General features: G+C 43.2%; 2 protein-coding genes and 1 long non-coding RNA gene across 3 annotated transcripts; 1 reads left to right on the top strand and 2 right to left on the bottom strand.

Annotated features, from left to right (window-relative positions):
• The first annotated feature begins 134077 nt into the window (after window positions 1-134077).
• Window positions 134078-169737, top strand: LOC124798748 (UDP-glucosyltransferase 2-like). The gene is made up of 5 exons (XM_047262276.1): window positions 134078-134326; window positions 140483-140803; window positions 148833-149055; window positions 163124-163343; window positions 169449-169737. Exons 1-5 carry the CDS (start codon window positions 134078-134080, stop codon window positions 169735-169737), a joined length of 1302 nt encoding a protein of 433 aa, XP_047118232.1.
• A 17924-nt stretch (window positions 169738-187661) lies between these two features.
• Window positions 187662-206139, bottom strand: LOC124798013. Its single transcript, XR_007016911.1, has 3 exons — window positions 206029-206139; window positions 197180-197285; window positions 187662-187699 (listed from the first exon to the last, which is right to left on the bottom strand). It is a non-coding gene; the product is annotated as an uncharacterized LOC124798013 (long non-coding RNA).
• A 5403-nt stretch (window positions 206140-211542) lies between these two features.
• On the bottom strand, window positions 211543-278010 carry LOC124798747. Its single transcript, XM_047262275.1, has 4 exons — window positions 277860-278010; window positions 257469-257628; window positions 217793-218042; window positions 211543-211596 (listed from the first exon to the last, which is right to left on the bottom strand). The coding sequence occupies exons 1-4, from the start codon at window positions 278008-278010 to the stop codon at window positions 211543-211545; spliced, it is 615 nt and encodes a 204-aa protein (XP_047118231.1).
• Between the last annotated feature and the right edge of the window lie 10348 nt (window positions 278011-288358).

Genomic DNA, 288358 nt, shown 5'->3' with positions numbered 1-288358 from the left:
TATGTTGGAAAGGAAAATCATCTGCTGCCACCTACATGTGGGGTGTTTACTGCTGAATTGATGGCAATTTCCCAGGCCCTTACCTTTATTAAACAGTCCCAACACAACCGCGTTTTGTTATGTAAAGACTCAATGAGTGGCCTTCTGGCTATTGACCGGTGGTTTTCGGGCCATCCCTTGGTATCTGCCATCCATAACCATCTCGCTGATATTCACCGTGCTGCTTGTTCCATTGACTTCCTTTGGGTCCCTGGCGATGTGGGTATCCCGAGTAATGAGCTCGCTGATCGTTTGGCTGGGGGAGCAGTCACTTACCCCCCGTTTTCTGTAACCCCTACTGTAGCGGATTTACGGCTTCACATCAAATCCCACTTCGCACAATCATGGGCCAACTCTTGGGAGGCTACTTCCCTGTCTAATAAACTTCGTGCGATTAAGGTGACACCCGGCCCGTGGCGTTCTTCCTTTCGCCTTTCCTGAAAGGACTCGACCACACTGTGTCGTCTCTGCATTGGCCATACCAGGCTGACCCATGGTTTTCTTTTGCGTGATGAGCCACCCCCACTTTGTAGTTGTGGAGCCTTCCAGTCAGTAGCCCACATTTTGGTTGAATGCCCCCTTCTTTTGGCTCTGCGTGCTAAGTATAGACTCCCCAACACTTTACCTTTGATGTTGGCTGACGATTCCCGGATGGTCTCTCTGGTTCTCGGTTTCCTCCGGGAAAGTGGTTTTTATTCTCAGTTTTAAGGTTTTAATCTCTCTCTGGTGTTGGGGCAAGGCGGTGAGTGTTGGGGTATCTCCCACTGTAAGCTGTGTTTGGAGATTCCCGATTCACCTCCCCGACCGAGATCCTCTTTTCTTCCCCTTTTACTCTGTTTTTACCCTTTTTTTAAAGGATTGGTTAGTCTCCTTTTCCCATACGTACTTCTCCATTCTCGCGGTTGCACTTTTTAAGTCGCAGGTGGTCTTGCCTCTGCTGCTTCAGCATAGCGTTGGGTTCGTTTTCTTGCTGACTTCCCTCATTTTGTTTTTACCATTGACAACATGACTGCCCTTTTACATTTTTAGCTTTTTCCCTTTTATTGTTCGGACTTTCCTGAGACGTCACACTAGCGGAATGGACCATATTTGAAACAAGGGACTGATGACCTTGCTGTTTGGTCCCTTATACCCCAAACAACCAACCATCCAACACAACTTCACGGGCTGCCTAAGATCCGTAAGGGAGGGGTTCCACTTCGCCCCATTGTGAGCAGTATAGGAGCCCCGACATGTTATATAGCAAAATGTGACTTCTCTTCCGAGCCATTTGGTAGGAAAATGTGAACATCATATTCGAAACTCAGAAGATTTTACACAACAACTGAAGACGTTGCGTTTCGAACCAGCTAGCATACTAGTGAGCTAAGATGTGGCCTCTTTGTGCGCACTAGTGCCTCAAATGTTCAAATGTGTTATCGTAAGGACAAGCACACACACCCATGCCCGAGGCAGGACTCCTCCGCCGGGATCAGCCGCACAGTCCATGACTGCAGCGCCTTAGACCTTAGACTAGTATCTCCAGTGGTTTCATTATAGGAACTAAGTTGGAGGAGGACATCTTACAGCTGTTCAAACATGTGCTTACCTCGGCTTACTTTTCATTTAATGATCAATATTTTGAGCAAACTGAAGATGTTGCTGGGGATAACCTTTGTCTCCCGTCGTAGCTAACTGTTTTTATGGAAGATTTCGAGGAAAAAGCACGTCAATCAGCGGCGTTGCAACCTAAATATTTCTGGAGGTATGTGGACGACACCTTTATAGTTTGGTCACACGGAGCAGCAACGCTTCGTGCGTTCCTGGAACACCTTAAATCCCTCTATGCGAGCATTTGTTTCACCACGGAGATGAACTGAGACCTCTTGTTCTTAGAGGTCTTGTTCGGCAGAAAAGAAGACGGTTCCTGGGTCACAGTGTGTTTCGTAAACCAGCACACACTGACCTATGTCTACGAGCTACGAGCTGCCATCACCCATCTCAGCGCAATGGAGGATTAGGGACTATCGTTCACAAGTTTAGAATCATCTCAAATTCAGGGAGCTTACCAGCAGAGGTTAGCTATCTTCGCTCTGTGTTCTGATAAACAGATCCGTAATGTACTTCAAGCTGCAAGCACTAAAGCTCAAGAACAGCCAGAAGAAACGGAGAACTCCATGAGGGTGATTTTTCTACCCCATACTGATGGCGTGTCCTTTAAGATTAACAAGCTGTTCAAGAAACGTCAAATAAAATGTGTCTCCCGCCCTCCAGCGCGAGTGCAAACTATGCTGGGTTCTGTTAAGGACAGCCTAGGTCTAAGAGGACCAGCGATATATAAAATCCCGTGCCAGTGTGGGAAACCATACATTGGCCAGATACGTCGCACTATTAAGGACAGATGTGCTGAACATAGACGTCACACCAGATTGGGTCAGCCAGAAAAGTCTGCTGTGGTTGAACACTGTGTTGATACACGACACACTATGAACTACGGAGGGATAAAGATCCTTTCGTTCGTCTCAACCTACTGGAACCCCATTATTAAAGAAGCAGTTGCAATACATATAAGTAACGACCTGATTAACAGAGATACGGGATTTCAACTCAGCAAGGCATGAGAACCGGCATTGGCGGTATTGAGGCATCATCGACAGCAGACGAACGAATCATCGGAGTCCACACACTTACGCTGGGGTCCAACACACTGCCCGCGTGAACGCTGGACCGCGATTTGCGGCGCCCTTTTCCCGCGTCGCGCGTGCAAAGAACGTGGCGCTTCTCTCCGAGAGGGGGCTCCAGATGTCGCAGAACTATGTTTCGTCTACAATGACGTTACAGCACGCCCCATGGCGCCTGCGCTTTTCTCGTGAGTCCTCCTGTATATCGGCGAGCCACTGTAGCAACACGTCACTAAGCACCTGATGACGACGAGTAGCTCTCTCGCTGAAATATTGTACAGCTTCCACAAAATTTTCCGACACGACGCCCGTGAACCAGAGAAGCAAGTCCAATGCTCGATTCGAGAGAGATCTGGTGATCGAGCAGGCCAAAGCAATATGTCGACACTCTATAGAGCGCAAGTGAGACCGATACAGAATGATAATGACATCGCCACAATAATACGTAATCCCGATGACTGGAACACAATAAATAGCGTAGCCGATATTGTATCGAACACACTGCACGAAGAATACGAGCGCTAAAACCCATATGGAAGGAGCCGTAGACAAGCACAAACAACACAACAGACCACATGGGAGGACACAAACACGACCACAAATTCCGACACGGAGGAAGGAACACTTAAGTGAACATGACTCAGAAGGGATCAACATATAAGGGACCAAAACCAACAATGTATGACACTGCATGCCACAACTCAATCACAAACAACACAACAATCATAAAACAAATAAACACCGGCACCACATACTAAGACTGCAGTAATAAGGTAATGACGCTTAGGAGCAGAAGGCTCCAAGAACTTTTATTCCGAGGCTCCTCCTCCCCAATGGCATCCTGCATAGTGTTTAAAGTACACTGCACACAAGCTGTAATGCACTTCTCGTCTTATTGTGTGCAGACGGAAGTATATTCTCTTCTCTGTTCAAGGCTATAATCAATGAATTTCATATATCTGAATGTATTAAGTTATTAAAGGAATAATGCATTCAAATAGCGATGAACTATATTCTATTTCAACTAACAAGTTACAAACATAAGTGTATTTCTCATGTGAAGCTAAAATTCATGTATTCCATACATGAAGTGCTCAATCAGCATTTACTCTGTATGATCTGTCTAAACATACATTAGCACAAACCATTTCAGATGAGAATAGTTCAAGGTTGTACCGAGACCTTTTCATCTGAAATAGAAATAGGCCATTTATAACTGACATGCTACTTTGACTATATTACTCATCCAAATACAGCATATCACTTCCCTCTATATATTACAAATTATTCTTGTGTTACATTTTCGTTTTTTTTTTAATTTTTCTTTCACATTTGCATTGTATAAATTATATTCTCATCAAGTAGGTAGTAACAAATTATATGGAATCATTTTAACAATTGTTAAGCACTCAATTCACTGTGACCTCGGAGAAATCTTTACATATTACACTCCTGGAAATGGAAAAAAGAACACATTGACACCGGCGTTTCAGACCCACCACACTTGCTCCGGACACTGCAAGAGGGCTGTACAAGCAATGATCACACGCACGGCACAGCGGACACACCAGGAACCGCGGTGTTGGCCGTCGAATGGCGCTAGCTGCGCAGCATTTGTGCACCGCCGCCGTCAGTGTCAGCCAGTTTGCCGTGGCATACGGAGCTCCATCGCAGTCTTTAACACTGGTAGCATGCCGCGACAGCGTGGGCGTGAACCGTATGTGCAGCTGACGGACTTTGAGCGAGGGCGTATAGTGGGCATGCGGGAGGCCGGGTGGACGTACCGCCGAATTGCTCAACACGTGGGGCGTGAGGTCTCCACAGTACATCGATGTTGTCGCCAGTGGTCGGCGGAAGGTGCACGTGCCCGTCGACCTGGGACCGGACCGCAGCGACGCACGGATGCACGCCAAGACCGTAGGATCCTACGCAGTGCCGTAGGGGACCGCACCGGCACTTCCCAGCAAATTAGGGACACTGTTGCTCCTGGGGTATCGGCGAGGACCATTCGCAACCGTCTCCATGAAGCTGGGCTACGGTCCCGCACACCGTTAGGCCGTCTTCCGCTCACGCCCCAACATCGTGCAGCCCGCCTCCAGTGGTGTCGCGACAGGCGTGAATGGAGGGACGAATGGAGACGTATCGTCTTCAGCGATGAGAGTCGCTTCTGCCTTGGTGCCAATGATGGTCGTATGCGTGTTTGGTGCCGTGCAGGTGAGCGCCACAATCAGGACTGCATACGACCGCGGCACACAGGGCCAACACCCGGCATCATGGTGTGGGGAGCGATCTCCTACACTGGCCGTACACCACTGCTGATCGTCGAGGGGACACTGAATAGTGCACGGTACATCCAAACCGTCATCGAACCCATCGTTCTACCATTCCTAGACTGGCAAGGGAACTTGCTGTTCCAACAGGACAATACACGTCCGCATGTATCCCGTGCCACCCAACGTGCTCTAGAAGGTCTAAGTCAACTACCCTGGCCAGCAAGATCTCCGGATCTGTCCCCCATTGAGCATGTTTGGGACTGGATGAAGCGTCGTCTCACGCGGTCTGCACGTCCAGCACGAACGCTGGTCCAACTGAGGCGCCAGGTGGAAATGGCATGGCAAGCCGTTCCACAGGACTACATCCAGCATCTCTACGATCGTCTCCATGGGAGAATAGCAGCCTGCATTGCTGCGAAAGGTGGATATACACTGTACTAGTGCCGACATTGTGCATGCTCTGTTGCCTGTGTCTATGTGCCTGTGGTTCTGTCAGTGTGATCATGTGATGTATCTGACCCCAGGAATGTGTCAATAAAGTTTCCCCTTCCTGGGACAATGAATTCACGGTGTTCTTATTTCAATTTCCAGGAGTGTATATTCTTTATATTATTTTTAAAAAAAGCATTAACAATTGTATACCAATAAGACTGTAACAATGAGAAGCCTTTGCCATTAGATTCAGAAGCATCCGACCCACCTTACATTTCAAGGCGGTGGGTTACTCTGTACTGTTAATGAAATAAATAAATATATAATAAATAAATCTGTAGAGCATGTCGGGTTAGATGGGTGAGCGTTTATATAATAAATAAATCTGTAGAGCATGTCGGGTTAATTGGGCGAGCGTTATTTTGTTGGAAAACACCCCTGGAATGCTGCTCATGAACGGTAGCCTAACAGGTCGAATCACCAGATCGCCGTACAAATTTGTAGTCAGAGAATGTTAGAGTGCTCCTGTTGTCATACAAAACCGCACCCCACACCATTATTCCAGGTTCAGGTCCTGTGTGTCTAGCACCTACGAAATCGCAAAAGGTGGTTCAATAATGGTTCAAATGGCTCTGAGCAATATGGGACAACATATGAGGTCACCAGTTCCCTAGAACTTACAAGGGAATGGTCACACTTGTCATGCCGAAACATGTATTGCTTTTTTTAGCACTGTTATTTAACTGTGCAAAAGGTCCGTATGCAAAATTGTAGCTGCTGACATGAACTGGAAGTCACCTAAAAAAAATCACGAACATGGCTGTGTTTCCTGCTTGGCGCTTGCTGTGACCGCTGGCCACCCCTGGAAATGGCGAGTCGCGAGCGTTGTGCGTATGGTCGGGAAGTGCGGCGTTCACTAAAGAGGAATATCGCTGCACGGTTTTGGTGGAAAGGGGAAACTCCTTTTAATTTCTGGCACCTGTTTCGAAACATACCGTCCTGAAACTGGTTAGAGATGTGAAAGATGTTCTGTGCATGTTCATCTATACTCCGTAAGCCACTTTACGGTGAACATTCAATCTCCCGTCACAGGTGATAGCGAACCCTGTAAATGTTTTGCTGCTTGCCATGGAGATATACCACAGACGCCAAATGAAGCAATCAACAGAAAGCACGCTTGAAGACTATGTGTTGTGCGACATGGTTGTTAAACTTCTAGACGAGCATGTAAATGGCGCATACATGTGGCTAGAAACAACTGAAACACTCGATATTGCAGACTGTCAATCTACAGACGGCGAAGACACCGACGAAAGTTGCACTCATGAAGACTCTTCGAGTGATAGTGCCACGTACCATCATCAATTATCTCCAAAAGTAACACCAGCAACTACAATTATCTTATCAGACAAAGAAAAAGCGGTGACGTATTGGTTTAACGAAAGTAGTAAGAAACGCCTACGTGTCAGTACTGTTTTCCGTTCTGAACGTGAATTGTATAGATGGAAAAAGGAAGTTGCTGGACGACTTAAGAGTCGACTGGAAATTGCGACGGAGATAAATGCGCCACTTTTTGAGCTATTTACCGATGCCAGACAACAGTCATTTAGTGTCAGCAATACAACTTTGCATGATTGGGCGTTAGAGATTTTCAACGCGATAGGCGCTAAAGAATTTACAGCTTCTCAAAGTTGGATTAGTCGCTTCAAAAGATCACATAAAATTGTGGCAAGAAAAATAAAATTTGTATCGAGAAACAGGTCGTAAAATGAAGTGGCACAAATCGACATGATAGAAGCTTTTCTCACGAATGTAAAAAATAAGATCGCTAGTTTTAGTGAATCGGACGTGTACAATGCAGATCAGTCAGGTTTTCAAAAAGAAATGCGTGCGAAAAGAACACTGTCATTCAAAGGGGAAAAACATATTGAGGCGATTGCGCAGTCCACGACTGCATTCACCCATTCATACACTATAATGCCCATAATTAGTCTGGATGGTTCAAAAAAATGTTTCAAATGGCTCTGAGCACTATGGGACTTAACTACTGTGGTCATCAGTCCCCTAGAACTTAGAACTACTTAAACCTAACTAACCTAAGGACATCACACACATCCATGCCCGAGGCAGGATTCGAACCTGCGACCGTAGCAGTCGCGCGGTTCCGGACTTCGCGCCTAGAACCGCTAGACCACCGCAGCCGGCCTGGATGGTTCATTGCTGCCTAAACTATATGTGTGTCTCCGGGAACCAACTGGACTTTTTGGACCACGTGTCAAAAGAACAACGTTCTACGCAAACAATCTTGTGGTAGACGTATCGAAGTCTGGAAAAATGGGAAATGAAAACGTTACACTTTTCATGTGTCATGCTTTTCTTCCGTTCTGCGGGAACAAATCTCTCCTAGATTCGTGGTCAGGTCATAAAAGGGCTGATTCATTAAAAGCTGTATTTCGAGCCCACCCTGACAAAGAAGTAGAGATACTTCAGATTCCACCCGGCACGACGAACGTAATTCAACCTTTAGACAGAGAATTTTTCCGCCAGTGGAAGGCATTTTACAGAAAACGAACAGAGAAAATTATTGTGTGCAGATCACTGCAATTTCCTGTCTATCACCGTGACAATATTCTCAAGCTGCAATCAGTAGTACATTATCAATTTTCCTCCCCACGGTTTCAGAATTTTATTAAATATGCGTGGCACTCCTCGAAATATACTGATACTAGGTCTGATTCATTCTTAACACCAGCCCAACTTTGTCTACGGACATCTGACAACGTCTGTGATTCGCAGGGCTGTCATATGTCGTCTTTGCTTGTATGTTCTTGGTGCACAAAATTGCTATGCTTTGAACATTGTATCAATATTTCGCATTTTTGCGGTAATTACAAGAAATAAAATTTGGACGTGTTCTAAACCGTATATTTATTTGTGTCTATTTCATAGCTATTTGGAAAGAATGTTGTAGATAACATATCAGCCATATTTGTCAATGAATGTTTAATTATCATACGATTGCTTTCACTGGGAGAATCAGCTCTCTCACTGCTGTGACAAGAGAGCGGCGCGTAGCTAACGCCACCTTGTCCCTAGGTGGCGTTGGTATAACGTAGCGAGAGAGGTCAGGGTTGTACAAGAGGCAGTTATAAGCGCGGAAACCATGCGACAATAATGTATTACTTCATAAAATTGTTTACAGACTTCCAGGTCATGTCAGCAGCTAAAATTCTACATACAGACTTCTTGGAATGTTAACTCACAGTGGTAAAAAAACCAATACAGGTTTCGACATGACAAGTCTGACCATTCCCTTGTTAGAACTACTTAAACCTAACTAACCTAAGGACATCACACACATCCATGCCCGAGGCAGGATCCGAACCTGCGACCGTAGCGGTCGCGCAGTTCCAGACTGAAGCGTCTAGACCGCTCGGCCACATCGGCCGGCTCAAACGGTGGTGATTTGAGGTTAGTGGAAAGTACGTTGCAGGGCGTCAGGCTCGGAGCTGTCCTGGAAATAAGAGAGTTGTAAAAGTTCGTTGAGCCACAGTGGTGGCAACTGCTGCTCGAATTGCTGCTGCAGATGCGGTATAATGCGTCAGAGCCACACGCCGAACACGATGGTCTTTTGGCCGTTCGGAGTCCGGTCTTTTCGCGACTATACATTCTTGTGACCACCGCTGCCAGCAATACATTCCTGCAGTATCGCAGAAGGAACAACCAGCTTCTCGTAACGTTATTACATGACCTCATTCAAACTCAGTGAGCCGTCGATGATACCGTCTTTGTCACCTTGAAGGCATTCTTGGCTAACATCAATTCACCACGCCCAATCTCAAAGGTAACGAACGCTTACGACTGTTACTGAGAGTATTTAATGCAATTCTAATATGCATCCATTAACGCCACTCTTATGCGATTGGCGTGAAATTTGAGGAGACATCATCTTTTAGACGTAAAAACGCACCTGCCAACTTTCGTTTATGTCGTACAACTCATTCTTTTCTTCCGTCAATGTATGTGACTTCGCTAATATGCGCTGAAAATGTGCCCCTTCTGTACAAAATATTGACCCAGAAATAATTACTAACGTTATGTGATTGCCTAGTGACGTAAATATTCAAAAGTAAGCAGATGCTTTCTTTGCGCCACGTGACAGAAATGCGGTCATGAAAAAAAAAAAAAGTTTGAATTATTTTAAGATCGCTGTTGCACATGGTACCGACCTAGCACGACTGTGAAGTGTGGATGTGACATCCCTTATATGCAGATCATGTGTAGTGAGCGTGTAAGACCTGACACTGTAAGCCCAACGCATATTCATAATAAAACATTTAATGTAACAGTCGCACCGAACAAGACCTTGAACAGATTGAATAAAAAAATCGACCAACCAGTGGCAACTGGTTGGCTGATTTTTTAAAAATTTGTTCTGGATTACACAGTTTCTGTTTCGCAGCCATGTTTAAGATTTTTGATAACCTCTAACAGGAAGTCTAGTAGTCCTGGTAATGCTGACTTACTTTACATGCTGTACAGGCATGAAAAGAATTTAAAATATTCCTACTGTTAGCAGTTGCTTTCACTTTGACTTATAAGTACGTTGAGGGAAGAATTCACTGCAAATTTCATTCTCAAATGAAAGGCTGTCGGAAGAATGTATATAAGGGCACATGTGTCACCCAGGTATTGTGTTGTGTTCACAAATGAGTGTGAAAGGAAAATAAAGATGCTTTAATGAATTTTCTGATTATTAATACGCAAATCAATGGCCAATGACCAAAACTGAATTTTCAATTCTCCTTTGATGGGCTGCGTGCTGTGCAATCCACGATTAATGAAAATCAGAACAAAAATGAAACTCAATACAAATCATACTGTAACCTCCCAACAGTTAAATTATCTCCGCAACCTCGCAATAATAATGTGACTAACCCCTCAATAAAATTGTGACTCATATATAACGTTTCAATAATTAACTGACTGTGAATCTAAACTGGTAAATCTGGACGTCAGCAATGCTGCGTCATGGCCCTGAAAAGTCATTGTGAATAAACTGAAAATTCTCATCTCAGTTATGTCGCCAGATAACGCGTAGATGTCTGCTCACATGAGAAATTTTTCTGGCACAGCCCTGTGCAATGCTGGCCACTAGATTTGTTATGTATAAAAAGAAACAAGTGATGTTTCTTTACGATAATCGGGATGACCATGGATAGGAGAAATTAGTAAAATCTTTAAATTCAGAAGATTGATTGTCAAAAGTTATTTTTATAAGAAAGATTATTATGAAAAGATTTTTTACAGAACATTTACATGGGACTTGATATATCAATAGTACAAAATCAGTTGTTGCAAATTACATATGCGCGCGGCTATAAATAGTAATTTTTGGTTTTTCCTACAATCTACATCTACATGATTACTCTGCAATTCACATTTAAGTGCTTGGCAGAGAGTTTATCGAACCACAATCATACTATCTGTCTACCATTCCACTAACGAACAGCGCGCGGGAAAAACGAACACCTAAACCTTTCTGTTCGAGCTCTGATTTCTCTTATTTTATTTTGATGATCATTCCTACCTATGTAGGTTGGGCTCAACAAAATATTTTCGCATTCGGAAGAGAAAGTTGATGACTGAAATTTCGTAAATAGATCTCGCCGCGATGAAAAACGTCTTTAATGACTTCCATCCCAACTCGCGTATCATATCTGCCACGCTCTCTCCCCTATTACGTGATAATACAAAACGAGCTGCCCTTTTTTGTACCCTTTCGATGTCCTCCGTCAATCCCGCCTGGTAAGGATCCCACACCGCACAGCAAAATTCTAACAGAGGACGAACGAGTGTAGTGTAAGCTGTCTCTTTAGTGGACTTGTTGCATCTTTTAAGTGTCCTGCCAATGAAACGCAACCTTTGGCTCGCCTTCCCCACAATATTGTCTTTGTGGTCTTTCCAACTCAAGTTGTTCCTAATTTTTACACCCAGGTACTTAGTTGAATTGACAGCCTTGAGAATTGTACTATTTATCGAGTAATCGAATTCCAACGGATTTCTTTTGGAACTCATGTGGATCACCTCACACTTTTCGTTATTTAGCGTAAACTGCCACCTGCCACACCATACAGCAATCTTTTCTAAATCGCTTTGCAACTGATACTGGTCTTCAGATGACCTTACTAGACGGTAAATTACAGCATCATCTGCGAACAACCTACAGGGTGTTTCAAAAATGACCGGTATATTTGAAACGGCAATAAAAACTAAACGAGCAGCGATAGAAATACACCGTTTGTTGCAATATGCTTGGGACAACAGTACATTTTCAGGCAGACAAACTTTCGAAATTACAGTAGTTACAATTTTCAACAACAGATGGCGCTGCGGTCTGGGAAACTCTATAGTACGATATTCTCCACATATCCACCATGCGTAGCAATAATATGGCGTAGTCTCTGAATGAAATTACCCGAAACCTTTGACAACGTGTCTGGCGGAATGGCTTCACATGCAGATGAGATGTACTGCTTCAGCTGTTCAATTGTTTCTGGATTCTGGCGGTACACCTGGTCTTTCAAGTGTCCCCACAGAAAGAAGTCACAGGGGTTCATGTCTGGCGAATAGGGAGGCCAATCCACGCCGCCTCCTGTATGTTTCGGATAGCCCAAAGCAATCACACGATCATCGAAATATTCATTCAGGAAATTAAAGACGTCGGCCGTGCGATGTGGCCGGGCACCATCTTGCATAAACCACGAGGTGTTCGCAGTGTCGTCTAAGGCAGTTTGTACCGCCACAAATTCACGAAGAATGTCCAGATAGCGTGATGCAGTAATCGTTTCGGATCTGAGAAATGGGCCAATGATTCCTTTGGAAGAAATGGCGGCCCAGACCAGTACTTTTTGAGGATGCAGGGACGATGGGACTGCAACATGGGGCTTTTCGGTTCCCCATATGCGCCAGTTCTGTTTATTGACGAAGCTGTCCAGGTAAAAATAAGCTTCGTCAGTAAACCAAATGCTGCCCACATGCATATCGCCGTCATCAATCCTGTGCACTATATCGTTAGCGAATGTCTCTCGTGCAGCAATGGTAGCGGCGCTGAGGGGTTGCCGCGTTTGAATTTTGTATGGATAGAGGTGTAAACTCTGGCGCATGAGGCGATACGTGGACATTGGCTTCATTTGGACCGCAGCTGCAACACGCCGAACGGAAACCCGAGGCCGCTGTTGGATCACCTGCTGCACTAGCTGAGCGTTGCCCTCTGTGGTTGCCGTACACGGTCGCCCTACCTTTCCAGCACGTTCATCCGTCACGTTCCCAGTCCGTTGAAATTTTTCAAACAGATCCTTTATTGTATCGCTTTTCGGTCCTTTGGTTACATTAAACCTCCGTTGAAAACTTCGTCTTGTTGCAACAACACTGTGTTCTAGGCGGTGGAATTCCCACACCAGAAAAATCCTCTGTTCTAAGGAATAAACCATGTTGTCTACAGCACACTTGCACGTTGTGAACAGCACACGCTTACAGCAGAAAGACGACGTACAGAATGGCGCACCCACAGACTGCGTTGTCTTCTATATCTTTCACATCACTTGCAGTGCCATCTGTTGTTGAAAATTGTAACTACTGTAATTTCGAAAGTTTGTCCGCCTGAAAATGTACTGTTGTCCCAAGCATATTGCAACAAACGGTGTATTTCTATCGCTGCTCGTTTAGGTTTTATTGCCGTTTCAAATATACTGCTCATTTTTGAAACACCCTGTAAGAGATTGTCACCCAGGTCACTTATATAGATCAGGAACAGCAGAGGTCCTAGGACGCTTCCCTGGGGAACGCCTGATGTCACTTCAGTTTTACTCGATGATTTGCCGTCTATTACTACGAACTGCGACCTTCCTGACAGGAAATCACGAATCCAGTCGCACAACTGAGACGATACCCCGTAGACCCGCAGCTTGATTAGATGTCGCTTGTGAGGAACGGTGTCAAAAGCTTTCCGGAAATCTAGAAATACGGAATCAATTTGAGATCCCCAGTCGATAGCGGCCATTACTTCGAGCGAATAAAGAGCTAGCTGCGTTGCACAAGAACGATGTTTTCTGAAACCATGCTGATTACGTATCAATAGATCGTTCCCTTCGAGGTGATTCATAATGTTTGAATACAGTATATGCTCCAAAACCCTACTGCAAACCGACGTCAATGATATAGGTCTGTAGTTCGATGGATTACTCCTACTACCCTTCTTAAACACTGGTGCGACCCGCGCAATTTTCCAATCTGTAGGTACAGATCTATCGGTGAGCGAGCGGTTGTGTATGATTGCTAAGTAGGGAGCTATTGTATCAGCGTAATCTGAAAGGAACCTAATCGGTATACAATCTGGAACTGAAGACTTGCCCGTATCAAGCGATTTGAGTTGCTTCGCAACCCCTAAGGTATCTACTTCTGAGAAATTCATGCTAGCCTTATACTACATCGTTCAGGCTCCGCCACCGCTCTCCACGACCGGCCCTAGCAACTCCATACAAGACACTAGCGCTCTCTGTGAGTTACACAAGTCGACAACTGCTCTCTAAGAGCGACCTGACCCAACCGCCCGACTGCTAGCTGCTGCTACTACTACTACTGCTGCTGCTGCCGACAATGCTCTTTGGTCTGCGATTCTATTGTAGCTTACATATCGCAAGCAGCGCATGAGCAATCCATCGAAATTACATCTGCTCGAGTGCACTAGCAATATATTCCTTAGTCATGGACCTCTTACAATACAAGCAATATTAAATTACTGGGAGCATGGAAAAGAGAAACACCAACGTTGTACCACGAGCACAGAACAGGATCTATCTCTCTGAACAACGGAAGTTGAGTCTGTACGTTACTTAAGCCAGACATGTAGACTTAATTGCAAACAAAATATTATACCAGGCAGCGAGAACATGCTGTGGTCTCACCAGAATTCTCGTAGAATGTAGCATGAGAATGGCCATTGGAGCATAATCTTAGTTCAAATTCACACAGCTCCAACATGTGCCGAAAAGCGGGAAACACCAGTTGTTCGGAGCAAGGCGGAAACAGAAGCGGAATGAATAACGCTACGTCTGCCACGGGGCACGCTAACATGTGGTTCTCAACCTACTGGCCAGCTCAACCTAGCTCAAGCGTACCGCCTGTAGACACACCTACAGTTTTCCAGTTAAAGACTATGGTATGCTTAGCAATCGATAATCTGGGTGCAGATTGTCTTTGCAACAGCTTAGCGACTCAGAACTTTGGAAAATAATAATTTGAAAGATGCCAGATGAACATCTTCCATTATCAGTAGAAATATAAGATACGATTATAAGCTGCCAGTTCAGAGAATACAATGACTTTACTAGCGCTAGCTTAACCCTTTTGTGGTTGATGCGATACATCTGTACCACTAAATAATACGCAGTTTTCAGTTCCAGATTGTATACCGATTAGGTTCCTTTCAGATTACGCTGATACAATAGCTCCCTACTTAGCAATCATACACAACCGCTCGCTCACCGATAGATCTGTACCTACAGATTGGAAAATTGCGCGGGTCGCACCAGTGTTTAAGAAGGGTAGTAGGAGTAATCCATCGAACTACAGACCTATATCATTGACGTCGGTTTGCAGTAGGGTTTTGGAGCATATACTGTATTCAAACATTATGAATCACCTCGAAGGGAACGATCTATTGATACGTAATCAGCATGGTTTCAGAAAACATCGTTCTTGTGCAACGCAGCTAGCTCTTTATTCGCTCGAAGTAATGGCCGCTATCGACTGGGGATCTCAAATTGATTCCGTATTTCTAGATTTCCGGAAAGCTTTTGACACCGTTCCTCACAAGCGACATCTAATCAAGCTGCGGGTCTACGGGGTATCGTCTCAGTTGTGCGACTGGATTCGTGATTTCCTGTCAGGAAGGTCGCAGTTCGTAGTAATAGACGGCAAATCATCGAGTAAAACGACCGAGGGAGTGCTCGAACCCGCGCCAGCTGTGGCAAGGCTCCTAAGACCGCGTGGCTACCCCGCGCGGTTGGTTCAAATGGCTCTGAGCACTATGGGACTTAACTTCTGAGGTCATCAGTCCCCTAGAACTTAGAACTACTTAAACCTAACTAACCTAAGGACATCACACAACACCCAGTCATCACGAGGCAGAGAAAATCCCTGACCTCGCCGGGAATCGAACCCGGGAACCCGGGCGTGGGAAGCGAGAACGCTACCCCGCTCGGTAATTTGATACTAATATACTTTTTTCCATAATTTTCCTCCTGAGAAAAGCATTCTAAAGCTAAAAATTTAAATCCGTACATCGTACGTACACATGAAAACATGAATCTACTTAGGTCCGCAAATTTTCGAAATCGATCAGCTCAAAACATTTTTCGTAGTGTATTATTTATCATAGTTCTTGGCCTTTTATATTTCAAATACCTCCAAAATAAATTTTAACCATGAAAGGATTATCTGATATTGTGAGTTGTTATTCAAATGTCTGGGTTCATAGAAGCAGTAGTAAAAGCGACGGTGACAGTGCTAGTATTATCAGTAACAGAAATGGAATTAGTAACAGCAATATTTTGATTCATTTTGAACCGTCACAGTGCTATTATTTAATCCAAGGGATGCAATGAAGTGAAGTGAATTGTAGACGGAAAATAAGGTCTGTTGAAGAACACAAGTTCGATTAAGCAGTGTGCAAGGCTAGGGACCGATGACCGTAGCAGTTTGGTCCCGTCGGAAATTAACACAAATTTCCAACTCCATGTGGATGAACGAAGACCAAACAGTTACAGGCACTCTCAATGAAGATATTCTTATTGCATAAACTAGATCCTATCTGTGCTTTGTTATGACTTGAGTGATTTCGTTGCGGGAAACTGAGAAAATATCTCTCTAAGCAATTACTGTGAAAACAGGAATAAATGCCTTTTACTGTTATGAACTTCTCTTACTACATTTTTTAATGGCAATTGCATTTCAAATACATCCTTCACTAACGTGGAAATATCGTGCTGATAGGAATTATTATTCAGAGGTCATAGATATATTTTGCTTCTACGAAATATTATCTCTGATATGGATGTTAATTTTTTTTTTCTGACTCGAAATAAATTGAAAGTTCTTTTAATTCTGCAATATTACTTCCTCGGGCTCAAACCAAAGTTAATGCAAGCTTCTGCTAGTGTGATTTTACGTAAAGATAAATTAACAATCAGAGATAACCACGCTGTGTTAACTGTAAATCGGACTTCATGAAAAACTTTAAAATGCAGGTTTTTCAAAATGTAGAGCCCGAGAAATGAAAGAAATCTAATTTGAAGCTATTTTTGGAATTAAAATACCACGCGAACTCCACCCGTATAAAGCATTAGCCACATTTACGTAAACGGTAAGGAGAAGAAGCGGTTTCCGTTTCAAAGGAAGAACAAATGTTTAAAACTCGATATTGACAGTTATTGTTTAAAGTTAATTCAACTTACGTGAACAGGCAGCAAGCCTCTATACATCGAATGACAAAGCCACGAGCGCAACACAAGAGATAAGCAACAAGATCAAAAAGACAAGCGATAAGAGAGATAACATGACGTGGTTCCTTTATATAGTAGTTCAGTGAATCTTTATAGGCCACCAAGAAATCTAAAGTTTCAATACACTACTAGTGATAAATATTCTTTGTTAAGTGTATATCACTGTAATTACTATTATCACTAATCACAGGCGTCACTTCCAGAACTATGCTGAGAAGATACATTTGATGGAATAAAGTGGCGGGTGTTGGGCGACAAAACGAATCCCACGAGCACAAAAAGAAGAAGAAGAAGAAGAAGAAGAAGAAGGAGCTGATATATGCAAATTATTACCAATTATTTCTATGTTATCAAAATGTATATGTAATCTCAAATTCTCAGATTTCTTTTGATCTCTAGAGTTACGAGATGACCTGCTATACGTCCGGGATAGCATACTACATAGCCGCTTTGTATGGTCCTATGTGCTTGGTAGGTGGAACTCATTTTTCTAAACTTTGTGTATGTTTCACCCAGTTGTCATATTTAGCCTTGACATATCCAACGCAGTGTATGCACTCCACGCCTTTTGCACAGAACAGGTTACTCATTACTGGAACTTGTGGGTTACCTTAAACCATGACTATTTTTTTAAATTTTATTAGTGACTGGGATCAACTATAGTACCTTCATAGTAATAATCAAACACACTCTTTTTTTCAAAAGATCACAATGAAATCTGGATTTGTCTTAGAAATAGTCAGATTAGCCGGCAATATTTCATTAACAAGATTTCATGTATAGGGGAGGACGGTATGATTTTTATCCAAAGACATTAAATAATTTTTAACCAATAATTCTGTTATAATAGTATTTTATTCAACTGTTGTTATGGCTAGAAGATAATTTCGACACCATGGTCATTTTCAAGCTATCTGCAAAACATGTTGGTAAATCATTTTTGTACGTTTTCTTTAGCTGTAAATTGCGTTATGATTTTTAAATTACGATATGGAAATACTTACACGTCCTTAGCCCTTCCGAGGAAAACATTATTTCTGTAGAGAAGAGGTAAAGAGATTCAAAAACTTGTAATCGTAGTTTTCGCACAAATAGTCATCTCCGACCTAACCTATAGCCTCACACTTTTCGGGGTCCCACACTGCACATGTTGGGCACTTGAAAAATGTTCAAATGTGTGTGAAATCTTATGGGACTTAACCGCTAAGGTCTTCAGTCCCTAAGCTTACACACTACTTAACCTAAATTATCCTAAGGACAAACACACATACCCAAGCTCGAGGGAGGAGTCGAACCTCCGCCGGGACCAGTCTATGACTGCAGCGCCTTTGACTGCTCGGCTAATCCCGCGCGGCTTGGGCACTTGACTTCAGCCTCAGTGTTGGAAACATTTTACAGAAACCAGCAATGCATCCGTTTCCAGGAATTTCGGCCTCGTTGTCAAAATTAGAGGGAAGTTCTTCCTCTCTGCCAGTTCTCTCCGACAACAGGAGATGGCCGTAAACTACTTTCTTATTGCAGTGGAATGTAGATTTTTCTTCAGAACTCTTTGCTTCAACGTATTAGTTGGAACTAGATGTATGATTGCAATAGTTTTGAAAGACATACTATCATTAACCGTCTCTTTTGCACCCAAAGTGTGATGCGAATGCCATGACTGACTCCCTCCATTGAGCTTATACGTACACTGAGTTGACAAAAGCCATGGGATAGCGACATGTACGTATACAGATGGCGCTAGCATCGCGCACACAAGGTATAAAATGGCAATGCATAGGTGGAGCTGTCATTTGTACTCAGGTATTTCTTGTGAAAATTTTTCCGACGTGACTATGGATCCAAGACGGGAATTAACAGACTTTGAACGCGGAATGGTAGCCGTAGCTGAACGCTTGGACATTCCATTTCGGAAATCGTTGGAGAATTCAGTAAATTCAGCATTCCGAGATCCACAGTGTCGAGAGTGTGCCGAGAATACCTAATTTCAGACCTTACCTCTCACCACGAACGACGCAATGGTCGTCTAAAGTTAACGACCGAGAGAAGCGGCGTTTGCATAGAGTTGTCAGTGCTAACAGACTAAAGTGCGCGTCATTTATGACGGTGGCTGAGTTTAGGTTCGTTCTGCGCATCTGACGCCACAAAAAACAGTCAGCCAATGAACAGAGAACGACGTTGCCAGAGCTCGACTGCAGTGCAGAGCACGGACGAGTGTCTTCAGTTTTAGAAACGTTCAGTCATAAATAAAGTAATTGAACCAAAGCAATGTCTTGATAGTAGACTTTCTTTCATAGACAGTTTGGAAAAAGCATTCTTTATACCAATTGCTTCACATTCTATTAATTAATTAAACCAAACAAGCAATAAGCCTCCTAATTCAGGCGATAGCAACGAAAGGTGTTTGTATCATTCTCACCAACCGCTTTTTCGCAATAAAGAACAGCGGTAACTGTTTATTTCCTATTGTACTTCGACGAAACGTAATTCATAATCATACCAACAGTGTTTGTCGCTATTTTGCGTCATGTTTGATATTGAATGCTGAGCTGTGTTAGTGTAATGGTTAAAGTGTATGGCCACTATGTGAAAGGTTCTGAGTTCAAACCTTCATCGGTGCTTAATATTTTTTTTATTTAAAAACAATATTGAAGTGTCTTACTTCATGAATTTTATTCGTTTGAATGTAATTTTTTGAAATTTCTATTGGCAACTAAAATCGACCATATGGAATGTATAAGCTATGGACTTTTACCTCTGCAAACTCTTCAAAATTTCGTGCAATGGTTTACTACATCTAATGCTGCACAATAACTGCGTTGAACATCGAAAGAAAATTAAGTCACTTATGGGGGGAAGGTATCAGTCAAGAAGATGTGTAAAAATCAAATTTTGGGGCCAAATAGTTTTTGTGAAATCGAATGATAAAGTGTGTCAAAGCAGTCGAAACACCATGTGTCTGCACAGGCGAGCAGTGCAATGATGACAAAATCGCGCACAGCGGGGAATGCGGGGAGCACGTCTCTGTAGCAGCGAAAGGGTTAATGCAGCCGTGGTGGCTTTACTTCATAAACTGCGCGCTCCCCCACTAAACGTAAGTTTGCGAACTATGCTATGGCGCTGCTTGTCTTGGCGTGTACAACTGACAAAGCAGCAATCTCCCGCATCTGGGCGGGCATGCGCGAACCGCCAAGCTAAAAGAATTGAACTATAGCAACACTGCTTGAAATAACCGCAGGACTCAATGTGGGACGTACGACGAACTTTTTAATTAGGACAGTGTGGCTAAATTTGGCGTTAATGTGAAATGGCAGTAAACGACCGACGCGAGTGTCTGTGCTAACAGCATGACATTGCCTGCAGTGCCTCTCCTGGGCTCCTGACCATACCGGTTGGACCCTAGACGACAGGAAAACCATTGCCAGGTGAGATGAATCCCGACTGCAGTTGGTAAGAGCCGATGGTAGGATCTGAGTGTAGCGCAGACCTCTCAGAGCCATGGGCCCAAGTTTTCACAAAGGCGCTGTGCAAGCTGTTGGTGGCTCCATAAGGGTGTGCGCTGTATTTACGTGGAATGGACTGGGTCCTCTGCTCCACCGATCATGGACTGGAAAATATTTATGTTCGGCTATTTGGAGACCAGCTGCAGCCATTCACGGATTTCACGTTCCCCTTTTTATAGATGACAATGCGCCCTATCACAGGGTCGCCGTTTTTCATGATTGGTTTGAAGAACATTCTGGACAATTCAGGCGAATGATGTGGCCACCCAGATCGCTCGACATGAATTCATTTAACATTTATGGGACGTAATCGAGAGGTCAGTTCGTGCACAACATCCTGCACCGGCAACACTTTCGCAGTTATGGGCGGCTATAGAGTCAGCATGCCTCAGTATTTCTGCAGGGCACTCCCAACGACTTGTTGGGTCTGTGCAACGTCGAGCTGTTGCACTTCGCCTGGCGAGAGGAGGTCCGAGGCGATATCAGGAGGCATCCCGTGACTTTTGTCACCTCAGTCATACAAATTCAACGCACGAGAAAAATAAGTTTTTTATTATTTAATAACAATTATTGTTGTTGTGAATTGGCAGGAGCCAATTCACGGGGTTTGGAGGAAGCCGAAAGGCACGCGTTTAAGCTCACGCAGGCTGGCGTGAGGTCTGGAACAGGTAAAGTAATTATACTATCAAGAAAAGTACGTAGCTGCTGGAATACTTAACTTTAATCCATAATTGGTGAACATCGGTCTGACTGTACATGCATCGCAAGATAAATAACAAATGATAATGGCGCCTTGCTAGGTCGTAGCAAATGACGTAGCTGAAGGCTATGCTAACTATCGTCTCGGCAAATGAGAGCGTAATTTGTCAGTGAACCATCGGTAGCAAAGTCGGCTGTACAACTGGGTCGAGTGCTAGGAAGTCTCTCTAGACCTGCCGTGTGGCGGCGCTCGGTCTGCAATCACTGACAGTGGCGACACGCGGGTCCGACTTATACTACCGGACCGCGGCCGATTTAAAGGCTACCACCTAGAAAGTGTGGTGTCTGGCGGTGACACCACAATTGTTTATTATCGTCTGATAATTATTATACTTATTATCAATTATTACTATTAGTTTTTACCATTGTGACAACTCGCGAACATTTCTAGTGTTACCTTGATGACTTGACTGATACAGCAACGAAATCAGATCACTCCTCATGAGTCAGCGCTGATTAATTAAGCTGCACAGCCCGGAACGCGGTCTGTTATGGGTCCCTGAGCACTGTGTCCTGAGTGGGTCGCGCTTAACTTTCTATTAATTCTGTCTATGGATAAGCTTTCATTACCTACAAAAGGAAAATCAAGCAGTAAATCATATCTGCAGGTGCTTATTAAATGGTATACTTCACTTTCAGATAGTGACGTTTTATTTGTCAGCACAACGACGATATACACAACTGTCATCGTATGTCGTATTATAGTTCTGCTTGTTGGGTGCTATGAGACGAGTGTCCCGCAATTGCACACACACAAATGCTTGCGCCGCGGACAGCAGAGAGCGCGATCTTCCCAAAGTTGCTCGTTCGTGACGTTGTCAGTGGATAGGTAAGAAGTGACTTGTGTGGTGTCACCGCCAGACACCACACTTGCTAGGTGGTAGCTTAAATCGGCCGCGGTCCATTTAGTACATGTCGGACCCGCGTGTCGCCACTGTGATCGCAGACCTAGCGCCACCACAAGGCAGGTCTCGAGATACGGACGAGCACTCGCCCCAGTTGTACGACGACATTGCTAGCGACAATACGGACGAAGCCTTCCTCTCATTTGCCGAGAGACAGTTAGAATAGCCTTCTGCTAAGTCCATGGCTACGACCTAGCAAGGCGCCAATTGTAACAGTGCATGTATCTTACGAGTCTCATTGGTATAGTCGAGAGAGATGTATCACAAGGAGTGAATAAAGTTAAGTATATTCCAAAGCTACGTATTTTCTTTGTAGCAGTCATAACGTATCCTGTTCCAGACTTGACGCCAGTCGGCGTGTGTGTACGCGTGCCTTTCTTTCGGCTCCCTTCCCAGTGTGGCGTAGCTAGCTTGTTACGCCACAACAAGTTGTGAGCTGAGGTCGTTACAGCACACTCACAAAGAAAAGAAAAGAAAAAGCAATGTTTTTACTAACTTGAATTGTGAAGGTCTGCTGGGTAGAAACGGAATCGCTGTTTCCTTCCGTAACGCCTTTCTGTTTGTGGCTGGATGATGGTGAATTGGCTTGTGTTTCGAGGTGACTGCTGCGTCTGAGTGGTTGGCGGCTGGTCAGTGTCCAGCCGGGGCCACTGCTATGCATGAGGTTGCAGTGCTGGTGGCTGCAGCGTGGCGGATGTTCAGATGGCTCTGAGCGCTATGGGACTTATCTGCTAAGGTCATTAGTCCCCTAGAACTGCTTAAACCTAACCAACCTAACCACATCATACTCATCCACGCCCGAGGCAGGATTCGAACTTGCGACCATAGCGGTCGCGCGGTTCCAGACTGTAGCGTCTCTCCACAAACTATGGATCACAAGACTCCTCTCCAGTCATTTATGGAGCCAAAGTGTCCTCTCTCATCTCCCCAGGTTGAGACCGTTTTCTGCCATTTCCACCGGCTGAGTGTCAAAACGCAACTCCTCTCGGCCTGGCAGCTGTTTTCCGGGCGCCTATAATCTTTTCGAGTGATTACTGAATTTACTGCCTGCCCTGGCCAATGAAACATTTCTGTAATGTTTTCCACCCTCCCTCCAGTAACTCTGTAAAACTATTCTCCCATTCATCTGCATTATCACCCCTCTCAGTCTAAACAGTGGTACTCAGGACCTATGCCACAAACCGTCTACCAATGCAGGATCATGCTCTTCCTGACAGCGCATTTTCGCCACCATAGGAAGTCAAAAAGGGGGAAAAAAAAATATCCAAGTCACTTGGTGGCAGATTGGTGTGTCACCAACCACATGATAATAATTGAAACTCAGTGATGTTTCGGGTACTCTTTCTCAAGGTGTTATCTGCAGGCAGAGCCAATTCTTTGCCAACACAGAAGCTGTCAGGGTTTCTCTGAAATTCCTCACATAACCGGAAAAGATTTTCTCGTTAACCTGTGGTCGCGTTGTATGGCCCACAAGTTAGACTCGGGAAATGTGAACGTTGTGGCAAGATTTCGTGTATTGTCCTTCGGCACTGGCGGTCTGTGGCTTGACGCCTGTGTGGCAACCGCATGGCCGTCAGTGACTTGTGGTCACAAAGCACCGCTCTTCTGCTCTCCCCTGGCTGTGAGTTCACTGTCCAGCTTGAAAGGACGCTGCCTGTGGTCCAAGGGACGACCCCCATCCCTCGCGTAAGTTCCAAGTGCAGTTGTCGAGTTTACTCGTTACGAACAGGCTAAGTGGACCTAAGGCTTCCCTTCTACATTTACATCTACATCTACATCCATACTCCGCAAGCCACCTGACGGTGTGTGGTGGAGGGTACCTTGAGTACCTCAATCAGTTCTCCTATTCCAGTCTCGTATTGTTCGTGGAAAGAAAGATTATCAGTATGCCTCCGTGTGGGCTCTAATGTCTCTGATTTTATCCTCATGGTCTCTTCGCGAGACATACGTAGGAGGGAGCAATATACTGCTTGATTCCTCGGTGAAGGTATGTTCTCGAAACTTCAAAAAAAGCCCGTACCGAGCTAGTGAGCGTCTCTCTTGCAGACTCTTCCACTGGAGTTTATCCATCATCTCCGTAACGCTTTCGCGATTACTAAATGATGCTTAACGAAGCGCGCTGCTCTCCGTTGGATCTTCTCTATCTCTTCTATCAACCCTATCTGGTTCGGATCCCACACCGGTGAGCAGTATTCAAGCGGTGGGCAAACAAGTGTACTGTAACCTACTTCCTTTGTTTTCGGACTGCATTTCCTTAGGATTCTTCCAATGAATCTCAGTCTGGTATCTGCTTTACCGACGATTAACTTTGTGTGCCCGTTCCATTTTAAATCACTCCTAAGACCTACTCCCAGATAATTTATGGAATTAACTGCTTCCGGTTGCTGACCAGCTATATTGTAGCTAAATGATAAAGGATCTTTCTTTCTACGTATTCGCAGCAAATTACACTTGTCTACATTGAGATTCAATTGCCATTCCCTGCACCATGCGTCAATTCGTTGCAGATCCTCCTGCATTTCAGTACAATTTTCCATTGTTACAACCTCTCGATATACTACAGCATCATCCGCAATAAGCCTCAGTGAACTTCCGATGTTATCCACAAAGTCATTTATATATATATTGTGAATAGCAACGGTCCTACGACACTCCTCTGCGGCACACCTGAAATCACTCGTACTTCGGAAGACTTCTCTCCATTGTCTTCAATCACTTGTTGACCAGTCTGGTGTGGCTGTAGGAGACAGCAAAAGTAAAGCAGAAATTTTAAAATTTGCATTTAAGAAATCGTTCACGCAGGAGAGTCATATAAACATATCATCGTTCGACCATTGTGCAGATTCCCATATGGAGGATGTAGTAATAAGTGTCGCTGATGTAGAGAAACAAAAAGAGTTGAAAGCAAATTCGGTTTTACTTACAGTACTCTGCGGCATTGGCCCCTTACCTGTCTTGCATTTATCGCGAATCTCTCGCCCAGCACAAAGTCCCAAAAAAGCACTCCCTCTTCAGGCCACAAATGGCCCATCGGGACCATCCGACCGCCGTGTCATCCTCCGCTAAGGATGCGAACAGGAGGGGCGTGTGGTCAGCACACCGCTCTCCCGGTCGTTATGATGGTTTTCTTTGACCGGAGCCGCTACTATTCGGTCGAGTAGCTGTTCAATTGGCATCACGAGGCTGAGTGCACCCCGAAAAATGGCAACAGCGCATGGCGGCTGGATGGTAACCCATCCAAGCGCCGGCCACGCCCGACAGTGCTTCGGTGATCTCAACAAAGTCCCAAGGGACTAGGAAAATGCGCAGGTGACTCCTGTGTTTAAGAAGCGTAAAAGTACGGACCCGCAAAATAACAGTCCAATATCATTAATATCGGTCTGCTGCAGAATCCTCGAACATACTCGCAGTTCGAGTATAATAAATTTCCTAGAAACGGAAAAATTTCTGTTCTCAAATCAGCACGGTTTTAGAAAGCATCGCTTGGGCGTCGATTAAATACCTAGGCGTAACGTTACAAAGCAATATGAAATGGAATGAGGATGTAAGGGTTGTAGTAGGTAAGACGAATGGTCAGCTTAGGTTTATTGGGAGAATTTTAGGAACGTGTGGTTCACCTGCAAAGGAGACCGCATATAGGGTACTAGTGCGACTGAGTGCTGAGTACTGTTCGAGTGTTTGGGATCCGAAACAGGTCGGATTAAAGGAAGACATCGAAGCACTTCAGAGGCAGGCTGCTAGATTTGTTGCCGTTACATTCTCACGACATGCAAGCATTACGGAAATGCTTCGAGAACTCAAATGTGAATCAAGTGAGGCGAGGGGGCGTTCTTCTCCAGGAACGCTATTGACAAAAGTTGGAGAACTGGCATTCGAAGCTGATTGCAGAAATATTCTACTGCCACTAATGTACAATTCGCATAAGGACCATGAAGATAAGATCAGGCAGATTAAGCCTCGTAAGGAGGCATTTAGATAGTTGTTTTCCCCTCGCTCTATTTGCGAGTGAAACAGGAAAGAAAGTGACTTGTAGTGGAACACGGTAACCATCACGCACCATATGGTGTAGACGCAGATATGTCCCATCACCTCTTATACGGATGAAATGTGGCTAGCCTGAGTGCTTAGCCGTCTCTCACTATGATTCATCCTTTATTATAGTTGCATTCAGTATTGATTTACACAAATAATTTTAAAACAGGAAGAAACAAGAATTAATTCAGGGTGGGTATACTGGCCACTGACTGGCTATTGCGCCTGCCTAGATGCCATTCCACAATAGCCGTCGTTCGTTGGCGATGGCCGCTGATGACGCATTCGTTGACAAGGGAATTTCTCGCTAAGTAACAACTCTTTCAACACAGTCTTGTTAGAAAACCCTAACTGGTTGCGCAGGTTTGTAATAATTATGTGAAGTGAGAACCTATCTTAGATCAGACGGTCTCAAAACCATACAAAACGTGACTGCGAGACTACGCGATATCCTGGTTGCTTCAGATGACTATGAATAACTGAGGCGGATTGCTAGAGACCCCTTTACCATATTTACATCTGCATGGGAACTCAGCAAATCACACTTAAGCGCCTAGCGGAGAATTTATCGAACCATCTTCACAATAATTGTCTATTATTCCATTCTCGGAGAGCGCGCTGAAAAAACGAACACTATATCTTTCTGTGAGAGCTCTGGTTTCCCTTATTTTATTATGACTATCATTTCTCCTTACGTAGGTCGACGCCAACAAATCTTTTTCCCATCCGGAGGAGAAAGTTGGTGATCGAAATTTCTTGAGAAGATTCCGCCGCAACGAAAACCGCCTTTGTTATAATGATGCCCACCCGAAATCCTGTACCATGTCAGTGATACTATCCCCCCTATTTCGCGATAATACAAAACTTCCTGCTCTTTTTTGAACTTTCTCGATGTAGTCCGTTAATTCTATCTGGTAAGAATCCCAGACCGCGCAGCAGTACTCGAAAAAAGGGCGAACAAGCGTAGTGTAGGTAGTCCCTTTAGTAGATGTGTTACAATTTGTATGTTCTTCCAATAAAACGCAGTCTTTGCTTTGGCTTCCCCACAACATTCCCTGTGTGTTCTTTCCAATTTAAGTTGTTCGTAATTCCTAGATATTTAAATTTATTGCCGTTTGGATCTGACTGTATAGATATTTAAATTTATTGCCGTTTGGATCTGACTGATTTATCGTGTAACCGACGTTTAACGGAAAAGCACTCATGGGGATGACCTTGCACTTTCCGTTATTTAGGGTTAACTGCCAATTTTCTTTTTTAAATGTTTTGCAATTTGTTTTCATCTTCTGATGACTTTATTAGTCGATAAATGACAGCATCATCTGCACACAACCTTAGATGGCTGCTGAGATTGTCTCCTGAATCGTTTATATAGATGAGGAACAGCAAGGGTCTATAACACTACCTTGGGGAACGCCAGAAATCACTTTTGTTTCTCTCGATGACTCTCCGTCAATTACTACGACCTATGACCTCTCGGACAGGAAATCACGAATCCAGTCACATAACTGAGACGATATTCCATAAGCACGCAAATTCACTACAAGCCGCTTGTGTGGTTCGGTGTGAAAAGTCTGCTGGAAATCTAGAAATAAGGATTCAATTTCAAATCGCTTGTCAGTAGCACTCAACAGTTCGTGTGAGTAAAGAGTTGGTTGTGTCTCACAAGAATGTTGTTTTCTAAGTGTGCGTTTACACTGCCTGTGACGCAATGCGACGCGACGCGATGCGATGCGAGCCATAATGGCGAAAGCGATGCAATGCGATGGAGCGTTCACATTGCACACGATACAGCGCGCGCGCGATCTGGCCAGCAATTGAGCAGTCTCGGCACGATGTCGTGTTTCCTCGACCCAGTAAATTCTTTTCTATTAGAAAAAAGTGCTCTGAGAATTCAACGCAGTCGTGAATGGGTGCATGAACCCAACAAGGAGAGGAGGTCTTTAGGAGAATTTTATCATTTGTACAGTGACTTGAGAAAAGATGAGGATAAATTTTGGAATTATTTCAGAATGAGTACAGAGACATTTGATTATATAGTGTCGTCTATTTGAAATAGATTACAGAAGCAAATTACAAATTTCAGAATGGCTATTACTCCTGAAGAGAAAGTTATGATCACCATCAGGTAAGTACACAATATTAAGTTTACAGTAATCATTTTATTATGAAAAATTTACAAATTGTGATAGATTCAAACTTTCTTTTAATAAATTTTGACGTGGTTGACAATGAGAAGTTAAATACATCACAGCTCACTCACTTAAGTATCAAAGTTTTCAGAATCTTGGTGGCTTGAAATAACAATGTCATCAGGTTGAATTTCAGAAATGACTATTTCATTTTGCAGATTTCCAGCAATTACGATTTCAACTGGATTTTCAGGTGCACAAGGTGACATCAACGAATGTGCAGTGGTTGTGGTCGATTGTTCCAATTCTTCCAAAAGAACCTGCTGAATTTTTATCCTGGCTCTAAACTGAGCTGCTGGTGATAGTTTTCGCATTGCTGGCAGCAAACTCACTATAAAATGATAGCTGTCATCTTGCGTTTCTGATTTCGACATTTGTTGCTCAATTAGCTTCAACTTTTGCTTCTCTATATTTAGCAACTCAGAGTTTGTCGATTTCTTGGATCTCTTATTTTGGTTTGTGTGTAGGGTGGGTGAGGGAGGAGGCATCGAAACGCTACCCTCTGAACTTACAGACAGTCTTGAAGAGCTGGCTTGGTTGGTTTCATCAGGTGAAACACACTCTCTCTCTGTAAGAGCTGGTGAAAATGGTACGTCGTCGTGTGCGTCGTCGTGTTGCGATGCTGTTATTTTACTGTGATGAACATTAGTCTTCGCCTTCCGTGGCGTCATTATGTCAGTCAGGAAGGTCATTAGCTCGTACCACGGCCAATTGGATTGGAAAGGCGGCATGCCACCTTCGTCTCCTGAACGTTCAGCACGAGTTTTTTTGAGTTCAGAACGGAAAGTGTCACGTAGGTTCTTCCATTTATTCTTCAGTACCTCGCCTGAAAATATAGACGTGAAAATATGCGTAAATAATTAAATACACTGTATACTTAATACATTTTTTGTCCTTAGCACATTAACTGCAAATCCTACGGAGATCCTACACATCCTTCAATTACGCGCATTTCAGTCTTTTTCAGATATTTGTCGGTTGGGATGTCTTTCCATGCACTGTCACAGTCGTTTCGGATGGGTCTAACTACAGTCGCACAATGTATGCATGAAACGTGCGCCACAATATGTGAAATTCTGAGCCCTGTACATCTGCCTTCTCCTACTATACCACTGCTTCAGACCGCTGCAAAACACATGTATGCCAACTGGAATTTTACGAATTGTGTGGGAGCCATTGATGGTAAGCATGTTCGGGTTAAATGTCCACCTCATTCTGGGACAATGTATTACAATTACAAAAAATATTTTTCGCTTGCTTTACTAGCTGTAGCCGATGCTAATTGCAGATTAATAGCAGTTGACATTGGAGGCTATGGCAAGCAATCAGATGGTGGCACATTTAGAGCAAGTAACTTGTACAATAATATTTTGAACGGAACTGAAAACTGACCTCCACCGAAAGAACTACCAGGTACTTCAGTAAAAGCCCCATTAGTGTTGGTTGGAGATGAAGCCTTTCCACTACTGGAAAACTTAATGCGCCCTTTCCCTGGACTATCACTGACTGAGGAAGAGAGGTTATTTAACAGGAGGCTATCGAGGGCTAGAACGGTGGTGGAACGCACTTTCGGAATTATGGCCAGCAAGTGGCGTCTTCTCCGAAAGGAAACTGAAACTTCTGTAGAACATGCAGACATTATTATTCAGTGCATCTGCGTCTTGCACAATAAAATAATCGATAAAGATGGTCCTGACATTTCCCTTCAATTGTCTATTGACCAGGACATAACAGAACACAGTGCTTTAGCAGCATGCTTCCAAAATGACAGAGCAAACAGTAGTGCTTCAAGAAGAGCGAGGAGTGTCAGAGAGGCCTTCAAAAACTATTTCAACAGTCATTAATGCAAAAATATTTCATGTCAAAATTATCAAATACTGTAACTATTGTGAACGTCATTTCATTATCAAAATACTGTAATAGTATCTATACACAATTAAAATTAGAAAATAAACGAAGTTGTTTGTGTTACTTATTTCTTGGAGTCTTGTAGCTATTTATTTTACTTTTTTGTACTTACTGTCTGTTCCACAATCTTCAGCTATTTTGTTCCATACTTGACCAACAAAATCCCTATTGTGGTAATATTTATTTTTCTGGTCCCACAACACGGGGCGTTCACGCACATTGTTAATTAGTCTTTCGACGTCCATCGCAAGCAAGCAATTACTCCAGACGCAAGCGCAAACGAGCAATTGCTCCAAACACTCGCGCGAAACGCAAACTCGGTTGCGACTACAGCGGAGCCATCGCGTCGCACCGCATCACATCGCTCGGCCCAGACTGCAGTCTAAACGGTCATCGCTCTGTTGCCACTGTTAAACCAAGCCTGCCCATTGTCACGCGATTTCAGCGCTTCATCGCTCCGCTCGGCTCGGCATCGCATCGCATCGCATCGCGGACGGTGTAAATTTAGCCTTAAATCCGTGTTGACTGTGTCAATACACCACTTTCTTCGAGGTAATTCATAATGTTCGAAAACACTATTATGTTTTAAAATCCTGCTGCACATCGAAGTTAATAATATAAGCCTGTAATTTAGTGCATTACTCCTAGTGCCTTTCTTAAAGCAGTTGCTGTAGGATTACTGAGTCACAAATTCAGATGATCTTTATTCCTGCACTGGCCATTATTTCTGCCTTTCCCCTACCTTGACACTGTCTAATCTGTAAAACTCATATACCACACAGAGAAAATGTACCGACTGAAAATGATATCACTGCTGTCTAATTTCTCAGTAACAGATCACAGCAATGACACCTGAACCGTTCCATATCATTTCATTATTATTGTTTTATCTTGATGATTTTTTACATCAGAATTCTGTAAGTACTGCGTCCACATACTTCCGTGTATTCGTAATTCCCCTTTACTGTTGCTGCGCATTTAATCTGTAGTTAATGACAGACTCATAAATCTTCTGTCAGTAAAACTAAATGAGGAATGTCGACAGCGACATGTGAACCGTCGCTGTCAATATGCGGAAAACCTTACAGAATGTAACTTACTTTTTCGTACAAGAATTCCCTACGGAGGCACCTATTTAAGAATCTCTGTGACTGTGATGGTATCTTCTTGTCTACTTTCCGACCCTCACTGGCGTGCAGATGGACGGACTTCACTTTTGTATTAAAATTACGAATTTTTAGTTTTGCATGTTGTTCCGGCGTATCGACAAGCGCCGGCAGGAAGATGAAGAACGCAAGGGCAGATAAGGCTGACTAGGATCGCACCACGGCCTCTGTCCGGAGAGAATACAAGCGCCGCTCCTGCCAGCCTCGGCCGGACAGTAGAAGACGGACACTAGCAGACCCGGCATTAGAAGACCCGTCATCCTGTTACACTGAGAATTGTGCCTTATATCAGTTGCTTACATGGACACTGTATAGAGAGAAGGAAGCTGAGTGTTTGCTTGTCGCCAGTGGCTTGCGACATGTTCTTGTAAACCAATGTTAAGTATTGTCAGTCTACTTTATTGTAATAAAAACCATTAATGTAATTTGCTTGAATTGTTGTATAGTTCGGCCCCTGATCACGACTGTGTCACCTACCGCCACCTTAGAGAAAGCCCCTTTTCCTTCCTGACTGTCCTAGCCAATCTCTGTAACGTCATCCTCTCTACCGGCTTCTACCCCGACCTGTGAAAGACCTCCCGCGTCCTCTTATTCCTCAAACCCAACAAGCCCCGTTCCATCGCCTCTTCCTATCGTTCCACGTGCCTCACCTCTCTCTTCAGTAAGGTCTTCGAATCCATCCTCTCCTGTCGTGTCTGTCAGCACCTTAATCAACACCACCTCCTCCCCCTTATCCAGTGTGGCTTCTGACCCTTCTTCTCTGCTGAAGACCAACTCCTTAACGTGGTTCACCTTCTCTCCCTCCAGCTTAACTCCCGTCGCTCCGCGATTTTTGTTTCCCTCGACCTCCAAAATTCCTATGACTGTGTATGCCATCCTGGTCTCCTCTTTAAACTCCAAACGTATGCCCTGCCTATCAGTTTTGTCCATCTGGTCGCTTCCTTCCTCTCGCGCCATCCTTCCTATGTCACACTCCACAGCACCAACTGCTGTATCTTTTATCCCACTGCTTGTGTCCCCAGAGATCTGTCCTCACCCCTCTCCTTTATCTCTTCAATGCAGCTGAAATGCCCAAGCCACCCCCACCTGTCTACCTTCCCCAATATGCTGATGACACCGCCTTCCTGGCTCTCTATCCTATCCTTCAACGGTCCCAACGCACCCTCCAAACCCACCTTGACCATTTCACCACTTGGTGTAACCAGTGGTTACTTCATCAGGGCAATTTCCAGCACCTCCCCCTCCCAGATGATGAACTTTGCCATGACATATACCCTTCCTTCCAACTGTAATCTGGTCTTGCCCCCCCCCCCCCCCATGTTCCCACTTTTCCTTTCTCTTCCTTCTCCCAGAGCGGGTTTTCCTCCCCCCCCCCCCCCTTCCCCGAGTCCCAGCACCCCATTGTCCACTCTTTTCCTCCCATGTCCTTCCCTCCCCGGCCCTCTTCGGCACGCCCCCCACCCGTCTCCCCCTCTCCTCCCCTCCCTCCCTTCTTCCCTTCTCCCTCATCTCCATGCACCTGGCAGATCCTCTGTTTGCTCATCATCATCAGTGTGCTACTTCGGTTTTGTGTTTGGCGCTGTTCTCGTGTGTGTCGAGAGCTGTGATTTAAATTGTTTGTTGGACTTTTCCATAGTGTTACTGTCAGTGATTATTATATGCTATGCCATCCGTCGATACTTTTATGCTCCAGTCGTGCTTCGCCATGTGTTCTTTTAATTGTACCAGTGTGTGGTTTTCTGTGTGCACTACTTTTTTATGGTTTTTATCTTCGTTTTATAGTCACCCCCTTTTTATCTACTGTCTTTGTAATGTTCCCCCCTTTTTTATATCTCTGTACACCGTATTTTCTCCTTTATGTTATTTTTAATGTCTTCTATTGTATGATCTGTCTTTCGGCTGAAGAGCAGTGCATATGCTGTTGCCAGCCCACCCCGATGGGGAATTGAAATACAATAACGAAAAAAAAATGGATAGCTATCTGAGAAAGCAGCATCCTTTAGGCATGCTATAGGAGATGAGTGGCCAGAACCCCACACATGTGATGTTCCTGCTTCTCCGTACTGAATACAGTTGTATGACGGCAGTATTTGCCTTCTTTATGCGGTTCTTTATATCTTCTGTCACCACACTACCCAGATACAGGAATAAATTGAGTCTCCACTTGCTGCTCCCCTACAAACAGCAGGACATCCATGTTCCCAGAATTCATTATCATTTCCTTCGTTTTACCTATGTTTACCTTGAGCCCATCTCTGCGTCTTTTTTCAGTGAGTTTAATTTAGCTTTCATGTCTGCCAGCCTTTGTGGTACTAAAACTGTGTCGTCTGCGAAATCCAAATCCTCCAGACGTTTATGAATCCTCCTTTGCATTCGTCGTCTCCCGCCCGCTGTGATTCTTCTCGTAACTCAGTCAAAGACAGATACGAAGAATCTTCACTTAAAACTTCCGGGCTGATAGGCCGTGGTCGAAGTATAAAACTGTCTCCTGACGTTTCGTCTCCGACTGCGGGAGACGCCTCGGAGGTAAAGCGGCGAACTGCGAAGAGAACTCGAGGAAGCGCTGATTATATAGGCAGTACAGAGGGCGCCACTGTCGATATGAGATTGTCTCTGGTATCGCCAACATTCTCGATTGAAAGTAATCGATCGTCACGCTTGCGGTGCAACGCTGACATCCAAATTTTATCCAGTTTAACACCTTCGTCTTTCCTGTTAAAATTATTACGATGTTTATCAATCTCGATAGCCTCTCTATACAAGCGTGCACAATAATGCGAGGTTTTTGATATGACGCTTGTCTCGCTAAATTTTATTTCATGATCACCTTCCTGGTAAACATGTTCCGCTACGGCCGATTTATCCGTGTGACCCAGGCGGCAATTCTTCTTATGTTCGACAAGACGGGTGTTCACACTTCTCTTTGTGGTACCGATGTAAACCTGTCCACAACTACAAGGAATTTTATATACCCCCGGTGTAGCCAAATGGTGTCGTGCACCTTTTGCCGACCTTAAAAATTCTTTGTAATTTTTTAATAACCCTAAGCAGGTTCAAAAATGTTCAAAAGACTTCTAATTTCTTTAGAACGTGTGCTGCATTACCTGATATCAACAAAAAATCAGCAAAACATATGCATTCTAAACAGTGCCTGAAAGAAATAGGTGTTGATTTTTAGATAATATTGAGCCGGAAACAGTACCCTGTATCCTTAATCCCATTTGAAACAACTCTGGTAAGGATCTTCCTGAGCACTGACTGCAAAGTAATAGCATCTCAGCTGTTGCAATCCGACAGATTTCCTGTTTTTGGGAGCTTTACCACCAATCGACTTTTCCACTACTTCCCCCTCCTTCCATCTCCTTCTTTCCTGTCTAATTCCATCTCCCCCTTACCCTTCTCTTTGTCCATCTCCTTCTCCTCCCTACCTGTTCCTGCCTTCCGCCTCCCTATTTGTGTCCATTTCCTCTTCCCACTCCTTGTCTGTCCATTTCCCTTTTCCTCCTCCTCTCTACACATTATCACCCCAACCCCAATAGGACTTCGGTGGTTGTTACCCCCAGAATATTTCTTTACAGATTGTAAGTAACATGCGCACCAAATGTGGTTGAAATCATTCCAGGGCTTTAAAATGAGGTTTTTTCCTGTGGGAGGAGGAGGAGGAGATTAGTGTTTAACGTCCTGTCGACAACGAGGTCATTAGAGACGGAGCGCAAGCTCGGGTGAGGGAAGGATGGAGAAGGAAATCGGCCGTTCCCTTTCAAAGGAACCATCCCGGCATTTGCCTCAAGTGATTTAGGGAAATCACGGAAAACCTAAATCAGGATGGCCGGAGACGGGATTGAACTGTCGTCCTCCCGAATGCGAGTCCATTTCCTATGGGTTTGCCCGCTTACTTCACATATATTTAACAGTTTTCGCCAACGACCTTGCCGCACTGTTAACTACGGTTCCCGTCAGATCACTGAAGTTAAGCGCTGTCGGGCTGGGATAGCACATGGATGGGTGACCATTCGGTCTGTCGAGCGCTGTTGGCAAGCGGGATGCACTCAGGCCTTGTGAGGCAAACTGAGGAGCCACTTGAGTGAGAAGTAGCGGCTCCGGTCTCTGAAACTGACATACGGCCGGGAGAGCAGTGTGCTGATCACATGGCCCCCCATATCAGCGTCCAGTGACGTCTGTGGCTTGAGGATGACACGGCGGCCGGTCGGTTCCATTGGGCCATCCAAGGCCTGTTCGGATGGAATTTAGTTTAGTAGTTCAGTTTTAATATATTTCAAACGTATCTGCACATATGTTACTGAATTTCACTTTTCAGTTTCATCTTTACGTAACTCTGTGTTCATGAGGTCATATATCTTGAACTAAACTGCAGGACCACATCATTAACGTCGATATACAGCAGGATTTTGGAACATACTGTGTTCGAGCATTATGAATTACCTCGAAGAAAACGATCTATTGACACACAGTCAACATGAATTTAGAAAACATCGTTCTTGTGAAACACAACTAGCTCTTTACTCGCACGAAGTGCTGAGTGCTACTGACGGGGGATTTTAAATTGATTCCGTGTTTCTGGATTTCCGGAAGCATTTTGACACTGTACTATAGAAGCGGCTTGTAGTGAAATTGCGTGCTTATGAAATATCGTCTCCGTTTTGTGACTGGTTTCGTGATTTCCTGTTAGAGAGGTTATAGTTCCTAGAATTGACGAAGAGTCATCGAGTGAAACAGAAGTGGTATCTGGCGTTCTACAAGGCAGTGTTATGGACTCTTGCTATTCCATATCTATGTAAACGATTTGGGAGACAATCTGAGCACCCTTCTAAGGTTGTTTGCAGACGACGCTGTTGTTTATCGACTAGTAAAGTCATCAGAAGACCAAAGCAAATTACAAAACGATTTAGGAAATGTATCTGTATGGTGCGAAAATTGGCAATTGACCCAAAAATAAAAAAAAGTGTGAGGTCATCCACGTGAGTGTGTAAGAGGTCCATGATTAAGGAATTTGTTGCTAGCGCACTCGAGCAGATGTAATTTCGATGGATTGCTCGCGCGCTGCCTGCGATATGTAAGCTATAAGAGAATCTCAAACCAAAGAGCAGTGTTGGCTGCAGTAGGAACTGTGTTAGTTGGATTAAGTAGTTGCTAGCGAGCAGTCTGGTGTACCGTGTTGGCTGGGCCGGTTGTGGTGGAGCGATGGCGGAGCCTGAGCGTTGTAGTACTAAGGTAAAAGCAGCCTCGTGCATATGTAGTATTGTTATATCAAGTCCCATGTAAATGTTTTAAAAAAAATCTCTTAGTAATAACTTTTCTCATAAAAAGTAACTTTTGACAATCATTCATTTTAATTTAAAGAATTAACTAATTTCTCCAATCCTTGGTCATCCCGATTATTGAAAAAGAAAAATCAGTTGTTTCTTTTATACATGACAAATCTATCTGCCAGCATTGCACTGAGCTGCGCCAGAAAAATTTCTTATAGGAGCAGATATATACGCGTTATCCGGCGACCTAATTGAGGTAAGATTTTTCAATTTATTCGTAATGAATTTTCAGGGCCATGTCGCAGCACTGCTGACGTCCAAAGTTTACCAGTTTAAATTCATAGTCAATTATTGAAGGGTTATTTAAGTGAATCGCAATTTAATTGAAAGGTTAGTCACATTGTATTATTGGTAGGTCACGGAATTTATCTGTGGGAGGTTACGCTGAATGCTATAAATAATTATATTTTTTACTGTTGGGAGATTACGGAACTTTTCTGTTGGGAGGTTACACTAAATGTGGATATTATTAATATATTTTTTTGTGGGAGGTTACACTTGCCGACAACCGGCCAGGATCGTATTTTTTTGTGAATATCTGAGTAGTAGTCAGTTATATATCTGCTCTTATATACCTAATGCTAAATGTAGTTTGCATCTGGCGCAACGCATTTACCGATTTGTCACCCTTTCTTTCGCAGATCATCGGCAATTTATTGCTCTTTGTTGTCACTGTATTTGTTCCATTTTTGTTTTGTCTTTGTTTGATTTTGTGCTTATCGTTGACTTGTGAAAATGCGGCGAAAAACTGCTAACAGTACATCGCGATCCGTAATTAGTGAAACAGCCGACTTGAATAATATGACTGATAATACTAGCGACACTCAGTGTCTTAATGATAATCCTACAGTTACAGACAATCAGTGCGTACCGACCACCAGTAATGATTCTAATCTAAATGATGAACAAACAAATTCAATTGTGTCCTCTGTAAATTTAACGACAATTGATGACGCGGCGCGTTCCGTTACAATGAACGCTGCCCAGTTTAGTACACCTGATTTGCAAAATTTACACAGTGAACAGATAAATGTTTCTTACGAAGATGAACAATGTAGTCAAAATACGTCAGATTTATTTGATTCCGATACAGTGACCAAAAGTGCACATCCGATTAGCAAACCTTTTCGTGAATCAGACAGTGACCAAATGATTACACAAAACGTGACGCATGCAGATACAACATCACACAGCACAGAGAAAAGAGTCGCTAATTTTGGCTTGGATCAAGTTATAGCATTATTACTACAACTCAATGAAAAATTCGATAACAATTTCAAACAACTCAATGAAAATTTCCAACAGTCTAATGACAAACTAGACATTAATTATAGACAACTTACTGAATCGTGCAAACAATTTAATGAAAGTTTCAAACAGTCCAATTGCAAACACGACAACCTTAATGAACAGAACAAACAACTTAGTGAACAGATTACAGCCGTTACCGTGCAACGTCATGATACTAAAGAACAATTACGTGAGGAAATTAAGGCTTGTGCTAGGAACAGTAGTGAAGAAATTAGATCTGTTGCACAAGAATTAAGTAATACACATGCAGCCACAACAGATTCACTTAGAAATGAAATTAGTGCGGTTGGTAAACAATGTCCAGAAAACGCAACACAGTTACGCGACGAGTTTAAATTTATGTCAGCAGAACTTTCACGCGCTTTGGATGCGAAAGTCGATAAGAAATTTGAACAACAGAACAGCCAAATTGACGAACGTTTTAAAGTGACAGAAATGAAAAATGTTTCAGCCTCTAACACGACACAGCATACGCCACATTCCGAACATTTGTCACACTCACACAGCCAGTGTAACTTAGGTAATTTACAGAGAGTACGTGACTTAGAATCCGAACAGACACAGATAAATGGATTCTCATGTAATCCTGAACCTGCTCAGACATTTAGAGACGATAATTTTGATTACAAACAATTTTTATCCGTGAAAAAATTTAAGGCATTTGAGAATGACAAAACACAGATACACTCTTTGGACTGGATACAACAATTTGCTTTTGAATTTTCACCGGTATTGCCTGTAATGCAGAAACTAAAATTTATTTGCAGCGCTTAAGTGACCTCAGGGGATTCATTACACTTCGATGAATATGTGTCGTAGCGTGCACAGGGCCCCGAGCCGTAGTAGTGCTATTTCTTCTTTAGTTTTCTACACTGCTGCCTACCCTTTTACTATCCTTTATATCTATCAAAACAGCTCTTCAACTATCGATCTATCGAGGATTAAGAATGAGTAAAGAAAACCTAATATGACAAGTTTTACCTTAAAGTGACAGTTTTCGTTAGACACTCCCGAAATGACAAGAACTATCAGCGTAATTTTAATATCAGACAAAATTTTAATTATCAGTATCGTCAAAATTATCAGCAACAGGAAACACATTTTGGTAACAATAGAGGTTTTTCCCCACAACGGCAACAAAACCAGTCGGTTAGCATACCTAACCAACAACGTAATGTGCAAGGTCAACCAAGCTTTAATGTTTCGCCGCCTACACGTATAGCGTCGGCTCCACCAAATAGTAACGCACCGCAACAAGGAAATCAGTACGTACAGAAAACACATCATTTCAACTCCTATCGCAACATGCCGTATAGCAATGATTATTATGACAGACGTAAAAGTAATGAGCACAGTTTTCAGCGTAACAGTCGGTCTTACCAGCAGCAGAATCATCCACAACAACAGATTATTATGAATGAACCAGACAGTCGGTATCATCCCGAACCTAATACGTCAGGAAGAAATAACAGAACAGTACAAATAGTTGAAATGCCACAGCATCCTCCCGCAAATAACAGCACGTCAGAAAGAATTTGACTAGATACAGTACAGACTGAATCTTTCAGCAACGTAAGCAATACTTCAGATACACAGACTCTTCTTGACGAAAATGTTATTACTTTTGACGACATCCGAGACACTCATTTGCATGAAAAACCATTTGCCACCCTGTCATTGAAGTGAAGATTGGATCATCCACGTTTTCAGCAGTAATCGATTCTGGATCATCTATGTTAGTTATAAATGAAGAAACCTTCAATGAATGTAACAAAGAGAATATTTATCCTACGTTACCATTAGGCAAAACTAAAGTAAAAGGAGCAGTATCTGGTAAAGGAGTGGATGTAAAATTACAGACACACTTATCATTTTGTATTGCAGGTCATACGTTCCACTCAAATTTTTGGGTTGTTCCCTTATTGACAATTCCCTTATTGACAACAGACGTTATTTTAGGTACGAATATTCTGGTACAACATGACGCAATTATTGACTTTCAAAATTCCTATTTAATGTTAAAGGATGAGAATGTACAACTGGCATTAGAATTTCAGCACGCTTTATCTGCAGATGAACAGGCAATTAATCGAACAGAGGTCATTTCTACATCGCCTAACACGGACTGTCATTCCACATGGTTCACAGATACGTACGTACACAACTACAATACACCAGACGAAGCTGACTACGACGTTATGCAAAAGATTTCTGAGAAAGTAATGCAAAGCAGTGCAAATACAGACGACGAACGTACAAAGCTATGCAAAATTCTTTTACAGCAACCTCCGGTTTTTGACAACATCCCTGGTACTATGTCCGGTTTTATGTATGAATTTCAAGTTAAACAGCACGACACGTTTAAAGCCAAACATTATCCCATTTCATATATTCACAGAGAACAAGTTAAGAAAGAATTACAAGCTATGCTAGACCAAGGAATTATTGAACCGGCAGTTAGTCCGTACATGAACCCGCTCCATATTGTTAAGAAAAAGGATGGCTCACTTCGCCTCGTACTTGATTCGCGTCATGTGAACGACATTATTATTAATGAAACAGATCGCCCACAGACACTAGAAGAACTTCTACAGAAATTTCATGGTACTGCTGTTTATTTCACATTAGATTTGAAATCGGGATTTTGGCAAATTCAGCTCCATCCGAACTGCAGAAAGTACACAACTTTTCTCTGTTTTGGTGATTGTTATCAATTTTGCAAATTACCGTTCGGATTAACAATTTCTTCAGCAGCATTTATTCGCGGTTTAAATACTATACTTCCGACAGAACTCAAAGACAGAATCACTACATATGTAGACGACATCCTTATCGCAGAAGCTAACTGGTCTGAACACAATCTGATTCTTGAACAACTGTTGCAAACTTTTCGTGCACAAGGACTCACAGTTAATCTTAGCAAATCACACTTTGGCAAGACTTCTATAAAATTTCTTGGACATGTAATTTCAGCAGAAGGCATTGCGCCTGACCCGGAAAAACTTCACGCTTTACGTGACATTACTGTTCCAACGAAGAAGAAACAACTACGCAGCTTTCTGGGTTTAATTAACTTTTTCCGTAAATTTATTCATTACTCTGCTTTAGACACCCCTAGATTGTGCCAATTGACGGGTAAAAACGCTATTTGGTCGTGGGATAGCCAAGCACAGTCTGAATTTGTCAATCTAAAACAAGCTTTGTTGAACGCACCACTTTTATCACACCCAGATCCTACCAGAAATTTTTCCATTGCCACCGACAGTTCTAACACAGCTTTTGGCGTACACATTTTTCAGGAAATTGAAGAAGACGGTAATACAGTAATTAAAAACATCGCCTTTGCAAGTCGCATTCTGTCACCATGCTGAACGCAATTATTCTGTTACAGAACTCGAAACATTATGTGTTGTATGGGCATTTACCAGATTTAGGCATTTTCTTTATGGAAGACACATTACCGTTTACACAGATCATAGAACTATACAGTTTTTACTTTCCGCTAAATTTACACATGACAGATTAAGCAGATGGAAACTTTATTTACAGAAATTTAATTTTACAATTGTTCACATTCCCGGTACACAAAATGTTGTAGCAGACGCACTATCAGATTCTCTCAGCAACAATCAGCAAGACATCGCAACGAACTTCTGCCAAGCAAATTTTAGCGTCATGTATATTCAACAAGTTGCATTTGAAAATTTCATTTCGTCGTCATTACGAGACATAGCACAGGAGCAATGCAAAGACAACGTTTGGAAAGAAATTAAACACCTTTGGCAAGATAAGAATAACGTTACCATTAGAAACCATTACACTGTACGCAATAACATTCTGTTTCGCCGCTCTCACCCTGACAGCAACAACTGGTTACTATGCATTCCTGACGAACTTGTTAACAAATTAATTTGGTATACTCATTTAAGTTACGCACATTATGGAGCCAGAAAATGTTTTCTTATACTGAGACAGAACTGTTATTTTGCCAACATGGAGAAACGTATTCGACGAGTTTTAGCGTCATGTAAAATCAGCCAGAAAGCTAAATCAGACACGACTTCACATATTCCTCCGTTACATCCCACTGTACCTGTTAAATTGAGACACATGGCCGCTGTAGACATTTTTGGTCCGATTCCCAGATCTAGTAGAGGTTTTTGTTACATCTTTATCGCTGTTGAACACACTTCGAAATTTGTTACCTTCACTCCGCTAAGCAAAGCTACTGCTAAATCTGTTTCTAATGCATTTGTAAAAGATTTTTAATTTCATGTAGGGCATGTACTGAAAGTAATTTCCGACAATGGACCACAATTTCGATCTGCTATATGGACACGTATGTTATGAGCAAGAAACATTTCTCCGATCTATATACCCAGGTACCACGCTTCTTCGAATCCTTCTGAACGACTAATGAAAGAAATTGGTAAACTATGTAGAATATACTGGCATAAAAGACATATTGATTGGGATACACACATACTCTCATTCCAGGATGTAATTAACTCCATACCAAACGAATCTACTATGCTATCTCCGACTGTTATATTGAAAGATGTTGATCCACGTAACAAAATTAAAGAATTAGTATCCTTTCCTACATCTCGTCGACTAAGCCACTATGAAATAATTGACATTGCGCTCAACAACATCAAACGTGCCGCAGAGTGCCGGAGAAGACAGCAAAAACAGGTTTGTACATGCCGTGACTTTCACATTGGACAGAAGATATTAGTACGCACACACTATGTATCCAACAGAGGAGAGAGTAGAAGCAGTAAATTTGAGCTTCAATACGCTGGCCCGTATAGAATTCGCAGCATTCCTCACCCCACTGTAGTACATGTCGAAACTTTGAGAACCAGAAAAAGCAAAGGCAATCACCATGTCTCCAATATTAAACCCTTTATTGAATGAACATATTTTATGATTTATCACACTGTAATGCCATTTACTGATATTTATATGACCACTTATGCAATTGTATTTATTTGACTACTTACTGATAATGATCGTATTTTTTCTTGGCAAGTGCCTGGCAAGGTAAGGTTAGCAGGTCACTTATCTTGTCGTTAGACATCAGACCGTGCACATTTTCCATTTTTTGTGTATGTATGAATGTTTTCCTATCGAAAGTAGAATTTTCTCTGTATGCACTCTGAAATCTTTAAGATGTAACAAACACCAGTTGACTTTGACATTTTTGCTTTATGATATCCCAATATTTTGACTATTCTACATTTTTTGCTACTACATAATGATAAAGTGTGTGCATTTTCGCACTTAAAAACTGCCTGTTTTTGACCTAATACGTTTTCTGTCATGCTATGCTGTATGCTTAGTCATATCACTAGAAACAAGTTTTCATTTAATGAATTGTTGTTGTTGTTGTTGTGGTCTTCAGTCCTGAGAATGGTTTGATGCAGCTCTCCATGCTACTCTATCCTGTGCAAGCTTCTTCATCTCCTAGTACCTACTGCAACCTACATCCTTCTGAATCTGCTTAGTGTATTGATCTCTTGGTCTCCCTCTACGATTTTTACCCTCCACGGTGGCCTCCAATGCTAAATTTGTGATCCCTTGATGCCTCAAAACATGTCCTACCAACCGATCCCTTCTTCTAGTCAAGTTGTGCCACAAACTTCTCTTCTCCCCAATCCTATTCAATACCTCCTCATTAGTTACGTGATCTACCCACCTTATCTTCAGCATTCTTCTATAGCACCACATTTCGAAAGCTTCTATTCTCTTCTTGTCCAAACTAGTTATCGTCCATGTTTCACTTCCATACATGGTTACACTTCATACAAATACTTTCAGAAACGACTTCCTGACACTTAAATCTATACTCGATGTTAACAAATTTCTCTTCTTGAGAAACGCTTTCCTTGCCATTGCCAGTCTACATTTTATATCCTCTCTATTTCGACCATCATCAGTTATTTTACTCCCTAAATAGCAAAACTCCTTTACTACTTTAAGTGTCTCATTTCCTAATTTAATTCCCTCAACATCACCCGACTTAATTTGACTACATTCCATTATCCTCGTTTTGCTTTTGTTGATGTTCATCTTATATCCCCCTTTCAAGACACTGTCCATTCCATTAAACTGCTCTTCCAAGTCCTTTGCTGTCTCTGACAGAATTACAATGTCATCGGCGAACCTCAAAGTTTTTATTTCTTCTCCATGAATTTTAATACCTGCTCCGAATTTTTCTTTTGTTTCCTTTACTGCTTGCTCAATATACAGATTGAATAACATCGGGGATAGGCTACAACCCTGTCTCACTCCTTTCCCAACCACTGCTTCCCTTTCATGCCCCTCGACTCTTATAACTGCCATCTGGTTTCTGTACAAATTGTAAATAGCCTTTCGCTCCCTGTATTTTACCCCTGCCACCTTCAGAATTTGAAAGAGAGTATTCCAGTTAACATTGTCAAAAGCTTTCTCTAAGTCTACAAATGCTAGAAACGTAGGTTTGCCTTTTCTTAATCTTTCTTATAAGATAAGTCTTAAGGTTAGTATTGCCTCACGTGTTCCAACATTTCTATGGAATCCAAACTGATCTTCCCCGAGGTCCGCTTCTACCAGTTTTTCCATTCGTCTGTAAAGAATTCGCGTTAGTATTTTGCAGCTGTGACTGTGACTTATTAAACTGATAGTTCGGTAATTTTCACATCTGTCAACACCTGCTTTCTTTGGGATTGGAATTATTATATTCTTCTTGAAGTCTGAGGGTATTTCGCCTGTCTCATACATCGTGCTCACCAGATGGTAGAGTTTTGTCATGACTGGCTCTCCCGAGGCCATCAGTAGTTCTAATGGAATGTTGTCTACTCCCGGGGCCTTGTTTCGACTCAGGTCTTTCAGTGCTCTGTCAAACTCTTCACGCAGTATCTTATCTCCCACTTCGTCTTCATCTACATCCTCTTCCATTTCCATAATATTGTCCTCAAGTACATCGCTCTCGTATAAACCCTCTATATACTCCTTCCACCTTTCTGCCTTCCCTTCTTTGCTTAGAACTGGGTTGCCATCTGAGCTCTTGATATTCATAAAAGTGGTTCTCTTCTCTCCAAAGGTCTCTTTAACTTTCCTGTAGGCAGTATCTGTCTTACCCCTAGTGAGATAAGCCTCTACATCCTTACATTTATCCTCTAGCCATCCCTGCCTAGCCATTTTGCACTTCCTGTCGATCTCATTTTTGAGACGTTTGTATTCCTTTTTGCCTACTTTATTTACTGCATTTTTATATTTTCTCCTTTCATCAATTAAATTCAATATTTCTTCTGTTACCCAAGGATTTCTATTAGCCCTCGTCTTTTTACCTACTTGATCGTCTGCTGCTTTCACTACTTCATCCCTCAGAGCTACCCATTCCTCTTCTACTGTATTTCTTTCCCCCATTTCTGTCAATTGTTCCCTTATGCTCTCCCTGAAACTCTTTACAACCTCAGGTTCTTTCAGTTTATTCAGGTCTCATCTCCTTAAATTCCCACCTTTTGCAGTTTCTTCAGTTTCAATCTGCAGTTCATAACCAATAGATTGTGGTCAGAATCCACATCTGCCCCTGGAAATGTCTTACAGTTTAAAACCTGGTTCCTAAATCTCTGTCTTACCATTATATAATCTATCTGATACCTTTTAGTATATCCAGGACTCTTCCATGTATACAACCTTCTTTTATGATTCTTGAACCAAGTGTTAGCTATGATTAAGTTATGCTCTGTGCAAAATTCTACAAGGTGGCTTCCTCTTTCATTCCTTCCCCCCAATCCATATTCACCTACTATGTTTGCTTCTCTCCCTTTTCCTACTGACGAATTCCAGTCACCCATGACTATTAAATTTTCGTCTCCGTTCACTACCTGAATAATTTCTTTTATCTCGTCATACATTTCATCTATTTCTTCATCATCTGCAGAGCTAGTTGGCATATAAACTTGTACTACTGTAGTAGGCATGGGCTTTGTGTCTATCTTGGCCACAATAATGCGTTCACTATGCTGTTTGTAGTAGCTAACACGCACTCCTATTTTTTTATTCATTTTTAAACCTACTCCTTCATTATCCCTATTTGATTTTGTATTTATAACCCTGTAATCACCTGACCAAAAGTCTTGTTCCTCCTGCCACCTAACTTCACTTATTCCCACTATATCTAACTTTACCCTATCCATTTCCATTTTTAAATTTTCTAACCTACCTGCCCGATTAAGGGATCTGACATTCCACACTCCGATCCGTAGAACACCAGTTTTCTTTCTCCTGATAACGACGTCCTCCTGAGTAGTCCCCGCCCAGAGATCCGAATGGGGGACTATTTTACCTCCGGAATGTTTTACCCAAGAGGACGCCATCATCATTTAATCTTAAAGTAAAGCTGCATGTGCTCGGGAAAAATTACGGCTGTAGTTTCCTCTTGCTTTCAGCTGTTCGCAGTACCAGCACAGCAAGGCCGTTTTGGTTAATGTTACAAGACCAGCTCAGTCAATCATCCAGACTGTTGCCCCTGCAACTACTGAAAAGGCTGCTGCCCCTCTTCAGGAACCACATGTTTGTGTGGCCTCTCAACAGATACCCCTCTGTTGTGGTTGCACCTACAGTACAGCCATCTGCATCGCTGAGGCTCGCAAGCCTCCCCACCAACGGCAAGGTCCATGGTTCATGGGGGGGGGATTTAATGAGTATATGATTTAAATGCAAGATATTAATCCATATTGATCGTTTTCAGAAAGAAATACCGTGTAAAAGAAATAAATTAAATAACCACAGTGGTTTACTATGTACTGGAAATTTCACCTTTGGAATGAAAGAAAGAAAGTGCTATACCTTGCCACGAAGAGTAAATGGATAAGAATTAACAAGCATTAACAAGAATATACTGTACACACTGTATAATAGCAGTTTTAACTAATTATTTTTCTTTCAGAATACGAGGCGATTGATGCAAGCTGTTAGACAGAACTACACACGTTAGTTTTAGTGATGAAATATGCTAGAAGTAAGAAGCTCTATACTATATGAAGTAATGAATGATAATGAATAGTTGTATGAAGTAAATGGTGATATGAATATGGATAATGAAGTGTCTATTTTTTTGCTGATGATAATAAATGATGGTGAATAGTTATATGAAGAATATGGTAATATGAATAATTACGTTATCTTTGCAGATGATGATAATGATGAAGTTTATATATTTTCTGTTAGTTAAAAAATGCTATGTAGTTATTTAAGTATTTGTTGCAGTTCATTTTGACAGTATGTCTTACGTCGCATAGCACAATGACTGAATGTTTTGGGAAAGACAGCTAGAGTACATACATATTAAGCACACATTTCATTACCTGTTAATTCGAAGTTAACTACTTTTCAGCATAATATCCATTTTTCTTTCAGGTCAATAATCCATTTTGTATTTTTTCCAGGAGAAGCTTTTAATGATATTAGTATGCTATAAGCACTTAGTTATGAAACCTGTTCTAGTACTTGCATTTTTTTACCCAGTTGTGTCTATCGTTTATGAATGTGATCACATATACTCTACTTGTTTCATAACCTTGCTACAGCTGACTCATGACGAATGACGTTATTAATCCTTATTTCCAGCAATAAGTCAAAAGCAACTATTTTCATGCTCCAGCAATTACCTATCGATCCCAACACAATGCATTGCTAGCACAAATTTTTTTTTTATTACCAGTACCAGCTCTTACCAATATACAATTTCTAGTCCTAAATATAATGCAAATTTTTCTGATTTATTGCTTCTATTATGTCTATGTATTAGTGGACTACAGACCTTGAGTAATAGTTATAACGTCTTACATTTAAATATGTGTTATGTCACTTGCATGATATCACTTGCATGATGCTACACCCAATAACTCCAGTTTTGAATGATGACTTCTGAATAATGCATAAAAATGCTTAGTAACTGGCCAATGAGTGCCAATAATTACTGTAATGTGATGACTTATGATTCCAATGATTACTGTAATATAATGACACGCATAAATGCTATGCCAATAATTAACTCTTGCTTTGAAAGATGACTTCTGAATAATGCATAAGAAATGCTTTGTAGCTGGCCAATGAGTGCCAATAATTACTGTAATGAGATGACTTATGATGCCAATGATTACTGAAATGAGATGACTTATGGATAAATGCTATGCCAATAATTTCTGAAAATAATATTTTGTTGTACTCTATAAATGTTATGCCAATGATTACTGTAATGAGAAGACTTATGATGCCACTAATTACTGTAATTAGATGACTTATGAATAAGGTTCTATAATAATTACTGTAATGAGATGACTTATGCAGAAATGCTAAGCCAATGATTACTGTAACTAGATGACTTATGCATAAATGCTATGCCAATAATTACTGTAATAGGATGACTTATGATTAATGTTCTGTAATACTCCATACATACTACTTAAATGTTGTGTAAATAGCCAATGAATGCCAGTAATTATTCAGATTTTTTGATACACTAGTGTAATTCTGAATTATGACTAGCATAAAATTTAATGTCCTTCACCTTCTGACCTAATTACCAGCAATTACTGCAATATCCATATGTCCTGTCCATCCTCATGATCATGGAGCACTATATTTGGTTTTTGCACTAATTCTACGTTGATGTAAGCGAATAGATTCTGCAAGAATGTGGTGTTGACATATCAAGCTGTCCACCACCTTGAATGATGGAGATGCTATTATGGACTTACTGTTTGGTGTACCTAATGTACTACCAAAATGATAACATAAAATATTAATACAAGATTTCAGTGTCTTGGCTACACTGATGAATACTTCAGGGAAGAGAACTTCAGATTGTCTCACTTGGTATTGTACTTCTGTAGAAAGATATGGACTTTCAGTGCAGCTGCGTGCAACCTACTTTGCTACAACCATGATGCAATCCTTCCCATTCCTTTCCTAGCTCTTATAAAGTGGTAAAGACTTATACAGTGCGTTTAAATTCTTGCAAAATGATAAAGACATACACAGTGCATTTGCACTTCATTTCATTTGTTAATGAGATCAGTTGTCCTAAATATGCTAAGGACTTCTACAATGCATGTGCACTTTATTTCACTCCTTGATATGCCTAATTGTTATAAAAATGCTAAAGACTCTTACAGTGCATGTGCACTTTATTTCTTTTTTAATGTATCCAGTTCTTGTAAAATACTAAAGACTTTTACAGTGTGTGTGCACTTTATTTCATTTGTTAATATTTTCAGTTCTTGTAAAAAATGCTAAAGACTTATACAGTGCGTGTACACTTCATTTCATTTGTTAATAAGATCAGTTGTCCTAAATATGCTAAAGACTTCTACAGTGTGTGTGCACTTTATTTCACTCCTTGATATGTTTAATTGTTGTAAAAATGCTAAAGACTTTTACAGTGCGTGTGCACTTTATTTCTTTTCTTAATGTATCCAGTTCTTGTAAAATGCTAAAGATTTTTATAGTGCGTGCGCACTTTATTTCTTTTCTTAATGTATCCAGTTCTTGTAAAATGCTAAAGACTTTTACAGTGTGTGCACTTTATTTCATTTGTTAATATTTTCAATTCTTGTAAAAAAATGCTAAAGACTTATACAGTGCGTTTGCACTTTATTTCATTTCTTAATATGATCAGTTGTCCTCAATATGCTAAAAATTTTTACAGTGCATGTGCACTTTATTTCATTTCTTAATGTATTCGGTTCTTGTAAAAAATACCAAAGACTTATACAGTGCTTGTGCACTTTATGTCATTTGTTAATATATTTTGTACTCATTGCGTATACATTTTGTCATTTCTTAATATGTTCTGTACTCAATGCGTGTGCACTCTTTCATTTCTTAATATATTCTGTACCCAGTGCGTGTGCACTCTATTTCATTTCTTAATATGTTCCGCATTTATCAATAATGTATATACTCTGTGACTATAGACTTAGTTAACTAAATAGATTATAGAAAAATTTGTTGCTCATGGCAAGTCCAATTGACTCACCATCGCTGCCAAATTTTTGCCCCCCCAGTGGAGGGTTATGTAAGAGGTCCATGATTAAGGAATTTGTTGCTAGCGCACTCGAGCAGATGTAATTTCGATGGATTGCTCACGCGCTGCCTGCGATATGTAAGCTATAAGAGAATCTCAGACCAAAGAGCAGTGTTGACTGCAGTAGGAACTGTGTGTTAGTTGGAGTAAGTAGTTGCTAGCGAGCAGTCTGGTGTATCGTGTTGGCTGGGCCGGTCGTGGTGGAGCGATGGCGGAGCCTGAGCGTTGTAGTGTAAGGTAAAAGCAGCCTCGCGCATATGTAGTATTGTTATATCAAGTCCCATGTAAATGTTTTAAAAAAAATCTCTTAGTAATAATCTTTCTCATAAAAAGTAACTTTTGACAATCATTCATTTTAATTTAAAGAATTAACTAATTTCTCCAATCCTTGGTCATCCCGATTATTGAAAAAGAAAAATCAGTTGTTTCTTTTATACATGACAAATCTATCTGCCAGCATTGCACTGAGCTGCGCCAGAAAAATTTCTTATAGGAGCAGATATATACGCGTTATCCGGCGACCTAATTGAGGTAAGATTTTTCAATTTATTCGTAATGAATTTTCAGGGCCATGCCGCAGCACTGCTGACGTCCAAAGTTTACCAGTTTAAATTCATAGTCAATTATTGAAAGGTTATTTAAGTGAATCGCAATTTAATTGAAAGGTTAGTCACATTGTATTATTGGTAGGTCACGGAATTTATCTGTGGGAGGTTACGCTGAATGCTATAAAGAATTATATTTTTTACTGTTGGGAGGTTACGGAACTTTTCTGTTGGGAGGTTACACTAAATGTGAATATTATTTTTTTGTGGGGAGGTTACAAGTGCTAAAAGGAATCCGTTAAACTTCGGTTGCACGATAAATCAGCCAAATGTTAAAGGCCGTAAATTCAACCAAATATCTAGGTATTACAATTACGTACAACTTAAATTAGGAAGAACACCCAGCAAATGTTGAGAAAGACTGCGTTTTATTGGCAGGATATTTAGAAAACGGAACAGCACTACTAAAGAGACTGGCTACATTACGCTTGTCCGTCCTCTTTTAGAATACCGCTGCTCAGTGTGGGATCTTTACCAGATAGGACTGACAGCGTACATCGTAAAGGTTCAAATGACAGCACGTTTGGTTTTATCGCGAAATAGGAGAGTGAGTGTCACTGAAATGATATAGGATTTGGGGTGGACATCATTAAAGCAAAGGCCTTTTCCGTTGTGGCGGAATCTTCTCGCGAAATTTCAATCACCAAATTTCTCCTTTGGATGCGAAAATATTTTGTTGTCGCCAACCTACTTAGGGAGTAACGATCACCACAGTAAAATAAGGGAAATCAGAGCTCGCACGGAAAGATACAGGTGTTCGCTTTCTGCGCGCTCTGGGCAAGACTGGAATAATAGAGAACTGTGAAGGTGGTTTGATGAACCCTCTGCCAGGCACTTAAATGGGGTTTGCAGACTATCCATGTAGATGTAGATGAATTATGTACCGTACAATGATAAAATTTTACAGGTACATTCGGTGACTACTGTTTGTGAAATGTGTTGTTAATAAAGTTAGTAGGAAAGAAGTAATAAATGAAAATGTCACACATGATGCTGTAGTTTTTCAGGTACGTCAGTATTTGACGTCGAGCTTCCTGAACTATGTGCCATACAATAATATAATTTTGCTGGTGCATCCAGTCGTACATGTGAGTACTGTCTGCAACAGGTGCCTGTAATGAAGACGTAAGAAATTAAAACGCCATGCTTCGTGCGGCAGTCTTACTGTGTGAGCAGCGAATATGCAATAAGTGATACACTTTTTTCCCTTTCATCTTTTTGTGGGGATCGACAGCGACAAAAAGTTTCGTAAAGGTTTAAAATTATGTGGAAAGTTTGTTTGCAAGCCACATTTTCAAATACTGCGTGGTTGAAGTATGTATAGATGCCCGTCGTGCGCTACATTGCTTTTTCACCCCCACCCCTGTGATAGGTATGAGGTTCTTACCCCCACAACGAGTCTTTCCAGACAGTAAGTAGTATGTGTACCAAGTGTGGTTGAAATCGCTGGAGTGATTTAACATGAGATGTTTAACATGCATACTTACATACACTATGTTAGCAAAAGTATCCGGACACAAGGAAAAAACATATTAGATGCATTGTGCTCCCACTTACTGCCAGGTACTGCATATCAACGACCTCAGTCGTCATTAGACACCGTGAGAGAGCAGAATGGGGCCCTCCGTGGAGCTCACGGACTTCGAACGTGGTCAGGTGATTTGGTGTCACTTGTGTCATACGTCTGTACGCGAGATTTCCAAACATCCCTAGGTCCACTGTTTCCGAAGTGATAGTGAGGGGGAAACGGGAAGGGACACGTACAGCACAAAAGCGTACAGGCCGACCTCGTCTGTTGACTGACAGAGACCGCCGACAGTTGAAGAGGGTCGTAATGTGTAATAGGCAGACATCTATCCAGACCATCAAACAGGAATTCCAAACTGTATCAGGATCACTGCAAGTACTATGACTGTGAGGTGAGAAAACTTGGGATTTCATGTTCGAGCGGGTGCTCATAAGCCACACATCACGCCAGTAAACGCCAAACGACGCCTCGCTCGGTGTATGAAGCGTAAACATTGGACGATTGAACAGTGGAAAAACGTTGTGTGGAGTGACGAATCACGGTACACAATGTGGCGGTCCGATGGCAGGGTTTGGGTATGGCGAATGCCCGGTGAACGTCATCTGACAGCGAGTATAGTGCCAACAGTAAAATTCGGAGGCGGTGGTGTTATGGTGTGGTCGTTGTTTTCATGGAGGGGGCTTGCACCCCCTGCTGTTTTGCGTGGCGCTATCACAGCACAGGCCTACATTGATGTTTTAAGCACCGTCTTGCTTCCCACTGTTAAAGAGCAATTCGGGGATGGCAACTGCATCTTTCAAGACGATCGAGCACCTATTCATAATGCACGGACTGCGTCGGAGTGGTAACACGATAATAACATCCCTGTAATGGACAGGCCTGCACAGAGTCCTGACCTGAATCCTACAGAACACCTTTGGAATGTTTCGGAGCGCCGACTTCGTGCCGACATCGATGCCTCTCCTCAGTGCAGCACTCCGTGAAGAATGGGCTGCCATTCCCCAAGAAACCTTCCAGCATCTGACTGAATCTATGTCAGCGGGAGTGGAAGCTGTCTTCAAAGCTAACGGTGGGCCAACACCATATTGAATTCTAGCATTACCGATGAAGGGCGCCAAGAACTTGTAAGTCATTTTCAGCAAGGTGCCGAGATACTTTTGATCACATAGTTTACATACATATAGACGCACATCAGTTTTTGTAATGTGTGTGGATATGGTAAGATGTTGATTCGTTTGTTTTCAGAACTGGTAATTATACGAAGAGCAAAGGTTGCCGCTCTTAGGTATTTGAGCAACTCAGTAATATGAGGAGTACCACTGAGATTTTTCCACATTTAGTATTAGTGACAAATCACACACCCAGATAGCCGTGCATGTTATAAAGCGCTTCTTCTGAGGCAGGGCGATATGCAGTTCTGCATCGGTGTGCCAGGCAACCTGGATGTGGTTCTTAGGCGGATTCTCACAACACACACGTAGACCGTGGAGCTGATACTCAAGTCCCACATCAGTTACACGATTCGCAAGTATTTAGAAAACTTCGCTTGCTTTCACACGAATGGCACTACATGCAGACAGTTGGGATGCACATAGTCCGTTATAAAGCCAGGGGACGGGGGGAGGGACATGGGGTGGCTACAGGAAGTATATTTGGTCAGTGTCCTGACATTCGCACCCAGTGAAATTTGCACCCAGAAAAGGTCGAGGAAAGGTCCTTTAATCTCTCCGTCCGATGTCCGTCCGACAGGTAGGATCGCCGACAGCAGGTACGAGAGCCGAAGGCCTTATTTTACGGCAATGTTTGGCCGCAATAGTGTTGCCAGCAACATTGCTGCAACTCGTCAATGCCCGGGCTATATCTGTTTCAGTTCTTGTCTGTTATGTGTTTGCCTTTCACTCTCAGCTTCGATTCTTCTTTCTCAGTCGACAGTGTTGGTGTATCAAGTCACGTGAAACAGCATTATTTCGTTCTTGGAGATTGGGTTCGTGTAATTAATTACACGAACCGCTGCTCCAAGAATAGAGAAGCAGCTACAGGTATGTAAAATTGGGCAAACGAGACAACCAACGAGAAATCCAACCAACGAGAAATCCATGAATGTGATAAATACGTCTACAACTAGAGCGAAAGAAAGAGAAAGTAATATATACGGAGAGCGAGCTCTGAAAAAGGACGTTCTCACTGCTATCGTTTTAGAAGATCTGCAGTACTGAACAGAAATTTTACTCTACATCTGTTATTAAGGCGTCTGAACGTTTTTGAATCTTCATCACACATTTTAAATGGGCATCAGTTTGCTAAAACTATTTTATTGCGATGAATGTATACATTACTTTGCACGCTCTATAACTCTGGTCAACTTTGGTCTACTACTTTGATACATTCTTAGAGCCCTTCCACCAAAGCATTGTAAATGCCTTGTACTAAGAAGCATATGGATGAGAAATGAACTTTGAAGGTATAATATTTTTCAGTGCGTCGCCTCTGGCAGCTAAAAAATGTGGAAGAGAGGACATTTTTAAACAGTTACAACGAAGTTGATAATTAATTATTTAGTGTTGGTTGACTAGTTTCGGACTTCGCCCATTTTCACAAGCCACTTCTTACACACAACAAAATCTGTTACGAGTGGATGCGTTGATTGTAGATCATAAATGTATCATAAACAATGTGGTACATATGGTAACTATTTACGTATTTTGTATTTAGGATGTGTTTGGTGTGGGCAGTTCTATTTATGTCACCACACTTGAATGTATCTCAGACCTGCGTTCGTAGATGTGTAGATGTCATAATTGTATTTACACCTTACTGTACCTTATTGTGTTAATGTATGTGCAAAATATTATATATATATATATATATATATATATATATAATTGTGGTACCTTCGTTACCCAGCATGATGTGATCCACGTGACAACGATATTTTGTATACAGTGGAGAATTTGTTCTCGCTGGATGACGCTGGCCTATTTATTGCAGGCATTATCGCAAATTTGACATAAACACACTTGACACCAACATCATTTATAAAGTAGCCACAACATGACGATATAACTATTTTGTCAGTTAAAAAAAACGAGTGAAACGGATGTAATAAAGTCTACGTTGGACAGACGGACTTTTAACGGGACCTGGTCTTGAAATTACTGAAATTTTCGTAAACATATTTTTTTCACCATCTGAAACACAAATTTCTCCCGTCTCAAAAAAGGTATTTTTTATCTATTTTTCAATTGTTGATTTGGTCTTAAACACTCTTTGAACAATGTCTGCAAACCAGCCACGCTCATGCGACAGGCAAGGAATATCACCATAAACATTTCTTGCCTGCCATAGTCATGGAACCAATTAAGCCGACATACACGGACCTTGCAGATATAAAATTACTTAGCATATGTCTACATGGCCATACACCAACCCCTAATGAGAGTTTCAACAGCTGCGTGAGGCAAAGAGTACCAAAAACAGTGTTTGTTCGATAGAAAGTACTAAGGTGTAGTGGATGCTGTCATTTGTTTCAGTGATGGTGTAATTAGCAAGACAAAATTAATGAACAAATTAGGCATCCAACCAGGAAATAATATGATAGCTGTATCAGGTTACCTTCCATTCGGAAGGTGGGTGCACTCAGCGACTGTTATATGACATAAATTATAGAGTGCAGCAATCTGTCGTCCTTTCTTCGATTTTATTACGCAAATACTGATTTCGGCTAGTAGCTGGCCATTCTCAATGCACTATTTTTTATTCTCGATGCATGTAAGTCCCTGTTGTTTGGGCGTCAGTCACAGTTCCTTGAATGCTATACTAATACAGGTAGTATTCAAAGATTTGGAGTAGTATTCAAAGATCTGGATTTGCGTAATAAAATCTAAAAAAAAAGGACGATTGATTGCTGCACTCTATAATTTATAAATTTATATGATAGCTGTGTGGAATGTCAAAGATCGTCAGCAACTAATTGAAGCTGAAAGGGTTGCGAAAATCAGCACTATCGGTCCAGAGTAAGGAAAAGATTCTTGAAAAAGTCTACAGAGAATGAAGAAGCAGCTGGTCAGCAAGAATAATTCTGCTGAATGTTCAGAAAGAGGCAGTCGGTGAGTCAAAAACACTGAGAACAATCTTTTCTCATTTTCTCGAAACTACATTTTCAGGATATTAGGTACATATATATTCACAATGATTTGAGCTATGTTCACCAAATTCCTCCAAAGTGAACCGTCTCTTATACAGAATGTCGTATTTCTTAAACTATAACAGATAATTAAATAGCCGTCGTTGTACAGTTTTAGTTAATTTCATTCAGTGTTGGTACAAAACCACAACTTCCTTCGCATTGTAGACCAAGAGTAACACGCGATGAAAGCGAGGAGTAGATATGCAGCCCATTGAACTCCAGATCCCCTTAAAACGACATATACAGGATACATAAACAGAAGCGAAAATCACCTTTCAATTCTCAGCAAGCCCCTCAGAGAATAATACAAACTCCATTGAAAATATCGAGAGAAATCTCATTACTTTAGAGATGTCTTCAAAGGCCAATTAATGGACTTGCTAGAAGAAATACCTGTACAAATCTGCATTCATATGACTTAGCTCCCAGAACAAATGTTAAATCAACAAACAGACTCGTGCGGAAAAAAAATCGTAGAAAATTTCCATAACACCTTAATCAGCACATGGAAGGCACTCCACCATGCATTAATCATCAAATACGCGAGTACAAACGATTCATGGAAACCTTAAAGAGTACCCTAATCAGCATATGAATTGCAATCTATACAGTGAGAATTATATCAGCAGAATACTATTGTATGTAGATTTCATTGAAATACAAACATTGTATGTAGATTTCATTGAAATACAAATTAAACAATATGTTTGCTTTCAAATAGTGTTGAAAGGAAATGAAATACTTATTGTACAACTGTGATGTGGCGAACGTTGTTTTACATTGGATATAGTCATTGATCTTAATAAAATCGCAAAGTAAGCAGAATACATCAAAGATTATATAAGACGTAATAAAATTGGTTGCATCAACATCTGTCAAAATTGTGATAATATTTACGACAAATAAGGCAGCGTAACGCACAGTGTAGTTCATTGAGGAGCTTTTCCAATGTATATAAAATATCGTTGTCACAGGAATCACATGATGTTGGGTAATGAAAGCTCAACAATTAAGGAAAATATATATTATACAGATATTTTAATGTAATACAGTAAGGTGTAACTACAATTGTGACATATTTTAACGAACATCTGAGATAAATGTAACTGTTATGTCATAAATAGAACTGTTCACACCAAACAGATCCTAAATACAAAATACGTAATTGGTTATCATATGAACCATACTCTTACCGATAGGCTACATTTACTATCCACATTCGATGCATCGACTCATTACAAATTTTATTCTCTGCAGCAGGTGGCATCTGAAAATAGGCAAAGCCCGAAACTTGTAAGCCAACACTAAATATCTAGCAGCTCTGGTGCAAACTTTTAAAAATGTATTTTTCTCAGCTCTTGAAAGAGGAATATCAGATCTCTGTATCAACCCCCACTAGCCGAAAACTGAACGGTCGCGACTCGTACATAGTAGATAATAGTGGTATTGGTTTTACCATTCTCGGCGAATTACTTTTAAACCATATATTCGAAATCGGCTTTCAGAATTCTGGAAAAGATATGTTGCCGTAACTTTGGCTGTAATTCGTGTGGCCGTGATATTGCCAGACAACACTGCCGGCCTATATTGTCAGCATTACCCAATTTTTACAGTCAGTGTAAACGTACTTTTATGTGGCGTACAGGTGAAGGGGACTAGTGATGATGGAATAAGATTCGTACTGCCACATTACTGATTATGAGAAGTAATCATTTTTCTGTTAGATGATTTTTACCTAGTACATATTTGACTGCTGGGGCACTGTCAGTTGTGAGTGTAGTTTGATGTTGTTTGTTCAGTTTATTTTTTATCTGTTGTGACATGGTATTAATTAGAGAAGCGTCATATCCATTGTTTACTGCAGTACATGTTATGGTTTCTGTTTCTTGTTGGAGTTCTGTATGTTGAAGTGGAAATGTGTGTGCTCTGTACAGCACTGATCTATAACCAGCTTTTTTGTGGGAGGAGGGATGTGTTGAGGAGTTTGGTATAGTGGTGTCAGTGCCAGTAGGTTTTCTGTAAACATTGAAAGCTGCCTTTTGGTTCTGTTTTGATATTTTTATGTCAAGAGTGTAAATCTAACGCTAAAGGTGAGAAGTTCTGGCTAAGATGTAAAATAAAACAGATATATAAAAAGAAAGAAGACCTCAACCGATTAGCTTACAGCACCTATCTGGAATTAATGTTATTAGCACATCCAGCACAGATCCCATCACTCCACGATGTCCTTGAAAACATAATAAAAAACTCATATAATAAAATGAACAGCACTCATCAAAAGAAGATTGACAATTTGAGAAAGAGAAACAAACTGCCTACTGATAAATACGTAAATAAGAATAGTAACACCCACAAATTTTTCCCAAGAGTTGTAAATTCAACTAACATTGAATTCAGTCAGACAGAAATGACACTACTAAATAAGGGTTTGAAGCATAATATAAATCCAAGCATCAATCACAAAAACATAAAAGACACCATATGCTCACTAAAGATAGCCAGTGACTTTGCAAAACTTAATGACACTGAACAAACAGTACTAGGCCACAAGGCTACTAAAATTATACATAAGCACATAACCACAAAAGCAACAAAAACAAACAACTTGGAAATAAATGTACTCTGGTCAATCAATAAGAAACTACAAAACCACAATGCCCTGGCAGTAAAATCTGATAAAGGTTCCACAACAGTTATTATGTTTAAGGGTGATTATATGCACAAAACACTCGAATTCTTTGCAAACAACCACATACTGGAAGTCCAAGTTGACCCCACACCAAAGTTTCAAGCTAGAATAAGAAAATGCCTCAACAACAGTAACTTTTTTTTCACTAAGAATGAAGTATGAGACCTTATTGTGATGAACCCAACAGCCCCCAAACTCAGAGCACAACCAAAAGTCCATAAAACCAACACACCTATCAGACCTATTGTGAACTCAATTAATAGCCCAGCCTACACATTAATGAGAGAACTAAGTTACATACTTTTAGAAAAATACACATTTGAAAAATCATATTCCATAAAGAACAGCTATGAACTTAACAGTTTGAAAGATTTGACAGTACCACCTCAAGCCAAGCTTCTATCCCTAGATATTGTTAACCTTTACAGCAGTATACCTGTAGATGAAACAGTTGAGATAATAAGAGTGAACCTATTGAAAAACAAGACAATGAACAAACCAGAAATCATAGAACTTGTAGATGTACTTAATCTAGTGCTCTCACATAATTACTTCTGTTTTAACAAGTAAATTTACAAGCAGGATCAAGGACTAGCAATGGGAAGCCCTCTCAGTGGCCTATTAACTGAAATATTTATCAACCATATAGAAAATAAAATTCTAACACTAAATGATAACATCATAAGCAAAGTTAAATTCTATAAGAGATATGTAGATGACACCCTCATTCTGTTTGATGGCACAAATAATGAAGTGACAAACCTTTTTAACAAATTCAATAGCCTACATAAAAATATTCAATTCACCCTTGAACAGGAAGAGGGCAACACCATACCTTTTCTTGACATAAAAATATCAAAACAGAACCAAAAGGTAGCTTTCAATATTTACAGAAAACCTACTGGCACTCACACCACTATACCAAACTCGTCAACACATCCCTCCTCCCACAAAAAAGCTGCTTATAGATCAATGCTGTACAGAGCACACAAATTTCCACTTCAACATACGGAACTCCAACAAGAAATAGAAAACATAACATATACTGCAATAAACAATGGATATGATCCTTCTCTAATTCATACCATGTCACAACAGATAAAAAATAAACTGAACAAACATCAAACTACACTCACAACTGACAGTGCCCCAGCAGTCAAATACGTAAAAATGCCATATCTTGGAATGGTATCTGACAAATTAGCAAGACTATTCAAAAGCAGAGAAGTAAAAATCCGCTTCATCACCAACAACATACTAAGTAGGAAGCTTATTCACAATATAAAACCACCAGATACAAGTCTTGATGCATGTGGCATTTACAGAACTACCTGCAGCCAGTGTAATAAATATTATATTGGCCAAACAGGCAGAAATTTCAGAACATGATTCGAAAAATATTTAGACTGCTACAGGCTTGATAAATGTGACAAATCAGCAGTAGCAACTCACATTAAAGACACTGGCCACCCTTTGAAAATCGAAGACAACTTCGAAATTTTACACAAAATAGGAAAAAGTAAAAGAATAGATATCATGGAAGAAATGGAAATTTTCATACAGAACAAAAAGCATAGAGATAACATTCTTAACGAAATAACCGAATTCAAAAATTCAAAATTCTTCAACAGTCTTAAGCCAGTTCTAACTCAATAGATTCAAGATATGTAAATGTAAATAATTCAAAGCTGTCAGTACCAAGAATATTGATACAAAACCTCGATAATCGATAAAGACTCGCATGCTACAGTCTGCCATCTTGTGTTGTGTGTATAACATCGAAGCAATTTGTGCAGTGAATTACGCTGGCAGTCGGTGAGAAAATATAATGTGCAATAGTGTAATGTCAATCAACAGCTCCGCCATTACACCAGTGATGCAAGTAAAGCTACAAGATGATGAAATTGTAAGTGATAAACTGTCATATAAAAGCCTTCCACACTATTTTCGTAACACATAACTGATGCAAATCTATCTGCATATCTGCATCCTATACAGGATATGATATACATAGTCATCCATAAAGAAGAAAACCAGCAGAAGACATCACTGATTTCGATTTCTAACCATACACTGCCCCCCTCCTTCCCCCAAATGCCACACCAGCAGCTACAGTAAAAAAACTATGGACAAAGTGTTCTAGATTAATCTAGTTTAAGACCGTTTATTTTTAAGTAACATTTCTCTATGGATGTATGTATGTATAAACGCCTGAAGATGAACAGAACATGATCGAAACGCGTTGCATTGTTTTAGATAAAGCATAAAATAAAAAGTGACTGGTAGCAGAAACTTGAAATAAATAATTGTCAGTACCATGCTGGCTGGGTGGCGTCAGGGCATCTTAGACTTTTGTAGTTGTGCCAATAATGCAAAACTATCAAAGTCAGTTTCTCTAGGGACAGCTTTGGTGGCATGACACCTCCTAGCCACAACTAAGCTTGGACGCTAGTTCTGTCCTCAATAGCACGAACCAGGCAGCCAGCCACGAAAATTCCCCGTCTCCCTGAGGTGTGACTCTCCTAATTAGATTCACTGACTGCCTTCTTCCGACAACAGGGCCCTGTGAGCAGTGGCGCACGCGGGGCAACCCCCTCCCCCCCTCCAACCCCTTGTAGGGCCACTCGCATTGCCACCCGGACCGCCAGCGCTAGTAGGCGCAGAGAATTCATCATTTAAGGAAGAGAATCACAATCGTAACTTTTTTATATCATAAGATGGCATTGTCTTGTATATGTGTATAAACAGTTTAAGTCAGGGGTCTCCAAACTACGGCCCTTTCAACTCCTTTAAAAATATCTTTGCCAGTGGTCGTCCCGTGAATACTGTGAACATCAAGGAGCTCTTCATATACTTCATAATTTTTGTCAATCCCCCGAATAAAAAGTAGTACTTGAGCAGTATCTGATACATCTGTTGACTCATCCACGGCCATAGAGAAGCAGTCTAAGTCTTGATTTTTGTCACGCAGTTGTACTGATATATTTTGTGCAATGTCATGTATTCTTCGAGCCACAGTGTTTGCCGACAAGCTTATGTTTTAAAATAAATTAACTTTTTCTAGACACATTTCTTCTGCTGTTACAATAATGCTGTTCTTAATTAGTTCACTGTCGGTAAACAGCTTACACTGTTTCGCTACTAAATGAGCCACACGAAAACTAGCACGAGTTGCTGCATGTTCTTCAGCATCTACTTTCTTAAACAGCGACTACTGTGTTTTTAGCTGGCGTTTCAGAGTCTCATACATGTATAATCGTTCGCATCCAGTAAACTTGGAGTAATTCTGAGAGTGCTTAGTCTCATAATGACATTTTATATTGTATTCTTTGAACATTGATATTGCTTCATTGCAAATAATACACATTGGTTTGTTGCTTGACCCCACCACGAAATACTGACATCCCCACTGCTCTTTAAAAATTCTACATTCACTGTCAACCTTTCGTTTCTTTTCCATATTTGTACAGAACTTCGCAAAAGAATGTAACCTGAAAATAAAATTGTGGTACTTAATATTAATAAAAGTAGGGAGTAGTCTGCCTAAACAAAATGCAATGAATTTATTTTTAAGGTACTTTAATTACTAAATTAAATACTCACAATTACACTGTAGTTCCACTAAAAAATACAGTGAAAAAATATTCAAGTCGTGCTATACGTAATTCGACTTTCAGATTTTCCTTGTCTCTTCGAATTCAAACTTTGAATTGTCCCACACTTCGTCGTCTCACCTGCTAGTACAGCGCATAAAACACTAAAAAACTCGTGAGACACTCGCAACATAGACACAATCACGCAACAGAACTATCAAATATATGCTCTGGCTCTGCTACTCGCTACAAGACTACATAACTAAACTTATTGTTGCGCCGCTTGAAATAACAATACGTTGACATACTCTACCTCTGTTGCATCTTGCAGTAATAGTGTTGCTAACAATGGTTTTGAGATTTCGTTAACTTTGCAGGACGCTTTCGTCAAGTATGTGCAGTGACACACTTTTTTGTCGGTGAAATTCGTCAGAATAATATCCGCCACAATTTCGTTCAGATGTGTCCACCAATCAAAATTGTGTAATCGTAGTTCGTTTCAGTGCTAGCTATTCCCACAACCTTAGATTTTTGCGATTTCATCTTTCCTTACACTTACATTACGGTGATCATGGAGTGCTAGGGTGCTTTAATCCCACTATGTAGATCTTGGCCCTTATGACTTCGTGGAGGAGTCAAAGTGGCCCGCGGACTAAGAGGTTTGGAGACCCCTAGTTTAAACAAAGCTTTCTTAAACTTTGCATGTGACTTGATGTTTTTATTACGGTAAAAGTAAAGGTAGGCCAAAATATCTTTAGCGCCCCCTCCTTGTGGTTTTCCTGTATCCGCCACTGCCTGAGACCACATCAGTAGTGCAACGCCCCAGTGAAAAGAGTGCAAAGTCTTTCTGTCAAGCACACAGGTCCAGTACTAAGAAAAAATAATCATGAAATAGTGACAGAGAATGAAACAGTGCCGTATAGCGATAAGTGACAGTAATGTCACAGTGTGTTAGGATTACTATTTGGTTTCGTTGCCCATTACTTACCCTTTTTGTATACACCTGTAATAGTCAAGCACTTGTACACTCATAATTCGTAAAACTAAACAATGCAAACGCTTCTTGAATAAAGTTGACATCTGCGTATTTCCAATATGAAGTCGGGGGAGACCCAACAATTTGGATAACGAATTCTTTATTCTAATTGCGTCACAGTTGCGTTTTATTAAACTGGCGACTAGTTTCGAACTACCGAGATAATTTTCAATCCAGGCGTATTAAAACTGCACTAATAGCGCTCGGTTAGGCGACAGTCAATTAACACATATGTAATACACATACGATACACAGTCACTTGAAAGCCAGGTCAGTTCCGCAATGTAGAGGAATTCATGAAGTGCAGTGGGATTAAACACAGATCTTTCAGGAAAGTTATCTGCGCTTTGGGTGCTATGTGTGGTTTATTTTGAGAACACAGGTTAGTAAAGATTCAACGCACAGGATATATTTCTGGAGCACTACATTTTCTGATATCATTTGCAGGAACAAAACCACAAGAGAGGTTGTGCAATTGGTAGGTTATGTGAAAGGAGCCGTTACTCTGGTTAGGTAAACGTCTTCTAATGAAATATTTCAGTCTCATGCTGGTACGATAATTCGCTACTTCAGCCACCGTTATAGATGATGACATACGGCTTATAATCTGAGATGGGTAAATAATCCTTAACTATGTAGAGATCGATCAAAATCTTTTGCCTAACTACGACATGGGGCAGGAATCAGCAAAAAATGGTTCAAATGGCTGTGAGCAGTATGGGACTTAACTTCTGAGGTCATCAGTCCCCTAGAACTTAGAACTACTTAAACCTAACTAACCTAAGGACATCACACACATCCATGCCCAGGAATCTGCAGTCTTGTACTCAGAGACCAGAGATCTACAACCGGATGCTTACTGACGTACAGGATTATCTGGTACTGAGTTACTTTGTGCCGGAGACCAGTCATGCTGAGACATCATTCCGTCAAAAGCCCAGTTCTGAGAGTGGCACACCGGTGCTTGAGTCACATTAAGTGTTTCGAATTTTATCAGAACCAGACTCAGATAACGATAAGCACACACCGCTATCACTGGCTCACAGATGTTGCTGTGATGTGACAGTGACGATACCCAACACATCAACACTGTCACGAGTAGGAACCGAGTTCCACTAGCCGGCAAATTTAAGTAAGTACTTGCTTTCTTGTAAGCCTCTCTCAATAATTCCTATAATTCCTCTGAATTAAGTTAATAAGGCTACTGCCTCTTATTAACCCTTTGGTGCAACGGGCGTCCGGACAGTGTGTGGTCTGCTACGAACAATATTGGTACGGTCTGTGTCTTTGAGTCTACCACATCGCGAGTAATATTTTATCCTTAATCAAAAATGGTTCAAATGGCTCTAAGCACCATGGGACTTAACATCTGAGGTCATCAGTCCCCTAGACTTAGAACTATTTAAACCTAACTAACCTAAGGACGTCACACACATCCACGCCCGAGGCAGGATTCTAACCTGAGTCCATAGCAGCCACGTGGTTCCGGACTGAATCGCCTAGAACCGCTAGGCCACTCAGGCCGGCTTGTAATAAGTATCTGCCATCAATGTGAATAATTAGCTGGGCCACCGCGGCCGCCTATCCTTAATCAGTAGCAAATTATTTAGTCTCGCATGAGTGCTTTGGTAATTCAGTTTTTGAATCTCTGCTTGTTAACCTAATTTATTAGACACAGTTGTCTGGAACCGCGCGACCGCTACGGCCGCAGGTTCGACTCCTCACTCGGGCATGGATGAGTGTGACGTCAAAAACTGGTTCAAATGGCTCTGAGCACTATGGGACTTAACATCTGAGGTCATCAGTCCCCTAGAACTTAGAACTAATTAAACCTAACTAACCTAAGGACATCACACACATCCATGCCCGAGGCAGGACTCGAACCTGCGACCGTAGCGGTCGCGCGGTTACCGACTGAAGCGCCTAGAACCGCTCGGCCACACCGGCCGGCTGTATGGTGTCCATAGGTTAGTTAGGTTTAAGTAGTTCTAAATTCTAGGGGACTGATGACCTGAGAAGTTAAGTCCCATAGTGCTCAGAGCCATTAGACACAGTTCTTGCGTTTCCCTCCATGTCTACAACATACTTCCGTAGCCATTGTCGATAATCGTTTAATCGTTCGTTTTGAAAGCTAGTTACCACTTGCCTGTTGGCGTTAGTCAGTTTGTCAGGCAGCAGCAACAGGCCGAGACACAAGCAGCAACAGGGAAGTAACAGATTTTGTGATACTTGGCGAGTTCCTAACCAGGAGCGAATTGTATAGTTTCATCTGTGTGCTTCAATAGTTTAATTTCTTGAATATCTGCGTGTTAATTTAATATGTAATAGACATAGTTCTCGCGTGTTCTTTTGCGTTGGAAAGTAAACCATTTTGTGACATATTACAAGTTGCTAATCAGCAGCAAATTATTTAATCTCACAGGAGGCCTTGGTAGTTCAGTTTCTGAATCCCTGCGTATTAATCTAATTTATTAGACAGTCTTGGGTTTTCGTCAGTACCTACAGTAGAGTACTGCAGCGTATGTCAATCGCCCTTTGTCTGCCTGTGTGTAGTGTAGTTTTCCACGGTCTTTAGTATGGAGAGGGACTGACAGCTGTGTGCGGATGCGAGTTCAGTTGGTGACACCATTTGTAGCGTAGTCGACAGGACCGACTGCGGACCTTTGGTACAGAGCCCAGTGGAGGGTCTGAATCAGAGACTCAGACCGTTCTGCTACCGTGAAGGCTGCAGATTCCTCGACCTGCGCCATAGCGTGGTTGGGCTTCGGGTTCCGCTGAATAGATCGGGAGTACAACACGTAGGAGGCGGCTGCACGGGTACCGGAGGCAGTGTGGCATGGAGTGGGCGGTCTTTTTAGGTTAGAAGGTCTCAGGGAAACACAAAAAGGGCTACAGTCTCCAATGGTGAAGGTCGAACACAGGAAGAAAGTAGATCCAGGAACCATTGGAACTGCTCGAAAGTAACGTGCTCCTAAAATGGCGTGAACACCTCGGTTTTATTTTATGAGCATAACTTGATGTCATAGAATCAACGACGTACATAACGTAATCTGCTACTAAAACATCATCCATAAAGTACTTGAAAATGGCCTAAGGCCGAAATTGTACAATCGTACTGGAAATAAAGAGAATGGCAGCTGAAGGCTTCAAGAAATCTTTCAAAAAATTCGTCGCAGCTGCGGACGCTATCGCACTGAAAATTATGGATATAACAGTTGTAAATTGTTGTGACTATGTTGGGAAAGTACCAGAGCTCAAAGCGCTAATAGAAAGCACTGATGCTCAAATCGTTTTAGGCAGCGAAAACTGGCTAAAACCGGAGATAAGTTCAGTCGAAATTTTTGTATTCTTTAGTCCAAAGACTGGTTTGAGGCAGCTCTCCACGCCAGTTTCCTCTGTGGAAATCTCTCCATCTATGAATAACTGTTACAACCTAAATCAGTTTCAACCTGTTTACTGTATTTATGATTAGGTCTCCCCTACAGCAGCCTCACTCTCCTCCCACTTCCCACTATTACCAAAGCTACTATACGTACAAGCCTTAGCGTGGCTCCTGTCAAACGATCTCTTCGTTTAGTCAAGTTGTGCCACGTCCTTCTTTTCTCCCCAATACGATGTAGTATCTTCTCTTTAGTTATTCGATCTATCCGTATAATCCTCAGCATTCTTCTGTAGCACCACGTTTCAAAAGCTTCTATTCTCTTCTTGTCTGAGCTGCTTGTCGCTCACCTTGCACTTTCGTACAAAGGCTACACTCAAGACAAATACTTTCAGTGCAGACTTTCTAACACTTCATTTGATATTCGATGTTGACAAACTTATTTTCTTCCAGAAGCACTTTTTTTATAGTCAGTCTGCGTTTTATATCCTCTCTACTTCGGCCATCGTCAGTTGTTTTACTGCCCAAACAGCAAAACTCATTGACTAGCTCTGTCACCTCACTTCCTAACGTAATTCCCCCGGCATCGCCTGATTCAATTACACTGCAATCTATTACCGTTACTTTACCTTTGTTGATGTTAAACCTGTAACCTCTTCCCAGTACAGTATCCATTCAGTTCATCTACTCCTAATTCTCTAACATCCCTGACATAACTACAATGTCATCATCAAAATGAAAAGTCTTTTTTTCTTCTGCCTGAACTTTAGTTTTCTTTCCAAATTGCTCTTTGGTTTCCTTACTGCTTGCTCAGGGCACAGACTGAATAACATCGGGGATAGGCTACAACCCTGTCTCACTCCCTTCTCAACTACTGCTTCCCTTTTATATCTTTCGACTCTTACAACCGCGGTATGGTTTCTGTACAGTTTGTAAATAATCATTCTCTCTCTCTCTCTCGCTCTGTCTGTTTTATCCCGAATGCCTTCAAAATTTCAAATAGTACAGTTCAGTCAATATTGTCAAAAGCTTTCCCCACATCTGCAAATGCTATAGGTTTGACTTTCTTCAACATATATTCTAAGATAAGAAGTATGGTCAGTACTGCAGCATCTGATCCTACATTCCTCCGGAACCCAGTTTTCTCTTCCATGAGCTCGGTTCCTACAACTTTTTCCATCGTTCTGTAAATAATTCGTGTCAATGTACTGCAACCATGACTTATTTAAACTGATGTTCTGGTAGTATGTGCACCTGTCAGAACCTGCCTTTTTCGGAACTTGGATTATTACAGTGTACTTGAAGACTGAGGGTATTTCTCCAGTCACAAATGTTGCACACCAGGTAGATCTATTCTGGGGGACCATATTTTTGCCCAAAGTAAAATCCTTGTCGCTGTATCATATCTGCCATCTCATCTTTATCAGCTTCCTCTTATCATTCTATAATACCGTCTGCATGGTTGATTCCCTTATGCAGACCGTCTACATGTTCATTCCATCTTTCACTTCTCCTTCTTTGCTTAGTGCCGGCTTGCCATCTGAGCTTTTAATTTTCACACAATTGCTCTCTTTTTTTTCAAAGATATCTTTAGTTTTTTTTTAGACAGCGTCTCCGAGTGGACTTTGAAAATTAATTACAGATTATTATGAAAGACTAACTTTTATTCAATGCTGCATTACATTTCAAAGTGACATAGATATATGATACTATTTATCAACACAGTCACCGAGTATTCGCAAACAACGCTCGAAACGTTCTGCCAAACTTTCAGTTTCTCGACGATAAAAATCTGATGTTTGGTTAGGGAACCATTAGAGAACCGCTGTGTGAAATCCTCATCATTGGAAAATCCCTTTCCTCCCAATATCCGGACTTGCCGATTAGCATAACCTAAGTCTGTGCGGAATTAGTCAAATTATTGGCACCATTTCACTACAACTGGACGCGACACTGAATTTGGTTCATACACCGACAGTGTATGACGGTGAATCAGTGTGCAATTTAGGCATTTTACCCACAAGATTCGTAATGTCTCGCGTACGTAAACTTTGCAGTACGTTTCAGTAGCTGCTCCATTTCAGTCGCACATTGTGGAGGGCGAGGAGATTAGTGTTTAACGTCCCGTCGACATCGAGGTCATTAGAGACGGCTCACAAGCTCGGATTAGAGGAGGATGGAGAAGGAAAGCTGCCGTGCCCTTTCGAAGGAGCCATTCCGGCATTTGTCTTAAGCGCTTTAGGGAAATCGCGGAAAACCTAAATCTGGATGGCCAAACGCGGGTTTGAACCCGACGTCCTCCCGTGTGCTCTGTCGCACGTTATGATTCATCTGTAAAGTTCAAAATTCTTGGCTGTTCACAGTGATCAGTAATTAAACTGAAAAAAGCACACTTTGTAACTCCTAAAACAACTTGAATAAGTCACATGTGCACTTAGAATCATTGCAAATGTTAGGGAGAGAGACATCAGTGAGTTGACATACACGGTATATTTTCGTTCAATAATGTCTGGGGTAACTCATCATTAAGAACGAAAGTATGCATTGCTCATCCATGACTATCTTATAGTTTAAGGAATTGGCCATTTTGACTGCTGCTTCACACTATTTTAACTCCCTCTCGAAGTTTCTTGTGAATAACACACTGCAGTTCAAAAGGAACAATAATGTACGTAATTAGGATAACAAAAGGAAAAATGGCATTCATTACTCCACATCAAGGTTGTCTTTAGTCCAAAAAGGGGTGCAAAATACTGCAACCAAAATTTTTGATCCGTGAGCAGTGATATGAAATGTCTGACAGACTGCAAAGTAAAATTTGAAAACAAATAGAAAAGGTTTCTCCTTCACAACTCCTTCTATTCAGTAGAAGAATTTCTGTAATTGTGTAAAAGGTGGTGGTTAGTAATTTCTGAGACACATCTGTATTTTAAAAAAAAGAGCTCTTACAAATGTTCAGCATGTAGCCATATTTACAAAAAAATTGCGATGGAAATGTAAAATGGCTCGTTCCACATCATTACGAAGTATGGTGCAAAATCATCCGCAGAACATGTAGCTAACTGCTTAGGTCTATGGCAAGAGAACCTTTTGACAGCAAACGCTGAACATGTATTCTCTTCCGATAATGTGTCACTCTTGCGGTCTTCAGTCCGAAGAACGGTCTGACACAGATCTCCGCTAGTAAATCTTGCTCAAGCCTCCCCATCTCTACGTAATTGCTGCAACCTATGTCCATTTGAAACTGCTTACTGTATTGATGCCTTGGTCTCCGTCTACAATTTTTCTGATACCTTAATGTCTCAGGATCAACCGAGCTCTTCATTTAGTCACACTGTGCTATAAATTATTATTATTATTATTATTATTATTTTTTTTTTTTTTTTTGCAATTCGATCTAGTATTCGATTTACCAATCTAATCTAATCTTCAGCATTCTTCTATAGCACCACATTTCAAAAACTTCTATCCTCTTCTAGCCACAATTATTTATTGCCAACCTTTCACTAATCTACAAGTTTACACTGCAGATAAATGCGTTTAGAGCAGACTTCCTAACAATTAAATCCATATTCGATTTTAAACAGTTTCTCTTTTCCAAAAATTCTTTTTCTTGTTATTGTCAGTTTGTATTTTATATCATCTCTATTTCAGTCATCGTCAGTTATTTTGCTGCTCAAATAAAACTTCTCTCTTACTTTTAGAGTCACATTTCTTAATCTAATCCCCTCACTATCACCAGACTAATTTTGCTAACTCCATTATCCTTGTTTCACTTTAGTGGATATTCACCTTACAAATTCTTTTCAAAAGACTGTTTCTCCGTTCTAACGCTCTTCCAGGACCTTTATCACGTCTGACCGAATTACAGTGTCATTGGCAAATTTCAGAGTTTTAAGTTCTTCTCCCTGAACTGCAATACATTTTCCAACATTTTATCTTTGTTTCCTTCACAGCGTTTCCAATGTGTATATTGAATAACACCAGGGACTGCCTACAATTCTGCCTCACCCCGTCGCCAACTTCTGCTTCCCCTTCACGCCCATTGACTCTTATACCTGCACTCTGGTTTATGTACAAGTTGTTACTAATCTATCGCTCCCCTCCCTCCATTTTATCCCTGCTATCTTCAAAATTCGAAAGTGTAATTTGTCGTCAACATTGCCAAAAGTTTGCTGTAAACCTAGAAATGCTAAAAATGTAGGTTTTCCTTTGTCCAGTATGTCTTCTTAGACAGACATAGGGTCAGTATTGCCTCACGTGTTCGCCTACTACGAGTGTTACCACTTTTCTGCAAATAATTCGACTCTTGTTGTTGACCGATAACTAAATAGAGCTTTTGTGAATAGAAATGCATGAATTATTACAATGTAGTAGAAACTGATTGATTTCATTATCATCTTGCAAAATAGTGAAGCGTATGTCGCCACAGTTGGCTCGATGTGCGATATCAGTTGTTTTGATCGCGACCTTGTCTTGGTGCCTGACCAATGGGACAGAACATCTCCGAGGTCACGATTTCACTGGCCTTTGGATGTGTTATCGTTTGAAGAACGTTCCGCTAGCTCGATTCGGGGAAAGGTCCCGCCGCCTGCTTGTAAGACAAGTGCTGAGACTGTAATCTCTAATGGTCCACCAAGGACACTCACGAGTTACTCGCTGAGACAGTTGCTGCAGAACTGTCTGAGCGCTGCAGCTAATGTCATCATACCCAGTGTGCCCCATCGGCGTGACAGTCGAGTACAGTTTAGACACGACACAATTGGTGGCCTACTACGAGTGTTACCACTTTTCTGCAAATAATTCGACTCTTGTTGTTGACCGATAACTAAATAGAGCTTTTGTGAATAGAAATGCATGAATTATTACAATGTAGTAGAAACTGATTGATTTCATTATCATCTTGCAAAATAGTGAAGCGTATGTCGCCACAGTTGGCTCGATGTGCGATATCAGTTGTTTTGATCGCGACCTTGTCTTGGTGCCTGACCAATGGGACAGAACATCTCCGAGGTCACGATTTCACTGGCCTTTGGATGTGTTATCGTTTGAAGAACGTTCCGCTAGCTCGATTCGGGGAAAGGTCCCGCCGCCTGCTTGTAAGACAAGTGCTGAGACTGTAATCTCTAATGGTCCACCAAGGACACTCACGAGTTACTCGCTGAGACAGTTGCTGCAGAACTGTCTGAGCGCTGCAGCTAATGTCATCATACCCAGTGTGCCCCATCGGCGTGACAGTCGAGTACAGTTTAGACACGACACAATTGGTGGCGGTAACTTCATGGGCAATTCCATTTCGGAGGCACTGGACGTTTCACGTGCCAGTCTGTCGGGAGTGTTCGGCGAGGCATGAAAACTCAGAGAAAATCGCCCACACTCGGTCAACCTACACTACTGGTCATTAAAATTGCTACACCACGAAGATGACGTGCTACAGACGCGAAATTTAACCACAGTATAGATGCTGTGATATGCAAATGATTAGCTTTTCAGAGCATTCACAGAAGGTTGGTGCCGGTGGCGACACCTACAACGTGCTGACATGAGGAAAGTTTCCAACCGATTTCTCATACACAAGCAGTAGTTGACCGGCGTTGCCTGGTGAAACGTTGTTGTGATGCCTCGTGTAAGGAGGAGAAATGCGTACCATCACGTTTCCGACTTTGATAAAGGTCGGATTGTAGCCAATCGCGATTGCGGTTTATCGTATCGCGACATTGCTGCTCAGTTTGGTCGAGATCCAATGACTGTTAGCAGAATATGGAATTCGTGGGTTCAGGAGGGTAATACGGAACGCCGTGCTGGATCCCAACGCGTGTGATGGTGTACTCAACGACGAACCTAGGTGCACGAATGGCAAAACGTCATTTTTTCGGATGAATCCAGGTTCTGTTTACAGCATCATGATGGTCGCATCCGTGTTTGGCGACATCGCGGTGAACGCACATTGGAAGCGTGTATTCGTCATCGCCATACTGCCGTATCACCCGGCGTGATGGTATGGGGTGCCATTGGTTACACGTCTCGGTCACCTCTTGTTCGCGTTGACGGCGCTTTTAACAGTGGACGTTACGTTTTAGATGTGTTACGATCCGTGGCTCTAGCCTTCATTCGATCCCTGCGAAACCCTACATTTCAGCAGGATAATGCACGACCGCATGTTGCAGGTCTTTTTCGGGCCTTTCTGGATACAGAAAATGTTCGACAGCTGCCCTGGCCAGCACATTCTCCATATCTCTCACCAATTGAAAACGTCTGGTCAATGGTGGCCGAGCAACTGGCTCGTCACAATACGCCAGTCGACTACTCTTGATGAACTGTGGTATCGTGTTGAAGCTGCATGGGCAGCTGTACTTTTACACGCCATCCAAGCTCTGTTTGACTCAATGCCCAGGCATATCAAGGCCGTTATTACGGCCAGAGGTGGTTGTTCTGGGTACTGATTTCTCAGGATCTATGCACCCAAATTACGTGAAAATGTAATCACATGTCAGTTCTAGAATAATATATTTGTCCAAAGAATACCCGTTTAACATCTGCATTTCTTCTTGGTGTAGCAGTTTTAATGTCCAGTGGTGTATATGACTAATCACGTTGAAGCGCATCTGCTTTTCGCCTCGACCCGTTTAACGCATCAGTTTGGCACTATTCCGTCTTCTGCAAAAAGGCACGTAATTTAGACACGTTGCTATCGACGCTAACCTGTTTGCTTCGTTGCATGCTACATACGTGACGACCGAGCTACCTAGAGCATTGGTCAGCACACCGGACTTGCGTTCGGAAGGATGACGGTTCAAACCCGCTTCCAGCCATCCAGATTTAGGTTTTCCATGATTTCCCTAAGTCGCTCGAGACAGATGCCATGTTGGCTATTTTGAAAGTGCACAGCCGATTTCCTTCCCCACCCTTGACACCATTTGAGCTTGCGTTCTGTCTCTAATGACCGCGATATCGAGGGTACGTTAAACCGAATCTTCCTTCCATCCTTACTTCTTGCAGACGTGACGAAGCTCGACTAGTATCTGCCAGACAGTTGGGTTGTCATGAGTTTCCAGATGGTACCGTGCATGGCACAAGTAGAAGGAGGCTGCACCATATACGAGGGACGTTCCGAATGGAAAATTCATCATTGTTTTTGAATGAGAAGATGGTACACTAGGTGACGCTAGGAGACACCATATGAACCTGCACCCGTTGCTACTTAACGACGGAAGGGGTGACATTGGAGGAGGAATGATGCATGTGCAGAACGCCAAAGAAGAGAGAGTAGCAACAGACCAGCATATCTACTGTTATTCGAGTACACATCACGATGGCAGACGGACGTGTACTGATAACGTGGTCGCCAATGGACGTGCGTGCTGTTATCCGGTATTAATGGGCACTTGGGACTAGTAGGCTTGTCACCCAGGAACGTCTACAGACTGTGTAGGGTGAAGAGTTCATGTCTCGTCAAGTGATTGGTCGCTGGAATTGCATTTCAGAGAGGGACTTCCACCTGTTCCCTGCATTGAAAGCTGCACTGAATCACTTCCAAACCAATGCTGACTTGAAGCAGACTATATGATAATTCCTTGTATCGCAGGGCACCGAGTCTTACGAGAGGGGTTTCTTCAACCTGATTACACGCTACGACAAATGTCTCATTGTTGGCGGCGTCTACGTTGAAAAATAGTGCACGATGCCATGGTGAATTTGTTTTGGTTATAAAGTTTCGGTGTGAAAAACGACGAAACCTACTTTCGGAGTATCCCTTGTTATTGTTTTCGGAAGTGTGGTCGTTGGCTACTCTTTCACACAACGCTCCCACCGATGTCCTGGGTGAGATCGATACGTGCTCTCGGCTTCAGCAACGCTTCGCAAGTATATTTCGCTGTAAAACTTCCTGGCAGATTAAAATTGTGTGCCGCACAGAGACTCTAACTCGGGACCTTTGCGTTTCGCGGGCAGGTGCTCTACAATCAGAACTACCCAATCACGACTCACGCCCCGTCCTCACAGCTTTACTTCTGCCAGTACCTCGTCTCCTACTTTCCAAACTTCACAGAAGCTCTCCTGCTAACCTTGCAGAACCAGCACTCCTGGAAGAAAGGATACCGCGGAGACATGGCTTAGCCACAGTCTGGGTGATGTTTCCAGACTGAGATTTTCACTCTGCAGCGGAGTGTGCGCTGATATGAAACTTCCTGGCAGATTAAAAGTGTGTGCCGGAACGAGACTCGAACTTGGTAAAGTTTGGAAGGTACGAGACGAGGTACTGGCGGAAGTAAAGCTGTGAGGACGGGGCGTGAGTCGTGCTTGGGTAGCTCCGATTGTATAGCACTTGCCCGCGAAAGGCAAAGGTCCCGAGTTCGAGTCTCGGTCCGGCACACAGTTTTAATCTGTCAGGAAGTTTCATATCAGCGCACACTCAGCTGCAGAGTGAAAATCTCATTCTGGATATTTCGCTGTACTTCTGTAGGACGTGTTCGATTTACGAAGTCATGGTTAGTTGGGGTAAATCCTTTGCACTTGCTGCACGTTCGCGTTGCATCTTGTCTTTGTTTTCTGTCTGATCAGTTTCACATTGCCTGTTCAGATGGACAGAAATAGCCTAACGTACTTGATTCAACCGACAGCGTACATTGAACTGAATCTGCCACCATTCATCAACAAATGAGCACATTTCTTTGATAACTTTATTTTGTGAATACTGCAAGAATGGTCCTTCGATCTCCTGTGATGTTATCCCCTGGCGGCTATTCATAACTGCCCTTTCTGTCGTAAGCCATTTCAATTACGCCAAATTTGTAACCGGAATCAGGGTTCGTCTGTTTACTTTGTTCAATCATCCCTCGCAAGCTATTGAAAGCACGTGGTTATGCACGTTCGCGACATACAACTTGTCGTACCACAATTTATTGTCCTGTTTAATAGCGCCACTAAAACGGCCACATACTTCCTACTAACACATGTTATTGTTATAATAATATTTCAGCACTTTCGATAAGCACTTGTACCGCAGTTTAGTGCGAACGAAGTTTCGCCGACAGCTCCATTTTTTTTAGATAACTTCCCACAGACTATTTCAGCTAAATGCTCTTGATTATTCAGAGATTAACACTTTAGTACGTAATTCAGATTTAATGTTCTTTCAGATTCAGTGCTATTTCAGATTCAGTGTTATTTCAGTTTCCATGGACTATGTAAACATATGCATTGCACGAGTGTATGTGTATAAGACGAACGTCTTTTCAATATATGCTGTGCAACGTGCTCTCATGTTGGCCACGAGGTTGGCAAGGAGGTCTCGTGGTACGGCGTTCTATTTCTCGATCAACGCGGTTGACAAACTGCTGCATGGTTGTTGCCGGTGAGTGTACCGTGACAAAGACCTGGAGGTCTTATTATGCCTCCACCACACCGTAACATCAGGACCCCCAAAACCATCATGTTCGACAATGTTGCCGGCCGGGGTGGCCTGCCGGTTCTAGGCGCTGCAGTCTGGAACCGTGCTACCGCTACGGTCGCAGGTTCGAATCCTGCCTCGGGCATGAATGTGTGTGATGTCCTTAGGTTAGTTAGGTTTAAGTAGTTCTAAGTTCTAAGGGACTGATGACCTCAGAAGTTAAGTCCCATAGTGCTCAGAGCCATTTGAACCATTTCGACAACGTTCCTGGCTCCATTACATATTCCCGCCTCTCTCCGTATAGGGGTATGTCTAGCATTGTCGAACATGATCTTTTTTTCTCATTATCGTGCTAGTAATTTTGGAATATTATGCGACCTATTACCTTAATAAAGTTTATGAATACTGGCATAAAGCGCTTTACATTCCGATACCGCAGTGTCTCGCTACGGAAGATGGTCCTGACACAAGCTGCCTCACTGGACTCGCATTCGGGAGGACGACGGTTCAATCCCGCTCCCGGCCATCCAGATTTAGGTTTTCCGTGATTTCCTTTAATCGCTCCAGGCAGAAGCTGGGATGGTTCCTTTGAAAGGGCACGGCTGACTTCCTTCCCCATCCTTCCCTAATCCGCTGAGACCGATGACCTCGCTGTTTGGTCTCTTCCCCCAAACAACTCAACCGCAACTGCTTCACTACCGCCCGTGCTAGCGACAAAGTCCAGCCGACATTGCCTCAGTTCAAAACTACCAGGGCGGTCGTGCTACTAAAAGAGTTCAAACACTGAGTAAGTTGAGACGACATTATGTTCAAATTCCGCCGCACACCATTTCACTATTTGCTGTAGTTAGTGGTCTTTGACATTAACTACTACAGCTAAAGTAATATAAATTCGAATTCGTTTCCACAAAGTTTTCCCTCACCTTTTACAACCATGGTACCAACTAACTAATTCAGTAACATATCTAGAACTGACGATTGGCTGTAATCTAACCTCGTCACTCTGTACTACATAATACGTCAACAGAAAGTTCACATTAAAATAGGAATATTACATAAATTTGAGATGATATTTGCGTACAAACACTACGTCTGTTCCTAGCATCTTCCGTTATACTCTCTTCTCTTGTAACCAGTAAGACCCGACGGTGCACTAAAAACTAAAAATAGTTGGTAAGTACATATAGAAAATGAAAAGGAAGAAAAGTAGAAATAAAATATGGCAACACAATGAGCATGGTGTTCATCATACCACTATCTTCATCTGCTTGTTTTGTACCTCTCGCGACTGAAGGTGATTTAGAAATATAATAATATGCATCAATCTTTTAAAACAATGTGCTTGGTATGATATTGTTAGGTAACAGATGGTCTAGAAATTATCAAGCCTGTTTCTCATAATGAGCATTTCTATTATTTTGTGTATGTTGTGGTTGCTTTCATCTGACATTTAATTTCCAGAAAACTGAATTTCTTTGCAAGTCAGTGTCACAGCACACCTATGATTACTAAAACAGTTACCACAATTTGTTTTAAATGGCATAAATGCAGTCTATTTAAAACTAGAACAAAAGGTTCTATAAATATACACGGACCAGTCACATTACTATGATCACCGCGTACATTCGACGTCAGCATGCAGTGACCACTTAGACGGCGGGTGGTAGCAGTAACAGAGGAGGGTGTAAAACTGTGTCGGCGGACGTAGGAAACAGTGCAGCCGTTATCGTGAAGTGGAAAAAGGAGCAGTTCATCTGACCTCCAAAAGAGCATGATCAGTGACTCCTAGGCTAAGGGTGGAAGCGTTTCCAAAACGGCTACGTCTGTAAACTGTTCGTGTGCCATAGTGGTTCAAGTAGGCTAAACAATGAATGGCAAAACGGTACTATCCAAAACTGGCGCCGTGGCAACTGTGGTGGACCACAAGCCAAAGATGACAGCGCTGAATGATAACTGTGGAGATGTATACGGGCGAACAGAACAGACGTGAAACTGTTTATCAACTGACCTCCCATATGAACCAAGGGGCTGTCAACAGTGTCTGCTCAACGACCGTTCATTGGACACTGCTGCATATGGATCTCTGGAGCAGGAACACGCTCCTATGCTGACTGCTGTTCATCGCGACGAAGGCTGGAATTTGCACGCCAATAGCGCAACTGGACGTCCACTGACAAGGGGAGGCCGCCAATTGTGAAATTCAGATTCGATTCATACTGCGCATAATAAAAGCTCATGGCCAGAGGTGTAATGTGGCAAAGCAACAAGATGCACTTCTCAGCCGTTGTCGAGAAAATCGACGGTTAAAAGAAACCGTTGCGGTGAAATACTCTCCATGATTAATAGTTTTCTGCAGCGTCGTGGCGCAGCGGTAAGCGCTCGGGTTCGTAATCCGAAGGTCGCCGGATCGAATCTCGTGCCATGCAATTTTCTTTATTATTAGTTTTTTGTAATTCAGATATATATTAATGAATTGCTTATGCATGTTGGTGAAGGCGGATCGCTCTCCAATTGTACCGCCTCCATTTTTCCGTTTTTTTAACAGGGTGTACCAAAGCTCTCCCGTCCGCACTGATTTTCGACGATGTTATAAGTTGCGCTAGGGACCGCATCTACCTTCTTTCGAAGTTAGCAGGGAACTACGCTGTTATGCGGCGGCTCGTTTCGGCCCATTCAACATCTGTCCATCAAGTGTAACGAGCGAGTAACCGAGTTTATATTTCATACCTGCCACAGCGAATTTGTGTTCGTGGGGTCTCTATTCTAATTCGAGCGTTTGACTTACGCTATACGTATTCGTTTCGGAATACCGTTTCTACGTCTTCCGTTAACTATACGTGGTTAACATTATGAAGACAATTAATAACATTTGTGAAATACAACTTTGTTTGCGGAAAACATAATGATGTTCTAAGTCGCCAGTTTTTCCACGACAAACGACTTTCAACAACTTATTATATGCATAATTGTTGCAACTGATTGCCGGGAATTTTATATATATATATATATATATATATATATATATATATATATATATTTGAATTACAAAAAACAAATACTAAAAAGAAAAATTGCATGGTGGGAGATTCGATCCGGTGACCGGATTACGAACCCGAGCGCTTACCGCTGCGCCACGACGCTGTAGAAAACAATTAATCGTGGAGAGTATTTCACCGCAACGGTTTCTTTTAACTGTCGATTTTCTCGACAAGGGCTGAGAAGTGCATCTTGGTGCTTTGCCACATTACACCTCTGGCCATGAGCTTTTATTATGCGCAGTATGAATCGAATCTGAATTTCACAATTGGCGGCCTCCCCTTGTGAGCGGCGACAGAGGTAGTATGGTACTGCCGGTACTGGCGGAGAATGCACTTTCTTATCTGCAGTGTCACATTACAGCTGAGACAATTGCACATGTCATATCAGCATCAGCACTACCTTATCTGAATGTCCATACCAGGCACTGCATCCAGCCAAGTGCCAAAGCCATGGATGGGGAGGGAGGGCCCCCGCATGTGTCTGCTTGGCAGCCAATGACAAACAACTTCTTCAATTTACGTGTGTGTTGCCATATGCTGTCCAGCATGAAACATACCCACCCCCTCCCCCATGACTTCGTGCCCTGAGCATCCCTGCACTAATGCATAGCCAATTGCATGAAAGTTCAGCTTCCCACCCTTCGAGCATCTGCTTTATAATAAGTCGACTGCACCTGCATCATCATTTGTTGTGCAGTATGAAGTGCCGCCAGCAGCTGCGGTCAACCAGCCACAAGAATACTCGTAGGTCCTTTGCCAATTTATGACGAATTATTCTTATTATTATTATCTTTGTCATTATATTTAGGGCTTTATTACTATTATTGTTACAGACAAGGCCAGGTCACAGCAGTAGCCCAAAGGGTGTTCAGTGTAGTTAGATTGTGCTGTAGCACGATTAGACCAGGTGCAACGAGTGTCTGACCCATTCCTGAAAGAGAACACTCAGATGTTCCTGCCTCTCGCACAGTACATCTTCCCGGTCTTTTGGCCTGGTGTCGTTCAATTACGCCGTAGCGCAGTCACATCAGCTTACTCTCGTAGGAGTACTGTTATTCACCAACAAATACAATTATTTCCCAGTGGTTCTAAACATGTAAATATAGGCCTAACACATGACAACGACTTCGAGGTAGTTGTAGAGGTAGAAAAGGCACAACATATCAGCTCCAAAGCGTATTCATGGCACAAGTGGGACTATCTGTGCAGTATAATGGAGTTCGTGGAGAGAAACATGATGACTGAATAATTAGCGTGCTAAAGGGTGAGACATCAATTATCAATATATATGCTAAGTCAGTTCTTGAGTTTAAATCTGAGGTGCGAGCAAGTATGTTAAACATTCTAGTATCATAAATTTAACTGATCAATGCATCCTTCTATCAGAGCTGCATACTATGACCTCCGTGACTATTAACGTAGGCACAGTGTCACTATAAATCAGCCGGCCGGTGTGGCCGAGCGGTTCTAGGCGCTTCAGTCTGGATCCGCGTGACCGCTACGGTCGCAGGTTCGAATCCTGCCTCGGGCATGGATGTGTGTGGTGTCCCTAGGTTAGTTACGTGTAGTTCTAAGTTCTAGTGGACTGATGACCTCAGATGTCAAGTCGCATAGTGCTCAGAGCCATTTGAACCATTTTGAACACTGTATTTACAGCATCACATGACTAGCTGAGATACATTATACTAAGAACAGTTGAGATTGATTTTTTATTTACAATATTTGTAGTGTATACTAGCAGCAGCTGGTGGAGATCCAACATACACCTTCACATATATACGAGGACATATAGTGGTAATGTATCATAGTTCAGTATCAATGTATAGGCAGGAATTGTCGGCGAGAGACTCATAGGTCCAAACACTTTACCAAATAGATTAACGGATGCAGTGTATCACCAATTTCTGTGCAATGAATTACCAGCGCTATTGGTGATCGTTATCCTTGGAGAAAGACAATGACTGGTTTATGCACAATGGGGCATCAGCCCAGTTTTTACAGATCGTCCAACAGTACCTCACTGCAATGTTTCATTGGTTGAGGACAAAAAAATGGTTCAAATGGCTCTGAGCACTATAGGACTTAACATTTGTGGTCATCAGTCCCCTAGAACTTAGAACTACTTAAACCTAACTAACCTAAGGACATCACACACATCCATGGCCGAGGCAGGATTCGAACCTGCGACCGTAGCGGTCACGCGGTTCCAAACTGAAGCGCCTAGAATCGCACGGCCACACCGGCCGGCGGTTGAGGACATCTGGTAGCATGGCCTCCTCAGCTACTGGACCTGAATCAGTTGGATTTCTGGCTATGGGGAAATTTAAAGGCATTGGTGTGTACCCCCACCCCATCAATTATGTTATAGGGGCATGAAACCAATGAATGAGACGCATTCCAAATGGAGTTGGGTATATTTGGAGGATGGCGTGGTCCTCTGTGATGAAAGGCTGAAGGATGTGTCAGGGTGCTTGGTAATCACCTGCAGCGCTGCCTATTATGTCTACTTCTGCATAACAGACAGATGGGAATAAGTGGACAGCTTGGTCTATATCTCAACACGTATTGGTTCCCAGACATATTGTTACAGGAACTTTTCTTCTAGTTTGGCCAGTACGACCTGTTGCAGGAATATTTGACCGTTTTTTTAAGCACCCTGTACGAAATAGGCTGATCCTTAGGGGCTCGCGACTACTAGGATTTCTGCTTAGCTGGTGAGCGTATTTACGTTGAATGGGGCACGACTTTTACTTATCCTTACGTTTGGGCATCAGTGAGCGCTGAACACTGAGACGATTCACAGCATCGTCATTAATTGGCATGGACTCTCTGTTTTCAGGATGCGGTTCGCCACGTGGTTAGAGATTTGTACAGTGGTGGCTCTGGCGTCCGCTGCCACGGAAGCGGCCAACATATTGGCTGTCACGTCGTTTCCTGGTCCCAGCCACTTCGTCATGTTCCGCCGTCTCTTCAAAGAGCTGGTGTCCAGGGGCCACAACCTCACAGTCGTCAGCTATTTCCCCTTGAAATCACCGCTGGAGAACTACACCGACATAAGCCTCGAAGGCAATTTCGGAGACCCGCGGGATAATGTAAGTCACCATTTTCAGCTGATGTATCATAAGGTTCGTTTCAGCAGGTGCCAGACAGCTTGACGTTCAGGCGCAGAGCAGAAATCGCGTACAAGCAGCGCCTCTTCCCGCTTCTGGCTACTTGGAGTATGGCTGTTTGCTGTATACGCAGTGAGAACAAGCTGCCAGAATCTACCTGGAAAAACTTTTCCGGCGCTGCCAAGCTGCCAGATTCGCTCATGCGCATAGCAGAGTTATAGGGGGGGGGGGGGGGGGGGGCGTACACTTCAAATTAGATGTTTCGTTGCCCCTCCCGCCAGAGGTTCGAGTCCCCCCTCGGGCATGGGTGTGCGTGTTGTTCTTAGAATAAGTTAGTTTAAGTTAGTGTAAGTAGTGTGTAAGTCTAGGGACCGATGACCAAGGCAGTTTGGTCCCTTAGAAATTCACACACATTTGAACAAATCACATGTTTATCCACCACTATGTGCGGAAATCTAACCAGATATGGGACGAGAAGCGTTTAATCAATGGAAAGACCAAATACGGATTTACACGTCATCTCCTTTTCTTTATTTTTTATTTATTTATTTATTTTTTTTTTTTTTTTGCGCTTAAAAGTAGCAATCTGACAGCTGCTTGAACGAACCTATCACAAGAAGAAAGCTTGTATTATTAAAGTTACAATACAATTACTTGATAGTCACAGTTCACACGTTGGAGCTGGTTTCCTCCAATCAGAGTACTCAACGGCAAACCCGATCCGTTCGCCATTGGCAAACTGCCACAACCAGTCAATTTGCTTCAAATTCCTTGTGCGGCTTGCTTTCGCTGGTGTGCCTGGAACCCGAATCATAGGTCTGGCAGTTTTATTTCGTATTTCATCGCACATGATAACCCCACACACACACACACACACACACACACACACACACACACACACACACGAGACTGCTACGGTCGCAGGTTCGAATCCTATCTCGGGCATGGATGTGTGTGATGTCCTTAGGTTAGTTAGGTTTAAGTAGTTCTAAGTTCTAGGGGACTGATGGCCTCAGATGTTAAGTCCCATAGTGCTCAGAGCCATTTGAACCATTTGAACACACACACACACACACACACACACACACACACACACACACACACATAACGATGCTCACGTTTCATACACCAACCACTACTGGATTCTTCCGTACAAGGCACGTTTCAGCGTAGTTATCATAGTCACAGACATCGGCAAACATTAGATAAGTTAAACACGGAACTGCGTGAATTCAAATTTTTGAAGCCTGCATTTCATCGTTGTGACTGGGTAATGACAGTTACAGCTACTTTAACCATTGTTGTGGCATAGTGCAATGGTTGCCGGAGAAACGTGGTGTGTAGATCTTACGTTCGAATCTCCTCAATGTAGTATCTTTTCTTATTTGTTAATCTAATCAAAAGAGCTTGATTGCTACTTTTATTCAATTAATTACTGTAAATATATTTTTTTTTTATTTCCAGTTCTTCGCCGCGTCATTTTCGTCATCGTACTGACTTTATTTGCTTTTATTTTTCTTCCTATCATTAGTTTTTCGTTTGGAATCTGCAACCAAATGACAACGAGGACTACTCATCGACTGGTAACGCGGCATCTCGTGAGCATAATTTCACGTAACCGAAGATAGCGAGAAATTACAGTTGGTTTGATCACTGAAATTGATTTTTTTTCTGTCTTGATTTTGCTCGTAGACGTTAGCTTTAACCGCCGCGAACAAGGCGATCGTGATTTCATTTCTACCGCTGACTGTTGACCGCTCCTTTCTCGGATACGCTGCAGACCACGAGGTCGCAGTTAGCTCAGGACGTGAGTGTCAATCTAGGGCTGCAACCGCGTCGGCTGCCGCAGTTTAGTTATTAGCCACTCAAAATCAGCTGTAGACAGAGCATTTAGCATTGTCGACATACCTCGCGGTGGCCACTTCGAACAGTGTTCCATGTTACACGTTAACAGCATTTGTAAAGTCACCTGTAACCGAGCGGAAGCCAGCAGCCGATGTCGCAACATCCTAGCGGCAATGACAGACGTCAGACCTCAACTGTCGAGGGGCATGAAAGGGAAGCAGTGGTTGGGAAGGGAGTCAGACAGGGTTGTAGCCTCTCCCCGATGTTATTCAATCTGTATATTGAGCATTATTAAAACCCAGGGAGAAGAAATAAAAACTTTGAGGTTCGCCGATGACATTGTAATTCTGTCAGGGACAGCAAAGGACTTGGAAGAGCAGTTGAACGAAATGGATAGTGTCTTGAAAGGAGGATATAAGATGAACATCAACAAAAGCAAAACGACGATAATGGAATGTACTCGAATTAAGTCGGCTGATGCTGAGGGAATAAGATTAGCAAATGAGACACTTTAAGTAGTAAAGGAGTTTTGCTATTTGGGGAGAAAAACAACTGATGATGGTCGAAGTAGAGAGGATATAAAATGTAGACTGGCAACGGCCAGGAAAGCGTTTCTGAGAAGAGAAATTTGTTAACATCCAGTATAGATTTAAGTGTCAGGAAGTCGTTTCTGAAAGTATTTGTATGGAGTGTAGCCATGTATGGAAGTGAAACATGGACGGTAAATAGTTTGGACAAGAAGAGAATAGAAGCTTTCGAAATGTGGTGCTACAGAACAATGTTGAAGATTAGGTGGGTAGATCACGTAACTAATGAGGAGGTATTGAATAGGATTGGGGAGAAGAGAAGTTTGTGGCACAACTTGACAAGAAGAAGGGATCGGTTGGTAGGACATATTCAGAGGCATCAAGGGATCACAAATTTAGCATTGGAGGCCAGCGTGGAGGGTAAAAATCGTAGAGGGAGACCAAGAGATGAATACACTAAGCAGATTGAGAAGGATGTAGGTTCCAGTAGGTACTGGGAGATGAAGGAGCTTGCACAGGATAGAGTAGCATGCAGAGCTGCATCAAACCAGTCTCAGGACTGAAGACCACAACAACAACAACATATGTTCCGTCGACGTTTTCCTAGTTGTTGGCTTTTGTAAACAGTGGGTTACGTAAATTATAATAAATCAGTAAAACACTAAACGCTTAGGAATAATAGTGTAACAGACAAGAAAGTTGAAAGTTTTGTTTTGTTTTAGAAATGCACTTTCCGCAAATACACTGTTTTTAATTTATTTAATTGTCTTTCGTTCTTTGCTACTATTTTTGAGGTCACCGCCCTGTTCTGAAGCAACCATGTAGCAAACAGTATAGAAAGAGTGAGTCACATCACAAAGATTCAAATCTGGGGTACTTAGATTGTAACAGCATTATACTGCTTTAGTTTACACAGAGTGTTCGATAAGTAATGTCACATTTTTGTCTTAGCAAATATCGGTTGAAAAATGAGGAATTTGTTGTGGGACATCGTCCAATACTCCAGCTTCAGTTCCTATAGTTTCATGAAGTGCCGATAGGTGGCAGCACTAGATGTTACCTTTAAAATGGCGTCGGTAACAGAGGTCCATTCCAAGTAGAGAACTGTCATTGAGTTTCTTCTGGCGAAAAGCTAGAGCACCGCAGATATTCAAACAGGCTTGCAGAATGTCTAAAGACATGGAAGAGAACAAAAGCACCGTGAGTCGTTGGGTAGGACATCTGTCATCGTAGCAACAAGGTCGTGCAAACCTGTTTGGTCTCCCAAGTGCTCCCTGGCCACACACAACTGTGACTCCTGCAGTGTTGGACTGTGCAGACACTCTCAATCGAGGTGATCAACGGATCACAAACACACACTTCGCTCCTCAACTGGACATCTCTGTTGGCAGTGCTGACACACTCGTCCACTAGTTGGGGTACTCTAATATGTGCGCTCGCTATGTTCCTCGCCGCCTAAGAGAAGACCATAAAGAGTTTTGATCTGTTTGGCTCAGTGAAGGATGCGCTCCACGAGAAACAGTACGTGAAAGATAGGGAGGCTACTGATGCAGCAAGATGTTGGCTATGACGCCAACCATCAGAGTGGTACCATGCGGGCATAAAGACCCTCCAGTCATGTGACATAAGGCCGTCGCATTGAACGGAGAATATGTTGAAAAATGGGTTCTGTAGCTAAAGGAGTGGGAAATAACATGATGTATTGGAATCCTGAATAAAACCAACCTGCTTTCAGAAAAAAAAATGTTTTGCATTACTTATTGAACACATATCATATTTAACAGATAATCGAAGTTTTATCCTTATAGAGCAAAAAATGTTGTTTCGTTGACAAGTAGCTATCTAATCCGAAAGCCAATAGCTCAACTTTGTCATGAGACACTCAAATTCCAAGGGTCGATCAGGTATACTGTCATGGCTTTGTGCTGAGGCAGGAGTCGTAATTTACACTATGTACTCCAACAAAACGCTGTTGGCAGACTGAGTGACAGTGAGACTAAAAATAGAAATGACCTAGTGATGAGATGATGGTCCTTCTGTCGCCACAATTCAGTCATGCATGTCCAAGGGCTACACGCCCTCTCAAATAACAAAGGGATGATGTTATTGAGTACGATGAACCGCAATGAATAAGAAGCTGGCACATGTGAGGGAAAATCAAATGAAAATCATAAGGGTATAATAAAACAAACAAAAGATGGTGACATGTAAGGGAAAAATCAAATGAAAACCATAAGGGTGTAATAAAACAAAAGGAAGATAGCGTCAACTGCCTGTAAATTACTGAGCATCTTCCTAAAAGTGTATTGTGAGTGTGAGAGCTGGCTTCTGTCATCATTGCCATTTTGTGTAAAGCTTTTCTGGGTATGTGAACAGACCATTACGTTGTCTGATAGACCAGCATTCTGGTCTCTGTTGCAAATGGTCATCTGTTATATATCATCTGTATCATTTCACCAAAATTTGACACAGAAACAACAGGTCTCCTGAGTATCAGCACTATGGGGCTTATGACCTCCTAGCTACATTAGGAGCAGAGGTATAGGCAAAAACGTGTTTTTTCAGCCCCTGGTATAGGCTTTCCTGCATGACAGACATGTAGTTTGGGAACAGTATTAACCTGCCAAACAACCTGCTTTACAGGACAACCTACTTGTCAGGTGCAAGAAAAGGTTCCTGGGCCCTGACGTGTAGAAAAAAATGGTTCAAAGGGCTCTGAGCACTATGGGACTTGACATCTATGGTCATCAGTCCCCTAGAACTTAGAAATACACTCCTGGAAATTGAAATAAGAACACCGCGAATTCATTGTCCCAGGAAGGGGAAACTTTATTGACACATTCCTGGGGTCAGATACATCACATGATCACACTGACAGAACCACAGGCACATAGACACAGGCAACAGAGCATGCACAATGTCGGCACTAGTACAGTGTATATCCACCTTTCGCAGCAATGCAGGCTGCTATTCTCCCATGGAGACGATCGTAGAGATGCTGGATGTAGTCCTGTGGAACGGCTTGCCGTGCCATTTCCACGTGGCGCCTCAGTTGGACCAGCGTTCGTGCTGGACGTGCAGACCGCGTGAGACGACGCTTCATCCAGTCCAAAACATGCTCAATGGGGGACAGATCCGGAGATCTTGCTGGCCAGGGTAGTTGACGTACACCTTCTAGAGCATGTTGGGTGGCACGGGATACATGCGGACGTGCATTGTCCTGTTGGAACAGCAAGTTCCCTTGCCGGTCTAGGAATGGTAGAACGATGGGTTCGATGACGGTTTGGATGTACCGTGCACTATTCAGTGTCCCCTCGACGATCACCAGTGGTGTACGGCCAGTGTAGGAGATCGCTCCCCACACCATGATGCCGGGTGTTGGCCCTGTGTGCCTCGGTCGTATGCAGTCCTGATTGTGGCGCTCACCTGCACGGCGCCAAACACGCATACGACCATCATTGGCACCAAGGCAGAAGCGATTCTCATCGCTGAAGACGACACGTCTCCATTCGTCCCTCCATTCACGCCTGTCGCGACACCACTGGAGGCGGGCTGCACGATGTTGGGGCGTGAGCGGAAGACGGCCTAACGGTGTGCGGGACCGTAGCCCAGCTTCATGGAGACGGTTGCGAATGGTCCTCGCCGATACCCCAGGAGCAACAGTGTCCCTAATTTGCTGGGAAGTGGCGGTGCGGTCCCCTACGACACGGCGTAGGATCCTACGGTCTTGGCGTGCATCCGTGCGTCGCTGCGGTCCGGTCCCAGGTCGACGGGCACGTGCACCTTCCGCCGACCACTGGCGACAACATCGATGTACTGTGGAGACCTCACGCCCCACGTGTTGAGCAATTCGGCGGTACATCCACCCGGCCTCCCGCATGCCCACTATACGCCCTCGCTCAAAGTCCGTCAACTGCACATACGGTTCACGTCCACGCTGTCGCGGCATGCTACCAGTGTTAAAGACTGCGATGGAGCTCCGTATGCCACGGCAAACTGGCTGACACTGACGGCAGCGGTGCAAAAATGCTGCGCAGCTAGCGCCATTCGACGGCCAACACCGCGGTTCCTGGTGTGTCCGCTGTGCCGTGCGTGTGATCATTGCTTGTACAGCCCTCTCGCAGTGTCCGGAGCAAGTATGGTGGGTCTGACACACCGGTGTCAATGTGTTCTTTTTTCCATTTCCAGGAGTGTACTTAAACCTAACTAACCTAAGGACATCACACATCACCCAGTCATCACGAGGCAGAGCAAATCCCTGACCCCGCCAGGAATCGAACCCGGGAACCCGGGCATGGGGAGCGAGAACGCTACTGCACGACCATGAGCTGTGGACCCCTGACATGTAGACTGGCCTGCATGACATGCATGTTGTGCTGAGTGCTTTATGGACCTGTTTTGCATGGCACCCTGTTAATCAGGAACACATTAATGATTCTAAAGCCCCTGATGTGTTGCCTGCCCTCCTTGACAGCCTACATGGATGGAGACGGGTTTATGTGAATAGAGGAGGAGGGGACGGCTGAAGGAGGGCAGGAGGAAATGGACAGAGGTAGGGGAGTAGAGGGAGATTCATGAAGCATGTGCATGGTGGATAGATGGTGAGCAGGTGAAAAAGAGGGGGAGGCAGAGATGAAAGAGAGAGGGGAGGAGGGTATCGTCAGAGGGCAAGACATGATTAGAAAGAAAGGCTGGAGGAATGGACAAAGAGGAAGAGATGAAGTGACAGAGAGAATGACGAGGAGTAGATAGACAAATAGAGGTGGGAGGATGGGGTGGACAGACAGAGCAAGGAAGACGTGCACACTGAGGGGGGAGGGGGTGTGTTCAACATATAAGTCGAACGAATACGCAGGGAAAGCTGGAGGGAAAAGGGTAGTTAATACGTAAATCTAAAGAAGACCACTTGCAACAATGCCTGAAACACAGGTCTACAAATTAACGTGGTGAGGCGGTCACGCATTGGTAAAAGTTTTAGTGAGACACACAGTATATTAGAGCACTGCTGGCACATGCCTGATCCACGCGGTGTTCATTCGGCTGCCATACGTGAGAGAGAGGACAACTTTGCACAAGTTGAGGAAGACACCAAAGACGACATACTACCTTGCCTAATGACACAGCTCGCGAAACTCAAGAGGACATGCAGAGAACAAGAAGCTGCAGTGTGTTCAAGCAGTATGCTTTTCTGCTACACATTATGCTGCGTTGTCGCATAGATAATCGCCAAGGATTCTTTGCCACGTGGATGCGGCCACGTGCCTTTCGGTGCGCAGTCGGCCATTGCTCGCCTGTCTGAAAGCGAGGAGATCGAACCGCGTGGATAGCGAGTGATGAGGGACTACTGACACTCACTCGGCTTCGTCACGCCGATGAATTACTCCGACGTATATTCACTAGGCTACAGCACCGTGGAAATGCACAGTGTCACAGGAATAGCATAAAAGCGACTGCCGTGTTGGCAATTTGCACCATGGAGAAGAGTATTCCGTTGCTCAGTTTCTGCGTTACCAAGGTCTGAAACGTGTTGTAATTTATCGCAAAATGAAAGTCTAGTATGATGACGTTTGTCTGTCACGACAACAAGTCCGGAAATGGAGTCGGAAGTTCGCACACTGTATAATACCTTGTGAAGATATGGCAATTAGTGACTGGTAATTTTTTCTCTTTCTTTTCTATCGTTTCTTTCTGTTCCTCAGTCTAAGTATTCATATCTTAGATGGTGTAGCATATCTGTGTTTCGTAATGATGTTAAAATGTTAAAATTTATTTTTTTTCTCTAATGGATGAATCTGTTTTCTTGTTGTTGCTTGAATATGGAAAGATTTTAAAATGTTTTGTTTATTTTGTCCGCATTTGTAAAATTACCTCTGATGTGAAGAGCTGCTAACTAAACCGTAGACATGAAAGCTAGGAGAGCGCTAACGAAAGTACATCAATTCAGTTATTTCTGACAAAACCTCGTATAAATACACGGCCTATAATCTCGCGGAGTACATCCTCGAGAACAGTTTTCTCCACAAGTTGTGGACGATGGTGCTCTCTTAGATCAGTCGAGTCGCGTTGTGAACCCACATAACGATGCAGCCATTGAATTCATGGTGACTGAAAACTATGATATTCAGCCTATGTTAATGCACTGAAGAATATACAGAGTCGTTATAACTAAACTTTTACTACTTGAGCCCTGGTAGACGGGAAACTATTTAGGCCTACGGTATGGGTACCAAACTTAACAGGAATGATGCTCACATTGTGCGCTGCACAATTTGCGTTGTTAGTAGAGTTAGTGTCATGATTTGCCGTTAGGCGCCGGTACTGGTACGTCGACGTAAGATTGAAACACAGGCATCGTTGTGCATTGCAGTTGCAGATTGTAGTCAGCATGGATCGCAAGGTGATTAGGGCTTTACTCGTTAAAGAAAAAAAAAATGCTGCTCCTTTTCGCGAGTATCGGCGCATTACGGAAGTACTATGTGCACCGGGTGTTGAAGGGCATGACTCGGACTTTCGAATTAACTGGCAATTTGGGAACTGCAGGTGGGAGACGACGACGGTCAATTGCGCAACCAGTGTTTGAAGAAGTTCATGTTCCCATGTCTGAGACAAGGGACGCTAACGCACGCTGGAGGCTGAAGATGAGCATAGCGAGGGAGGTATCCAGCATCCTACCGGAGGGCAATCTCCAACGCGGTTTCAGGCTGTCGTGGATGCAAATGGTCGTCACACTGAGCAACGTTTGTTACCTGGAACGTAAACATTGTACGCAATTGACAAATGATACCCTGTCGTTTGGAGACTAAAATGTGATTCCTTCAATGGTTTATTCGCTATTTTCACTCCCCATGTCCTTATAAATATTTCCACAAAGTCTCATTGTCCCACGATCACTTGTTTTTCGTGGGGTCCGTCTCAAGTAGCGAAAGATTAATTATAACCACCCTGTACATATGAATGGTACAGCTTTCATTAGGCCTCAGCAGGATAGTGAGAAAGTCAGAAGTGACAGAAGAGTCCAACAACTATTCTCAACAGTGCTACAAGAAGATTTCAGGTCCTTAAAATGGGAAAAACAAAGAAAGGATGCACGTGACGGTACTGCAGAGGCTGCCCTCTAGCGGGCTGGAAATCCCTACTTATGTGGACGACGTAATCTTTGTAGTGTCATCAACGAATGAAACAATAAAAAAAGTTTGATAGTAAGCTTGAATTTAATTACGGAAAGCCAAGAATAATGTATTCACGTACCATTTGCTTTCCCAAGGTCTTCTGCTCTCGAACTGCCCTGAATTTAGTATTTAGGCAGTCGTTTTGGCTGTTAAATATTACACCAAAGTAATTTTTTGTTTGGAAACGTTCAGTCCATGAGTGGTTGCAAATTGTCAAACAACAACCTGAAAATAACCAGTTCCAGCCAGTGATTGGTTCGGTTGGACCAGAGGACACAGTGTATTCCATATAAGCGCAATCCACATCATTATGGAGCCACCATCAGCTTGCACAGGGCGTTGTTGACAACTTGGGTCCATGGCTTTGTGGGGTCTGCGCCACACTCGAACCCTACCATCAGCTCTTTCTAACTGAAATCTGGACTCATCCGACAAGGTGACGATCTTCAAGTTGTCTAGGGAGTCCAAGCGATATGGTCACGAGCTCAGGGGATGCGCTGCAGGCGATTTCATGCTGCTAGCAAAGACACTCAACGCCAGACATTTGCTGCATAGTCCATTAAAGGCAAATTTCGCCGCACTGTCCTAACGGATACTTTCGTCGTACGACCCATATTGACTGCTGCGGTTATTTCATGTAGTGTTCCTTGTCTGTTTGCACTGACAACTCTACGCAAAAGCCGCTGCTCTTGGTCGTTAAGTGAAGGCCGTCGGCCACTTCGTTGTCTGTGGTGAGAAGTAATGCCTGAAATGCGGTATTCTCGGCCCACAGTCGACACTGTGGATCTCGGAATATAAAATTCCCTAACGGTTTCCGAAGTGGAATGTCACATGTGTCGAACTCCATCTCCCATTGCGCGTTCAGAGTCTGTCAATTCCCATTGCGCGGTCTTCGTCACATCGGAAACCTTTTCACATCAATCACCTGAGCACAAACGACAGCTCTGCCAATGTAATACCATTTTATTCCTTGTCTACGCGACACTACTATGTGCATATTGCTATGCCATGACTTTTGTCATCTCAGTTTATAGGACAAAGAAATAAATTAAGATGGCCACTGTGGTCGAGCAGTTCTAGGCGCTTCAGCCCGGAACCGCGCTGCTGCTACGGTCGCAGTTTCGAATCCTGGCTCGGGAATGGATGTGTGTGATGTCCTTAGGTTAGTTAGGTTTAAGTAGTTCTAAGTTCTAGGGGACTGATGACCTCAGATGTTAAGTCCCATATTGCTTAGAGCCATTTGATCCATTTGAAATAAATTAACAACTTTATGAGGAGAGTTATGCCAGTGCTCAGCCATACCCTTTGAAAAACTGTCAACAATGAATGATAAAACGTTTAATCTTGGTAATAATTTGGTATCAAGTCTTACATGTTTAGCTACTTGAGAGTGGCTCTGAGCACTATGCGACTTAACTTCTGAGGTCATCAGTCGCCTAGAACTTAGAACTAATTAAACCTAACTAACCTAAGGACACCACACACATCCATGACCGAGGCAGGATTCGAACCTGCGACCGTAGCGGTCGCTCGGCTCCAGACTGTAGCGCCCAGAACCGCACGGCCACTCCGGCCGGCACTTGAGAGTGTTTTGATTCCTCCAGCAAAGTCAATTTTTTGCTCTTGGGTGCACGATGCAGAATTTGGAGCGATTCTAGGAAAGGTTCTGCAAGTCAAGATAAGAAATGTGGCACTATCTCAGTATAGCCGCATGCCATCGCCAAAGGTAAGAATCGTCGTCTCTTTCACGGTTTCACTACCAATTTGGTTCTTCGTTGTTAGCTTAGGACAACGGTTTTTTTTAATTCTCTTACTATTGCAGTCTACATGTACACAAACGTTTTGGCTACCTATGACTACTGTGTTACCCGCAGCTCCTAAATGTCAGTCCCCCTTCACTGTGGTGTTCGCGTAGTATTTTTAAAAAGTTCTTACCACCTCCTCATGCTAGATATTTTTAAGTATTTTTTCCATGTAGAAATTCTGAAGACACGTCAAAGAGGCGAAACGCGTCAGTCAAGCTTCTGCTTTTATTGAAAGCTACATTGTCTTTTATTACTAGAAATATTTATTTAAAGGAATTAAATAAGTTTGCAAAATTAGATCTCACGCTGGTTGATTAGATACCCCATTTGTCTATTTCCCACTCTACGTTTGGTCATAAAAATTCGGATAGAAATCCATTGCGTAATTTCTAGGGACTCCTATTTTCACTTTGCACAAACATTTTGAGCAAAAGGAAAAAGGCAAAATCCGAAGTGAAGTCATATCACTCGTTAATGGGCTTTTGTATTTCGGATAGTTGAAGACTGCATCGCCGGCCGCTGTGGCCGAGCGGTTCTAGGCGCTTCTGTCCGGAACCGCGCTGCTGCTACGGTCGCAGGTTCGAATCTTGCCTCGGGCGTCGATGTGTGTGATGTCCTTAGGTTAGTTAGGTTTAAGTAGTTCTAAGTCTAGGAGACTAATGACCTCAGAAGTTACGTTCCATAGTACTTAGAGCCATTGAACCATTTGAAGACTGCATCAACAGCGAAATAAATAAACGTAACAGTCAAAGTGTCCTGGTGTGATTTCATAAAGTTTACGATTAGTTTATCAGCTTTGATTAATGGCAGTGAGATATAGACGTTGTAACCGGAAACCACTCTAGAAATGTGGGGAGGTCTGACAGACCTCAGAGGGATGAGAAAACAAAAATATACACTATCTGATCAAAAATATCCAGATATTATTAGCGGTCTTTAATATGGGGTGTGTCCACACTTCGCCTATATGACGGCTTGAAGTCTGATAAGAAAACTTTCATTTAAGTGTGCGAATGCCTGTGGAGCAACGGCAGCCTGTTCTTCCTCAGCAGTCAACACCAGAGAAGTCAGTAATGTCTGACCCTGAGATCTGATGCGAGGTCAACGTTCTGTCTCATCCTAAAGGAGAGAGGGCAGTACATTTCATGAATGTTATTGTCCACAAACCATTGCTTCACAGCTGTTGTTTTATGACGGGTGCATTGTCACGCTGATACAAACAATTACTGTCTCCGAAATGCTCCTCTATTGTAAGCAGTCCACTATGCTGTAACATCTGTTTCTGTTCTCCCGCATTTAGTGTTTGATTAAGCAGCATAATCGATCAACATCCGAAGCACAGAAACACCACCATACTGTAACACCACCTACTCCTGTCCAAACCTTTCCATCGGATTGGCACTCCAAACACTCATTTACAGTCAACCACCACTACAACTGTTGCTTAACACTGACTGCTGAAATATATGGATACGAGGAACTGTTCGATCATTGCACTCCTTTCTTTTTAACTCCCTACACACAGTTATTGTGCTAGCTACCCTGATGATAGCAGTTTGGAACTCACGAGTGATTCCTTCCTCAGATTTCATGCAGCTTTTTTACAACCACCCTCAATGTTCAACACACTTTGCCCGTCAGTACAAGTGGTATGCCTGGTTTTGGATTCAGCTGTGGCTGTTCCTTCGAGTTTCTACTTCACGATCAAATCAACAAAAGTCGACTTGGGGAGCTTTAACGGGGTTGAAATGCCTCTAATGGACTTGCTACCCATGTGACATCCAAAAACTAGCCCATGTTAGAAGTCACTCAGCTCGCCTGACCCACCCATTGTGGTGTTACTGCTTCTCTACTGACAACACAACTCCCCGCCTCCTTTTATACTGACGAGCCAACCTCTCGCGACATCTCCTGATCAACTCCGTATTAAGTACACTACTGGCCATTAAAATTGCTACACCACGAAGATGACGTGCTACGGACGCGAAGTTTAACCGACAGGAAGAAGATGCTGTGATATGCAAATGATTAGCTTTTTAGAGCATTCACACAAGTTTGGCACCGGTGACGACACTTACAACCTGCTGACATGAGGAAAGTTTCCAACCGATTCTCATACACAAACAGCAGTCGACCGGCCTTGCCTGGTGAAACGTTGTTGTGATGCCTCGTGTAAGGAGGAGAAATGCGTACTATCACGTTTCCGACTTTGATAAAGGTCGGATTGTAGCCTATCGCGATTGCGGTTTATCGTATGGCGACATTGCTGCTCGCGTTGGTTGAGATCCAATGACTGTTAGCAGAATATGGAATCGGTGGGTTCAGGAGGGTAATACGGAACGCCGTGCTGGATCCCGACGGCCTCGTATCACAAGCAGTCGAGATGACAGGCATCTTATTCGCATGGCTGTAACGCATCGTGCAGCCACGTCTCAATCCCTGAGTCAACAGATGGGGACGTCTGCAAGACAACAACCATCTGCACGAACAGTTCGACGACGTTTGCAGCATCACAGACAGGAGCGCCTGCATTGGTGTACTCAACGACGAGCATGGGTACACGAATGGCAAATCGTCATTTTTTCAGATGAATCCACGTTTTGTTTACAGCATCATGATGGTCGCATCCGTGTTTGGCGACACTGGAAGCATGTATTCGTCATCGCGATACTGGCGTATCACCCGACGTGATGGTATGGGGTGCCATTGGTTACACGTCTCGGTCACCTCTTGTTCGCATTGACGGCACTTTGAACAGTGGACGTTACATTTCAGATGTGTTACGACCCGTGGCTCTACCCTTCATTCGATCCCTGCGAAACCCTACATTTCAGCAGGATAATGGACGACCGCATGTTGCAGGTCCTGTACGGGCCTTTCTGGATACAGAAAACGTTCGACTGCTGCCCTGGCCAGCACATTCTCCAGATCTCTCACCAATTGAAAACGTCTGGTCAATGGTGGCCGAGCAACTGGCTCGTCACAATACGCCAGTCACTACTCTTGATGAACTGTGGTATCGTGTTGAAGCTGCATGGGCAGCTGTACCTGTACACGCCATCCGAGCTCTATTTGACTCAATGCCCAGGCGTATCAAGGCCGTTATTACGGCCAGAGGTGGTTGTTCTGGGTGCTGATTTCTCAGGATCTATGCACCCAAATTGCTTGAAAATATAATCACATGTCAGTTCTAGTATAATATATTTGTCCAATGAATACCCGTTTATCATCTGCATTTCTTCTTGGTGTAGCAATTCCAATGGCCAGTAGTGTAGATGTGATAGAGTACGCTTGATGAGATGGTATAGCTCAAGTAATAGACTGGAATGGGAGACGTAATTAGGACTGCACGAAAAATGAAATGGAGGAAATGGAGATGGATAGGAGGTGTCACGACGCGCTGATTGCAGTTTTGCGCCGAAGAAGTTTTCGCTGGATTCCAAAAAATGAAAAGCAACGACCAGCTGATGGAACGCAGGTAGAAGGCATTAGCAAGCAGCAAAATTAATGCATATCGCCGAATAGCATAATAAATGGAAAAGTTAGAGGAAGCGTTTGTCCGGTAACACGTCAAATGGCGAATGGTGCATATTGGCATTTTAAGTATCACAAACTTATTGTGGCACTAGAGGGCAAGGAGGAGTGTTGCTTTCCTACTAGCTTAATTTTGCATGCATTTTTTGTGATCTGAACGGATCTCAAATACAGTTTCTCGACTAAGTGCAGTGCGTTTCATACGGAAAGTGGTCGACAGTAATGCAGGAGTCTTCCTCATATGAGCTTTCCTAGGATGCACTAATGCAGTGATTGTATGTAATACACTCATGCTCATAAATTAAGGATAATGCTGATACATGACGAAACAACGCTCTGGTGGGCGGTTTGCGGGTTTGCGGTGCATTTGACCTGCGGTCGTCGCACGGTGGCGCTGGCAGCAGTCCACATACGCAGAGGTGTGTTGGTGCATGTCAGAGTACGGTGCAGCGAGTAAGTGTGAAGACGCTTTCAGACGTGCTAGTGGTGACTGTCTGTTGAAAATGGCTCAAAGTACGCATATTGATCACGTTATGAGGGGTAGAGTACTAGGGCGACTGGAGGCAGGTCAAACACAGCAAGTCGTAGTACGAGCCTTCCGTGTGCCACAAAGTGTGATCTCACGATTATGGCAACGATTCCAGCAGACAGGAAACGTGTCGAGGCTCTGCAGTACGGGACATACACAGTGTACAGCAGCACAAGAAGACCAATATCTCACCAACAGTGCCCGCAGACGGCCACGGAGCACTGCAGGTAGCCTTGCTCGGGACCTTACCGCAACGAAATGGTTCTGAGCACTACAGGACTTAACATCTGAGGTCATCAGTCCCCTAGAACTTAGAACTACTTAAACCTAACTAACCTAAGGACATCACACACATCCATGCCCGAGGCAGCATTCGAACCTGCGACCGTAGCAGTCGCGCGTTTCCAGACTAAAGCGCGTAGAACCGCTCGGCAACTGCGGCCGGCTAACCGCACCCACTGGAACAGTTGTCTCCAGGCACACAGTCTACAGTCGACTGAACAGACATGGTTTATTCACCCGGAGACCTGCAAGGTGCACTCCACTGACCCCTGGTCACAGGAGAGCCCGTAATGCCTGGTGTCAAGAACACAGTACATGGTCATTGGAACAGTGGTCCCAGATTATGTTCACGAACGAGTTCAGGTATAGTCTGAACAGATATTCTCGCCGGGTTTTCATCTGGCGTGAACCAGGAACCAGATACCAACCTCTTAATGTCCTTGATAGGGACCTGTATGGAGGTCGTGGTTTGATGGTGTGGGGTGGGATTGGTGGACGTACAACCCTGCATGTCTTTGACAGAGGAACTGTAACAGGTCAGGTGTATCGGGCAGTCATTTTGCACCAGTTAGTCCGCCCTTTCAGGGGTGCAGTGGGCCCCACCTTCCTTCTGATGGATGATAACGCACAGCCCCACTGAGCTGCCATCGTGGAGGAGTACCTTGAAACAGAAGATATCAGGCGAATGGAGTGGCCTGCCTGTTCTCCAGACCTAAACCCTATCGAGGGCGTCTGGGATGCTCTCGGTCGACGTATCGCTGCACGTCTTCAAACCCCTACGACACTTCAGGAGCTCCGACCGGCACTGGTGCAAAAATGGGAGGCTATATCCCAGCAGCTGCTCGACCACCTGATCCAGAGTATGCCAACCCGTTGTGCGGCCTGTGTACGTGTGCATGGTGATCATATCCCATATTGATGTCGGGGTACATGCGCGGGAAACAATGGCGTTTTGTAGCACATGTGTTTCGGGACGGTTTTCTTAATTCATCACCAATACCGTGGACTTACAGATATGTGTCGTGTGTGTTCCCTATGTGCCTCTGCTATTATCCCCAGTTTTGTGTAGTGCCACGTTGTGTGGCACCACATTCTGCAATTATCCTTAATTTATGAGCTTGAGTGTAATTTACCGAATTTGTGTACAGCAAAAAAGGTAAAGTTTGTGGCCCAAGCACGTGAGCGGGTTATTGACCTGACTGCGGCAGAGTACAGACATTCTTCGGCGTGGCAGTAGGAGGTGGAGGGTCGACCATCGCCCCAGCTGCCTTTTATCCCGAAAAACATCTCCAGCACTTATTTGATATCAGGATGAGTGCATCTAGGACAATCCTGGAGCAAAAATCGCCGCCCCTATCCGAGATCGAATCCGGGATCTCCAGGGACGGAGTCTAGCGCTCTACCTGCTAGGCCCACCACGGTCACGTATTTGTATGATATTTTGCTTAAGACCCCTCACGTCATTCAGGGTTGCTGCGGCGTTTACTTGCGCAACTTATCTTGAACACTAGATAACTCGGCATCTCTGTATTACATAAACTGATGAAGATACAGAAACATCAGTTTAGATAACTGACAACACGCAACGGTGCACGTGTTTCACGGTCGTATTTGTAGGTAGAGGAATGTACGAAGCGGGCGCGTATAGTACACAAGCTTCTGCAATGTGGAACATGATTAGTCCAATGGACGGTGCAGTACAGACGGCAATGAGATACCCCTGCCGTGAGGGTCTCAGGGAGCTACGTAGCAAACTGTCGCCATTGTTTTCGAACTCAGTGTGGCATACACCTGTGGATAAGCACTGCACACAGCAATGATTGCTGCCTGAAATGCAGGGAGTGTTCTGAGAAACTAGGTTTGGCAAACCTAGCTGAATATTGTAGCGTTCGAGGCAAACGATTGAAAACCATCTATTTAATCGATTGTTGGAAAACGTTCCACTCTTTATGTAGTATTATTACGTTTCTGTTCGTGTATTCATTGGTTCTTTTGAGTGAAATCAATCTGTGGGAGCAACTGAACGAAAACAATCAGCTCATTCGCTTGTAGTTTGGTTTTACATATCGTATGGTTTGTAACTCATTCATTTCTATTCTGACTGAAAATAATAAACCACGAGCGTTGTAGTTTTTGCATTCTTCGTCCATTCTTTTCAAGTGAAACCAGTATGTAGTTTCTTTGTCGATTGTACCACGTAGTCGTTCTTTGAACTAAAACCACTCTTTAGTGTTTTAGTTGTATCAAACCAGTCTGTAATACTTTCATTAGTTGAACTAAAGCAGTGGTTTACAATAGCGGTACACGTGGCCCCAGTGTTCTCAGGGGGTATGCCAAAGTTAAAGTAAGCGTTATACATACCGGTATTCATTTAATTATATACTATAAACCTCACGCCGTCTTTGGGCCACGAGTGGCCATCCGGTACCATCCGGGCGCCGTGTCATCCACAGCTGAGGATGCGGGTAGAAGTGGCGTGTCGTCAGCACACCGCTCTCCCGGTCGTTAGAATGGTTTTCTTTGACCGGAGCCGCTACTATTCGGTCGAGTAGCTCCTCAATTGGCATCACGAGGCTGAGTGCACCCCGAAAAATGGCAACAGCGCATGGCGGCCTGGATGGTCACCCTTCCAAGTGCCGGCCACGCCCGACAGCGCTTCGCTTATCTGACAGGAGCCGGCGTATCCACTGCGGCGAGGCCGTTGCCTTTAATTTATACTGAATAGACTATTTCTTTTTTTATTATTTAAAACTGATTAATTTGTTACAGAAGCAGTTAACACGTAACTAGTGAAACTGATGTACCGTTGTGCGTACAAAGTTGAGAGTAAAACTTCTCTTAGGTTTACGTCAAGAAGAAAGGGACATTGCCAGATTTTAGTGTCAGTTTACATTCTGTTTTACTGAAAAATGCTGATGACGTCCAGTAATTTAAATCATTTGAAACTAGACCTTAAACACTTGTATTCAGCGATTTTTTTTCTGTGGGAGATAAGTGTATGGCACGGAACATAACGTTCCCGATTACACAGGTACAAATCACAGACACTCTTACAAATCTGTTTACATATCACTGCCTGTGACTAGCAGTAGGTATAGTACTTTACGGGCACATATTTCAGCTTGGAGTCTTGTTTTTTCTTACAGCTACTTTTAAATACTTTTTCTACTTTAGGACATACTTTATGGTTGTTACTGGTTGCAATGATCTATAACCAGCAGTGTAATTTAATAGTAACGTATCGCACCACCCATTCATGCGAAATTCGTTACATTTCATTACCTATTGTCGATCCTCTAGATATCTTTTTGCATTTCGCTACAGTATTCTGGCGTTACAACCGCCTCTACTCAACAGCATCGTCCTGCAATAGCCACACGGAGCTTCCGCCGTTACTCACAAGCGGATTTACGTATGGTTCTAACTGTAAGCAAATGTCCATATAACACCCGGGATACTAATGAAGTTACTTTTACATCTGTCAGTGTCGCCCTATCAAGAACTCTGTGTACAATTCTGTCTGCGAGGCAGTCCACAATCCAGCCACAGATTTGGCCTGATATATTTGATAAGCTTATAGTTGATTCATTAAATGGAGAACTGTACCGCATGCTTCCGAGAAGTGAAGGCACGAGGAACCAAGCCTGCGAATATTGTCTACGGCAGTCTGAATCTTGTTTACGAGCAGAACAAGCTGAATGCCACAAGACGTTTGCGTAAACCCTACTCACTTCGATAGAGACTTCCATTCTCCAAAACAGCTCAGAGTACATGAATATAAAACGTGTTCCACAGCTCAAGTGCTATGGCGACTCCTGCAAACTGTTAACATTCGTGGCATCACCTGACCTATGTCATTGATCTTGACCTGGGTCAGTGACCTTTCGTGACGTCACCAAGGCAGACACCTTTTTTTGATGATGTAATACGTGTGAAGTCGAAACACATCCATTTTTCGATTACATAAACAAAATGGTGAATAATCTGAAATACTAATGAATCTGAAAATGTAATAGGAAACTAAAAAAAAATTAAATATGGCAGTGAGGGTCAAGTATCTCTCTCTCTCTCTCTCTCTCTCTCTCTCTCTCTCTCTCTCTCTCACACACACACACACACACACACACACACACACACACACGCACACACACAAACACACACACATAAGCACACTGCATAATGTACCATCCCCGTCTCCATTCCTCCAATCAGAGCCTAGTATTTTAGCTACCATCTAGGTTATGCTCAGCAGTATCTGAATGACCTGAATTATTGATCAAAAAATACGTCACGCACTTAATATACTAGAATTGCGAAATTTTCAAAACTGTTGTCAACAATGTTTCCATTAATGACTTCAAAAAATTATGTGTGAACTGACTTAGCAGTTGCGTCATTAAATTTAATTTGCTGTGGAACGAGTATAAAACATACTCCCCATGAATAGTTAAAAACCAACATTTGCTTGTGCAACGTAATTAACGAATTAGTAATACGTATATCTTGGACATGAGTCTGCGTTAAATACATTCTACAAAACTTTAAAAACGCGAAATAAAATCAGCTACTGGTTTAATATCCCATAGCTTGTCCTCGCCAAAGGATGGCTGCACTGGTAAAACGTTCAATGTTTTATCTGAGTACCACCGTTGGTTTAAGAAACAACAGAGCTTCAGATTATATATTTTCCACGTTTTGTTAAGTGTCACAACGTTTTCTCCAAATCTAAAATACCTGCAAAAATATGTCTGCAATGCAAAAAAGTGCAATGTTTGCATCAGATATTGCAGTTTTATTTTCCACTTACACACATACGCGCCAAATTAGTGACTGAAACATGATTGTCAACTCTAAAGTAAGTACGCGAATGCTATTTCCACACCTAAATAGTTGCAAATAACATGATAAACTAGGCCTAAGAGATCGCTGTGGCTGAACTAGCCTGACGAAACTTATAACTGCAGAATATACCCGTTAGCTAAAATACTAAGCTAAGCAGACAAGCATACAAACAAATAGCTAATCTTATTTACTGGAAGAATGTAATTAATTAGACCTGCTCTTGTTGTGAGTGACTGCACGCTCTGAAGTTAAATATTTCCACATCTAAATTGTTGACATCTCGTGGAAATCGGGTTTTCTGCCGGATATCAGCGTCTTCCAAACACGATATTTCGACGTCATTACTTGACGTCTTCATCAGGTGTTCCCTGAGCTCAGTCTTAGTCTCAGGGAACACCTGATGAAGACATCAAGTAATGACGTCGAAATATCGTGTTTGGAAGACGCTGATATCCGGCAGAAAACCCGATTTCCACGAGATGTCATCAAATCGCCGGGAAAGTCTAAGAAATTACATCTAAATTGTTGTCAAGCAATATTTTAGGAGGGATAGAGATAATGCATCTAATATCTAAGTTTCTAATCCATTCCACCGCTATGGCACTGGCATTCATAAAATCATTTCATGTACCCTTATAGCATTGCAGGACATATTCCTCTCTTACATATCATATTGTTTTAGAGCATTACATTCCCAGCTCGTAGACTCCACAACTACATCCAGTGCGGATTCCATTTAATGTGACCATAGTTTCCTGCCAAGTTCGACACCCACAGTATCACAGTTATAGTTCTCGAACCATTCTCATTCTTGTTCAGGGTACAGTAATGACGAATGTCTCTAACGGAGCCTATGTCTTCCTACGACAGGTGTGTCGTGAAGAATGGGTAGTTCCTAATTCTCTTTTATATTGTGGTAATCTCTAAACAGTCCGCCCCTGGTAGCTGAGAGGTCAGCGCGACGGAATGTCACACCTAACGGCCAGGGTTAGATTCCCGGCTGGGACGGAGATTTTTCTCCGCTCAGGGACTGGGTGTTGTGTTGTCCTAATAATCATAATTTCATCTCCATCGACACGAAAGTCGCCGAAGTGGCGTCAACTCGAAAGACTTGCACCAGGTGAACGTTCTATCCGACGGGAGACCCTAGCCATATGACATTTTATTTTTATTTTTATCTCTAAACAGAGTCTCAGCTCTGCGAATCTGTAGTAGGCAGGGAAGCCAGTAGACAGGAGTTGGTCTGATTGTATTAGTAATTATGCGCATCGTGTTCCTGAGTTGCGTATCGATGAGGCTGGCATGGAAACTGTCACACCGCACTGAGACACGATACTCTGTGGTCGAAAAAACCAATGCAAGAGCGGATAGCCGACGTACGCAAAATATCCATTGAAGCTACCCAGGTTGTGCCACACGGCCTAAGAATGACTTGGTTTCGAGTTTTTGTCTTCGCAGATGTGTTTTCCAGATGTTTTTTTTGCATGATAGAGTGCGACCGAGTGCAATGGCAAGCTACTTGTGGCACTCGTTGTGACGAAGAAGACTGCCATCAAACCACACCTTGAGCCCAGTGTTAGCTTGAAACTCACAAACTTCGCTCTTGCTGGTACTGACTGGGCTTCAGTCTCCATTTTTTAAAATATGAGTTAAAAGCCGCGAACTCCTATGTTAGTGTTCCCTCTGACTGAGCAAGCTCTTTCGATTAACAAGCCAGAGCGATATCACCTGCATAGCAAAATTTCCCTGAAAGTCTTTATTAAAGGTCAGCAACACAGAGGCTGAACAGGAGAGGTGCGAGATCTGAGCCCTGTGGTAGGCCGTTATTTAGTTTCCTTGTTGAGCTACTATTTTCATCCAGTCAAATCTGAAAGCAACCATTACTTATCATGTTATTAAATTAAAAATGGTTCAAATGGCTCTGAGCACTATGGGACTCAACTGCTGAGGTCATAAGTCCCCTAGAACTTAGAACTACTTAAACCTAACTAACCTAAGGACAACACACACATCCATGCCCGAGGCAGGATTCGAACCTGCGACCGTAGCGGTCGCGCGGTTCCAGACTGAAGCGCCAGAACCGCTCGGCCACCAGCGGCTGGCTGTTATTAAATTAATATGAGAGTATATTGTTCGCCATTTAATTATTTTCAATAGTTTGTAAATCACCCCTTCCCTCCAGGCAGTGTCATACGCTGCCGTGAGGTAGATACAAGAGACAAATTTTTTAGATTCTCCTGGATACCGGCATCTATGAAAGTCGTCAGAGCTAGTAACTGGTCGTTGCAGCTCCGGTGAAGCCTAAATCCCGCTTGTTCTACTCCAATGTGTTCTAACATTCACCCGTTAATTCTATTGTAAATAAGTCTGTCCAAGACTTACACGTACAACTAAGCAGGAAATCGAGCCGAAAGTTCTTGGAGACATCCGATGATTTGTTAGGTTCTAGGATGGCCACAATTTTTGTATTATTCAGTTTCTTGCGAAGTGTTACTGTCTCCAAAATAACAGAGAAGAAACGAGCCAGCCAGTGTTTGGCATGTTCCCCAAGATGGAATAAAAATTCTGGGTGTATATTGTCAGACCCTGGAGTGTTATCACTTTTAACCTCTGCTAAAACTACCTCTATTTCATCTAGGATGAATTGGGAAGAGTATTTCGAATCGCTTAGAGAGTGAGCTTTTAGATTTGCTAGCTCTTCTTTGATCCTGGAGGTATGCTGTTTATTCCTGGGCGATCTGGTCGTTTTTACTATATGGTTAGCAATATGATTGGTTGAAACACCATTCTTCTGATCACATTTAATAAAGAAGTCACTCAATTTACAGAGCAAGGACCAAGTCTTTCTACTTGAATGTTTGAAGTTTAAGTTTTCTACTATCTCAGACCAGCGCACTTGAGGAAGTTCATCTGCAATGTCACTGACTCCTGTTAAATAGTTCATATACGTGTTCACGTCTCTCATCCCAACCTGGGATATATTTTCTCCTATATCTACGAGGAATTTGTTTCGTAGAAAATGCAAGAACAGCTCCGAAAAAGAAAAACGGCCTTAGCTCTGGGGTTATGGTGGAATGAAACATATATATTTTTTCAGATAGTCAGAGAAAGCCAGTACTAAGAATGTGTTGGCTACGTGGGAAGTATGACACGACTTTTCTTGATGTCGAAATTAGTTGATCTTTACGATCACGGGAGACAAAGCAGAGGTCTGGGTTATAGCCTCTCTGCCGTGCAGCTGATCTAAGTGTGTTCAAATCCTTGGCGTCAAACACCAGGTAAAGGTTGCTATTTTCAGCCCAACAAGTGCATTACCACAGTCGTTGTTCCATGCATACTTCCACTACTAGAGGCGGCTGTTAAAATCACCAGCATGTATTGTTGATGTTATGGATAATGAGCTTGAAACATTATGAATTTCATCAGCTTATTTGTTGAAATAAGGTGTGTAAGATCACTGTTATCTGCAACGTAAGTAGCGACACCATAAACGTTGTGGTAAGTTGCGGCAATAAGGTCGTAGCCTTGTGTCGTTCCTCTATTACGAAGATCTTCTTCGTTTGATGCACAGGTTTCCTGGATTAAAACCACGTCAATACTACTACTTGAAAGAAATCCTGACAAGTAGTCACTTTTAGGTCGGCTAATTTCTTCTATATTTAGTTGGCAAATAAGGACTGAAGATCGCACTTTTTTAGCCATTTGGTCCAGAGATGGGTCCTTTTCTAGTTTTTGGTAGACTAAATTAGTCACCATGTTTGTAGCCTAGAAGTCCAGTAAAGGTCTGCCTGTCGAGGCGCTCCAGCTCATTTAGCGTAACACAGGGTGCACGAGCATTATTTTACTGCGGACGATAGATTTACACCCACCATTAGAGGTCATGTACAACAACTGCTTTCGATGAAGGTTGCAATATTTACCAATCACAACTATGGTGCCAAGGCTCTCTAAATATTTATAGGCTGCATTTCCCATAATCAGCTATTAAGTAACACCAGTATCTAATACAAATATGCGATGTGAGAAGACACATCCATGTACACACACAATATAGCCAAAAGACAAACAAACTAAGCTAAAATTATATTTCACAGGGAGGAAATGTTTTGACGATATTATTCTGGTTCTATAATCTTACAGGTGATCGATATAAAGATACCAACGAAATTTACCGATGTGACTGGTGAGTCAGTCCGTTAACGATTTTATGAAGTCAGGAATGAATAAAACCATAGTTGACAGAATTTTCATCATTTTATGAAATTCAGATACATTTTTAACTGTATGACCTTTTTGTCAATAATTCAGGTCGTTCAGATACTTTTGAGCACAACCCAGATGGGCTACATTGTAACTGGCTGTTCCATTTTAATGTTGGGTCAGATTTTGGGCGCTGATTAGAGGAGACATACGTGTGTGATATATTTTTTTCGTAAATAATTCAGTTTGTCTGGATACTTTTGAGTGCAGCCTAGATGGGGCTATATTTTCACTGCCTCTTTCATTTTAATTGTGGCTAAAATATTAGCTTCTGACTGAAGGAGAGGAAAGGGTGATGGTACATTATACAGTAGTTTTTCAAATTTCTCAGAATTTTAAATTTCCTTTCATTTTGACGAAGTTATCAAAATGTAAATGACCTAGGCCAAGGTCAGTAACCTAGGTCTTGTTACATTACAAATGTAAACAAAGTATGTTGGAATCGTCATAGCCATACTACTCATGTGTTCCACTTTTCTGAAGCCTCAGTACTGTTGGTTCAGATGTTCTTGAAGGTCCACTCTAGTATCATTTTCTTTGGTTGTCTTTGGTGTCTAATTTTGTGGACTGGCAAGACAGCCAATCCACAAGGACGGGAGGCCGAAGGGCACGCGTTTAGCTCACGCAGGCTGGCGTGAGGTCTGGAACAGGTCAAGGTCTTATAGTAGCAAAAATAGTACGTAGCTTCTGGAATACTTAACTTTAATCCACAATTGGTGAACATCGGTCTGATGGTACATGCATCACAAGATAAATAGCAATTGATGATGGCGCCTTGCTAGGTCGTAGCAAATGACGTAGCTGAAGGCTATGTTAACTATCGTCTCGGCAAATGAGAGCGTAATTCGTCAGTGAACCATCGCTAGCAAAGTCGACTGTACAACTGGCGAGTGCTAGGAAGTCTCTCTAGACCTGCCGTGTGGCGGCGCTCGGTCTGCAATCACTGATAGTGGCGACACGAGGGTCCGACGTATACTAACGGACCGCGGCCGATTTAAAAGCTACCACCTAGCAAGTGTGGTGTCTGGCGGTGACACCACATCTAAAGTGCCTAAAATAGATGCAATAGTGCTGAGAGGCAGAAGCATTGCCAACCAGCAGCTGCACCCGCCGTGGTGCTATGGTGATGTGATATGGTGCCCACGTTCGGATGTGTTTGTTCTGCTGCAGCCTCTCACCATGGTTTTTGGTAGTTTTCCTGGTGCTAAGGTATTCCAGCTATCTGATAGGACGGCCCTCCTCAGAAGACACCGAGGGAAGAGTGAATCGTTCAGGAAGCTGCTCTCCACTTTCATAAACTTTGATTGCTTCCAGCCTTTGTCATTCCACAGTCTTGCTGTCGGTGTCTTTCCATTGTCCTACATGTTCGTTGCAATGTCCGAGCCCACGTAATTGCCGAGAGTAACGGCGTGCCAAGGCCCTGTGGGCAGCTAAAGTCCTGACACAGATGGCTAGGTTTTGCAGCAATGTTATCAGAGAGGCGAATGAGGCCAGCTGGCAGAATTTTTTTTTATTTATCTACAATTTTTAATAACTGTGCACCATAGACGACATCTGAGCCCAATTAGGCTCGGATAGAATGGAAAAATTTACATTTCAAACACATTCATAATTATCTCCCAAACGGCTCTCTAGCTGTTCCATATACGGTGTGACAATTGTTGAACCATACGAAATAAAATCATCAGAAATCCTGAACGGTTTGCGTTAGGACGTTCACACTGCACGGTGGACCGCGGGGCACGATGGGAATTAGTATGCGCATGCGCACGCACCTTCTTGTTATCGGCCATTGCACGTGAAAATGTCACGATTCAGCGTGCCAGAGCGTATAGCGCTTGTGAAAGGCTACTACGCGAGCAGTAACAGCCCAACTGCGGCCCAGAGGAAGTTTACGACTCAGTTCAACTGAAGACAACCATTTCAAGTTTGCTAACAATCAGGAACTTGATTCGCTAGTTTGAGAGAAAGGGTAGAGTTCGTGATGACAATGTCGGCAACGTCGGTCGTTCAAAAAGGGTGAAAACGCCTGAAAACATCGGGTAGACAAGCGCTGTGTCTCAAACCAGCCCCAGGAAAGCGATCAGGCGAGCTGTACAACAGGTGGAAGGTGGAGATCAACCGGGAGTCACTGACACAAATCGTTGTCGAAGACCTGCATCTCTTCCCATACAAAATCCAAACCCATCGGCCATTAAGCCCCAGGGCTATGGAACAGCGGTTGCGTTTCGCCAACACCATTGTCCTCAGAACTGGCGAACAGGACTTTGATGTGAATATGGTTTGATTTAGCGACGAAGCCCAATTTCATTTGGATGGGTTCGTCAGTAAGCAGAATTGGTACATTTGGGAGCTGAGGACCGCACTACGCGATAAACCTCTCAACGGGTGACTGTGTGGTGTGCAACGTCCAGTCAGGGAATAATTGGTGCGATATTCCTTGATGGCACAGTGACTACCCAACGGAACATCAAGGTTTTGGAAGATGATTTCATCCCTGTTATCAAAAGTGGCCCCGTTTTCGATAAGATTTGGTTCGTGCAAGATGGAGCTCGACCCCATTGAAGTAGGAGAGTGATGTCCTGTAGGAGTACTTTGGGGACAGCATTGTGGCTCTGGAGTACCCAGAAGCCACCGGCTTGGACCTCCACTGGCCGCCATATTCTACTGATCTGAACACATGCGACTCCTTTTTGTGGGGCTATGTTAAAGACAAGATGTACAGCGATAATCACAAAACCATTGCTGAGCTGAAAACTGCCATTCAGGAGGTCATCGACAGCCTCGATCATCCAACACTTCAGTGGGTCATGCAGAAAGTCGCTATTCGTCTGCGTCATATCACCACCAATGATGGCAAGCATGTCGAACATGTCATACTGTAAATCCGAATATTTGTAGTGACTTTTACATGTTGAATAAAGTGTGTGCACGCCGCAGTTTGTAATTTTCGTTTTTTTCACATAGTTCAATAATTGTCCCACTGTATACTGGGACATCTTTATTACTATTGTCCTACAGTTTCAACTGTGTCAGTTTTCGTTATTGATAGTGATACGCCTTTTGTATGAATTTTCAGTATAATGTTCGTGAGATGTGTTACCCTTCAAATAAAGATCGTTTCTGCTGTTACCTGTCTGTTTCGACTGTCTCAGTACGGCTGGGTAACCAGCAAGCTGTGAAAGTGAGGCGATGAAGGTCATTGACGTGATGTGCGTAAAATGGTGTAGGCTAATTGGAGTGCTACACTACTGTAGAAGTGATGAATGGATCAAATGGCTCTAAGCACTGTGGGACTTAACATCTGAGGTCATCAGTCCCCTAGACTGTCCCCTAGACCTAACTAACCTAAGGACATCACACACATCCATGACCTAGGCAGGATTCGAACCTGCGATCGTAGCGGTCGCGTGGTTCCAGACTGAAGCGCCTAGAACCGCTCGGCAACTGCGGCCAGCCAGAAGTGATGAGATTTATTGTACAGTTACACCATAAGGTTCTCACTGTATTTTTTGTATTACTTAGACATAAAAAATCGCTTTCGCACGACATAACAGGCATTCTGCAGATTGTGCTTGTCTTTATAGGTGCACAAAACGATCAGAGGATGAATTTTTTTTTGTCTTGTGTAGGGCTTTATAGGACTATATGACAATTGAAGTTCTTCGTATACTGTCGATTTCTTCATTTGTGTGGCTACATTGTCCGTGGTTGCTATACAATTCCTGAGTATATTTTTGTTTCGTCGTTACAAGAGAATGTGTGTTTTTATGACCAGAGGCGTTTCGCTTTACTGAACTAAAGCATCAGCAGTGCTGGTAATTTCAGCTTGGTTTTTCGCCCAATCAGGAAATGCCGTCTGCTAGCACGTATTTGGTTTCTTACTTTATTACACACTGATACTTGTGATCTAATTTTAGCTGCTTTGCAGAACTATCCCATTTTTACGTTTTACACGTTGGTCGAACGGGACAGTGTTACATCAGTTGAAGAGGTCGCTTTAGCTGAGTGATCGTAGCATTTGGTGGAGAGCTGTGGCATTTCTATGCGGTCTGAATATTTGCTAGTGAATGTAAGAGTGTCTCTGGAGGTATTCGACCTTCGCTATTGTAGGTAAGCCTGATATTGTGTGGTCGGTGGTATCACTGTGAACTGCACGAAGTCGACATGTATCGTGGATTTCACTGCAATTTTTTTATACTTTTTTTATCCTCGAGATTTGATCTTCGACGTCTGCTATTAATTTTATTTATTTTATGGACATGCTCCATTACATTTTAATAAACCATGTGACACCCAATGTTAGAGCTTCCTACTCTGCTCTCATCCTTCTCTTCTAACAAGGGCAGACCAGGGCGTTCGGATCACAGATGTACTTTGCACATTTTTAATAGTCCAAGTGTTGTATAACATCTGTCCAAGTAGTAAGGCGTACTACTTGGGCAATTTGTAGAAAATCGTTGGAGAAGTTTCACGCTACAGTAACGCACAGGTGGGTTGCGATTCTGAGCAGCAGATGGCGGATGACGGCGGTAATGTGGTTAGCGTCGAAGCTCCGGAATCTGTGGATCGAGTCCCGCTCATGTTTTATTTTTTAATTTGTACTTGTTTCAACACTAGTCACATTATTTCACACATATCAACTCTGAAAGGTAATGCGATGAAAAGTCGCGTTTATTTGCATGAACATCTATTGAATTTCCAGAGTTATTTGGTTGTTTGCTAAGTTTTAGTATCACAGCAGATATTATATTTATAATTATAGACAACTAAACGACCAAACGCATAAAGTTTTCCTGAAAATGTATCCTTGTTTTGATTTCCGAAATCCCTTATACCTGCAATCGGGTGAGGTAACGAGAACTGCTCTGCACCTGGACGTTCCGATTTGCAGAGACAGATTTCAAGGACGAGGGACAGGTTTGGAAAGCCCATGTCATACATCGATAGACAAATGTGTAAATAACTTTATTCAATAATGCAATGAGATGCAATATGCCAGAATACGAGGGTAATTTACGGTTAATTTTAGACATCGAACGAATGCGATTTTCCCGAATGCACAACGAATTTTCAGAGTTTCTAATGAGAAAGGAAGCACGCTGACATTTTGAAAAAATTCCCTTTCTTCCGACAGTTTGAATACAAAACCTGCGTAATGCAATATTTTCTTAAATATCGAGGCCAAAAATTTGCGATGTACTGTTGAATCTATTTAAATAGCATCTTTACTAGAAGCAATTTCTCTTTCGTTGTCACTCAAATGTGAACAAATTTGAGGGTGCTTGATAAAGATTTTGAGTTTCCTACAGAATAAAAGTCGTATCATATTTGTTGTGTTCATACAAATTAGAACACAGCGAAATAACGTTGGAAATTCAGTATACGTTCGTGCAAATATGCCGGTCTTTTCATCATATTATCTTTCAAATGTAATATGTACGAAATAACATGACTAGTGAAACTTCCTGGCAGATTAAAACTGTGTACCGGACCGGACTCGAACTCGGGACTTTTGCCTTTCGCGGGAAGTGCTCTCCCACTGAGTTACCCAAGGACGACTCACGCCCTGTCCTCACAGCTTTACTTCTGCCAGTACCTCGTCTCCTACCTTCCAAACTTCACAGAAGCTCTCCTGCGAACCTTGCAGAACTAGCACTCCTGAAAGAAAGGATATTGCGGAGACGTGGCTTGGCCACAGCCTGGGGGATGTTTCCAGAATGAGATTTTCACTCTGCAGAGGAGTGTGCGCAGATATGAAACTTCCTGGCAGATTAAAACTGTGTTCCAGGCCGAGACTCGAACTCGGGACATTTGCCTTTCGCGGGCAAGTGCTCTAGCAACTAAGCTACCTAAGCACAACTCACGCCCGGTCCTCACAGCTTTACTGTGGCTAAGCCATGTCTCCACAATATCCTTTCTTTCAGGAGTGCTAGTTCTGCCCCCCCCCCTCCTCATGAACCATGGACCTCGCCGTTGGTGGGGAGGCTTGCGTGCCTCAACGATACAGATAGCCGTACCGTAGGTGCAACCACAACGGAGGGGTATCTGTCGAGAGGCCAGGCAAACGTGTGGTTCCTGAAGAGGGGCAGCAGCCTTTTCAGTAGTTGCAGGGGCAACAGTCTGGATGATTGACTGATCTGGCCTTGTAACACCAACCAAAACGGCCTTTCTGTTGTGGTACTGCGAACGACTGAAAGCAAGGGGAAACTACAGCTGTAATTTTTCCCGAGGGCATGCAGCTTTACTGTATGGTTAAATGATGATGGCGTCCTCTTGGGTAAAATATTCCGGAGGTGAAATAGCCCCCCATTCGGATCTCCAGGCGGGGACTACTCAGGAGGAAGGCCTTATCAGGAGAAAGAAAACTGGCGTTCTGCGGATCGGAGCGTGGAATGTCAGATCGCTTAATCGGGCAGGTAGGTTAGAAAATTTAAAAAGGGAAATGGATAGGTTAAAGTCAGATATAGTGGGAATTAGTGAAGTTTGGTGGCGGGAGGAACAAGACTTCTGGTCAGGTGAATACAGGATTATAAATACAAAATCAAATAGGGGTAATGCAGGAGTAGGTTTAATAATGAATAAAAAAATAGGAGTGCGGGTAAGCTACTATAAACAGCATAGTGAACGTATTATAGTGGCCAAGATAGACACGAAGCCCATGCCTACTACAGTAGTACAAGTTTATATGCCAACTAGCTCTGCAGATGACGAAGAAATTGAAGAAATGTATGATGAGATAAAAGAAATTATTCAGGTAGTGAAGGGAGACGAAAATTTAATAGACATGGGTGACTGGAATTCGACAGTAGGAAAAGGGAGAGCAGGAAACATAGTGGGTGAATATGGATTGGGGGAGAGAAATGAAAGAGGAAGCCGTCTGGTAGAATTTTGCGCAGAGCGTAACTTAATCATAGCTAACACTTGGTTCAAGAATCATAAAAGAAGGTTGTATACATGGAAGAAACCTGGTGATACTAAAAGGTATCAGATAGATTATATAATGGTAAGAAAGAGATTTAGGAACCAGGTTTTAAATTGTAAGACATTTCCAAGGGCAGATGTGGACTCTGACCACAAACTATTGGTTATGAACTGTAGATTAAAACTGAAGAAACTGCAAAAAAGTGGGAATTTAAGGAGATGGGACCTGGACAAACTGAAAGAACCAGAGGTTGTACAGAGTTTCAAGGAGAGCATAAGGGAACGATTGACAGGAATGGGGGAATGAAATACAGTAGAAGAGGAATGGGTAGCGTTGAAGAATGAAATAGTGAAGGCAGCGGAGGATTAAATAGGTAAAAAGACGAGGGCTGGTAGAAACCCTTGGGTAACAGAAGAAATATTGAATTTAATTGATGAAAGGAGAAAATATAAAAATGCAGTAAATGAAGCAGGGAAAAAGGAATACAAACGTCCCAAAAATGATATCGGCAGGAAGTGCAAAATGGCTAAGCAGGCATGGCTAGAGGACAAATCTAAGGATGTAGAGGCTTATCTCACTAGGGGTAAGATAGATACTACCTACAGGAAAATTAAAGAGACCTTTGGAGAAAGGAGAACCACTTGCATGAATATCAAGAGCTTTGATGGAAACCCAGTTCTAAGCAAAGAAGGGAAAGCAGAAAGGTGGAAGGAGTATATAGACGGTCTATACAAGGGCGATGTACTTGAGGACAATATTATGGAAATGGAAGAGGATGTAGATGAAGATGAAATGGGAGATATGATACTGCGTGAAGAGTTTGGCAGAGCACTGAAAGGCCAGATTCGAAACAAGGCCCCGGGAGTAGACAACATTCCTTCGGAACTACTGACGGTGTAACCTCCCCACCGTATTTTTATAAGGAATGAAAATGACGATACTCAATACAAATGGGAGCCGAGTGTAACCTCCCCACAAAAATTTGAAAGAAAGAAACACGACAATATTTAATTATGAATGCTAATGGACATTGCGCTAATTGTAACCTCGCCCACAATGAGAGGTATTGAAAATGGCAACAAAAATGTGAAATTCGCAATCTGACTCAAATATAAATTCCTCATGAAAAATTAAAGTCCATTCAGTGATAAGAAAATTCAATTAAACCGAAATATCGGTCTTTGGCCCTGTGTAAAACAATCAGAATTAAAGTCTTACCTCAGAATAAATGGATGTCACATATCTGCTCTTGTTGTTGCGCACCGCTTGGAGGAACTGCATTGCAAATAATAATATTCTCTTTTTTTTTTGTGATTTTACTAAAAATTTTCTTGTAAAGAAGTGGAGTGAAATGGGAAGTGCAACTAAATCTTGAGTTCAATAAAAAATTAAATTTTTGAAAAAATGCTTTTGAAATAAAAAATTATTATTGGGAGACTTGTTGGAGAATCATTACAATAAATAAAATTTTTTTATTATCTAATGATTATATTAATTAACAGTATACCTTATTCCTCATCTTGACCAGTGTTGCCGACCGCCTACATCACACAACCGCACTGGGCTGCTACTACTGACCGACCGCTCTGCATGACGACTAAACCGAGCTACAGACTCGCAACGACTGCTACTGACAGACTCGCAACGACAGACTGTACTGCACTGGCCTACAGCTACTAACAGACTGAGCAACGACTACTGACAGACAGAGAACCGCTCGCAACACTCGCGCGGTCAAGCGCATACTCTCTGGTCACAGATGCCACAATGCCTCGCCATCGCTGCTGCGTTACATACGTGTTTCATAACCCTCCACTGGGGGGGCAAAAATTTGGCAGCGATGGTGAGTCATTTGGACTTGCCAATCGCGGCAAAATTTTTCTTTAACTAACAAAATTCTACAACTTACAGAATATTTAAATGTTGTGCACACGCACTAAGTACAAAATATTATCAGACAAAGACAAAATGTGAATACTAAACATAGTAGCAAATCAGAAAAAAGTATATACAAATTTTTTTGACAGATAAAGTGCACAGGCACTGAAAAAATTCTTTAGCATATGCAGAACAAATAAACAGACTGGCAAGAATAATTAGATGTAGTACATAAAGTAAATGTTGTGCACACGCACTAAGTACAAAATATATCAGACAAAGACAAAATGTGAGTACAAAACATAGTAGCAAATCAGAAAAGTATATACAAATTATTTGACAGATAACAAAGTGCACAGGCACTGAAAAAATTCTTTAACATATGCAGAACAAATAAACAGACTGGCAAGAATATTATATTGACAAGTGACATAAGTGTATTCGCATTGGAGTTCAGCGAATCGAAAAATGTATAACCTATGAACTATGTGGCAAGAATCAGGATAGGAAAGGGAAGGATTGCATCATGGTTGTAGCACTTTAGATTGCACACAGCTGCTCTGAAAGTCCATATCTTTCCACAGAAGTACAACACCAAGTGACACAACTTGAAGTTCTTTTCCCATCAGAATTTATCAGTGTAGCCAAGAGACTGAACTGTCGTAGTAATGTTCCATGTTTTCATTTTGGCAGTATATTACGTACACCAAACAGTGGGACCATAATAACGTCTTCATTGCTCACGGTGGTGGACAGCATGTCGTGTCAACACCACACTCTTACAAGGCACACCAACGTAGAATTAGTGCAAAACCAAAGATAGTGCTCCATGATCACTAGGATAAACAGGACAAATGGACATTGCAGTAATTCAGGGTAGTTAGCTCATAAGGTGAAGGACATTAAGTCACATAATATTGTCAATTATAGTAGTAGTGTGCGGCATTCATAGCCCAGTTATTGAACATTTCTGTACCATGTATGTAGTATTACAGAAAAATGTTCATTAATTGTTTTACATAGAATCAGTAATCTTCTTTTCCTAGTTACAAAGCATTATTAAATAATCGCATTCTTTTCCAGTTACAGAGTATAATTAAGAATCATTAGCCTTTTCCTAATTACAGTTAATTAATCATTTGTCATTAATTAATCATTTGTCTAATTACAGTTAATTAATCATTTGTATAATTCCAGTTAATTAATCATTTGTCGTTAATTAATCATTTGTCTAATTACAGTTAATTAATTAATCATTTGTCATTTCAATATACTAAGAATTATTAGCCTTAATTAATTACAAAGCATTATTAAACAGTACCATAGTTAATTAATTATGTGTCATTCCAATCTATTAAGAATCATTAGTCTTTTCCTAATTACAAAGCATTATGAAACAGTCACATTCATTTCCAATTACAGAGTATAATTAAGAATCATTAGCTTTTTCCTAATTACAAAGCATTATTAAACAGTCACATTCATTTCAAATTACAAAGTATCAACATTGGAAACAAGAGCTAATCAATGGCATAATTAATAACAATTCGTGGAGTGACATTAATAATTGGCACTCAGTGGCCAGCAAGTATTGAATAGAATCATCATTCAGTATTATTCAGATTATTACGAAGTCATTATTAAAAATCAGTTAATTACAGTCAAATCATTAATAATCACAGGCATTATACGTAGTATCATTATAATAAACAGTGGCAGTTATTAGCTAGTGACAAAGCATTATTTTGAATATAGTCTCATTAAGAGGTCATTAATCAAGTGACATGCTATTCAGAGTTGATCAGTATTATTCAGAATTATCATAAACTAGTGACATTATGTGGGACTGGTAATACATGTTTTTTGTTAGCAATGCATTGCGTTGGGATCGATAATTAATTGCTGAGGCATAATACTTTTTGCTTTTGACCTATTGCTGCAAATGAGGATAGGTAACGTCATTTGTCATGAGTCAGCTGTAGCAAGATTATGTAACAAGGCAGTACATGTGATCACATTTAGAAGTGATAAGCACAAATGGGTAAAAAATAAAAATGCAAGTACTAGAACAGGTATAATAAGTAACAGGTTTAGTAAGTGTCATGAAAAACTTCTCCTGGAAAAAAATACAAAAACGGATTATTGACCTTAAAGAAGAAACGCACACTATGCTGAAAAGTAGTGAACTTCGAATTAACAGGCAGTGAAGTGTGTATAAAAATGTGTTCCATAGCTGTCCTTTCCAAAACTTTCAGTCATCCTACTATGCAATGTAACACCTGCTGTCAAAGCAAACCGCAACAAATACTTAAATAACTACGTAGCATAAATACATTACTTCAACATTATCCTCATCTGTAAAGAAAAAAAAACTTCATTATCCATATCATCATAACTTCACCATTATCATCACCTGTAAAGAAAAACTTCATTATTCATAATACCATTTCCTTCATCATTATTCATCAGTATTCACTATCATCTGCAAAAAATCACTTCATTACTCATTACATAACTATTCCTTATCTCTAGCATATTTCATCACTAAAACTAAGATGTGTAGTTCTCTCTGACAGCCTGCATCAATCACCTTGTATTCTGAAAGAACAAATTAGTTAAGACTGCTATTCTGTGATGAGTATAGTATATTCTTGTTAATGTTTGTTAATCCTGACCCATTTACTCTTCCTCATAAAGTTATTGCATCTTCTTTCGTTTATTCCGTATGTGAAATTCCCATTTCTGTTGAATTTATTTCTTACACGCATCATTTCTTTCTGAAATTGATGAACAGAGATTAATGTCTTGCATTTAAATCATATACCCACTAAATAATGACTGGTTTATGGTAACATAATTAACCCTACAGCATAACGTGACAGAAAACGTAATATGTCAAAAACATTGACAGTGTTCAAAAACAAAAATATACACAGAATAATACAATGCAGCAGCAAAAAAAAAATGTGAAACAGTCACGATGTTGAGATGTCATAGGGCAAAAAAAAAAAATGTCAAAGTCGACTGGTGTGTGTTATATCTTAACTATTTCATAGTGCATACAAACAAAACTGGAGTACAATCATACACACAAAAAAAAGTGGAAAATGTGCACGGTCTGATGTATAACGACAAGAAAAGCGACCTGCTAACCTTACCTTGCCGGGCACTTGCCAAGAAAAAATACGATAATCATCAGTAATTAGTCACGTGAAATAATTGCATTAGTAAATGGCATCATAGTGTGTTGAATCATACAGTGGTTTCACTCAATAAACGGTTTAATGTTTGAGATATGGTGATTGCCTTTCGATTTTCTGGTTATCAAAGTTTCGACGTGTACAACATTGGGGTGAGGGATACTGCGAATCCGATATGGACCTGCGTATAGAAGTTCAAATTTACTGCACTTACCTTTTAATTTGCTGGATAAATAGTGTGTACGTACTAGCATCTTCTGTCCAACGTGAAAGTCGCGGCGTGTACAAACCTGTTTTTGCTGTCTTCTCCGGCGCTCTGCGGCACGTTTGATGTTGTTCAGCGCAATGTCAATTACTTCGTGGTGTCGTACGCGACGGCTTTTGGGAAATTCTATTAATTCTTTAATTTTGTTCGGTGGTTCAACGTTTTTCAGTATAACAGACGGAGATAGCATAGTGGATTCATTTGGAATGGAATTAATTACATCTTGGAATGAGAGTATGTGTGTATCCCAATCAATATGTCTTTTGTGGCAGTATATTCTACACAGTTTACCAATTTCCTTCATTAATCTTTCACAGGGGTTCGAAGAAGCGTGGTACTTGGATATATAGATCGGAGAAATGTTTCTGGCTCGTAACATGCGTGTCCATACGCTACTACGAAATTGAGATCCATTGTCAGAAATTACTTTCATTACATGCCCTACATGAGATAGAAAATGTTTTACAAATGCATTTGAAACAGTTTTAGCAGTAGCTTTGCGTAACGGAGTGAAAGTAACAAATTTTGAAGTGAGCTCAACAGCGACAAATATGTAGCAAAAACCTCTGTTAGTTCTGGGAATCGGACCAAAAATATCTACTGCGGCCATATGTCTTAATTTAACAGGTATAATGGGATATAACGGAGGAATATGTGAAGTGGTGTCTGATTTAGCTTTCTGGCAAATTTTACAAGACGCTAAAACTCGTCGTATACGTTTCTCCATGTTGGCAAAATAACAGTTCTGTCTCAGTATAAGAAAACATTTTCGTGCTCCGTAATGTGCGTAACTTAAATGAGTGTACCAAATTAATTTGTTAACCAGTTCGTCAGGTATGCATAATAACCAAATGTTGCTGTCAGGATGAGAGCGGCGAAACAGAATGTCATTGCGTACAGTGTAGTGGTTTCTAATCGTAACATTATTCTTATCTTGCCAAAGCTGTTTAATTTCTTTCCAGACATTGTCTTTGTTTTGTTCTTGTGCTATGTCCTGCAATGACGATGAAATAAAATTTTCAAATGCAACTTGCTGAATATACATGACACTGAAATTTGTTTTACAGAAGTTGGTTGCTACGTCTTGCTGATTGTTGCCGAGAGAACGCGATAGTGCGTCTGCTATAACATTTTGTGTGCCGGGAATGTGAACAATCGTAAAATTAAATTCCTGTAAATACAGCTTCCATCTACTTAATCTATCGTGTGTGAATTTAGCCGAAAGTAAAAATTGTATCGCTCTGTGGTCTGTGTAGACGGTGGTATGTCTGCCATAAAGAAAGTGCCTAAATCTCGTAAAAGCCCATACAACACATAATGTTTCAAGTTCTGTCACAGAATAATTTCGTTCAGCGGGTGACAAAATGCGGCTTGCAAATGCGATGTTTTTAATAACTGTTGAACCATCTTCTTCTATTTCCTGGAAAATATGTACGCCTAAAGCGGTGTTGGAACTGTCGGTGGCAATGGAAAAATTTCTAGTAAGATCAGGGTGCGATAAAAGTGGTGCATTCAACAAAGCATGTTTCAGGTTCATGAATTCAGAGTGTGCTTGCTTATCCCAAGACCAAATACTGTTTTTACCTGTTAAATGGCATAATCTGGGTGTGTCTAAAGCAGAGTGATGAATAAATTTGCGGAAAAAGTTAATTAAGCCCAAAAAACTGCGTAATTGCTTTTTTGTTGTAGGAACAGTAATGTCACGTAGAGCTTGAAGTTTTTCCGGATCAGGTGCAATGCCTTCTGCTGAAATTACATGTCCAAGAAATTTTATAGAAGTTTTGCCAAAGTGCGATTTACTAAGATTAACTGTAAGTCCTTGTGCACGAAAAGTTTGTAACAGTTGTTCAAGAATCAGATTGTGTTCAGACCAGTTAGCTTCTGCGATAAGAATATCGTCTACGTACGTCGTAATTCTGTCCTTAAGTTCTGTCGGAAGTATTGTGTTCAAACCGCGAATAAAAGCTGCAGAAGAAATAGTTAAGCCGAACGGTAGTTTGCAAAATTGATAACAGTCGCCGAAACAGAGAAAAGCTGTATATTTTCTACAATTCGGATGAAGTTGAATTTGCCAAAATCCCGATTTCAAATCTAATGTGGAATAAATAGCAGTGCCGTGAAATTTCTGTAAAAGTTCCTCTAATGTCTGTGGTCGGTCTGTTTCATTAATAATAATGTCATTAATGTGACGTGAATCAAGTACAAGGCGAAGTGAGCCATCTTTTTTCTTAACAATATGTAGCGGGTTTATGTACGGACTAACTGCTGGTTCAATAATTCCCTGATCAAGCATATCTTGCAGCTCTTTTTTAACCTGTTCTCTGTGAATATATGGAATGGGATAATGCTTTGCTTTAAATGTGTCGTGCGGTTTGACTTGAAATTCATACATAAAGCCGGACATAGTACCAGGAATGTTGTCAAAAACTGGAGCTTGCTGTAAAAGAATTTTGTGTAATTGCGTTCGTTCGTCGTCTGTAGTTGCACTGCTCTCTTTAACCTTATCGGAAATCATTTGCATTACGTCGTAGTCAACTTCGTCTGGAGTATTATAGTTGTGTACGTACGTATCCGTGAACAATGTGGGATTACAGTCTATGTTACGTGTTGCGGAAATGACCTCTGTGCGGTTAATTGTTTGTTCTTCCGTAGATAAAGAGTGCTGAAATTCTAAAGCAAGTTGTACACTTTCATCCTTTAACATTAAATAAGAATTCTGAAAATCAATAACTGCGTCGTGTTGTACCAGAAAATTCGTACCTAAAATAATGTCTGTTGTCAATAAAGGCACAAACCAAAAATTAGAGTGAAAAGTATGACCTCCAATACAAAATGATAAATGCGTCTGTAATTTAACGTCTACACCTTTACTCGATACTGCTCCTTTCACTTTTGTTTTGCCTAAAGGTAACGTCGGATAAGTATTCTCTTTGTTGCACTCGTTGAAAGTCTCCTCATTAATTACTGATATAGGTGATCCGGAATCGATTACCGCTGAAAATTTCGATGAACCAATTTTAATTTCGATAACAGGATGTGAAATGGTTTTCTGAATAACTGGTCTTTCCTGTAAAAGAGTGTCTCTGATGTCGTCAAAAGTAATTACATTTTCGTGAACAACATTTTGCGTGTCTAAGGTAGTGCTTGTGTTATTAGAAGATGCGTCCTGTGCAGTATTTAGTCAGATTCTATCTGACGTGTTATTATTATTAGGAGGATTCTGTGGCATTTCGACTATTTGAACTGTTCTATTACTTCTTCCAGACGTGTTACGCTCTGGATGGTACCTACTGTCGGGTTCATTCATGACAATATGTTCTTGCGTATGATTTTGCTGTTGGTATGACCGACTGTTGTTAGATGTTCGCTGAAAATTGTCCTCATTATTTTTACGTCTGTCGTAATAGTCACTCCTATACGGCGCATTACGATAGGAATTGAAATACTGTCTTCTTTGTACGTAGTTGTTTCCTTGCTGACGTACGTTACTATTTGTTGTACCAGGGGCTATACGTCCACGCGGCGAAACATTAAAGCCTGGTTGACCTTGTGTATTCCATTGTTGGTTAGGTATGTTAACCGGCTGGTTTTGATGTTGTTGTTGTGAAACATCTCTATTGTTACTAAAGTGTTGTTCCTGTTGCTGAAAATTTTGACGGTATTGATAATTCGAATTTTGCCTGTTATTAAAGTTTTGGTAATTGTCGTTCCTAAAACGTCTGTTATCTTTCCGACTGGAATTACGTCCCTGATCATAATTGTAGTACTGTTGTTGACCTTGGTTGTTACCCAAAAAGTTTTTGTTTACAAAAGAATAATCAGATTGCTGTACTTCCAAGAGCTGTAAAAGATCTCTGAATGCTGAAATGTTTTCTTTTTGCTGGCCCGTTAGAAGTGACACTCGTAAAGACCGTGGTAATTTAGAGATGCATAGTTGGATAAGTGCGGATTCACTGTACGGTTCACTTAGGTACTGGTTTTGTTGTACCATATGCTCAAAAAATTGCGTTACACTGGGAAAATTTGAGTTTTCATAGTTTGGCAAACTAATTAGTTGGTCTTTAATTCCGCGCTGTGTCGTCTTCGACCAGTACGCTGACAGAAAAGCATTCTGAAATTCCTCTACCGAGTAACACTGTCTCGCGATCGGTCTCATACGAGTTGCCGGTTCGCCTTCCAAAAAACTGCAAATAAATTCAAGTTTATGTGTTACAGGCCAAGTCGGTGGAAGAGCAAAACTAAACTGTTGAATCCAATCCAGTGGGTGAATCTGCGTTCTATCGTTTTTGAAAACCTTAAACTTTCTCACTGACAGAAAATGTTTGTAGTCGAAGTTATCATCTCTGCATGATGGAACAGGTTCAGGATCGTAAGAGTATCTATTGAACTGTGGTTGTTCGGAATCTAAGTCCCGTACTCTCTGCATATTACCCAAATTATACGCGCTGCGTGAGTCTGACACATGTTCATAAAGTGGCGTCTGTTGTGTATTATTAACAGAAGTGTTTTTCATTTCTGTTACTTCTTGTTGTAAATTTGATAACTTCCTACGTAACGTGTTGTTAGATGAATCGATCTCATTAATTGTCTGCTGTAAATTTTGAAATTCAGGCGTTTGGATAAATGAAACCGGTGCAGTATCGTCTGATTTATTGTCATTAGCATTTTCGATAATATCAATACGACTGGCCAATTCATCACATTTTTCAGTCAGTACTTTAACCTGATCATCGGTTTTAGAATCGGATGCATTAATCTGTTTTTGCAACTTACGCGTAGTTTCGCTCAGTTTTTTAACATCAGCTTTGATGACATCGCAATCCTGTGTTAGATCTAATTGTTCGAATCTATCTGTCACTGTTTGAATATTTACTGTGTGTGTATCTGTTTTTAATTTAAGATCAGAAATTTCATCCCGTAATTCCGCGTTCAATTGTTCTATGGTATTAATTTTGTCGGACACTGTAGTAATATTATTGTCTACATACGTCTTCGCTTTCGCGAATATTTTACGTTTGTCCTCTTGTCTTTGTGCAGTGATTGTTTCCATGACTTGTCGTTTTACTTTGTTTTGATCCTGAATAAATCTGCGGAAACGCGTATCACTGTTCTGTATGTGCTGATTAAAGCGCTCGTTAATCTGAGTGTTCTGCTGTTTGAATTTCGCGTCTATCTTTGCGTCCACTGAGCGCGAAAGTTCTACCGTCATTGCTCTAAACTCGTCCCGTAATTGTGTAGCTTTTTCAGAGCACTGTTTGGCGACTCCGCTAATTTCGTCTCTGAGTGTATCTGTCGCGGCTGTTTGCATTTCCCTTAATTCTTGCGCAACCGACTTTATTTCTTCGCTATTTTTTTGTGAACAAGCCTCAATTTCCACGCGCAACTGTTCCTTAGTGTCACGGCACTGCGCGGCAACGGCTGTAATTTGTTCACTAAGTTGTTTGAAATTTTTGTCATTATTGTCAAGTTTTTCATTTAAGTGTTTGAAATTTTCGTCATTTTTGTTCTTAGACTGTAGCATTATTGTCATAAATTGTTCCAAAGTAACATTACCTACTTTATTCTCACTACTGTTTGATGGTGTATCTACAATTGTCGCGTTTTGTGTGACCATTTGGTCATTCTGTAATTTACAAAAACATTTATCAGTCGGATGTACATTGTCAGACACTGTTCCGGAATTAAATAAATCCGTCGTACTTTGTGTATCCTGATCACTTTCTTTAGACAAATTTGCCTGTACGTTACTTGAATTTTCCAAATCGGGTGTGTTAAGCTCTGCAGCGCTCATTACCATAGAGCATTCTGCGTCATCAATTGTCGTCAAGTTAACAGACGAGACAATTGAGTTCGTTTGTTCATCATTAAGGTGAAAGTCATCATTAGTGGTTGGAATGCACTGATTGTTAGTGAACGCAGGATTGTCATCATTACGTTGCGTATCACAATTACTATCGGTCACGTTGTTTAAGTCGGTAATTTCATTCACAATACTTCGCGATACACTATTCACAGTCTTTCGCGGCATTTTTACAATAGTCAAAATTTTTCACAAAACAAATCAACACAGTGCAAAAGCAACACACAAATACAACAAAGCAACAAACTGCCGTTGACCTGTAGAGAGAAAGTCACAATATTATTAACAGCGTTGCGCTAAATCCGAATTATATCTAAGCAAACAAGAGCAGATATCTGACTGTTGTTCAAAAGACTCTCAACGAAATACGATCCTGGACTGGGTGTCGCCAAGTGTAACCTCCCCACCGTATTTTTATAAGGAATGAAAATGACGATACTCAATACAAATGGGAGCCGAGTGTAACCTCCCCACAAAAATTTGAAAGAAAGAAACACGACAATATTTAATTATGAATGCTAATGGACATTGCGCTAATTGTAACCTCGCCCACAATGAGAGGTATTGAAAATGGCAACAAAAATGTGAAATTCGCAATCTGACTCAAATATAAATTCCTCATGAAAAATTAAAGTCCATTCAGTGATAAGAAAATTCAATTAAACCGAAATATCGGTCTTTGGCCCTGTGTAAAACAATCAGAATTAAAGTCTTACCTCAGAATAAATGGATGTCACATATCTGCTCTTGTTGTTGCGCACCGCTTGGAGGAACTGCATTGCAAATAATAATATTCTCTTTTTTTTTGTGATTTTACTAAAAATTTTCTTGTAAAGAAGTGGAGTGAAATGGGAAGTGCAACTAAATCTTGAGTTCAATAAAAAATTAAATTTTTGAAAAAATGCTTTTGAAATAAAAAATTATTATTGGGAGACTTGTTGGAGAATCATTACAATAAATAAAATTTTTTTATTATCTAATGATTATATTAATTAACAGTATACCTTATTCCTCATCTTGACCAGTGTTGCCGACCGCCTACATCACACAACCGCACTGGGCTGCTACTACTGACCGACCGCTCTGCATGACGACTAAACCGAGCTACAGACTCGCAACGACTGCTACTGACAGACTCGCAACGACAGACTGTACTGCACTGGCCTACAGCTACTAACAGACTGAGCAACGACTACTGACAGACAGAGAACCGCTCGCAACACTCGCGCGGTCAAGCGCATACTCTCTGGTCACAGATGCCACAATGCCTCGCCATCGCTGCTGCGTTACATACGTGTTTCAACGGCCTTGGGAGAGCCAGTCCTGACAAAACTCTACCATTTGGTGAGCAAGATGTATGAGACATGTGAAATACCCTCAGACTTCAAGAAGAATATAATAATTCCAATCCCAAAGAAAGCAGGTGTTGACAGATATGAAAATTACCAAACTATCAGTTTAATAAGTCACAGCTGCAAAATACTAACGCGAATTATTTACAGACGAATGGAAAAACTGGTAGAAGCCGACCTTGGGGAAGATCAGTTTGGATTCGGTAGAAATGTTGGAACACGTGAGGCAATACTGACCTTACGACTTATCTTAGAAGGAAGATTAAGGAAAGGCAAACCTACGTTTCTAGCATTTGTAGACTTAGAGAAAGCTTTTGACAATGTTGACTGGAATACTCTCTTTCAAATTCTAAAGGTGGCAGGGGTAAAATACAGGGAGCGAAAGGCTATTTACAATTTGTACAGAAACCAGATGGCAGTTATAAGAGTCGAGGGGCATGAAAGGGAAGCAGTGGTTGGGAAGGGAGTGAGACAGGGTTGTAGCCTATCCCCGATGTTATTCAATCTGTATATTGAGCAAGCAGTAAAGGAAACAAAAGAAAAATTTGGAGCAGGTATTAAAATCTAGGGAGAAGAAATAAAAACTTTGAGGTTCGCCGATGACATTGTAATTCTGTCAGAGATAGCAAAGGGCTTGCAAGAGCAGTCGAACGGAATGGACAGTGTCTTGAAAGGAGGGTATAAGATGAACATCAACAAAAGCAAAACGGGGATAATGGAATGTAGTCGAATTAAATCGGGTGATGCTGAGGGAATTAGATTAGGAAATGAGACACTTAAAGTAGTAAAGGAGTTTTGCTATTTGGGGAGCAAAATAACTGATGATGGTCGAAGTAGAGAGGATATAAAATGTAGACTGGCAACGGCCAGGAAAGCGTTTCTGAGAAGAGAAATTTGTTAACATCCAGTATCGATTTAAGTGTCAGGAAGTCGTTTCTGAAAGTATTTGTATGGAGTGTAGCCATGAATGGGAGTGAAACGTGGACAATAAATAGGGCAGTGTGGAGGGTAAAAATCGTAGAGGGAGACCAAGAGATGAAAACACTAAGCAGATTCAGAAGGATGTAGGTTGCAGTAGGTACTGGGAGATGAAGGAGGTTGCACAGGATAGATTAGCATGGAGAGTTGCATCAAACCAGTCTCAGGACTGAAGACCACAACAACAACAGTTCTGCCAGGTTCGCAGGAGAGCTTCTGTGAAGTTTGGAAGGTAGGGGACGAGGTACTGGCAGAAGTAAAGCTGTGAGGACAGGGCGTGAGTCGTGCTTGGGTAGCTCATCTCGTAGAGCATTTGCTCGCCAAAGGCAAGGGTCCCGAGTTCGAGTCTCGGTCCGGCACAGAGTTTTAATCTGCCAAGAAGTTTCATATCAGCGCACACTCCGCTGAAGAGTGAAAATCTCATCCTGGAAACATGACTAGTGTTGAGAAAATATAAATAAAAAATCGGTGAGCGGAACTCGAACCAGCAAGTGACCGATTACGGAGCTTGAACGCTACCCACACCACCGCTGCCAGTGCGTGCGCAGGGTCACTACGCACCAGTACATCAGTGACTGGTGAAACTGCTCTTGCGGTTTTCTCGAAATCGTCTACGTAGTACCCCTTACTTCTTGCGGAATGTGCTCTCCTAATGGATTACTAAAAGTGTACATACTTTGAAGTAAACCCGTGTTTCGAGCGTCGTGGCCTGCCCTTGTAAGCCACAGCTGCGTCTGATCCCTGTCAATATTTAAATTCTCCAGGCAGTTTGGTTACTGACGACACACGATTTATTTATTGCGTTTCCATTTTGATGTTAGTTGGAAGAAGTGAGCCTTCAGCATACTGTCAGAACTTTCTTGCAACCTTCTCAGCCAGGGCAATAATTCCATTTGCCATCTCAGACTGCATTATTTGAGGCATTAGTGTAGCATTCACGTGCTGCGTCGCATACCAGCTATGACATTACAGTATGCAGCTGCCTTTCTCACAGAACTGGTAGTCCTTCCTTGCGGGTCACGTACGGTCTGTTAGTTTCGCCCCTGGTTCGCCCCTGGTTTGAACTACACCGCGCACGGTAAACAACTTTAGTGTCTTACGACGTGCAGATAAATTGTCTTGTTGTGGTCAGTGTACCAAACCGAAGCTCTGTTCAATTGCAGAAACTGCCAGTGATTCTCTAGCCACAACTGGTTCTCAGCTTTACCTCTTTTATAAAATAAAATAAAATTAGAAAAAAATCATCATAATTATTTGTAGGCCAAATGTATCAGGATTCAAGAAAAGTCTGCGTTCCAAAACATCAAAAAGGTGTTCTATAGGATTCAGGTCAGGACTCTGTGCAGACCAGTTCATTACAGGGATGTTATTGTCGTGTAACCACTCCGCCACAGTCCGTGCTTTATGAACAGGTGCTCGATCATGTTGAAAGATGCAATCGCCATCCCCGAATTGCCCTTCAACTATGGGAAGCAAGAAGGTGCTTGAAACATCAATGTAGGCATGTGCCGTGATGGTGCCACGCAAAACAACAAGGGGTGCGAGCCCCCTCCATGAAAATCACGACTACACCATACATCAGCGCCTCCGAATTTTATTTACTGTTGGCACTACACACGCTGGCAGATGACGTTCACCGGGCATTCGCCATACCCACACCCTGCCATCGGATCGCCACATTGTGTGCCGTGATCGTCACTGCACACAACGTTTTTCCACTGTTCAGTCGTCCAATGTTCACGATCCTTACACCAAGCGAGGCATCGTTTGGCATTTACTGGCGTGATGTGTGGCTTATGAGCAACCTCTCGATAATTATGTGCTCGAGCATGAAATCCAAGTTTTCTCACCTCACGCCTAACTGTCATAGTACTTGCAGTGGATCCTGATACGGTGTGGAATTTCTGTGTGACGGTCTGGATAGATGTCTGCCTATTACACATTACGACCCTCTTCAGCTGCCGCCGGTCTCTGTCAGTCAACAGACGAGAGCGGCCTGTACGCTTTTGTGCTGTACGTGCCCCTTCACGTTTCCACTTCACTGTTCCACATCGGAAACAGTGGACCTAGGGATGTTTGGGAGTGTGGAAATCTCGCGTACAGACGTATGACACAAATGACACCCAATCACCTGACCACGATCGAAGACCGTGAGTTCCGCGGAGCGTCCCATTCTGCTCTCTAATGTCTAATGACTACTGAGGTTACTGATATGGAGTCCCTGGCAGTAGGTAGCAGCACAGTGCACCTAATATGAAAAAGTATGTTTCTGGGGGTGTCCGGATACTTTTGATCACATAGTGTATCAACTACACCCGACGATATGCAACGCCGGCCGCGGTGGTCTTGCGGTTCTGGCCCTGCAGTCCGGTACCGCGGGACTGCTACGGTCGCAGGTTCGAATCCTGCCTCGGGCATGGGTGTGTGTGATGTCCTTAGGTTAGTTAGGTTTAAGTAGTTCTAAGTTCTAGGGGACTTATGACCTAAGATGTTGAGTCCCATAGTGCTCAGAGCCATTTGAACCATTTTTTTTTATATGCAACGGCGTATCACTGCAGCCTGCTCGGGCGTCTCCGCTAAAAATGCTAACACGTAGACAGCAACTGTTCCATACCAGACTGCAAGCGGGTATTACCGCTGCCCGGTGGTCATTTTGAACACAACCTGTGATGGTCAATTGTCTCGTTACTGATTAGAATCCACATAACTAGTGTATGCACTTGTTCTTCAGTATGTGGTAATCCTGCAACAAGTACAACTGACATTCTACCTAATTTACCCTACTTTTAGTATGTTGATGTCAATATGCATTGCTAAATTTAAAAAAGTATATTTGCACAAAAAATACCTTTTCTAATTATAATTACAATTTGTCACTTGGTTAACAATACGAATCCCTGACTACCACTCCGTTCAGTGCAAACCGCACGTCAATAGAATTTTCTGTCCCCGTAATATTTGCGGTGCACGTTTTAGGTGCAAAATGGTTCAAATGGCTCTGAGCACTATGGGGCTTAACTTCTGCGGTCATCAGTCCCCTAGAACTTAGAACTACTTAAACCTAACTAACTTAAGGACATCACACACATCCATGCCCGAGGCAGGATTCGAACCTGCGACCGTAAGGGTCGCGCGGTTCCAGACTGTAGCGCCTAGAACCGCTCGGCCACTCCGGCCGGCACGTTTTAGGTGATTCAACCCGTATATAAATGGGATACGTTGTTAGCAAAAATCTCGAATAGTTCTTGGCCGATTTACTTTAGATTTCAATACGAATATACGTTTCTTGATGGTATTTTTGTTCTGTCGTTGCAACTACAAAAATATGTGTTGTTTTTCCCTTTTCGCCAGACACGTTTTGCCTTATTGAGGTAAAGCATCATCAGTGATCTGTAATTAAGCTATTTACATTTTGATTTGCTTTAAGATCGAAAAACCTTTCGTTAACAGTATGTTGGTTTGTACTTACGGTGATTTTCTCTTGATTTCTCGTTTACATCGGGAAATGCCGTCTGCTAACACATCGTTCATGTTTTCCTTCCTTAGACACAGATAGTTGTGGTGTAATTATTAGTTGTTCTGCAGCACTATGCATTTCTTATGTTTTTCAAAGCACACTTTTTCGCACACCAGTGATGTGCTTTAAAAAAGGCAGTGTATTTTTAATGTGCAGCCGATATTTTTATAGGCCCGTTGGTAGATAATCGACGTGTTGATACTTTTTCTCGATATAACTAAGACATCTAACGACATTTTTGTATCGATATATCGTATTCCCGATATTTTTAAGAATATCAGCAATCCTAGTGTAAACTGTTAGACAAATTATTTCTCCCATATATATTATTTGTCCTTATATATAATTTTAAACAAAAACTGTGTACAAAACAACATGCTGTTATGCTTCGTTCCTCGCCATCGGTTTTACAAAAAAGTGAGTTGTATTTGTGGCTTATCGGCTTATGATTAGGATACTGCAAGAGAATATGAATCGCCCAAAACTTTGTAATCCTGCCCATTCGCAACTAAAAACTATGTGAAATAGTGTCATTGAAGCTACTATTCTTACAGAACCAATAGCTGGAGAGGTCCCTCTCATACCCCTTACACCAATGACCCCAATCTATTTACTCAATCATCTGAAGCGACTTAAATTCCAAATCAAGGTTTCGTTTGCAATAACAATAACAATAAAGAAAGCTCAAGATCAGGGGGAGAGGGAAGAGGACATGGACAAAGAGGGGGGAGGGATGAATGGATATAAGGAGAGGAAATAGGAGATGGAGAGAGATAAGGGGGAGGAGGAGGGTATGGACAAAGAGAAGGGGGAGGAGATGGCGAGAGAGATTTGGAACGAGTTTAGGATCTGTATCCAAATCCTATACATATTTAGCAATTGCGAAGCATTACCGGATTCGCTAATGATTTTACGTTTGTAGCTAGCTGTTGACAGTATGATTCAACACGGGGATGGCGGACATCCCTGGAACAACCGGTTGTCGGTTACACCCTTTCTTTTCGTTTCCTGTTCAACCTGACTGTTAAAACAGCTCAGAAGTAACCGGTTTCTGAGATGACCGATTTTCGGTTTTTTATTGCTATTATGTTCAGTAATAAACGTAGATTTCGAAAAATGAATGTAGAATTATAGTGGGGGTGAAAGAGTAGGAGTTTATGCTCGATACTGGCTTGAGTTTCCTGCAGAAATTGGTCTTATTGTCTCCGGCAAAGAATGCGGTGCTGAAAGCCGCAGAGATAGCGAGAGCGAAAGCCCACAAGTTGATGTCTTCTGTGCATCGCCAATTTTGGATGGTGTCAACTTTTCACACTGAAGCAACCACGATATTAATGGTTCAATTAATACCCCAAGTTTATAGCACGTCAATAAAATTGTGAGTATATCAGTTAAATTTACTTTCTCTTCCAAGGACAATTGTGGATGCCTTCCCCTTATATGACGTAGCAATTTGGTGTGTCTCGTCCCATTTTTAATATGTTAAAGCAAATTAAGTATTGTACTTCATTACTATCGGTCTTTGTATAATACTTCGAAACTACGGGTGGTACCATTGTGCAATCCAACCTATGTACGAGGACAGCAGCAAGTAACCACTGTACACACCAGGTGGGGGCAAGCCCTGCACACTGCTTGCACAGCCATCTAATAGTCCACACCACAGGGGAGTAGATACGTCATTGTCGCTAATGTACTGTACCAATTCTTATGCCATGCGTTTGTTGCTACTTTTTAACTGCAGGCGTTGTTAAAGAAGTTGTGCTGATCGCTTTTCCTGGTTTCAATAATAATGAATTATTTCAAGGCAATTGAAATTTTAGGAGCAAATATTAGTCGTTTTTAAAAAAATATTTTTTACTTGAAAGCCAAAAATGTTTGCAGTGTTGTTATGGCATGTTGATACCCTCGTCTTTTTACCCAGATATTTGTAAAAAATTAGAAAGACCTATTACAACTGAGGCCAAATAAATACCGAAAAATGCCGATTTTCTGGAACTAAAATACCCGTTTTCCCATTCCTAGTTCAATAAACAGAAGTAAAGAAGAAAAGCCAGCTTATATTATGACAATGGTTACTGTTAGTTCACTGAAACTTCCTGGCAGATCAAAACTGTGTGCCGGACCGAGACTCGAACTCGGGACATTTGCCTTTCGCGGGCAAGTACTCTACCAACTGAGCTATCCAAGCACGACTCACGCCCCGTCCTCACAGCTTTACCTCCGCCAGTACCTCGTCTCCTACCTTCCAAACTTCACAGAAGCTCTCCTGCGAACATTGCAGAACTAACACTCCTGAAAGGAAGGATACTGCGGAGACATGGCTTAGCCACAGCCTGGAGGATGTTTCCAGAATGAGATTTTCACTCTGCAGCGGAGTGTGCGCTGATTCGAAACTTCCTGCCAGATCAAAACTGTGTGCCGGACCGAGACTCGAACTCGGGACATTTGCCTTTCGCGGGCAAGTGCTCTACCAACTGAGCTACCCAAGCACGACTCACGCCCCTTCCTCACAGCTTTACTTCTGCAAATACCTCGCCTCCTACCTCCTCCCTTAGTTTTTTTGGATACATTGATTTACTTTGAACTGTGATCATTTTGCAGTTGACCATGGACGCGATCAACATAATACGGACTCCATTCTTCGGGCCCTTCTTAATGAAGTACCTCCTCAGGCACGTGTGCGCGGAAGTGTACGACCTGCCGCAGGTGAAGCGTCTCGCCACCTCCGGGTCACGGTTCGACTTGGTTATCTCGGAGGACTTCCACTACGACTGCGTGGCGGCATTGGCTCACAAGTTCCGAGCGCCCCTGGTCGCCATCAGCTCCAGCATGGCGCTGAACGGCGCGCACGACAGGGTGAGTTCTGCCAACAGTGTGTCTGCAGAGCACTATCCAACAAGTGCTTTTCTTCCTGCTGAGTCGGCACAGTGACACAAGGCATTCGACTGCGTAGATCATGATGTTCTCTTAGAAAAACTGTCGTTTATGGACCTGGTGGCTTTCCACACAGCTGATGTGAATTATACACTACTGGCCATTAAAATTGCTACACCAGGAAAAAATGCAGATGATAAACGGGTATTCAATGGACAAAACTTGAACTGAGATGTGATTACATTTTCACGCAATTTGGGTGCATAAATCCTGAGAAATCAGTGTCCAGAACAACCACCTCTGGCCGTAATAACGGCCTTGACACGCCTGGGCATTGAGTCAAACAGAGCTTGGATGGTGTGTACAGGTACAGCTGCCCATGCAGCTACAACACGATACCACACTTCATCAAGAGTAGTGACTGGCGTATTGTGACGAGCCAGTGGCTCAGCCACCATTGACCAGAGGTTTTCAGTTGGTGACAGATCTGCAGAATGTGCTGGCCAGGGCAGCAGTCGAACATTTTCTGTATCCAGAAAGGCCCGTACAGGGCCTGCAACATGCGGTCGTGAATTATCTTGCTGAAATGTAGGGTTTCGCAGGGATCGAATGAAGGGTAGAACCACGGCTCATAACATATCCGAAATGTAACGTCCACTGTTCAAAGTGCCGTCAATGCGAACAAGAGGTGACCGAGACGTGTAACCAATGGCACCCCATACCATCACGCCGAGTGATACACCAGTATGGCGATGACGAATACATGCTTCCAATGCGCGTTCACGGCGATGTCGCCAAGCACGGATGCGACCATCATGATACTGTAAACAAAACGTGGATTCATCCGAAAAAATGACGTTATGCCATTCGTGCACCCAGGTTCGTCATTGAGTACACCATCGCAGACGCTCCTGTCTGTGATATAGCGTCAAGGGCAACCGCAGCCATGGTCTCCGAGCTGATAGTCCATGCTGCTTCAAACGTCGTCAAACTGTTAGTGCAGATGGTTGTTGTCTTGCAGACGTCCCCTTCTGTTACCTCAGGGATCGAGACGTGGCTGCACGATCCGTTACAGCCACGCGGATAAGATGCCTGTCATCTCGGCTGCTAGTGATACGAGGCCGTTGGGATCTAGCACGGCGTTCCGTATGACCCTCCTGAACCCACCGATTCCATATTCTGCTAACAGTCTTTGGATCTCGACCAACGCGAGCAGCAATGTCGCGATACGCAAACGCAATCGCGATAGGCTACAATCCGACCTTTATCAAAGTCGGAAACGTTATAGTACACATTTCTCCTCCTTACACGAGGCATCACAATAACGTTTGACCATGCAACGCTGGTCAACTGCTGTTTGTGTATGAGAAATCGGTTGGAAACTTTCTTCATGTCAGCAAGTTGTAGGTGTCGCCAGCGGCACCAACCTTGCGTGAATGCTCTGAAAAGCTAATCATTTGCATATCACATCATCTTTTTCTTGTCGGTTAAATTTCGCGTCTGTAGCACATCTTCGTGGCGTAGCAAGTTTAATGGCCAGTAGTGTATATGTCCAGTAGGAGGACTATGTGAGAAACAGGAAGATGTTGTTCATACATTCGTTTCAAAAGTTGTAACCTCCACCACATTGTCTCACGCGTTAATGCTAGTATTTGAAATAAAAATGTAATTACTGGCAATTTATGTAATCATTGTTACAGTTTTACGAGATAATGATGATAATAATAATTATCTTTTGAAAATAATTTAGTTTCAAAACCAAACACTACTAAACCGTTTTTTTATCCCTTAGGTAATTTCGCTTTTCCACTCAGGGGCTGTACCCCTCAGAGGGAGTTGTACAGTGTAAAAATTGTAGATAAAGACAGGGGCTGCAATACATTCAGCAAATAATTGAGGATGTAAGTCGTAAGTGCTTTTTGACATGAGAAGGTGGGCTCAGAAGGGGAACTCATAGTGGGTTGCATCAAACTAGTCAGAATACTAATGGAAAAAAAGGGATACACTTTGTTATAATTCTGCTGTAAGATGGCGATCTGTGGGGAATTTGTTCCAATTTTGCTTTAACCTATCGATAAATGGGGCGATTTCTTACAATTTTGCTATAAAAAGGGCATTTTGTTACAATCTTGTGTAACGGTGGTGATGTATGGGTCAATTTTACTATTTTGCTGCAACATTGCGATGTGTGGAACAAATTATTGCAACTTGGCTGTAATATAGCGATGTATGGAGGGTGAAGTGTAAGATAATCTATACTGTGCGATACCATAAGTTAGCATTATCGGCAGAAGATGGCATTCGTTTTGTATTACAAGAAAAAGTTAATACCCTAGCCTGGAGTTCCCACAGTGTTTGGGTGACTTCGAGCAGAAAGTACACTCTTGCTCATAAATTAAGGATAATTGAAGAATGTGATGCCACACAACGTGGTACTACACAAAACTGGTGCTAATAGCATAGGGACATAGGGAACACACTCGACACAGATCTGTAAGTCCACGGTTTTGGTGATAAGTTGAGAAAACCGTCCCGAAACACATGCGCTACAAAACGCCGCTGTTTCCTGCGCATGTACCGCGACTTTAATATGGGGTATGATCCCCATGCACACGTACACAGGACGCACAATGGGTTGGCATACTCCGGATCAGGTGGCCGAGCAGCTGCTGGGGTATAGCCTCCCATTCTTGCACCAGTGCCGGACCGAGCGAGGTGGCGCAGTGGTTAGACACTGGACTCGCATTCGGGAGGACGACGGTTCAATCCCGCGTCCGGCCATCCTGATTTAGGTTTTCCGTGATTTCCCTAAATCACTCCAGGCAAATGCCGGGATGGTTCCTCTGAAAGGGCACGGCCGACTTCCTTCCCCATCCTTCCCTAATCCGATGAGACCGATGACCACGCTGTCTGGTCTCCTTCCCCAAAAACAACCAACAACCAGTGCCGGTCGGAGCTCCTGAAGTGTCGTAGGGGTTTGAAGACGTGCAGCGACACGAGAGCATCCCAGACGTGCTCGATGGGGTTTAGGTCTGCAGAACAGGCAGGCCACTCCATTCGCCTGATGTCTTCTGTTTCAAGGTACTCCTGCACGATGACAGCTCGGTGGGGCCGTGCGTTATCATCCATCAGGAGGAAGGTGGGACCCATTCCACCCCTGAAAATGCGGACGTACTGCTGCAAACCGACGTCTCGATACACCACACCTGTTATAGTTCCTCTGTCAAAGACATGCAGCGTGTACGTGCACCCATCATAATCCCACCCCACACCATCAAACAACGACCTCCATACAGGTCCCTTTCAAGGACGTTAAGGGGTTGGCATCTGGTTCCTGGTTCACACCAGATGAAAACCCAGTGAGAATCACTGTTCGGACTATATCTGGACTCGTCCGTGAACATAACCTGGGACCACAGTTCCAACGACCATGTACTGTGCTCTCGACACCAAGCTTTACGGGCTCTCCTATGACCAGGGTCAGTTGAATGAACTTTGCAGGTCTACGGGCGAATAAACCATGTCTTCTCAGTCGTCTGTAGACTGTGTGTCTGGAGACAACTGTTACAGTGGCTGTGGTAAGGTCGCGAGCAGGGCTACCTGCAGTACTCCGTGGCCGTCTGCGGGCACTGACGGTGAGATATCGGTCTTCTTGTGGTGTTGTTCACTGTGGACGTCCCATACTGTAGCGGCTGGACATGTTTCCTGTCAGCTAGAATCGTTGCCATAATCGTTGGCCGTGCTACGACCTGCGCTGGTCGACCAGCCTTCAGTCCCACTAGTATATTCTAGCCCTCATAACGTCATAAATATGTGTTCTTTGAGCCATTTTCAACACACAGTCACCATTAGAGCGTCTGAAAACGTCTACACACTTACTCGCTGCACCGTACTGTGACATGCACCAACACACCTCTGCGTATGTGGACCGCTGCCAGCGCCACCGTGCGACGACCGCAGGTCAAATGCACCACACGGTCATAACCCAAGGTGATTTAAACCTGAGCGTTGTTTCACCATGTATCAGCATTATCTTTAATTTATGAGCATGAGTGTAGTTGGAAGTGAGTAGTTGAAAGTGTATCCAACCGCTTTCATATTTATACACTACTGGCCATTAAAATCGCTACACCAAGAAGAAATGCATATGATAAACGGGTATTCATTGGACAAACATATTATACTAGAACTGACATGTGATTACATTTTCACGCAATTTGGGTGCATAAATCCTGAGAAATCAGTACCCAGTACAACCACCTGTGGCTGTAATAACGGCCTTGATACGCCTGGGCATTGAGTCAAACAGAGCTCGGATGGCGTTTAGAGGTACAGCTGCCCATGCATCTTCAACACGATACCACAGTTCATCAAGAGTAGTGACTGGCGTATTGTGACGAGCCAGTTGCTCGGCCACCATTGACCAGACGTTTTCAATTGGTGAGAGATCTGGAGAATGTGCTGGCCAGGGCAGCAGTCGAAAATTTTCTGTATCCAGAAAGGACCGTACAGGACCTGCAACATGCGGTCGTGCATTATCCTGCTGAAATGTAGGGTTCGAAGAGATCGAATGAAGGGTAGAGCCACAGGTCGTAACACATCTGAAATGTAACGTCCACTATTCAAAGTGCCGTCAATGCGAACAAGAGGTGACCGAGACGTGTAACCAATGGCACCCCATACCATCACGCTGGGTGATACACCAGTATGGTGATACCGAATACACGCTTCCAGTGTGCGTTCACCGCCATGTCGCCAAACACGGTTGCGACCATGATGATGCTGTAAACAGAACCTGGAGCCATCCGAGAAAATGACGTTTTGCCATTCGTGCACCCAGGTTCGTCGTTGACTACACCATAGCAGGCGCTCCTGTCTGTGATGCAGCTTCAAGGATAACCGCAGCCATGGTCTCCGAGCTGATAGTCCATCCTGCTGCAAACGTCGTCGAACTGTTCGTGCAGATGGTTGTTGTCTTGCAAACGTCCCCATCTGTTGACTCAGGGATCGAGACGTGGCTGCATGATCCGTTACAGCCATGCGGATAAGATGCCTGTCATCTCGACTGCCAGTGATACGAGACGTTGGGATTCAGCATGGCGTTCCGTATTACCCTCCTGAACCCACCGATTCCATATTCTGTTAACAGTCTTTGGATCTCGACCAACGCGAGCAGCAATGTCGCGATACGATAAACCGCAATCGCGATAGGCTACAATCCGACCTTTATCAAAGTCGGAAACGTTATAGTACACATTTCTCCTCCTTACACGAGGCATCACAATAACGTTTGACCATGCAACGCTGGTCAACTGCTGTTTGTGTATGAGAAATCGGTTGGAAACTTTCTTCATGTCGACACGTTGTAGGTGTCGCCTCCGGCACCAACCTTGCGTGAATGCTCTGAAAAGCTAATCATTTGCATATCACAGCATCTTTTTCTTGTCGGTTAAATTTCACGTCTGTAGCACGTCATCTTCGTGGTGTAGCAATTTTAATGGCCAGTAGTGTATTTGGACCATGTAGTATACACTGTATAACAGCATCAGTTACCATTATCAGCGGAATCCCACGTACCTTGACAGTAAAACTGTACATCTCTCCGGTAATTCGACCTGCTGTGATGCAGTTCATGAACAGCATTCCAGAGGTTGTTTTCCAACAGGATAACTCTCGCCCACATGTGACCGTTGTAACCCAGAATGCTCTACAGCATGTTGTCTTGGCCTGCTCGATCACCAGAACTGTCCCTAATGGAGCACATGTGGGGCAACATCCGACGACAACTCCAGCTTCACCCACAACCAGCACAAACCGTCCCTGGACAGACTAACCAAGTGCAGCAGGTATGGAACTCCATCCCAAAAACAGATATCCGGTACCTGTAAAATAAAATGGACCCACGTCTGCGTGCTTGCATTGAACTTTCTGCTAGTTACATCGTCAGTTAATATGCCAGCATTGCATATTTGTAATTGCTTACCTCGCGCTTACATTAACATGTGATCCTGCAGTGTTAGTCACTTAAATCCGTTGCCTAGACAAATACCAGAAATTTCATTTATCCACATCACTTGTTTTCTGGTGTTGCGATTCTTTTTCCGTCGGTGTATTTAGACCCTGTGCAATGGTCCGCAGGTGGGTAACCCAGAGCACCCCGCCTACACGGAACAGTACACGGTGCCGCTGGCGGCGCCGTTCACGTTCTGGGGCCGGGTGTACGGCACGGTGATGCACGTGTACCTGAGGGCCGTCGACTGGCTGCTGGCGGGCGGGCACGTGGACAGCAAGCTGCGCGAGGCGCTGGGCGCGGACACGCCCCCGCTGGCGCAGGTGCTCCGCAACACCAGCCTGGTGCTGGTCAACAGCCACTGGAGCGTCGACCAGCCCGCTCCCAACGTGCCGGCCTTCGTCGAGGTCGGCGGGCTGCACGTGGAGGAGCCCCAACCCCTGCCGCAGGTGGGTGCTCGACTGTCGATGTTTTTAAAACTATCGGTAATCATATATCAATATTTTAAATACATAAATACTCGTTCTAACTGTATCGAAATAATGAATCGATATATCTACAAGTCAACTAAAAAATATCGATATAACGGCATATAAAAATCTTCTTTCACTTGCGCCTTTGTCCCGCAATGTGCGCAGGGTCGGCGTGGTTACAACGGATTAATTTAAAGGCGTGGCTGGATTCCCTTCCTGCCGCCATCCCATACCCCCTGCTGTGTTGGCAGAAGAGCCAACACCGTGTTGCTAAAGGAGGCAGAAATACACGCGTTAAGCTCACGCAGACTGGCGTGAGGTCTGGAACAGTTAAAGGAGTTAAGTTTAATAAATAAAGTACGAAGCTCTTGGAATACTTAACTTTAATCCATAATTGTAGAACATCGCTCTTGTTTATTCCTTAAATACAATCTCAATGTAATGGCGCCTTGCTAGGTCGTAGCAAATGACGTAGCTGAAGGCTATGCTAACTATCGTCTCGGCAAATGAGAGCGTATTTGTCAGTGTAGCATCGCTAGCAAAGTCGGCTGTACAACTGGGGCGAGTGCTAGTACGTCTCTCTAGACCTGCCGTGTGGTGGCGCTCGGTCTGCTATCACTGACAGTGGCGACACGCGGGTCCGACGTATACTAATGGACCGCGGCCGATTTAAAGGCTACCACCTAGCAAGTGTGGTGTCTGGCGGTGACACCACATTCCTCCCCCGCAAATCGGCGAACGGTTGTGTTATAAGGCTTCCGCCCGCCGTGGGGAGGACCCCATGGTGACGTATGCGACGAGGTGGGGAGCCTAACAACAGGCGAGGCTGTGCCACCCGCACCCTGCCATTCGGTCCGAGGGGAGCTAGGAAACGCCTGAAAACCTAGTCCAGGGTGCACGCCAACATGCGGTGTATGCGCCCGTAAAGAGACAGGAGGGGCCGTAGGGTCGACCTCCATCAGAACGGGGCACCCGACGGGCGAAGACGACATCTGGTCCGGAGCAGGCAAGAGTTCCATGTCGGAGGACAGCTGGTCACGGGAAGCGATCGGCGGCGCGTGACCCAGGGAGGCGCTTGGCGGTTGCAGCGACGCGTCCTCTGTGGGCGTCGCCAGCGGGAGAACAGGCGGCGGCGGCTGCGCGTAGCCATGGGGCAAAATGAAAGGCAGCGTCGGTAACACCTGGGGATGAGGCGAGCCAGTAGATGGGTCCCCAGGGCGCTGACCGGACGGCACCGTCGCTGAAAGCAGACGGGGAGCGGCAGAACCCGTGCGACGACAGAGGCGCAGCTGATTGAGATGCCGACGCACCTCACCAGAGGCCCCCAAAACCAGATACATATCGCGGCCGAGGCAGCGAAGAATGCGCCCTGCGAGCCAACGCCGTGAACCTCGATAGTTGCGATAGAATACAACGTCGCCTGGAGCAAAAACAGGTGGCTGCCGCTGCACAGGAACCTGTTGCGGCGGATGCAGCAAAGACATCAAGGTTCGATGAGGGCGTCCGTGGAGCAACTCAGCCGGTGAGCGGCCATCTCGGGGCTGAGAGCGATACGAAGACAAAAAGAGCAATAACGCGTCCTCCCGAGAAAGCGACTCTTTCAATTTCAACATCTGTGACTTGAAAGTCCGGACCAATCGTTCAGCGGCACCGTTTGACTGAGGCGAAAACGGCGCGGATGTCAGATGTTGAATACCATTGGCCTTGCAGAATGACTGAAATTCTGCGGACATGAATTGTGGGCCATTGTCGGAAACAATAGTCTGTGGAAGACCTTCAGTACAAAAGATAGCGGATAACGCTTGGATGGTGGCAGATGACGTCGTGGAAGACTTCCTGACAACAAAAGGAAAATTACCGAATGAATCTACCACAACCAACCATCGAGCATTCCAGAATGGACCAGCAAAATCGATGTGTAAGCGTTGCCAAGGGGAAGTGGCGTTCGGCCATGCAAAGAATTTCCGCGGTGGGGTGGATTGTTGTTCGGCACACGCCATGCAAGAAGAGCACATATTCGTAATCGCAACATCGATTCCGAACCAAGTACAGTGCTGACGAGCAAGTTGTTTCGTTCGCACTATACCCCAATGTCCTTGGTGGAGAAGCCGTAAAACAGAGGACTGTAACGAACGTGGGACCACGACTCGGGACTGATCATTATCAGAACGCTACAGCAAAACACGACGTCGAACAAAAAGTCTCTCCTTGTGAGCAAAAAATCGGCGAACCAACGGATCCTCGATCCGTGACTTTGACAAGGGCCATTGAGTAGCAACAAAACGCAGAACGGTAGCAAGGACAGGGTCAGCAGCTGTGGCTGAAGCTATACGACGAAAATAGATCGGAAACGATTCGACCACGTCATCGGTTTCCGCATCAATGAACATGCATGCAAGTTCGGAAGAATTGAATACTCTATCCTCAACAACAGGCAAACGGGACAACGCATCGGCGTTTCCGTGCTTAGCAGTGGACCGATACAAGATATTGTAGCGGTACTGCGAGAGGAAAAGAGACCAGCGAATGAATTTCTGCGCTGTACGTGGAGGTACAGGCTTGTTCGGGTGAAAAAGCGATGTCAAAGGTTTGTGGTCCGTGATGATGGTAAATTGACGACCATACAAGAAATCATGAAACTTCGTAACACCAAACACGAGAGCCAAAGCTGCTTTCTCTATCTGTGAATAATTTCTTTGCGCAGATGAGAGCAATTTTGACGCAAAGCCAATAGGGCGATCATGCGAGCCATCTTTGTGTGCAAGCACAGCACCGATCCCGAAATCCGATGCATCTACCATCAACAAAAGGGGTTTCTGGGGATCGAATGGCGTAAGGCAAGTATTTGAAAGCAACGCCGATTTCAACTGGCGAAAGGCGCGTTCGCATTCCGTCGTCCAGACAAACGGAACACCTTTACGGTGTAAACGATGAAGAGGAGCTGAAGTGGAAGAGGCATTGCGCAGAAAGCGATGATAGTAACTCTGTCCTATGAAGAAATTTTGTCTGCATTAGATGCATATTTCAAAGAATCAGTTAATGTGGTTGCAAAAAGGTATACGTTCTTTCGTACAAAACGTACGGCAGGTCAAACTAATCGGGAGTGGGTTGCAACTTTGCAAGGCCTTACCAGGGATTGTGCTTTTGAGTGTGAATGTGGACTCCCTTATTCAGATACTATGGTGCGTGATGCAATTGCACAGAACGTTTCTGATGTTCGTATATGGGAACAAATTTTTAAACTAGTCAATCCCTCCCTTCAACAAGTGATAGACATATTGGATAGGCAAGACACTCTTGACTTTGCTCAGGACTCATTTGCAACTTCGCCCGCTGTGTGTCACATTAACTGGCCCGCCGGGCGAGCTGCACGGAATGGTAAACAGCCCTCACGCACGTCCGCGCACCCACGTGTCCCGCGCAAGCATGCAAATGCAGTGAAATCATGCCCGCGGTGTGCTACTAGACATTCGCGTGAAAATTGCCCGTCACGCCAAGCTATTTGCTTTTTCTATAATAAAAAAGGACATGTTCAGAGTGTTTGCCAGAAAAAGCTCAGATCGGACACTCACAACGATTCCAGGCCCTTTGCTTCGCGCCGGAACCGAACCAAGAATACTCAGGCTCGTGAACCTTCGCCCATGAACATTCATGTAGTTAATTCCACTCCGCCCAGTGCCACTCTCTCTAACGGTGACTGTGTTCGTCCCACAAAAAGTGTGCGTCGACGTCGATGGAAATCCCATCCTCATCGCCACTTGTTATATTGCTAGAGGAGGCCGAAATGCACGCTATAAGCTCACGCAGGATGGCGTGCGGTCTGAAACAGGATACGTAATGAATGCTATAAAGAAAAGTATGTAGCTTCTGGAATACCTAACTTTAATCCATCATTTGTATACATCGTTCTTGATGAGACATGCTTCATACGATAACTATCAATTGCTATGGCGCCTTGCTAGGTCGTAGCCATTGACTTAGCTGAAGGCTATTCTAACTATCTTCTCTGCAAATAAACGAGGCTTCGTCAGTGTTGCATTGCTAGCTAAGTCGTCCGTACAACTGGGGCGAGTGCTAGTAAGTCTCTCGAGACCTGCCGTGTGGTGGCGCTCGGTCTGCGATCACTGACAGTGGCGACACGCGGGTCCAACGTATACTAATGGACCGCGGCCGATTGAAAGGCTACTACCTAGCAAGTGTGGTGTCTGGCAGTGACACCACACCCCCCAGTATGGAATCAGTGAACCTCAACTGTCTGCGTTTAGTATAAACCATGACATATTTCGTAAGTGGTATAAATGTCTGCGGGTCGTGTAACTGAGGCGGGATGTGGGGACCAGCCCGATATTCACCTATCAGGATGTGGAAAACCGCCTAAAAACCACATCAAGGCTGGCCGACATACCGGCCCACGTCGTTAATCCGCCGGGCAGATTCTATCCGGGGCCGGTGCACCTACCGGAGTCCAGGAAGCAGCACATTAGCGCTCTGAGCTAACCTGGCGGGTATAACGGCATTTAAAAATATTGGCTCAATATTGTAAATATACTCCCGCTTTTAGAGCTGTATTTTTAAGTATTGATTTATTATTAGGTATTCTGTACATCAACAAGCTAGCAACCTGCCTATGCCCCTTACAGCTAGAATTGAATGGAAAATGATCCACATTCACGCTTAGTGATAACCACTTTGCTAACAATGGTAACTGCATGTAAACGGCATAATAAAAAGTGTCCGATGGGTCCGTCTTCTGGTTTCGTCACATAACGGATTTGTCCGGAACACTTCATTCCGTTTCCAGTCCGCAGCTCATGGCCTCGCGGTCGCGTACTGGCTTCGCAAGCACGGAGTCCCGGGTTCGATTCCCGGCAGGGCCAAGAATTTTCACCTGCCTCAAGATGGCCAGGTGTTTTTGTTGTCCTCATCATTTCGTCATCATTCATGAAAGTGGCGAGATTGGACTGAGCATCAGTTGGGAATTTGTACGGGCGCTGATAACCACGCAGTTGAGCGCCCCACACACATAACATAATCATCATTCTACTTCTGTGTTTTTTTTTTCATTTCTGCCAATGCCAGTGACCCAGCAGTTTTAGTGTCAACATTGCATGGTGAAGCTAAATGTTGTAGTTTCCGTAGGTAGCGCCAAGCGCCGATTACGTCTTTTCCCCTCACACACCGGCCGCGGTGGTCTCGCGGTTCTAGTCGCTCAGTCCGGAACCGCGCGACTGCTACGGTCGCAGGTTCGAATCCTGCCTCGGGCATGGATGTGTGTGATGTCCTTAGGTTGGTTAGGTTTAAGTAGTTCTAAGTTCTAGGGGACTGCTGACCACAGATGTTAAGTCCCATAGTGCTCAGAGCCATTTGAAACCCTCACACGTCTCCTAATACTACTACTATCGCTTGCGCCTTTGTCCCGCATTTTGCGCGGTGTTGTTGTGGTTAAATCGGATTTGGCAAGTTAATGTGAAGGGGTGGCCGGATGCCCGTCCTGCCGCCACCCCGTAACCCCCAGGATGGAATCAGAGTACCCATCTGTCTGCATCGAGTTTAAATTATGGAAAAGTGCGGATGTGTTTCAAATATCGGTGAGTCGTGCAACTGAGGCGGGACGTGGGGACCGGCCCGGAATTCACCTAGAGGGATGTGGAAAACCGCCTAAAACCCACATTCAGGCTGGCCAGCACACCGGCCCTCGTCGTTAATCCGGCGGATGGATTCGATCTGGGGCCAGCAAGCCTACCCGAGTCCAGGAAGCAGCGCATTAGCGCTCTCGGCTAACCTGGCGGGTCTTCGCCTCACATGTCTCCATCCACCGCAAAAATCCAGTCTTGCCATTTAGACTTCTGTTCGTCATTTTCAGCAACTGTTCTTGAAGAATGACGATGCGAAGAAATAGCGCATTACATGCCTTGAAAATTGTTTTTTAACGGAACTGGTGTGCTATTTCTTTACATCGGATATCTTGTTATTCCATTCACGCTATCACCCCTTCCCCCCCCCCCCCCCCCCCCACCACCACCACCACCACTGCAATCGTCCTTCTTCTTTTGTGCCACATATACTGGCTTCACACAGTCAAAGAGGAATATCCGACGTGAAGGCTCAAGAAGTAGTAAGACTCCTTCAGACAGTGAAAGTAAAATTATATTCTACTACTATTCAAAATAAGAACTTCAATATCACATTAAATAAAAATATCGGCACTCGATATTGCCATTTCGACATCGATATATCGGTGGATAATATATCGTCGGTATATATCGATATTTTATCAACAACCCTACTCGGTGTAGCTGCGTGTAAATAGATGTGCCACTTCCTTTCACATCAGTAAGAACTTTTTTTAATACTAAAACGAAAATAACACAATGAGTCATAAATAGACTTTGACACGCAATTTACTTAATGCACCATGACACCCTCCCCAACCTCGACAACATCAAATGGTATAGCCAGTTGGATTGACCTGGTAATGTCTCTGCTTTAGACTCTTGAGGACAACAGTCCAATAAACTCCATCTTGGTTGATACCTAAGTCCTTTATCCTTTAATTTTTCCAAATATGTTGGGGCAGGACGTCTTCTTGGGGATGGATGGCGTTGCCTTTTCTGATCTTCCAACTTTTACGAGTGTTGGAACTTCCCAAGTTTCCAAAAGTCTCAGTTTGAGCTTGAATTCTTTTACTGAACTAGTTGACTTAAGGACTCAATCCGTCTCGGTAATGTAGTAAGTCCGCTTCCCACGAGAAAGTGCGCAGGTGTGAGCCCATCAGTCTGGGAGTTAGGTCTAGAGTTGACTGCGTCTTCGTTACTTAGAAGAATAATTTGAAGTCTCTCCTCATCCAGACTGATTTCCCCGAGTACTTTACGAATGTATTGTTTTAATGAACCAACCGTTCTTTGCAACCACCCCTGCCCTCTTCCAACCAAGCCTCACGGAAAGCGATGAACTTCCAGGCAATACTTTTTTGGGCGACGTGCTGGTGGTTTCGATCACATGTAAAGGTTGAACTTCCAATATTTTTCGGATAGCCGCCTGGAAGGTATTATAGTTTTCACTTTAAACTGTATGCGGGACGTCTCATCTGCTAACAAATCTTTGCATTGCTAATAAAAATTTATATGCTGTGGGTGCAGCAACGAGCTCGGGGATCATGGCTCTGGTTACTGCACAGATAAACTGAACGATGTAACAGTTGGTAGCAAGGGACTAAGGATCCTGCAAAATCGATTCCACGGACTTTTGATGGTTTCTGTGCCGTCTTCCCTGTGTAGGCATTAGGAGTTTCGTGTAAGCACTGGTTTAGAGTTTTAAGTTTTGAAACGTTGGGCACTGGTAGGTTCTCCATTAACGCTGTAACTTCCAGGAGGAGGCAATCTGTCTGCACTGATTTGATCCATAAGGCGCGAGGTGCTGTCATTTCTTCTCTAGTAAATTCTCCCTGGAGATTCTTTCTGTTCAAGTCTCGCTCGCAAGAGAGGAACGTATTCTGTGGTTCCAGAATGAGATTTTCACTCTGCAGCGGAGTGTGGGCTGATATGAAACTTCCTGGCAGATTAAAACTGTGTGCCGGACTGAGATTCGAACTCGGGACCTTTGCCTTTCGCGGGCAAGTGCATTTTTCCGCGTAAGGCAAAGGTCCCGAGTTCGAGTCTCGGTCCGGCACACACTTTTATTCTGTGGTTCGTGAAAGTTTACATGTTTCGGCACCAGAATGTTAAGTAGAGCGCCAAGTAAATAAGTAAGGCGCCTCGTTTGCTTTCACACCTACAAGAACATTTATTTGTGCCAAGGAGAACTAGAAACCGTGAGTCACACGAAGATGTTACGATACATAATTAGACTCAATGCGCTGCGATAGTGCGTACAGCTGAGCCAATCTTACTTTCCTGTTACGCTGCAGCCCACGTCTGTTTGAATCTGTTTACTGCATTTACGCCTAGGTCTTCCCTTACAACTGGGAGTAATTTTTTCTTAATTCGTTTCCATTTCTCTTACCCAGGATCTGCAGAGTTTCATGGACAACAGTCCTGCTGGAGTGATCTACTTCAGTTTTGGGTCCATGGTGAAGACTGACGACATGCCAGAGGAGAAGCTTAAGGCAATTATCGACACTTTTGCGTCAGTGCCGCAGAACGTACTGTGGAAAGTCGACCCGTCCTCTCTGCCACAGCTGCCGCCCAATGTGCGTGCTCAGAAGTGGATGCCTCAGAACGACGTCCTCCGTAAGTAGCCACCACAAAGTCGCCGTCGTGTTCCCCATATTTTTTGGTGTAGAGCTCATGACCGACAATAGCAAACCATCACTGACTACAATCTTGATTTTGGGAAACATTCTTCTTTACTCAGGTAACGAATAACTTTCTTTACACCAACGCTGTTATAATGGACGCTCAAGTTATCCGTGTCGCAGACTCTAATTTCCCATTTGTAGTGACTGCTACATCGATTCATCACAGCTGTGTATGATAAAGTGATGTCTTTTGTCTGGGGTATATTTGATAATTATAATCGTATATAAACTCACTTGAGGGCGAATTTTCAAATAAATAATAAATAAAAGGATTATATGCGACAGCTGCAGAAAGGTAAACAGAGTTTAGAGTGGCGGATAAATCAGCAGTAGAAGATTTATGCACTGGAATCAGAAAACGACGAAATTCGTTTCTCTGACTCTGTGGTTAGGACGAGATCTAATAACTACGCTAGGATGTACAAAGAGGCCATAGAAATTCAAAAGCACAAAAACCACTTTAATAGAAACGAAATAGGATTGAAATTAGACAAGTTGTGGGACTTCTTCGCTACAGGTTCCATAACATACGTCGGCGCACCTCTTCAATCTTAGGCAGCGGCCTGATAACATTACCAACCGACCGTTGCATGGATACATGCAGTGATCAGCCGGAACCTTATGACCATCGACCTACTATGGGCGATAGCAGCGTCACCAAGTGAGGAATGACTGCTAGTCAGACACACGCACAGTGCATCTAATATCAGTGAGCGTGTTGTCCGGAAATAGGGAAAGCGCGCGATCTGTCTGACAAGGGAACCTCCCCATCGCACCCCTCTCAGATTTAGTTATAAGTCGGCACAGTGGATAGGCCTTGAAAAACTGAACACAGATCAATCGAGAAAACAGGAAGAAGTTGTGTGGAACTATGAAAAAAATTAGTAAAATATACAAACTGAGTAGTCCATGCGAAGATATGCAACATCAAGGAGACTGGGAGTCAAGGAGCGCCGTGGTCTCTTGGTTAGCGAGAGCAGCTACGGAACGAGGGATCCTAGGTTCAAGTCTTCCCTCGAGTGAAAAGTTTAATTTTTTATTTTCAGTTTATGTGACAAACTCTTATGTTTTCATCACTTTTTTGGGAGTGATTATCACATCCACAAGAAAACCTAAATCGGGCAAGGTAGAAGAGTCTTTTTACCCATTCGCTAAGTGTACAAGTTAGGTGGGTCGACATCATATTCCTGTCATGTGACGCACATGCCGTCACCAGTGTCGTATAGAGTATATCAGACTTGTTTTACCGTGGAGGAATCGGTTGACCTATGACCTTGCTATCAAACGTTTTCGGTTCCCATTGGAGAGGCACGTTCTTTCGTCTACAAATCGCACGGTTTTGCGGTGCGGTCGCAAAACACAGACACTAAACTTATTGCAGTGAACAGAGACGTCAATGAACCAACGGACAGATCATAACTTTGCGAAAATAAAGAAAGTAAAATTTTCAGGCGAGGGAAGACGTGAACCAAGGACCTCTCGTTCTGCAGCTACTCAAGCTAACCACGGGACCACGGCGCTCCTGAGCTCACATTCTCCTTGATGTTGCCTATCTTGCGCATGGACTACTCAGTTTGTACATTTTACTAATTTTTTTCACTGTTCCACACAACTTCTTCCTGTTTTCTCGCTTGATTTGTGTTCAATTTTTCAAGGCCTATCCACTGTGCCAACTTAGAACTAAATCTGAGGGGGGTGCGATGGGGAGGTTCCCTTGTGAGTTTGACCGATGGTACATTTTGATGGCCCGGAGGCTCCCCACGACCATTTCGAAAACTGCACAGCTTGTCGGGTGTTCGAGGAATGGTGTGGTGTCTTCACCACGTGGCGAAACCGAAGAAAAATCATATCCAGAAGTCTTGAAGATTGGCGGCCTCCGCTCATTACAGATGTACGTCGTACGCTGGTCAGACTGGTAAAACAAGACAGGCGGCGAACTGTGGCGCAGTTAATATCAGACTTTAGAGCTGGGAAGAGTACAGGTGTGTCTGAACATAAAGCCAGCTAACACTCCTAACGACGGCCCTCGGCAGCCGACGACCCATGCATGTGCCAATGTTAACACCACGATACCGGCAAATCACGCTTGAAGTGGGCACGTGGTCATCGGCACTGGACGTTGGCGCAGTGGCAGATCATTGCACGGTCTGATGAATCCCGATACCTTCTTCATCATGCCAATTGGAGGACGCGAATCCGTCGTCTTCCAGGGGAACAGCTCCTTGACACCTATACTATGGGACGGAGATAAGCTGGCGGCAGCTCCATTATTCTCTGGGAAACATTCACGTGGGCATCCATCGGTCCAGCGGAGCTCGTGCAAGGCGCCACGACAGCCAAGGAGTATCGTACGCTCGCTGCAGACCACGTACACTACTTGATGTCGATCACGTTTCCCGACAGCAACGGCATTTTCCAACAAGATAATGTGCCACATCACAAGGCCAGGAGTGTGATGGAGTGGTTCGAGGAACACAGTGGCGAGTTCCAATTAGTGTGCTGGCCCTCCCAATTCCCCAGATCTGAACTCGGTAAAACACATCTTGGATGTGATTGAGTGTGGCATCAGAACTCATCGCCCCCTCCGCGCAATTTATGGGAATTAGGTGACTCATGTGTGCTGGTGTTGAGCCAGCTACCTCCAGAGACCTACCAAGGTCTCATTGCCTCCATGCCATGGCGCGTCGCAGCTGTTATTTGTGCGAAAGGTGAACATATGCTCTATTGTGTAGGTGATCGGTGTATAAACAGTTCGGCTTACTGGGAAAGCCTTTAATGATGTCTCCAGCAAGGGAAGACAAAACGTAAAGCAAAGAATTATGGGGGTAACGGCCTTGCCGCAGTGGATACACCGGTTCGCATGAGATCACCGAAGTTAAGCGCTGACAGGTGTGGCCGGCACTTGGATGGGTGACCATCCAGCCGCCATGCGCTTTTGCCATTTTTCGGGGTGCACTAAGCCTCGTGATGCCAATTGAGGAGCTACTCGACCGAATAGTAGCAACTCTGGTCAAAGAAAACCATCGTACCTGGGCGAGCGGTGTGCTGACCACACGCCCCTCCTATCCGCATCCTCAACTGAGGATGACACGGCGGTCGGATGGTACCGATGTGCCACTTGTGGCCTGAAGACGGAGTGCAGAGAATTATGCCTTGAACCACGACGTAATGCCATAAGACTAATATCAGCAGTAGCATAGTTAATTGTGTTGTCAGCCAGTCATTTTTGGCAACGAATGACTTATGCCCTGCGAAAATTTTCGTTGGGCAAACTTTCACGCTACTGAATAATAAAGAGGCGGTGGCTTTCTTCCCTCTGCAGTAACTACCAACGTGACACTGAAGAAAAATTTCCAAGCCAAGCTCGCTAAAAAAGCATTTTATTAGAAATTTCTCCTTAGAAAAATTAGGAATGATAGTGCTGGAAAACTCTTACATTATTTGATACAGGAACTCCTGAGCAAAACTGAACGTATTCAGACATTTCTCTCTTTATTTATTCTGATTATCACTAAACTGGCACACAATATTTTTAGCGCAACGCAATCTGACTTTCAACAATCCCCACAAAAGAATGGCCCTGACTAACAATAACCTATACCTTTCATGAATCACTTACCTCACAAAAATCTTCGTTACTCGAACTACTGCAATACAGCGAGCGCCTATACTGCCAGCTAAATAAAAGATTCTAACTACTGAAGGCACTAACTACTGATAGGCATAGTTAGCAAATGAAAGATTTTGATAGAGAACAAACGATGTATTTACCTTAATAATGTTCAAAAGTCATCATATATATATATATATATATATCAATTCATGACATCCATCTTTACAAATTTCCTTTTTCTGGCGGACACACGTCCAGATCGTCCGCTTATAGAAACTTCTCACAACTCTGACATCTCTCTCTCTACATCCACCACTTCTGGCGGCTTACCTCCAACTGCCCAACGCTACGCGCTATTCACATCCAACTCCCAACACTACACAAGCGAATATTCCAACAATGAGTCCAACCAGCCACAGACTGCACATAGCACAGCCAGCGATTTTCATACAGAGCGCTACGTGGCGTTACCAACATAAAAACCTAAACAGCCTACTTGAATATTAAATGACCGCTTTCGACAGCCATGCCGCCGTCATCTGATGTAATGCTTTCTAGAGCAACTGATTCTCGTTTGCAGTTGTTTGTAATCTTATTCGTTTCGCCGCTTTATACTCCACGTGAGGTATTATTGCTCGACATATCCCAAAAGACGGACATCTCTGCCTGGCGTAGAAGATAAGAATGCCACTGCCACATCTGGATTAAGTGCATCTGGAAGTTGACAGTTTCCTCGGTTAAATCTTCTGGCAATCTCTGTGTTAATGAAGTACTTCGTCGGATAAAGAGGTCTTTTCACGCTTAAAGCGCGGCAATAAACAGTACTATCACAGAATTCTGCCTCTTGTGTGCTTAAAGTCTTCACAGTTACTAACGCCTTAAACTGGAATATACCCTGGGAGATAGGTATCCTATCTTTCCTTTTATACTGTACAAAGTGTAACGTACCATTTCCTGCTCGCCGCGCGGTATTAGCCGAGCGGTATAGGGCGCTGCAGTCATGCACTGAGCGGCTGGTCCCGGCGGAGGTTCGAGTCCCCCCTCGGGCATGGGTGTGTGTGTTTGTCCATAGGATAATTTAGGTTAAGTAGTGTGTAAGCTTAGGGACTGCTTAGCAATTAAGTCCCATAAGATTTCACACACATTGGAACATTTTTTGATTTGCTGCTCCCGGCATGTGTGCTAGCCTTATTCGCTATTGTAGTAGCCTCTGCCTTTTTTCTGGCTGCAGAGGGAAGGGGGCTTCCCGTAATCCTCCTAAATGGGTTTTGGTCGGAGTCAAACAGACGGATTTTAAGTGCAAGCAATTTCCCCATGACGATTGGTTTTTGCTGACAAACATTGCACGAAACTTCTTAAAGTCCTGCCGGGAAGTGCCGCCTTTGCAGAAGCGCTGTAAAATTAGTAGGAAGTGGTCATATCTAAATTCCTCCCCTGATTACGGTTAGCTGAAAGGCCTATAAGTTAAATAATTTCGTAGAGCGTTTTTTGAGGCCACGAAATCGAGCAAACGCTCGATAGCCCCAGAGGGGTGTAGAAGTCATGTGGTCTGTGAGAGGAGGTGATGTTTTCGTTGTGTACTTCTAAAGTTGGGAATAGGTGATCCCTCATGACCAATCAACGTTCTTATTGCAGTACACAAGATTCATAAACTCCGTAGTCTGATTCCGGGTGTGAGCGTGAATTTCTACTGAACCACTTCGCTGTCTTTTCATGGCGAGGTTTGCGGATTAGTGAGTGTGGACACATTCGGTAAACAGAGTGTCCCGAGAACAGAGCGTGGAACCACTCCCCAGCTGGTGGCGGTGCTGGACAGAAGTCACGGACGAGATTAAGGTTAGCTCAAGTGTTGCGGTAGCGTTCTTGCTTCCCGCGCCCGGGTTCCCGGGTTCGATTCACGGCGGGGTCAGGAATTTTCTCTGCCTCGTGATGACTGGGTGTTGTGTGATGTCCTTAGGTTAGTTAGGTTTAAGTAGTTCTAAGTTCTAGGGGACTGATGACCATAGGTGTTAAGTCCCATAGTGCTCAGAGCCATTTGAACCATTTTTAGCACATGTGTCCTCAGAGTCTTTAGTGGTGGCATGCTTCAATAAAATCTTCTCGGTTTACAGGCCACATAACTTCGAATAAAACACACGAGCTTTCGATAGCTGTCTCCGCCACCGTCGCCAGGAGATAAAATCACTGACTAAAAAAAGCCATAATCAGAAAAAAGTCTAGGAAAATAACGCATGCCTTTTGAATTTCAGAAACGCCAAACTGGATGTATTAGAAAGGGGGGGGGGGGGGGGTTCTTTGAGAAACAGTTATCACAGTTATACACAGTTTATTGAAATAAAGTATCAGATTAAAAATTCACGAAATAATTTTTAACTGTTTTGTTGTTGCCTGTTATTAGATTATTTAACTCACTTATATTATTGTTATACTGAGTACTGCAGTATATCGTGGTGATAAATGAAAAGAACAGAAAGAAAAAGAATTTTGCCCATCGCAAGAAGTCAAAGGCTCGGAGGTTCATCCCTATCACTAGGATTGAATTATTGTGAATATCAATACTGTGGAATACTTTTCGACAAAGAAATTTATCTGAATCATCTTCCACATGAAACTAATGTACGCTGGCCTGAAACACCAGCAAATGCTGTGAATATTCAACAAAGCAAAATTCCTAAGACACTGACTGCACACAGTGAAATTACCACCAGGTGGTAAGATCAAAGCTTCACAATCTTAAAATTGAAACGAAATGAAAAGCAGAAGAACTAAAGCATACACACGACAAAAGTTTACACATACATTTCAATCAAAAGAAAACTTTTAACCTATGCTCGAGTAACGAATCCGTGAACCGCATGTTCTGGGTACAAAAAGCAAGGAGCAGAAAAATTTAAATATGAAAAACATGTTGTTGTGGTCTTCAGTCCTGAGACTGGTTTGATGCAGCTCTCCATGACTTACTGCAACCTACATCCTCCTGAATCTGCTTAGTGTATTCATCTCTTGGTCTCCCTCTATGATTTTTACCCTCCACGCTGCCCTCCAATGCTAAATTTGTGATCCCTCGATGCCTCAGGACATGTCCTACCAACCGGTCCCTTCTACATGTGAAGTTGTGCCACAAACTCCTCTTCTCCCCAATTCTATTCAATACCTCCTCATCATTTATGTGATCTACTCATCTAATCTTCAGCATTCTTCTGTATCACCACATTTCGCAAGCTTCTATTCTCTTCTTGTCCAAACTATTTATCGTCCATGTTTCACTTCCATACATGGCTACACTCCATACAAATACTTTCAGAAACGACTTCCTGACACTTAAATCTATACTCGATGTTAACAAATTTTTCTTCTTCAGAAACGCTTTCCTTGCCATTGCCAGTCTACATTTTATATCCTCTCTACTTCGACCATCATCAGTTAGTTTGCTCCGCAAATAGCAAAACTCCTTTACTACTTTAAGTGTCTCATTTCCTAACCTAATTCCCTCAGCATCACCCGACCCGTGGCTAAACTCTGACAAAATATAAGAATTTTACTACGGAACTTGAAACTGAACTAGCAAATCAAACTCATACGTCAGTTAGAATAGCTACACGCCGCCACACCTTAACATGCTCACCAGCGCCAAGTCGCTCTTAAAACTGCCATCTTCACGCAACAAAGGATCAAATGGTTCAAATGGCTCTGAGCACTAAGGGACTCAACAGCTGAGGTCATCAGTCCCCTAGAACTTAGAACTACTTAAACCTAACTAACCTAAAGACATCACACACATCCATGCCCGAGGCAGGATTCGAACCTGCGACCGTAGCAGTCGCGCGGTTTCGGACTGAGCGCCTAGAACCGCTAGACCACCGCGGCCGGCCAACAAAGGATCAGTCCCGAATGACGGGAGCACGCTCTTCCTGTAACGAACTTCGACTAAGTAGGCGGAAGAGAGCCAGAGGGGTCCTTTGCGCCACCAACTTAACTACTGTCGAATGGCCACTGAAAGGGTACAAATCTCTTTGTCTTGACTGAGAAAGCTGCATTGGCTACGCCTTTACTACCAGAGCAGACGGTCAGATGTATTGGTGTCATACAAAAGACAAATTCAACATAAACACTCACTCATTGATACAGAGGATAAAGAGAGAAAGAAATTTTTGAAGCACGAAATGTAGGTAATATACAGTGCGATCTTGGATGACGCCTGATGGCATTGCGGGCAGTTGGCGCGGTAACAGAAGCAGGTAAGCGGAGCGGACACGGACCGAGGATCGCTCTAGCGAAGATATGGGTTGCAAATGCGGAAATCCATTGAGATAAGAGCCTGTGAACGAGTATCTCAAAAACGCCGAAGCTGCTCGAACGTTCGCGTGGTACTGTCGTGAGTATCCACGGAAAGAGGTAGAAGGACAGTGAAACAACCACTAAGCGGTAAATGGTTGGACGAACACGACTCTTCACAGAACGTGGGGTTCGGAGGCTGTCTGTTCTGTAAAGTACAATACATACAGATCTGTGGCATCGCTGCTGAAAGAGCACAATGCTGGTGCACGCACAAGTGTTTCAGAAGACACCGTTCATCGTACATTGTTGAACGTGGAGCTTCGCAGCTGACCACACCTCTGTGTTCACATGTTGATCCAATGACATCGTCAGTTAATGACTGCAGTGGGCACGGGATCATCGGGATTCGACCGTCGATCAATGGAAACGTTTCGGCTCTTTGGGTGAATCACATTTCTGCTACGCTAGGTCGATGGTCGTCTCCATCGAAGTGAAGGGCTCGAAACGTGCAGCTCGCCACGGACTGTTGAGAGCAGTGTTGTGCTTGGGAAACATTCTCCTGCGCTTGCATGCGACACAGCTGTGAACCACCTGCCACCGGAAACAGCGATCGTGTGAGACCCAACTCGCTTTATTTGTTCATGAGATCCAGAAAATATTAGATACAGGCTCCCAGGTAGATGCCATTTTCCTTGACTTCCGGAAGGCCTTCGATACAATTCCGCACTGTCGCCTGATAAACAAAGTAAGAGCCTACGGAATATCAGACCAGCTTTGTGGCTGGATTGAAGAGATTTTAGCAAACAGAACACAGCATGTTGTTCTCAATGGAGAGACGTCTACAGACGTTAAAGCAACCTCTGGCGAGCCACAGGGGAGTTTTATGGGGCCATTGCTTTTCACAATATATATAAATGACCTAGTAGATAGTGTCGGAAGTTCCATGCGGCTTTTCGCGGATGATGCTGTAATATACAGAGAAGTTGCAGTATTAGAAAATTGCAGCGAAATGCAGGAAGATCTGCAGCGGATAGGCACTTGGTGCAGGGAGTGGCAACTGACCCTTGACATAGACAAATGTAATGTATTGCGAATACATAGAAAGAAGGATCCTTTATTGTATGATTATATGATAGCGGAACAAACACTGGTAGCAGTTGCTTCTGTAAAATATCTGAGAGTATGCATGCGGAACGATTTGAAGTGGAACGATCATATAAAATTTATTGTTGGTAAGGCCGGTGCCAGGTTGAGATTCATTGGGAGAGTCCTTAGAAAATGTAGTCCATCAACAAAGGAGGTGGCTTACAAAACACTCGTTCGACCTATACTTGAGTATTGCTCATCAGTGTGGGATCCGTACCAGGTCGGGTTGACAGAGGAGATAGAGAAGATCCAAAGAAGAGCGGCGCGTTTCGTCACAGGGTTATTTGGTAAGCGTGATAGCGTCACGGAGATGTTTAGCAAACTCAAGTGGCAGACTCAGCAAGGGAGGCGCTCTGCATCGCGGTGCAGCTTGCTGCCCAGGTTACGAGAGGGTGCGTTTCTGGATGAGGTATCGAATATATTGCTTCCCCCTACTTATACCTCCCTAGGAGATCACGAATGTAAAATTAGAGAAATTCGAGCGCGCACGGAGGCTTTCCGGCGGTCGTTCTTCCCGCGAACCATACGCGACTGGAACAGGAAAGGGAGGTGATGACAGTGGCACGTAAGGTGCCCTCCGCCACACACCGTTGGGTGGCTTGCGGAGTATAAATGTAGATGTGGAAGAAAATTTATGCGATGTCATCCATCAGCAGTATAATTCTCTGTGTCTCGGAGCCATAACCAAGGTACAGCGGTTTGAGGAACATTATAGCTAACTAATATTGATGTCTTGGCGACCAAATTCGCCTGATGTAAATCCTATAGAACCCATCTGAATCGCAGTCGGGCGCCATTACCGCGTACGCGTATCAGCGGCCCTTTATTTACGTGAATTAGATGGCCTGTGCGTAACATGTAATGCTACATACCTCCACAAACCTATCAACAAACTGTCAGATCCCTAGCACGGAGAATCAGTGATGTATTTCATTCCAAAGACGGACAAACAAGCATAATGTTTTGGCTCATCAGTGTACATAGGATGTAGCTCCTTACCGCTGAATGGGGACAAACGCGAAGAACAAAACTGAATCACAAACGATTGAGTGTGAACAGCACGAAATACAGGGTGCGACTCTTAAATCTGGACAAATGGTTGAAATGGCTCTGAGCACTATGGGACTTAGACCGGCCAGTGTGGGCGAGCGGTTCTAGGCGCTTCAGTTTGGAACCGCGCTACCGCTACGGTCGCAGGTTCGAATGCGGCCTCGGGCATGGATGTGTGTGATGTCCTTAGGTTAGTTCGGTTTAAGTAGTTCTAAGTTCTAGGGGACTGATGACCTTAGAAGTTAAGTCCCATAGTGCTCAGAGCCATGTGAGCCAAACTATGGGACTTTAACTTCTGAGGTCATCAGTCCCCTGGAACTTAGAACTACTTAAACCTAACTAACCTAAGGACAGCACACACATCCATGCCCGAGGCAGGATTCGAACCTGCGACCGTAGCAGTCGCGCGGTTCCAGACTGTAGCGCCTAGAACCGCTCTGCCACCCCAGCCGGATGGACAAATGAGACTTTTTTTAAAAAACAAATTTATTAAAACAAAATACAAATGAAAATGAAATTACTTTTACAGATAAGTAGTGGTACCTTTCAACAGTAACATTAGTCGATGTAATCCGCTTCAGGCGCAATGACCGCTTCCAATCTTGTCCTGAATCGATCGCGCGCACTCTTCAGAACAGCACTATCCGTATTCGCGAATGCTGCTTCGATAGACGTGCAACATTAGGGTACCTCACCTTATTGGTAACTCTTTCGACTAAGCTCCAAACACAGTAGTCGAAGGGGTTCAAATCTGGACTATTCAGGGCCAGAGTTCCTTTGACCACACCATGCCAGTGTTATCAGAGAGCCAGTTTTGGACTAAATGGCTCGTATGAGGTCCTCCTCTGCCATCCGACGCATTGTTCGCTCGCTGACGTTCAATACTGACGTAGCCGGCTTGAGTGGCCGTGCGGTTCTAGGCGCTACAGCCTGGAACCGAGCGACCGCTACGGTCGCAGGATCGAATTCTGCCTCGGACATGGATGTGTGTGATGTCCTTAGGTTAGTTAGGTTTAATTAGTTCTAAGTTCTAGGCGACTGATGACCTCAGAAGTTAAGTCGCATAGTGCTCAGAGCCATTTTCAATACTGACGTAAGTTTGCTCGGCAATTGCCCCGGGTCCTCCGAAACCAGCGCCTGGGCCTTTTGAATTGCTGACGCAGTTCGTGACACTCGTTTCCTCAAATTAAGTTTCCTCACGGGGTTAGCGGAAGCTTCCCCAGACTTCTCCGATGCATTGCACTTGGCCACAATATCGTAAACAGTTGATCTTGCGTACGCGAAAAATCGAATTATTTCAGTGGGCGCCTAGCGGCTCTTCGGTTGTACTCTGCACTTGTCCTTAACATCTCGATCATTTTGAGGTTCTGACTGTTTACTAGATGTTTCAAGAACATCAATGCGACCTCCGGCTGAACTAGATATGACGGGAAATTCAAACTGAAATTTGTCTGGTTTAAGCGCCACACCCTGTACAAGTTAAATACGATGCGTGTTTTTTAAGTAAGTGCCGTTTTGAAATTAAAAAAGACGTGCTAAGATATCTCAATAATTTTATTTTCACATGGAAGCCTGTACCTTAATCTACGCACTGACGCCATTACAGTCTGATTCTTCCTTGTTTACGTTGTGTACTGAGTGTTTAAGATGCCTCCGATAATCGCGAATCCCGCCGACTGTGAAGTACGAGCTGTTATAAGATTTCTTAGTGCTAAAGGCCTAAAAGCGATCGATTTTCATCGTGAGATCTGTGCAGTTTACGGAGAAAACATTATGAGTGACGGAATGGTAAAAAAGTGGGTGAGAGCATTTAAAGATCGCCGCACAAATGTGCATGATGAACAACGGAGTGGGCGTCCTTCGGTCGTTAATGAAAGTTTGGTGCAGGAAGTGGACAATAAGGTGAGAGAAAGCAGACGCTTTACGATTTCCTCCTTGCGCGATGAGTTTCCTAGTGTTTCTCGTAGTGTTTTGTATGGCTTTGTGACCGAGTACTTGATTTACCAAAAATTGCGCGCACGTTGGGTACCGAAAATGTTGACGGATGTGCACAAAACGAAACGTTTAGACAGTGCATTGACTTTCCTTGAGCAGTACCACAACGACGGTGATGATTTCTTAAGCCAAATTGTTACGGGCGATGAAACATGGGTGGCATACGTCACACCAGAAACAAAGGAACAGTCCATGGGAGTTCAGCAAGGGCATCGTTTTGCTGCAAGACAATGCCCGTCCCCATGTGACGAATCAGACTATAGATCTCATCACATCTTTTCGATGCGAAACTCTAGATCAGTGCTTCCCAACGTGTGGTCCGCGGACCCCTTAGCGGTCCGCCGGCTCTTTCTGGGTGGTCTGCGGCCACCTTTTAGCAAATCGTGTAAAATAATGAGTAAAATTATTGAATAAAAATGTGAAAATTAAATTCATCACTATTCTTTTTTGTGTGTGTAAAACATGTGTACTTTTACTTCAGGTCGTATTCCCAAGCAGCGTTTGCGGTTCCTAAGTGAGAACACATACACAGTTTAGTGCCGGAGAATCCGGCTTCTCTGATAGACTCTTTCGCAGCAATACGGGGGTCGTTTGTGTGCCGGCTCACGGCGCTAGATGCGCTGAAACTTTTTAAGCATGCTCTGAGCGAGCTTTGTCGACCAATCACAGCTTTCGCTGGCACGTATGCGGCCCCAGGCATCATTAAATGTTAAACTTGCTTTGTCAGTGCACCACCTATTTCATAAGTCGATTTTTGACCAGTTTATTACTTCTAACACGTATCGGTGGCTGAAGTGAGGATCATTGAAGAAGGGTGCAGTTTCTCCATCGCCCTCACAACAAGGGAAGTTTCCAGTTGAAATGAATGAGGAGGGAGGACGACAAAAGGAAGACTTTACATACATTTGAACAGTTTTCTTCGGATTTCACGAAAAACCACGCACACACACGACTATTACGAAATATGCATGCTCCTTACACAACAGTAGCCTAACAGTGGAAGTGAACAGACCATAAGCGGCAGCTTGTCAACAGCGAACAGTTTGGACGTGACGTTGATTGCTCTTGTGAGAAAGGCAGCTCCATCGTGTGAAATTTCAATTACCAAGTAGTTTTAATCAGGCTATAGTGTGTTGAACAAAGGGAGTAAATCAACTAGAAAGTGTCTAGATACAGTGGGAATTCAAATTGGATCGTTAATTTCAAGTTGTTTTCATTCATGTGTAAACCAAAGACTATTGATACTTCGGGGGGGGGGGGGGGGCGTTCGGAGGGGGGGGGGGGGCTGGGTCATTGGGACCCTGGCACTTGCATTAACAAGCTTTCAGTTCCCATGGGTTTCGCTCTGAAATTTAAAGTTACTGTGCTCTTGACTGACTAGGGGTCCACCATGGATTTTCGACTGAAGAAGGGGTCCGCCAGCTGAAAAGGTTGGGAAGATCTACTCTAAATCATCCTTCGTACAGCCCCGATCTTGTGCCCAGTGACTACCACCTGCTCCTGCACTTGAAGAAACACCTGGGCGGTCAGAGTCTTCAAGACGACGAAGAAGTCAAAACAATGGTGATGCAGCGGCTAACAAGTCAGGCGGCAGACCTCTATCAGGAGGGTATTGAAAAACTGGGACAACGTTATGACAAGTGCCTCAATATTGACGGAAATTATGTAGAAAAGTAGATTAAGGTACAGGCTTTCATGTAAAAATAAAATTATTGAGATATCTCAGCACGTCTTTTTTTTAAATTTCAAAACGGTACTTACTTAAAACGCACGCCTCGTAGTATGAAACGAACCTAACAGAGACAGTTCAATGGCAGAACCGTTTCCCCGGCGCCTTTACGTTTCTGATGGTAAAATGTAGCCAGCTCTCACGTTCGTTTCCGTCTCAACTGTGCGAATGCGTTTTCCTGACTTGCAGATCACCCAAACTTGCGGCTGTTCATAATGCACGGCGGGCTCATGGGGACGCAGGAGGGGATAACGGCCGGCGTGCCGCTGCTCGTCGTTCCATTGTTCGCCGACCAGCAGCTGAACGCGGAGAGGGTGGCGGCAGCGGGCAACGGCATCCGACTGCACTACGACGACCTCACGTTCGAGACGCTGCGGAGTGCCGTCCACGTCCTGATCAACGACACGAGGTAACGCACGGCGCTGAGCGTCACCCTTAAGCCGTCGGCACACGGACCGTGCACCCGAACGTTGGGCGTTGAGCGTGTCGAGTTTCTGACGTCATAGCGTGGAATAGCACGTTCGGGAGTCTTTCCGAACGTGCAGAGCAATATCTAGCATGTCAGATATTCTGAGCGTGAATCTGAGCGTTGACCAATCATATCGCACAACGCCACCTAAAGTGCGCGTCATTTATGTTGGCGGCCGAGTTTAGGTTCGTTCTGCGCATCTGACGTCACAAAATACAGTCAGCCAATGAACAGAGAACGACGTTGCCACATCTCGACTGCAGTGCAGAGCATGGACGAGTGTCTTCAGTTTTAGAAACGTTCAGTCATAAATAAAGTAATAGAACAAAAGCAATATCTTGATAGCAGACATTCTTTTATAGAAAGTTTGGAAAAAGCATTCTTTATACCAATTGCATCATATATTATTAATTAATTAAACCAAACAAGCAATAAGACTCCTAATTCAGGAGATAGCAAGGAAAGGTGTTTGTCTCACTCTCACGAACCACTTTTTCGCAATAAAGAACAGCGGTAATTGTTTATTTCCGTACTTCGACGAAGCGTGAGTAATTCATAGTCATACCAACAGTGTTTGTCAGTATTTTACGTGACGTGTTATAGTACTCATGGCGTTACATGGTCAGACGAGGTGCGTTAGAGTAACGGTTAAGGTGTTGGGCTGCTACGCGAAAAGTTATGAGTTCAAACCTTATGCGGTGGTTAATATTTTCATTATTTAAAAACAATATCGAAGTGCCTTACTTCACGAATTATATTGGTTTGAATGCAATTTTTTGAAATTTCTAGTGCTTTGTCTCTTCATGAACCCTTTCACTGCTGCAGACACGTGCTCCCCGTATTCCGCAGAGGTAAAAGTCCATAGAGTATACTTTCCGTATGGTCGATTTTAGTTGCCACAATGTTGAGAATGAAATGTGGACAAGATACCTAAATTTCATATAAAATTTACCGTATAACACTAGCTCATTTACGTACCACATAGGTGTCGTATGTAATATTGAGAAATATGCCGTCTTTCGCGACTCTAACAAAAGTTTTATTTACACTGAGCACGTTTGGCTTTATTTTAAAGCACTTCAATCAATCAACACTGCTCGCCTGTGCAGACACATGGTGTTCCCACTGCTTTGACACACTTATCATTCGATTTTGCAAAAACTATTTGGCCCAAAAATTTGATTTTTACACGTCTTCTTGACTAATACCTTCCCCCCATAAATGACTTAATTTTGTTTCGATGTTCAATGCAGTAATTATGCAGCAATAAATGTAGTAAACCATTGCACGAAATTTTGAAGAGTTTGCGGAGGTATAAGTCCATAGCGTAAACTTTCCGTATGGTCGATTTTAGTTGCCACAATGTTGAGAATGAAATGTGGACAAGATACCTAAATTTCATATAAAATTTACTGTATAACAATATCTCATTTAATTTAAGTACGACATAGGTGTCGTATGTAATATTGAGAAATATTCCTTCTTTCGCGACTGTAATAAAAGTATTATTTACACAGGACGCGTTTGGCTTTATTTTAAAGCACTTCAATCAAGGAAAGGTATGGCACATACACAATGGTACTCATGTTCGCTTTCTTGTTTTTATTCCACAGTCGCAGTTTTACCAATGGTACTGAAATATATTCCTCTTCTGCAACTGTAATAACGGACTTATTTAGACCAGACACGTTTCTCTCTTTTGAAGCATCTTCAGTGGACAGTATTTTGTCTCCTCCATTGCCAGGTCACCTTTCGTAGTTTTGTGCTGCGGTAACAGAATATTCAACGTTTGTGTTGGCAGATCAGTGTTTTAGCAAATAAATGATGTTTGTGTGTGCCACACACAAAAATTATATTTGACATAGCTCAGAGCACTTAACTGATAGACGGTATATTCAAGTCATAATGTTTTTGTAAGTCCACAGTTTTGTTTAATGTATTTTGTCTACTTCCTTTTGATTGATTGAAGTGCTTTAAAATAAAGCCAAACGTGCTCAGTGTAAATAAAACTTTTGTTACAGTCGCGAAAGACGGAATATTTCTCAATATTACATACGACACCTATGTGGTACTTAAATGAGCTAGTGTTATACAGTAAATTTTATATGAAATTTTGGGTATCTTGTCCACATTTCATTCTCAACATTGTGGCAACTAAAACCGACCATACGGAAAGTATACTCTATGACTTTTACCTCTGCAAACTCTTCAAAATTTCGTGCAATGGTTTACTATATTTAATGCTGCATAATAACTGCGTTGAACATCGAAACAAAATTAAGTCATTTATGGGGGGAAGGTATCAGTCAAGAAGATGTGTAAAAATCTAATTTTTGGGCCAAATAGTTTTTGTGGAATCGATTGATAAGAGTGTCAAAGCAGTCGGAACACGATGTGTCTGCACAGGCGAGCAGTGCAGTGACAAAATCGCACACAGCGCGGAATGCAGGGAGCACGTCTTTGTAGCAGCGAAAGGGTTAATGCGGCCGTGGTAGCTTTACTTCATCAACTGCGCGCTCCCCCCTACACGTAATCTTGCGAACTATGCTATACTATGGCGCTGCTTCTATTGGCGCATGCGTCGTGTGCAACTGGCAACGTAGCTATCTCCCGCGTCTGGGCGGGCATGCGCGAGCCGCCAAGATAAAAGAACTGAACTATACACGCCAACTCCCTTCAGCATTCAGCTGTGAGGCGCCATATTGGCATTCATTTCAAGCCTATATGTATATATGTAGTTTCTGAGCACCAGCAAATTGAGATTAACTCGAAAACCCGTTGTTAACTGCGTGATTCGTTGCAATAAAATAATGAGAAACATCATATATAAAGAATTATTGTAACTTGCGTATTATGAGATGTCATTTGAAAGTAGCAACACACTGAGGATCCACCAAAAACACATTGTTCTTGGTAGGATTTGTTATAATTAAATTTCAGTTAGTAACATAGCTACGATTAAAGCATTTACCAAGTGACAACATTAGCAACAAATAAATTATTGTAACTGTAACGTAGTGAGTAGCGTTGATCATTCTTGACAGCGTATGTCATGCGATAATGGTTCGCGTCCCGAGAAGTCTAAACATTTTTCCCCAACATTCGTGTAAATAATAGGTTCTGGTGCTTTATTATTAGTTTAATGTAAGTATGTACTACAGTATTTGATGTTATGTAAATATAAGTTCACCTTTTTTTGTGAAGTGAGTTTGTTCGATTGGCTTAATCTACAGGACAGCTTGCGTTACTTGTATGAAGATATTTTGTTCCTTTACTTTTGAGTTTTGTAATTTACATGTTGTGAAGATTCTACTACTGGGTGTTACTAGAATGAGGAAAAGATAAAATAGTGTTTATCTCATGCAGAGAACTATTGCAAATTTGTGTTACACTGTTTCTAATGGAACTTTTATAAGCATGTGTCCTTATTGATTGGATATGGTACATCCCGTTTTGTCTTAAAACATGTACATCGATATTGAAGTTTTTATTTGTGTATATTACATATAGAACAATGTGACTAGGATATGAACAATGGAGGAAATGTGCGTTTTAATAAAGCTAACGTGGGAATTTTGCGCGCGCCTGTGAGTAAACCGTGTGATTTGCGAACTAAACAACACACAACTGCCGTTGGAGTGCGTTGTGATCGCGTACACCACGTTGGGGCCCACGTACCGTAGGCACAAGTCGCATCGTTCCTGAGCGTTCACCAGCACGTTGAACTTGGCACGCTCAACGTTGACGTTCGACAGTATGGTCCCTGTGCCGACGGCTTTAGTGCCCACTCGCACGTTCCTCTTTGTACACAACGAAAGAGTGCTTAAACTCGTCACTCTCCATTGCTACTGCACATTGCACCGATCCGAAGACACGTTGTAAGTTCCCCACTACGTGTTTCTGTATGAAATTTATCCCAAATTTACCTCCCACTCTACAAAAAGTCTACGTATTACCAGAACATTGTACCTACGAACTTAAACCCTTAAGCCGTCGGCACACGGACCGTGATGTCGAACGTTAATGTTGAGAGTGCCAAGCTCAACGTGCTGCTGAACGCTCTGGAACGATGCGACTTATGCATACGGTACGTGGGCCCCAACGCGGTGAACACGATCACAACGCACTCTAGCGGCAGTTGTGTGTTGTTTAGTTCGTAAATCACACTGTTTACTCACAGGCGCGCGCAAAATTCCCACGTTAGCTTTATTAAAACGCGCATTTCCTCCATCGTCCACGAAAAGGAAAGTACCATGTCCAATCAATAAGCACACAGGCTTATAAAAGTTCCATTACAAACAGTGCGGAACAAATTTGGGATACTTCTCCACATAAGATAAACATTATTTCATCATTCCCACATTTTAGTAAAACCCCAAGGTCAGTCTTACTTGATCACTGTTCCTACCCAGTATCAGAATCTCTGAAACTGTGAATTACGAAGCGTAAAAGAAAAAGGAGCAGAATATCATTATAAAAAATGGTTCAAATGGCTCCGAGCACTATGGGACTTAACTTCTAAGGTCATCAGTCCCCTAGAACTTAGAACTACTTAAACCTAACTAACCTAAGGACATCACACACATCCATGCCCGAGGCAGGATTCGAACCTGCGACCGTAGCGGCCACGCGGTTCCAGACTGTACGCCTTTAACCGCTTGGCCACACCGGCCGGCATATCATTATACAAGCAGCGTAAGCTGTCCTGTATATTAAGCCAATCGAACAAAGTCACCCCTCAATAAAAGGTGAACTTCTATTTACATAACATCAAATATTATAGCATATACATGTATTAAACTAATAATGAAGTATCAGAACCTAATAAAAACGCAAATGTTAGGTAAAAAAAATTAGGAAGCGTTACAACGCGAACCACCGCCCCAACAAAATTATATTATAGGACAAAGACGCTACTCATTACGCTAAACAAACAACATCGCATTTTCTTACCTCTTGCTAAAAATGTTAATCATAGATAATTATGTCACTAATTGAAATTTAATTATAACAAATTCTACCAAGAACAATGCGTTTTGGGTGGATCTTCAGTGTGTCGCTGCCTTCAAATAGCCTATTCTCACAATACGCAAGTTACAATAATTCCTTTGCCACGAATACGTTGTTTCTCATTATTTTATTGGAACGAATCACACAAACTAACAACTGGTTTTCCAGTGATTCTCAATTTGCTGGTGCTCAGAAACGGCATATATACATGTTGTTGTTGTTGTTGTTGTTGTTGTGGTCTTCAGTCCTGAGACTGGTTTGATGCAGCTCTCCATGCTACTCTATCCTGTGCAAGCTTCTTCATCTCCCAGTACCTACTGCAACCTACATCCTTCTGAATCTGCTTAGTGTATTCATCTCTTGGTCTCCCTCTACGATTTTTACCCTCCACGCTACCCTCCAATACTAAACTGGTGATCCCTTGATGCCTCAGAACATGTCCTACCAACCGATCCCTTCTTCTAGTCAAGTTGTGCCACAAACTTCTCTTCTCCCCAATCCTATTCAATACTTCCTCATTAGTTATGTGATCTACCCATCTAATCTTCAGCATTCTTCTGTAGCACCACATTTCGAAAGCTTCTATTCTATAGGCTTGAAAAGAATGCCAATATGGCGCCTCACAATTCTGTACTGAAGGGAGACGGCGCGCGTGTGACGTAGGTGGCTTTGTGCCATCTCATTGGTCAACGCTCATACGCATGCTCAGAGTATCTGACATGTCAGATATTACTCTGCATGTTCGGAAAGATTCCCGAACGTGCCATTCCACGCTGTGACGTCAGAAACTCGGCACGCTCAACGCTCAACGTGCGGATGCACGGTCCGTGTGCCGACGGCTTAAGGCTGTCGCACTCAACGGTGACTGTTGAAAAACACGGTTTTGTAGCCAAAAGAATGGGGAATGGTACGGAGTATTGGAATTCCGAATAAAACCAACCTGCTTTTAGACGAAAACGTGTTGCATTACCTATTGAACGTCCCACGTACTTTAGGGGGATAAGACGATAATCGAGGTATTTTGGTTTTGTGCAGGTACAGGGAGCGGGCTCGGCAGCTGTCCGTGTTGTTCAGGGACAGGCCCCGGCCACCGCTCGAGGAGGCGGTGTACTGGGTGGAGTACGTCATCAGACACGGGGGGGCGCCGCACCTCAGGTCCGCCGCGCTCGACCTCGCCTGGTACCAGTACCTGCTGCTAGATGTCGCCGCCTTCGTCGCAGCTGTGGCGTCTCTGGCGCTCCTAGCGCTGTACTTCGTCGTGCGGCAAGTGTTCGCGCACGTGATGCGGTTCCAGAAGAGCGATCTCAAAGCGAAGAAAGAGTGAATACGTTTGCTCAGGTGTCACAGGCATTACTATTTCTAGGGTTGTGACGGCCGAAAAATTATCGACAAGTTTTAAATGTTGCAGGAGAGTTCTTGTAGAATGTAAATACTGTAGGATCAACGGAGACCACTCAAAAAAGCAGAAGCGCTGAGTTGTCAATAGACACACACAAAAGCGGAAAACTTGCTAGTTTTCGGAGGTATCCTTTGGTGAGTTAGAGTACACCAACACACACACCCTTTCACACATACTCATAAACATGCCTATGCTCCTACATGGTCAGTTGTGCAGGCACCATGTAGAGACATAGATGTGTATGTGTGTATGTGTGTGTGTGTGTGTGTGTGTGTGTGTGTGTGTATATACTCTAGCCCATCAAACGATAACTCTCAAAGCTAGCAAGTTTTCTTTCTTTTGTGTGTCCCTATTGACTGACAACTCTACGCCTCTGCTTTCCAGTGCGTGATCTTCTTTTATCCTAAAATATTTATACTGACAAGTTTTAGTACTCTTGTAAGATACAGAAATGTGACCATCGTTCGAGTAAAAATGCACGCCAATGCCCAGCTTAAATCCGATTTACAAGAGCGACTTTCCAGTCAAAATCGATTACTCGTCATGGATGCGCAATTTGTGCTTGCGTGTAGATCAGCCACCAACCATGTCGCGAGTGGGTCACTGGCGTCAGTGATCGACTGACTGAGTCAGAAATCTTGAGCGTGCGGCCGATAGCAGATGTGGAGGAACAGGAATTGTGCTTCGTCTGATAACGAAGGATGTCAAACTTATTCTCGCCGAACTCATATCTGTCATAGAAATGGAATTTGCCCCATCTGAAACTCTCGTTTGCCTTGTTTTCGCCAACACATTTTAAAAGTTGCTCGACGGCCTGGTATTTTCCATGCCAATATTATTGCATCAGAGAGACGAAATATCAGAAAGCAAAACGGTATTCGTTTTAAAATTTCTGGCCAGAGAAAATGCCTACACTGTGCATACATGAGAAAGTGAACTGGATAAACATTTGTAGTGAAAGCTGTTTTAACACTGAAAAAATCAGATATACAGGGTGTTTCAAAAAGAATATACGTATTACAAAGTATTACACTCCTGGAAATTGAAATAAGAACACCGTGAATTCATTGTCCCAGGAAGGGGAAACTTTATTGACACATTCCTGGGGTCAGATACATCACATGATCACACTGACAGAACAACAGGCACATAGACACAGGCAACAGAGCATGCGCAACGTCGGCACTACTACAGTGTATATCCACCTTTCGCAGCAATGCAGGCTGCTATTCTCCCATGGAGACGATCGTAGAGATGCTGGATGTAGTCCTGTGGAACGGCTTGCCATGCCATTTCCACCTGGCGCCTCAGTTGGACCAGCGTTCGTGCTGGACGTGCAGACCGCGTGAGACGACGCTTCATCCAGTCCCAAACATGCTTAATGGGGGACAGATCCGGAGATCTTGCTGGCCAGGGTTGTTGACTTACACCTTCTAGAGCACGTTGGGTGGCACGGGATACATGCGGACGTGCATTGTCCTGTTGGAACAGCAAGTTCCCTTGCCGGTCTAGGAATGGTAGAACGATGGGTTCGATGACGGTTTGGATGTACCGTGCACTATTCAGTGTCCCCTCGACGATCACCAGTGGTGTACGGCCAGTGTAGGAGATCGCTCCCCACACCATGATGCCGGGTGTTGGCCCTGTGTGCCTCGGTCGTATGCAGTCCTGATTGTGGCGCTCACCTGCACGGCGCCAAACACGCATACGACCATCATTGGCACCAAGGCAAAAGCGACTCTCATCGCTGAAGACGACACGTCTCCATTCGTCCCTCCATTCACGCCTGTCGCGACACCACTGGAGGCGGGCTGCACGATGTTGGGGCGTGAGCGGAAGACGGCCTAACGGTGTGCGGGACCGTAGTCCAGCTTCATGGAAACGGTTGCGAATGGTCCTCGCCGATACCCCAGGAGCAACAGTGTCCCTAATTTGCTGGGAAGTGGCGGTGCGGTCCCCTACGGCACTGCGTAGGATCCTACGGTCTTGGCGTGCATCCGTGCGTCGCTGCGGTCCGGTCCCAGGTCGACGGGCACGTGCACCTTCCGCCGACCACTGGCGACAACATCGATGTACTGTGGAGTCCTCACGCCCCACGTGTTGAGCAATTCGGCGGTACGTCCACCCGGCCTCCCGCATGCCCACTATACGCCCTCGCTCAAAGTCCGTCAACTGCACATACGGTTCACGTCCACGCTGTCGCGGCATGCTACCAGTGTTGAAGACTGCGATGGAGCTCCGTATGCCACGGCAAACTGGCTGACACTGACGGCGGCGGTGCACAAATGCTGCGCAGCTAGCGCCATTTGACGGCCAACACCGCGGTTCCTGGTGTGTCCGCTGTGCCGTGCGTGTGATCATTGCTTGTACAGCCCTCTCGCAGTGTCCGGAGCAAGTATGGTGGGTCTGACACACCGGTGTCAATGTGTTCTTTTTTCCATTTCCAGGAGTGTATTTTGTTCAAACTATCGATCGCTGCGCCTCGGCTCAGCTACTGGAGAAACGAATACATAGTCTAGTTTATATCAATAGCCACTAGATGTCAGTTATCTTCTGTTTTGCTTGGTAACCGTCATATGTTCAAAATGGCTGCTCCGCTGCAGAAATCATTTTGTGTTCTCGAGTTTGCGAAGTGCAGTTCCGTGATTACAGTGCACAGACGTTTCAGGTTGAGGTACCAAAATGATCCTCCGAAATCGTGGAAACATTCGCAGATGGTATCGACAGTTTCTAGATACAGAATGTGTATATAAGGAAGTCTCCCGATCATCTGTTTACGGCCCATTCTTCTTTGATGGAAACACAGTTAACGGTCAGCAGTATCTCGATAAGTTACAAAACTGGTTGTTTCCGAGGCTGCACGAAGACAATTTAATTTTTCAACAAGACGGGGCACCCTCTCGCTGGAGTCGCCATTGGATTGGTCATCAAGGAGCTGGCGACTTAGCATATCTCAGCTGGGCTCCACGGTCACACCGAATTAGACACCCTCTCACTTCTTCCTGTAGGCTTTCGTTAAAGACAACGTTTATGTACCACTACTCCCACAGAACGTGGAGAGTTGAAGAACCAGATTCGTTTTGCCATAACATCCGTGACGAAGGACATGCTAGCTCGAGTATGGAAGGAATTTGAATATCGGTGTGCTGTTGTTCGTGTCGCTGATGGGGGACATTTGAACATCTGTAATCTGAACTTGAAAGGTTCGTAAATATGTACGTAAAGTTTCATATTCGTATGTCTTAAAGTTTGATAAACATATGCATTCGAAATACGTATATTCTTTTTGAAACACCCTGTATTTAACGAGGAAAATAATTTTGGATGTTGTTTGGCATTTAGGTAGGAAGCAAGATACAAAGAATGAAATGAAATGGGGACATTTTCTGCTTTCTAAATATTGTCTGATGCGTTTGAAGTATTTTTTCTCTAGAAAACAATTGTGGATGTTTTGAAATGTTTGAACAACACTTTTGCTATACTTTCGGTTCTGAGGAATGTGGAGACTTTAAACACTGTTATCATTCTTTGATTTTTTTTCCTCGAAAACTCATTTTCACCGTGGAGGTGCCAAGCTGTGCAGCGTACAGTTCTCACAAGCTACGCAGTTCCGGCGCTGTCGTGTAAACGGAAGCGTGCACTCGTGACAGACGAGGCTTATTACAGGCATGAAACACCACAGGCGCTGCAGAATCCATACTTGCCACGAGTTCTTGGCTGAGACAAGAAATTCGCTCGTGTGAAAGGGGCTTTAGAGGCAGCTGTCGCTTTCTTCAGTGTTGTCTAGGTACCGCCCAACAATTAGAACTGACGTCACGGCCACAGCGGCAGTACCGCCATGTTTACACTCTAGAAATGGGGAAGGGGAGGCAGTAACGCAGTACACTCCAATTTTCTTAAAAATGGAGCACTGTCACTATGAACAGGTCTTCAGTTCACTTCGCTAGAGGTACCTGGCCAACATGTAAGATGGAATACATATCCCTCCAGATCTCAAACAGAACCATGTCATTACGAGATTACTTACTTTTATAGCTACTCTATTGCAATCAAACTTTAACCTCTTCGCCGAACTTGACGATAAAAACTGCCCACAGATCTCCCCAGCCTTCTAGCTTCTCGTCGTCAGGTCCCCAATCTTACCCCTTCATTCCACTTTCCTCCCTCCCTTTCCAAATGCTTGGTTTGGGTTCTTCCTCCCAAAATCATCAACCCCTTATTCTTTCCAAAACACTCTCCCTCCAGCAACCTTCTCCGCCTACTGTTCACTTCCTGTAGCTTCAGTGAACTGAAATGCTCCTATGTTACACAATGTCGTCAATTGATTGTATTATTTAACAATATTTTACTTACAGTCGTCAATGTACAACTGCCTGTTTTCATAATTTTAAAAAATGTGTACATTTTTTTATATTTGTAAATGTTTTAAGTGCTATATATACATGTTTTATGGACTCTCTCGACTGAAGGACAGCAGTATACCACTGCCAGTCCTCAATAGTAAAAATGACAGGGAAAAAGTGTTTGACTGTTACAGTGACATGGGGCTTGCTATTGTTTTGCTGAATTTTGTGCTTCATCAAGTGTTGAACGACGAAGCGCTGGTTGTGCCATAGCAAGATTCATGCCACGTTACTGAAGTAAGGTTGAAATATAACGTCCCATCAATATCAAGGTCGATGGCGAAGTGGAGAGCAAGCCTGAATTTACCGTGATGGCGCAGAACATAGCCGAATTGCACAGTGATGATGCATAATATTGCCTATGGTTTATTGAAAGTGATCATCTCTTTAACGATTTGGAGAAGAGACATAAACCATAAATATAGCTCATCGAGGATTTAAATGACAGTCCTTTTGAATTCAACATCATTGAACTGTGACTCAATTAAGTTAGGATCATAACTGTATCTGATGTAGCTTCAACTACCTGTAACTACAAATAGTCGCTTGATACAATGACGCTCAGTGTAATTTTAACTGTGTTTCATAGACATATTTAGTACCCAGGCCCGCACGTGCAACCACTCTATTAGGATCAACTCAATATCGATAAATATTTTTCACTGTGCTTCGCAAATTTAAGAGTGACTCTTGGAAGAGCCCACTCTCACTTGATGGAAAGCTCATTCCTAGTCATGGTAATATGATGGTAGCGTGAACCAACTACTCCCACTCGAAGCGATATGACTTATTCAAATCCGCAAGTGGTTTTCAAAGTGCTCTATTTTACAAAGAGCCACAATTTGTATTCGTCGTTTTTGTTGTGTTGATGTGGTCTTCAGTCCTGAGACTAGTTTGGTGCATTTCTCTACCCATCGAATCTTCAGCATTTTTCTGTAGCACCACATTTCGAAAGCTTTTATTCTCTTCTTGTCCAAACTATTTATCGTCCATGTTTCACTTCCATACATGGCTACACTCCATACAAATACTTTGAGAAACTACTTCCTGACACTTAAACCTATACTCGATGTTAACAAATTTTTCTTCTTCAGAAACGCTTTCCTTGCCATTGCCAGTCTACATTTTATATCCTCTCTATTTCGACCATCATCAGTTATTTTGTTCCCCAAATTGCGAAACTCCTTTACTACTTTAAGTGTGTCATTTCCTAATCTAATTCCTTCAGCATCACCCGATTTAATTCGACTACATTCCATTATCCTCGTTTTGATTTTGTTGATGTTCGCCTTATATCCTCCTTTCAAGACATTGTCCATTCCGTTCGACTGCTCTTCCAAGTCCTTTGTTGTCTCTGATAGAATTACAATGTCATCGGCGAACCTCAACGTTTTTATTTCTTCTCCATGGATCTTAATACCTACTCCGAATTTTTCTTTTGTTTCCTTTACTGCCTGCTCAATATACAAATTGAATAACATCGGGGAGAGGCTACAACCCTGTCTCACTCCTTTCCCAACCACTGCTTCCCTTTCAAGCCCCTCGACTCTTATAACTGCCACCTGGCTTCTGTACAAATTGTAAATAGCCTTTCGCTCCTTGTATTTTACCCCTGCCACCTTTAGAATTTGAAAGAGAGTATTCCAGTCAACATTGTCAAAAGCTTTCTCTAAGTCTATAAATGCTAGAAACGAAGGTTTGCCTTTCCTTAATCTATTTTCTAAGATAAGTCGTAAGGTCTGTATTGCCTCAAGTGTTCCAATATTTCTGCGGAATCCAAACTGATCTTCCCTGAGGTCGGCTTCTACCAGTTTTTCCATTCGTCTGTAAAGAATTCGCGTTAGTATTTTGCAGCTGTGACTTATTAAACTAATAGTTCGGTAATTTTCTCATCTGTCAACTCCTGCTTGTCTTCAGTTCCACTAATATTTAAGGTTACATTTTCCATTGTCTATAGCTTTCCGCTGAGCCGCTATTTATTCCAAAATCAAGCTGTTTTGAGATCACTGTTGTACAATCAGCGCAAAAATGACGTTTTCAGAGAATTATTTGCATATCTTTTTGTCGTGTAACTGCCCTTTGTAATTTCTTTCACGAAATCCAATTACTTATACATTCTGTTATTTTTACAAAAATAGCAGCGTACTTTTAACAGTTTCTAGTGCTTTCCCAGCGCTGGTTAGGTATTTATATTTGGACTGATTAAATCTACTGTACAGTGCAATGTCAACATTGAAGTGCTATGGCCTCTTCCTTGAAAACAGTTGTGAAAGAGGGATTTATATTACGTGATTTCTTTAGTAAATGTTTTTCTAACGTCTTTTTTGTGAACGAACGAAGTTCTTTGTGTATGATATTAATTCTCTCATCGAAATAACTTATTCATATCCTGTAAGCTTATTTATAAATAACTGTTGTGTAATGTGGTGTTGAAACGCATATATTGTTCTTTATAATCCTTTCAAAATAAATTTTGACTCTATATGTTTCTCTGTACATCTTTCGAATTCCTATCCATAACGGATATATCAGTTACGTGATCCATAGAACCATTTTCACGATTTCTATTGAGATGACGTGAAACTAACCTCTTTACAGTCTTTATAGAAATGATTTATTTTGCATATCCATTATGGATGATAAATTACAACTGTAATTGGCGATTTTACGAGATCATATTAAAGTAGCTGTCTTGTACTCGCGTCTCGATTGATGTGACGTCCACATACGTCGTCAGTGGACTGTTTTATAACATATGCAACAACCAAAGACAATCGTAACAATTTTCTGTTAGTAAAATAATATCGCTGTTCATCTGCACACCCTTTTAAACATATATCGTCGTAAGAGTGGAACTGTTAAACTATTGTGATTCTTGAGTTTCTCCCGGCGTATTTGATAATCAAAATATCCACGGGTGTGCTGCCGGTCTATAGTGTCCAACGGGCACAATATTTCGGCGTTCATACATGTCGCCATCATCAGGTGAACTGACGGACTGAGCTCCTGTGAACGTGCCGGCACGGAGATCCGTACGCTGTGGCTATTCAGAGGGAACTGGGTTCGGTCGTGGTTGCTAAGGTTATGCATCACATCGATTCTTCAGCAGCTAAGAGAATCAAGAAACGAACCAGCCTCGCATTGGTACGTGAGAGAGTGCAATTCACCCACCGGAGCCTTGAGTTTATCTCACAGGAATTACTCAAACTACATTTGCAACTGGCTAGTAAGTTCACTTCTTGTTCCTGGGATTGGATTGATGGTGTCGCCTGGGTGTCAGCTGATTCCGCCCATAAGAAAGCTACGGGACGTCAAACAGCTAAGTTCTCACGTCTCCTTGACAAACCATCTCTGCAGGTTCCGTACTAGACTGTCATCAATTTGAGTGGCATGGTGTTGAGTGATGATGCGGTCTCGGTTTTGCAGAAAGGTCTCAACTTCGCTCCCACCCCCAAGTTCACTCCGGTCGCAGAAATTGTTAGTGCTGTTGAACAGGTTGCAGCTCGACTTCCGCCAGAATCAGCCGAGGAAATACGTCGTGAAACTTGTCGTGCGTTGACGAAATCCAAGCCGATGAAGTCAAATATCAGCAGTAAAGAGAGGGCGGCCGGCCATTCGTGATCTGAGGGAGCGCTCTGAAATTGTTGTCTTACCGGCTGACAAAGGCAATGCTACAGTTGTTGTCTCCCATAAGGACTACACTGATAAGATGCAGAGCCTGCTAAATGACGATTCCTACCGGAAGATCAGCGTTGACCCTACAAAGAAGGTGGAGAACAAGACGAGGGCGCTTCTCAAGGACGCAGATTAACCGGAGGGTGACGCTAAGAAATTGTTACCCCAAGGTCCGGTACCGCCTAGACTATATGGACTCTTGAAGGTTCACAAAGAGGGGGTACCATTACGCCCCATTGTCAGCAACATCAGGGCACCTACATATTTGTTGGCCAAATACCTGACGGGAAAATTAAGTCCTTATGTGGGTAAATGCCCTCATCACATCCGTAATTCCGTGGATTTTGTTAAACGCCTTGATAGCTTCAGGTTGGATCAGTCAGATATCATGGTGAGTTTTGACGTCGTTTGCTTGTTTACGAGGGTACCCCTGCGAGAGTCACTAGAATTGATTAGTCAGAAGTTTGACGAGAAGACCACTGAACTTTTTAGGCATGTCTTGACTTCCACGTATTTTCTTTTTAATGGAGAATACTACGAACAAACGGAGGGAGTCGCCATGGGTAGCCCACTCTCACCGGTGGTAGCGAATTTGTACATGGAGAACTTCGAGGAGGAAGCCCTGTCGTCATCCGTATGGAAACCTACTTGCTTTTTCCGTTACGTGGACGACACGTTCGTCATCTGGCCACATGGTATGGATAAACTCCTTGACTTCCTTACACATCTAAACTCCATACACCCCAACATCAAATTCACTATGGAGACTGAAACGGAGGGTAAATTACCTTTCCTTGACGTCTTGGTCAAGAGAAGGGCTGACGGCACCCTAGGTCATGGGGTGTATCGGAAGGCTACGCACACTGATCTGTATTTGCATGCAGACAGCTGCCACCACCCTTCACAGAGGAATGGGGTACTTAAAACTCTAGTACATAGGGCGCGCACTATCTCTGACGCAGAGAGTCTACCCCAGGAATTGGAACATCTGAGAACTGTATTTCGAAAAAATGGGTACTCAGAGTGGCAGATTCAACGTGCTCTCCGCCCAACCACTGCAGCACAACCTGTTGAGATGGATGAAGTCACGAGGGAGGAGGTAGGCACTGCATTTATTCCATACACAGGAGCACTCTCGGGGAAAATAGCCCGCATTCTGAAGAAACACCGGGTCGAAACTGTGTTTTGTCCTCCAAATAAAACTCGTGCGCTGGTGGGGAGCGCCAAAGATGACCTCGGTTTGAGGAAGGCCGGCGTGTACCAGATTCCGTGTCAATGTGGCAAGTCGTATATTGGTCAGACGATGCGTACCGTCGAGGATCGATGCCGTGAACACCAGAGGCACACTCGACTGATGTATCCGAGCAAGTCGGCGGTCGCTGAACATTGTTTGTCGGAAAATCACGCCATGGAGTATGACCGCACGAGGATTCTGGTACAGACGTCGAGAAACTGGGACAGCGTTGTTAGAGAGGCCATCGAAATTCGCACCAATGACGACCTCATAAACCGTGACTGTGGCTATAATCTTAGCAAGGCTTGGGAACCAGCGATTGGGTTAATCAAGAGTAAGTCGAGCAAACGTATAGTTGTGACGACCACGGCGGACAGAGCCATCACACCGACGTCATCTCAGGCGCCGTCGCAATCTGTTCCACCGCGCGACCGTGGCGCGGGGTGCGGACGGCGGAGGGAGCGCGCCGCAGGCGGAGGGTATTTAAATCGGCCGCCGCCGCGACCGAACCCAGTTCCCTCTGAGTAGCCATAGCGTACGGATCTCCGTGCCGGCACGTTCACAGGAGCTCAGTCGGTCAGTTCACCTGATGATGGCGACATGTATGATCGCCGAAATATTGTGCCCGTTGGACACTATAGACCGGAAGCACACCCGTGGATATTTTGATTGTTAAACTGTTGTCACGTGGTAAGTAACATTTTATTTTCAACATCTTGACATCATTTACTTATTGAAGCAGTGACAGTTACAAAACAGTGCACTAACTATGTAATACGGACGTCACATCAATGTAGATGTGTGTACAAGACAGCTACATTAATATGAACAACATTGGCATCCATACCTGTTCTCACCAAAATTGTAATTGCAGGAACTTGAAAATGGCGATATAGCCGAAACAGTCCGTCGTAAATAAAGATTACTTATTATAAGCAGTTATTTGGTGTATCTACTCTAATAAATGGCAATAACATAGGGATAACAACCAGTGCAATGTAGTGGGCACTGGTTACTCTACCATGCAAGAACATCAGGTATGACCGCGAGTCTTATCTCATGCCTACCTGCCTACCCCTCCTTCTCTCTCTCTCTCTCTCTCTCTCTCTCTCTCTCACACACACACACACACACACACACACACACACACACACCATAAAGTCAGGGGTGGGGCTATGCATCGTGCGCAAATGCACTGCGAAATACGTCGTTAACGCAGTCTACGCCGTACTCGCGTATAACCATACCTCGGATACAGACAGAACCTATTCTCGTCATTGAAGACAACAGAGCCCCTTCCACTCTCCACTCTTCCACGACACCAGAATACCTGTGGTTGGTGTTGTCGTGGCGCCAGAGATAGCGTGGCCAGATTCACACCTGTTCTTAGTACTGTTGCAAGCAGACGGTTCCCGATGGTCCTTGGTGATACAGCAGCTGCGACATGTGTCCGGACTGCGTCCCTGAATGATGATCTGTCGGCTCCCCCTTCTCGGAATTTTTTTTGGAAATTTGTGGTAAGTTCCTATGGGCCCAAACTGCTGAGGTTATCGGTCCCTAGGGTTACACGCTACTTACCCTGAAACTAATTTATGCTAAGGACAACACACACACACACACACACACACACACACACACACACCCATGCCCGAGGAACGACTTGAACCTCCGACAGGGGAGACGCCTGTTCTCGCACAATGCGTCGAGCTTGACTTGAATCTGTACTGCGCGGGCGTCCGGAATCTTGTCTACTGGTGCAGAAATGTTCCACAGACCACTGCTGAAAGCAATGACACATGAACGGTAAATTGTGCTCAACATGTGCAGCAATCTGTCAATAGATGCATTCAGCTTCCCATAGACTCGCAATGCAACGCAATTCAACTGGATTAGACTGTTTAAAAGAACATGAATCGAAATAGGATTGAAGAAACATCAAGACACGTTCATAGGATTTGTCGACCTGAAAAAAGCGTTCGGCTGTGTAAAACGGTGTAAGATGTTCAAAAACCTGAGAAAAATGGGGGTAATCTACAAGCAAAGACGGTTAATATTAAATATGTGCAAGAAACAAAAGGGAACAATAACGAGTGGAAAACCCAGAACGAAGTGCATAGATTAAAAAGGCTAAATGTAAATGTCGAGTGACTAGGGCCTCCCGTCGGGTAGACAGTTTGCCACTTCAGCGACTTGCCCGTCGATGGGGATGAAATGATGATGATTAGGACAACACAACACCCAGTCCCTGAGCAGAGAAAATCTCCGACCCAGCTGGGAATCGAACTCGAGCCCTTCGGATTGACATTCTGTCACGCTGACCACTTTTTCTTTTTTTTTTCTTTTTCACGCCGAGGCACAAGACATCCGTTCAAGTTGATCGTTGATTCCTTGACTCACTTTTTTTTTAAATTTCAGAGAGCACGCAGCCCTCTGACCGAACATGCTGAGCTACCGAGGGCTAACTTTAAAAGGCCTTCTACCCCTGCTGTCCAATATATACATCGAAGAAGCAACGACGCAAATAACAGAAAGGTTCAAGAGTGGGATTAAAATTCAAGGTGAAAGAATGTCAACGATAAGATTCACTGATGATGTCGATGTCCTCAGTGAAGATGAAGAAAAATTATAGGATCTGTTGAACGAAATGAAGAGTCTAATGAGTACAGAATATGGACGGAGAGCAAACCAGAAAAAGGTGGAAATAATGAAAAGTAGCACAAATGAAAATAGCGAGAAACTTAACATCAAGATTGGTGATCATGAGGTAGACCTCAGTTAAAGAATTCTGCTTTCTAGGCAGCATAATAACTAATGACTGAACGAGCAAGGACTAAAAAGCAGGCTAACACTGGCAAAAAGGGCATCCCTGGCCAAGAGAATTCCACTAGCACCAAAAAGGGATCTTAATTTTATGAAGACATTTATGAGAATGTACAATACTTCTGGAACACAGCATTGTATAACAGTGCGACATGGACTGGAACGTAAGAGAATAGGAACACTTGAGATGTGGTGCTACAAAAGAACGTTGAAAATTAGGTGTACTGATAAGGTATGGAATGAGGAGGTTCTCCACAGAGTCAGCGAGGAAAAGAATTCATGGAAAACACTGAGAAGAGGAAGGGACAGGATGGTAGGACACTTGTCAAGTCATCAGGGAGTAACTCCCATGGTGCTACGGCGAGCTGTAGAGGCTAAAATCTATAGAGGTTGACAGAGATTGGGATACATCCAGCAAATAATTGAGGACGTAGGTTCCAAGTGCTGCTCTGAGATGAAAAGATTGACTCAGGAGAGGAGTTGGAGGTGGGTCCCATCAAAACAGTCAGAAGACTGATGGCTTAGAAAAAGGAGCAAGCAAGTTGCCCTCGATGGGTCGCCTAAAGATAATGTGTAACGAAATCTTTGGATATTATAATAAATACTTTATTTTCAATGTAACTTGTAAATTTTCTTTTGTGTTTCAGTATTGTAGAAAGAAAAGTCACAGATATACACTGTCAATGAAATATTTGCAAAATGAAAACGTGTCATCGGCCCATCAAAGCGACTGGTTTATTTTGTTGGGCCAGGCAGTTTCCGTGTATGGTCTCGAGAGTGATAGCTGTTAAATGATGTACACATTCAATACATTTCATATTTTTAATTTTTAGGTCTTCTTTGTTGCCTAAAAGTAGCAATATCGTCTTCGAAGGTAAAAAAATGACCATTAGCTTGATTGCCAAAACATTTAAAAATTATTAAAAAAAGTGCAATGAAAACTATTACCTAAAGTTTGTCCATAGTGGCCTATTTACGCCTAAGATTATACAAAATTCGATGCGGCTCATTCAAGTCAAACTCGCGCTGCATCGCTTAACTACACCTACTCCCCGTGCACACCATGTAAATTTAAATTGTGATCATGACAAAATGGTCTGAATTGCTCGTGATTTCCAATATTATCATATAACTGAGGTGTTCCAATCATCAATACTGGTCAGATACAAGAACATAGTGCAAAATTTACCTTCTTTCACTGTTGCTTTGTGTTTTCGCGGAACAACTCACCAATGAGATAACGAATATTTGGTAACACGGAGTACACCTAATGACTGCTAGAACGCGCCTGTTGTCAGTACACATGGAGAAATTGAATCGGCTATCGATTGAGCACATCAGTAGCAACCTTACTCTATATACTCATGGGTGTGGCATGGCTCTACCCTGGAATGAACGTTGCAAACACTGTTCACCTCTAAACTCAGCACAGCTACTGCTTACAGAGACAAAACAGAGGGCGCACAGACCGACTTCCTGAGCGCCCTCTGATGGCCTATGACCTCAACAAGCGAGTCACTGACACTACATCCCCCAGTATGTACTTAAACTGAAGCGCCAAAGAAACTGGTATAGGCATGCGTATTGAAATACAGAGATATGTAAACAGGCAGAATACGGCGCTGGGGTCGACAACACGTGGCGCAGTTGTTAGATCGGTTTCTGCTGCTACAATGTCAGCTTAGCAATATTTAAGTGAGTCTGAACCTGGTGTTATAGTCGGCGCGCGAGCGATGGCACACAGCATCTCCGAGGTAGCGATGAAGTGGGGATTTTCCCGTACGACCATTTCACGAGTGTACCATGAATTTCAGGGATCCGGTAAACATCACATCTCCTACGTCGCTGCGACCGGAAAAAGATGTTGCAAGAGCGGGACCAACGACGACTGTAGAGAATCTTAACGTGACGCAATCCTTCCGCAAATTGTAGCGGATTCCAGTTCTGGGCCATCAACAAGTGTCACTCTGCGAATCATTCAACGGAGCATCATCGATATGGGCTTTCGGAGCCGAAGGTCCATTTGTGTACCTTTGATGTCTGCAAGACGCGATGCTTTATGCTTCGCCTGTGCCCGTCAACACTGACATTGGACTGTTCGTAACTGGAAACGGGTTGCCTGGACGGAAGTCCCGTTTCAAATTGTTCAAAAAATGGCTCTGAGCACTATGGGACTTAACATCTGAGGTCATCACTCCCTTGAACTTAGAGCTTAAACCTAACTAACCTAAGGACATCACACACATCCATGCCCCAAGCAGGATTCGAACCTGCGACCGTAGCAGTCTCGCGGTTCCGGACTGAAGCGCCTAGAACCGCTCGGCCACAACGGCCGGCTCGTTTCAAATTGTATCGAGCGGATGGACGTGTATGGGTATGGAGACAACCTCATAAATCCATGGACCGTACATGTCAGCAGGGGACTGTTCAAGCTGCTGGAGGCTCTGTAATGATGTGCGGCGTGTGCAGTTGGAGTGATGTGGGACCCCTGATACGTCTAGATACGTAAGAATCCATTCATGTCCATTGTGCATTCCGATGGGCAATTTCAGTTACAGAGTGACTCCATGAACACTCTTCTGAGTTTAAACACTTCCGCTGGCCACCAAACTCCCTAGACATGAACATGAGCATATCTGAGATGCCTTGCAGCATGCTGTTCAAAAGAGAGCTCCACCCCCACGTGCGGACAGCCCTGCAGGATTCATGCTGTCAGTTCCCTCTAGCGCTACTTCAGACGTTAGTCGTGTCCATGCGACTTCGTGTTGCGGCACTTCTGTGTGCTCGCTAGTGATGACCGAGTGTTCGAGGTGGCGATGGCATATACAACTCATGTCAAGAATCTGCAAAGGATAATATTTAAAAGCAAGCAATCTCCAGAAATCAGTATTAACTATCATTCAAGGGTGTAGTCAGAGCCACGCAGTTAAACTTTGAAGGTATCACAATTCACGCCCGCCATGTCTCGAGAAACTGTTTCTGTGGCTTCTACGGAAGTGAAACGTGGCACTAAACAGAGAAGCAGAGAATGGAAACTTTTCAAATGTTGTGCTACAGCATAATTCCGAAGATTAGATAGGTAGGTCCACTAACTAATGAGGAGCTTATGAATCTAACTGGAGTAAAAAGAAATTTCTGGGAGAAATGACTAAATGACTTGATCGGCTGATAGGACACATTCTGAGGCATCATAAAATTGACAGTTTGGTGATGGGGGGAATTTCTGAAGGAGGCGGAGGATGGAAAACTGCATAGACATAGACTGATGGCTCAAATATAAAAATCCGGTGCCAGTGGATGTAAGTTGCAGTAGCTACGCAAATACTGAGAGCCTTCCACAGGGTAATCTAGCATGGATAGCTGCATCAAACCATTCTTCGGAGTGAAAAGCACAGCTACAAGAATAAACAGTTCCTTTCGCACTTTCCCATGTCTCAGCACTCACCAGATCTGTGTGGGTGTTTTAAGCGACAATGTCCATTTCATTGTAAAGACGTTCATTTTCTGTCGAGGACTTCGTCTTTCAAGAGACCTTTGTAAACGTTGTAACACTTCAGCTCAGTCACGTATAGTGTTTCCGGTAAACTTTATACGGTAAATATTTTTGGGCTCTCTAGATGTATATACGCAGGATACGTGCACCGAAATGGCTACTGAATCAATTCCTACATATACAAACCATATGAAGGCGGTACATTTCATGATTAAACATACATAGTCTATTATTTTTAAGAGCACGTACTGAAGTAAAATACAGAATGTAAACTACTTCACTAGGTAACCGTGATCGAGCTATGTGTATACTAATAAACTAAGTGAATCCCCCAGAAGAATTATCTGCAACTTCAGATGAGACATGTTGACGCGCTAAGCACGAAGTCCTAGCTGTCTCTGTTTCGTCTTTAAAGCACGTTATGTATATATTAAAGATAAAATGTCGGCTCAGTCATCTGTAGGTGGTTGAGCTGACTTTTTAACGTTGATTTTTACAACCGTCATCTCATACCTGTTATAGATAAAATCGAATGCCTACATTAAGTTAATGGTTATATTTAGGATTAAAGTGCCAGGGAAGTTTTCTGTGCTTCTAGAAAACATCACAGTTCCAATACGGCTGTAAAAATAAACAGAGGAAATAGGTGTACGCATATCACAAGAACTTTGGTCAACATTGTCGTCTGCGAGAGGAGAAGGAAGTATAACAATTTCATCGAAAGTGTTTTTGCTTAAAGGTAGTTTATTCATCAAATCACCAAATACAAAAAAATAAATAAATACTTTCATAGAAGTCTAAGTGAAAATCGATATAATTTTTAAGGTGACTTAGAAGGGAACGTTTGTCGAAACTACAATTATCGTGACAACACCAAAACGTTACCTGTGAGGTTTTAAAATCATTGTGTACAAAATATTGATTCAGCTGCCACCTAAATGTAGTCCAGAAAGATTAACATAGATAATTTCATTTCATGTAGAATATGTTGTTGAAAGGTTTCACACAGTAAAAGATCTCTCAATTCATTCGTTTGCTGTTCAATGTCAGTGTCCAATGATGTATTTCTGTACAAAATATTTCCATTCGACAATAAATAACAAAAAGCAATAGATATTTATTACGTTTGTGCTTTTGCGTAAGTGCTCTAGTCTCTTGGTAACTTGCATCAAACAGCAATGGCAAATATACTAATAACTTACATTTCTTAAAGTTATAATCGATCAAACAGGAACTGCTTTTCTAAGTCAGAGAAAGAATCCACTATTTTATTTTATACCAGAGAACTGTTGGTTTGAAATGTGTTTCGTGTAAAGGAAGTTAATAGTATGTAAAATGTCCATTCAAAATTACAGCTTTGTAAACAGCCGACAGCATTGTTGCGGTATATTTTTTATTTGAAACTTGTTAATATTACTACGGTGGTACTCTCTTCCAGCTAACTACTTATTTCAAATTATATACAAAATGAAATAAAGGTTAGGAGTTAACATGGTGGTGACGAAGATCTTATCTAATGGAGAACTGATCGTGATATATTGTGAGTCATACACCAAACATACTTGAATTTACTAATAACAGTGGAATGTTGGACAATAGAACTTCACACTTCCCTCATGGATATATTTATGAGAACATGCTTCAATATTTGCTTGTTTAGAAAATTTACCCTCATGAAATCATTTAATAATTTTCAATCACTGTTTATTTTATTTGTGAGAATCAACTCTACATAATGCTTTTGAATAATGTTGATCCTCAGAGTCTTACAGATAAGTTAAATTCTTTCTGCTGATGCTCATGCAGCTAAATGTTTGTAAAAGTCAGCTAATAGATTTATTCCCTTGGATACTAGCACTATATTTCTCTCATTAAAGCCTTAGTCCCTATACAAAAGTGGGAATCTAAGAGGAAACGACGTGACAATAACTTTTGCAGTTAATGAGAATGCGCATAACATGAGTGCACCGCATATAAAACGTGAAGTACTGTGTTGTATATGGTCGAAGACGTCTTATCATTGCAGATACTCAAATTGGAAACCTAACAGTTTGATACTCCATTTAGTGTAACACAGTGTGCAGTCACTAACTAGTAAATGCACGTGGCGTCAGTCTACAGCAAGTTTTCGAAACGAGCCGGCAACGCCGAAGATGCTGTCAGCATACTGGTTGTCTGCCGGTCTCTTGCTCTCATCCGAGGTGTACTTGTCCTGCTCCAGGAACCAGTCTCGCAGCTTCTCCGCTCTCCTGATAAACTCATCTGAAAGTATAAGAGGACTTCAAATTTTCAGACTTAAATGTAAAGTTTATTTAATGCATACGAATGCAGTTTTAAGAAAATAGTTGCTCGGTGTCTTATTCAAAACAAATCTACATGCTATGAAATATAGACTTCAGAAAAAAAACGAGAACTGAGATCTGAAGTTTGTAAACCATTCACCGCCCAGAGACACCAGTGTCGAGAAGCTGATCGTTATTAATCGCAAAATGAAAGAATATTTCCTGAACAAAATGTCCGAAGGGTTACAGAATAAGGGGTAGCGCTTCTGCTATGAAAGGATACTGTGGTGTCAGCGCCAGACACCACACTTGCTAGGTGGTAGCCTTTAAATCGGCCGCGGTCCGTTAGTATACGCCGGACCCGCGTGTCGCCACTATCAGTGATTGCAGACCGAGCGCCGCCACACGGCAGGTCTAGTCTAGAGAGACTCCCTAGCACTCGCCCCAGTTGTACAGCCGACTTTGCTAGCGATGGTTCACTGACAAAATACGCTCTTATTTGCCGAGACGATGGTTTAGCATAGCCTTCAGCTACGTCATTTGCTACGACCTAGCAAGGCGTCATGTTCAGTTACTATTGATATTGTGAATCATGTACCGTCAAGAGCGACGTTCATCATTAATGGATTAAAGTTCAGTATTCCACCAGATACGTCCGTTTTTCTAAATTCTAATTTCCCTGTCCTGTTCCAGACCTCACGCCAGCCTGCGTGAGCTAAAACGCGTGCCTTTCGGCCTCCTCTAGTAACACGGTGTTGGCTCTCCTGCCAACCACAACAGATACCAAATTTTTCAAAGGTTTTCTTTACTTAATATTGTGTAACATCACTCGTGGCCATGCGGCTTTACGCGGATGATGCTGTAGTATACAGAGAAGTTGCAGCATTAGAAAATTGCAGTGAAATGCAGGAAGATCTGCAGCGGATAGGCACTTGGTGCAGGGAGTGGCAACCGACCCTTAACATAGACAAATGTAATGTAGGCCTATTGCGAGTACATAGAAAGAAGGATCCTTTATTGTATTACTATATGATAGCGGAACAAACACTGGTAGCAGTTGCTTCTGTAAAATATCTGGGAGTATGGGTACGGAACGATTAGAAGTGGAATGATGATATAAAATTAATTGTTGGTAAGGCTGGTGCCAGGTTGAGATTCATTGAGAGAGTCCTTAGAAAATGTAGTCCATCAACAAAGGAGGTGGCTTACAAAACACTCGTTCGTCCTATACTTGAGTTTTGCTCATCAGTGCGGGATCCGTACCAGGTCGGGTTGACAGAGGAAATAGAGAAGATCCAGAGAAGAGTCGTGCGTTTCGTCACAGGGTTATTTGGTAAGCGTGATAGCCTTACGGAGATGTTTAGCAAACTCAAGTGGCAGACTCTGCAAGAGAGGCGCTCTGCATCGCGGTGTATCTTGCTGTCCAGGTTTCGAGAGGGTGCGTTTCTGGATGAGGTATCGAATATATTGCTTCCCCCTACTTATACCTGCCGAGGAGATCACGAATGTAAAATTAGAGAGATTCGAGCGCGCACGGAGGCTTTCCGGCAGTCTTTCTTCCCGCGAACCATATGCGACTGGAACAGGAAAGGGAGGTAATGGCAGTGGCACGTAAAGTGCCCACCGCCGAACACCGCTGGGTGGCTTGCGGAGTATAAATGTAGATGTAGATGTAGGAGATGGACGTATTCGTGTTTTGCATGTACAACACATAGACGTAGAGAGGCAAGCTTCACTCAAACCAAGAAAAAAATATTTAACTACCAATGGTGGAAATACTAAGAGGCAAGTTCAAAATGCAGAACCTCCAATTTTGCGTTACACAATTAAACTGTTGTTCAATGTAAATAGCTAACACTATAATAGTTTATTTATGTAAGGAACTAACATACTAATATTCTGATGAAACCTTCTCGGGTTTTCAGCTCCCGCTTAGTGCCTTTGTTGTCGGTCGTTTGTCTGGCGTTCCTTCCGTACGCAAGGCCGACCTTGTCAACTAGGACAGCGGTTTTCGAATGAACTCCGCATGGTACGTGACGTTAGCAAATATGCGTCAGGAACCCTATGAGGTGAAAGCTGCGGAGGCGGCGGCAGCGAGCGAAATAAATACACAGGCGGCACCAGGACTCGATTTCCAGACCCCTCCCCCCCCCCTCCCCCCCACCTGGCCACACTGTGAGATTTGGGGGGGGGGGGAGGGAGTGAGGGGAAGCCTTACCACCAGTTGCGACATATCTTCCCAGTACACACGATTGTCCCACCTGTTTGACTCTCGGCGGAGAGTCTGAAGTCCAGAGGCCATATAGGAACGAGTTGGACCTGAACTCGACGCTTTTCCTGAAAATGATAAGTAGAAAATTCGTTCGAAACGTGGAGACAACAAGACGCCACGGCTCGGCTGATAAATCGAGAAGACTTCGTTAACCAAATTCGCCGAAAAATTCTGCATTCCCTTATACTAACCTTCTGTAAGAACTGAAGGCATGCATAAAAGAACAGTGCGAAAAGCCGCCGATCAGAACGCTTCTCATTACTGCAGAGTCATGGAATTGACGTCGCAGAAGCCGTCTTTGTCAGAGGGTGGAAGGCTGAGAGTGACAACGGAGCAAGGCAAGGGGCAGTGGGACAGCTGACCAGCAGCCACCGGCCAGAGGTGCACACATTCCGCTTTTAACCAGCCCAAGTATCGCATCATGTGACCACTGGTATAGAACTTTTAAGTCTTACAGGGTTTAGGTTAGCATCTCACTTTTGTAGATCAGAAATGGAGAAAGGAGGAGTTGCCACATTCATCAGGAACTGTCATAAATTTAAGAACATAGACATTCATAAATTTTGCCTAGAACAGCATATGGAAGCATGTGCAACAGAATTAGATTTTCACAAAAAATCTTTCATAATATTAAGTGTATATCGAGCACCTGCAGGTAACTTTAATCTGTTTGTAAACCACCTTGAAACTGTACTGGCCCATTTAATAACCAAAAACAAAGAAATAGTGGTTGCTGGTGATTTCAATGTAGATTTCCTTAAAGACTCTCCGAATAAGAACTTATTTGAGTTAGTAACACTATCATTCAACTTAATTCCCACAGTAAAGTTCCCCACTAGGATAGCCACTTGCTCACAAACAGCCATTGATAATATCTTTATAGAAAAGTCCAATGAACAAAATTATATTACAAAACCAATAGCCAATGGCCTCTCAGACCATGACATACAGTTCCTTCTGTTAAATGTTAATACTGAACAGGATATAAAATCTGTTAAATCTGAGCTCAAGAGGGTAATCAGTAAGCCAAAAATTGATTATTTTAGGACACTCCTCAGAGACATTCACTGGACTGATGTTTACAGTGCTCATGGCATGAATGAAAAATATAACATTTTTGCTAATAAAGTGCTTACCTTATTTGAACACTGCTTTCCCCCAAAACTTACCAAGGTTAGAGGAAAATCTACAAAGAAGCCATGGATTACTCGAGGAATAAGGGTATCTTGTAAAACAAAAAGAAAACTGTATCTGTCAATCCGAAACATTTCCAATGTTGATGCTATAGCACATTATAAGAAATACTGCAAAATATTAAAGACTGTAATATGGACGTCAAAGCAAATATATTACAAGGAAAAGATAGTCATATCAGATAACAAAATAAAGACAATATGGGATATAGTGAAGGAGGAGACCGGTAGGACCAGACATGAAGAGGAACAAATAGCATTAAGAGTAAATGATACATTGGTGACAGATGTGTATAGTGTTGCAGAACTTTTTAACAAACATTTTATAACTGTTACTGAAAAGATGGGGTTGTCAGGTTCGGTAGATGCTGCTATGGATTACCTTAGACCAGACATTTCAAGTAATTTCCATAATATGAATTTGACCCTCACTACCCCAACAGAAATAATGTCCATCATAAAATCTTTAAAATCAAAAACATCTAGTGGGTATGATGAAATATCAACAAAGTTAATTAAAGAATGTGATTCTGAGCTAAGTAACATATTAAGCTATCTGTGTAACCAGTCGTTTATCAGTGGAATATTTCCTGAATGGCTGAAATATGCTGAAGTTAAGCCACTGTTTAAGAAGGGAGATAAAGAAATAGCATCAAATTTCCGTCCAATTTCACTGTTACCAGCATTCTCAAAAATTTTCGAAAAAGTAATGTACCGTCGTCTTTATAACCATCTTATCTCAAATAACATACTGTCAAAGTCACAGTTTGGATTTCTAAAAGGTTCTGATATTGAGAAGGCTATCTTCACTTACAGTGAAAATGTGCTTAATTCATTAGACAAAAAATTGCAGGCAACTGGTATATTTTGTGATCTATCAAAGGCATTTGACTGTGTAAATCACAATATCCTTTTAAGTAAACTAGAATATTATAGTGTAACAGGAAATGCTGCAAAATGGTTCAAATCTTATATCTCTGGCAGGAAACAAAGGGTGTTATTAGGAAAGAGCTTGATACATGTCTATCAGGCATCATCCAACTGGGAACTAATTACATGTGGGGTCCCACAAGGTTCCATTTTGGGGCCCTTACTTTTTCTTGTGTATATCAATGACCTTTCATCAGTAACATTACCAGATGCCAAGTTTGTTTTGTTTGCCAATGATACAAACATTGCAATAAATAGCAAATCAAGCGTAGTCTTAGAAAGATCAGCCAATAAAATATTTGTGGACATTAATCACTGGTTCCTAGCCAATTCTTTGTCACTAAACTTTGAAAAAACACACTACATGCAGTTCAGAACTTGTAAGGGGTGTCCCAAGAGTATATGTCTAACATATGATGACAAGAAGATAGAAGAAGTGGACAGTGTTAAATTCTTGGGATTACAGCTTGATAATAAATTCAATTGGGAGGAGCACACCACAGAACTGCTGAAGCGTCTTAACAAATCTCTGTTTGCAATGCGAATTTTGTCAGACGTAGGGGATATAAAAATGAAAAAGCTGGCATACTATGCTTACTTTCATTCCATAATGTCATATGGGATTATTTTTTGGGGTAATTCATCAAGCCAAGCTAAAGTTTTCCGGGCACAAAAACGTGCAGTAAGAATTATATGTGGTGTGAACTCAAGAACATCCTGCAGAAGCCTGTTTAGGGAACTAGGGATACTAACTACAGCTTCCCAGTATATTTATTCCTTAATGAAATTTGTCATTAAAAATATATCACTTTTTCAAACCAACAGCTCAATTCATGGAATCAATACTAGAAATAAGAATAATCTTCACAAGAATTTAAAGTCACTTAGTCTTGTACAAAAAGGTGTGCATTATTCAGGAACACACATTTTCAATAACTTGCCAGCAGCCATAAAAAGCTTAACAACCAATGAAATTCAGTTTAAGAGAAGCCTAAAGGATTTATTGGTGGCCAACTCCTTCTACTCCATTGATGAATTTCTTAGTAAAACCAACTGATTTGTATATAAGTACAACATAACTTCTGCACAATTTCAGTGCAGTAATGTGTTCACTGAAAATTTGTGTGTGTGTGTGTGTGTGTGTGTGTGTGTGTGTGTGTGTGTGTGTGTGTGTGTAAGTATAATCTAACTTCTGCACCATTTCAGTGCAGTAATGTGTTCATTGTAAATAAGTATTACAGTAGTTGTATTACATGTTTATTACCTTATAAATAAATAAAAAACGTTTTTTATTTTAAATTCAGTGCATTAGTATTTGTAAAATGACTCTTAGTGTTCATTAAAAATGACGATCATTCCACTTGGGACCTGTGGAATGGTACATTAGCTTATTTGTTTTAGTTGTAAATATTTGTCATGTATTGTTGTTTTTCTGACATGTTCCACATCCAGGAGGACCTCCTCACTACGGATCAATTGGAATGAAAGTAAATCTAATCTAATCTAATGTTAGCCAGGCAGGCGAGCGGACGCCCATTACTAGCAGAACGGACAGGCCGCTTAACTCACATACGGGGTGATAATTATTGAACTATACGAAAAAAACGTAAATTAGTTGCAAACTACGGCGTGCACACACTTTATTCAACATTTAAAAGTCACTACAGATACTCAGATTTAGGTTATGACATATTCGACATGCCTGCAGTCATTTGCGATGATGTGGCGCAGAGGAATATCGAAATTCTGCATGACCCCCTGAAGTGTCCGAACATCGATGCTGTCGATGACCTCCTGAATGGCTGTTTTCAGCTCAGCAATGGTTTTGGGGTTATTGCTGTACATCTTGTCTTTAATACAAACCCACAAAAAGGAGCCGCACGTGTTTAGAACTGGAGAATATGGCGACCAATCGAGGCCAGTGCCAGTGACTTCTAGGTACCCCAGAGCCAGAATGCGGTCCCCAAGTGCTCTTCCCGGGCATCACTCTCCTCCTACCATGGGGTCGAGCTCCGTCTTACATGAACAACGTCTTGTCGAAATCAGGGTCACTTTGGATAATGGGGATGAAATCATCTTCCAAAACCTTCACATATCATTCGGTAGCCACCGTGCCAACAAGGAATATCGCACCAATTATTCCGCGGCTGGACACTGCACACCATGCAGTCATCCGTTGAGAGCGAAGAGACTTCTCGATCGCGAAATGCGGAATCTCAGTCCTCCAAATGCGCCAATGTTGCTCATTGACGAACCGATCCGAATGAAAATGGGCTTCGTCGCTAAACCTAACTGTAATAATTTCTATCATGCCCCGTGGCCAACCATGCAGTTTGAACGTCCTAGCACAAACATTTCAGAAGTTATTACGATTCTATTTTATATAGTTCAATAACTGTCCCCCCGTATAAGCTGTGCGCGACCCAAGAAGACTGAAGGACTCTTGCTTGCCTGCCCGTCTCCACTGTGCTATGCTGTGTAGCAGTTTATTCTGCATGATTTCATTGTAGTCTTAAGGGTAGGGTTCGGAAGTTGATGAAAATCCCCGAGTATCGAAAGATGAAGCTCAATAAAATATATATTCATTTGGGGTCATTGCAGGCCAGAAAATGGCGGATTTTAATTGCCCTTTTTTCCTTTTCGTTGTATTTTGGGGTTGTTTATTTATTTTGGCATGAACTTTTATGTCTGCAACTCCATATTGTTTCGACCAGTATTGCTTATTCTCAGTTCTAACCATCATCAGTTCACCTCTAATACATGTTTTCTTTAATAATGAGAACCACCTCTGGAGTCGAATCCTTTGTACCTAAGAACCTGAAGATGTCTTCTTGCAATGCCAACTAATTGATTAGTTGATTGATTCAGAGGAGGGGACCAAACAGCGAAACGCCAATTACAGTGAGATTTTGCAAGACTAGTTTCTTCTGTACCTTAGTTTGTTCCACCCAAATATGGCCTCAGTTACACCAACTTTAATTACCTTTTCAATAACGTGTATTTCGGGTTAGATGAATTCATTCTAAGTGGTCAAAATCATTCTAAAGCCCCCAAACGCTTTTTAGAAAACACATATTTATTTTTTCATATTATGTTAATCTAAAAAAATACATCTCTAAAAGAAGCAGTTTTTCTTTGATGCGAAGCTTTCTTTGCACTGCGTTGCATACCACTGAAACCTGATTTTTATATCCATTGAGCCATATTTTGTTGCCCGCCCAGCTAACCGTGCGGTCTACCGCGCTGCTTCCCGAGCGGGAAGGCGTGCCGGTCCCCGGCACGAATCCTCCTGGCAAATTAGTGTCCAGGTCCAGTGTGCCGGCCAGCCTGTGGATGGTTTTTAAGGTGGCTTTCCATCTGCCTCGGCGAATGCGTGCTGGTTCCTCTTACTGCGCCTCAATACACTATGTCGGCGATTGCTGCACAGTCTCCACATACGCCATAATTTCTCTACCGCGCAAACATTTGGGGCTACACTCGTCTGGTATGAGACGTTTCTGGTGGGGTCCATTGAGGCCTGAACCGCACAATAACCCTGGGTTCGGTGTGGGGCGGCGGTGGGGTGAGTGGACTGCCGTGGGCTGTTGTGGGGTTGTGAACCACTGAGGGCTACGGGGGGACGAACCTTCTCCGTCGTTTCTAGCCCCGGTTCAATACACACTCAATACACAAGATTCATGCCACGTTACTGAAGTAAGGTTGGAGTATAGCGTTCCGTAGATATCAAGGTCAATAGTGAAGCGGCGAACCACCCCGAATTTACAGTGATGATGCAGAAAATTGGTTATGGCTTACTGAAAGTGATCATCTCTTTAATGATTTAGAGAAACAATGACAGTCCTTTAGAATTCAACATCATTAAACTGTGACTCATTTAAGTTATGATGCAGAAAATTGGTTATGGCTTACTGAAAGTGATCATGTCTTTAATGATTTAGAGAAACAATGACAGTCCTTTAGAATTCAACATCATTAAACTGTGACTCATTTCAGTTAGTGTCATAACTGTATCTAATTTAGCTTCAACTACCTGCAACTTCAAATAGTCACTTGATACAATGACACTCAATGTAATTTTAACTGTGTTTCATGGACATATATAGTACGCAGGCCCGCATATGCAGCCATTCTTATGCGATCAACTCAGTATCGATGAAACATTTTTCACTGTGCATCGAAAATTTAAGAGTAACTCTTGGAAGACCGCAGTCTCCCATGCTGGCAAGGCCGTTCCTAGTCATGGTAATCTGATGGTACGGTGAATCCAAGCGACGTGACTTATTCAAATCCGCATATGGTTTTCAATGTGCTCTATTTTGCAAATAGGCACAATTTGTCTTCAGCCCCACTGATATTTAAGTATATATTTTCCATTGTTTAGGTTTTCTGCTGAGCCGCTATTTATACTTAAGATCACGCGATTTTGAGATCGCTTTTGTACAATCGGTGCAGAAATGACGTCCCCGGACTTGAACACTATCGAACCCTTGAGGGCGGTATTGGAGCTCAAACTCCGGAGCACATTTCCACCTTCCTCACTACAGGTGTTAGAAGAGGTCTGATCGAAGAGTGGTATAACATATACGCCAGTATTCCAAGAAGAACAGCAGCTGTATAACGGAAAAACGAGTGTCCAAGCCCTTATTAATAAACCATTCTGCCGCGCGGGATTAGCCGAGCGGTCTCTGGCGCTGCAGTCATGGACTGTGCGGCTGGTCCCGGCGGAGGTTCGAGTCCTCCCTCGGGCATGGGTCTGTCCTCAGGATAATTTAGGCTAAGTGGTGTGTAAGCTTAGGGACTGATGACCTTTAGCAGTTAAGTCCCATAAGATTTCACACACATTTGAATTTTTTTTGAATAAGCCATTCCCAAGTAAGTACAGGTATTCATATTATTTTGCTTATCCCGTATACCTTGCGTAAATTTTCCTGGTGTTTAGTAGTACATTACTTTTCTTGGTAACTTGATAACAGCTACATATACGACTGTATTTAGAGCCCTGGCATCCATAAGGAGAGCAGGACATTTCTGACGATGTGGACGTCATGTGTTCCTACATACTTACAGGCAAACGTATCAATAGGGCCGGCGGTTCCTCCCAACTCATCCGGAACGTCTTCCCGTTGCACGTGGTCAAACAGCGTGTTCGATCCTGGCAGATGGAGACGGATCTGAAATCGGGAAACGCGTACCATTAAATGGATTGAAAGCTGACGATGTTTAGAGGCATTCCATATCATCTCATTTTCATCTAACAGTTATCTTACCAGTTTCAGCTCATATGTGCTCAGCTACACTACTGGTCATTAAAATTGGTACAGCAAGAAGAAATGCAGATGATAAACGGACATTCTATGGACAAATATGTTATACTAGAATTGACATGTGATTACATTTTCACGCAATTTGGGTGCATAGATCCGGAGAAATTAGTACCCAGAACAACCACCTCTGGCCGTAATAACGGCCTTGATACGCCTGGACATTGAGTCAAACAGAGCTTGGATGGCGTGAACAGGTACAGCTGCCCATGCAGCTTCAATACGATACCACAGTTCATCAAGAGTAGTGACCGGCATATTGTGACGAGCCAGTTGCTCGGCCACCATTGACCAGACGTTTTTAATTGGTGAGAGATCTGGAGAATGTGCTGGCCAGGGCAGCAGTCGAACATTTTCTGTATCCAGAAAGGCCCGTACAGGACCTGCAGCATGCGGTCGTGCATTATCCTGCTGAAATGTAGGGTTTCACAGGGATCGAATGAAGGGTAGAGCCACGGGTCATAACACATCTGAAATGTAACGTCCACTGTTCAAAGTGCCGTCAATGCGAACAAGAGGTGACCGAGACGTGTAACCAATGGCACACCATACCATCACGCAGGGTGATACGCCAGTATGGCTACCACGAATACTCGCTTCCAATGTGCGTTCACCGCCATGTCGCCAAACACGGATGCGGTCATCATGATGCTGTAAACAGAACCTGAATTCATCCGAAAAAATGACGTTTTGCCATTCGTGCACCCAGGTTCGTCGTTGAGTACACCATTGCAGGCGCTCCTGTCTGTGATGCAGCGTCAAGGGTAACTGCAGCCATGGTCTCCGAGCTGATAGTCCACGCTGCTAAAAAAATCGTCGAACTGTTCGTGCAGATGGTTGTTGCCCTGCAAATGTCCCCATCTGTTGACTCAGGAGTCGAGACGTGACTGCACGATCAGTTACAGCCATGCGGAAAAGATGCCTGTCATCTCGACTGCTAGTGATACGAGGCCGTTGGGATCCAGCACGGCGTTCGGTATTACCCTCCTGAACCCACTGATTCCATATTCTGCTTAGCAATCTAGCGATAAGATAAACCGCAATCGCGACACGCTACAATCCGACCTTTACCGAAGTCGGCAACGTGATGGTATGCATTTCTCCTCCTTACATGAGGCATCACAAGAACGTTTCACCAGGCAACGCCGATCAACTGCTGTTTGTGTATCAGAAATTGGTTGGAAACTTTCCTCAAGTCAGCACGTTGTAGGTGTCGCCACCGGCGCCAACCTTGTGTGAATGCTCTGAAAAGCTGATCATTTGCATATCACAGCATCTTCTTCCTGTCGGTTAAATTTTGCGTCTGTAGCACGTCATCTTCGTGGTGTAGCAATTTTGATGGTCAGTAGTGTATATCGTTAGATATTCTCTTTTCCACACCAGCAGGATATCATTCCTTGAGGTTAGAGATCAGCTTAAATATCTCCACATATCTATATGGAAGGATCTCTTGGTGGATATGGAGGTTAAATTTCCATTTTCAACAAAAAAAAGTATCAATTTTAGTGGAGAAGGCACTGTGTAACAGTGTAGTTCTTTCAACTTTTAAGGCATTCGCAAATGCAAGATGTCTCAGAAGATACGCTACGACTTCAGTGTGTTATAGCAGATTAAAGATTAAAGTTCAAATGGCTCTGAGCACTATGGGACTCAACTGCTGAGGTCATTAGTCGCCTAGAACTTAGAACTAGTTAAACCTAACTAACCTAAGGACATCACAAACATCCATGCCCAAGGCAGGATTCGAACCTGCGACCGTAGCGGTCTTGCGGTTCCAGACTGCAGCGCCTTTAACCGCACGGCCACTTCGGCCGGCCAAAGATTAAAGATATTCACAATATGTTTGACTTGTGTGACGCAAAAACTCCCAAGGTTTTGTTTGGCTCAGTTCGTGGAATTGTTTATTCAGAGCAAATCGAACACGCAGGTTCAAAGCAACTTGCAAACACGGTATAGTAAGCACCCATTCTCGCGGACATCGATACGCCGATGGTACAGGAGTTTTAAGCAGACGGGGAACGTTGTGTGTAGCATTGTACTGGACTACCTGGAACAAGGAAGCAGACACAGAACGGATACCGATGGCTTTTCAACGTTCACGGCAGACATCTGTTGGGAGGGCGTCGTAAGAGCTGCAGATTATGCAGTTTAGGGGAGGATGGGAATTTTCTAATCCTAGGGTTTTCTGAGGAAGCAACATTCCACATGTGTGGTAAGGCAAACAAACACAATGTCCGCATTTGGGGCACGACGTTCGTAATAACCCGGAAGTAAATCTGCGGTGTTGTTTGATAGCTGATCGCATTGTCCGGCGATTTCTTTTTTTTCAGTAAAAATAGTCAGTTCTCATAATTACCGTCTGCGTTTTCACAACTGGCCAAGACACAGTGCACCCTTACAATGGGCTGAGACTGTGTGAGATGTTCTAGACCAGGCTTTTACAGACAGCTGGGTTGGCAGCGGTAGTTCAATTCCCTGGCCTCTTAGATCGTCTGACATTACGTGGATGGACTTCTTTCTATAGGGATATGTGAAGGACAGAGTTTACCGAATGCCTGTCAATGACATTAGTGATTTAAAGAACCGAATCGTTGCTGAGCATTGGCACAGTTGACTTGGATATGTTGTGCCCAGTGTGAACATAGCTTGATTACAGACTGGATGTTGTGCGCACCACCAAAGGCGAACATATTGAAATTGATTGAATGGTATAAAAACTTCGCGAAATAGTGTGACACATAAGCCAGACATGGTGTGAATATCTTAATTAGTTGTTAAAGATGTGCTGTTTCTCATGAGACACCCTGTATTTCGTGGGTAGACCAATTGACTAACTTTTCCGAACACTGCAGCATAACGAAGACTAAATATAGTAATGGGAAAAAAAAATCACAAGACTAAGAAATAATTAATGGACAGTAATGAAATTTCTGGAACACATTTATCTAGGTAACATATTTAAACGATTAACATGTCAAGATCGCAAGTTAAGGTAGGCGCGAGATAAAACATTGGAAATGTGAAATGCTGGTACATTAATAACCGATGTAACCGCCAAAATGTTGAATGCAAGCACGCAAATGTGCATGCATTGTGTTGTACAGGTGCCGGATGTCCGTTTCTGGGTTGGAATTCCATCTTATTGCACATCGTCGATCAGTATAGGGATGGTTAATGCTGTTGGTGGATGAGGCTGGAGTTGTTGACCGATGACGTCCATGTGTGCTCGATTAGAGACAGATATGGTGATAGAGCTGGCCAAGGCAAATGTCGATACTCTGCAGAGTATGTTAGATCACAACAGCGGTATCTGGACGAGCGCTATCCTGTCAGAAAAACACTCTCAGGAATGCTGTTCGTGAATGGCAGCACAACAAGTCGAATCATCAGATTGACGTATCAAATTTGCAGTCAGGTGCGTGGGATCATCACGAGAGTGCTCCTGTTCTCACACGAAATCACATTCTAGACCATAAATCCAGTGTGTGTAGCACGCAGACAAAATGGTTGCCAGGACCTCAAGTAGCCTACTCCTAAGCAACACACGAACCAGAACCAGCTTTCATCATAAAACGCAACGGACCTCCACACTGCCCTCCAATGAGCTCTCGCTTGACACCTCTGAAGTCGCAAGTGGTGGTGATTTGTGGTCAGTGGAATGCACGCTATAGAGCGTCTGGCTCGCAGCTTTCCTTCATGTAACAGTGATTTTGTAACAGTTCGCTGTGTGATTGTGGTGCCAACTGCTGCTCAGATTGCTACCCTAGATGCATCACGATGCCCGAGAGCCACAGCCGGACACGATGGTCTTCCCTCTCGGTAGTGCCACGTGACTGCCGGAGTCCGGTCTTCTTACGACCGTACATTGTCGTGAACACCGCTGCTAACAATCATGTACAGTGGCTACATTCCTGCCAAGACTTCCTACAGCATCGCAGAAGGAACATCCAGCTTCTCGTAGCCCTAATACACGACATCGTTCAAGTCAGTGATGTGTTGATAATGGCGTCTTTGTCGCCTTAAAGGCATTCTTGACTAACATCAGCTCACCGCCATTACAGCGTGTATTCAAAGCTAACCTGATGCGCATCCTCATAGCAGCGCTGCTGGCGCGAAATTTGAATGGATGTAATCTTACAGGTTTAGCAACCCTTCTACCAACTTCCGTTTGTGTCGCACTACTCATTCCTGGCGTTATATATTTTCTTCGTCGCTGTAGTCACTTTCATTTTTAATATGGCCAGAAATTAAAACCAGCATATTTATCAGAATGCGTCTATGAGCAGAAGGTACATCTATCTGCTGTTTGGGATTGCTTTGATGCAGTTTTCCACGATAGTCAATTCTGTGGAAGCGTTTTCGTCTTTGCATAAGTTTTGCAACTTACATCTGCTTCTGTCTGGTACTACAGTCAAGCCTTAAGTCTTCCTCTAAAATTTTTCCCCGCCCCCTTCTCCCAACACGCTTTCCTGTGTTACCAAACTGTCGATTCTTCGATGCCTCACGTTACGTCCTATCAATCGATCACTTCTGTCAGTCAAATTGTGCCACAGATCTATTTTCTTGCCAGTTAGATTCAGTACTTCCTCCCTAGTTATTCGATGTACCCACCTAATGTTGAATACTCTTTTGTAGCAGCACATTTCAAAAGCGTCCGCCCCGGCAGCTGAGTGGTTCGGCCATATCGTGCCGCATTTGTCCCATATTTCGACCTTTTTCGTCGACTACAGTTACATACATACCAGTCTCCCAGATACACGCCCACCTAGGACTAAGGATTTTTACAGCCTGTTGGTGCGCTGTGTTCCCCGGAATGTGATGGAGACCAAACACCCCTCCATCCAGTGGCCCATAGTGTGGACTATCGTCCACCAGCCCTTTCTCCCTACGAACGTCCGGGCACTGTGGTATCACATAGTCAACAGGAAATTTGCCACGAAGCAGCGCCTGCACAACATTGGCTTGTCAGAATCCCCTCTTTGTCTCCTTTGCCAGCAACTGGACACTGATGAACACCGTCTGACATGCGCCTCATCGCAAGACGTATGGCGCTTCGTGCAGCAAATCATTGCCTGCTATCTCCGGGTGCCACCAGACACAGTCGAGCCTCGAATGTTTCTATACCCGGAGAGGACCGACATTTTCCCGCCGCCAAATGTCATGCTATTACGTGGGTCAAAGGGTGGGCGGTCGCTTATCTCTTTAATGAGGGACCTAAATCCCGCCTCGACTTCTGGACCTATTTACGAACAGCCCATGCAGCTCTCGAAAACACGACACGTTACCGAACATTATTTGTTAACTATCTTCGAGCGGTCTTTGTTAGACTTCCACTGAGTTGGGGGGTGCCTGGCACAGAGGGCACCCACCCCTCCTCCCCCGGCGGTGTCTGAGTTTCAACCGCCTACGATCTATTCTACTTCTGACCTCCGCGGTTGGGAGAGCGCGTCGCAGATTGCGCGGATTTTATTTCTTTTTGCTTTTCCTTTTTCCTTTCTTTTTCTTTACCTAGAATTTATATTTCTTTTCTCTTTCGCATATGTGTTCCCATAATTTCATGCTATTAGTGAATATTACAAAAACACATGCAAATAAAAAAAAAATAAAAAAAAAAGAAAAAAAAAGTGGTCAGCGCGACAGACTGTCAATCCTAAGGGCCCGGGTTCGATTCCCGGCTGGGTCGGAGAATTTTATCTGCTCAGGGACTGGGTGTTGTGTTGTCCTAATCATCATCATTTCATCCTCATCGACGCGCAAGTCGCCGAAGTGGCGTCAACTCGAAAGACTTGCACCAGGCGAGCGGTCTACCCGACGGGAGGCCCTCGTCACACGACATTTCATTTCATTTCAAAAGCCTCTGTTCTCTTTATGTCTGAACGTTTCTGTTCTGCACAAGGCTACACTCCAGACGAACTCCTTCAGAAGAGACTTCCTTGCACTTAAATTTTAATTCGATGTTAGAAGTGATTTTCTTGCTATTACCAATCCGCATATTAAATCCTCTCTACTTCTTCCATCGTCAGTTATTATGCTGCACAACTAGCATAACTTACTTGTCCCTTTCAGCCTCTTTTACAAATCTAATTCCCTGACTATCGTTTGATTTAATTCGACTACTTTTGTGTTGTTTTCGTTTAATTCATTTTTTAACCTCTTTTCAAGACACTATCCATTCCGTTCAACTGCTCCCCCTACTCCTTTGCCTCATATGAAGGAATTACTGTGTCAACGGTAAGTCACGAAGGTTGGATTCTTCTCCCTGATGTTTATTGCCCTTTCCGAAATATTCAGTGCTTTCCTTCAGACCTTGCTCTGTGTACAGTAATAATGGGGATAGGGTACAGCCCTGCCTCACTCCCTCCTCTAGTACTGCTTCCCTTTCATATCCTTCGACACTTACAATAATGCTGACTGTTATTTAATCACGTATGTGACTAAGAAATTTCCCGCAGTGGTGTGCTGTCTTGCCTACTCAATCTTGCAAAACTATGTATGGCCCGTCCATCGAGTAACGTCTGCAAGCTATGTCTAAGAAGATTACAAAACACTCGAATGAGTGTAAAATACGTTTAGTAAGGAAAATGATAGAAAGAAACATGGCGGTTGCTTACATGTACACTATATGATCAAAAGTATCTGGACACCTGGCTGAAAATTACTTACAAGTTCGTGGCGCCCTCCATCGATAATGCTGGAATGTAATATGGTGTTGGCCCACCCTTAGCCTTGATGACAGCTTCCACTCTCGCAGGCATACGTCAATCAGGTGCTGGAAGGTCTCTTCGGGAATGGCAGCCCATTCTTCACGGAGTGGTGCACTGAGAATAGATATCGATGCCGGTCGGTGAGGCCTAGCACGAAGTCGGCGTTCCAAAACCTTCTAAAGGTTTTCTGTGGGATTCAGGTCAGGACTCTGTGCGTGTCAGTCCATTACAGGGATGGTGCAACCACTCCGCCACAGGTCATGCGTTATGAACAGCTGTTCGATCGTGTTGAAAGATGCAGTCGCCATCCCCGAAGTGGGAAGCAAGAATGTGCTTAAAACACCAATGTATATCTGTGCTGTGATAGTCCCACGCAAAACAACAAGCGGTGCAAGCCCCCTCCATCAGAAACACTACTACACCATAACACCACAGCCTCCGAATATTACTGTTGGCACTACACATTCTGCCAGATGAAGTTCACTGGGCATTCGCCATACCCACACCCTGCCATCGCATCGCCACATTGTGTACCGTGATTCGTCACTCTACACAGCGTTTTTCCACTGTTCAATAGGCCAATGTTTACGCTCCTTACAGCAAGCGAGGCGTCGTTTCGCATTTACTGGCGTGATGTGTGGCTTATGAGCAGCCGCTCGACCATGAAATCCAAGTTTTCTCACCTCCCGCCTAACGGTCATAGCACTTACAGTGGATCCTGACGCAGTTTGTAATTCCTGTGTGATGGTCTGGATAGATGTCTGCCTATTACACATTACGACCCTCTTCAACTGTCGGCGTTCTCTGTCAGTCAACAGACGAGGTTGGCCTGTACGCTTTTGTCCCTTCACGTTTCCACTTCACCATCACATCGGATACAGTGGACCTAGGGATGTTTAGGAGTGTGGAAATCTCACGTACGGACGTATGACACAAGTGACACCCAATCACCTGACGACGTTCGAAGTCTGTGAGTTGCGCGGAGCGCCCTATACTGCTCTCTCACGATGTCTAATGACTACTGACGTCGCTGATATGGAGTACCTGGCAGTATGTGGCAGCGCAATGCACCTAACAGGAAAAACCTGTAGTTCCATATGTGTGAGAAAAATAACAAAAGGAAAAAGTGCGTGAGATTTGTCAAGGACGAAAAGCACGAATATCCATGACTGGAAACGCTCAGGCTGGTAGTCCATCACTTACGCTTCATTTGGTGAGCGTAGTAGACATCGAAATTTATGAAGCGAGTGATTATGATATCTTGCTTTTCATCAGCTTTGTCACATGTTTGGAGGCTGGAATTAACGGGTAATCTTTTGTCTGTCGAAGTTACATTTTATTCTGCGTACATGCCAGGCGAACTTCCGTGTAAACTCTAATGGGACAAGGCTGGGTAAGGAAATCTACCGTATCCATTTCAAGCATCAGGGCATTTACCTTAATCAAATCAGGGAAACAACGAAATTTAAATCTCGGTCACTCACATCCAGTCATATATTGACAGAAGAAATAATACGGTGATTCGGGAAATGCTAAGTACGTCTCCGCAATAACACAGACCAGACATCCCTGGAAAATGGTTTGAAATCTATATGTAAGCCGAACCTTGAAGAAACGTCATTCGTTGCCTCATATTATAACGATAGGCCAACTGAGATCATTCTAAAAAGGCTGACGATTAAGCTATACGAAATGAGATAAATATATTCCGTCAGTATGATGATCATAATGTTTAGGCATTATCTCAGATTTAGAGGGATCAGAGTACCTAAGAATTTGTTTATAGCGAAATGTTATTTTACCTACTACCCTATACCTCAAAACTGTAAACTACATTGAATGATTTACAGAAAAAAGGGCATTTTCATAAAGACATACAACTGACTTACCCTCTTCAGCAATTTATCAGAGATTGCTGACTTAGCTATTTTCATGACGAAGTCAGTTATTTTGTCCACGTTCAACACGTGTATTTCCTTCATCCTTCTGCGATTGACAGTCTGAAAATAAATTTAAAGAGAATGTTGAATAACAAGTACATTTCAAACTGCTCAAAAATTGTTTACAACACCTGCACATTTGTGAACGTTGTAAGGTGACGAGATGACAACAGCTAAGCCCGTCTCGCACGGAGTAAGGTTCTCTGCAAGCTTGTTTGCCGGCTCACTTACCGGTACGCATGCAGGCTCCGTCGTCTGCTAGCTGGTTGCCCTGTAGAGACCTGTGCACGTTTTCCTTGATACCTCTGTTACTAGTTTCCTTATGAGTCCCTGTAAGATCCCCTGAATATGCTACCTGCGCTGGCCAATCAAGAGTCGTGTTCGGCATCTGACGTCACAGCCTACAGGGCGGGAACTCTCTGATAACGCGAGTTAGGCCTCGAGGTCAAACACAACGCCACGAGCCCACTGCCTGATTTGTGACCTTTCTCAAACGATTGTACGGAAACTATTCGGTAAAAAAATTGATTCTCGCATTTCTCGTAGTTTAATTCATTGGTTTCGTGACGAACCATCATTCTGTTAACAGTCATATTTATTATGATATTTCATGATAAAGCAAACGACTGCAAGAATTTCGGGAAGTTTTCAGTGTAAAATACGAGTCGCTGTGAATTAGCTTTTGTTGCATGTTAGGTCATATGTTGCTGCATATGAAATGTAGCTAACATTTTGAATTATTCTTCAAATATGGAAGGATATTGCAATTTATCACCTGGTTCGAGAAAATAGGTTGTACGTAAAGCACTTAATCCCGAACTCACGCTCCAGAATGAAATATTCACAAAATTCCTCATATCTTCTAAACTGTTTCAGAACATTTTGACAAATGATAGCACGCAAAGAGGAGAGCATTTCACCATATCTAACGTAGTAAGCAACTAGAGATATTTTAATGAAAAAATGTAATATTCAAGTTTCATCGACAGCTGGTGAAACGAGAATTGCTGTGGGTTTGGAACAATACATGTGAAGAAATTATAATTTATTTTTATACCGAGAGTGGGAATTTTGATAACCTATTGACTTGTCTGCCCCTCAGTTGCTTGTTTAGCGATATGCTGTTTCATGCTTCCTTCGCAGTTTCAACTGCATTAGAACATTAGTGAGTTGAATATTTATAAACTCTGCTCTATTTTGGCGGAAGAAACAGATTTTAATGTGGCAACAAGGGGAGTTAGCTATTAATCAAAACTCGTCTCTGATAACGTTTCTCGGAAGAAAAGTAAAGGTAATGATAAGTCTGGGGAAAGTAAATTGATATTTCTATTGAAATTTCGGCGGAATCCTATACCCCAGTGTGTTTTTAATAACCAATGATATGGATTCCAGCTGGCCACCGGGTTTTATTTCTCTATCTCAATAATGTAAGGAATATGAAAATAATTAACAACACACAGTATATCATCTTTTCTTTCCTATCCTTACACAGAGTGAAGGATTGTGCTTTTTCACCACAGACATCATCGTCAAAGATATTGATAATTGATTAGTAGTTGACAGGATTTAGCCGTTTTAGATGGTTTCATATTTCTCAGATCGTTGAGATAAAGAAATAAAATCTTTGGCAAGTTTCAGTCCATATCACTCACTCTTAAAAACGCAATGGGTTATAGGATTCTGTTGAAATTTCAACATAAGTAGCGATTTATTTTCACCAGACTCCTTATTCCCTTTTCTTTCTTCAGAGAGACATTATCAGTGACGAGTTTTGAGCAATACCTAAGTTCCCTTGTTGCTACATTTGCATCTTCACCTTTTACAAAAGCAGACCAGAGTTTATAAATATTCATCCCACTAACATTCTAATGCAGCTGAAATTGCGACAGAATCATGAAACAGCAACTGATGAAAAGACAAGTCGTTAGTTTATGAAAATTCCCTTTTGTCAATAAAAGTATAAGCGAATTTCTTCATATATATATATATATATATATATATATATATATATATATATATATATATATATATATACACACCGTGTGAAAGGTTCAACAAGCGAGGTTACCGCCACCGCCAACTGCTAGCCAGCAGTCACTTTAGGAAACTAGTGGCGAACCTTACTCCGTGTCAGACAGGCTTTGAGAAAGAGACCGTAGTCACAGACTTTCATTTGAGCGGACAACGACAGTCTTGCGCCAAGGACTGTGAGGTTAGGTACGGGTTCCGTCCAGCCGCAAAAAAAAAAGAAAACAGAAAAAAAACTACTATAATCTTGCGGCATACACATTTCAGCGATACTGAGGTGTTCTTTCCCCAAAGGATACTGAGGCGTTCTTTCCCATCCAATGGAGAGGAGGGAGATTTTGAATGAACAGAGAAATCGCGGAAAGAACTAAAGGGCGTAAAAACGTATACTAAATTACATTTTCTTAGCACAGTGAGAGAGCTGAATTGACTACAAGTTCCAAAAATAAAAAGCCTCCTATTAAAGGGAAAGCCATATTTTGTAAATATTATACAATAATTCAGCCATTGGCCTTGCCGCAGTGGTAACTCTGGTTCCCTAAGATCACCGAAGATAATCGCTGTCGAGCTGGGCTAGCACTTGGATGGGTGACTGTCCATTCAGCCGAGAGCTGTTGTGAAGCGGGTGCACTCAGCCCTAGAGAAGCCAATCGAGGAGCTACTTGATTGGGAAGTAGCCGCTCCGGTTACGAAAGCTGACAACACCCGGAAGAGCGGCGTGCTGATCACATATCCCTCTGTGAAACGTCCCCTTTGAACAATTATACATGACTGTGCTTAAACTGACACACAATATTTTGTTAGCGTAACGCAATCTGACTTTCAAAATTCCCTACAAAAGAATGGCCCTGACTAACATTAAACTATACCTTTCACAATTCACTTACCTCACAAAAATCTTCGCTGCTCAAGCTACTGCAATACAGCGAGCGCCACTACTGCCAGCTAAATAAAAGATTCGAACTATGGAAGGCACTAACTACTGATAGGGATAGTTAGCAAATGAAAGATATTAATAGAGAACAAACAATGTATTTACCTTGATATCATCATATATAAATATAGCAGTTCATGACAAATTTCAAAACTCCGCCATCTCTCTCCCCACATCCACCACTGCTGGCGGCTCACCTCCAACTGCCCAACGCTACGCGCTGTTCACATCCAGCTGCCGCTGCCCAACACTACAATGGCAGACAACAATGCAAACTAGCCACAGACTGCACACAGCACAGCCAGTGATTTTTCATATAGAGCGCTACGTGGCGTTACCAATAAGAAAACATAAACAGCCTACTTACATCTGTATCTGTGGACAGAGGATGACACAGCGGTCGGTCAATACCGTTGGGTCTCCAAAGCCTGTTCGGACTGAGTTTAGTACAAAATAATTCAGTATTTGCGACAAGGCGAGGTAGCCTGACTTGTGATGGGCTAGGTGGCTGCCAGCCTACTAAAACTTTTGGGCAGGGCCTCACACTTGGCTGCGATTGATAGAGGTAGTAGTGTCCTAGGCGCTCCATGCGACTGACTGAACAGGGGTAGGTGTCCAGATGTTGTTACTCGACCTTTTTTTTTTTCCAAACTGTCCAGTAACTGATGCAAAACCCGACACAGAAAGACAAGTCAAAATGAAAACTAATCCCCAATGATAAATGAAATATGTATTAGTCCCAGTGATTGCCAGTATTTAACCAATGGGGATTACAATTTCCTGTACCGAATTGGATGTTCACCTAAATAGGAAGCCTCTATGAAAGCAAGTTGTCAGCTGTGAGCTAAGGGACGCGCCATCGATGACGTCATTGATGATACCATCAATGTCATGGGATTACCCCACCCCGTAACCCTCCTCCCTTTGACAAAGGACAATTGCTCTTTATAAAACGGCGAGAACGAATTTTGGAGCGAAATTCAAATTTTGGGCTGGAAATTAAAAGTCAAGCGTGTTTCCTACGGAACTAGGGCTGTTATCCTTAGCATAAATTAAAATGACCTTTCTAGGTGTGTCTGAAGAGTGTAAACTTTATGATTAAAAGTATCCGGACTTCCTATGCAATGCGGATCCGATCTTCACATCTTCACATTTGGCGAGATGCGGAACCACCAGCATGAAAGGCGGCGGGGAGTATTGTGTTGTCAACAGAGAACCAGTAACAGCAAAATGGGAATGTGGGCTAGTCATTGGATGACATCATGACACCTGAGTAACAAATCCATCAGGGACATTCCAACAGCTCTATTGCTGGCCAACTCGACTGTTGCTGATGTGGTTGTGAAGTGGAAACTCGAAGAAACAGCCACTGCTTAGCCAGGAGCATCAGACCTCCTCATGCACTGATGGGCAGGGATTGTCGAGAATTGCGGAGGGTGGTAGTAGAAAAGTCGAATGAAATCCGCGGAAGCAATTACTCGTATGTACCAAAGAGCTACCAGCATTCCAGTTAGCACTGTTATTGTCCGCACAGAGTTTTAAAAAAAGGGGGCTGGGGGTACAATGAAGGAGCAGCTCCTCGTAACCCTCACATTTCGGTAATCAGTGTTAAACTAGCTTGAGATTATGTCAGGAACGACGCCACTGGACCCTGGATGGCTGGAAACGAATGATTTAGTGTGTTGAATCCTGCTATACCTTGTGGCAGTCCAGTGGAAGGGTTTGTGTTTGGCGAGTGCATGAAGAACGATAACCAGACATCATGTGTAGAGCCGACAGTGAAGTATTGAGGAGGTGGTGCTGCAATGTGGGGCTGTTTCTGATGCTTAGCGTTAGGTCATCTTATTCCCTTTCAGAAAACACTAAATGTGGAGTGATATTATCATGTTTTACATCATTGTGTACTGCAAACAATAGGGGAACACGTCTGAGACTGTGATTATTTGTATCAGCATCAGAATGCACTCTCTCCTAGAGCAGCTGCTGTGAGGCAATGATGTGTGGACAATAACGTCACTGATATGGTTTAACCTGCCCCTAGGCCCCAGCTGAACCCAATGGAATACCTTTGGAATGAGTTAGAGCCGAGACTTAGCTCCAGACCCCAGCGTCCAAATTCCCATCTACTCTGATTTCGTCTCTTTATTAAGGATGGGCTTCCACTCCTCCACAGACCTTCTGACACCTAAATGAAAGTGTCCACAGCAGAGTTCAGCCATCATGAAGTCGAAAGATAGACACACCATATTAATGTTCACTAAGAGGCGCCTGGATTCTTTGGATCAGGTAGTGTAGATGAGCCATGCTGTCCCGTTCGCAACTGGAGACGCACAGCTCTCTACTGAACAGCTTTGAGAATGCAGGTTCAATTTAAACCCATTATAAAGCTGGCTGCACGTGCCAGTTTCTGGTGGTAGAAATATAATTGTAAAAGAGGTTTTCGATGAAAGAAATACAGCTTTCACAAGCTATGGTATTGGTGAACTTTTTTTAGTAGTTCACTACCATTTCCTTATTAATTCACGTGAAACATGTTGGCTTACAAATAACATATGCTGCAACAAATTCAGTTATTTAACCAATGAGAAATGAAATTTTTATTCTGTGCTTTGTAGTAAAATATCATAAAAGAAAAAAATCTTATGACCTTTCCTCAATATCCTTTCAATTTAGGAGACAATGCGACAGACACTAATCTTTATTAGGTAAGCAGCAACTCACAGCACGTAAAAGTCACAGACATTTCTTTTGTATACAGTGTTTTAGCATGGGCAATATAGATTTCTTATATGAATAACTCAAGTCAGTCAGCCTTAGTACCAACACAAAAAGCATCGTTGCATTGTTCAACATGTACGTTTTATACCGTTTTCAAGAATTAATCTCATCTTTAAAATAAGTAGAAGTGATATTTATTACTATAGCATTGTTGGCTGTAGGAATTTTTAAAAAAATGTATAGCGACACAATAAAATATTTTTCTTCAGTGAATGTCCATCTCTGCAGCTGAGTTGTCAGCACAGCTGACTGCCATGTGTAGGGCCCAATAATACAGTGCTCGCTGAATGCTGTGGCCGGTAAATGCGCAGACGACAAGGCATGCATGGGGAGAGCGGTAGTGGTGGGGGTTATGGGCATGCGCTGTGGGGGAAATGCTGAGCACTAGAGGTGAAGTCCTGTTCTAAACTGAAGCCAACATTTTCTGAAAATATTAAGTGAAGCCCCTCCACGCACGCACCTGCATGGTGTCTATTCAAAAACATCTACTGTCACCTCAGCTTTGGTTAGCATCTAAAAATAATTTCGTCGAAAATGCAGCAATTTAATTCGCCTGTCTTGTTAACCATTTCTAGAGAAGCACCGTGACTGGCGAGTTTTGAGTAAAACCTACACATTTCTCTGGTTGACATGTTAAAATTTGCTTATTTTCCCAAAACACAGCGGAGTTTACACCGTCTCACCTCACTAACATGTCCTGCAGACACAGCTGCAAAAGAATTCTGCAAAATTGGTTTATTAAATTTATTAAGCGAGGAACTGAGGAAAAGTAAGGCCAAAAGCCTACGAAAAAGCACATTCTCGGAACAAAATAAACGTGTAACGTCTATAGTCACGTTCTTCCAAATTCATGGCATTTCTCATTTCACCAGCTATCGATGGGCCTTAAAAATTGCATTCTATCATCGAAAAAGTCTGTAGTTATTGAAGTAACACGGTAGATAATGAAGTTTTGCATAATAATCATATAGCACAATGCTCTCCTCTTTGTGTGCTATGTTTCGCCAAAATCTCATTTCGATATCTCAAACCGTTTACGAAATATGAGGATCGGTATGGATACTTCTCTCTGGCTTTATCGCTGGCTCAGCGCGATCGCAAATGAGTGTGCTACAACAGATCAATTTTCTTCAGATTGGTGACAGATGGAGACCTCCAACCAAGTCTAAAGAAAAACTCAATACATTAGCTACATTTCAAATGCTGAAACATATGCATCAAACGCAAAACATAGCGATCTCTATTTTTCATTGCAAACTTTTTCAAATTCCGCGCGGAGTCTCACTTCCACGTAAATATCACAATAATTGACCATTAACGAAAGGATGGGCACATCATCATGAACCTGACGTATAAACCTACACTACTGGCCATTAAAACTGCTACACCAAGAAGAAATGCAGATGAAAACCGGGTATTCATTGGACAAATATATTATAGTGGAACTGCCATGTGATTACATTTTCACGCAATTTGGGTGCATAGATCCTGAGAAATCAGTACCCAGAACAACCACCTCTGGCTGTAATAACGGCCTTGATACGCCTGGGCATTGAGTCAAACAGAACTTGGATGGCGTGTACAGGTACAGTTGCCCATGCAGCTTCAACACGATACCACAGTTCATCAAGAATAGTGACTGGCGTATTGTGACGAGCCAGTTGCTCGGCCACCGTTGACCAGGCGTTTTCCATTGGTGAGAGATCTGGAGAATGTGCTGACCAGGGCAGCAGTCGAACATTTTCTGTATCCAGAAAGGCCCGTACAGGAGCTGCAACATGCGGTCGTGCGTTATACTGCTGAAATGTTGGGTTTCGCAGGGATCGAATGAAGGGTAGAGCCACGGGTCGTAACACATCTGAAATGTAACGTCCACTGTTCAAAGTGCCGTCAATGCGAACAAATGGTGACCGAGACCTGTAACCAATGGCACCCCATACAATGACGCCAGGTGATACGCTAGTATGGCGATGACGAATACACGCTTCCAATGTGCGTTCACCGCGATGTCGCCAAAAACGGATGCGACCATCATGATGCTGTAAACAGAACCTGGATTCATCGGCAAAAAATGCCATTGGTGCACCCAGGTTCGTCGTTGAGTACACCATCGCAGGCGCTCCTGTCTGTGATGCAGCGTCAAGGGTAACCGCAGCCATGGTCTCCGAGCTGATAGTCCGTGCTGCTGCAAACGTCGTCGAACTGTTCGTGCAGATGGTTTTCTTGGAAACGTCCCCATCTGTTGAGTCAGGAATCGGGACGTGGTCATGCGAATAAGATGCCTGTCACCTCGACTGCTAGTGATACGAGGCCGTTGGGATGCAGCACGGCGTTCCGTGTTACCCTCCTGAACCCACCAGTCCCATATTCCATATTGGATCTCGACCAACGCGAGCAGCAATGTCGCAATACGATAAACCGTAATCGCAATAGGCTACAATCCGACCTTTATCAAAGTCGGAAATGTCATGGTACGGATTTCTCCTCCTTACACGAGGCATCACAACAACGTTTCACCAGGCAACGCCGGTCAACTGCTGTTTGTGTATGAGAAATCGGTTGGAAACTTTCCTCATGTCAGCACGTTGTAGGTGTCGCCACCGGCGCCAACCTTGTGTGCATGCTCTGAAAAGCTTATCATTTGCATATCACAGCATCTTCTTCCTGTCGGTTAAATCCCGCGTCTGTAGCACGTCATCTTTGTGATGTAGCAATTTTAATGGCCAGTAGTGTATAAGTGAAGCAAAAATGTTTTTCAAAACAGTTTTTGTAAAATCGTTTGAGAAAGTCTGCAGCGCGCGCCCCTCGATTCTGTCATCACCGGCCAGCCGAAAGGTATTAGACACTGTCGGCCTCCCCATATAAACAAACGAATAAACTCGCCCAGCACTTTGGACGAAAACTGCTCACTGCGCATCGGCCACCATATGCCGTGTGGGCTATACCAGGGATTTTTCCTTCGTGGGAGGCCTGGTATTGTATGCACTCAACATTGTGAGGCCAACTGAGGAACTACTCGACCGATTAGTAGCGGTTCCATGGTCTAGAAACTCAACAACGACCGGGAGAGCACCCCTCTCCATAACAAAAGTGAATCTCTCTTTAATGAGCAACAGACATGAAGCCGTGGGAATGAAAATATGGGTGCTATATGCTTCAAGCATAAACGTTACTAGTACGGCAGACAGAATCCAGCAGTAATATCAAAAGAATATGTGGGCCTACTGATAAGCACAAGGTGATCTAAATAAAAGTGAGATGAAATTATGATATATCACCAAGACACACAGGAAGTAAAGACAGCTGTCAGTGGACATTGATTTATATCTATGGCATTCGAACCTGACTCTCCTGTTCACTAAGGAGATGCGCTGATCATTGTGTCATCCGGATACAGTGGTCATCACAACTACACAGACTACCTGAGCGCGTCTCACCTCACATCCATATTCTCAGCTCATCCAGAACGCTTACCACATGCATAATTAAGGCGATGTCAGCCAAAGATTCCTTCAGTGCAGATGCACACTGAGTTCAAACTCTTAGGGGGATCGGCGAGATGCCACAAATAACAAGGACAATGAGTGGGGGCACTACAAATCAGCAGTGTGTGGATAAGTTCAGAATTTGGGTGTGACAGGAGGCATGCTGGTATAGTCCATGCGGTTGTAGTGACCACTGTGTCCAGATGGCTTACTGTACAGTGCATCTGCCTAGTGAGCATGATACGGCACAAATTTTCAACTTTCCCCATTAATATAAATCAGTACACACAGGCAGCCAAAACTAAACTAAACTAAATTAAACTCCGTCTGAACAGTCCATGAAGGCCGAACGGTACAGGCGGGCCCCCGTGTCATCCTCATCCCACAGGCGTCACTGGATGCGGATTTGGAAGGGCATGTGGTCAGTACACCGCTCTCCCAGCCGTATGACAGTTTACGAGACCGCATCCGCTACTTCTTAATCAAGTAGTTCCTTACTTTGCCTCACAAGGGCTGAGTGCACCCCGCTTGCCAACAACGCTCGGCAGACCGGATGGTCACCCATTGAAGTTCTAACCCAGCCCTACAGTGCTTAACATTTGTGATCTGACAGGAACCGGTGTTACACTGCTGCAAGACACTGGCAGCTATGGGCTTTAATTCCTTTGTGTCTTGATTCATAGTGGCTGTAGAATCCAAAGGGTGTCCGTTCTTGTGGATGGGAGGAATGCTAGGCTAGTCCGTGCAGTTGCAGTGCCTACTGTGTCCTGATGCAGTGTGTAGCGCATCTGCCTAGTGAGCGGCAGACGCAAGTTTTAACCCCCATTGGTATAAATCAATGCCCTCTGTGAGCTATCTTTAATTCCTTTGCATCTTGATTCGTAGTAGCTCCAGAATCAAAATGGTGTCTGTTCTTTCAGACATTTCCGAAGGAACAGAGACCACATACATGATCTATCGTGTGTAACAGTAATGTAAATCCCATCACGTTTTGATCTTCCATAGACTGTTATCGAATCAAAATCTTCATCACAGACAGCAACTGACCACAGAGACACTGCACTGCAGCATATCATTATGGACACGGACATTTGGAATTCAGAATTATGAAAACATTTTATGAAGAATATTTACCACAGTCCAGACGTTAAATCGTTATACAGACCCAAAAACGGCAAATGTTATAGTTAGTGTTTGTCGATACTAATGACAGTCAAAATCAACATGTAACATAGAATTGGTCGCACTAGCGTACAACAAACTATTTCCTTTACAGACGCACCAGACTTTCCATGAATCCTTCCGATAAATTCAACCTTTCCATTCGCCTTTCCTGCTATTATGAAGATGGTATTTCACCTTTTCGGACATGTCCGAAGGTACAAACATCATCGGTAACCATGCAGCTCTTTAGAATGAAATTATAATTAAATCAAGACCTTAAGCTGTTGACAGGCGTTAATATACATCAACGGGGACAGTTGAAAAATGTGTGCCGCGACCGTGACTCGAACCGGGTATCTCCTGCTTACATGACAGACGCTCTATCCATCTGAGCCACGGAGGGCACAGAGGATAGCGTGACTGCAGGGATTTATCCCTTGCACGCTCCCCGTGAGACCCACATGCCCAACTTAATGTCCACAGACTACATTCGTAGTGCCCCTGCCCATTACACTCATTGCTCGCGGTAGACAGTCTTACCAGACATGTCTGAAAGAACAGACACCATCTTCATATAGTTAAGGCTAACCGGCCATTGAACTTTCTGCCGCAAGTAATGAGTGTAATGGGCAGGGGCACTACGAATGTAGTGGGTCTCACTGGGAGCGTGCAAGGGATAAATCCCTGCAGTCACGCTATCCTCTGTGCCCTCCGTGGCTCAGATTGATAGAGCGTCTGTCATGTAAGCAGGAGATCCACGGTTCGAGTCACGGTCGCGGCACACATTTTTCAACTGTCCCCGTTGATGTATATCAACGCCTGTCAACAGCTTAAGGTCTTGATTTAATTATCATTTCTTCTCTACTATAGATTTTACGTGGTGACTCCGTTTCATACTGCTTTAAACGATCTGACGTGTTCAAGATGTTCACCACTGATCTTGTAATAGGATACTATGGATTTCTTTCAGTTGGTTATAGGCATTACCTTTCATTCATTGAGCTGCGCGGTCTAAAGCGCCTTGTCACAATTCGCGCGGTTCTCCCCGTCGGAGATTCGAGTCCTCCCTCGGGCATGGGTGTGTGTGTTGTCCGTAGCGTAAGTTAGTTGAAGTTAGATTAAGTAGTGTATAAGCCTAGGGACAGATGACTTCAGCAGTTTGATCGCAAAGGAATTTATCACATTTTTCCAAGTTTCATTCATTCATGTTAAAAGGGAGCTCGCATCCATTATACTAAACTGAAATTTGCTATGCATATGCAATGTATGTAGAACAAAACTCGTACTTACAGAGAAAAGAAACACAGTAGAATGCGGAAACTACCTTGTAGCAAAATTCGAGAGCGCGGACGACGTTGATGTCGATCCTGAGGAGGTGGCCGACGGTGACGCCGTTCAGGTCGCAGATGACGACGTCACCGAGGGAGTAGTCATCCAAGTACATCATGTCCAGCTGCATCATGAGCACTTTCGCGTACTTCACGCACGAGATCGCCGACGGGTCCGGGTCGACGCCTGCCATTATGTGCACTCGCTGCAAGTCCTTGGTGAGTCGCGGCATTGTCACCAGCTTGCTGTTGGGCAACAATGCAGTCACTTTAAGTACAAGCACACGATCATCACTAAAGCAGCATCACTCCATTCTCTGTCCACGTAGTATAGCCAGATGTCCAGATTTTTGCGGAATGTTCCCATTTATAGGAGTTTATAACACTCCTATCATCAAGACCTGTCTCGCATAAGACCTATACATGGGACACCGAAAATTCTCACTTTTTGGCCTCAGGCTGAAAAATAATGCGTATTCACTTCCAAAATGGTCGAGTTCCTTAACTAAAAAACTAAACTCCTCCCGAACAGGCCATGAAGGCCCAACGGTACCGATCGGCCGCCGTGTCATCGTCAGCCCACAGCCGTCACTGGATGCGGATATGGAGGGGCATCTGGTCAGCACACCGCTCTCCCGACCATATGTCAGTTTCCGAGACCGGAGCCGCTACTTCTCAATCAAGTAGCTCCTCAGTTTGCGTCACAAGGGCTGAGTGAACCCCGCTTGCCAACAGCGCTCGGCAGACTGGTTGGTCATCCAAGTGCTAGCCCAGCCCGACAGTGCTTAACTTCGGTGATCTGACGGGAAGCGGTGTTACCACTGCGGCAAGGCCGTTGGCCGAATTCCTTAACCTATCGAATTGTATTTCTAAAGTAGAATACTTTGCACCAGGAAGCCGCAATCATCCGATGAGCTAAAAACACGCCTCACATGTGCACGAACTGTACGTTTTGAAAACATTCAGTGGCATTGTCATCCATTGTTATAGGGGGATCATACAACAAACGATGCCCTACTTTTTTTTTGTCAGAACATATTTGTTCTTAACAGTTAGCATTTCGTAACAATATCAGTCAACATCTGTTGCAAAAACAGTTCAAATGGCTCTGAGTACTATGGGACTTAACATCTGAGGTCATCAGTCCCTTACAACTTAAAACTACTTAAACCTAACTAACCTAAGGACATCACACACATTCATGCCCGAGGCAGGATTCGAACCGTAGCGGTCGCGCGTTTCCAGACTGAAGCGCCTAGAACCTCTCGGCCACACCGGCCGGCCAACATTTGTTTCACATGTAGTCCTTGCCTACGTAGTCACTTTCACGTTCGGTGCCCTTGCGTCAGCCTTATGAAAGAGAATGTACTCCCTGTTGGTAAAAGCTCTTTACTTGTGCTCGCAGCCCTGCTATCACTGCTTGAATCACGCACTCCTGATCTTCAGTGTGTCCCACGTAGGGTGTCCGTAAGTGGTCCACACAGATGGAAGTAGGCGCCATGTCTGAGCTACAGATTGGATGGGGCAATGATGTCCAACCCAATCTCCCGATGTGTGCCCGGGTTCTATATCCACATGACTGCTCTGCAATTCACACGTAGGTGCTTGGCGGAAGGTTCATCGAATCTGCCGTGGCGCGCACAGCCACGCAAATACAACTGTGAACGGGCTGCTACCGCTGCAGAATAAGCCGCAGCTGCAACGTAGTTCCAGCGCGTTCCGCCAGCCGGCACTAGAGGCGTTTCCCGCCAAACATGAAAGCAGCCGCGGAATACGCCCGCGCGCGACCCCTTTTTCCGACGCGGGTGGTAATACGATGACATCACCATCCGCCAATCGGATATCGCCAACGGCCACCAATCCTCACGACAGAATCCGCGGAGGAAGATTAGAGCCGCCGGGTTAAATAGCCGACAGGAATGGAAACAGGAGCTTTTCGACACGCCGCGGACCGCCGCCAGGAAGAAACATCGTCGCAGCCGGATCGACCAGGTGCCCGTCTTCAATACGCCAGCCTTCGACCCGGAAGAGGCGCCCGTCTACCTCCTCGGCATCCGTTGGAGAGCATCGAGAGAGCACTACCAAGGAACGTAAAATCAGTTCAGTTATAAAAGTCAATTTTATTGAGGTGTTATATTCGTGTTTTGATACTAAATTTTTGGGCAGGAGAAAAGCCTTTTTATCTTCCAAAGAAGGTTATCTGTTGTAAAATTAAGTGGTGTCCTGGATACACCTAATAAAGCAAATTTTATTATCACGTGGATGTAGATCAGTGTATACAACAGAACCACATTCAGACTCTTATCTCCGCCGTTCCATTCTCGAAAAGCAAGTGGGGAAAGAGATCAATTAAATCTTTTCGCGCAAGATCCAATTCCTCTTATTTTATTACGCCGATTATTTCTTCCTATGTAGGTTTGAGTCAACAAAATATTTTCGCCTTCGGAAAATCAAGTTGATTACTGAAATTCCTCGCCGCAATGAGAAACGCGTTTGTTTTCATGATTGCCAACCTAACTCGCATACCATTTCCGTAACTGACACTCCCCTTTTTCGTGATAATACAAGACCAGCTGCCCTTGAGAGATGGACGTCTATTATTCTGCTATGTGTATACACAAACTCTGGGTCTGAGATATTATTATCGCGAGTAGTAGCGAGCGAGCGTTTGTCGAGGGGAGTCGGAAGTGGTCAGAGGAAGCGTGCGTAGGAAGGAAGCCGCGCGACATGAGAGGTCGCAGACTGCCGTGATCGTGCTAGTAGCGCCGGAAGATTTTTTTTTTTTGGTAATTTGCCTTTTTCGCTGCGGCAGTCGTTGGTTGCTTGCACACTGGAAGGATTTTGTCGGATTTATGTATACATATAGTCAGAGTAATATTCGTATCTTTGTTGTGGCCAGAAATGTATTTATTGAGTAAAGACATTGTGGAATAATTAGAAATCTGTGTAAAGTTTGTCAGCATTTAAATCATCAATTTTCTGAATGTAGTAAATTAAACGTTAAAAAATGAAAGAAACCAATACAAACTTTTAATTAAACGTTAAAATCAGTTAAACGTTAAAAACAGGAAAGCAACAAATTAAAAACTTCTAATTTACTATATTCAGAAAATTGATGATTTAAATTCTCTCAAACTTTACACAGTCTTCTAATTATTTCACAACGTCTATACTCAACAAACACGTTTCTGGCCACAACAAAGATACGAATATTACTCTGTGTGTATCCATACGCAAATCTGACAAAATCCCTTCAGTGCGCAAGCACGCAACAACTACGTGCAACGAAAAGGCAATTTACCAAAAAAATCTTCAATTAATAGCAAAATCTCCGCCGGCGCTACTAGCATCATCACGGCAGGCTGCGTGCGACCTGTAATGTCGCGCGATTTCTCTCCACCGCCCTCGGCGTTTGACCACTTCCGACTCCCCTTGACCCCAGCTCGCTCGCTAGTACTCGCGATAATAATATCTCAGACTCAGAGTTTGTGCATACACACAGCAGAATCATAGACGTCCAACTTTCAACCTTCTTCGAACTTTTTCGATCTTCTCCAGAATGCCATTGTGTGAGGATTCCATATCTCACAGCAACTGGCAAAGGACGGAGAAGTGTAGAAGACCTGTTGCGTCCTCCAAGTGTTCTGCCAATAAAACGCAGTCTTTGATATGCCTTTCCCACAACATTATCTACACTATCGTTCCAGTTTGAACTGTTTGTAATTCTAACTCCTACCTATTTAGTTGAACTGACAGTCTTAAATTTGTATGATTTATTGTGTAAACGAAATTTAATCGATTTCTTTTGGTACTCATGTGAATGACCTCACACTATTCCTTATTCAGAGACAACTGCCACTTTTCGCACCACGCGGACATTTTGTGTAAATCATTTTGCAGTTGGTTTTGATTCTGATGATTTTACTAGACGGTAAACGACAGTATCATCTGCAAAGAACCTCAGTCGGTTGTATAGATTAGCAACAGCTGAGGGCCTATAACACTTCTCTGGGGAGCGCAAATGGCACATCTGTTTCATTCGATGATCTTCCATCAATTCTAGGCGCTTCAGTCTGGAACCGCGCGACCGCTACGGTCGCAGGTTCGAATCGTACCTCGGGCATGGATGTGTGTGATGTCCTTAGATTCGTTAGGGTAAAGTAGCTCTAACTCTAGGGAACTGATGACCTCAGTTGTTAAGTCCCATAGTGCTTAGAGCCATTTGAACCATTTCCGTCAGTTACTGAGGTCTGTGATCTATCTGTGAGAAAATAAAAATACACAGACACGCAGTTTGATTAGAATCCGCTTGTGAGGAGCGGTGTCAAAAGGCTTACGGGAATCTAGGAATGTAGAATCAAGAAGAGGTCAACTGTCGATAGCAGTCATTACTTTGCGTAGAAAAAAAAGCCAATTGTGCTTCACAAAAACAATGTTTCTGAGTCCGTCTACGTGTCAATGAATAGAGATCGGCGCGGATAAGAAAAGTGCAATCCGCTTCCGCAAGGTCCTAATCCACAACCGCATGCACCTCCGTAGCAATTAATCCGCATCCACAAGTTCCTTATCCGCATCCGCATATATTTAAGTTTTGAATGAGTAATTAATAGTAATAGACAGTAGTACTTATTATTATGGTATGTAATGAGATAATTATTGTTAGGGTGCCATTCTGCGACAACTTAACTACTTTTTACTTCTTAAATCACAGGAAATGCTCTATACCTACTCTAAAGCAGACCATTCCAAACAGGAAAGCATTGGCGCTCCGGAGCACACACAGTAGCTGCTCGGATCTCGTGAGATTGGAAACGCTATTTTAAAAAATAAAATTCAATGTAATAGTATTAAATGATGAAAATACGTGTATAGAAACAATTATATTTCACTGCTCTTGTGCCAAGGCAGCTGAAAATGACAATGGTTTAAACTGTTACTAGCACATTGCATCATTTACCGACAGTTTTTTTGTACTCACTGCTTGGATGTGTCAAATTTTGAAGCCATTCATGTCAGCTGATGATTATGTTATAGCTTACGCGTTCAGTCCTCGTCATTTCCAGGTGAAAATATTTACAGTATTAGGCCTACACTGCAAAACGCTGGCGCACCTGTGAAAAAGTTAAACTGCCAACAATAATTGACGTTGTCTGGAAGAAATAACTCGTCTTCTGAAGACTGACAACAAAATCAGTGACTATAGAAATTAGGAGTCCAATTGAATACAATTGAAATCTCGAACCTCGCCTTTTGGCTGATTTATCCAATTAAGACCTAGCGATAAATGAAATGTCTGTTTCATTCTCAAATAAACAAAGTTTCACACTTTAAAACATCCTCAACATTGGTCTAAATTACTAAGACAAAATTTGCAGTAGATTTCGCAGTTATACTTTCAATTTTAAAAAATATTTTTTTTCAAAGTTTAATGGAATGCAAACGATTTCAAGATGTCTTTATAAAAACCACTGTCCCATAACTTCAAATGTTAGGCACTGTTCCCTGTTAAGCAATACCAAGTGTAAGATGGCAAGAACTATGCCCCTTACATGAAGTCATTAAAGATCACCGAACTCACGTTGAGTGAACAGTAGGGCTGAACATAAAAGACTGACAAGGCACAATGCATTTTGTAGAGGGTATAGTATGGACGTATTGGAATATTTAATGTTGGGTGATGGTTTTATAGTAATTCACATGACATGAAAACTTTGTGGAAACACGTGGATTTACTGGAGGCTAGATTATCCCAGGGAAGTATTCAGAATTGACCGTGGCCGGCGGGGGAGCGGGGAAGGGAAGTGACAATAGGGAGCTAAGGGCAGCTCAAGCTCTGAGAAAGTGGTAAAGGGGCGCGGCCTCCAGCTGCCTTAAGATGAGTGACAGTGAGTGGGTGGTTGACCCCATGCTGGTGTACCGGGAAGCAGATGGAGAACTTGTACGCCTGTTGATAAATGCCTGTCGTCCCGTTTTCAGTGAAACATGCGAGAAAGCCGCACAAAGCTACAGTGGAGCGGTCAACAGAGCCAAAATATGCGTGTTCATGACTATAGTAACTTCACGCTGAATTCACGGTCCGCAGAGTCTGAAGTAAATCAGGTGAAGAGCGACAGAGTGAAATACGCCGGCCTCCGATGGGAACGTAGGACCAAGGAATCTGAAGTACTCTCCTGGGAGTCATAATTCTGGAAAACTTGGTGTTTTGTGCAGACGCTAACCTTTATGGGTGGCCTGGGAGGAGCTAAATAGCAGAAGTTGAGAGGAAGGGAAATTTTGTGGGAAATTTGTTCGCTTTCCAGAGCAGGTATTGGTCGGCACTGGGAAGCGACGCATAATTAACGCGACTTGCGCTGCAAATGGCATAAGTGAGTTTGGTGGAGGGGAAACCGAGGCGAAGAGTGGACTGGCAGAAGTCTCCGTAGAGGTCTTCCGTTCCGAGCTTGCCTAGAGTGCAGACGTGGCGTTTTTTACTCAGCTTGTCTGAGAAAGAGTGAGCTTCTCTGCAGTTTAGGACTTAGCAAATGGAACGATTGAGCTTGGAGATAGGAAGTTTTGGTTCAGCTATGTACTGAGCAAGGTAGCTAGGAGTGAATAGACGAGCGCAGCCTTGCAGCACCACGAGGTCAGCCGACGTCCGCACAACGACACCGCTCCACCACGCTGTATTCGGTGATATTGCGACAGCTCCGGCCACTGATTAATTTGTTGGAACACGTCGGTAAAGTTTCCACGAGAGTTTCATGGGCCGTGTACTGTAGAATTCTTCTCGCACTTCGCATTACGCCTGGGTCAGTCGATAGGAATTACTTTTGATTTATCGCGCTTTACTCCACGCAAACGCAATTTATTACCACTGCCTGTTAGGAGAGTCATGTAATGTGATGATTGAAGGTCGTGAGTTAAAATAAATTTGTGCTAATGGACTGCATCTGTTTTCAATCAAGTAGTTGAAATCCCAAGTCACTTTCTTAATTAATTTTATGTTCAACATTTGCATCTGGTGTTCAATAGCTGAATATAACATCAATGTGCACCCCTTTGTAATTAAAAGGGATCAATTCTGAATCAATTAATGTCAACACTGCCACCGCAGTTCATTCAGGAGTCGCAGGGCCTTATTACTTTCTTTGCGTTATCCGACATTGCGACAGTTTTGCACTCTCTGTTGATCTGTTAGTCAATTACCTGGGGGTGAACACACACCAAAACCAGGTAAGTGACGGGTGGGGTGTTACACAAGTTACAGTTAAAATGTTCAATTTTGTTACGAATTTCAGCCCTTATCTTTACTAATTGGCTGGTAAATTAAAAGGCACATTATTATTTTGGATGATTTGAATATTTTGTAAGTTTTCAATGTGATCAGAATAATCTTTCACGGGCTATCGCAGTCACAGCTTGTTGGTGGTCGTGAGCTGTAGTTTGAAGTCCCACTTGTAATTAATTACAAGGCCCGCCGTGCCACCGCTCCGGCCGGGCTGTTTCACTGTTCACAAAGAGCGACAATGCTCGGCGGCTGCAAATGTTACTGTAATGCACGCTAAAATTTAGGTAGGCACTTATGAGATCACCATTACCTAGCTTAATAATATTGACGTGTTAGCTGTTGAATGTTCTTGTTGCGAGGAGTAAAAACTTAAAAATTGAGCTCTTTAATATGAAAATTACAACAAAACAAATTGCTTGTTAAATTTTCCTTCTTTTACCTAATGCTACTTAAATGTTCTTGTTGGGAATAGTAAAAATACTACCAATATGTCGAGGAAATTCTTTACTATAAATATTACAATAAAAATCGGCAGGCTTCAGATTAAATATTTTCATCTTCTGCTTGCTTCTGATTCATATCCCGTAAAAGAATGAATCAGATGAAAAAAAAATTGTAACTAATTCAGATAAGCCCAAAAAATACAGTGAAGTAAGAGAAGCTGTACAAGTACCTTTTTACCTTGAAAGATTACAGTGCAGGAACATGATGTCATCAATCGTCTGTGGCTTCAAAGACGTGCGCCGGTCCTGCATTATTTGTCCCGATATAGAGAAGCTTCTGTCAGACGGCGAGCTGGACGCTGGAATGCAGTGCACGAAGTATGCTAGTGTGGAAAGACGCGGATAGAAGTTTTCACGTCCATGCCACCAAGCTGTCAGGTCGATCCCTTCCGAAAATTGGACTTTATCATTCGTATATCTGAGATTTTCATCTGACGCAAAGATCTCTCGTCGATTCATCTTCTGAGGAATCTTCAAATTCATTAAAAAGTACGTCAGACTTCTGTTTTTTTGCAGGAATTCCAGATGATGTTTCCTCCTTATCTTTTAACTGTGGACAATTTCTCGCAACATAATTTTTCGCTTCCTTTACAACTTCATCTTTTTCGGCACTGCTAAGAAATTTTAGGTTTTTATATTTTGGTTTCAAAAACGTTGCAAGTTTATGGGTTACTGTTATGTCCCATTTGCTGATTAAAATAAATTTGGCTGTACTCTTTAAGTCTATCAGAAATGGGCTGACGCCATCATCTTTTTCAAGGAAGGAGAGAAGTTTTAACTTCCACAACACACATAAATAAAGCGTAGGGGTTTTGGAGGCTTCGGGTTCACAAGAAGCTATTTCAAATGGTGTCAGAAAGGTTCAAATGGCTCTGAGCACTATGAGACTTAACTTCTGAGGTCATCAGTCCCCTAGAACTGAGAACTACTTAAACGTAACTAACCTAAGGACATCACACACATCCATGCCCCAGGCAGAATTCGAACCTGTGACCGTAGCGATCGCGCGATTCCAGACTGTAGCGCCTGCAACCGCTCGGCCACTCCGGCCGGCGGTGTCAGAAAGTTATTATATCTTCCAACATCCTCTTGTCTATAGTATAAATCAAATTATCTTGATTTTTCTCTGACAAAATTGACAGAACTTCAAACCATTGTGAATTAATAGACTCAAATATATCCAATTTACTGTTCCATCGTGTGTCTATATCTCCTTTCAATCACTTCTGAAGGCGATTCTGAAGGCCAGATCTTTTAAAGAAAGTTGTGATAGCTCGACAGAAATTTAATAGTCGCTGCACGTCACTCTTCTCATCATTCGCGTCTCCTCGAGTTGTGTGCTCCAGCACAGTATTAAGAATGTGTGCTGAGCACGAGAGCCTCTTGTATTAGCGAAGCGCTGCCACAATATTTGGACCTCTCTCCGTAACGAACACGATGTTATTCACAGCACTGAATGGTTCAAATGGCTCTGAGCACTATGGGACTCAACTGCTGAGGTCATTAGTCCCCTAGAACTTAGAACTAGTTAAACCTAACTAACCTAAGGACATCACAAACATCCATGCCCGAGGCAGGATTCGAACCTGCAACCGTAGCGGTCTTGCGGTTCCAGACTGCAGCGCCTTTAACCACAGCACTGAATAAATCGAACGACCGTAATATCTTAATTAATTCAAGTTTAATGTTTTCTCCTGTTTTTTTAATCTCACTCTCAAAATTTCTGGTGCAGAGCACTCGATCCTAAAGTTTGACTTCTTCATAATTAATATAACGTGCAGTCACTCCTATATAGTTTATTTTACGGTACGAATTAGTCCATAAATCGACAGTTAGTGCTCCACCTATATATCTGAATATATTCTTCACTTCTGCGGAGACAGTTTCACGCAGACGATCGGCCGTTTCCTTAAAATTTCTGGATATGGTGGTTTGATGAGGTAGCAGTTCCTTAGCACTCACTGCAGCGTACTTGGCCCCCCCACATCAATAAGAAACTGTGCCGTCTCGAGAAACCCAGATCCACACGCAACTTAGAATGGTAAAATGTCTTTGCTGACAAGATTGATACGTTTTTCTGTCGCGGCTGTCTTCAAATTTGGCGGAACTTCAGGAACTTTTACGTCTCTCTTGGTATTTAAATAAGTACTTTGTCCAGCCTCACACAAATGTTTTAGCAAATTTGAAGTTCCACTTTTCTGTCCAGTGTAGGAATATACTTTTTTACATGCAAAACAAACCACTGTATCTTTTATCTTTTTGTTGTCATCCAATACGTATCCGATTTTTTTCCAAATTGGCGATTTCAATTTGTTTTCCTTCACTAATGTAAAATCGTCTTTTTTCACCCTACACGAAATTGTATCTATCGATATGGTGTTCATTTGAAGAAAGATCTCTCACTGATATTTGCTACGATGCACGTTGTCACTTGGTCACTACAGAGCGCTAACTGAAGGCAGCGGAAAATTGCAACGGGCACCTTTCTGGTAGACAGTGGGCAGGTTAGGCGCAGGTCTCTTGGGCACAGCTACGTCGGTCGTAGCCAGGGGCTGAGGGCAACAGACATCGGCTCTGCCCGAGCCCTGCAACATTCCAAGAATGTCAACAGACTTGAAGTTTTAAACTAACATTGCAACATACGTACTGGGGCAGATGCCTTGCTCATTATCCGCAGATGACCCGCGGATATCCGCGCCGGTCGCGATTTTATCCGCCAAGTAACAAATACCGCGGATGTTCAGATCATGTAAATAAAGAACCGTATTACTCCACATGTGCATTTGTGTTGCTTCCTTGTGATGCAAAAAAAATGGTTCAAATGGCTCTGAGCACTATGGGACTTAACATCTATGGTCATCAGTCCCCTAGAACTTAGAACTACTTAAACCTAACTAACCTAAGGACATCACAGAACACCCAGCCACCACGAGGCAGAGAAAATCCCTGACCCCGCCGGGAATCGAACCCGGGAACCCGGGCGTGGGAAGCGAGAACGCTACCGCACGACCACGAGATGTGGACTTTGTGATGCAAGAGTCTACATAACCGAAAACAGGTCGTTTCACTGATACCGCCATCCCTAGCTCAGCGGAGAGGTAGCAATATGAAGACGGCCAGCGAGAAGGCTGTACAGGAAGAGAGTATCTGAGAAGGTAGCCAACCGGAGGAGCAGAGTAATCCATACAGGAAAGAAGTGGAGTCTATGGTATGACTGGCGGTGGCTCGCCGCCAGCACGGAGCACCGGCCACTGTCAGGGAGAAAGGACGGGACTTGGCTTCTCGGGTCCAGGGAAGAGAGTGTTAACAAGGTGCAACGTGATACTAGGCTTGATGTGTGTCTAGCCAAGACTTTGTTGTACAGTGCAAAATTTCGGTTTCTGATTAAGATGACCATGTTATCTTACTGCCGTAATGGCGAGGGCACTGCAGAGCCAAGATGTTAAACCTTGTAGGATCTGTATGATATTGTTAATAGTGCTCAATGAATTTTCTGTTCTGCCTTTTAGTGCTGGCGTTGGTTGAATTAGTGACCTCATTTACTGTGACCTACGGTCACCAATAGGTTGCCTGGACTAGTATGCTTTCGATATATATTTATGGTTCTTCTTGGTAATTGATCGTATTTTTGTGTCAGCTTCTTCAGAAGTAATTTTTTGATATTGTCTCCTCAGCTAGTATTTGCTTATTTTATTGCTTTCTTGTCGCATTGGAAGAGGACGCATATTTTTGGGCCGCACATAATATGGATACAACTAACAATACCCACTGCGCAAAATAAATAAAAAAACGAATGGCTCAAAGAGAGAATAGCATTTCAAACTGAAAAATATTCAATTTGTTGTAACTTCACATTAACGAAATCTTTTGAATTTTTTATCGATCGTGTGATAGGTGCTCACTTCTTCGGCCAGACGGGCACTTGCTTTGGGAGGCGTGAACCCCACGGGCTGCACGATAGACACCCCTGTTCTAAGTTTTCCCAGGGCCGTGTGAAGGAAGGCCCAAGCAACGCAAGACACCGCTTGAGACACCAAGCTGAAATGGCCGCCAAAGGCGCCACAACCGCAAGGTTTCTGTACAAGACATATCTCAATCAGTAGCGAAGTGTAAAATGGGTGGAAATGTACGAGGAGAAAGGGATGCGGGGACGAACGCCCAATGATAATTCACTTGAGTGGAAAAATGTCCTCGTACCGGCTCTAAATGTTGCTTATTTTTAAAGCAATGTTTTGTGACAGTATCTTTTTTCTTCCACTCGATACGAACATTAAAAAATTTGCGCATAAAATATTGCTTTCCGAAACGTATAAAGTGTCGCTCACAAACTGTTTATCTCTGCGGTGCACAGGGAAACTCTTGACCTTGCTACTACTCGCGACCTATAACTTCGCATCAGTGTTACCAACTCTCCAAAACGAAATAAGCTAAACGTATTTGCAAAAAGAAGCCAGAAAAAAGTTGAAAGAAAATGAGGGGTATTAAGTTCAATTTATTTCAGCAATAATTATACTGTGTAACAGACTACATAAATTTATGTTTATTTTCTTATTTTTAAATCTGCTGGATATTACAGTAATATAAACGTTCACTCTGAATGTATAACACTTTTTGAATGACATATCCTTGATATCGCATTTTCAAAGGTTCAAACTAATGATATGTGTCACTTTACATGTTAATTTAAACATTAATTTATATCCAACAAACTTATTTGTAGTATTGCTTGATCCAAATCATATGTGCATTGTGATAAGGTTGACACCTTAGCAAACTACTGCAGTAAAAAGAAGTTTGCTGTTCCTCTCCTCAGTTCAGCCACTGGCACATCGTTTATGGCAGCTGTGAAATATACGACTTCTGATTCATCCTGCATAAATCTAAGTCTGCTTTGCTTAAAACAGCTTCCTTCATTATTGCGAAGTTGTAATACCGGGTGATCAAAAAGTCAGTAAAAATTTGAAAACTGAATAAATCACGGAATAATGTAGATAGAGAAGTACAAATTGACACACATGCTTGGAATGACATCGGGTTTTATTAGAACCAAAAAATTCAAACGTTCAAAAAATGTCCGACAGATGGCGCTTCATCTGATCAGAATAGCAATAATTAGCATAACAAAGTAAGACAAAGCAAAGATGATGTTCTTTACAGGAAATGCTCAATATGTCCACCATCATTCCTCAACAATAGCTGTAGTCGAGGAATAATGTTGTGAACAGCACTGTAAAGCATGTCCGGAGTTACGGTGAGGCATTGGCGTCGGATGTTGTCTTTCAGCATCCCTAGAGATGTCGGTCGATCACGATACACTTGCGACTTCAGGTAACCCCAAAGCCAATAATCACACGGACTGAGGTCTGGGGACCTGGGAGGCTAAGCATGACGAAAGTGGCGGCTGAGCACACGATCATCACCAAACGACGCGCGCAAGAGATCTTTCACGCGTCTAGCAATATGGGATGGAGCGCCATCCTGCATAAACATCGTACGTTCCAGCAGGTGTTTATCAGACAGGCTGGGGATGATGCGATTCTGTAACATATCGGCGTACCTCTCACCCGTCACGGTAGCAGTTACAAAACCAGAATCACGCTTTTCCTCGAAGCAAAAAAGGCCCGATAACGGTAGATGTGGTAAATCCAACCCATGACTTTCTCGTCGTGCAATGGAGTTTCCACGACAGTTCTGGGATTTTCGGTAGCTCAAATTCTGCAGTTGCGGGCGTTGACAGACCCTCGGAGCGTGAAATGAGGTTCGTCGGTCCACAACACGTTACTCAACCAATCGTCATCTTCCGCCATCATTTGAAACGCCCACACCGCAAATGCCCTTCGCTTCACTAAATCGCCAGGTAACAGTTCATGATGCCGATGGATTTTGTACTGATAGCATCGGAGGGTACGCCTCAGTGTCAACCAAACAGTAGTGTACGGAATGCTGGTGCGACGTGCGACTGCACAAGCGCTGACTTCCCCGTGCATAGACGAACCCGCTACAGTCTCCATTTCTTCCTGAACTGTCTCAGCAGCATTACGCCTTGTGCTCGGTCGGCCAATACGGGGTCTATCGTCTGAACAACCCTTGGCTTCGAACGTCGAAATCATTCTCGCCACAGATGCATTTGTCAACGGACCTTTACCCGTTCGAACCCCTTCCTATGGCGATAGGATCGTAACGCTAAACTAGCACATTCAGCATTCTGATAATACAGCTTTACTAAAAGCGCATTTTCAGGTAACGTCAACATGCTGCGACTGCTGGCGCATCTGATTCTCTCTCTCATTACAGCTCCTTTTATACACGATTGTCATGCGCAGTCACTGACGTTTTGCTGTCCAGCGCCATCTGTCGGACATTTTGTGAAATTTGCTTTTTTTTTTGTTCTAATAAAACCCCATGTCATTCCAAGCGTGTGTGTCAATTTTTACCTCTCTATCGACATTATTCCGTGGTTTACTAAGTTTTCAAATTTATACTGACTTTTTGATCACCCGGTACTTCGCTGATGTCAGCCGTACTGCACCAGCGTTTCCAGTAATGTTCTCAACTGTTTAAACTATGTAGTTATGTTTTTGTTCTTGTGACTGTGAAACAGCCATACTTCCCGATACCAGCTAAATCATTCATTTGCCAGCTATGGTATTAAAAAGATGCCAAAGGTAGCTCTGAGAAAGCTAAATTGGCAACACTGCTTGGCATTTGGCGAATGGGTAGCAGAGAGAGCGGACAGGGTATGCTGTGAGGGAGGTGGGATACGGTGGGCGGTAGACGCGCAGTTAGCAGGATACATGAAGGGAGAGCAGCAGTGGTAGTGGTTACGAGCAGATGCTGTAGGGGAAATTCCGAGCACTCGAGGGGAACTGCCATTCTAAACTGAAGCGCACATTTTTTGTGAGTGTTAAGTGGAGCCCCTCCACACCCACACTTGCATGGTGACCATCACAAAAGTTCTACGGTCACTTCATTTGGTTGGTTACTATCAGGTTCACGGGATACCGGGCCGTGATGTTGTCTGTACATCTGGACAGAATTACCCACTAATGCGGACACATTGAGTAGATAGAAGTGATCAAAAATAGAATGAATGGTACAGGTTTTAAGGGCAGAGGGAAAAATGTGTCAAAGCAAGTACCAATGGAAAAATCCTGTGCAATAGTCTGCCCAGGTAGTAAACAAATAGCGGTTTCTTGCTATCTGCAACAAATTGAGCTGCCTGTAATCTTGAATTAATGTTTGATGGTTTCCAATCTTGCGCTAGGATGGCAGTGTCATCCACATAGACGGCTACTATCCTGCTTTGGGCAGTTGGAAATTGATTGATGTAGAGATCAAACAAGAAGGGCCCTAGAACGCTGCCTTGGGGTACTCCCACTTGTATACCATGTCATGTTGACTGTTTGCCCTGAATGTCTCTTGGTAAGATATGAGAGTATGAGCTCGTAAGGGAAATCAGCATTGCTGATTTTGCAAATGAGACCGTTGTGCCATAGACGATCGAGGACCTTTTCGGTATCCAGGACCATCGGCATTTGAAGCGGACTGTCGTACGATTCAAATGGTTCAAATGGCTCTGAGCACTATGGGACTTAACATCTGACGTCATCAGTCCCCTAGAACTAAGAACTACTTAAACCTAACTAACCGAAGGACATCACACATATCCATGCCCGAGGCAGGATTCGTACCTGCTACTGAAGCAGTCGCGCGGTTCCAGACTGTAGCGCCTAGAACCGCTCGGTCACAGCGGCCGCTTGTCTAACGATTCTGCTGCCGCCAACATACATCGCGTGTAAGGACCACGAAGATAAGATGCGATATATTAGGGCTCGTACGGAGGCGTACAGACCACAGTTTCTCCCTCGCTCTATTTGCGATGGAACAGGAGGAGAACTGACAAGTAGTCTTACAGCGCGCCCTACGCCACACACCGTAAGGTGGCTTGGGGACTATATATGTAGATGTAGTTTTTTGTGTTGTTGCCGTGTGTAATGTGTTCTACTACGTGGTGGAGTTGCGTTGTCGAGTGGTGATTCCTGGATCCGAATTACTCCGGTCTCTGGGTGTTGTTGGTGGTGCAATGTCTAATGAGGCACGTGAGAATCATCTTCTCAACAGACTTGTTGAGCAAGCACAGCAGATTGATAGGTCGATACTTTTGTGGTTTTGTCCTGGCTTCCTGAACATCAGGACCTTGGCCACCTTCCAACTGCTAGTGTTGTAGGACTGCATTCGTGATATTTGTGATTTATTTCATAGCTTTATCCGTAAAGTCTTGGAGCACACAGTTTTCAATGCCATCATGACCAGGACCCTTTCTAGCTGTGGTATGCTTAAAAACCGATGTTACACCGAAGAGCCAAAGAAAGTGGTACACCTGCCCAATATCGTGTACCGCCCCCGAAGGCACGCAGAAGCAACACGACGCGGCATGGACTCGACTGATGTGTGAAGTTGTGCTGGAGAGAAATGACGCCATGAGGAGTACGAAGGGATAGAGATCTGTTTTGAAGAGGAAGTTGCAAGGCATCCCAGATATGCTCATTAATGTTCATGTCTGGGAATTCTGGTGGCCAGTGGAAGTGTTTAAAGTCAGAAGAGTATTCCTGGAGCCACTATGTAGCAATTCTGGATGTGTGGGGTGTCTCATTACTCTGCTGGAATTGCCCAAGTCAGTCGGAATGCACAATGGACATGAAAGGATGGCCGGTCGAAGTGGCTGAGCGGTTCTAGGCGCTACAGTCTGGAACTGCGCAATGCCTCGGGCATGGATGTGTTTGATGTCCTTAGGTTAGTTAGGTTTAAGTAGTTCTAAGTTCTAGGGGACTGATGACCTCAGATGTTAAGTCCCATAGTGCTCAGAGCCATTTGAACCATGAAAGGATGCAGGTGATCAGACAGGACGCTTACGTACGTGTCACCTATCAGAGTTGTATCTAGACGTATCAAGAGTCCCATATCACACGCCCCAAACCATTACAGAGCCTCCACCCCTTATTAAATGCAGGGTCCATGGATTCATGAGGTTGTCTCCATACCCATAGACGTCAATTCCCTCAATAAAATTTGAAACGAGACTCTTCCGACCAGGCAACATGTTTCCAGTCATCAAAAGTCCAATGTCGGTGTCGATGGAGCCAGGTGAAGGATAGAGCCTTGTGTGATGCAGTCACATGAGTAGGCTTTCGGCTCAGAAAGCCCATATCGATGACATTTCGTTGAATGGTTCGCACGCTGACACTTGTAGATGGCCCAGCATTGAAATCTGCAGCAGTTTGCCGAAGGATTGCACTTGTGCAACGTTGAAAGATTCTCTTCAGTCATCGTTGGTTCTGTTCCTGCAGGATCTTTTTCTGGCTGCAGCGAAGTCGGAGATTTGATGTTTTACCGATTTCCTGATATTCATGGTACACTCGTGAAATGGTCCTACAGGAAAATCTCACTTCATCACTACCTCGGAGATGCTGTGTTCCAACGCTCATGCGCCGACTATAACTCCACGATCAAACTCAGTTAAATGTTGATAACCTGCAATCGTAACCGATCTAACAACTGAGCCACACACTTGTCTTATAGAGGCTTTGCCGACCGCAGCGCCATATTCTGCCTGTTTACATATCTCTGTATTTGAATACGCATGCCTGTACGTTTCTCTGCCGCGCGGGATTAGTCGAGCGGTGTAAGGCGCTGCAGTCATGGACTGTGCGGCTGGTCCCGGCGGAGGGTCGAGTCCTCCCCTCGGGCATGGGTGTGTGTGTGTGTTTGTCCTTAGGATAATTTAGATTAAGTAGTGTGTAAGCTTAGGGACTGATGACCTTAGCAGTTAAGTCCATAAGATTTCACACACATTTGAGCACAAGTGTGTAAGCTTAGGGACTGATGAACTTAGCAGTTAAGTCCCATAAGATTTCACACATTTTGAACATTTTTGAACCAGTTTCTTTGGCGCTTCAGTGTATTTCGTGGGTACTAATACTTCTTATTTCATCATGCGTGGGGTGGGTTACAAATCGTGCTGCCTCCTGTTCCGTTTCAAGTGTGAATGCTGTTTCGGAAGGAGATTCGGTGTGAATGACGCTGGTAGTGTTCCTCGACGGAGTATGCGGGTCCGTCAGGTTCTTGTAAAGTTGATGTGTAGTGTTTCTCCCTGATGAAGAGACGAGCTAGTTGGAAGCCAGTCGGTGTTCTTGTGTTCTGTGTAGCTGCTGGTGTAATGTTGTTTTTGAGCCGCTGCAGAGTTGTTTGTGTGGTCCATCATGTTACTGGTGCTTGGAACCGGTGTTGGAATAAGCACTCAGCGTTTGCCTTGTGAGCCTGTGGGCGCACGTGTTTCAGTATGTTGCTGCTGTTTGCATTTGGGACCTACCAGCTGCCAAAGTCTGGCTTTTTCATTTCGTTGTTCCTCTGCGGCCTTTAGGATCGTCGCTTCCGGCTTGGAGGGTCGTAGCAGCGATAAGAGGGCACGTCCAGTGTATTCGCCGGTGGTGTGAGTGGTGTTGGTGTTGGTGTCGGTGCCGCTGTTGCTGTTGTGTCGCTTCCACCCATCAGTTGGACGACGGGTTCCTGCCCATGCCTTCTGATTGGCAGCAGTGATGTCTAGCTTTGGCTGGTTCATCGCTTCCTGGTGGGTGGCTGGCTAGCGCGACGGAAACGTCGACAGGCGGCTTCCCAACTATTGTGCTGCAGTCTTACGACAATTTTGTTTTTACCAAGACATAAAGGTTCTAGTCTACCTACAGGAGAGGGGAGTCCCTACGGCCTATTTGCGCGAGGTGCAATGCGCGGCTGGAAGAGAAAGGCGCCGGCCGGAGTGGCCGTGCGGTTCTGGGCGCTACAGTCTGAAGCCGAGCGACCGCTACGGTCGCAGGTTCGAATCCTGCCTCGGGCATGGATGTGTGTGATGCCCTTAGGCTAGTTAGGTTTAAGTAGTTCTAAGTCCTAGGGGACTGATGACCACAGATGTTAAGTCCCATAGTGCTCAGAGCCATTTGAACCATTTTTTTTTTTTTGAAGAGAAAGGCCTATAGTGGACGGAATTGTCAGTTTTGAACGGGCCCGTGACACTGAAATACCCTATCACAGCACGGGAGAGTCCAGCTGGGGAAGAAGTCGCAATCGTAGCTGCAATAACTTTGACCGAAGCTCTTGGCCACTTAGCGCTGCAAAGCATTTGGCAACGAGTTTGGTGCCGACCTTCCAAAGAGACTCCTTTGGCGCCCACCGCCGGTTGCAGCTTATTCGCGATACAAGAGTCCTCTGGCAGCTATGTCAGGTGCAGGGAGCAGGCGTTCGCTTGCGGGGGCTGCTCACCTGCAACTACACTGAACCAGGAGGCCGAAATCTACCTTGTGCGGTCGGCGCTGTCAGCCGTGCAGCCAATGGGTGTCATTACGCATTACAAGAATATTAGCACTGGAGCATGAGGAGACAGGCTGACGTGGGATTCCCAGCCAACCCGCGAACATTCCAAAACTTTCGTTTCCCCAGAACCCTAGAGCCAAAGTTGGCAATATTTGTGCCGAATTACTTAGAAAACACCTTGCCCTCCCTATACCCTTTCACTTTTGGCGTCATGCCTTAAAGAGACAATTTGGAATATTAAAAATAATAGATATTTCTGTCCTATTGAGGAATCTCGTTATTCTCTACAAATTTCGCTGTAATATCGCGTTTATCACGCAATAAGTAAATTTCTCTTTAGAACGATCTCATCGCTTTATTTCTCGGAAATAAAATCATTATTTTCGCATCGGAAACGTATGATTCGTAAAGGCACCGCAAAATAGCTTCAAAATATCTTCTGTCGCATTTATCGTTAATGCGAGAAAATTATGTCTCTATAAATATGTAATATCCTAAAAAAAACTAAACTCCTCCCAAACAGGGCATGAAGGGCCAATGATACCGACCGGCCGCCGTGTCATCGACGATTTCAGAAAGCTTGCTCATGACAAAGCAAGATGGAACATTAACTTTTCCGAAGCATAAAAATAATGGCAAAATCATGTGGACACTCACAAAAAACAGTGTAACGTGTTAGGATGCTCGTAATCTGAGAAGCTGTAGGTGTGAGTGCTTTCTTCAATTCGCCATGAAAGGGATGTAAATGGGAAAGTACATTTACTCAAATGGACGATTTTAATAAATAAGTGGTCTGCAGGACTCGGTTAGAATGCCACAGTATACGAGAGTACCTTACTGCCAGCAACGTTTCTAACCAACTACAGCACAAAGTTCGATACGAGGGCTCGGAAGCGTCTGTTGTTCGCTTTCTAAACGACAAACGTTTTAAGTTCAGGATATGTAACAACGGACAAAAGAGATATTGCCTCCCCGAGAGGTACGGTTTTGCGCATTGTGCGTTTATAGCATATTGAGGACAAACCATCTGTGATTTATTGGAATAAACTTGAAATGCTTTTTTATTCCAGTCTCTGATCACAATATGAACTCTTTAGACGATGACCAGTTTCAGTCTGTAATGACCATCCTCAGATCTTTTTTACACCATGTCCTAAAGTGATACGGCCATAATGGCATCGCCAAAACATATAAATATAATCAGCATATGCTGATGTGAACAAATTTGCAGTTCATTGCGCTATGTCAGCAGAGAGGGCTAAGGAATGAGCAATGAGAATGTGCTGCATTGCGTTAAGTGCAAATGATTTTTGCAGATAGAGTTTCGTGCGGCATTGTACTGAGGGTGCCGGTGGCGTGAAGCCAGCAGTGCGTTAGCCCGGAGGTCGAATTTTGGGACCTCCAGCACCGCAGCGGTGTTGGCACCGGCAGGGCGGTCTCTAGCGGCAGGGCTTTGATACCGCCCGACATGCAGGCGGCATTTCCGGCTGAACACTGCGGGGCAAGCAGAATGACGTCCCCTTAGCGCTAGGATTTCACTCGGAATAAGTCCCGCCCTTTCACTCCCCTCCACGCCTATCCTTAGTGTAAGGCCTTCCCCTAAACAGCCGCCAATTCAGCAAACTGGAAGCTACATCAAAGTTGTTATCGTCACAGTTCAAAATGGCTCTGAGCACTATGAGACTCAACTGCTGTGGTCATAAGTCCCCTAGAACTTAGAACTACTTAAACCTAACTAACCTAAGGACATGACACACGTCCATGCCCGGTGCAGGATTCGAACCTGCGACCGTAGCGGTCGTGCGGTTCCAGACTGTAGCGCCTTTAACCGCTCGGCCACTCCGGCCGGCTTATCGTCACAGTCCAACACATGTTACACTGTGATGAAATTCAGAAATGATAAGAAATTTAAGTTTTTCTGGATAGTAATACACTCCTGGAAATGGAAAAAAGAACACATTGACACCGGTATGTCAGACCCACCATACTTGCTCCGGACACTGCGAGAGGGCTGTACAAGCAATGATCACACGCACGACACAGCGGACACACCAGGAACCGCGGTGTTGCTAGTCGAATGGCGCTTGCTGCGCCGCATTTGTGCACCGCCGCCGTCAGTGTCAGCCAGTTTGCCGTGGCATACGGAGCTCCATCGCAGTCTTTAACACTGGTAGCATGCCGCGACAGCGTGGACGTGAACCGTATGTGCAGTTGACGGACTTTGAGCGAGGGCGTATAGTGGGCATGCGGGAGGCCAGGTGGACGTACCGCCGAATTGCTCAACACGTGGGGCGTGAGGTCTCCACAGTACATCGATGTTGTCGCCAGTGGTCGGCGGAAGGTGCACGTGCCCGTCGACCTGGGACCAGACCGCAGCGACGCACGGATGCACGCCAAGACCGTAGGATCCTACGCAGTGCCGTAGGGGACCGCACCGCCACTTCCCAGCAAATTAGGGACACTGTTGCTCCTGGGGTATCGGCGAGGACCATTCGCAAGCGTCTCCATGAAGTTGGGCTACGGTCCCGCACACCGTTAGGCCGTCTTCCGCTCACGCCCCAACATCGTGCAGCCCGCCTCCAGTGGTGTCGCGACAGGCGTGAATGGAGGGACGAATGGAGACGTGTCGTCTTCAGCGATGAGAGTCGCTTCTGCCTTGGTGCCAATGATGGTCGTATGCGTGTTTGGCGCCGTGCAGGACTGCATACGACCGAGGCACACAGGGCCAACATCCGGCATCATGGTGTGGGGAGCGATCTCCTACACTGGCCGTACACCACTGGTGATCGTCGAGGGGACACTGAATAGTGCACGGTACATCCAAACCGTCATTGAACCCATCGTTCTACCATTCCTAGACCGGCAAGGGAACTTGCTGTTTCAACAGGACAATGCACGTCCGCATGTATCCCGTGCCACCCAACGTGCTCTAGAAGGTGTAAGTCAACTACCCTGGCCAGCAAGATCTCCGGATCTGTCCCCCATTGAGCATGTTTGGGACTGGATGAAGCGTCGTCTCACGCGGTCTGCACGTCCAGCACGAACGCTGGTCCAACTGAGGCGCCAGGTGGAAATGGCATGGCAAGCCGTTCCACAGGACTACATCCAGCATCTCTACGATCGTCTCCATGGGAGAATAGCAGCCTGCACTGCTGCGAAAGGTGGATATACACTGTACTAGTGCCGACATTGTGCATGCTCTGTTGCCTGTGTCTATGTGCCTGTGGTTCTGTCAGTGTGATCATGTGATGTATCTGACCCCAGGAATGTGTCAATAAAGTTTCCCCTTCCTGGGACAATGAATTCACGGTGTTCTTATTTCAATTTCCAGGAGTGTATAATATGAGTGTGCATTATTAAAGAGATAAAAATATTTACAGAGAACTGAAAGCATCGCCAGCAATAGAAAACAAAAAATAACGTGATGTTCTCTAAGGGCAATAAGGGGAAATTTTCATTAACTAATTCACTTGTTATAATACGTTTATGTGGGAAACAGAATAGCAAACATACAATGAGAAAACAATGGTGTTGAATCTGTCATGTCGGTAGTAATGTCGCGGATGCAGTCGAATAAATCTGTTGTCTAAAATCGACGTTATATAGAAATAAGTCAGTGTTTATGTAGGCCGTCATAGTAGCTCACGAAACTGAAGAATATAAGAATGCCATAAAGCAGAAATGCCCAATGAAAGCAGTAAGATATTTGCTTATATGACATATTTCGTTAGTATTTGCATGGGTAATGGGTGAATTTTAACTTGCAAATTCTTCCAATGCCATGCCTGCACATTATAAACGAGGTTATAAAGAACTGTGGCTGTTTCTGTGAAATTAGTGTCCTATATGCTGTTGCAAACGTCTCAGGAAAATAATTTTGCGTTATTCTTTGTCCTGTGTGTTTTTAACCAAAAGATTTACTAATTTCGTAAATGTCATTCAAACCATTTTTTAAAGATAATAATGATGAAGTGTATGTTTGTCACAGAGCAGTTATGGAGGAAATAAACGCTGCAGTGTTTCACGGCTGTAAAAACGTCCTTCATGCTGCGCTAGTTCTTCTTCCACCCCTAAAACTTTTCAGCAAAACTATTCAGTGAATAACACTCAAAAACAGCTTGGATCGACCTAGCAAGAACAAAGAAATTTTGATGCCCTCTGGAAGTATAGTGAACATTGGTGCTTGTTTCACATATACTGTCTGAGTTCTGAAACTCAAGTGTCAAGTATACTGTGGTTCCTCTTTCTCCAAGCAAATTACTCTTTGAGGGTAGGTTTTTCCAGATTTAGCTTTCAGTGCTTTTTCTCACATAGAAGTATGTTTCTTCATAGGCTATTCATCTGAATACTAAGTTCTCGTATTTAAAGAATTCAGTGCTAAATTGTTTTCTCTTATGTTTGCTGTGCAAGTACCTGGCACAGCTGAGGGCAATTGTGCACGTTTTCTGTAATGTCTCTTTTAACCATGTGGCACAATTTAAGACCTAGCAAGATATTAATTTAACATTCACTCCAAGTGAAGCCGAATGCGGCAAACCACGTGGGTCAACTGAAACGATGCCCAGGCGCCGAACAAAGACTGGGAAAACCGAGGGTGAGTGGGCGGGACTTGTTTTGGGGGAAAACCTAGCGCTAACGATTCCTAGCAGAATGTCTGCCTAAAGTGAATAGCGTAGGGAGACGCTGTTTCTCTCTCGGCCGTGTCGCCCTGGGCTCACAAAAGCGTCGCGGGCGACATTACCAGGAAGGAATGTACCTCCGCGAATACCCCACCCCATATTTTTTCAGCGTGGAACAGAGGAACACAATGTATCCGTCTAGATGATAACGCCAAGGAAGTGTCTGGAAAATTATTCAGACGAGCGGCGACTCCCACAAGCTACCGCGATTGGCCAGATCGACGTGACGTAAGCGGTTTTTCCCGCGCATTCACAATCGAGAGGAAGTAGCGCTCATTGGTGGAAAAATTTGTCAAAATGTTGAGATTGGACAGCCACACCAGCGGACTGGCATGCCGCACTAGATTTTTGTTAGAAAGCACTTTTGTTTCAGCGTTCATCTGATAAGGACGCAGCAGTCTGTACTGGGCGATACAGAGTGATTGTGGAACAGCTGTGTACCTCACCCAGAACTCTGGATATTTTCACGGGATTGTGTCGTGTATGCGTGCCGCTCTGGTTGCAAAGACATCATACCTTATCGGCATACCAACGCGACAAGAACATCCGGCTGGGGACCCTGTTGTGGAGCGGAACAGCAGAATAGGTAATACACACAGAGCAGCTCCAGGCCGTGGCACGTGCAGCTTTGCAGTTCATGGAAGTTAAACTGACCTATTGAGCATCGCAGCACATTCTCGCATTATCTCTGTGATTACATACAGATGGGAAGTACGTGACTTTGAATCTTGTGCTCTCATTCAGTTAAGGGGAAGTGCCAATCTGCATCGCTAGGTTTTATAGTTGTAGGTTTGTATTACACTCCTTTCTCCTTATTAAATTTGTAATACGTCCACATTGAAGAGCCGTACCTCGTTAATGAGAAAATTCTGAAATGTAATAAATCTGATTACCTTTCACGATAGTTCAGACTACCTACACTGACATACAAACCCTGTGCTACAACCTAGTAAAAAATTTTAGGTGGTTAACTTGATGTTAATAATTTACATCCGTCATTACTTTGTATGAGGCAAGGGACCTCATCTAATCCGATTCTTCAACAGAGGCCTGTATTGCATAAGCAGATGTTATTAAGTGCACAAGAATCTCATTGGGGAAATTTATAACAGGATTCTGAGTTCAGCAAATAATTCATTTGCATATCGCCTGACGGTAGCAAAGGAAACTAGGGGATCGCTTCCCATATTTGGGAAGACTTCAAGGGAGCTGGTAGCCTGAAAATATCTACACGTAGACGCGAAATCAACATAGTGTATATTAGTGTTGAGGGTGGTCGATGCAGTAATTGGAAATTGAAATTTCGTAAATAGATCAAGCAGCCAAGAAAACCGCCATTGTTTCAGTGACTGCCACCCCAACTCGCGTATCATATCAGTGACACTCTCACCCCTATCGCGCGATAACACGAAACGAGTTGCCCTTCTTTGCACTTTTCCGATGTCCTCCGTCAGTCCTATCTGGTAAGGATCCCAGTGACGAACATTGTTACAGCTGGACACACAGTCTCTTCTGTAGTTAGGGAATATTCTCGGTCCTGTTAAAACGAACCGTCGGAACCAGAAGCCTGGAGGTAGACTTTTTTTACTACGCCAGTTTAACACGACTCTCAAGACCATTCAAAATAACCCGTTTCTCAAAAAACTGATTTCCGCTTTTTATTCGTATTATTTCCTGTAATTATAATAATAAATGTCGTGTGACTAGGGCCTCCCTTCGGGTAGACCGTTCGCCTGGTGCAAGTCTTTCGATTTGACGCCACTTCGGCGACTTTGAAATTCTGTCGCGCTGACTACTCAGCTACCGGAGGCGGAAATTATTTCCTGTAATAAACGTAGAAATCCAACCAAGATTGAAAAATTTTGACTACTCACTTTCAAGATACACAGGATCAAAATATTAAATAGGCAAATAAAAGGGAACTTAATCCGTCCACCGTTTGTTGCTTTTCTTGAAAAGTGGCAAGTGGGTGAAACTACGAAAAATCACCAATATTCTACTATGGATTCCATTTTTTTGAAATTCTGCTCAACAAAGCATGTTGTAATCTGGAGTCATACAGGTATTTAGGCATTTCGAATAGTCGGTAATAAAGGACAAAAACTGAGGTCGAGGAACTTCATTTTTCGTGTCACTTTGTCCGTTTTCAGGGGCTACGAGCAGATAAAGGCATTTTATATACGCACAGGCAGCACATCAGCTCCTTTATATTTTTATTATATACACTCCTGGAAATGGAAAAAAGAACACATTGACACCGGTGTGTCAGACCCACCATACTTGCTCCGGACACTGCGAGAGGGCTGTACAAGCAATGATCACACGCACGGCACAGCGGACACACCAGGAACCGCGGTGTTGGCCGTCGAATGGCGCTAGCTGCGCAGCATTTGTGCACCGCCGCCGTCAGTGTCAGCCAGTTTGCCGTGGCATACGGAGCTCCATCGCAGTCTTTAACACTGGTAGCATGCCGCGACAGCGTGGACGTGAACCGTATGTGCAGTTGACGGACTTTGAGCGAGGGCATATAGTGGGCATGCGGGAGGCCAGGTGGACGTACCGCCGAATTGCTCAACACGTGGGGCGTGAGGTCTCCACAGTACATCGATGTTGTCGCCAGTGGTCGGCGGAAGGTGCACGTGCCCGTCGACCTGGGACCGGACCGCAGCGACGCACGGATGCACGCCAAGACCGTAGGATCCTACGCAGTGCCGTAGGGGACCGCACCGCCACTTCCCAGCAAATTAGGGACACTGTTGCTCCTGGGGTATCGGCGAGGACCATTCGCAACCGTCTCCATGAAGCTGGGCTACGGTCCCGCACACCGTTAAGCCGTCTTCCGCTCACGCCCCAACATCGTGCAGCCCGCCTCCAGTGGTGTCGTGACAGGCGTGAATGGAGGGACGAATGGAGACGTGTCGTCTTCAGCGATGAGAGTCGTTTCTGCCTTGGTGCCAATGATGGTCGTATGCGTGTTTGGCGCCGTGCAGGTGAGCGCCACAATTAGGACTGCATACGACCGAGGCACACAGGGCCAACACCCAGCATCATGGTGTGGGGAGCGATCTCCTACACTGGCCGTACACCACTGGTGATCGTCGAGGGGACACTGAATAGTGCACGGTACATCCAAACCGTCATTGAACCCATCGTTCTACCATTCCTAGACCGGCAAGGGAACTTGCTGTTCCAACAGGACAATGCACGTCCGCATGTATCCCGTGCCACCCAACGTGCTCTAGAAGGTGTAAGTCAACTACCCTGGCCAGCAAGATCTCCGGATCTGTCCCCCGTTGAACATGTTTGGGACTGGATGAAGCATCGTCTCACGCGGTCTGCACGTCCAGCACGAACGCTGGTCCAACTGAGGCGCCAGGTGGAAATGGCATGGCAAGCCGTTCCACAGGACTACATCCAGCATCTCTACGATCGTCTCCATGGGAGAATAGCAGCCTGCATTGCTGCGAAAGGTGGATATACACTGTACTAGTGCCGACATTGTGCATGCTCTGTTGCCTGTGTCTATGTGCCTGTGGTTCTGTCAGTGTGATCATGTGATGTATCTGACCCCAGGAATGTGTCAATAAAGTTTCCCCTTCCTGGGACAATGAATTCACGGTGTTCTTATTTCAATTTCCAGGAGTGTATCATGAATGAAGTCTTGTCAAGTTTTGAATTTATTACTGTTACCGTAATTTCCTTCCACTTTTGTTATTTCATGGACGCGGCAGATAAGAGTTTAATCTTTCAAAACAAATGAAGCATTATACTTAATTGCCTTGTCACTTCGTAAAAATACTTCCAGACTATCCTTGGTGCTATTCTGCAATACAACGGAAGTCCGGCTACGACAGGGAGAAACTACCTTACAGACAGGTGGGGGCGAGTCTTTACCCGCTGCACTTTGACTCGTACCTTAAGCCACGACACACGGAAACAGGGACGTGACCGTCTCAGCGATACTGAACCAATTATTATGCCGTGTGTTTGTTGCTCGTTTCTGTTGGCATTGCTATTAAAATAGCACTGATAGCTTTTCCCATTTTCTATAATAACACAATACTTCAAACCAATGCAAATTTTACAAATAAAAATTACTCGTCTTTTTAATAAAAAGATTAATTTAAAAACGAAAAATTTTAGTTCTGCTGCTATAGCTAATTGATATTTTGGTTTTTACTCTGTTATTAGTAAAAAATAAAATACACCTGTCATAACCGAGATCAAACAAATAATCGAAAATACCGGTTATTCAGAACTGAAATACCGGTTTTAACCGGTCGGTTTTTCCCATCCCTACGGGAAACCCGGGATAATGGTGAGCGGCATGTCGCCTCGTAAGAGGTGCTGCTCGTTTCCGTATACGGGGGAGTACAAATTTTGTATTACGGCGGGCCGCAAATGCCTCACTGTGACTACGTAAATGGCCGCAAGAGGAGAGACAAAAAGTTACTTGTTAGACAAATATACTTCCAATAATGTAGTCTGAAAACAAACATGTTTTACAAGGGACCGTCCTCTCCTTTCTGAGAAGGAAGGAGAGGTAAGTAAAAAAATGACGAGGACGAACGTGAGGGTCGGCCATCATTAGACCAATAACTGGCCGCGGTGTGTGTGTGCATCCCTGCTCTATAATCTCGAGAATTACCGACATTTGAGGCTGCGTTCTTGCACAACTTGTACAGACAGTAAACCAACGATTCTTTAAAGAAACTAATTCATGTGTAAAACACCTTTAAACATCTGAGTTAATGTGTTAAATATTTGACTTTAAGCATGAAAGCGAGAAAAAATTTGGAGAAGGTTTGAAATTATGCTAAATCATGCTGGAAGTCATCAGGTGTTTAACATCCCGAAATACACGCGAATTTATCACGCAGCAGTTTCTGTTCCTCTTATGACGTACGTGAATGAGTAAACGTGAAGAGTTACAACGTTATTCTGGAAAATAATGTTTCACTAATGTATTGTACACAATCGGCACTGTTTGTGAAACTTCCTGGCAGATTAAAACTGTGTGCCCGACCGAGACTCGAACTCGGGACCTTTGCCTTTCGCGGGCAAGTGCTCTACCAACTGAGCTACCGAAGCACGACTCACGCCCGGTACTCACAGCTGTACTTGAAAATCTCATTCTGGAAACATCCCCCAGGCTGTGGCTAAGCCATGTCTCCGCAGTATCCTTTCTTTCAGGAGTGCTAGTTCTGCAAGGTTCGCAGAAGAGCTTCTGTAAAGTTTGGAAGGTAGGAGACGAGCTACTGGCAGAAGTAAAGCTGTGAGTACCGGCCGTGAGTCGTGCTTCGGTAGCTCAGTTGGTAGAGCACTTGCCCGCGAAAGGCAAAGGTCCCGAGTTCGAGTCTCGGTCGGGCACACAGTTTTAATCTGCCAGGAAGTTTCATATCAGCGCACACTCCGCTGCAGAGTGAAAATCTCATTCTGGCACTGTTTGTATTTGTGTGCCTTCTGTTTGAGGTATTCGTTGAGCTAAGGGATGCATCGGGTCGCAGCAGCCGACGTCGTGACGTCAGAGGAAGAACAATGAGACCTCATTGCCAGCTCCATGAACCCTAATGAACAATCCTGTAGAAGAGAACATCGAGCTTGGATATAATATAAGTCTGAGGTCTCTAGATCAGGGATACCTGACCCGTTAGCTGACCTGAGCCACACTGGAAGAAGACCAATACATCCGTAAAACCACCATGCCTGTCTGTTTATCTTTGAACACATTAATCTCCGAAACTACTAGACGAATTTTCACGTGGTTTTCACTGCTAACTTTAGCGTAGCTAGGGGAACCATGTTGTTGTTGTGGTCTTCAGTCCTGAGACTGGTTTGATGCAGCTCTCCATGCTACTCTATCCTGTGCAAGCTTCTTTATCTCCCAGTACCTACTGCAACCTACATCCTTCTGAATCTGTTTAGTGTATTCATCTCTTGGTCTCCCTCTACGATTTTTACCCTCCACGCTGCCCTCCAATGCTAAATTTGTGATCCCTTGATGCCTCAAAACATGTCCTACCAACCAATCCCTTCTTCTAGTCAAGTTAAGCCACAAACTTCTCTTCTCCCCAATCCTATTCAATACTTCCTCACTAGTTACGTGATCTACCCACCTTATCTTCAGCATTCTTCTATAGCACCACGTTTCGAAAGCTTCTATTCCCTTCTTGTCCAAACTGGTTATCGTCCATGTTTCACTTCCATACATAGCTACACTCCATACAAATACTTTCAGAAACGACTTCCTGACATTTAAATTTATACTGGATGTTAACAAATTTCTCTTCTTCAGAAACGATTTCCTTGCCATTGCCAGTCTACATTTTATATCCTCTCTACTTCGACCATCATCAGTTATTTTACTCCCTAAATAGCAAACCTCCTTTACTACTTTAAGTGTCTCATTTCCTAATCTAATCCCCTCAGCGTCACCCGATTTAATTTGACTACATTCCATTATCCTTGTTTTGCTTTTGTTGGTGTTCATCTTATATCCTCCTTTCAAGACACTGTCCATTCCGTTCAACTGCTCTTCCAAGTCCTTTGCTGTCTCTGACAGAATTACAATGTCATCGGCGAACCTCAACGTTTTTACCTCTTCTCCATGAATTTTAATACCTACTCCGAATTTTTCCTTTGTTTCCTTTCCTGCTTGCTCAATATACAGATTGAATAACATCGGTGAGAGACTACAACCCTGTCTCACTCCTTTCCCAACCACTGCTTCCCTTTCATGCCCCTCGACTCTTATAACTGCCATCTGGTTTCTGTACAAATTGTAAATAGCCTTTCGCTCCCTGTATTTTACCCCTGTCAACTTCAGAATTTGAAAGAGAGTATTCCAGTTATCGTTGTCAAAAGCTTTCTCTAAGTCTACAAATGCTAGAAACGTAGGTTTGCCTTTTCTTAATCTTTCTTCTAACATAAGTCGTAAGGTTAGTATTGCATCACGTGTTCCAACATTTCTACGGAATCCAAGCTGATCTTCCCGAGGTCCGCTTCTACCAGTTTTTCCATTCGTCTGTAAGGAATTCGCGTTAGTATTATGCAGCTGTGACTTATTAAACTGATAGTTCGGTAATTTTCACATCTGTCAACACCTGCTTTCTTTGGGATTGGAATTATTATATTCTTCTTGAAGTCTGTGGGTATTTCGCCTGTCTCATACATCTTGCTCACCAGATGGTAGAGTTTTGTCATGACTGGCTCTCCCAAGGCCATCAGTAATTCTAATGGAATGTTGTCTACTCCTGGGGCCTTGTTTCGACTCAGGTCTTTCAGTGCTCTGTCAAACTCTTCACGCAGTATCGTATCTCCCATTTCATCTTCATCTACATCCTCTCCCATTTCCATAATATTGTCTTCAAGTACATCGCCCTTGTATAAACCCTCTATATACTCCTTCCACCTTTCTGCCTTCCCTTCTTTGCTTAGAACTGGGTTGCCATCTGAGCTCTTGATATTCATACAAGTGGTTCTCTTCTCTCCAAAGGTCTATTTAATTTTCCTGTAGGCAATATCTATCTTATCCCTAGTGAGACAAGCCTCTACATTCTTACATTTGTCCTCTGGCCATCCCTGCTTAGCCATTTTGCAATTCCTGTCGATCTCATTTTTGAGACGTTTGTATTCCTTTTTGCCTGCTTCATTTACTGCATTTTTATATTTTATCCTTTCATCAATTAAATTCAATATTTCTTCTGTTACCCAAGGATTTCTACTAGCCCTCGTCTTTTTACCTACTTGATCCTCTGCTGCCTTCACTACTTCATCCCTCAGAGCTACCCATTCCTCTTCTACTGTATTTCTTTCCCCCATTCCTGTCAATTGCTCCCTTATGCTCTCCCTCAAACTCTCTACAACCTCTGGTTCTTTCAGTTTATCCAGGTCCCATCTCCTTAAATTCCCACCTTTTTGCAGTTTCTTCAGTTTTAATCTACAGTTCATAACCAACTGATTGTGGTCAGAGTCCACATCTGCCCCTGGAAATGTCTTACAATTTAAAACCTGGTTTCTAAATCTCTGTCTTACCATTATATAATCTATCTGATACCTTCTAGTATCTCCAGGATTCTTCCATGTATACAACCTTCTTTCATGATTCTTGAACCAAGTGTTAGCTATGATTAAGTTATGCTCTGTGCAAAATTCTACCAGACGGCTTTCTCTTTCATTTCTTAGCCCCAATCCATATTCACCTACTATGTTTCCTTCTCTCCCTTTTCCTACTGACGAATTCCAGTCACCCATGACTATTAAATTTTCGCCTCCCTTCACTACCTGAATAATTTCTTTTATCTGGTCATACATTTCATCTACTTCTTCATCATCTGCACAGCTAGTTGGCATATAAACTTGTACTACTGTAGTAGGCATGGGCTTTGTGTCTATCTTGGCCACAATAATGCGTTCACTATGCTGTTTGTAGTAACTAACCCGCACTCCTATTTTTTATTCGTTATTAAACCTACTCCTGCATTACCCCTATTTGATTTTGTATTTATAACCCTGTAATCACCTGACCAAAAGTCTTGTTCCTCCTGCCACCGAACTTCACTAATTCCCACTATATCTAACTTCAATTTCCCTTTTTAAATTTTCTAACCTACCTGCCCGATTAATGGATCTGACATTCCACGCTCCGATCCGTAGAACGCCAGTTTTCTTTCTCCTGATAACGACGTCCTCTTGAGTAGTCCCCGCCCGGAGATCCGAATGGGGGACTACTTTACCTCCGGAATATTTTACCCAAGAGGACACCATCATCATTTAATCATACAGTAAAGCTGCATGTCCTCGGGAAAAATTACGGCTGTAGTTTCCCCTTGCTTTCATAGGCTCAAAATCGGACGATGTAAAAAAAGATACTCATACACATTATAAAAATGTATATATGTTGCTTATCTACTCCGAAACGACTTGACCGACTTCAACCAAACTTGGTACACATATCTCTTACTCTTTCGAAAGAATCGCTTTGGGGGTAAGAACAACGTACCTATCAAAGGGGAGGGTGTGGGAGTGAAAAAGAAGTGTAGATCACGTCACGCGAACACGGAGATTTCATTCACCCAGCCTTCGAGAACGAGAGCACTTAATGAGCTGCAAAAAACTTTGCAAAAAAATTCAAACCCTTAAGGGCCTTTTTCTCTCTGACACCCCGCCACCCCCGCACATAATGACGAAAGGAAAAAATGTTTATCGCTTACTACATTTTTGCTGTTAATTTTCGAGTCACGAATGACGTTCTAATTTATTACTTCTTTCCTACTAAGGTAATTGTTAATAACTTTAATTAATGGGTATCTTAATTGTAAGGGTTTATTCATTAGTAAAATTGTCTACTGCATTCGTGACACGTTTTACGAACAGTGTTTATATGTACCACTAAATGTACCTGCGAAATGAAATGAATGGTATAAATTCTAATGTCCCATTCCTTTCGCCGTCTTTGCCCCATCACGTCATGCCTAAGGCAATGACGCTACATTTAGGCACTCTATGAAAGCAGCGGATCATGCTCGTAAACAAACGAGTATAGCATACGATAAAATTACAGTCACATTCACGCAGTTATTTACTTAGTCCTGAATTATATCGAAACGAACTGAAGATAACAAAATAATTAAGAACAAGAATTAAAAACAAATTTTCGTGTCTGATAATAAGTATTCTCGTAATTTATGAGACTAGAAAGTCACAGAGAACCTTTAAATTGCATTACGGTAAAGCGCATGGTGAAGTCATAAAATAGCGTTAATTTTATATTACTTATTGAATCTAACGGGAGAAGCACATGGAAGTGGGAGATTAGGGCGGGGAGAAACTAAAATGTATCAGAAAATCTGGAAGATAAAAGGAATGACGACAAATACGAAACAGCAGCATAAAATGTGGAGAACAGACACACTAAATTCTAAAAGAAAAGCAAGTACATGATAAACGAATATCTACAAAAAATAAACAATATTGGAATCGACAACTAGAATTAACATTTGTAGATAATTCCAGTTACAGATTCCAACCGCTCCATGATTCATATGTAAACTATACTTGCAGTTGTATGCACTGAAACATAATACCATTTCTACAGCTGCAATTGCTCTCTAAGACTTCTGCGAAGTATAACAAAAATTGGAATCGGTAACTAGAACTGACCTAAATAGGTCACTTTTAGTTGTTGTTTGTTGTTACGGTCTTCATTACTGAGACTGGTTTGATGCAGCTCTCCATGCTACTCTATCCTGTGCAAGCTTCTTCATCTCCCAGTACCTAATGCAACCTACATCCTTCTGAATCTGCTTAGTGTATTCATCTCTTGGTCTCCCTCTACGATTTTTACCCTCCACGCTGCCCTCCAATGCTAAATTGGTGATCCCTTGATGCCTCAGAACATGTCCTTCCAACCGGTCCCTTCTTCTTGTCAAGTTGTGCCACAAACTCCTCCCCAATTCTATTCAATACCTCCTCCTTAGTTATGTGATCTACCCATCTAATCTTCAGCATTCTTCTGTAGCACCACATTTCGAAAGCTTCTATTCTCTTCTTCTCCAAACTATTTACCGTCCATGTTTCACTTCCATACATGGCTACATTCCATACAAATACTTCCAGAAACGACTTCCTGACACTTAAATCTATACTGGATGTTAACAAATTTCTCTTCTTCAGAAACGCTATCCTTGCCATTGCCATTTTACATTTTATATCCTCTCTACTTCGACCATCATAGGTTATTTTGCTCCCCAAATAGCAAAACTCCTTTACTACTTTAAGTGTCTCTTTTCCTAATCTAATCCCCTCAGCATCACCCGACTTAATTCGACTACATTCCATTATCCCCGTTTTGCTTTTGTTGATGTTCATCTTATACCCTCCTTTCAAGACACTGTCCATTCCGTTCAACTGCTCTTCCAAGTCCTTTGCTGTCTCTGACAGAATTACAATGTCATTGGCGAACCTCAAAGTTCTTATTTCTTCTCCAAGGATTTTAATACCTACTCCGAATTTTTCTTTTGTTTCCTTTACTGCTTGCTCAATATACAGATTGAATAACTTCGAGGAGAGGCTACAACCCTGTCTCACTCCCTTCCCAACCACTGCTTTTCTTTCATGTCCCTCGACTCTTAAAACTGCCATCTGGTTTCTGCACAAATTGTAAATAGCCTTTCGCTCCCTGTATTTTACCCCTGCCACCTTTAGAATTTGAAAGAGAATATTGCAGTCAACATTGTCAAAAGCTTTCTCTAAGTCTACAAATGCTAGACAAGATAAGTCGTGAGGTCAGTATTGCCACGCGTGTTCCAATTCTACAAAATCCAAACTGATCTTCCCCGAGGTCGGCTTCTACCAGTTTTTCCATTCGTCTGTAAAGAATTCGCGTTAGTATTTTGCAGCTGTGACTTATTAAACTGATAGTTCCGTAATTTTCACATCTGTCAACACCTGCTTTCTTTGGGATTGGAATTACTATATTCTTCTTGAAGTCTGAGGGAATTTCGCCTGTCTCATACATCTTGGTCACCAGATGGTAAGGTTTTGTCAGGACTGGCTCTCCCAAGGCTGTCAGTAGTTATAACGGAAGGTTGTCTACTCCCGGAGCCTTGTTTCGGCTTAGGTCTTTCAGTGCTCTGTCAAACTCTTCACGCAGTATCGTATCTCCCATTTCATCTTCATCTACATCCTCTCCCATTTCCATAATATTGTCTTCAAGTACATCGCCCTTGTATAAACCCTCTATATACTCCTTCCACCTTTCTGCCTTCCCTTCTTTGCTTAGAACTGGGTTGCCATCTGAGCTCTTGATATTCATACAAGTGGTTCTCTTCTCTCCAAAGGTCTATTTAATTTTCCTGTAGGCAATATCTATCTTATCCCTAGTGAGACAAGCCTCTACATTCTTACATTTGTCCTCTGGCCATCCCTGCTTAGCCATTTTGCAATTCCTGTCGATCTCATTTTTGAGACGTTTGTATTCCTTTTTGCCTGCTTCATTTACTGCATTTTTATATTTTATCCTTTCATCAATTAAATTCAATATTTCTTCTGTTACCCAAGGATTTCTACTAGCCCTCGTCTTTTTACCTACTTGATCCTCTGCTGCCTTCACTACTTCATCCCTCAGAGCTACCCATTCTTCTTCTACTGTATTTCTTTCCCCCATTCCTGTCAATTGCTCCCTTATGCTCTCCCTCAAACTCTCTACAACCTCTGGTTCTTTCAGTTTATCCAGGTCCCATCTCCTTAAATTCCCACCTTTTTGCAGTTTCTTCAGTTTTAATCTACAGTTCATAACCAACTGATTGTGGTCAGAGTCCACATCTGCCCCTGGAAATGTCTTACAATTTAAAACCTGGTTTCTAAATCTCTGTCTTACCATTATATAATCTATCTGATACCTTCTAGTATCTCCAGGATTCTTCCATGTATACAACCTTCTTTCATGATTCTTGAACCAAGTGTTAGCTATGATTAAGTTATGCTCTGTGCAAAATTCTACCAGACGGCTTTCTCTTTCATTTCTTAGCCCCAATCCATATTCACCTACTATGTTTCCTTCTCTCCCTTTTCCTACTGACGAATTCCAGTCACCCATGACTATTAAATTTTCGCCTCCCTTCACTACCTGAATAATTTCTTTTATCTGGTCATACATTTCATCTACTTCTTCATCATCTGCACAGCTAGTTGGCATATAAACTTGTACTACTGTAGTAGGCATGGGCTTTGTGTCTATCTTGGCCACAATAATGCGCTCACTATGCTGTTTGCAGTAGCTTACCCGCACTCCTATTTTTTATTCATTATTAAACCTACTCCTGCATTACCCCTATTTGATTTTGTATTTACAACCCTGTATTCACCTGACCAAAAGTCTTGTTCCTCCAGCCACCGAACTTCACTTGTTCCCACTATATCTAACTTTAACCTATCCATTTCCCTTTTTAAATTTTCTAACCCACCTGCCCGATTAAGGGATCTGACATTCCACGCTCCGATCTGTAGAACGGCAGTTCTCTTTCTCCTGATGACGACGTCCTCTTGAGTAGTCCCTGCCCGGAGATCCGAATGGGGGACTATTTTACCTCCGGAATATGTTACCCAAGAGGACACCATCATCATTTAACCATACAGTAAAGCTGCATGCCCTCGAGAAAAATTACGGCTGTAGTTTCCCCTTGCTTTCAGCCGTTCGCAGTACCGGCACAGCAAGGCCGTTTTGGCTAGTGTTACAAGGCCAGATCAGTCAATTATCCAGACTGTTGCCCCTGGAGCTACTGAAAAGGCTGCTGCCCCTCTTCAGGAACCACACGTTTGTCTGGCCTCTCAACAGATACCCCTCCGTTTTGGAGCACCTACGGTACGGCCATCTGTATCGCTGAGGCACGCAAGCCTCCCCACCAACGGCAAGGTCCATGGTTCATTGGGAGGGGGGGGGGGGCAATTTTAGTTACCGATTCCAAAATTAGTAAATTTGCAGTAGTTCAGAGAGCAATCACAAATGCAGAAATCATATTAGCCTACATTTCAGTGCATACACGTGCTGAAAGAAACCGTCTAATTAATGAAGCATCGAATGGCTGGAATCGGTAACTAGAACTGGTTTATACAGGAGGTCAGCTCTAGTTACCGATTCCAACTTCTGGATGGTTCATAATTTTGGACATTTTTGTTGTAAATCTGTGAACTATGCGTGCGGTTCTAGGCGCTTCAGTCTGGAACCGCGTGGCCGCTAAGGTCGCAGGTTCGAATCCTGCCTCTGGCATGGATGTGTGTGATGTCCTTAGGTTAGTTAGGTTTAAGTAGTTCTAAGTTCTAGGGGACTGATGACCACAGATGTTAAGTTCCATAGTGCTCAGAGCCATTTGAATCATTTTTTATGCTGTGCTTAGCATAATTGCGTTTCCTTGCACTGCGCTTGGGGGAGGTTTATTTTAGTGGTTTGCTGCTGCGCTGCTTTTTTACAGTCACCATTTTCGAGCTGTACTGGGTTTCCATTGTGGCAAGGAATACTACAAAAATTTGTTATTGCCAGTTTAACATCACTGTTAGGAGACACATTATTTACAGTCAAACATTGCATTTCAAAATTATCATGAGACTCAGTTCAATTAAAGTTTAATTCAGATCTCATTTCTTTGTCAGGTATTCTTATTCGTGCAGTACAGTGTTACATTTTCGTGTGTCTACAATTTAATGTTCGGAATTTGACTTGGTCAATTTTGGTACGTAAATTTATAGAGCATTTTCATAGAAGCATTTTAGACACTTAATCTTTCAAAGTTCAGTTTGTAAATTTTTGTAGAATTTTTACTCCGACCTGTGTGTTAGAATTGCAAGTAACGTACTGTGACTTCACGCATTATAATAACACTGTTCACTGCACTGTACAATACGGAAGTTCACAGGACAGTTTCTTTAATAAACAGTTTTAAGTTTTCTAATTATTTTTAGTAAAAGTTAATTGTAATACTTCACAATTTCTGGTGGATTTGACAATTCCTTTCGTCAGATAACTTTCACGTAAGCACACCTCTTGCTTTGTCCAATTGACAGAACATTCACATTATATTATACACACACACATGAAAGTTAAGAATAGGAGGACACTATACAAAACAAAACCAACAAAATAGTTACAATTGGTCTCAAAGCTAATCGCAGACTTGTGTATAAAATAGAGCGTTTAGTTTTAGATGTATGATTCTCTGGTATTTACAGTAAGTAAGCTTGAGGAATCATATGCAATCGTGACGCATCTACTTGTCACATATCATTTCTATACACATATTACGTATGGAAACTTAGCAACATACATGGAAAACATACAGAAACTGTTTGCTTGAAACTTATTTCTTGCATAAACGAAAATGTCTGTGTGTGTGTGCGTGCATGTGCCTGCAACTGTCTCTGTCTGACCTTGTCAGTAAATGTCGTGTGACTAGGGCCTCCCGTGGGGTAGACCGTTCGCCAGGTGCAAATCTTTCGATATGACGCCACTTCGGCGACTTGCGCGTCGATGGGGATGAAATGATGATGATTAGAACAACACAACACCTAGTCCCGGGCCGAAGAAAATCTCCGACTCAGCCGGTAATCGAACCCGGGCCCTTAGGTTGACATTCTGTCACGCTGACCACTCAGCTAGCAAGGACGGACACCTTCTCAGTGTAATGTTATCCTACTGTCAGAGAGATATATTGAGAAGTTTGCTACAAGTGACCGTTATCCTGTACGCTAGAATACTTCTCAAATATTACCTCAATAGTTGTATCACTATCACATGTATATTAAGTTTGACGACGCAGAAGCTGAGTATATTCTTGTGAAATCACTATACATTGTGATAGTGACACACTGCTGTTGATCTGATGGTGTCCTGTTCACCTCTATTCCCTCATCACAACTCTCTTCACTTACCACCTATTTCCATTACCATTCGCGAACAAGTGCCAAATTACTGAGAACTACAAAACAAAATCCTCCTCCTAGAACGCAAAGTCATGATCTCTTGGACCGGAAATCCGAATGTAAGACGTGTTCCACGACGTACATTGGTCTGCTGCTCTTCAGTCCCTGATGAATGGCGAACTAAATGGGGGCAAATGGCTCTAAAGACTATGGGACTTAACATCTGAGGTCATCAGTCCCCTAGAACTTCTTTAAGCTAACTAACCTAAGGACATCACACACATCCATACCTGAGGCAGGATTTGCACCTGCGACCGTAGCGGTCGTGTGGTTCCAGACTGTAGCGCCTAGAACCGTTCGGCCACCCCGGCCGGCCGCATGGCGAACAGGAAACTTTCAGAACTAGCGTAGGGTGAGGTACATCACAGGTCGTAGTTCTACTTACAGATGCTGCATGGTGTACGAAACCTCAGGTCCCATCGGATCCCTGTTCATTAGTATCTCAGGAAACTTGTTCCTTAGTGAGAAATAGGCGTCTAACGCCAACTTAACCCGTTCTCTGCTACACTTGCAGTCGATGTACGTCCGTTCGATGCGCGCGTCGTCTGAAACACATGTCAAAAAGTTACTTGAGGGTAGTCATAAGGCTTTATCACCTCAAGAAAGTAAAGTTGCGCAATTAATCTTTTGTTTATTCTTCTCTATAGCCCTGGTACTAGAGTTGCGCTCTAACAAATCTACAGTTCGGTAGTTTTCGTACACTACATAAATGACGTATTAAATGGTAGGATTACCGGTAGTATTGCTAGCATTGGTAGGGAAAGAAACGTAAGTGAACATGTAAGAGAGAAATGAAATGAAATAACTGTGTGGCTTTGATGGCCGGGAGGCGCTATCCGGGGAAGTTCGGCCGCCGAGTTGCAAGTCTTTCAAGAGAGAAACTGGGAACCGACGACATTTCTTTCCTTTTTGCTCATTCGTTTGTTTGTTTCGTACATAATCAGAAATGCACATCATTCAGTGTTAGTCCATTGCGTGTTACACATCCTTACAGAATATAACTTGCATTTTACAAATAATGAAAATTAGTTGAGCGCGTAACTTCTGCGCTTTTACGTAACCATCCAAGTACAGTTTACTTGCACAAATGTAAATAATGTGTATAATTATTGTTCTTATTTTGCACTCAATACGACGTTGTTCGTCTCGATAAAACGCAAGAGTTTCGAGTCACTATTGACAAATGCTAAAGTTTTATATGAATTACAGAAACATGTTTTATACCAGTTCCACGAAGTGCTTAAGTGATATTTGAAGTATTGCTATTTTGCAGTTCTTTTATTTTACCTTATTGTTGAGTAACTTACGTTTTCTAGCGCTATATGATAAACCTGTGTAGTTTCCTTTACTTTTACTACAGCATCCCACTGTTTCACTTTACAAATAAACAATTTTCGAATAAAACCTGAATGAAACATTGACAATGCCAGTTTTGCTGTAAATACTGTTTATTTTTAAGTAACTGACTGAAGGATAACTATATAAACACATAAAAAGAGTTTTTTTCACCTGAGTTCTGAGAGTTCCGCAACCTGTACAGAAAATTGGAAATTGAAAACTGACAAGTTCGAGTTTGCTATAAATATCGGTAGGAGAATTGTAGGACAAAAATGTTTCGTAGATAATGTGGCCCTTTATACCCCGAAGAGCCAAAGAAACTGGTATACCAGCCTACTATCGTGTAGGGCCCCTGCGGGCATGCAAAAGTGCCGCAACACGACGTGGCATTGAAGTAGTGCTGGAGGGAATTGACACCATGAATCATGCAGGGCTGTCCATAAGTCCGTAGAGCACAAGGGGTTGGAGATCTCTTATGAAAAGCACGTTGCAAGGCATCCCGGATACGCTCCATAATGCTCATGTCTTGGGAGTTTGATGGCCAGCGGAAACGTTTAAATCAGAAGGGTGTTCCTGGAGCCAGTCTGTAGCAACTCTGGACATGTAGGGTGTCACATTGTCCTGCGGGAATTACCCAATTCCGTCGGAATGCGCAATGGGCATTAATGAATGCAGGTGATCATACAGGATGCCTAAGTACGTGTTGCCGGTCAGAGTCGTGTCTAGAAGTATCACTCCAAATGCACACGCCTCAGAACCTCCACCAGTTTGAACTGTGCTGACATGCAGGGTTCTTGGGTTCATGCGGTCGTCTCCATATCCGTACTCGTCCATCCGCTCGATACAATTTGAAATGAGACTCGCCTGACCAGGCAACATGTGTCCAGTCATCGACAGTCCAACGTCGGAGCTGACGGGCCCAGTCGAAGAAGTAAAGCTTTGTGTCGTGCTACCATCAAGGGTACACGAGTGGGCCTTCGGCCCCAAAGCCCGTATCGATGATGTTTCGTTGAATGGTTCGCATGCTGACGCTTGTTGATGGCCCAGCATTGAAATCTGCAGCAATTTGGGGAAGGGTTGCACTTGCGCCGCGTTGAACGATTCTCTTCAGTCGTCGTTGGTCCATATCTTGCAGGATCTGTTTCCGGCCGCAGCGATTTCGCAGATTTGATGTTTTACTGAATTCCTGACATTCACGGTACACTTGTGAAATGGTCGTACGGTAAAATGTCACTTCATCGCTACCTCGGAGATGCTGTGCCTCATCGCTCGTGTGCCGACTATAATACCATGTTCAACCTCACTTCAGTCTTGATATCCCGCCATTGTAGCAGCAGTAACAGATCTTGTTGTCTTATATAGGTGTTGCCGACCGCAGCGCCTTATTCTGCCTGTTTACGTATCTGTATTTGAATACGCATCCCTATACCTGCTTCTTTGGCTCTTCAATGTACATCTTTACTCAGTTTCTAGATGGTCCACCGCTTCCGGGTTTTATGGGAATCTAGTAAGACACTGACAGCATAGGTAAAGATGAGGTAATGTCCAATAGGTGTGCAACACACCTAATGTACAAGTAACATGGCTACTAGGAAAGCTTACTTACGACAGTCTACGATAGCCCACGGTGGTTTTACAACTCTAAACCCAGTTGGTAGTGTTCGCCCACGAGACCCAGTAAGCAGTAGTTACCGGCGTCCGCGTTGATGCAATGTTCCTCGACTTCCGGAGGGCGTTCGGTACAGTTCCGCACTGTCGCCTGATGAACAGAATACGAAATTATGGAATATCAAACCGGCTGTGTTAATCGGACTGAAGAGTTTCTGGCAAACAGAAAGGAGTATGTCATTCTCACTGGAGAGAAATATTCAAGGGCGCACCTGTACCCCAAGGGAGTGTTGTTGGACCATTATGACGCTTTTTGCGGATGATGCTGTGTTACACAGAGAAATCGCATCGCTAGGAACTTGTAGCGACATGCAGGCGGACTTGCAGAGGGACCACGCTTCGTGCAGAGTTTGGCAGTTGTAATGGAACTGCTCAGCGTACCTCGTTTTTCGTTAAGTATTGTAGATTACGATACATTAAATAGTAATGTATTCACCTTCTTGATACATCATTAATATAACACTTATTTTTTCCTATAATCATTGCTCTTATGAAATTTTATGAGTATTTGTATATTTTCAGAAATAATTTCTATCATATCAATACTGTACAGATATCTTTGTAATACGAAAGATCTATATAATCTAATATCTGTGAACTGAGGTATCATGTGTTGCTGCACTTGTTGATTTGCATGTGTAGCAAGCAATCGTGAGCCTGAAACAGTTGTCTGAGGGCGTAGACGGTTGGACTGTGGAATCTGGTGTTGTTCAATCAAGATGCACTGAGAGGCAAGCAGTCATGATGAGCTGTATTGAATGTTGGTTTTTGTAAATATTTTCGTAGAATTATGCAAAGTGTTCTGATGTTACGAAGTGAAAGAATCGACATACACTACTGGCCATTAAAATTGCTACACCAAGAAGAAATGCAGATGAAAAACGGGTATTCATTGGAAAAATATATTATACTAGAACTGACATGTGATTACATTTTCGCGCAATTTGGATGCATAGATCCTGAGAAATCAGTACCCAGAACAACCACCTCTGGCCGTAATAACGGCCTTGATACGCCTGGACATTGAGTCAAACAGAGCTTGGATGGCATGTAGAGGTACAGCTGTCCATGCAGCTTCAACACCATACCACAGTTCATCAAGAGTAGTGACTGGCGTATTGAGACGAGCCAGTTGCTCGCCTACCATTGACCAGACGTATTCAGCTGGTGAGAGATCTGGAGAATGTGCTGGACAGGGCAGCAGTCGAACGTTTTCTGTATCCAGAAAGGCCCGTACAGGTCCTGCAACATGCGTCCGTGCATTATCCTGCTGAAATGTAGGGTTTCGCAGGGATCGAATGAAGGGTAGAGCCACGGGTCGTAACACATCTGAAATGTAACGTCCACTATTCAAAGTGCCGTCAATGCGAACAAGAGGTGACTGAGACGTGTAACCAATGGCAACCCATACCATCACGCTGGGTGATACGCCAGTATGGCGATGACAAATACACGCTTCCAATGTGCGTTCACCGCGATGTCGCCAAACACGGATGCAACCATCATGATGCTGTAAACAGAACCTGAATTCATTCGAAAAAATGACGTTTTGCCATTCGTGCACCTAGGTTCGTCGTTGAGTACACCATTGCAGGCGCTCCTGTCTGTGATGCAGCGTCAAGGATAACCGCAGCCATGGTCTCCGAGCTGATAGTCCATGCTGCTGCAAACGTCGTCTAACTGTTCGTGCAGATGGTTGTTGTCTTGCAAACGTCCCCATCTGTTGACTCAGGGATCGAGACGTGGCTGCATGATCCGTTACAGCCATGCGCATAAGATGCCTGTCATCTCGACTGCTATTGATACGAGGCCGCTGGGATCCAGCACGGCTATCCGTATTACCGTCCTGAACCCACTGAATCCATATTCCGCTAACAGTCATTGGATCTAGACCAAGGCGAGCAGGAATGTCGTGATACGATAAACCTCAATCGCGATAGGCTACAATCCGATGTTTATCAAAGTCGGAAACGTGATGGTATGCATTTCTCCTCCTTACACGAGGCATCACAACAACGTTTCACCAGGCAACGCCGGTCAACTGCTGTTTGTGTATGAGAAATCGGTTGGAAACGTTCCTCATGTCAGCACGTTGTAGGTGTCGCCAACGGCGCCTACCTTCTGTGAATGCTCTGAAAAGCTAATCATTTGTATATCACAGCATCTTCTTTCTGTCGGTTAAATTTCGCGTCTGTAGCACGTCATCTTCGTGGTGTAGCAATTTTAATGGCCAGTAGTGTACATTAAAAAGCTGACGTGAAAATAGAGTTCCTGTTTCATTATTACATTTCACAGTACATATATGAAAACAAGAACCCATTCCTCTTGTAGAAAGTGAGATAATCGATCTAGACAAACTGCCAAAGAAGAAGTCGACGTCAACGAGACCAAAGTTAAGCAACTTTAATTGTTTTTAACAGCCACTTGCTCATTTTCGATTATCACGCAGACTTTCATAATATTGGTTGGCTGCAAAATAATTGAAGATAACAGAGCGGGCAGGCCTGTTGAACAGTTTATCTTCAACATAAACAGATGTAACGTACTGCGCGTAAATAGATAGAAAGATCCGTTATTGTGTGATCACACGAATGCAGAACAATCATTGAAAGGAGTCAGATCCATAAAACATCTAGGAAATTTGGAAATTTGTGGTAAGTTCTGACAGGACCAAACTGCTGAAGTCATCGGTTCCTAAGCTTACACACTGTTTAATCTAACTTTAACTAACTTACGCTAAGGACAACACACACACACTGATGCCCGAGGGAGGACTCGAACCTCCGACGGGGGAAATATCTAAGAGCATGCCTATGGAGCGATTTAATGTGGAAGGACTACATCGCAGGTAAAGCGGATAATCTCCAAACTCTGTCTGAACAGGCCGCCGAAGGCTCAAAGGCACCGACAGACTGCCTTGTCATCCACATCTAATAGGCATCACTGGTTGCAGATATGGAGGGACACGTCGTCAGCACACAGCTCTCCCGGCCGTTATTAGTTTTCACGACCAGAGCCGCTCCATCTCTGTTATACACTGTAGCACCTCAATAGACCTTGCTAGGGCTGAGTGATGAGTGCACCAAACTTGCCAACAGCGCTCGGCAGAGCCGAACGGTCACCCATCCAAGTACCAGCCAAGCCCGACAGCGCTTAACATCCGTGATCTGACAGGAAACGGTGTTACCACTGCGGCAAGGTTCAAATTCAAATGGCTCTGAGCACTATGGGACTTAACATCTGAGGTCATCAGTCCCCTAGAGTTAGAACTACTTAAACCTAACTAACCTAAGGACAACACCCATATCCATGCCCGAGGCAGGATTCGAACCTGCGACCGTAGCAGCAGCGCGGTTCTGGACTGAAGCAGCTAGAACTGCGGCAAGGCCTTTGGCGGGTAAGACAGATTGGAAATTGAAATTTATTGGAAGAATCCTTGGAAAGAGTAGTCCAACCATAAAAGTCGTATCTTACAAAACCCACCGTTCGACCACTAACTGGGATGAGTCTGGTAAGAGTACCCCACAGGATTGATAGAGGAAATGGAGAAGATCCAAAGAAGAGCAGTGCGTATCGTTACAGGTGCATTTAGTAAACACGAAAGCGTCTCAGGGATGCTCAGCCAACTCTTAAGGTTCCGAGACCATACATTCCGAGGAGAGTCAACCAATCTATTGTTTCTTCCAATGTATATCATTCAAACTAGAGAGATTTGTGCTTACAGGGAGGCTTTTAGACAGCCATTCTTCCCTTGAACCATGCGCGAATGCAACAGGAAGAAGGGGAAGTAACAGTGGTACACAAAATACGCTGCGCCACTCCTCGTAAGGTGGCTTATGCTGTGCTGAAATCCGCGACAAGAATGAGGCAGAAAGTTGGTCAAAAATGGTTCAAATGGCTCTGAGCACTATGGGACTTAACATCTGTGGTCATCAGTCCCCTAGAACTTAGAACTACTTAAACCTAACTAACCTAAGGACATCACACACATCCATGCCCGAGGCAGGATTCGAACCTGCGACCGTAGCAGTCCCGCGGTTCCGGACTGAGCGCCTTAACCGCGAGACCACCGCGGCCGGCGGCAGAAAGTGGCACGTGTATTGCGACATGAGGGACGACGCATCATTCTAAAACATTTTCATGAGTGCAGTTGATAGGTATCATGCATAATTTTGGTATCTGAATCGATTGTGAGCGAGAAGCAGTGCTGTAAAGCTGTATCACAGAAGTAAGGCTATTATCATTGGCGTGCACCGAGGTGCAAGGGCAGATAATTTTAAGCTGTGTTGGAGTGAGCAAGCAATTGCACTGTTATATTTCAAAAGTAAAGTCTCAGCCTATCAATGTGTCATATGAACATAATTATAACAATATTGTAAAAGAAACCGATTTGTGAAGGAGGAAGTTTAATGGAATTAAGTGTATACCAGGAGTGGAATGTCAGAGCTAAATATTATATTGCTGTTCCTTTTTTTTTCATTATTGCACTAGATTTGAAAGATAGGAAAGTGTATTGTTTGAATGTTAAGTTGTTCATTAAATTTAAAATCAGCCATGAGCACTTTTTCACAGTATAAAAACAACCTAGTGTTGCCATGTATGACCATATTTCATTTTTCACATACCATTCTCTTACAACTTTTAATTGATCAATGTTTTTTCAAAAGTAGAAACGGAACCAAATGTCTTCAGAAAATACTTTGATTTGCAGCTTTATGCATCGCAACAAGAAGGTGAATATGACACCTAACGTAATTCGGTGGTTATGAGCAACTTTGCCTATCAGTATGTAATGCAAAAAGGGATGACAGTCAGTTGACAGTAATCTTCACACCATTCCTAAATAATGCGTGTCTTTGAGTAGAAGGTGGAACAAGCCGTACGAGGTGTTTTAGTTTGAAAGCCAAAGGGACAAGGGCAGAAGCAAAGGCACACACAGCAGGGGTTAGTACGGAAACCACTTAAAGGGGTGGCAGGAGGTAAGTCAGCGACCCCGACCAGGTGATTCAGGCAGGAGAAACGCGTGCAGTGGCACATCTGCAGAGGGACAGAGAAAAAGCTTTAGAGAGCTGTGTTTCCGAATTCCAAAGGGATACGAACAAAACCAGTGACGCATTTCGATCACATGTCCAGCGAGTGTTCACACATGAAGGTCAATGTACTTTAAATGTCTAGAATGGGCACAAAACGTCCGATTCACGGAAATGCGCTAGGAAGGAGAAAAATACTGAAGTTTCAATGCAGTTTAATAGAAGGGACATTGTTATTGGTGGAGAGAGTTTCCACAAAACAAGAGGAACGCTCCTATTGGTCGAAAAAGGCGTGACATGAAGAATGAATGAACCCAGGTGGGGGAGGTAGTTCGGTCATGAGTAAGACAACAGAGAAATTTTCTGAGGACTCTTCCCTGAACTGGCGTCAAGTGCAGAATGGAGTGCTTAACGCTCTGTATGACGCAGAGAAGAAATTTATGTGAACACTGCGTTCACAGCGGCTGAAATCCACCTAGAAATTAGCTGTAGCAATGTTTAGCTCCAACTGTGAAGAAACGAACTGTTCTTGTGAGAACTGAAAGGGCACTATAATATGCACACTGCTCTAAACATGCGCTTGTATATCGTCACCTACAAAGACTAAGACTGAGTACATGTTTTCTCACATAACGAGAAACATAGGGAAAGCTTCTGCTGGAAAGTTCAGCAAAGGTTTGATTGGTTTTATAGGAATTTCATCGGAAGAGAGCGGCCTAGCAGATGGCAGATCATCGCAGCTTAAGGTAAATACCACGTGCAGAGGCGTAAACTTTGTTGGTTCACCAGCTTGCATCCACCGTAAACTCGAGCAGCCTTGGGTAATCTTTCGCTCAATTTGTCACTTAACTAACCATCCACCGTGGACTTGATTGTCATCCTAAATAGTACCGAACTTTGAACCGCAATCGGATGATTTTCGTAATATTGACCAACATCATAACATAAGTGTAGGAACAAATTTGTACAGAAACTTCTAATTAAACTTTATTATTGTTGTGTTTAAGATTAATATTCGTTTTTGAGAGTTAATTTTTAATATTGTTGTGTTTAGGATTATTTCACTTTTTGATGTTGGTGAGATGCATTATCCTGACAACTGTTTTTATGTTGTCGAATTGAAAACTGTGTAAAAGCGTGTATTTTTGTGCTAAAATTGCGACATTAAACATGTCATTTCAACTTACAACTACATGTTTAGCTTGGCACTGATACTAGATTAGAATATTTTTTGGTGTGTATGGCTGGTAAACATGGCTGTTAATCATATAAGCACTTTTTATCTTTCTTATGTAGCACCAGGCCTTTATAGATTTAGCGTCAGCAAACTGTACTTAGCTGGTTACACCCTGCTTTTTCCCAAGAGATCTGAATATGGCAGTGGCCGAAACCAGTAATAGTGAACTGTAAAGGTTTGTGTGAGCAAGACAGACCTGTAAACTAAAGGATCAACTCAGAAGTGTATTCTGCTACCCTCAGGAAATTGAAGAAACGACTTCAGCGTTTTCGTCGTCACAAAAATGCAAGCGAACTTCTCCATCTCTGCTACAACGCAAGGCGTCACACAATAGGAGCAGCTCACAATATTTCATTGAACTGTTCTTCCTCATCCTCCTTCCGCAATCCATGTGTTTGAAGCTTGAAGGGTGCATTCCACTGGAAACAATACGCAATACGTGGATGATGGGGTGGTTATTGATGCAGTAGGAAGTTGCACCAGTAGAGTGGTACCACGTGGGGATACAGCCCCCCCCCCCCCGCAGTAAGGTGGGGTAAGGTCGTCACAGTGAACGGAGATTATGTTGAAAAATAGGGTTTTCTAGTCAAATGAGTGGGGAACAAAATGGAATACTGAATAAAATCAACCTGCTTTCAGGAAAAAATCCAACATATTGAACGCTTCTCTTAATAAATTATTTTTGATTACTACTCATTATTTAACCCAGAGTATTCATTTTGCAGTCTAATTTATCCTGTGACAAGGCAGCTGCTGTGTACAAGCACGCTACCTCAATACTGTGACTAATTTCTGTGGTAGGAGCTTCATTCCCTGTTCCCTTCACGTTTGGCGCCAAACGTTTTGGTGAATACAACACTACTGAAACTGTGTATGCAACTACTGAAGTGCTTTTTCTGGCCTACATACTCGTTCCGTTTTATTTGGTTAAAGCACCATCTTTTACAGTATAAAAGCTCGTTTCTTTAAAATTTTCCTCTTTGTCATTGGTGCCATATGTCAAAAATAAAAGGTATGAGGGTGGTTTGGTAAGTCTGGTAAAAAAGCCAGAAGAAAATGTTTGTTTCGTAAATAGCTAGTCTTACGTCTCGACGGTCTCCTTTGAGGGGTATACAATTGATCCAGTGATCCTCCAGCTTTTTCATCACATCGGAAAAATAGGTTCAGTCAAAGTCTGCAAAATATTCGTTGACTGCAACTATAACTTGCTCATTTTATGAAAATTTCCTCCCAGCAAGCCAAAGTCTCAAGTTGGGGAAATGGAAGAAGTCAGTTAGGGCTAAGTCTGGTGAATTGGGTGGACCTGAGTTGAAGCCCAATTCGTGGACTTGGGCCATTATTATCGCTGATGTGTGAGACGATGCACTATTCTAGTGAAAAAGCACTTTTTGCGTGCCAATTTTGTTCGTTTTTCAGCCAACGCAATTATCAAATGATCCCAAAATGAAGCATAATGTGACGGTCCACTTGTGGTTCTGTCTTTTTCTAACTGATCTATGAGGATCAGAATCCTAAAAAACAGTGTCCATCACCTTAACAGCTCCAAAATGGTCTCTCCCTTCTTCATAGTATTTTCACCAGCCATTGTCCATTGTTTTGATTGCCGTTTTGACTTTGGCCTGTCCTTGTTTCATCAACAGTTACTAATCGATGCAAAAGGTCTTGTGGATTGCAATTAAACGTCGTCATACATTTTGCTCAAATGTGCTGGATGTGCTTTTGGTCGAGCCATCACATCACTTACATCTTCTTCATAGCCAATTCTCTTTGCAGAATATTACGCACTTGGTCATTTGAGATGCCTACAGTCTCAGCAATCTCAGGGCTTTCTATTCAGCCCTCTTGGATGGATTTTGTCAATGATTTCCTTTGTGATGACCTCAGTTGGTTGGCTGGAGCGTCCTTCATCTTCAGTGCTTGCCCAACCACGTTTAAATTCGTTAATCCAAACGTAGTCTTAAGTGATGGCGAAGAGTCTTCGATATTCAGCCAGTTCTGTTTTGATTTGTGCAGCAGTCCAGCTCCTCAAATGAAAAAACGTTCAATTACAGCATGTAACTCGGTTTTCTCCATTTTCGATCGCAGTCGAGACGCTGCCCAATTCAGACTGCAGTCAACAATGAACTGTAAACTGTACATTGTTGCACTTCTTCATGCGATCCTTGGAATAATTAAGCTTAAAACCATGAAGGCGCAACAAAAATGTTCCTTCTTTTCATGAAAATTGACCAAACTTATCAAACCACCGGAGCCGATAAACGGCGTACAATGAAACACAAAAATATTGACAATGAGGTCTGCTAGCCTGGTCAATAACAATGGAGATGGGCGACTGCAGGACGGAAGGGGTTGATGGAAGGAATGTCTTACCAATGCCCACCACTCCCCTAGCAGCTGTTCTCTCAGCTGGCTATAATCTGTCAGCAAGCAGGCGACTCCCCACTCTCTGTACCCCACTACGTCACAAGGAGCACCCATACGAGGTGTGGGAGAGAAGTAATGAGTCTGGCAACACTTCGTTATTCTACTTGTGTAGACCGATGCGCTCATCCTTTCCAGAGCCACAGTCCAAGCTTCAGCTCCGTACAGCCACCACGTGATTTTTGAGAGTGCCATCAGTGAAGCTGTGTTTTTGTTGTGCGTTACGAAAATGGAACAGTGGAATTTAGAACAACCACGTTACACTTGAGAAATCCACAAATGTGACCTTCGAAAAGTTGAAACTGGCCTATGAGGAAGATTCCTTATGAAGAGCAAAACGTTTTCCCTGACACAAATCATATTTGGGAGGCCGACGACACGTTGAAGATGATACTCGTTCAAGGAGACCTTCAATTTAGAAAAGGTCGAACATGTACTTGCTCTTGCGAGATCAGGCCGATGTTTAACAATAAGGATGATGGGTGACGTATTTAACTTAAACACTTTGACTGTACATCAAATTTTGACCAAAGTTTTGCACATGCGAAAGGTTTGTGGCAAAATGGTGTCAGATAACGTCACAACTGAGAAGAAGGACAAACAGAGATCTTCTTGAGGGGATTGCCAATGACTATTAATATTTTCAGTCGTGTGATCCACAGGTGATGAATAGTGAATTTTTAATTACGACCCTGAACAAAGCGGCAAAGCTCTAACGAGCAAATCAAAGATCGAAATAATGCTGAGTTGCTTTTTTGACAATATGGGTATCATGCATAAATAATTTGTTACGCCAAAACAAACGGCCAACCAAGTGTTTAAGAATGACGTCCTTGCAAGGCTCGGGAAAAGGTGAATCGGGTGAGATCAGACACTGCAGACAAGTGGATGCTGCGTCATGACAGTACCTCATGTCACACGGCCACTTCTGTCACGAGATTTTAGATCTTCAGAGGCATTCCTGTTGTTACACAGCCACCCTGTCCACCTGATCTGAGTCCCTGTAGCTTTCTTCACAAAACTGAAAAATGTCTTAAAAAGATGTTATTTTGGGACTCTGGAGAACATTCAAAAGAATGTGACCGACGTATTAAAGGCCCTACCACTTGAAGCCTTTGAGCGATGCTACCAAGGCTGTTCACAGTGACTCCACCGGTGTACAGCAGGCGAAGGGGACTGCTTTGAAGGGGACAATACTGTTGCCTGAAAAAAAATTTTTTGGGAGATTAAAAATCAGTCCTATTACATTCCTCACACACCCCGTAGGCTGGCTGAAAAGCATGCCTTTTGAATCAGAAGCGACGCACTGCACAGACACGCCTGGGGGACGTCTGTATTCCACAAAATGCATCAACACTACAAGGAATACCGAAATAAGTACCTAAGTAACGCAAGATACGCAGACAAACAAAATGTACACTCCTGGAAATGGAAAAAAGAACACATTGACACCGGTGTGTCAGACCCACCATACTTGCTCCGGACACTGCGAGAGGGCTGTACTAGCAATGATCACACGCACGGCACAGCGGACACACCAGGAACCGCGGTGTTGGCCGTCGAATGGCGCTAGCTGCGCAGCATTTGTGCACCGCCGCCGTCAGTGTCAGCCAGTTTGCCGTGGCATACGGAGCTCCATCGCAGTCTTTAACACTGGTAGCATGCCGCGACAGCGTGGACGTGAACCGTATGTGCAGTTGACGGACTTTGAGCGAGGGCGTATAGTGGGCATGCGGGAGGCCGGGTGGACGTACCACCGAATTGCTCAACACGTGGGGCGTGAGGTCTCCACAGTACATCGATGTTGTCGCCAGTGGTCGGCGGAAGGTGCACGTGCCCGTCGACCTGGGACCAGACCGCAGCGACGCACTGATGCACGCCAAGACCGTAGGACCCTACGCAGTGCCGTAGGGGACCGCACCGCCACTTCCCAGCAAATTAGGGACACTGTTGCTCCTGGGGTATCGGCGAGGACCATTCGCAACCGTCTCCATGAAGCTGGGCTACGGTCCCGCACACCGTTAGGCCGTCTTCCGCTCACGCCCCAACATCGTGCAGCCCGCCTCCAGTGGTGTCGCGACAGGCGTGAATGGAGGGACGAATGGAGACGTGTCGTCTTCAGCGATGAGAGTCGCTTCTGCCTTGGTGCCAATGATGGTCGTATGCGTGTTTGGCGCCGAGCAGGTGAGCGCTACAATCAGGACTGCATACGACCGAGGCACACAGGGCCAACACCCGGCATCATGGTGTGGGGAGCGATCTCCTACACTGGCCGTACACCACTGGTGATCGTCGAGGGGACACTGAATAGTGCACGGTACATCCAAACCGTCATCGAACCCATCGTTCTACCATTCCTAGCCCGGCAAGGGAACTTGCTGTTCCAACAGGACAATGCACGTCCGCATGTATCCCGTGCCACCCAACGTGCTCTAGAAGGTGTAAGTCAACTAACCTGGCCAGCAAGATCTCCGGATCTGTCCCCCATTGAGCATGTTTGGGACTGGATGAAGCGTCGTCTCACGCGGTCTGCACGTCCAGCACGAACGCTGGTCCAACTGAGGCGCCAGGTGGAAATGGCATGGCAAGCCGTTCCACAGGACTACATCCAGCATCTCTACGATCGTCTCCATGGGAGAATAGCAGCCTGCATTGCTGCGAAAGGTGGATATACACTGTACTAGTGCCGACATTGTGCATGCTCTGTTGCCTGTGTCTATGTGCCTGTGGTTCTGTCAGTGTGATCATGTGATGTATCTGACCCCAGGAATGTGTCAATAAAGTTTCCCCTTCCTGGGACAATGAATTCACGGTGTTCTTATTTCAATTTCCAGGAGTATATATAAGTCAAGCACATAGCACTGAACTGCAAGATGGGAAATTGATTCTTAGGCATCCTCTACTAGGGTTGCCTATCTAGTTGGTACGTCACTGGGACACTCAAATGGGGGTGTAGAAATCAAGTAAAAATTTATTTAATTTAATTACTTTTTATTTACAACACAAGTAGAAGTAGTTGGTACACCATATTTTTCAGCGTGTCTTTTTTCCCTTTTATGCATTTACAAAACTTCATGGAAGCCAACTTGTAGTTAACCTGGCACTCTAAGATTCCACAGACCCAATGTGTATTATTCTTTGTAGAAATGTGATGCCTCACGTGTGTCTTACCTCCGTGGTACTGAGAATGAAACAGATACAAATCTCAGACAGCACTTTGTAACGGGACATCCTCCTCTGGCATTACTTATCCTAAACAATAACTGTCGATACCAGAATTGTTTTTCGAATTTTGGATAGGTCACTATAATCTCAGTTGCTTTTCTGAAAACTTTCATATAATTTTATACGCATTATGTTATACTTCAAGCTAAAATTTATGAAAAGAAATTACTTAGAAATATTTTACTTGCGATGTTATAATCGATAAGTACTAGTTCTGAACGTACAGTTCAAATTATTTTTGTTTTTGAAACATTTGAAATTACGGATTTTTTCTCACTTAAAATTTCTACTGTTAATTACGCAATCCTGTACTGTTAACTATGTTTATTTCTGGATTCATCTGTGAAATAATAATCGAAATTAATAATGGAACGAAAACTAGTAGGAATTAATATTTTAAGAAAAATTGTAAGCCCTTTGGAATATGGTTATTTACGCAGACTGTGAGAGCTCTGAGCTTGCCTCTGATGTAATCGGACGTATTTTTCTACAATAAGTGTGAACAATGTAATTTCGGTTTTGTTAATGTGAAAAATCAAAATATTGTATGATATACTAAAATGTGTGAAAATCGGTGGAAAATATATTTACATAAAAGAACTCTGCAACAAAAATCTTCATATTTATTTAGTTCAAATCAGCCGTAAGGACCTGATGTTATATTTTTAGCTTCGAGAATCAGAGCCCTAGATATGAAGAACTGGAACCATTTCAACATGACAAGCTATGTAAAGTAGAAAGTTTATTGTAATCTTCGCTCCTCTCAAATCTTCACTTGGACTGGGCTTTGTTTAATGTGGACAATAGAAGGAAGAAGGAAGAAGGAAGAAGAGGGGAAATTACAATTTCCTGATCCATACATCCTTTCCTGACAAAAGACCATTCTTTTGTGCAGTCATCCGAAAAGTGGCACTTTCTTTTTCCAACTTAGTCGTTTCTGAAAGTATTTGTATGGAATGTAGCCATGTATGGAAGAGAAACATGGACGATAAATAGTTCAGACAAGAAGAGAATAGAAGCTTTCGAAATGTGGTGCTACAGAAGAATGCTGAAGATTAGATGGGTAGATCACATAACTAATGAGGAGGTATTGAATAGAATTGGGAAGAAGAGGAGTTTGTGGCACAACTTGACTAGAAGAAGGATCCGGTTGGTAGGACATGTTCTGAGGCATCAAGGGATCACCCAATTAGTACTGGAGGGCAGCGTGGAGGGTAAAAATCGTACAAGGGCACCAAGAGATGAATACCCTAAGCAGATTCAGAACGATGTAGGTTGCAGTAAGTACTGGGAGATGAAGAAGATTGGACAGGATAGAGTAGCATGGAGAGCTGCATCAAACCATTCTCAGGACTGAAGATCACAGCAACAACAACAGGCATTTTCGTAAGCTATGATAAGTTTATTAGACGTTAAACAGTCGACAAAAACACGTTAGTCATCGAAGTACACGTCACTATATACTTCACGCCCTATATGCCTGTAGTAAACACTTCAGACATTACTAATTTACACTCGTAGTTCGTATTATGTTTAGAAAGAATCGTCGTATCAGATCTCTATTCAAATGGGAACTGACCAATTCCTATCTTCTGGTAAACCTTGCGGGATGTAAGGTCGTGGTCCATGAAACTCTTCAGCTCCTAACGTTTCGTCCAGTGCTTCGCTGGACATCTTCAGAGGGGTGTTTCTCCTCCGGTGAGTCTTGCCGACTGACGGGTCGGACGTCTGAGAGCGACTTATGTATCGTAGAAAGTGGGCGTGACCAGAGTTACACGTGATATGCAGAGATAACCTTTGTCAGAGATAAAACTTAACTATCGATCGTAATCTTGTCACGGATAAAACTGTCTAGCAATTCTGTAGTGCTACTGTCCAAATATCACTAAGTTTCATGGTCTCTTCTTTCCGATTAAAATTATCCCTATGTTTATATATTTCAATTGCTTCTCTACAAAGCCGTGGGTAATAGTTCGTCGTCGTAGATAAAATTTTTGTTTCGGAAAACTTCACTTGATGATTTCCTGGCTGAAAAGCGTTTTCTGCTACAGCCGATTTATCTGTTTTTCCTAATCGGCAAAGACTTCTGTGTTCTTTTAACCGTGTATTTACGCTTCTTTTTGTTGTTCCAACATAAACTTTACCACATGTACACGGAATTTTATATACGCCACTGGCTGATAGAGGAGTGCGTTTATCTTTTACAGACCGAAGAACACGACAAATTTTCTTCGTTGGTCTAAAAACAGGTCTAATATCATGTTTACTTAAAATCTTTCCAATCTGATCCGTTACTTTCTTTATAAAAGGGAGAGATACTGTATTCTTCCATCGTTTTTCGGACTTTTCCTTAAGCTTTTTGTTGTTTGGGTGCAGAATTCTGCTTACTTCTTTCTTTGAGTAGCCATTTTTCTCAAAAGCGTGCTTCAGATGTTTTAATTCGTCGTCTAGATACTCCGGCGTGCAAATCCGTCTGGCTCTGTCAACGAGACTTGTAATCACACCTCTTTTTTGTTTTGGATGGTGGTTAGAGTTTTTATGTAAGTATCTGTCTGTGTGCGTTATTTTTCTAAAAATCTGTTGTTTCAAGCTTCCATCCGTCTGTCTCATAACTAAAACATCCAAAAACGGTATTTTGTTATCATTTTCTCTCTCCATGGTAAACTGGATTCTTGGATTTATATTATTAAGGTAATCAAAAAAATTCGCCTAAGGCTTCTCTACCATGTGGCCAGACCACAATGTATCGTCTACATACCGATACCAGCGAGATGGTTTCTTATCTGCTTTTTCCAAGGCTGACTGTTCGAATTTCTCCATGTAGAAATTAGCTACTGCAGGACCCAATGGGTTACCCATTGCTACGCCATTAAGTTGTTCGTAAAACTCATTATTCCACTGGAAATGACTGGAAGTAAGACAGTGTCTGAAAAGAGCAGTCAGATCTTCTGGAAAAATATCCGTTATAAAATCCATAACTTCATTAACTGGAATCATAGTAAATAAAGATACTACATCGAAACTTACTAAAATATCTTCAGGAGTCAGAATTAAACCTTCAATTTTCTCTATAAAATGACGTGAGTCCTTTATATATGAGTCCGTTTTTCCTAAATAATTTGATAAAATCGGCCACTTCTATTCAAAAAGAAGAAAAAAGAGCTTTATTGAAGACTGAAGCTATGTGTCCTAGACTTAATGGCCTACCCAAGGTACATAAGAAGGACCTTCCTCTGAGACCGATTGTTAGTGCTATCAATTCTCCTACGTACGAAATAGCAAGATATCTAACAACTCGCTTACAACCATATTTAGGAAAAACGGACTCATGTATAAAGGACTCACGTCATTTTATAGAGAAAATTGAAGGTTTAATTCTGACTCCTGAAGATATTTTAGTAAGTTTCGATGTAGTATCTTTATTTACTATGATTCCAGTTAATGAAGTTATGGATTTTATAACGGATATTTTTCCAGAAGATCTGACTGCTCTTTTCAGACACTGTCTTACTTCCAGTCATTTCCAGTGGAATAATGAGTTTTACGAACAACTTAATGGCGTAGCAATGGGTAACCCATTGGGTCCTGCAGTAGCTAATTTCTACATGGAGAAATTCGAACAGTCAGCCTTGGAAAAAGCAGATAAGAAACCATCTCGCTGGTATCGGTATGTAGACGATACATTTGTGGTCTGGCCACATGGTAGAGAAGCCTTAGGCGAATTTTTTGATTACCTTAATAATATAAATCCAAGAATCCAGTTTACCATGGAGAGAGAAAATGATAACAAAATACCGTTTTTGGATGTTTTAGTTATGAGACAGACGGATGGAAGCTTGAAACAACAGATTTTTAGAAAAATAACGCACACAGACAGATACTTACATAAAAACTCTAACCACCATCCAAAACAAAAAAGAGGTGTGATTACAAGTCTCGTTGACAGAGCCAGACGGATTTGCACGCCGGAGTATCTAGACGACGAATTAAAACATCTGAAGCATGCTTTTGAGAAAAATGGCTACTCAAAGAAAGAAGTAAGCAGAATTCTGCACCCAAACAACAAAAAGCTTAAGGAAAAGTCCGAAAAACGATTGAAGAATACAGTCTCTCTCCCTTTTATAAAGAAAGTAACGGATCAGATTGGAAAGATTTTAAGTAAACATGATATTAGACCTGTTTTTAGACCAACGAAGAAAATTTGTCATGTTCTTCGGTTGTAAGTAGGCTGTTTATGTTTTCTTATTGGCAACGTTACGTAGCGGTCTGTGTGAGAATCACTGGCTGTGCTGTGTGCAGTCTGTGTCTAGTTTGCATTGTTGTAATACTCGCCATTGTAGTGTTGGGCAGCGGCAGCTGGATGTGAACAGCGCGTAGCGTTGCGCAGTTGGAGGTGAGCCGCCAGCAGTGGTGGATGTGGGGAGAGAGATGGCGGAGTTTTGAAATTTGTCATGAACTGCTATATTTATATATGATGATATCAAGGTAAATACATTGTTTGTTCTCTATTAATATCTTTCATTTGCTAACTATCCCTATCAGTAGTTAGTGCCTTCCATAGTTTGAATCTTTTATTTAGCTGGCAGTAGTGGCGCTCGCTGTATTGCAGTAGCTTGAGCAGCGAAGATTTTTGTGAGGTAAGTGATTTGTGAAAGGTATAGTTTAATGTTAGTCAGGGCCATTCTTTTGTAGGAAATTTTGAAAGTCAGATTGCGTTGCGCTAACAAAATATTGTGTGTCAGTTTAAGCACAGTCCTGTATAATTGTTCAAAGGGGACGTTTCACGGTCTGTAAAAGATAAACGCGCTCCTCTATCAGCCAGTGGCGTATATAAAATTCCGTGTACATGTGGTAAAGTTTATGTTGGAACAACAAAAAGAAGCGTAAATACACGGTTAAAAGAACACAGAAGTCTTTGCCGATTAGGAAAAACAGATAAATCGGCTGTAGCAGAACACGCTTTTCAGCCAGGAAATCATCAAGTGAAGTTTTCCGAAACAAAAATTTTATCTACGACGATGAACTATTACCCACGGCTTTGTAGAGAAGCAATTGAAATATATAAACATAGGGATAATTTTAATCGGAAAGAAGAGACCATGAAACTTAGTGATATTTGGACAGTAGCACTACAGAATTGCTAGACAGTTTTATCCGTGACAAGATTACGATCGATAGTTAAGTTTTATCTCTGACAAAGGTCATCTCTGCATATCACGTGTAACTCTGGTCACGCCCACTTTCTACGATACATAAGTCGCTCTCAGACGTCCGACCCGTCAGTCGGCAAGACTCACCGGAGGAGAAACACCCCTCTGAAGATGTCCAGCGAAGCACTGGACGAAACGTTAGGAGCTGAAGAGTTTCATGGACCACGACCTTACATCCCGCAAGGTTTACCAGAAGATATGTCATCCGGTCGTGAAAGCCTTCATACTATGACCAATTCCTGCCAGTCCCGTACTAATGGAGAAGTCTGGTTTTTTCTCTGATGGTGGCACTAGATCTAGAAGGTGTTTGAATTGTCGACACAGGACATCTGTGAGACGATCTTGTCAACATAAACTTGTTGACAGAAATTAAGCTAACTGATGCTGCATTTACGTGATGCCTCTAACAGATGGCGTTACTGTAGAACATGAGCCACGCTAGTAATAGTATTTTGCAAAATCGGAACAAAATTGGGTCATGTCGGGATGTCTGGACAAGAAGGTCGACAATGGTGACTACCCCGATATATCGGGACGGATGGCAACCCCACCCTCTACGGCAGTCGTAGTATTCTTCAACGAGAGGCCACTTCCCCTGCCGTAAGCGCTGCCCGCACGTCAGCTTCCAGTAGCCCTGAGCTACTGACCTATGTGGTCCGGCAGATGGGGCTGCATCCTGAGCCAGTCACGCAGCGATGCGACGGCCTGACGGATGTCTTCCTCGTTGGTCCCCAGCTGACTCCTGATGCTCGCCACCTGCTCGGCAGTTGCCGGGACAAACTCGTGGCTGTCAGCCATGCCCTGCAACATCGCAGTACCATAGCGTCGTAGTATGCACTCCCTGGGTAAGACATGAGCGGATGTCAATGCAACTTCATACACGTACACACCATGAAAAGCTGGCCGCTGGTGGCCGAGCGGTTCTAGGCGCTTCAGTCTGGAACCGTGCGACCGTAGCGGTCGCACGGTTCAAATCCTGCCTCGGGCATGGATGTGTGTGATGTCCTTAGGTTAGTTAGGTTTAAGTAGTTCTAAGTTCTATGGTACTGATGACCTCAGATGTTAAGTCCCATAGTGCTCAGAGCCATTTGAACCATTTTTGAACACCATCAAAAGTCTCTATGCGTGCCATTTCATAATGCGTAGTTAAAATTTAATAGCATTGTACATGTCTTTAGCATCTCAACTTTCCGTGCACATAATAGATCTTCTCAGGAGAAAATGTCAGCAGCTTAGTGTGTCCTTACTAGCCACAACTTCATATATTCTCTCAATTCATGTTTGTTGTGTATCTGTTTTACAGGAACACACACTGAAGCGTCACATAAACTGGTATAGGTATGCGTATTCAAATACAGAGATATGTACAAAGGCAGAATACGGCGCTGCTTTCAGTAATACCTATATAAGTGTTGTGTACATAGTTCCACATAGTCAGCGCGTACACAACTTTCCCACTAGAGCGCGCCCCGCTAAGCACAACAGCACAGGCGCAGCGCTCGTCCGTCTCTGCACTACAAGATGGCGCTGCCTTAGAGACGGACCAAATTCTGCTTCCGCCGATCCGCGTATTAATATGTAACGCAGCCAATGAGATTGCTGCTAACGTAGAACCTTTTCTCCTCGCGGATCACACTCGCGCAGTGATACCTGAACGCACAAGCTATTATAACGAGTGTACAGACCTCCGATTAGTCAGTCTTCATTTGTCTGCACCAGTCCGTACCAGTCTGCATTAGTCTGTACCAGTCTATAGTCAAGTTTCAGTCTGCACCTAAGAAGATTATCATATTCCTGTACATAGCTATGAAGATAAATGTTTAGACACTTTGTTAAGTATCAGAGATATGTGAGGATAAGATTAACGTACCAAGACCAAAGGAACTTCAGATTGTCAATTGTAAATAGCATCCAGAATCAAGTTACGTAATGTTTATGCTTATTATTATTTTAATAAATGTGTGTGAAAATTAATCAAGTTATGCTTAAAGTTGGTCACCGTCAATCTGCTACTCTAACGGCAGAAGATAAACACGCCACGATAAGACCACGAGACATATTGCTGACACTCGCCTACTTCGTTAGAGCGACAAGTCAAATAATCTGATGGTGTGTGTACTGAAGATCTTACAGTACGCACACCACAATAAGACAAGTGTCTGACGCAGTTGTTATATCGGTTACTGCTCCTAGAATGGCACGTTATCAAGATTTAAGTGAGTTTGAACGTGATTGTTACAGTCGGCGCACGAGCGATGGAACACAGCATCTCTGAGGTAGCGATGAAGTGGACGTTTTCCCGTACGACTATTTCACGAGTGTACCTCGAACATCAGGAACACCAGGAATCCGGTAAACCATCAAAGCTCCGACATCGCTGCGGCTGGATAAACATCCTGCAAGAACGGGACCAAAGACGACTGAAGAGAATCGCTCAACGTGGCAGAAGTGCAACACTTCCGCAAATTGCTGTAGATTTCAACGAAAGATCATCGATATGCGCTCTGTCCGAAAGAACAGATACCATCTTCATATAGATAAGGCTTACCGGCCAATGATCTTCCTCAGTGCGGATGCACTCACATTGCCCGAACTCTTAAGGGAATCGGTAGATTGACTGCCGCGAGTAATGAGTTTAGTGGGGAGGGGCATCAAAAATGTAGTTGTCGACTGTAAGTTGGAAATGTGGGTCTCACGGGGAGCGTCGCACTATCCTCTGTGTCCTCGATGGCTCAGACGGATAGAGTGTCTGTTATGTAAGGAGGAGATCCCGGGTTCGAGTCCCGGTCAGGAAGCACATTTTCAACTGCGTCCATTGATATTTATTAATGCCTGTAAGCAGCTAAAGGTCGGGATTCCATTGTAATTTCATTCTTCGATTACTGCAAGATAACTCTTGAGTAGGCTTAGAGTGAGACAAGCTGTTTTTTTTTTTTCCTCCTGCTCGAAGCGGTTTTGTGCCTACATTCGCAGGTTGCGGAAAGAGTTTTCTGTGATGATTTCCACTACCTGGGTGCTCTTCACACTTTCCTGGGATTCTGAAGAGAGAGACTGATCGTTGGAGCTCGACTGCGGTACCGAATATGGTAACTGAGTTTGTGAAAGTTTCAGCCTGGCTGAAGCCTCAACCTGTTCCATTTCCAGCTTCAGGCCTTCATAATCACGCTGAATATGTATTCAGAATAGGAAATCGTAGAGTTTTGTAATTCTTCGATTTTACTGGAAGTTACTTTTTTCAGCCAGAACTTTGGGATATGGGAGCGAGTCATGCGAGCTATTCTTAGCCTCAGTTAGAATATGCGCTTGCAGTGTGAATGTGCAGGTGCCTGCGTTTCTTATGTCATTAATTCTCCTTTCTCATTAGTTTCATTTGTGTTCTGTAATTTGTTTCCGTTAGTACGCGTGCTTTTGTTCGTTCAGTCTGACCTGTTCGTCGTTGGTTTTGGTCCTTGGAACCTGTTTTATCTTGCAATTATTTCACAGTAATTTACTTGTGTTGTTAATTTCTTCGAAGGATGAACCGACTGTTCGGAATTTTGATATTTTTCTTTAATTAAGTGTGACTAGGTCTACTAGTCTGAAAAATGAACTAGCCTTCAGCTCGTCGGTTTCAGTTCTTGTTATATAGTGGTAGGGCTTGAATTACATTGCCTTCACGAATTGTTGCGTCCCACATGCATCCCCGATCTGATTTGCATTTATGATCGTAATTTTCGTTCAATTCCACGCCTTGAATTTTCCGTGTTATCTGTTAGGTCGGTGGAGCAAAGCTATTGCTGACTATATGTGTAAGTGGTGCATGTTGTAGTTCTACTTTCATTTCCATCTTCTGCTTGATGTTAGTGCGAATGTGAAGTGCGTGTCTCCTTACTATTAAGTTATTCCTATTTTATGAGAGCCTAATGATTTACAAGCCCGTCAGGCAAGCTATCTGATTATTTGTTGCGTTCGCGTGATTATGTAAGACAGGCGCCAGCAGCCATTATATTTTTATGTAACTATGTTGTGATTTCCTAACTGTCTATAGTAAAAAAAATATGTTCAGTCCAAGTTGAATTTCACTGTTGCTATTGATACGTCGATAGATTTAAGCTGTGAGTCATCTACTTTCAGCCTGCGCTATACACGAAGAACTAGTATTCTCGATGTGAATTATTTATTGATGAAAGGCTTATCTTCAGCTTACTGAGTACAAATTTATCTACTGTTGAGTAAGAAAAGGATGTGCTGCTGGAGATACTTCGAATTAACCCTCCGACTCACCCAGCAATTGCACTAATGGCTTATTTAATCTGTTAATTGTAAATACAATATTTGAAATCAGTGATTATTCTATTTAATGGCGACCCTGTACTAAATTCACATTTAACCAAATTTACATTTAATTTCCATTGAATTAGAGCTGAATATATAGCTTACTGGACGTATCTTTTAAAAGCCATTTACCTCACTGAATATAACGATCATTCATAGTACAGGTAACATTGAACCATTGGTTCAAATGGCTCTGAGCCCTATGGGACTTAACATCTGAGGTCATCAGTCCCCTAGAACATAGAACTACTTAAACGTAACTAACCTAAGGACATCACACACATCCATGCCCGAGGCAGGATTCGAACCTGCGACCGTAGCGGTCGCGCGGTTCCAGACTGAAGCACCTAGAACCGCTCGGTCACAATGGCCGGCATTGAACCATTGGCAGGTGTTTAAATGATTTGTGTTGCAATGCTCTGTGACAGGTAAAACCGCAACCAGATTGCATTAGGGTTTTTAGTATTTACTCTTGTTACCAGTTCTGGTGGGCATGTAACGGACGTGAACAGCATCAGATGTTGAGTGATCGCTGCGAATGTAACGAACCTGTGACCGTAGCGATCGGGCGGTTCCAAACTGTAGCGTCTTGAACCGCTCGGCCACTACGGCCGGCGATCCCATGCACTCAGTAATCGCAAGTTCCGCGACTTTCTTGAAGATATTGAGGGAAGCGACCTGCCATATTATACTGCAGTGCGCTGGCTTGGCTGCGGAAAAGATCTGACCCGTTTTTTTGAACTCCGAACAGTAATTGAAATTGTTTTGAACGAAAGGAGTCGCCCTCTGGCTGAGTTACGGAACGGTGAGTGGTTATGGAAGCTAGCATTTTATACAGGCTTAACTAAACATATGAATGACCTTAATTTAAAATTGCAAGGTGAAAATCAGCTTCTGACTGATTTATACACGAATGTTAAGTCCTTTCGACAAAAGCTTGCTTTGATTCAATCTCAGTTAAGCAAAGTATGCTTCACGCATTTTAATACTTGCCAATCATTTAGACAGCAAACTGAGGTTCCGTTTCCTGTACTTTCGCAATTGAAGCTTTGGGCGCTTTAAAAATTAATTTCGAATCACGTTTTTCAGATATCGATGCAAATTCAAACGATATCGAGATATTTCAAAATCCCTTTGACGTCGATATAGAAGCGCTACTCGCAGAACTTCAGTTTGAAATTATTGATTTTCAATGTAGCGACTATTTTAAAGAAAAACATTCAAAATCAACATTACTGGAATTTTGTAAGTGTCTTCCATCCACACAGTTTCCAAATTTACGTAAATTTGCCCGTGGCGTTTTTTCCGCTTTTGGCACTACTTATTTATGTGAAAATACTTTCTCCAAAATGAAACATGCAAAAAGCATTTACAGATCAAAATTAGGTGATGAGCATTTGAAATCGCTGATGATTATCTCTACCAGTAAACTTGATCCACAAATGGAGGTAATTATGAAAGAAAAGTTACAGCTACATAAAAGTCACTAATTATCGCTAAGATGTTAAATTTCTTTACGTGAATACTCCAACACTGTGCGTTTTCAAGATATAAATTAATTACAGTTATTTTTATACATCAGTTACAACTAAACTAGCCAATATCGTTATGTACACCAGGTATTTTATTTTCTTTAAATTGCCTTTAAATAAAAATATTGTGTATGATTTACTTGCTATGTGTATTTTACAACGTAATCAAAAGAAAGTGAAACCTCGCTTAAGAAGCATCTTCCATAATGATTGATTACTGAAACTAGTCGGCGAAGTGGCGTCCATTTGAAAGACTTGCACCAGACTCGTGATTAGAATCAAATGCAAAGAATTTTTTTACTTAAAAAGGTTTCGCCAAACTAGTCTGTTAACCGTTATTTTTTTTAAAAAATCGCACGGAGCATGGTCTGTCTGTTTACTGTGGATAGCCACAAGTTTAACCATGACCTCCCGCTTTGTAAAGATAGAGCTCCGACAATGTCGCGGTGTATTGGTCGAGATAGGCCTCGAAACTCAATTGTTGGCAGTATAGGTACCGCCTCAAATATTTGGCGGGCCGGACACCGGGGATGTCCGGCCAGCTAACGCAGGCCGGTTTGCCGGCCTTCGCGGGCCGGTTTCGGCCCGCGGGCCGTAGTTTGGAGACCCCTGTTGTACTGGAATCCACTATTATGGAATCTTACTGTTATTATCCCTGCAATGATATGAAGTCCATAGGCCTACTAATAATCTGTTACGGCTGTACTGGTGTACAATACAATTAAAATCATACCAAAATAATTATCAGTTGCATAAGACATCACATCTTCTATGAAATGAGGACTGTTACGTGGAAGAGGCTAAACGCTATAAACAAGCCGTTATACCATTTACGTCGAGAATTGATTTTAAATTTTGTTGTTTGACTAGTTCAAAATGTTCAAATGTGTGTGAAATCTTACGGGACTTAACTGCTAAGGTCATCAGTCCCTAAGCTTACACACAACTTAACCTAAATTATCCTAAGGACAAACTCACACACCCATGCCCGAGGGAGGACTCGAACCTCCTCTGGGGCCAGCCGCACCGTCCATGACTGCGGCGCCTTGAGACCGCTTGGTTAATCCCGGGCGGCTTGTTTGACTAGTAATCAGGAAGATTTCACAATAGCCGATTCCAGTAGAAGTAGTACGTACACACCGAAATGCGAGTTCACAAGTTTATAAACGCATTTTGCCCGCTAAGCGAGCGAGCGAGCTCAGGCCTACCTTCGTGACATACGTGACAAAAGTCATGGTTCAAATGGCTCTGAGCACTATGGGACTTAACAGCTAAGGTCATCAGTCCCCTATAACTTAGAACTACTTAAACCTAACTAACCTAAGGACATCACACACATCCATGCCCGAGGCAGGATTCGAACCTGCGACCGCAGCAGTCGCGCGGTTCCAGACTGAAGCGCCTAGAACCGCTCGGCCACCGCGGCCGGCACAAAAGTCATGGGATTGCGATATGCACATATACAGTTGGCGATAGTATCGCGTACACAAGGTATAATAGGGCAGAGCGTCGGCGGAGCTGTCATTTGTACGCCGGTGCTTCATGTGAAAAGTTTTCCAACGTGATAAAGGCCGCACGAAGGCAATTACCTCTGAACGCGTAATGGTAGTGGGAACTACGCGTGGACATTGCATTTCATAAATCGTCAGGGAATTCAGCATTCCGAAGTACACAGTGTCAAGAGTCTCACCACGGACAAAGCAGTGGCCGACGGCCTTCACTTTACGACAGAGAGCAGCGGCGTTGCTAACAGACGAGCAACACTGTATGAAACAACGGTAGAATGTGTGTGACGTATCCTTTAGCGCAGTGTGGCGTAATTTGGCGTATGGCAGCAGCCGACCGATGGGAGTGCCTTTGCGAACAGCACGTCGTCGCCTGCAGTGCCACTCCTGTGCTCCTGACCGCATCAGTTGGACCCCAAGACGATTGGAAAACCGTGGCCCGGTCAGATGAGTCCCGATTTCTGTTGGTGAGAGTAGATGCTAGAGTTAGAGTGTGGCGCAAACTGCACGAAGCCATGGGCCCAAGTTGTCAACAACGCACTGTGCAAGCTAGGGGTGACTCCATAATGGTGTGGGCTGTATTTTCGTAGAATGGGCTGGGTCCTCTGGTCAAACTGAACCGATAATTGTTAGGAAATTGTTATGTTAGGCTAGTGGGAGAGCTTTTCCAGTTAAACAACGACGGAATTTTTATGTATGACTATGCGCCATGTCACCGGGCCACAATTATTCGTGATTGGTTTGCAGGACTTTGTGGACAATTCCAGCGAATAATTTTGCCACGTAGATAGCTCGACATGAATAGCATCGAACATTTGTGGGGCGTAATCGAGATGTCAGTTCGTGCATAAAATCCTGCACCGGCGACACTTTCGCAATTATGGACAGCTGTAGCTCAACATTTCTGCAGGGGAATCCCAACGACTTGTTGAGTCCATGCCACGTAGAGTTGCTGTACTACGCCGGGCAGAGTGAGGTCCTGCAGGATATTAGGAGGTATCCGATGACTTTTGTCACTGCAGTGTATAAAGAAATAAAGTCGCAGATGTGTCGTTGGGCAGGAGAGTAAGTCAAATGAAAACCTTAAATATTTTTTTACAATATTATTTATTGTTCAGAAGTGGTACAAAGCTGTATCACTTTTCTACATAATCTCCCCCACGTTCAATGCAAATGCTCCAGCGCTTGCAAAGTGCATAAATTTCTTTAGAAAAAAATTCTTTTGGCACTCCGTGCAGCCACTCATGCACCGTGTGGCGTACCTCTTCATCAGAACGGAACTTCTTTCCTCCCATTGCGTCTTTGAGTTGTCCAAACATATGGAAATCACTTGGAGCAAGGTCTGGTGAGTATGGTGGATGAGGAAGACACTCAAAATGCAGGTCTGTGATTGTTGCAACTGTTGTACGGGCAGTGTGGGGCCTTGCATTGTCATGTTGCAAAAGGACACCTGCTGACAGCAATCCGCGTTGCTCTGATTTGTTTGCAGGCCGTAGATGATTTTTTAGGAGATCTGTGTATTATGCACTGCTGACAGTGGTCCCTCTAGGCATGTAATGCTCCAAAATGACGCCTTTTTCGTCCCAAAAGAGCGCCAACATAACCTTCCCTGCTGATGGTTCTGTTCGAAACTTCTTTGGTTTTGGTGATGAGGAATGTCGCCATTCCTTGCTCGCTTTCTTCGTTTCCGGTTGGTGGAAGTGAACCCAGGTTTCGTTCCCAGTAAAGATTCTTGCAAGGAAGCCATCATCTTCTCGTTCAAAGCGCCGAAGAAGTTCTTCACAAGTATCAATACGTCGTTCACTCATTTCAGGAGTCAGCTGCCGTGGCACCCATCTTGCAGACACTTTGTGAAACTGGAGCACATCATGCACAATGTGGTGTGCTGAACCATGACTAATATGTAAACATGCAACAATGTCATTCAGTGTCACTCGGCGGTTTTCCTTCGCTATGGCTTCAACTACTGCAATGATCTGTGGAATCACAACTCGTTGTGCCTGACCTGGACGAGGAGCATCTTCCACTGGTCGCACCACTTGTGAACTTCCTACTCCATCCGTAGACATGCTGCTGTGACAAACATGCATCACCGTACTGAACCTTCATTCGTCGATTAACTTCAATAGGTTTCACACCTTCTCTACGCAAAAACCGTATAACAGAACGCTGTTCTTCCCTGGTGCAAGTCACAAGTGGGGCGGCCATCTTTATACTGATGCTGCGACGGTATGTGTGCACCTGCACTATGCTGCCACCTACAGGCCATTCTGCACGCTGTTTGTAGCACGCTTACCAACTCATAGGATAACGGCACGAAATTTCGACTTATTATTGCAAATTTAAGGTTTTCATTGGATTCACCCTCGTATTATGGGTTATAAAGGCAACTACTCGATTTGCTGAAACCATACAACGAAGCACAAATAAGAACTATTGCTGTCGGGGAAAACACTTTTGAGACGGATATGCTCAGCATTTGCTGCACAGTTGCATAAACGAGTCGAGAGAAGTTGCGATTGGACCTTTATGAGACAATATATACGGTACAATGAGCAATAGACGAACAAATGCTTGTGCAACAGCAAAATCTCTTAGCTCAAATGTAGGACGCGAGCATTTTAACGAAAGAAAGGATAGTGCAATGTCTGCATTATTATAATGCACTAGAACATACGACACAATGTATATTTCTGAACGCAATAATTTTGCATGGACTACAACTAAAATAGCATTTATATAATATGATATGGCTATTGCGTGTTTATGGGCTAGTGTCAAGACCTGGCCAACAAAATGTGAAGTAGCTCGCAGCAGAGTGTCCGATACTTTGTAGAACTGCCGGAGGCGAATTAAGAGAATATAGGTCAAAACAACGGGCAGCTGCTCTGCTGGCGATATCAGATTCTCTCTGGATAAAACCCTTATGATGGCGTTCCCAGTAACAGATTAAGAGCCAAGTTGGAGCAAGGATTAAATATTAGGACAGCAATAAGATACTTCATTCATTAATGAAAATTCTGATTATTTTTCAGGCTTAACATAATATGACTTGTAACTAATTAGTGTCTTTTGTTTCATGGAATATTTCTAATTGATTCACCTGATGGAAACAGGAGAAAGATATGGAGGGAATATCACTAGAACACCCGAGAATTAATAATGTAAGATATCAACAACACCACTTTCAACTCACCTGCGACTGCAACCGCACTCCAGGCGACTCCCGTCGAAACAATTAATATTTTGCACATGAAGAGATTTACTTTTTGTAGAGAAAACGGTAAGCAGACCAAACCTGGAATCTTAGTTGGGCTTTTCCGTTTAATTATTTGACATCGTTAGCGTAAATAGGACCGCAAAGAGAAATGAAAAATGGTGATACAATAGATAAAAATGGCCGAATCTATGCTAAAATTAGTAGGTTAGGTACCTACGAAAAATGATATGAATAATCTTAAAATTAGCAATCACTTTATGTCATGAGAATAAATAGATGAGGTCGAAATAATATCAAATTCGATCACCTCCAATTATTTTATGACTAAATGAAAAGCATTCTGTTATTCTAGGTGAAGAAGTAGACAAATGAGTTTCTCGTTCATTATTTTCAAAATTTTTATGGTCTCTCAGAATTTCCTGTTGTGACTGACACAATTTTTCACAAACACAACTTTTATTGATATAAGTTCACAAAGTTGATGACTGAACATACAAACGGCCGGCCGCGGTGGTCTAGCGGTTCTAGGCGCGCAGTCCGGAACCGCGCGGCTGCTACGGTCGCAGGTTCGAATC

The sequence above is a fragment of the Schistocerca piceifrons genome, chromosome 5, assembly GCF_021461385.2.
Source record: "Schistocerca piceifrons isolate TAMUIC-IGC-003096 chromosome 5, iqSchPice1.1, whole genome shotgun sequence".
Classification (NCBI taxonomy): domain Eukaryota; kingdom Metazoa; phylum Arthropoda; class Insecta; order Orthoptera; family Acrididae; genus Schistocerca; species Schistocerca piceifrons.
Note: the sequence above shows the minus strand (reverse complement) of the source record. Positions and strands in the feature narration are given on the sequence as shown.

What these genes read in the sequence shown, in the direction of transcription:
- LOC124798747 (XM_047262275.1), bottom strand. Translation starts at nt 278,010, where the DNA reads ATGGCTGACAGCCACGAGTTTGTCCCGGCAACTGCCGAGCAGGTGGCG. An exon ending in TCGTACACCATGCAGCATCT is followed by an intron (nt 218,043 to 257,468) that starts GTAAGTAGAACT and finishes GTTGCCCAACAG; the next exon opens with CAAGCTGGTGACAATGCCGC. An exon ending in CTCTCGAATTTTGCTACAAG is followed by an intron (nt 211,597 to 217,792) that starts GTAGTTTCCGCA and finishes AATTTGTTGCAG; the next exon opens with CATATGTTATTTGTAAGCCA.
- LOC124798748 (XM_047262276.1), top strand. Translation starts at nt 134,078, where the DNA reads ATGGACGCGATCAACATAATACGGACTCCATTCTTCGGGCCCTTCTTA. An exon ending in AGCCCCAACCCCTGCCGCAG is followed by an intron (nt 140,804 to 148,832) that starts GTGGGTGCTCGA and finishes TCTCTTACCCAG; the next exon opens with GATCTGCAGAGTTTCATGGA. An exon ending in GTCCTGATCAACGACACGAG is followed by an intron (nt 163,344 to 169,448) that starts GTAACGCACGGC and finishes GGTTTTGTGCAG; the next exon opens with GTACAGGGAGCGGGCTCGGC.